The sequence below is a fragment of the Ictidomys tridecemlineatus genome, chromosome Y, assembly GCF_052094955.1.
Source record: "Ictidomys tridecemlineatus isolate mIctTri1 chromosome Y, mIctTri1.hap1, whole genome shotgun sequence".
NCBI classification, from domain to species: domain Eukaryota; kingdom Metazoa; phylum Chordata; class Mammalia; order Rodentia; family Sciuridae; genus Ictidomys; species Ictidomys tridecemlineatus.
Genome location: NC_135494.1, coordinates 1561211 through 1830479, shown reverse-complemented (window position 1 = coordinate 1830479; position 269269 = coordinate 1561211). Strand labels below are relative to the sequence as shown.

The following is a 269269-nucleotide window of genomic DNA, read 5'->3' as shown; positions in this document are numbered from 1 at the left end:
TGTAAAAGAGGCTTGGGGAGTGGAAGGACAGAAGCCACACTCAAGGTGAAGCAACTGCAACTTTATTCAGCCGTGCTGCATATTTATACAGTTTTCACACTAAAGAACATTTGTGCACCATATGGTATATTTTAAGATATCATAAACAGAAACACAGCAAAGAATAGTTTACTTATGAGCTCCTTACAATGTACCGCCAAGTTTCCCAAGGACAGAATAACATCCCATTATCAAGAGAACATTACAAGGAAGAGCTACAATGAAAATCAGAGCTATGTTCCTCAAGGCACTGACCTGACTAAACAGGCACGTGTCCTAAAAGGAGCCCTGCAGGAGCAGGCAGCTCCAGTTAACTCATTCCCAGATGGGCAGCTCCTCACAGAAAGACCAGAAGATATTTCAATCTCCTTACTGTGGGCATGTGGGTGAAGTCCATCTGCCAGTCAGATGCAGGCAAATGGCCTCAAGCTTCATGGACTGGGAAGGCAAGTGGTGAAGTTTTATGTTGGGATTGGGCCTTTGGCAGATGTGGCAAGAGAGAGAGAGGTTCTTTAGAAATTATGAGTCCTCGAGAAGAGGGGGATATAGGACTTAAAGTGTTCATAGAAAAAAGACTATTGATTTCTCTATTTCATTTCTTTTATTAATGGTAAAACCCAAAATATCTACTCTAGGCTTATTTAACATATGGACTTTGTATTTTAGATAGATGTTTATATTTTCCTCATGCCCCTAAGAAGGATCGCCACTCCTAAGTTATAAAACTTGTCTTACTTCATTCCAAATTGCAATAACTATTTAAGTTTATCTAGAACTAAATTCAAGGTACAAATTTTATATACAACTTACTGTATTTATTTTTGGTAATTCTTTTTTTTTAAGAGAGAGTAATAGAGGGAGAGAGAGAGAGAATTTTTAATATTTACTTTTTTTTAGTTCTCGGCGGACACAACATCTTTGTTGGTATGTGGTGCTGAGGATCGAACCTGGGGCGCACGCATGCCAGGCGAGCGCGCTACCGCTTGAGCCACATCCCCAGCCCTATTTTTGGTAATTCTATTAAAGTAAAATTAAATCTTACATCAGATACAAAATGAATTTCTTTTTTGTCATAGACCCTTTAAATAACTTTTGTCAAAATTAATGATGACAAATCTTTTCTTAGTATTTAAATACTTGTACTTTTGTTTATAACCTAGCTGATGATACTATGGCTGATGCCAGGCCTTTACTCAATTTTATTAAATAAAGAAAAGGGGGGAAAAGAACCACATAGGATGCACTAGATCTTAAAAAGTTTTTAAAAAATTTTCTTAACTGTGATGCTGGGAGTCTTACTTCTACTGAATATGTTTAGTAAAGTAATCAGATTTTGCAGGAGAGGTTACACCTGTCATCATGATAATGATTGAAAAGCCTGACACAGAAAGGAAAATTATCAGCTACAAAATTTAGAGCCCTGAAGCTTCACAGGCTTGTCAGGTAAGTAAAAATTATGACCAAAGTCCTATGGACCCATTTCTCAGGTCCACCTTTAATACGCTTTGCAGTGTGGACTGGAAAAGTCCACCCATGTAACTAGATCAATTGTATGGCTTATAATGGTCAGTTATACTTATATGTTGATCCTATGGTAAACAGACTCTCTGCAAGTATCTTTACAGAAAAGGACAGCATATAAGAAAACTAAACCAGCAAATTATTCTGGTCTTCAGGAATTGAGACTATATATCTGCACAGTTGTCAGAAAGATAATTAAAACAGATTTTTCCAATACAGGCCAGTTATTTACATAACAGATCCAAGAAGGTATTGTTGCCCTAATCATTCTACAATAGAAATTGGCACCTTTCCTAAGTAGACCGATTGTGCAGATATCTTGCCAGTGCAACATAGAATGTCTAGAAATAATGAGCATATGTTAGAGTGGTCTCCCAGAATTGACAAAGATGATTATACAAGGATGCCATAACACCTGGAGGTTGATTGGTAATACACTAACCCTCAGTGAGATGGCACTCAAAAGGATGTTTTGATATTTGTCTGCAACCTTCAGATTATTTACTTCACTGACAGACCTAATAGACTCCTTAAATGTGAGAATTAAGAGAAAGGATGATGAATATCCTGTAGCTTGTATGAACACAACTTATTATACACTAGTTATTGCCAGATGAATTTCAGAACTATAAAATGCTGAAGTTAATGTTCAGGTTTGAAACAGGTGCATGCCAATTAACCAGACCTAATCCAGCTTCTGGTCTCATGATCCTTGAAGTGACTACTTTATATTATTCCTTTTTCCTACAATTACAGGCTTTATGGCTATGTCTCAATATACAACATGTAGATTTTCTTAATAATTTACAGATAAGTGCAGATAGAAGGATTGAAACTAAGTTAAAATGCTCTATAATCCACTGTAATGAATATTGCAAATTAGCGCTCTGCCCTATGGTTTGTGGAAAGGCTTAAATGCCATGCTAAATAAATATGTCTATGTTACTATCGCCAAACACAATGCTTCTCAATAAAATGGAAAAAAAATATTAAGAATCTTCTGATGAGTGTGATAGAGTAATAATAATAACCTGGATTTTCTAAAGTTATGTTATTGAAATAATGTATTCTACTAATTCTTTTTGTGTTTCAATAATAGGGCATGATGACCTGGGTCCAAGAATCCAGTGGCTGAAAGATACAATTCCTCAGTCGCCTTTTTAATATATATATATATGCCAATCTGAATAATCACACCTTCCAGTCCTGAAGCAACAGGCTCTAACCAATCACTACATTTTGTAGTGACTTGGGGTGTTGTCCCAGCCTGGATAGCAAAACGTGTCTTCAGGTGTAGTCACCCAATAGGTTGAGGCACACTCAACTGCTCTATTGTAATCCTACTCTTTTGCCCTTTTTGTGATTGAATGTTCCATTAGAACCTACCCTTGTGTATTCCCTATATGCATTTAAAGAAGACCAGCAGTTCCCTCACTTTCCAAGGATCCTTAATGTCACAGAGCCATCTCTGGAATATTGAAAATGGTTCTTCTGTATGGATGAATGCTTTCTCTTTTGTTTTGTTGAGTTATTGGAAGAGTCAGATTTTGTGAACCCAGCATTAGGTCACCAGCTAGGACAGTTGCCAAAAACAGGGGTTGAAGATTTTCTGTCTTCCTGAGGATGACTGGAATCTGAACACAGCTCTGATGATGTGGCCATAGAAGACCAAGATGAAGACCAAGGGAGAGAGCGAGATGCCCATGGCCAGGATGAAGGCGATGCCCCCCACACCAGTGCTGATGTAGGCCAAGCGGATCCAGGTGGGCATCTCACACAGGACAGGAAGTGGTTCACCTTGTTGTGCAACGTCATTGGGGATATGATCAAAGAGTTGGCCACCACAGAGCCAAGGTAAGACGAGGCAGAGTTGTGGCTGCATAATAGTCACATAGTGCAGAAACTTGCAGATGGCCACAAACCTGTCATAGGCCATGATGGCCACCAGCAGTCACTCCACTCCATGAAGGCCCAGGAACAGGAATCGCTGGACTTTGCAACCTCCATGGCTGAGTGTCATGGCCGCTCAGGTTGTGGAGCAGCTGGGGATGGAGCTGGTGGTGAAGCTGAGGTCCAGGAAGGACGGGGAGATGGGAAAGAAATATACAGGTGTGTGGAGGTGGGGATTCAGCTGCGACAACAGGATGATGGTGTGTGGCCCATTAGAGTCAGCAGGTAGGCTACCAGGAGGACCACAAAGCCGACCCTTTCAAGGTAGAGGGTAGTCAGAAAAACCCAGGAGGGGGAAGTGGCCCTGGGGTGTAACCATTGTTCTCACCCATCTCTACTGCACTTGAGGAGAGGTGTCAACACCAGTAATGACAATGGCTGATGCTGGAGTATGGATCCTAGCCAGGTTTAAAGAAGCAAATATGGGTTTATTTACTCACAATAAATAAACAGTGGTGTGGAGGCTCTGCTATGGCTATTATTATTATCTACAACTTCCAGAAAAAGAAACAGGCACCCATGTGCTAAGCAAATGTCATCTGTAGAGAGGCAGAGGTGGTCTGCACACAGGAAATGTGGCTGACATCCTCATCTTTATTCACACCTGGTACGCTATCATTCCAGAGAGGCAAGACCCACATCTGCCAAGTTCCAACCTTTGCTTCTCTCACAAGCCACAAGTTTCTGAGCTCCTTTCAAAATCAGAGGCACAAAAGAAGACTCCAAACAACCACCTGATGAAATTTAGGAAACACCATATGCAGCTGATCTTTCAACATCATGGGTTTCAAATACAAGGGCACACTCATACAGAAATCTTTTTTTAGTAAATTAAAATGCTTAGAGACTTGCAACCATTTGATAAAATCAAAGACAAAACATGTGACTAAATATATAATTTTTTAACACAAATCTAGGATGTCATGAATGCATAACATCTGTGCAGTTATTATGACATTTTATCACTTACTAATATAAAATATACAAAATACTTATAAAAACTTTAAAATGTATCAACATTTCCACCAACAGAGACCATGCATTGTGCCAGTTGTAAAGAAGAGAAATGGAAACCAAAGCAAAACTGCAGCAGGCATCATCACTGCAGGAGAGGAAATCGGAAAGCCTGGCACTGTACTATGACCTCAGACACCCCTGTGGTGGGAGACATGTGTCCTCCTCAATTAAGCAATGGGGACAGGATTCTAAGCCTCTGGTACGTGTGTAGAGGTTACCTGCTCAGGCTTCGGACTCCCAAAAGGAAACACAGGCTCCTGGGAGCACCAACAATCCTTGTTAGAGTCTGTAAACAAGTCTGGATGGCGCCTGGCATTTTGCCAGAGGGAGTGGTTTGTGAAGTAACGCCAGTGAGCCATTAAGTGTGGAGATTCCTTATTGGTTGACTGCTGTATCTAGTTTATGCTAATTAAGATAAGCTGTGTGGAATGTATAAATACCCCTCCTGTCCTACAATAAACGGCTCCCACTCCTGCTGTATCAATCTACACAAGTTGCTCATCATCCCCCGGTTATTTTGCTGCAGCTGGTCTGTGGCAAGTCCTGACACCTGTGACTCTCCCCTCATAGTGGAGAGGAACTGACCTAGCAAATACCCCCCCCCAAAATGCACCCTGCACATTGAACTTCACCTGGAGGAGGCAGAGAAGTGCTCAGAGGAGCACCCTTGTTCCTCAACCCTAGGGAGCCCCTCACCCTCTTCACCCAGCATCGATATTATTCTGATGTCAGATAAAATATTAAAAAATCTACCATAAAATCAAGTTAAAAATAATATAAAAATGAGACATTTTCTATGGTAACACATTCACCATTATCTTATGCAATTTCCAACGTGGGAAGTAAACAGTAGTCATATAGTTGTACTCCATTAGGTCATGGCTCAGACTCTGAGTCTGAGGGGGACAACTTCAAATAACACCCACTTACACCTGTGACGTGCCCACCCCAGAGCTTGGACGGGGGGAAGGAGCAATTCTTGCTTCTGTAGACCATGGAACAGTGGGACCTGTGATCACCGCTGGACCCGGACACTGACTGCCTCCCGTTCGTCCCACAGCTTTACCAAGAGAAGCTATTGCATTTGTGCTGACTGCGCAGGAGACAGCTTCCTGGGGTGCCCTGACCACCACACGCTGGGCAGCTGACCTCCAAGTCCACCCTGAGCTGTGAATTCTGTTTTTTTTCTAGAAATCCCTCTCCTAGTGATTTAGGGATTTAGGGAGCTGGTTGCAGGGAGGGTGCTGGTAAAGAGGGCAGATCCAGCACTTAGGGCCATGGTGCCTGCTGCCCCTGACATCCATGGTACTTATTTCCTTCAGAGGCTAGTGCTTGGTCCAGTTACTCAGCAGATCTGCTGAGAGTCTACTATGCCACAGCCCCTGAGCCAGGGGTTAGACAGATGATTCAGTAGGTCCCAGCTTGTTCCTAAACAGCACTCAGTTGTGCTGATGTGCCCAGGCCTCAAGGGTTCCTAGTTGTTTGGGGTATTTTGCTAAAGCCACGGAAGCCCCAGCTGTTCTCATTCACCATTGTCCACTCTCCACCCTGGGCTCCTCCTCTCTGCTCTCTGCTCAACCTGAACCCACTGTGGGAGCTCCAGAAAAGACATGGCCTCATGCCACACCCACTGGCCTCTCCCTTGATCCAGAGTCTGAGTCCTCACTCCTCCCTACACACTTGCCAGGGGCCTGAGCTTCCGGAGCCCTCTTGTCTCTGTTGCTGCCCTGATGACCCGGGCAGGCTCCCTCAAGGGCGGAACCTGCTCCTCAGTCTGTACAGAATGTTCCAGAGCCTGAGGGCTGTGGTAATACCTCCTTGGAGTGACCCCCTCAGTGCTGCTGCCCAGCTGTCCCTCTGTCCTTGCTCTCTGTTCTATTTCCCTTTCTGCTACTATTGCCTACATAACCTCCTAGCATACATTTGACCTTATTCTAAATCAAATAGAAAGAAGAGCTGGGCATGTGGATCAGTGGTTAAGTGCCCATAAGGTTTATACTTCATGCCAGAAAATTAAAATTAAAAAAAAATTAAAATGAATGTTTCTGATTGTTCCTTCAGTATAATTTCTAAGACATCTTTTTCTCTCCCAAGATCATCAAAATTTCCTTTTTTTCATGTTGCTCTGAGAAATTTAGTAATTTCAGTATTTGCATCTATGTGTGCTTCATGAGTGTATTGTTTTTTTTTCATTTTTAAAAATGTGTTCTTTTTTTGATATACGTGACACTAGAGTACATTTTGACATATTATACATGCATGGAGTATAACTGATTAGGAACCAGGCTTTTGGTTGTACATGATGTAAACTTACCCTGGTCTGTAGTCATATATTAACATAGAAATATTTTGTCCCATTCAGTCTACTCTCCTTTCTATGCCCCCTCCCTCCCTTCCCATAATTTCCCTTTGTCTAATCCAATGGACTTTTATTTTTTCCTCCCCACCCTCCCGTGTGTGTGTTTGTTTGTTTGTGTGTGTGTGTGTGTGTGTGTGTGTGTTTGTCTGTGGGTGTGTGTGACATTTTCTTTATCCATTCATCTCTGAAGGGCACAAGAGCTACCATGAATTGAGCTGCTATAAACATTGATATGACTGACCTACTGTACTTTGCTGATTTTAATTCCTTTTAGTTATAAATTGAGGAGTGGAATAATTGGGTCAAATGGTGTTTCTCTTCCAAGTTGTCTGAGGAATCTTCACACTCGTTTCCAGAATGGTTGCACCAATCTGTAGTCCCACCAGCAATGTAAGAGTGAATCTTTTCCCCACATTCTCATCAATATTAACTGTAACTTGTATTCCTGGTAATTGCTCTCCTGACTGGAGTGAGATGGAATGGCAAGGTAGTTTTAATTTGCATATCTCTAATTGTTAGATAGGTTGAACTTTCTTTTTCTATATTTCTTGACCATGAATGACTGCATATTTAATGTGTGACTGGTGCTGGGGCTCCAGCTTCATCATTTAGCAGGACAACTTTTGCATTTTATAGAAGCATTTTAGAAAATAATTCTCTCTTCATTGATGTTTTTAATCCATTTGCTATAATGAACTGTTCACAATTGTGTGCTTCATTCCATCTTCAAACATTTTCATTGGTTTATAAGAATCTTTTCTCATGAAAGAGCTTGGTAGGAGACACCTCATACCAAAGCCTCATAAATTTTGGAGATAAATCTGCCCAAATCCTTAAAAATTGTTGACAGTTCCATAAAAAAGATGTTAAGAACAAAACATAGAGTCTTAAAGACAGCAGGCTGATTCTATGACCTCCTGGGAAAATTGCTGATAGAGTTGTTTGTTTTTCTTCTGGCATCTGAGGTCTAACTTAAGTGGGTATTAGAAGAGTTCAGTCTGCATGTTGTTTCAGTGGTGCCATTACTGATATTACGGGCACAGTGCTGACAGTTGCTTTCAAGCAAACTAAGTTCAGAGAGATGCAAATGTTCCCCAAAGAGATGGGTGTGTAAAAAAAACAGTGCACCAGGGTTCTGATTGCCTCCACCATTTGCAGTAGGAATGAGGTCAGGGCCTGCACTCAGCACCTCTGATTAATACAGTATCCTTCAGGGCCTTTTCAGGGAAAGAAACTGACAAGAACAGCAGAGATTGTACCTTAGTGCATTCAATCTGCGATACCAAGATACCTTAAGGTAGAAAGTGTATATAAAATGTAAACCTATTCCTTCAGATTCAGTGTCTGGTGAGGGCTGCCTTCTTGTTTAACATGGTGCCTTCTTCTGTGTCTTAACTTGGTGGAGGGTGAACAAACTCACTAGGAACCATTTTTCAAAGGTCTTGATTCAATTGAAGAGTCCCTACATTCATGACATGATAGTCACTTTCCATAAGTTTTACCTCTTAAAACCATCAACACAAGGTGATGATTATGATACATGAGTTTTGGAAAGAACAGACATTCCCCCCATAGCACATTCCCATGCATTTTCATATCTGAATTCTGTGTTTTACCTCCTACCCCCTTGTACTCTCCTTCCCAGGGATGCCTTGGTGCACAGACCTCTGCACATTCACAGAGTTCCAATCCCAGGAGGGCCCTGTGAGAGCTTCAAGGCTATGTATGCTGTGCTGCATTGGGCTAGTCATCATTTTATATCTGATCATGCATGAATGCTGAGGATCTTAGCAGGGGACAGCATTATTACAGAGTTCAGCTTAGCAGCAGGGCTCACACATTTTCTCTATGTACAGCTTTGTACACAGAGATATTATTTTGTCCTTCTCACATGGTGCAAACACACTTCTTGGACAAACTCATGGTTCCTTGTTGCCAAGGGACCAAAGGATGGACTGAGTTCAGAAACATAAGTTATGACAGCAGCAGCAGATGTAACAGAGAAGTGAAACATTTTCCCAGGAGACATATGAAGCTCTGGTGGCAGTGGCCATGGAAGTATCCAATGTGAGAAGCTAGTCTTTCTCTCTTGTTTCAGAACACTTCCCTGTGGAATCTGCAACAGGCTTACCATCTCATATGAAAGACAGAATGTTCTTGGGAACTTAGGTATTATGTTTCACTAGGTACTTATAACTAAATAGAAGTGCTCACATGATCATTGCAAGAACACCTAACAGGGATGTATTGAGATCAGACATTTTGAATTCTAAGGACGAGAGCACTCTTCTTATGAGATGAATATTCACAGATTGAGATACGGAAATAAAATTTAAAGTTTATTGAAAGATTTTAGAGATAAAAAGTAAGTAAGATTCGGCTTCAAAATGCTATTGTAAAGAGACAGATGAACCATTAAGAGTAGAAATCATTAAAACTAAAGAAAAAATTAAGTGTACTTTGTAATTCAAGATAAGATATAAAACATAGCTAGGCTGAAGCATGCACACATTCTCTATTTTGTATAAATTTTACAAGTTAGAAATACTGTGAGAATCTTTTGGATCCTGTAGATACATTTTGTATTTAAATTTAAATAAGAGTATAACTTAGGGTGGGAAATTTGCCTTATAGGTGCATGTCTGTGGTTTGGGTACTCAATACTGCCAAAAAATGTGTGTGTGTGTGTATGTGTGTGTGTGTGTGTGTGTGTGTGTGTGTGTGTGTTTCTTTATTTATTCTTTTTTAAATGTTTAAACCCTGAATGATACAAAATTCATTTCCAGCAAGAGTTACATAGTATTTGAACATAAATTACTTCTTGAGAATTGTAAATTTTGCAGATTCATATAATTCTTATGAGAAGATTATATCAAATCATTTTCAGTTAGAAATATTCTGAAAAAATTTAGTAAAATAAGCTGAAATTTTTTCTCAGGTTTAAATATTATTAACATCATCTTGTAATATGTGCTAAGTATGACTGAAACTCTTGGTGCATCACTGCTTTCCATAACCCATTTCAGTCACTCTATGAGATGTGGCAAGTAAAAAGTAAACCCTCGTTTGGCAGACATTGTGGGATTCACTAGGAATAGGGGTCATGTGGGAAGTCAATGGATTCTGTGTGGTGGGTGAGGAGGATGACAAAAAGTGCTTCATATTCCTAACTCCACTCATTAGACTGAACCCTGGCTTGCACACCTTATGGCTCACCAGTCCTCACCCTTGATCTCTGCTTGAACTTCCTAGTCCTCACTGATGTTTATTTCCTTAGGAATCAGCCCATATAAAGTAGCATTAATTTGACATGTGATATTTAGAACAAAGACTTCAATATTCCAAATGAGTTCTCTGCTGAATCCTATAATAACTTTCTGAAATTAAAAGAAAAATAACTGATAATGATTAGATTTATAAGATGAGAGGAAGAATATACAAAATTTACTGCTTTTGATTAGAGTTATTATTCAGAAAAAAATGATTATTTTATTTTGAATTTGCACAAATAATAAATAGAAAAATATAAGAAGAAAAATTGAATAAAATTTTATTCTAAGTGCCCATCCACGTAGACAATTTCCAATCTTGTTTCAATAAGACCAAGAAAAAAATCTTCTTATTGATAGTAAGTTAGCAGAAAATAAACACATTTATATTTAGTGGAAAATGCACAATTAAAGTCTTATTTCAAATGACACATATTTATAAGACAATTTTATAAAGACCACAGCAGTGTATTTATATTCTAGATTGATTTTAGTCTCTAAACTCTTGGTACGAAATAAACCTTTTCATTTACTACATATTGCTGAATGGACTTGCAGCTAAGTCCTGGGAAAAGAGGCAGAAAGTTTATATGCACTACATAAAACAGATCCACTGAGTCTGTCTGTTCAGGTTCCTACCCCTCCTTGTTTCTCAGGCTGTAGAAGATGGAGTTGAGCATTGGGGTGAGGGTGATATGAGAGATAGTCAAAATTTTGCCCTCCACTGAAGACCAGAGGGATCTTGGCTCTGGGTAAGAGTTAGCAAAGTGTGCTTAGCAGAAAGTCACCACAGTGAAGTGGGTGCTCCATACAGAGTAGGCCTTCTTTCCTGCCATGAATATATAAAGCAGGGATCAAGAAAGACTTGACCACAGGAAGAAGTGATTCCAGTTAGTTCAAACCTAAGGTAAAGGGTGAGGCTCACAAACACCATGTGCTTTTGGACCTAGATGTTTATTCAAGCCAAAGCCTGCATGGTGCAAATATTGCAGAGAAAATGATTGATGGCCCTGAATCAGCAGCAAGAGATATGGAGTGCATATATTGCGAGCATGTGATAGTAAAGCAAGAGTGACTCCACTTTGTTTTTTAACTCCATTTTGTAAAACATCATGCCAACTGTAAGAGTCATGGCAGGGCAAGATGTTCTTTTCCTTTTGCTATAGAAACCTTTAAGAACAGAGATCTTGGGATGGAGATATGGCTTAAACGGTAACACGCTCACTTGGCATGCAAGGAGCTTTGGGTTCAATCCTCAGCACCACATAAAAATAAAATAATGATGTTGTGTCCACCAAAAACTAAAAAATAAATATTAAAAAATTCTCTCTCTCTTAAAACAAAAAACACAGAACCACCTAATGGGGCATCGTTTCTGAAACCAGGGTAACAGGGCTCTGTTTCTGTAACTGGGTGACTGGACTAATTGTGATTGGGTAAGCATTCTTCCACCTGACTGCACTCCCCTGCTTCTGTAACCTGGCTTGCTTGCATTGGCTAGACCCCAAAAGGTCCCTTTTTTGTTTTTCAGGCCTATAAGGAGTGCCATTGCACTTGTTCAGGGCTGACCAAGGGAACAGCTTTATTATCTGGTCAGTAGCCACTGGTGTGTTTCAATAAAGGCTTGATTTGATTGTGAATGGTGTGGAAGTAAGTTTCTGAAATCCTGGGATGATGCTTTAACTTTAACAAGCACAGAAGTTGATAAATCCCTTTATAAAAAGACCCATTTTCACAGGATGCAGTCATGCAGGCTTGTAATCTCGAAAGCTTCAGAGGCTGAGATGGGAGTATCACCAGTTCAAAGTCAGCCTCAGCAACATTGAAGTGCTAAGCTAGTCAGTGAGACCTTGTCTCTAAATAAAACAAAATTGGGCTGCGGATGTAGCTCAGTGGCTAAGTGCCCCTGAGTTCAATACACAGTAAAAAAAGCCACAGATATCAGGAATAGTGTCTCTCCACTTATTAACGAAGAAACACTGAACTCCACATTCAGTGAAATAGGAAAGCCAAAGCCATCTTGGGGACACTTGTGGAGATGTAACGTAGATCAATGGGAGACAGACAACTTAGGGAATAGAGGAGTATGTGGAAGAGATGGATATCCAGGAGGATGAGAATGATCATGGATAGGTTGTCAATTATTGTCATTAGGAAGATGAGAATAATGCAAACAAAGAGAAAACACTAAATCTGTTTTTATATATTTTTTTATTATTTTGTACTGGAGATTGAGCAGGATTGCACAACAACTGAGGATCATTTCCAGACCATTTGGTTTTTATTTTGACAATGGGTCTCGCTAAGTTGATCAGGGCCTCACTAAGGTGATAAGGCTGTGTAAGGGTGCAATCCTTCTCCCCCAGCCTCTTGGACCACTGGAAGTATATGTGAGTGACAGTGTGCCCAACAAGACTAACTCTTAGTGATGTAAAAAACTGCAACAAGATGAAATCAGTTGACACTGATCATAAGATGCTACAGAGCTTTAATATGGTTCACCATAAAGTGACCCACAAGAATCAGTATGTTAAGTAATGATTATTAAATCAATTTTGAAAATATCTTTGTGAAATTAGGCTGTGTGTTATCCATTCAATGTATACATCTGAAATGTAGAAACAGTTTTATGCTTTTGTGAAAAGGAAATCTCAAGTTCTTCCTTAGACATTAATATTTTCTGAGATAAATTATCACAAAATTGTTTTGTAAGAAACTTCAAAATGTACAGAATAAAATCTTTCTAACTTCAGTAGAATAAGAATGTCTTATGGGCTGGGGATGTGGCTCAAGCGGTAGCGCGCTCACCTGGCATGCGTGCGGCCCGGGTTCAATCCTCAGCACCACATACCAACAAAGATGTTGTGTCCGCCGAGAACTAAAAAATAAATATTAAAAATTCTCTCTCTCTCACTGTCTCTCCTCTCTCACTCTCTTTAAAAAAAAAGAATGTCTTATATCCATAAATGAACTTACAAATTATTATTATATGCAATTGTTTTCCCAGAACAGAGACATAAAAAATTTATATAAATGCATCGAATAAAAGTCCATATTACAAAATACTTTTAAAATGTTCACAGTGGAATCTATTTCTTCCATATTTATTCATTAAGATTTATTTCCAGAATTTCACTTTTATTATTCACTGTAAGGAAATATGGTTTTTTTCTTCTCAAGTGGTGCTTTCTCAGGACTTCCAGGTGCAGCACATCTTAAGTCAGAAAACATTTTTTTTTGTTCTAAAATTCATGTTGAATTTTTACTGCCAAGACCTCACATATTTAGTCAGGAAATTCATACTCTGGCTTTTCACTGTTCTTCTCCATCTAGACTCCTTTTGGTCTTCATCCAATCTCCAGAGTGTTGTAGAATCTCAATCCCATATATGATATTTATCCCCATGTTCACTTCAGATTCCCAGCTGTGCCCAAGCTCTTCACAAACAGCATTTGTTATGTGTCTGTGCTTCTGTGATGCTTATGCACCAAACCCACAGGTTTATGGGCCCTTCAAAAAAACATGTGACAGTTTTGAACAACCAATAAAAGAAAAAAAACACATGTGACAGAAGACCATTCATTTGCCTAAGTGGAAAAAGGATCTGTCATCCTGACAATATTCAGATCAGAGGCGTATAGAGGATTTTGTTCTTCATGAAGTGGATCATTGGACAATTTTGACAGGTACTCCCCAAATTTCTGTGATTTTTCGGCTTATGTATTATGTTAGAGTTGAAGTTTAACAGACTTGAGTAAAGCTCACATAATGAAACCTAGAGATGAAAACAATTAATCTTGTGTGCACATGCATGCACACACACACACACACACACACACACACACATACACACACACACACACACAAACGATAGTCTCACTATCACACAGCCAAAAACAAGTGTATTTGCTGGGTTGGAATTGACTGAAAGAATGGTCACTTTACAGCAAATTTCACAACTTTGGGGAAGAATCAGATGTCCTTAAATCAAAAAACCATGTCTGTTTAATTTTTCCCTTTATTTTATTTATTCATATTTATATGCTGCTGAGGATTGAACACAGGGCCTCACACATGTTAGGTGAATGCTCTTCTGCTGAGCCACAATCCCAGCCCCATGTCTTTTTAATTTTAAGAGATGAAGAGAAAAGTCTATTGGAGAATAAATCATAATGACTGGCAAAAATATGAAATAAAATTTTATAGAACAAATTGGATAAAATCTAACAAAAGGAAGATGAGCCAGAAGAAACAGCATGAGATAATTGACATTAAGAAAAAATAGAAAAGCGTGGCTGAGGCTGGAGGTCAGTGATAGAGCACTTGCCTAGCACATGTGAGGCCCTGGGTTCGATCCTCAGCACTACATAAAAACAAATAAATAAAACAGAAAAGAGAGAAATAATAAAAGAGAACTAATGGATGCTTACAGACCTTCATAGAAATATGTATAAAAATAATAATAGATTCTATACTGAAAAAGAAAAAAAATTCTCAGAAATCAAATATCTGTGCTATTATATGAGAATAGCATAAAAACATCACCAATAAATGAGAAATGTTCTATTGAAAGTATTTTCATTAGAAATATTTCTTGAGTCCAAGATCCTAAAACATCTGAAAGAAAACTAATATTAATAATTAGCAAGATGGAGTCCACATGTCATTTGCAATCAGGAGGGAGAGAACACTTGAGAGAGTAGGACGAGGGTGAGCACCAAGCAGTGTGATGTGGGCAAGAGCCAGGTTCCAAGTTCTGAGTCACGAAATGGTAGGCAGGGTGGTAGAACTGAGATAGAAGAGAAGCATTATCTATAAAAGAGTAAAAGAGAAATTTTTCTAATACTGTATTTGACAGTGTACTAGGAAGTGACTTCTTGAATATGACATCAAAATACAAATAACATGCAAAATATCAGTTGGACTTTATCAAAATTTTTTTTGCATCAATGGACACTACAAAGAAAGAGAAGAGGCAGTACCTGTAAAGGAGGAGAAATATTTTCACAGTCATACATGTGATTAGAAATAATATGCAAATATGAAGGAGACCTACAGCTGAATCAAAAAGGCAAGCAGAAAATTAGCAAAGAACTTGAAGTCTGAATTTCTCCAAGTAGAATATCTAAGTGGATAATAGAAACATTACAACATGCTCTGCATCATCAGGGAAATAAAGGTCAAAACCACAATGAGAAGTCATTTCATATCCACTAGAAAAACTGTGATTCAAAAATTAAAATGCATTTGGACAAGGAGTTGTAACTTAAAGCTTTGCAAAGCTTTGTGGCAATTTCAAACAGTGATGTCACTGTGGAAAAATACACTGATTCCTCAAAAAAATTGTCACTGAATTAATAAATGATTCAGCATTTCCACCACTGATGTGCACACAAAGAAACAACAACAAAATGCTAAAACAGCTATTTGAGTGCTACATCACTGTCAGGTGAATGACAAACAAAAATGTGATACATATAACCAATGATAAACTATCTGGGGTTACAAAAATGTAAATATAAATAGACATAGACTACAATAATGATGAACACTGAAGAGATACTTTGTGAAAGAAACCAGTCATTAATAAGCCACAGGTGTCAACAGAGACAAGAATTGGAGAGGTGGTTTCCTGGGACTATGGGAAGGGAAGAAAGATTTTCATGAGTTTTAGTGTGTTCAGACAATCCATGGTAGTGATTGTTGTACATCAATGTGAGTGCTCTTAATAGCACAAAATTATGCACTCAAAAATGTTTGCAATGAGTATATATATATATCTTTACCTAATATATAAGCAAAAATTTTTAAATGAACTTCAGTTATTTTAAACTTGGATGAACAAATGTATTTTTTGTTTAATTAGGTAGAATCCTGAGTATTTATTCAGCAATAGATATTTAATTATGGTATGAACTTTAAAAATTTGTAAAAATAAATTGAGAACAGTAAATTATTCTTTAAGTGCCATTTCAAACCAAAATGAAAAGAACAGATTAGACTGATAACCTCACGTATCAGGATGTTGCAATAACTAAGTTATTAGCAAGTAAAAACATTCTATGTAAAATCACATGATACTACAATAATTTGTCATTAATTCACATTAATTACTGAGAGTTCTCAGAGAAGGAACTGTCCCTCATGGCCTTTGCAATATTATTATTTTTTAAAATCCAATACTTGCTTTTGATTGAACTTGCACATTTCACAGCATTCTTGAACTGCTAAACCATGCCTGAGAATCTGAAGAAGGAAATGGTATAATGGACAGTTCCAACTACCCATCAGTTTATTAAAACCTGATCCATATGCAACTCATTGAGTTGCTTAGAAACTCTATTTCTCAAAGCTGGTTTTGAAATCACAATCCTCCTTCTCAGCATACTGACAAAATAAGATTTCAGCTGTGTACCACTACACCTGGTGATTGAAAAGCATTTTGAGAATTTTACAATTTTTCATATAATTATAACAAGTATTTAAATTTAAGTCTGTTGCAGGTCTTCCAAATGTCAAGGACACTATGTCATGAAATAAATCTCTTTGTATTCATCCCAGTTAATTCCACAAAAGCATCTCACTATGAAATTTTGTGGGAAAATTCATGTGTGAAATAAAATGTGTCTCAAGCCCCAAGGGATTACTTGTAATGGGTTTTGGCATCCAAATTATGTCATCAGTACAGCAAAGGATCTTTTAATTCTCATTTAATCAAAGGATCTTTTAATTCTCTTCCTACTGGCTCAGCTACTCACCTATCAGAAGGTGGCCATCCACGTGCCAGCTATATACCAACACTATTGCCCAGAAGTGGTAGGCACATCCTGACAGAAATACTATGGCCCTCCCAGAAGTCTGATTTCTGCACTGATGTACTCACCAGGACTGAACTCTACAGAGAATGTCCCCACCCCAGAAAAGTTGCATTCACTCATATGCTTCACACTGGGCAGTAGCAAGCAGGCAACTCTTGCCTTCAGCAAATGGATTTATCACATAAAAATTCTGACTGCATCAGGTGGTTACAAACCACTATGCAATATTTCTATTTAATCAGAAATATCAAAGTAGGCAATTTCCAAAACGTCTTATTAGGTGGAATGAAAGTTTTCAGTACTGCTGGGGAGCTTTCAAAACTATTTTTCAAAGACTAAGTGCATATTTGGTAGCTTAAGCTGCATTTATTGAAAACAGAAGTGCTACAGCACTGTCTTTTGACCATTTGTTTCTAAATGAACAGTATGAGATGCACTCCTAAAGGCTGGTAACAGAGATAGCAGTGACAATCACCCCATCTTTAGCATGTTTGATACATTTAATATTTGGACACAAGTATGTAAGAAACTCTTATCTATGTCCACACAAGATCCAAGACACTAGAATACTAGAGTGTGGGTGAGGTTTAACCCAGTACAGTCCAGTGAAAACCTTACCCTGAGCAGAAATCGCTTTCTCCACAGCATGTACTGTACAATGGAGATCTGGTTGAAGGCTTTAGGTAGAACCTGAAGTAGAGCCACAGGCATCTTCTGACACTTGTCAAAGGCCATTTGGTTCTACTCTAGAGATTGTTCTCATGCATGTTCCAACAATATGCTATCAAATTGTTCCAAGTCAAAGCAAAAATGGCCTTAATGTGGACCACCAAAAAAGCACTATTGCCACAGTCTGGCTGGGCACAATGCAGGAGCCACTTGTCAAAAGAAACAAACTTTATTTTTAGAACACACACACCAAACCACACAGCTCCCCAGGAAAACCTTCAGAGCCCATCTGCCACCACCGGCTTCCCACAAGCCTCTCCACCTCCCCCACTCCTCCTGCTCTTGAGGCTGATGGGCTGGGTCGCATGGACAGAGCCAAAAAAGTCCCCCAATGAGCAGCTCCGTGGTCTGAAAGGGCAGGGAAACAGCCCAATGAGCATCACCACAGAGGAGCCAATCAATTGGCAGCTAGAAGTTTGCTGGGGCCTCTGTGAGCCAATCATCAACTGGTAGCTAGAAGTTTGCTGGCAGCTGGAAGTTTGTTGGGGCCCCTTTGGCTGTGGCTCTCAACACACTATCCAAATAAAAATTACTAAGAGATAAAAAAATCATTCAATCCTCAACCCTTTTTCCCACTTGATGGACTCATTTTTGGTTAAATATAATTTGTAGTATCTGCAGACTACAACTGAAACCTTAAATTATAAATCACAGCCATTCATAGATGACATGAATACAGTTCATGCCATGGTGGCATGTTTCAGGAAGTATAACACAACCAGGGAAACCTGCAGAGTCTTCCCTGAGGTGAGACACATGGCAGGTCAATGTGGATCACTGAAATCTCACTCTTACAGCAGATGAGAAGCCAGGTTCTCTGCTGGAAGCCACGCTCTTTTTTCTTTGCAGGGTACCCAGGATAGGGGAAGAGTGTGTAAAGGCTCCACACGTCAGGCAGAGTTGCCTACCCTGTGGCACACACCTGGGAAACCTCAGAGAAGTGTACCATGGTTCCACAGTAAGGTAAGATGCCCTCACCATGGCAAAGACCTGGGATCAGGTTTTCAGGAAACACACAGGATCTGGGCATAGTAGCTTGTGTCTGTAATCTCAATGCCTATAGCATAAGAATTGAAATTTTAAACTAAGCCTCAGAAACACAGTGAGGCCCTCTACCAAAATAAAAAATAAAAAGGGCTAGGGATTGGTTTCAGAGCTTAAGCACTTCAGACTTGATGATGTTGATGATGTAATTTTTCTCACCCCCTCCATTCTCTGACCCTAAGAATTATATCCAAAACCTCTCACAATTTTTTCTTTTGTCACAACATATATAAAAAGTCATGAAATATTTAAGGAGAAAATATCTGAACTAAACATGGGCCTGGAAAAAAGCTTTTTAAATTATGAGACCAGAGTTTTAAATATCTTTTATTTGCTGAGTCCTTTATTGGAAAAAGTAGACTAAATGAGAGAACACATACTTAAAGAAAATAGAAAAATGAAAACTCTAAATTTTTTCCATATATTTCTATGTATAAAACTATATTGCATACAAGATTTTACACACAAGTGCATGCACAGTATATATAAGATTATGTCATAATGTTTGAGAGTTGACTACAGATGCAAATAAAAAAACCCTTAAAAACAGGAAAATTAAATCTAATAATAAGAGATTTAACCTAGAAAGATATGAGGCTCTCTTGTCTTCATGCTGATGACATCCTTATGCCTACTCCAGGATGCATTGCATTACCTATGAATATACAGAGGAGAACTGAAGGAACACATATTTTCCACACCTACAATCATTTTCTCAAAAATAAAAGTTGATTGCTGAAGGCACTGCACGACTATATCAGGGGGAGGCAGGAGAATACAAGTTCAAATCCAGCCTCAGCAACTTAGGACCTAAGCAATCCAATTAGACCATGTCTCAAAATTGAAAAAAATATATATAAATAAAAAGAACTGTGATTTGGCTCAGTGGTTAAGTATCTCTAGGTTGAATCTCTCATAACAAAACAAATAAATAAATAAATAAATAAAATAAAAAGTTCTACAAGTCTGAAAAACTCCAACTGGATCTACATCAACTGAAGGTCTCACTACATTTCTACATACAAGGCTTGTCTACACTGAGTTTTTCCATGATGCTCAAAGGGACATGAAAAGTTGAAAGTGTTACAACCTATTTTAAAGAGCAGAAGTTTTGTCCCTGATATGAATCATTTTATATTACAGAAACTGGGAAAACTGAATAAAGCCCCACATTGCTTATCCACAGGATTTTTTACAGTATGAATGCATTCATAAAACTAAACAAATTAGAACACCTGAGCCTTTTTATTCCTTACATGCATAGGATGTATTCATTTTGGCCCGAGTCTTTCCAAAAGAATCTTCTCAGTCCATAGAGGAAACCGAAAATATAAGAACACTTCCCACATTTCTTATATTCACAGAGCTTCTCTACATGAGTAGTTTCATATGTGAAAAAAAAATAGTCAGAAATATATTTTGATCGGTTGTAGCAAATCTCCCAGATTCAGAGGGCTTGTTTTCCAGTGTGAGGGAAATGACTTTGAAGGCAACAAAGAAAATGGATTGATTTGTCATATTTTTTATATTTAAAGAGTTATTCAGTCAGATGTGGTGATATATGCCTTTAATCTCAGAGATGGGGAGGCTAAGGCTGAAGGATCACAAGTTTGAGGCCAGTTTCAGCACCTTCACAAGACTCTAAGGAACACAATAAATAACTATCTCAAAATTAAAAAAAAAAAAAAAGAAATACCAATGTTGCTCAGTGTTAGAGTTCCACCAGGCTAAAGCTCCATTACTATATGTGTGTGTGTGTGTATGTATAAGTATATATGTATGTATATATATATATATATATATTTGGCAGTGAGCCTTTTCTTGTCTTTGAAGGTGGCAAGAAATACTGATTTAACCACATTTCACATTCAAAGGATTTTTCTCCAGTAAATTTTCTACATATTTATGAGGGAAACAGTAGTAACAGTAGACTTTGCCAATTGTTTTCATGAGTAAAATCTCTCTACAGTATGTGTTCTTCAATGTGTGTAAAGATGAGGTGATGTAGCAAAGGCCTTTTCACATTTTTGATATTCATAGGGCATCTCTACAGTATGCAATTTTTCATGTTGGTGAAGGTTAGAGGATGTAGCAAAGGCTTTACCACATTGTTGACATTCATAGGGCTTCTCTCCAGTATGTGTTCTTAAATGATTTTGAAGGTAAGTGGACCGAGTGAAGGCTTTACCACATTGTTTACATTCATATGGCCTCTCTCCAGTATGAGTTCTTTTATGTGTTTGAAGGTGAGAGGACTGAGTGAAGGCTTTTCCACACTGCTCACATTCATAGGGCCTCTCTCCAGTATGTGTTCTTAAATGATTTTGAAGGTAAGAGGACCGAGCGAAGGCTTTACCACACTGCTTACATTCATGGAGCTTCTCTCTTGTATGAGTTTTTACATGTATGTGAAATTTACAGGATTTAGCAAAGGCTTTTCCACATTGTTTGCATTCATAGGACTTCTCTCCAGTATGTGTTCTTTTATGGTTTAGAAGACTATAGGACTTAGTGTAGGCTTTGCCACACTGATTACATGCATAGGGCTTCTCTTCAGTGTGAGTTATTCCATGTCTGTAAAGATCACTAGATGTAGCAAAGGCTTTTCCACACTGCTTATATTCATAAGGCTTCTCTCCAGTATGCGTTCTTCTATGTTTCTGAAGGTCAGAGAACTGAGTGAAGGCTTTGCCACACTGCTTACATTCATGGAGATTCTCTCTTGTATGAGTTCTTACATGTACTTGAAATTGACAGGATCTAGCAAAGGCTTTTCCACATTGTTTGCATTCATAGGGCTTCTCTCCAGTATGAATTCTTTTATGGTTTAGAAGATGAGAGGACTGAGTGAAGGCTTTGCCACACTGATTACATTCATAGGGCTTCTCTCCAGTGTGAATTCTTTCGTGTCTGTAAAGACCACCGGATCTAGCAAAGGCTTTTCCACACTGCTTACATTCATAGGGCTTATCTCCATTATGTGTTCTTTTATGGTTCAGAAGATAAGAGGACTGAGTGAAGGATTTCCCACACTGCTTACATGCATAGGGCCTCTTTCCAGTGTGAGTTTTTTCATGTTTATGAAGCTGATGGGATCTAGCAAAGGCTTTTCCACATTGTTTACCTTCATAAGGTTTCTCTCCAGAATGTGTTCTCTGGTGTATTCTGAATAAACAGGGATGAGCAAATTGTTTCCCACATACCTTGCATTTAAAACGTGTATTCCCACTGTGCCTTATCGTGTGAGTTGGAAGACTTGTGAGTGTAATGAAGATTTGATCACCTTGTTTATATTCATAGAATCTTTCCAGAATGAGTTTCTGCATGTCTCCTCAAAAAAGATGGGAAAGGAAAGGCTTTCCCACATACCTCACATTTAAAAGGTTTGCCTCCACTGTGTGTTCTCATGTGTCTTTGAACACCTGGGAGAGAAGAAAAGGCTTCACAACATTTTTGACCTTCATGGGGTTGCCATCCATAAGTTTTTTCATGTCTTTGAATGTCACTGGGACAACTGATGTCTTTCCCACATACTGTACTTTCATAAGGTTCATCTGCAGATTGTATTAACATTTGTCTCTGAACACTTTCAAGAGAAACCAGAGATTGCCTGTACTGTTTAAATTCACATGGCATTTCTTCACATTCCTCATGCTTGTAGAATTTGATTCCAGAGTGAGAACTCATCTGCCTATAAAGGAATGAAGGGCATATGAAGTCTTTTGCACACATGATGCAGTCATTTGGACTTACTCTATTACACTATTTCTATGTCCAGTTGAAAATTGGAATCTCATTGAAAGTTTCCCCAAACTATCTTCTTTGCCTTTGAATTTCAAGATATAACTTCTTTGAAGAACAATACTCACATTATCAGTGCTTAATTCATGCATGATTTTCTATTTATTTATAGGTTTTAGGCTGAAATTACTACTAACATCAGGTAAAGGCTAGAATAAGCTATCGTTACTACTAACATCAGGGAAAGGCTAGGTTTTCTGACTTGTACAAAGTGCCTAAATCTAAAGAAATTGAAAGAAAGTAATCTTTTTCAACATAGCTTCCTTATGGCTAATATTCAAATAGTGTTATTCACATACACAATTCCATACCACTTTTTGCATGTCAACAACTTTGAAAAGACTGAATGTCTTTTACAGTTATGTAAATATTTTTGGTAAAAAATGTAAGAAAATAAGTACATTTCAACTTGTGCATATTTCTTTGGTTGGTTTGTTTTAAAATTTATATGATATTCTCAGATTCCCTCCAGGATTTCTCTTGTGACTATAATTACCTTAGATTGTTTCCAGAATTTTCGACCTGATCTTCAATTTTCTTGTCATTCCATTTGTTTCCTAAAATGACAAACCAGAAAAAACTTTTATAAATTTTGAGGAACTAGTAATGCCTTTACGTGCTCTTTATGCTAAATAATTCACCAACTGATTGCCTTTTCAAATTCTACATAAATGATCAAAATCTTCATAAGTTCTCTAGTTGATTAATTAAATAATCATCAATATTACCTATAAATGCCAGGTTTCTGAAGACTTCCAGCATCACGTCTATGTAAAGGTTCTTCTGAGATAGATCCAGCAAATGCCACTCTTCCAGAGTGAAGTTCACAGCCACATCCTCAAAGGTCACTGAGATCTTAAAAATGCCACAAATGTGTAGTGTAGTCCAGGATACACTGACAGCTTCATAAATCTATACTTAACATGCATGCTATTCAGATGATTCTCTCACCTTCTGATTAATTCTACAATTTGGTTCATCAAATCTTTGTGGCACTCAATTCTTCTCAGACATTCCAACACTTGAACTGGGCCACTTGGAAGGCAAAAAGCAAAGTGTTTTATACCGTTCCTTTGGTAAGTTCACAGTAAGTAAGGTGGGCTCCTGGTTCACTCCTCACTTCTGGGTTGGTTGCACCTCTATTAAATAGGTGTCTTATAAATACCTCAATGGAACAAAGATGTCACCTTGTCCCAACAACAACGTTAAAAAGTTTTGAGACTCAAACAGGTCTTCTTAATAAACAACAGGAACTACTATTCTAAATCTCATTGCAACAATGAATGTCCAACAGTTGAAAAACTCTTATGAATAGAAGTCAGTTCACTACCATAGGAACATTCATGTACCTCATGGCCACGTTCTGAACAAAACTCTTTGAGCAAGGATGCACCACATGTACAATGGATGTCTGTTGTGAAAGAGTTTTCTAGTGCCTGTAATGATGCTGGTGCAAATAAACCTAAGGTAAAAGCATTTCCAGATTGTGGTAAAGCAGCAGGGTTGCAACCCAGAATCATCACCTATCTAACACAGTTTGGGTGTGAAACAGGTCACTCCATGTACATCTGTGAAAATGCTGTGAATTCTGTCTCCACAATGACAGAAAAGCCAAAAAGATTATCTAGCAGAATGTGCCCCTGCCACTGATACACAACCATACTCAAGGACTTAAAACAGGTGACCTCCTAAGCAGCATAGTATCAGCAGAGGTGAGCAAGAGACCCAGAGGAAGCTTTCAATGTGCTGTTCTTCTCAGCATGAAAAGATTACAGACACCAGGTGTCTTGGACACAGATCACAAAGATGGTCCAGGCAAACTGGAATCTAGTTGGCAAAGGGCATGACATACCACTATTCTGTAGAAAAAAAAAGTCCATTTATTATACATTCAAATGTGAAAGACTAAAACACTTTTAAGATGATTACAAAAGGTTTAAACTATTTATTTATTTATTTATTTCGGTGGGGCAAAATAAAAGAAAAAAAAAAAGAGCAGAGATTGAACCCATGGCACTTAACCACTGAGATACATGCTCAGCACACTTTTCATTTTAAGGCAGTACTCACTAACTTGTTCAGGCCCTAGTAGGTGGCTGCGGTTAGCATCTAAAATAATGATTCTCCTCCTTGAGTCTCCCTAGCTGCTGGGATTACCAGCAGGCACCCCTGCACCAGTGAAAATTTAGTTTTTAAAAAAACAATAAGATAAACAATTTTATAAAAATGATATGCAGTAAATACAAAGATAAGCATGCATACCAAAATGATACAACAGGGGGCTGGAACTATCACAGTACTGCAATGAAATAGAACAGAACAGAAAGTCGGGAAACATTTTGATTCTGTCATAAGCTAGAAGGTAATAGAACCCCAAAATAACCTAACACACATATAGCCAATTGATCTTCAAAGAAAGAAAGTTATTTACATCCAAGATTGAAATGGTTCCAGGGAGAGAGAGCTGCTCCACACATACCTCCAGAGAAAAGTGGAAACACAAGCAGAACCATCAGAACAAAAACATCACCATGGCCAAAAGCCATGAAAGGATCCCAACAGCTCCATAAAGCAGTCACAAGGAAGAATGGAGAGCAGCAAGCAAAGTGTGACCTTCTCTAGCCCTTCAGACTGACCCTCTCTGGTACAGGACAGAGGCCCAACATCCCAATGTGAGAGCATGGTCACTGTCTCCAGAGTGCACACAGCAGATCTGATGTAAGTTTGGTCAACTGAAACTAAAATCATTATGGAACTATATTAATGTCTAAAACAAACTCTCCCTCTTCTGTTTCAGAAGTGGTTATTTTGAAAAATGAGCAGAAATTCCTTAAAAGAAATTAAGTAAACAAACAGCCTGCATTAGAAAAGTATAGCAAATCATTGTTTACTCTCTCAACCATCAACTAAAATCTGATTAAAAAGAAGCTTCAGAGAGAGACCAGACTCCAGAATTCCTGGGTTAAATTTTATATTTATGTATTTGTTTGTTTACATTTTATACCAATGATTTAAAGGGGCACTTAACAAATGAGCAATTTTAAAATATTATTTCGAATTTGAGAAAAAAAATTCTAAGTAGCTCAGCACGTAAGTTGTTGAGGATGGCTTTGAACTTGGGATCCTCTTTTCTAACACTCCTCAGTGGCTGGGATTACATGTATGTATCACTGTGTCAGCCATGAGCTAAACTTTACAAATAACTGTCTGGAATTATTAATGTGCACGGACCTGAAACAAAGTAGAAATACATCAGGCAGAAACATACAAAACTGTCCAGAACAAGGAAGATTCTGCAGTTACACTTTGAGACATCACCACAAGTCTATAGGGTCTGACACCACACAGCAAAGCAGCAGACAGCAGGGCTTCACTGGCCATTCAACAACAGCAAAACACACAGTCTTCTCAGGATCACAGCAACACTCCCCAGAATAGGCCACATTCTGAGCCATAAGCCTCACCTCGGCAAGTGTGCAACACCAGTGAAATCCTAAGTATGCTCAAAGAACATGGGAGCAAAGCAGAAATGAAATTAGAAGCAGCTGGAAAGCCTCCAGGAAATGGGAGATGCAACACAGGACTCTAAACAGACTCAGGAGAAAGAGGTGATGCAAGGGAAAACTTGACTTTGTTTAGAAAAATAATGAAATGTAAAAGTCCAACATGGGAAACAGCATAGATGTTGTGTCAGTGGTATCTACAGCATCCAAAACATTATCTAAGGGATCAAAAACACATTTCAGAAAACGAGAGAAAAAAAAGCAATCATTAAACCTTCCACTTAAAAAAACAAGAGAATGAAAAGCAACATAAGTATAAATTAAGCACAGGCAAATAACAGAAAGGGTATTGATGAAACCACAATCAGGAAGTCATCAGTCTGCAAAACCAAGTTCTTCATAAGATCAGCATCACTGATAAATTGATAGGAGGATAAGGAAACAGAGCACAGGGGTGAGGTTATGGCTCAGTAAAGAGCTTGCCTAGCACCAGTGAAGCACTGGGTTCAATCCTTACCACCACATCAAAGGAAGTAAATTAGTCTAAGGTATAAGAAATACTATGACATTAAAGTAAAAAGACAACAGAGGACAGAGAAACTACACATTAGAATTAAAAGAGCCATTGTTACCATTCATGGGCCCTTCAAAAATATCATGAACATGTGCTCGATAAAAATTAGATAACTTAGAGGAACTGGCCCAATACTTTGAGAGAAACAATCTCTTATAACTTACACAGAAGTACAAATACACAAAACAGATGAGCTCATGCCTACTGAAGAAACTGACTCAATAACTGATTACTATCCAAAAGAAAACATAGGTACTCCTAGTGTCACCAGTTGCTGTGTGCGCATGGAGGACCGAGCTAGCTCACAATAAACACCTCTTTGCTGCTTAAAAACAAAAACAAAAACATAGGACTCTGATACATCATATAGGCTTCCAAAAGGCAAATAGGAATAACCACCAAATTTTCTACATTTCTTTTCTACCATGAAGAAGCAGAAAAAACAATTTCCAGTTTCTTCTGAGGCACATGTTACAATATTAACAAAATGAACATGATTAAATAAGGGAGCTATGAATTACTCTCATGGTCATAAAAGCTAAATACCTCCACAAACATTACTTAACTAAATACAAAAATGAATAAAAAGAATCATACAACAATTCCAAGAGAGAATTATTACACCTATGCAAGGTTGATTAAAAATTTAAAAACTAATTAACATCATCCATGACAATAGAAAGCTAAGTAATAAATATCATGGTTATATCAATAGTAAAGAAAAAAGTTGAGAATAATGAAGAAATATACCGAAGGTCAGAAAATCACAAATTTCTCCAGAGAGACACATGAACATTTACCCTATGTGAAATAAATCAAAGAATTATGAACATCAACAAGATGATATCAGGGTTGTAAAGCACAAGGTTGACAAATAGGAAAATTGTTATCCTGACGGCAGCAGCAAGCTGAGCACAGAGGCAATGCCAGGGATCCCTGAACTAGTTGAACTATTTGCAGTGACAAGAGTCAGGAGGATCCCAGCTTTGTGGCCAGCATGGGCTGTTTTACAAGACTGTCTCTAAATAAATAAATAAACAAAAAAATAAATAGTACTAAAAATGTAGGTTAATGATAGAGCACCCTTGAGTCCAACACCCAGCACCAGAAAACAAAACAAAATATTAGCACAAACATATACCAGTTATATAGCACACATACACACAAAGAAAGAAAGCAACACTCATATATAAAACTGAAAAAAAATCTGTATGACAAAAAGTGCAAGTTTTTAAGGAGAGAAGAAAAGACCAGGCAAATATGTGGAGATATTTCATGTTCATATGGGAGAAGCTTCAGTGTAATCATCAATTATTATCAATTTTGTTATGGATTCAATAAAATCAAAATAAAATACCTTTTATGTTTCATTTACAGTCATAAAAGACCCATAACAAAAATCACAATAATGAAAAATAATTTCAGAAAATGGACATTATCTGAGGTTGAAACTACTAAAAGGCTACAATCATCAAGATAGTGTGGTATTTGGCACAGTAGAAATATACTCCACTGGTATTTGACAAATAAGCAAAGGAGAAATCACTGCAAAATATACACTCTAGAAAAGTGTTGGCAAAGCAACTGTACATTAGCATGAAAAGAAATGGAGAATAGTTCCTTCACAAATGTCACAAATTCGGCTCCCAGTGGAGACTCAGTTTACAAATATGACACAGGGCTGGAGCTGCAGCTTTAGCAAAGTACCTGGCTGGCACTTAGGAGGTTGTGGATTCTCTACCTAGCACCAAAATATTGCCTGTACATCCTCCAAATAAATTCAAAATGTAGAACTTCAAAAAATAACACAGAAGTACTTACAAACAAATATAGACTTGGCATGAAAGCTTCATATGCAATATGAAAAACATAATCTGTGAGTGAAAGACTAGTAAACAGAACTATCAAATTGAAGTTTCCATTTTTCAAAAGATAAACTTAAGACAATAAGAAGACAAGCAGAAAAACTGGAAAAATGTTTTCAGAACACATAATAACAATGGACTGGTGTTCAACATACATGAACAACAACTTAGTAAGAAAGCAAGCAACCAACTTAAAACTTGGCAGAAGATCTGAAGAGAAACTCACACAGGCAGCACAGAAAGACAGTGAAAACGTAAATCATCAAGAACTCTTTCCCTGTTCATGTGAATGGAAAGGGAACAGATACTGTGGAAGACACTCATGTGCTTACAAAATCAATATTGTGCACTCTACAATTAACTCAGGGGCACCTTTCAAGAAGTGAATGGAAAAACTACAATGTTACTACACAAAGAATATCACACATAAAATGAGCTCTCCAGCCTGGAAAGATACAGCGCCCTTCAATGCACACTGGTAAGTGAAAGAAGCCAGTCTCAAATGGCCAAGTGCAGTAAGACTCCAAGTCAACATAGTTCTGAAAAAGGCAACCTTATGGAGGAACTGGCATGACAATGGGTGCCAGAGACTTAGGGCATGTGTAGAGAGGAAAGTTTGAAAAGTAAGAAGTGAAAAAAAGAAGAATCACAAATTCTCAGGGCAGTGAATCTCTTCTGTATGACCTTGTCATGTAGAATACATGGCACACACACAAGGATATCACAAAGAGGAGGAAACCTAAGGTAATGTATGATTTGGACTGATGATCATGTGTTGCTTCATTCGCACTCTTCATCAAATACACTCAACTGGATCATTAACTAACAAACATCCTACACCAATGCCAGATGTTGAAAACAGTGGAGACTATAAGCTGGATAAAAAAGGGTGTATGATACTATGTGTAATGGCTCACTTGAATTGTCGCCTTGATTGGATTCAGAGATGCTGATGATAATGAAACTTTTGAGTGGTTCTATGAGGGTGTAACTAGGAGTGATTGCCATGTGGGATACCACAATGGATAATGTCCCTAGATGTGTGCATCATCAACTAAATAGGATGATGGCTTGGATGGAATAAAAGTTGGAAGAACAAGGCAGCAGCATCAGAGCAAGCTGGATTCTTTTCAGATGGCTTTTCCTCTGCTGCTGTGATCACCTGAAGATATCAGACTTTCCCTTCTTCACTCTTCCAAGCAGATTCTGCCAGGATATTTCCAGGGAGTGTCCAAAAGCACTGGATCACAGACTAGGGTACCACCATCAAACCCTCTTTTTCTGAAGCTTAAGTATCTTGGACTGCACATCTTCTACTTCTATAGCTCTCAAGCCTGAAAATGGCCATTGTGGACTATCCAGCTTCTGGTCATGTAACATAATCTAATAAATATCCTTTTAAAATTATTCTTCCTCTCCATTCTGTTCATCTAGAGAACCCACTACACAATAAAAGCCTACAACTACTCTAAGAAATGACTTAATTCAATAAAAAAGTAGATAAACCACACCATGGAATATTCACAAATTATACATAAGAAAAAATATTATGTAATAAATACACTTTCCATAATAACGCAAGAACAAAGAAAAGTGGATCACACACACACACACACACACACACACACACACACTATTGAGAAAAGAAAGAAAATGGATTTTCAATACTGTTTTCATCTGGAGAAATGGGTAATTTGTTTTTAAAAGTCATTATAATGGGATTCATCCCAGGGATGTAAGGTTGCTTCAACACACAGAAATCAAGAAACATAATTCATCCTATTAATAGAATTAAACACAAGAATCATATGATCTCAATATATGCAGGAAAAGCATTTGACAAAATACAGCATAACTTCATGTTCAAAACACTACAGAAAATAGGGACAGTAGGAAAACACCTCAACATTGTAAAACTATATCTGCTAAATCCAAGGCCAGAATCATTCTAAATGGGAAAAAAATGAAAGCATTCTTGATGAAAACTGGAGCAAGATAAGGATGTACTTTTTTACCACTTCTATTCAACATCATCATTGAAACTCTAGTCAGAGCACTTAGAAGAAAAGAAATTAAAGGGATACAAATAGGTATACAAGAACTCAAACTATCAATATTTGCTAATGACATGATTATATATCTAGAAGATCCAAAAAATTCCACCAGAAAATATAAGGGTTTCATAAATGAATTCAGCAAAGTAGCAGGATATAAAATCAACAACCATAAATCAAATGCATTCCTATACATCAGCAATGAATCTTCTTCAATATAAATTAGAAAAACTATTCCACTCACAATAGCCTCAAAAATAAAACAAAATACCTGGGAATCAATCTAACAAAAGAGGTGAAAAACCTCTGATTTAAAATATAGAATACTAAAGAAAAAAATTGAAGAAAACCTCAGAAGATGGAGAGATCTCCCAAGATCCTGGATAGGCAGAATATTGTCAAAATGGCCATACTACCAAAAGTGTTATGAGATTAATACAATTCCTATTAAAATTCCAATGAAATTCTTCATAGAAATAGAAAAGTCAAACATGAAATTTATTTGGAAAAATAAGAGACTCAGAATAGCTAAAGCAATCCTTAACAAGAAAAGTGAAGCAGGAGGCATCACAATACCAGACCTTAAACTACACTTCAGAGCTATAGAAAAAAAACAATGCTGCAAAATATTGGCTTCAAAATAGATTTGTAGACCAATGGTACAGAATTGAGGACACAGACACAAACCCACTTAAATATAGTTATATCATACTAATCTAAGGTGCCAAAAACTTTCAGTGGAAAAAAGAGAGCCTATTAAACAAATGGTGCTGGCAAAACTGGAAATACATATGTAGCAAAATGAAATTAAACCTCTATCTCTCAATCTGCACAAAAATCAACTCAAAATGGATCAAAGACTTAGACACTATTATCAGAGATTTTGCGCCTAACAGAAGGAAAAATAGGCCCAAATCTTCACACATTAACTTAGGATCTGAGTTCCTTAGCAAGAATCCTAAAGCACAAGAAGTGAAATCAAGAATCAATAAATGAAATGGATTCAAATTAAAAAGCTTCTTCTCAGCAAAGGAAACAATAATGTAAGAAGAAAGCCTACATGATTGGAGAAAATCTTTACCATATGCACCTCTGATAAAGAATTAATCTCTAGGATATATAAAGAACTCAAAAAACTTAACACCAAAAACCCAATAACCCAATCAATAAAGGGCAAAGGAAATGAACAGATATTTCACAGAAGAAGAAATACAACTGATCAACAAATATATGAAAAAAAAGTTCAACATCCCTCGCAATTAGAGAAATGCAAATCAAAACTACTCTAAGATTTCATCTCAGTACTGTCAGAAAGACGATCATCAAGAATGCAGGCAACAATAAATATTGGCGAGAATGTGGGGAAAAATGTACACTCATACATTGCTGGTGGGACTGCAAATTGGTGCAACCACTATGGAAAGCAGTATGGAGATTCCTCAGACAACTGGGAATGGAACCACCATTTGACCCAGCTATCCCTCTCCTCAGTATATACCCAAAGGACTTAAAATCACCATATAGATAGTGATGCAGTCATGTCAACGTTTCTAGCAGCTCAATTCACAATAGCTAGACTATGGAACAACCTAGGTTTCCCTCAATAGATGAATGGATAAAGAAAAAAAAAATATATATATATATATATTAATGGAATATTACTGAACTTTTAAAAAGACTGAAATTATGCCTTTTGCCAGTAAATGGTTGAAGTTGGACAATATCATGTTAAGCGAAATTAGTCAATTCTATAAAACCAAAGGCCAAATGTTTTCTCTAATATGTGGATGCTAATTTACAATAAAGTCAATGAGGGGGGGCACTAGGGGAAAATAGTGTTACCTTAGATTAGGTAGAGGGAAGTTATTGGAGGGAAGAAGAGGAGATGTGGGGATGGGAAAGAGTAGAATGAAATAAACATTATTATTGTATGTATATGTGTGACTAAATGAACAATATGATTCTGCAAGATGTACACTCAAAAAAATGAGAAGTTATTTCCCATCCATTTATAATACACCAAATTATATAAATACATCCTACTATCATGTACAATTTTTTAAAACAAATTTTAAAAAAAATTAAAAATATAAACTATTTTCTTCAGATATGGTGGTCAGTGCTTTTAATGCTAACTGCTTGAGAAGCTGAGGCTGGAGGATCTCAACTTTCAGGATAGGCTGGGTAATACAGCCAGATGCTGTCTTATAATAAAATTTAAAAGGGCTGGAGATGAAGAAGAGTAGAATAAATCAGACATTATTACCCTATGTGCATATATGACTACATGACCTGTAAGAATGTACATTATGTACAACCAGAAAATGAGAAATTACACTCTACTTATGTATGCTGTGTCAAAGTGCATTTTACTGTCATGTATAAGTAATGAAAACCAAGTAAAATAAAGAAATAATTTTCTGCAAAAACCAACAAAACAAACAAAAAGGGCTGGGGATGCAGCCCAAGATTCAGTATCCCTAGTACAAGTAATCAACTGCTTTATTTTCTTTAAAGCAGTTATTTTACCCAGACACGGGAGGTGCCAAGTGATTATTCTTTACCCTCAAGTATGATATTCAGAAACAGAAAACAAATGCTTTCAAAAGTGTTATTCTTGCCAGGGATACTGGAACAGGCCTATAATCCCAGGGTCTCAGGAGGCTGAAGCAGGAGGATCACAAGTTGGAGGGCAGTGTACAAAACACTTGGAATAAGATCTCAAAATTTAAAAAGAGGAAAACAAATGCGTGGCTGGGATTCCACTGATAAAGCGTCTCTAGTTTTGATCCCCAATACAAAAACAAAATATTCTTTCCAATATTTCTCTAGAGGAAAAGTGAAAATTAGTAGGCTGTGTTCATTTGAAACACAGGAGGAAGACCAGATATTTATGACGGGAAGTGGAAAAGATGGGACATTTTAGAACGCAGGAGGCAACTGCAATTTGAAAGACCTACAGCAGCTTTTGGAGGAACTAAACTGGGGGAAGGAAAGTGGATTTGGGATCCTGCTTCCTACACGTTTGGAAGAGTGGGGGCGGGCCACCAGCAGGGAGGGGAGGGGAAGCTGGAGTCCTGAGCTGCCCATTCAACAATGGAAGCCACGGGTCTGGGCCCAGGGCCACCTGCCAGCGGAAACTTGGCCTCATGCTCCGCAGTTGACCTCAGGACCAGCCCACCCATAGGGGCCAGAGAGCAGAAGCCCAGTGCCATCCGCCATGGAGGATGAGGCTGCACCCTCTGCACCAACCTCGCGCACCCAACATCCAGCTCACCCCGCGGGACCAGTGGACAGAGGCTTAGGGTCAGCCACCAGGAGGTGACTTCAAGGTTCTACTGAAGCCAGATTTAAAGTTAGGTAGTCAGTGTAGTTAGGTAAATCGGGTATAATATCGAGTGAAATCTAAAATGGAGGCCATGCTGGGAATGACGCAGGGAAAACACAGGACAATTCATGGAATGTGAATGAAGTCCCTGAAAGGCCTTAGGCCAAAGTCCACCTGGAAGAAGTATTAACCAACAGCCCCAACAGATTTGGAGATAGCCCATCCCAGAGAAGTGATAAGCCCATCCCAAAAGGTAATAATTAGGCCCACCTGTGTCCCACCCCTCGGGCCCTCCAACCTACATTTCATCACCAAAACTATAAAAAGGGGAAACATCCGCACTTCCATGGATTCCATTTTTTGGGTCCCCTTCTTCCTCCAGGAGAAGTCTTTTCTGCTGTCCTTTAATAAACTTCTAATCTCTACTCTGACCATGCCTCGGTGTGCTTCTTTGGTGTTATTCTTCAACATCGGGGAAGCAAGAACCCGTCACCGGTCAACAGCGGTAACACTACCATCCAGCCCAACCCCCAGGACCAGGGGACAGGGACCCAGGGCAACCTCCAGAGGAGACTCCTTCAGGCTCTGCAGCTCACCCGTTTGTGGGGCCCCAAGGCAGGTGCTGACCCCGTAGCTCCAGCCCTGGACACAAACTCACCATTTTTGTCTTCCTTGGGGACCCCGGGTTCTCTCGAGGAACCTCCGGGAACCAGAGATGGAGGGGGCACAGGCTGCTCAGAATCACCTAGGCCTTTTGGGCAGAGCACGAGGCGCCCAGAAAGGGAGGAGTGTAGTTGGTCAGGGAGAAAAGCCCGCGAGATTTCCAAAGCCCGCCCTTTCTCGGATCTGATTGGACACTTCCAACCTAATGTCTCTGATGGGCCGCCTCTAGGCATGCCTCTGCATTGTGACTGACAGCTGAGTTTATCCAATCACTACCTAAAACTGGCTAGAGTGGCAGATCCTTGGCCCCAGCCCTTTTCAGGTGCGACTTTTTAGCTAGGCTCAGAACTAATCCAGGTGGGAAGCCTTTGCTTGGAACCTGGTACAGTTGGTAACATCTGGGATTGAGCTCTGGCTGAGGGAGACTGCTTTCCCAGCATGGGTGATGCCTTGGGTTTTAACCTCACCACAGAAGCAAACAACAATTAAAACAAACCAACAAACAAACAAACAAAAAGTTACTTGGGGGAGGCGGAGGCAGGAGGAGCCCAAGGTTCAGGTCAAATCTACAAACAGGGAGATCCTAGCTTAAATTAAAATAAAGAGGGTTGGGGATCTAGCTCAGAGGTCAAGCCCCACAGGGATTATCCCACAGAACCTCAACGAAAAAAATACCTATATACATATATAGTATCAGCTGGTGCGACCCCAGGCAACTTAGCAAGACAGTCTCAAAATTTTTGAAACAATATTTAAAGTTATCACATATATCACACATGTGTGATATCTAAAAATGAAACGAGTTTGACAGTTATTTCAGTAAATCTCCTCACCTGCTGGCCACTGATCTTGAGAGAGCCTGAGCAATTGGTGTTGGTAATTGGGCTCAGTGTTCTCTCCCCAGCAGAATGGGGATGGAAGGAAAGCAATGTGCCATGGAAATAAAATGGGTACTTTGTGCTTAATGTAGGTTTTCTACATTAAGACTGTAAAGTTTTCCACATGCGGCACACTGACCCAAATTCATTCTACCTAAAAATATCACTCATGGATAATAGAGGCAGGGGGCTAATTATGAAGAGTCATATTCCCACAAGTTTAGAAGAGTGGCCACATGCCAGTTGAGGGCTGAGAACTCCAGGTGCTTTTTTTCCCCCCTCTGCGCTGGGCATTGAATCCGTGGCAGGGGCACTGTAACACTGAGCCACATCCCCAGCCCCCTTTTTTATTGTGATACAAAGAAGGTGGGTGGGAGCATAAATGTAATGGGTTTGAGAATAAAAACTCAGGATGGTGACTTCAATTTACTATTGACAAATGAAGAAGAAGACAAATAAGAAGTTTAGACTGGGCATGGTTGCACACATCTGCAATCCCAGTGGCTCCAGAAGCTAAGGCAGGAGGATTGCCAGGTCAAAGCCAACCTCAGCAATGGTGAGGCGTCAGCAACTTAGTGAAACTATGTCTCTTTAATAAATACAAAAAAAAAACACCAAAAAACGAGTATTTAACAATACTCGTGATGTGACTCAGTAGCCAAGTTGCTGTGAATTTATTTCCCAGTACCATAAATAAATAAATAAATCCTAATTAAATCATTTGTGTCCTTTTAACTCCCTCAAAAGACATTGAATTACAGAATGCAATAAGTATTCTAGCCAGTTACTGTTTAATCTGAAATTTGACAGCTATATGACATGTAAAAAATAATATGCAAAAATTAAATGAAAAAAGGATTTACAGCAGTCTGTGTAGGAGGGTGGAGATATATATCATATAATTTGTTTTTGAAACCAGGGATTACCCTCAGGTCTGCCTAAACACTGAGCCAAATTTTTAGCTCTTTTTATTTTATTTCTTTTTCTTTTCTATTTTTTTTGTTTGTTTGTTTGTTTTGAGACAGGATCTTGCTAAATTCTTTAGGGCCTCACTAAGTTGTGAGGCTGGTTTTGAACTTGCAATCCTTCTAACTCAGCCTCCCAGGTCACTGGAATTACAGGATGCACCACAGTGCCCGGCAGTGTATTTCTTTAAATGACCCTATGGGAGACAGTAAAACCCAGGTGATGATCCAGAAAAAGGTATACCCCATAGTATTCAGTGAGAAATGAAGGTGGGTAAAAGGACCTTGTGCACCAGAAAATAAAATGCTGACTGTACTGTTTTCTGAGTGCCTTCTCCTACAAACATTTCATCTTGAAAGACCATCAGTAAAACATGTGTCCTTCTCTGTACATTTGTCTCTCAGTCTTTTGTTATAGTTAAAGCTCATTTCAGAGTTTCATAAACTGACTTCCAGACCACTCATGTATAATCAAATCAAGCCTTTATTGAAGCACACCAGTGGCGGCTGACCACAACATAAAGCTGTTTCCCTGATCAGCCTGGAACAATTGCAAGGGTGCTTCTTATAAACCTGAAAACTACAGAAGGGATGTTCGGGTTCTAGCAATGAAAGCAAGCCAGGTTACAGAAGCAGGAGAGTGCAGTCAAGGGGCAGGAAGCCTAACCAATCACATTAGCCCAATCCCCCCAGTTACTGAAACAGAGCCTGTTACCCTAGTTATAGAAACAATACCCCATTGGATAGTTCCGTGTTCTTAAAGGTTTCTATAGCAAAAGGAAAAGAACATCTTGCCCCAATCAAGATGTTCTTTTCCTTTTAACTGTTCTACTTGGCACAGTTATTTCACAGGATGAAGTCATAAAACAAAATGGAGTCACATTTGCTCCTACTATCACACTTTTAGGGAACAGAAAGATGACAATGGTGGGAACAGAAGGTTAAAAGAATAATCCTATAAAATGAGAAAACTGTGCTGACCCCTATTTGCATTTTTTGCTAAAAAGCGATTTACCTTCGATCCTGCCTGGTCTAAGTAGGCAGGTTACATCACATTCCTCAGCAAACTACTTGTGATCTGCATAGGAAATGCAAGCAGGACTCACCCTAAGAGGAATCAGAGTTACTTTGCAGGGAGAGATTTTTTGAGACTTTTCACAGGCCAGATTTTGAAAGATAAGGTTAGTTCGTTGGACAAGAATCCAATGAGAGGTGGCTGGGGTTGTGGCTCCGCAGTAGAGCACTCGCCTTGCATGTGCAAGGCCCTGGGTTTGATCCTCAGCACCACATATAAATAATAAATCAAATAAAGTTATTGTATGCAGCTATAAAAAAAATAAAGAATCCAATTAGAACTGCTCATCATGAGCCAAGGTGACATCTCCTTTCTCCATCAAAACTGACACTGCTCCAGCCTAGGCAAGCAGAGCCTTCAAGGAATTTTGCTCTACGTGGCATATAAACCATGTCACTAGGATCCCCTATAATCCTCAGGTTTAATGCATCATAGTCAGAACACCCAAAGAATTAAAGGCCATACTAAAAAAACGGGGCAGGGGGAGGAAGGAGACTCTACCCAATCTCCTCTCAATGCATTGAACAAAATCTTATTTACTTCAAATTTTCTTTCAATTTCAAAGTTTTCCATGGAAACCGCCAGCCACAAACATAGGCCCCCTTCACTGTGCCCTGCCATTTACCTATAATCTCCCAGCTGGATCCCATCAAAAGTGCATGGAATGGTCTAGCGACTCTCCTAAAACTGGGTCCAGGGTTTGTACATGTTGACAGAAGCCTCACCCCATCTGGGTGCCTGCAGTGAAACTGCCTGCCACGTAAATTGGGCTTTGGTCCCTTGGCCACCAAATTAGCGGTGGTCAATTGGGAAGGAGCCCTATCTAAGCTCTTTTCTAATAACTCTGGCCTGATTGATCCTGAGGTAGCCGTACAAGGACCACCCGAGCAGGGGAACACCAGCACTCCCACGCCTGCTCGGCCGAGTGCTTTCTCCGTCGTTGATAATGAGACCTACAACCAGGACCGTCCTCTCTGTTTTGCTCTTGCTAATGATACTTTTGTAGATCAATATAACAAGTCCTATGCTGGCTGTCTCTCACTGACACTTGGTAGTTAACGCTACCAATTGCCATAGACACCTCCCCATGGCAATTGCCAGAAACCCTGGCTGCCAACATGCCCAAAAACACTCTTTAGAAAGCTCCCCTCTGATAATGACAGCACCCCAAAAAAATCCATGTGTGGCAGCCACACCTTATCTCCTTGGAAAGAGAAATTTCTCTTGCGAAGATCAATACCTAAGCACCTGGGTGGGCACAGCTCCCTGGAATGTAACCCATGTGCCCAAATACCATGTGGGCTACGAAGTAACTGCTACCTGGGACAATCTATCATCAACCACTATGCAGGAAATCAATCTCGCATCACACCAATATTGCTGGCCACTAGACCCTTCAAATAGGCGTCAGCAGGCTGCATGAATAGGTCGATAAAGGCCCTAAATGCAACATATGCCTTCATCCGTAAGTATACCCATATCCACTGTGCACAAGCTTGTGTCATGCCACCCTTGCCATGCTCATAATCACTGCCTCTGATGGTGTAAATATCACTCATGCAGAGATCCCTTGTGCAGTCAATGCATCCTGCTGCCTCCCAACCTGTCTACACCGGCTATGAAAGCTAAATGTGTACTGATCCTCAGATGCCCCCCGCAGCCTGGCTTCCAGTGAACCAGTCCAAGGAGTGGAGGAGTCCATGGGACATGCAGAGGAAGCATCCTCTGAGTGAGATCCTGCACCGGACAAGGCGTGATATTGGCCTCATCATTGCTGGGATTGTTGCGCTAGTGGCCGCCATCGCCGCCACAGCCACTGCCACTGCTGCGCTCACTCAGGGGATCCACACGTGGACACTGGAAACAACGTGTCCCCTGTGTGGCAGCAGCCTTCGCCTCTCAAAATGACTTAAATAAACTGAACTGAACCACTATTTGCCTCATTTAGCAAGAACCAGACCTCCACCAGGAGCCTCGAGGTGTTCTGTTTATGTTGCTAAGGCTCACGGTCACCCTGAATTTCATAGTATTTGCGTCACCCAATACGCTGTATCTGACAATGGAACTTTGCAGTTCTCCACTTTTTCTCAGTTCATGAAGGGCGCTTGGGATGCTCACTGTGTTACGACTGCATGACGTCAGTAAGGCCAGGGTCCAAATCAAGGGGACTAAGTTGTCTGTCTCAACAGCCTCCTCTTTCTTCCAGGGATTGGCTGAACATTGGAAAAACCTGAGAGCCAAGCTACTAACCCTTATAACGCTATTACCCTGGCCCTACTGAGTGTGACAGTAATAATTTTTTTCTTGTGTTGTGAGACGCTTATGCAAGCATTTGAAGGCCACCAAACAAAAATAAGGGATGCTAGCAAAAGTCCTTGTGGCAAGTCTGAGGGGTAGATGTGGGGAGAAGTGCATGGAGAACTGCATACGTGGCATACATGAAGGGCACCTGAGAGGCAGGCCACTCCCCTCCAGCTAGAAGTGTGAGCAGCAGACTGCTCACCCTGTCGGCCCCTCCCTGGGCGTGAGGCCACTTGTTGCAGACCCTGCACTTGCTCCATGGCCTGCTACTTGATTGGTTGTGGCTCTTCAGAGCTTCTTTTGTGCCAGCAGTTGCTCAACAGAACAGCCTTGGAATCATCAGTAGGCCAGAGGGAATATTGGGGGGCCTACTTTGGTCTCCTAGAGTTGTTCAGAAGTTGTATTGGTGGCTGCGTGTAATGTGCTTAGCTGCTGCCCGAGTGTATACACATGGTAACTGCCCAATAAAATCAGACCTGCTTCCTGCTTGGTGTTTGGAGGTCTTGATTCGTGACTCTCTAGCCACACTGTCCAAGACCCTGTTCCGTGTGCCTCGTTGCTGGATGAGACAGAGCCCACACAAACACAAAGGCCCGGTTTCCTTGGAAGCAATGTACAGAAGCAAACGCAGGGACCCAGACATGGAGCAGTGCACCAGACACACAAGCAGGTGGGGATTGAAGATTGAACACCACGGAGGAGGCTTGTAAAACAGCGGTCATAACACAGGACGGCCATCAGGGGGCACTCTGCTCACGGAGAAGTGTTGAAAACAGGCCCCTTGCATCAAGGAGAGGATTCTAAATGCAGGAACCTGGATGAAGCCTCTGCACAGGAGCACAGCCCAGAGAGCAGAGAGTGACTGCAGAGACGTGAAAGAGAGGTCTCAGGGCGTGTTGGCAAGGAAACTGTCCCCATTAAGGGCCTGTAGGCTGGCTGGGGATTAAATTGGCAGTAAGAGAGATTCATGGAGAGAAGCTACTCAGTCCCTTGCATGTGCAGGTGCGTCTCCCTCAAGTAGAGACCCAGAAAAAGGCCAGGTTTTGAGGACTGCGGAGCCTCTGGAGTACAGAATGGAACCAGCGGGTGTCTGGGATGGTGGAGAGGATGACAGGAGGGAAGGGAGATAGGTGGGGGAGCAGGTCTTGGGGTCAGTGTTGGGTGGGAGAGGCAGCCCGGCTGGTCAAAATAATAACCTTGCTTTAATTTGATTTTAATTTGAGCCAGTGGTCTTTATTTGCCTCCTGGTCTAACACCCTCCCCTGCGCCACACTCACTGTTGTTTGTGTTCCTAGAAGCTGCCATTGTCGCTGGAGTGAGATGAAAGAGGAATTTTAATCTCTAAGAATCTTTTTAAAATAAGCTGTGTTTCTCCAAAAAGAGAATAGTGAAGGAGGAAGGTGAGAGCTGAAGGGACTCAGGTCGACCAGCAGCCGGGCAGGGCTGGGAGCTGGAGGGCTGTGCCTGTGGCTGGAGGGCACCAGGGCAGAGCAGGCTGAGCAGACAGACATCAGTCATGGCTGGGGTCCATCCTGATGGGTGGCTTTTCCTGTCTGAGGTGTAAATCCTCAGGCAGTAGCTGCTCTCTGGATGTCACACTCTCAGGTCTCATTGAGGTGAATGGGTCTGGAGGGATCTAATTGGAGGCCGCCTTCTCTCTGCTCTGGAGAGGACAGAACAGCTTATGCCCACCCACACACAGGCCACCATCCCTGGTGCTGTTCACCCCCTGAAGACACCTGGCTGAGTCCTGCTGTTGTCCTCAGTCATCTCTCTGTGATCCTTGTCCCTCCACAGGAGCAACTCTGTGGAACAGGCACTTCCTGACCCTGCTCTTCCAGCCAGAGGGCGCCTGAGCCTGCCGAGGGGGAGGGTTCTGCCATGCCTTGGGGACAAGTGGTCCATCTTGACCCGCCTTTGATCCTTGACCTCTGCAGAGACCCTTGGGAGACCTGTGTCCTCATGCCTGACTCGGAGCCCTGGTTCCACGAGGTGGTGGGCAGAATCCAGCAGGCTCATAGTTCACACCCAGCCCATGGCTGGCTTGCCACATCTCCACATGCTCACCACTCAGAGCTAAGGGACCCTCAGTTCCAATGTGGCAGCTCCAGACACACTCAGGTCATTGCACTGGTCAGAGGGCTGCTGGTCACTGTATTAGTCTTCCTGGGCTGCTGTAACCAAACACCCAGCCTGGGGCCTTCAGACCACAGACCCTGACTACACATTGATGACCTCAGGCCACCACCCAAGCTAACTCCACCTCTGCCTGATGGCCAAAGCCAGCTCCAGCCCAGTGGATCTTGGGATAAGGAAAGAGATGGCAGCTGGCCATCGCTAGGAGCCCTGCTTCCTTCCCATCGCCCATGCTGTGTTGAACACAAAGCCAGCACATTGGGCAAGCGGTGTCCCCAGTCACCAGCCCACCTTGACACCTCTGAGTTCTTCAGCATCCTCTGGGCTGGGTCACCTTCTTCAGACCCAGCCACACCCTTGACTCTGTTGACTTTGTAGCCCAAGTCCCCACAGAAGCTCCAAGTTCTTAACTTACTAAGTGTCAAGCTTTGAATTATGCAGATATATCAACAAAATTATTACTTTAATTATTATTATGACTATTGGTACTGGAGATTCAACCTGAGGTGCTTAACCACTGAGCTACATTACTAATCCTTTTATATATATATTTTATTTTGACAAAGACTCTAAGTTGCTTAGGGACTTTCTGAGTTGCTGAGGCTGGTCTCCAACTTACAATCCTCCTGCTTCAGCCTCCCAAGTCACAGAATTACAGTGTGCGCCACTTCAAAATAAATATTGACACAGGCACATTAACATAGGTTGTAAATTATAAGGTAGAGCTTATCTGTTATTGCATTATAATTATACTGTTATTATTAAGTAATGAGATTCCATGCTATATTCTCTATTTAACATTCTATGGGTATTCCCTATATGGAGCAATGAGACACAGCAGAATCAGGGCCCACCCGGCTGCCCCTTCCCACACAACCTCCCTCAAACTCTGCTCCCCAGGAGCCAGCTCCCATGGCCCTAGACCATTTCTAACCCATGATCGTGCTCAGTCTGTTTGATAATCTGCCTAGCAGCACCCAACTTGCTTTCTTCCTGTGTTCTTAGACATCTCTGCTCCCAGGACTGAAGGTCTCCTCAAAAAATATAGTGTTATCTGCTGTGGTGTGGCATGCCTGTAATCCCAGTGGCTTGGGAGGCTGAGGCAGGAGGGTTGAATTTGGGGGCCAGTCTCAGCAATGTAGTGAGGGCCTGAGCAAATGGGCAAGACTCTGTATATAAGATATGAAAAAGGGCTAGGGATGTGGCTCAGTGCTTAGGCTCACTGTGCTCAATCTGCAGTACCAAAAAAAACAAAAATAAAATGAAGATAAAACAATCCAAACATCCTACTGGGCTGCTAATCTAGGATAATCTTGGCTGATGAACTGAGCATCGGGGATGCTGGTTGCTATGGGAAGAATATGCTGAAATACAGTGCAGTTTTGTTGATGGGGTGGTGTTGTGTGTTTAATTATTGGAAAAATTTATTGAAAATTGACCAATGCAATTAAATTTCTTAGTGTTGCGGAACTTAGCACCAGAAATAATCATTTTCCAACTGTAAAGCTAATGTCTTAGCCCTCTCAAAAAACTTGAGATGATTCTGAGTTTGTGAGGGTTTTCCTGGGGCTGTTATAATTAATAACCCAAAACAAACAGACTGAAATAAAAAACTTCCACCCCTCCCCCAGCCCTGGAGGGCAAAGGGCTGAGACCAGTGGTCACAAGGAGGAGCTCCCTCCACAGGATCCAGGTTGGCTCCTGCCTGCCTCTCCCAGCTCCTGGGGCTCCAGGTGGCCCCATGATTCCAGTCTCTGCCTCTGTCTCCATGTGGCTCCATCTCTGTGTCTGTGTCCTCTCTCTGTCTCTTGTGTGGACACTGCCATTGCATAAGGGCCCCCTGACCCAGAAGGAACCCATCTCAGGACCTTTCACTAACTAGCTGAGCAGAGACCCTGTTTCCACACAAGATCCCACTCAGGGGTTCTAAGGGCCAGATGTGGACAGGACCCCCCTCTTACAATGGTGTCCAGCTCCCTCCACAGGCTCCATGGAAGCTCCTTCCTGCCTCTCCCAGCTCCTGAAGCTCCAGGTGGCCCTTGGAAGAACAATGTGGTGGCCTCTCAAAAGCTTAGGATTGAATCACAATATGACCCAGCAATGCCACTGCTGTGTTTGGACCAAAAAGATTTGAAAGCTATGGGTCCAAAAGACATTTGCATATCTTGAGTTCACAGAAACCCTGATCCCCAGTATAACTGGGGACTAGGGAAAAAATTATGTCTTAGTGGGGTGTGGGGGAGACAGGGCCAAAATGGGGCCAAAAGAGATGGTCTGAGTGGGGGACTTTGAAGGCCAAAGGATCTTAGAAAGTGCGGCGAATTTTTTTATTTTGGCTAAACTGTGTACGTGATGTCATATATGCTTGAAGAACTGTACTCTGTTCTGAGCCCTTTATTCTCAGGAATAGCAAATCACTATCATTACTCAAATCCATCAGCATGCATCTGTGTACATATCTATCCATCTGTCTATCTACCAGCCATCCCTGCTTCCACCCATCTGCCCATTTTCTCTCCCATGCATCATGGATTTGTGTATTTGCCCACCCATCTACCCATTCATCCAGCCATCCATTCAGACATACATACATCTTCCCATCAGTCCATGCATCCTCCCACCCATTCACCCATCCTTCCATTCATCCAGGGGCAATTGGGCACTTCACCACATCCCCAACCCTGTTTTGTATTTTATTTAGACTCAGGATCTCACTGAGTTGCTTAGCACCCTATTTTGGTGATGCTGGCTTGAGCAAGCAATCCTCCTGTCTCAGCCTCCTGAGAGGCTGGGATTACAGTCCTGCACCACCATGCTTGTACTTCTTATTTCCTCATTAGTCTGATAACAGGTTGGAGTCACCATCTGGGGTTATTTTCTCAGATCCATCACAGTTATGCTCCCACCCACCTTCTTTGAATCACAATGAAAAGGGGGACTGGGGATGTAGCTCAGTGCTAAAGCGCCCACACCCTCAATTCAATCTCGACATGGGGGACAATAAAAGCACGTGGAACTCAATTCTCAGCTCTGGGCAGCTATGTGCCCACATTTCCACACTTTTTACATAAGATCCCCCCTTGTCCATGGACAATATTGTTAGGTAGAATGAATGTGATGCACTGTGCAGGATGTGAAAGACTTCAAAAAGTCCAACTTAAGAGAAGAATATAAAATTGTATTTACTTTCCATTATAGGAGCTAATATGACAGGCTGTATTGGCCCCAAGTGGCACATTTTTATGGTTTATATGCGGGCTTTCTTGCAGAGCTGAGCAGGGTTATTATTTCTTTCTGATAGTTAAACCCAGGAAGCTGAGAGCCCTGGGTGAGCATCTGGGGGTACATTGCTGCCTAGGCAGGATGCAGATGGGCTTGTGGCTTTTCTTGAAAATGTTGGTGCATCTGAAACCTTGACATGGAAAGAGTTCACAAAGGGGGACTTTATACTGAGAGAAAATAATGAGGTCAGTCTGTGCAATAGAATGACATGTTTCAAGGAGGCAAATGAGCTTGAGCTCACAGACATGTTATGAGACTACAGATGCCTGAAGTCTAACCTAATACAACTTTACATATTATAATATTATTTGCATATCATCTACTGCAATAATAATACGATATTATTCTTTTCCAATAAATACTAACTCCTACATACAATTTCCCCTATACATTCATGACAATGATTTCCCTTTCTAGAAAATCTCACAGCCCTTGTCAGCACCTAAACACAGGGTAAGACAGAGTTTCCTTGTCTCCCTGGTGTAGCTGCACTGGTCAAAGTTCCTTTCCTGCTTTCAATCAACACCTTTTCTTTTTGATTTTAGGGCAAACAGCTGAGCAGACTTGTGGGATCAGCCGAGTCAGGTCTGTACATAAGAATTGATAATAGTAGAATGTAGACTATCTACATTGAGCACAAGGTGCCCATTTTATTTCCCCTGCACATTGCTGTTTGAGAGGGTTGCCTGCCTCCCCCCACCCCACCCCTTTCTCTGCTGGAGATGGAACCCTGAGCCACATCCAGGGAGTCCTGAAGGATGAGTGGCGTCGGCGAAAAGATGAGACAGGAGTCGTTCTGTTCGAGCAATCTCCAGAGAGAGAGCTCTAATGCAGCTTTCTCTGGGTCATCTTTTATTTCAATTTTTCTCATCATTATAGATTCAGAATACGTCATTGATTATAGAATTTAAAACTTTGCCAAGACATGACATTTTCTTAACCATGATTGGGGGTACAAAAAATGTAACATTAATTTACATTTTTCCAGGATATGACCTTCAGTTATGTAATTATTAAAAGTACAGAATCATTAATAAAATACATCACTAATTTACATTTTTCAGATTTTCCCAAGATTTACTATTTTTCCCAAGATATGTTATTTTCTTATTAACTAGTGCCAGACTACGTAATCAGACTCTAAGTCTCCTAACCAATCATTAAGCTAAAGTACACTTGTACTTTATTTCTAATCTAAAATTTCCATCTAAAAAAGTCCCTTTAAATCTTACATTTAAAATATTCTAAAGTTTATGAATCATTCTTAAAATATATCAGAAACCTATACAACTAAAAACTTAAGAATTTCTAAACTTAAGAATCTAAATAAAATAATATTTTTTAACATTATTATAAAACTGTGTCTTATAAAGCTAATTTAATTAATTCCTAAATTTATTCTCATAAAACTGGTTGAGCTGCTTTCTCAAAGAGTTTCTTTGTTTCTCAGTCAAGGTGCACTAGTTCTCATATCTTTATAATCTTTTTCAATAGATAATAAGTTCTAAAAATCAATCCACTTTCCACCAATATTAACTATGCTCATCATATATCCCTATGTAAAGTAAAAAAGAGTTTATAAAAAGAGAAGAATATACTTTTATATGTTTTAACTTTCTTAAATGTAAAAATGAGACTACATGTGGTGAACTTTGTAAAATAAGCATAATGATTAGATTTTCTAAGAGGCCGGAAATATGGGCTTGGGTTCTAGTTGATATAATCAATGTGGTGCCTAAAATTCTCATGACCTTTCAAAGTATGATTGTTGTCCTTTATCAGGTTTGTCCACAATGTACTGAGATAGAAGAACAGCCTTCTACTTTGTCCTTGATATGCTGAGGGGCAGTAGAACAGCCTTCAAGGCATGAACTACCTGTTATGCTCTAGCCATCTGAAATTTAATTTGTTTGGCATTTAACATACTCATGCCTCCTGTCAGAAACATAAGCATGAAAATGAAAAGTCCCAATTACATAAAAAAGGGTCTCATGGTTTCGGTTACTCATCAACCAGCGTGGCTTTGCCAGCATTCATCCTCACTGTGACCCTGTCAAGACAGTGGGAGAGCAGCTTTGCCAACACTTTTTCTCACTGTGACCCTGTCAAGACAGTGAGTGGGGGATCGCCTTCACCATGCCTCCTCAAAACAGCAGAGGCTAGGAGGTAATGAGATTTACTAAAATAATTTTCAAATTGTTTTCATTAGTAGATATCATATGTATATGTAATATATATGATAGATTTAAAGAGTGTTTCAAAAATATGGAGACCGTGTCTTTCTTTCTAATATATATACATATAAAATAAACCCAGTGGGGCTTGACCTGGACCACTGAGCTACATCCCCATACTTTTCATTTTATTTTGAGAGGGTGTCTCGGGGCTGGGGTTGTACCTCAGTGGTAGAATGCCTGCCTCACACACATGAGGCACTGGGTTCGATCCTTAGCACCACATAAAAAGAAAGAAATAAAGATTGTATTATCTACAACTTAAAAAAAAATAAAATAAAAAGAGAGGGTCCCACTGTTTGCAGACGCTGACCTGACCTTGGGCTCCTCCAGCCCCAGCCTCCCTGAGAAGCTGTGCTTTGTTTTTTGTGTTGAGGTTAAACCCAGGGCCTTGCCATGCTCAGAAAGCACTCTATGGCTGAAACCTAGCTCAGCGCCAGGTGTCACCTCTGTACCAGAGGCTAAGCCAAGGCTTCCCACCTGGATTAGTCCCCAGCACAGCCAGGAAGCTCCGCCTGAAAAGGGCTGGAGCCAGGAATATGTCACTCTACCGAATTTCAGCCAGTGATTGGATGATGTCAGCTGTCAGTCACGATGCGGAGGCGGGCCTGGAGGCCATCCATCCGGGACGCGAGGGGGGGGGGAACTGTCCAATCAGTGCGCAGAGGGAGAGGAAGGGCGGGCTTCCGCAATCTCGCGGTTTTTTTTCTTCCGGGAATCTGCTCCTGATCCTTCAAGCCAAGAGTTCTCCGCTCCAGGGAGTCAGGTGACTTTGCGCAGCCTGTGTCCCCACCCCCATCTTGAGTGCATGGAGGTTTTTCAAGAGTATGCGGGGTCACCACAGAAGACAAAAATGGTGAGTTAGCGACCAAGGCTGAAGGTACATGTCACCACCTGCCTTGGGGCCGGCGGGCGGGTGAGCTGGGGAGCGCGGAGGTGTCCCCGCTGGCTCGTGTCCCTGTTCCTTGGTCTCGTAGGCTGAGCTGGGTTTTGGGTTTTTGAGGTGAGCTGCTGAGCGTGGCAGAGTCCCCACTGGAGGGTGGCCCTGGACCCTGTCCCCCGGTTCCCTGGGTTTGGAAGGGCGGCTCAGGTCCCTGGTGTCCCCTTTGCTCCCTACTGGTGGCCCGACCCACTGTTCCCTACGTGGAGGAAGCAGGGCCACAAATGCACCTTCCTCCTTCCAGGGGAGCTCCTCTGGAGGCTGCTGTAGGTCCCCCAAATTGCAGGCGCCTCCTGCCTCTAAAACCACCTTCCCTCCACCTCACAGCTCGGCCAGACATTTGTTCTTCCCACTCGGTCCAAATAAACACCGGCCGCTAATTGTCACTTTTCATCTAGTAAAATATTGGAGAGAATAGTTCTTTTCTTTTAATTGGGGATCCAAACTCGGGGAGCTTTATCAGCCACATCCCCAGCCTCCACTTTTACTGAATTCTGAGATCTGCACCCACTTGGTGTGCAAGCTGGTCTCCAACCTGTGATCCTTCTGTTACCGCTGTTTACCAGTGACGAGTCCTTGCTTCCCCGAATGCTGAAGTATATCACCAGAGAAGCACGCTGAGGCAAGTGGAGGGGAAAGTAGAAGGTTTATTAAAGGACAGCAGAAAAGACTTCTCCCTGCAGCAAGAAGCTGATCTAAGAGGTGAAATCCCTGTAAGGGGAAGGTCTTCCCTCTTTTATAGCTAAAGTCTTCTTTCCACTTTCCCACACTTTCTCATTATGTTGCAGTGATAGAATGCAGGTGGGAAGGTCCAAAAGGTGGGAGATTGGTGGGCTGGAGGAGTAATCTGGGAAGGAAAGGCCTGGGGTGGCTTTTGGATTATGATTAACAGTTCCTTAGAATGGATTCCTGCCTTGGGAACATTAACATTTCAATTGCTGCTCTGGTTTCCAGGACTCCATTCCCTATAAGGGCCTCTGTTTTATTTATCTTACACAATATTAGACCCAATTTGCCTAACTACCTATCTGTAAATCTGGCTTCAATTCTGCTTCAGCCTCCAAAGTTCCTGGGATTACAGGGCTGTGTGGAGGGGACAAAACTGTGACTTATGCAGTCAAGGGGAGAAATAAAGGATGTCCACACAGTTCTGCCCCTTTCAATGCTCTATTCACTCAAATTACTCAATACAGTTTAAGTGTATAGGTTCTTAATCAAGAAAAACAACAATCCTTAATGCTAGGTATTGCCATAGACATAGTCAATTCACAGCAAACAATTCTAGGTTAATTAATTCACGGCAAACAATTCTAGATTCATTCTAAGCACTGGGAAACACACTTAATCATGATAAGCTAATGACAGACATTCCCTCTGCATGCTAAGTTCAAAGGTCTTATGTCTTAGGCTGTGAGTCCAGCAGATGCACAGTCACTCAGACCTCGGTGACCAGGTCGGGAACTAAGGCAAGCATTTCCTGGTGTGGAGCAGAGGACCCGTTGAGGAGGGGGTCCTAGGGAGGAGGTGCAGCTCCCACCAAGGTCCAGATGAGGCAGTAGAGTTTGAGAATGGTGAGGATCTTGCAGAGGCTCAGGAAAGATGCCAAGTGATGGGATGTCAGGTCCTCAGCAGGCTCTCCAGCTCGAGTGCATCCTTGTTTCTGATGGCTGAATTCCTTTTCATCAGCTCTATCATTTATACTAAATTTGGGGGCTTTTGATCACCCTTTCAATCCTTATCAGCTACCACCCTATTTCTCAGTGACATCATTTACCCTGGGATCATCTCCACCCTCATCTTCTTGCCTTTCCCTCTTATCAGGCAAGGATGGCCTGCCAGAGGCTTCACTCTCTTTATCAGGGTGAGGGGAAGGAACTTGTTTGAGGCCTTACTGGAGGGATCTGTGGATGTGCCTGGTGAACTGCAGGTCTTTTAAAATGGAGTTGCTTAGGCTCAGGCCTAAGGCCATTCTAACAAGGCCTGTGCCACTGTCCCTGGCAAGAAGAACACTTTTGAAAGGATTTGTTTTCTATCTGTGATTATTATACTTGAGAGGAAATAATAATCAATTAACAGTTCCCTGTGTTTGGTCAAAATAATTACTTTAAAAGGAAAAAGGCATTTGTACATAGAACCTAGGGATAATGAATCTTGGGTTATGTTCTAAGCCCCCCTGCCCCAATTTGACATAAATCATTTATTTACTTAAATTTGTTTTTATTAGTTATACATGGCATTATAATGCATTTTCACACAGTACACATAAATACAGTGTAACTGCTCTTTTTTCTGGTTGTACTTGATGTGGATTCACACCAGTCCTGTAGTCATATATGCACATAGGATAATAGTGTTTGATTCATTCTTCTGTTCTTAATCCCCAACTCTTTAAATTTGATTTTCAGATGGAGTCTGGCTATGTTGCCCAGCCTGGCCTGTAAGTCCTGACCCTCTTGCTTCAGTGTCTCAAGGTGTTAACATTAAAGGCTTTGGCAATCCCAGCTATGGAAAATAGTTCATTTTGATTTAAATATTAATTATCATACTCAGGAACATGGATTCAAGTGACCCTAAATGATGTATGTGTCCCACCCTGAAAGACAAGGATTAAACCCAGGGGCACTTAATCACTGAGCCACAATCAGTCCTTTTTAGATTGTATTTTGAGACATGATCTCATCAAATTCCTTATGGTCTCACTAACTTGCTGAGGCTGACTTTGAATTTAGCAATCCTCCTACCTTATCCTCTAAACCTACTGGGATTACAGTCGTGTGGCACAGTGCCTGGCCTACATGAACTTATATAAAAGAATCTGTGTATCACTACATTAACCAATTGCATTAGTAGGATCATCAGATTGCTGGGCTACAGAAAGAAAGGATGGAAGAAAAAAAAATCTCTTCTGACTGTTGTTATTACATTCTTACTTTGGTAGACGGTGGGGACTAGATGTCTGGTAAGGGTAGTGATATATTCTGAGAAATTTAATAGTTTTGAGAATTGTGGTCTGATACAGAAATAAAGATAATTGGCTATTAAAGGGCTTAAGATAGCCCAAGATAATTTTTGCTCTCCATACAGAACCCTGCCTTTCCACCCTCATGGTAGTCTGGTTAGCCAAGTCAAGTACTCTGAAGGTTCTTTGATGTAGATGCAACTGTATAGAGAACTTGAGTTCACAGTTGAAAAAATCTTGTGCTTCTCCTTTTATCTTCCTTAGGTGTAGACACCATGTCAGATTTCTTGGGCAGAGGTTACCTTTGAACGCCTCACAGGGTCCTATGTCCTCAGCCACTGTCCTCTCCTGGAGCTGCCCCAAGGTGCCCACAGCTGCCCTTGTCCCTGCAGGATAAACAGAACTTCAGGCCCTGGGTCAGCTCCTCCTGGAGGACAGCCTGAGGTGTGGGGTGCAGCCTGTCAGGGAAGCTGCTGGGGGCTCTGGGCTGAGGAATCTCCTGGAACAGGCCTCATCTAGACAGCTACTTCCTTGGGACCTTGTTTTCTCAAGTTCTGTTCAGATTCCTTGGAGAGAGGTGGACAGTCAGCCTGTGGATGCTGGTGCTGAGGGGCCAGGTCACCAGTGATTCCTGCCCTTTTAGTCTCACAGTGTGAAGGAGCAAAACCTCTCCCAGAGCATAAGGACCACCCACCCCAGTGCAGAGCTGTGCAAACCTGAAAAGCCTCGTAGACTGGAGTCATGGTCTAGGTCCCTGGGAGGGTGATCCTAGAGGCTTTCAGGAAGCAAGACCAGGAGAGGTCACATCCCAGATGTGAGGGACCTTCCCTGCCCCTTGAGCCTGACACATGTGTGCTCCCTCAGCACCAAAGCTTTCTGTGTATCACTTTGAAATGATCTGCTCACATTTTGAGGCCCAGGTCTATTTTTTCAGAGCCAAATGGGATGGACTATTATTAAATAGGCAAGAAAGAAGTGGATTTTAAAAAGTCTAATAACATTTTCATTGTTAGAACAATTACAGCCAGGTACAGTGGTGCACACCTGTGATCCTTGCTGTTCCAGAAGCTGAGGCAGTAGGATTGCAAACTTGAGGACAGCCTTAGCGACTTAGCCAGGCCTTATGTCTGGGGATGTGACTCATCAGTAAAGTTCCTCTGGGTTTTATCTCTGATCCCAAACCAAAGAAAAAGAACAGAAGAGAAAAACAAACAAACAACAACAAAAAAAAATAAACACATCTAATTTATCTTTTGCTACCCCTGAGATTGCATAGAAAATTGGTGAGATTTGATCTTGTCTTTTCAATGATTTCCAATTGAAATCCATGTCCTAGATTCCAGAATGCCACTTAAGATACAAAGAAACTCTGTCTTCCATTATTGCTGCAGGAAATGAATCCATTTCTACAAAAATTGTAGTGGATAAACTTATGAATTTGATTTTATGTAAATTTGTTACAGTCATTGACAAGCTCATGAATTTGACATGAATGAGTTTGTTGTTACTGTTTTTTTCTGGATTTGGCAGGTTCATTTTAGCTGTGATGTTTTTGGTATCAGGAATGGAACCCAGAGATGCTTAGACACTGAGCCACATTCCTGGCCCCTTTTAGATTATTCCTATTGAGTCAGGGTCTAGCTACATCACCTTGGGCCTCTGACCCCTGAACTACAGGGGTTACAGATGTGCACCATCACACCCATCTTCATTGGAAGTTTTAAGGACAATATGGCAATACCTAAAATACCCAACTGTGATCATTTAAAAATTACTGAATACTTTATCAGTGAAATAATAAATGACACCTGTTTTCTGAAAAGGAGATATATATATGACTCAGTAAGGGTGCTGATCCTCTCACAAGCACTCCCACCATGTCACCTGATTGCTGTTCCCTCCTAATTACCTCCTCCTAGGGCTACCCATTTGTGAGCTGGCCTTTTAGCTTATGAAACTTGGGAGTAACATAAATGCTCTCTCTACTCTCTCTGTCCTGTACAATATTTTCACTGGTCTTAGATACAGTGTACTATTTTCATTTTAGATATAGTTTTTCTAAGTTCACCCCCCAAAAAACAATAATCCATGCCCCAAATTTCACATAATTTACTGAAATGCTCTTTGTTTTTTCAAAAAGTGTAGATCATGGGCAAGTTCAGTCTCCTTTTTAAGAAAGTTTGTTGTCTTTTCATTGAATTTTGTTGCCTTTCATTGTGTATCTTTTGTATTATAATCTTTTTTATCACTCATTACATATATTTTCAGGTTTTTTTTTTTTTATGTGTGTGTACATGGACTGTTGAGTATTGAATCGAGGTCTATCAAGTTCTTACTACTGAGCTACTCTCCACCCCCCAAAAATTAGTATTGTAGACTGGGGTTTACTTATTTGCTGATGTATTGAGTGGTGGGATTGAAGCCAGGGACTTGCTCATGCTTATGTTGTCCTCAAAAAAAAATGAATTTCAATGTGTGAGCAGCATTTTGGAGGTGAGCAGGTGTTTTACTGGGTAACAAACCTAGAGGCACTTGAGCACTGAGCACGTGCTCAGCCCTTCCTATTTATTATGTACCTATTTATTTTTATTTTTATTTTGTATAGTTGTAGAGGGGCAGAATACCTTATTTTTGTTAATTTATTTGTGGTGCTAAGGATCATACCCAGTGCCTCATACATGCTAGCAAGTGCTGTGCCATTCAGCTATAATCCCAGTCCCCCCATTTATTGTTGATGAAGACCAAGCTTAACAAAATTTCTGAATGTCTTGCTAAATTGCTGAGAGAGCCTCCAACTTGCCAGTTCTATGCCTTGACCTCCCTAGTGGCTGAAATTACAGGTGCACACCACCACAGCAACAGTTGGAATACCTTTTAAAGATTTATCATCCAGGGGTTGGGATTGTGGCTCAGAGAAAAAGTGCTCACCTAGCATGCGTGAGGCCTTGTGTTCGATCCTCAGCACCATATAAATATTAAATAAAGGAATTGTGCCCACCTAGAACTAAAGAATAAATATATATTTTTTAAAAAAAGATTTATCATCCATTTTCTTTCCAGATGGAAATAGTATTGAAAGTCAGTTACCTTGCTTTTGTCCATAGTTTTCAAGTTTGTAACAATGACTTTTCTTCTTTGCTTTATTTTTTGCATTATTATTTGCGAAAGGTATTCATTATGTAATATTGTTTCTTATGTTTATATTTGTTAAAGTTTATGGCATGGTAGTTCATTCACTTTCTTATTATATAAATTTTGTTTTTCAGAGCAATTTTAGACTTTTAGTTTGTTACTCATTGTTTTCTAGAGGAACAGCATCAACACGAAGTGTGATTAAAAAAGGGGACTTATTAGATTGGTCTACTTGACCTGAAGCTGGATGTCCACAGTGACCATCTGCAGCTGGAGAGCTTGAGAAGTAGTAGCTGCAGAGTCCAAGAGGCTGAAGCCTCAGAACAAGAGGGATCAGTGATCCTGCCCTAGTCCAGACCAAAGGTTCTGGAAATTCCCTGGAGAATCACAGGCAGAGTCCACTTTGGGAGAGTGAAGAAGGCAGAGTCTGATATCCTCATGCCATTGCAGCAGCCATTGGAGAAGAAAGGCCTTTCTCTGCTGCTGCTTCCTCCTTCTTCCAACTTTTGTTCCACCTAAGACACCGTCCTATTAGATGGTGCTGCCTGTACCTAAAGAGGTTCTCTAGTTTGGTTCTCTGTTCCACATGCCAATCATTTGTAGACACACCCTCATGGACACACCCAGAGGCCTGTTAATCACAGGTATCTCTTAATCCAATGTGGTTGACAATTCAAGTGAGCCATTACATATAGTATCAAACACCCTTCCCTATACTGTTCTCAATATTTTGCATTGATGTTGGATGCTTGTTAGTTACTGAATCAGTGTCCTACATTTTATTAAGAGATTGGATGAAGCAACACTTTATCATCAGCTGAAATCCATGCTTTACCCTATGGTTCCTTCTCTGTGTGGTGTGATTTTGTGTATCACATACTCTACATAATAATGTCATACAGAAGAGTATCAGTGCATCTATAATGTTGTCTCTTCTGGAATGTTCTTGACTTGGAATCTTACTGCACTTGGCCTTCCAGACTGGCTTCTCTCACTTACCAGTCTGCCTTTAAGGGTGCTATATTTTTCCAGGCTGCGGAGCTCACTTTCTGGGTGATGTTCTTTGGTGTGGTTAAAATGTACCTTGTTTATTCAGTATTGAAAGGTGCATCTTCCTTGCTTTTAGCTTTGGGCAGTTCTGGACATGGATGCTGTAGTCACTGCTGAAAAGTTTCTGTGCATAATTTTCACCTCATATGCATAGACACCTGGGAGTGTCGTGAATTAATTGTAGAGTGCACCATGTTTATTTTGTAAGAGCGTGACTGTCTTCCAGAGAGAGTGTTCTTCTCTCCATTCACATGAGCATAGAGGATCATGTTGTCTCTCTATGAAGACACTGTGTTTTTTTGAGCTTGAGTGTTTCTTCATTATTTTTGATTTTTTTAACTATTGATATAATCAATATTTATTATTTAGCTTTTTGTTGTGATGGATAATGTTAATTGGTTTTTTAATTCTGAATCAGCCTTGCATGTGTGTTGCATTCCTGGGCCCTGCAGAGGCTGATGTGAGTGGATCTGGGCCACTGGGCTTGACTTCCCACAGTAGTATGCTGGTCCCTGGAAAATTTTAACTGAGTTTTAAATTTGGCATCAGTCTTACAGAGCTGTAATAATTTCCTCTTGGCTGTGTTCATAATTCCTTTTATTTATTTTTGGATTCAGTAAAGTATTGTTTGATGAGGAATTTTGCATTCATGATCATGAGAGTCTTTCATAGTTTTCTTTTCTATTTAATACTTTTCTTTATCTATTTAATTTTAATAATATGGTAAAATATGCCATATAAAGAATTAGAAGGTGGATTGGGGTTGTGGCTCAGTGGTTGAGTACTTGCCTCACATGTGAAAAGTCCTGGGTTCAGTCCTCAGCACCACATACATAAATAGGATAAAGCTATTGTGTTCAACTGCAAGTAAAAAAATAAATATAAAAGGAAAGAATTAGGAAGTTTTAACTCAACTTCTGTTGTCTGGAAATAACAGTAGAAAATTGGTGGCAGGTCTTAAGCGTATCATGGAAGCCTGTTTGACATGTGTTGCCTTTCCTTATTCTTTTCTTTTTCTTTTTTTTGATGGGGTTGGGTAGTAATTATATATATTTTAAATTTTTGAATGGTGTTTTAGTCTTTCACAGTTAAATGTATAATAAATGATATTTGTCTGCAGAATAGATGGATGAAGCACCCTTTGCCACTTAGATTTCAGTTTGCCTGGGCCATCATTGTGATCTGTCTCCAGGACACCTGCTGTCACTCATACTTTGTCCATGTAACGAAGGACAGCCCACTAAAGGTTTTCTCTCAGGCTCCTATTAACGTCTGTTGATACTGTTCTGCGTCAAATGTCATGTGTCTTATGTCCTTGAGCATGGTTCTTTGTGAGTGGCAGGGTCGTATTCTGGTAGGTGGTCCTGTGGGCTGTTCCACAGTGTGCAGAAATCATCGGCTGCTTAGAGACCCACATGGAGTGGCCTGTTTCACAAGAAGTCAGCTTGGGATAGTTCAGGATTCTGGGCTGCAAACCTGCTGCTTTACACACTCTGGAAGTGCTTGTGCCTGAGGTTTCCTTGCACCAGCTCTGCTAGAGGAATGAGGAATGTCTTTCATGACAGACCACCATTGTACATGTGGCCTATCTTGATAAAAGTTTCCTTGAGCAGAACTGTGGTATGTGTCTCATGACTCTACATGATCTGAGTGAGACATCTGCTGTTCAGAAGGGTTTGAGAATCATTGGACATTCATGGTTGCCATCTGGTTTGGGAAAGGATTTTCTGCTGTTAAGAAAACTATTTTTCAAACCGATATAATTTTGTAAGTCTGTTGTTTGGACAAGATAACATCTTGGGGTCATCGAGTTCTTTCTGAGACACATTCCATCTTTTGACACACCCCATTCTGCTTTGACATTAACCACCCGAAATTATTATATTTTTATGTTTATTAATCATTGTGCTTGATTACTAATTGAGTAAATTTGTTCTGGAGTAAAGCACCTGCAAACTTCTAGTTGTCCTCAGTGTAATCACCCAAGTTGAGCTCAGTCCCCAATGAACACATTGTGATGACCTATGTGGAAGATTGTCTAACTATTGTCTATGAGGGAAACTCTTTAGTGACTCCATACTCTGAGGGTGTGGGTTGGGGCTGATTCTAGGCACTTCTTTAAGGATGGAACAATTGACTTTCAGAAGAAAACAGAAGATCAGTATATACCATGTTGTCTATATATTAACTGTGTAGGCCCAGTGAGCCACTGTGGTTGGCAGGATCTTTCAAATGCTGAGTTTTGTGATCCCAGCAATTTCCTACTCAGTCAGCTTTCTTTTCTAAGGGTAAGTAATAAGAAGGGTGCTAATATTAGCTCTCTACTGCAGAGGATGTTGGTAAGAAGGTGATAGAGATGCAATCAACAAATAAGATAAGGGTGACCCGGGAGCCTCTCTTACTTACTGTGAACTCACCAAAGGAAGGGTGTACAACACTCTACTATTTACCTTGTGTGGGGCCCAAATCTGGTGTTGGAGTGGCTGTGAAGAATTAAATGCACTGAAGATTTCAATGACCAAATCATGGAATTAATCGAGTGGCCAGGGAATGATATGAACATCATGCATGTTGAGTATAGATTTCTCATGCTGTCAAATCTCTCCTGGCCTCCCCTACACATTTGTGGGATATTTTAGATCTCAGTGACCTTTGAGGATGTGGCTGTGAACTTCATGCAGGAGGAGTGGGATTTGCTGGATTCTTCCCAGAAGAACCTTTACAGAGATGTGATGCTGGAAGTCCTAGGAAATCTGGCATCTATAGGTAATAATTTGTGTATTTATTTAATTAGAGAATTTGTGTTTATTTTTTTTATTCATGTAGAACATGAAAAGACAATCAGTTGGATAATTATTATAGCATAAAATGCACCATGAATTTGGAAATGCATTTATAGTTCCTAGAAATTTATAACGTTTTGGTTTGACATTTTAGAAAACCAATGTGATGAGAAGAACATTGAAAATCAGATCAAAAATTCTGGGAGCAGTCTAAGGTAATTGTACTCACAAGAGGAATACTTGAGGGAATCTGGGGATGTCATATAATTTTTTAAACCAATGCAAGAAATTTGCACAACTTTAAAAGTATTTATTCTTATATATATAAACATATTAAGATATTAAATCTATTCAAAGTTCTTGATATGCAAAAAGTATTGTGAAATTGCATATGTGAGTATAACTATTTGGGAGAGAATTTTAATATTTATGTGTTAGTTTTCGGCGGACCCAACATCTTTGTTTTGTATGTGGTGCTGAGGATCAATTGGGCCACATGCATGCCAGGCGAGCACGCTACCGCTTGAGCCACATCCCCAGCCCAACTATTTGGATAATGACCATAGGCAAGCTGTGTTGCAAAGCATTGTTTCCTCTCAATATCTTTATTTTCTGGCAATTTGTACAAGTTTGAAAAACCTAGGCTTTACCTCATTTTGGAAGTAATGTTAACCTAGGACCTTAAATAAATACTACATCATGAATTAGTCAAGTATTAATAATGTGCTTGTCATTAGATATCAACTCTTAAGGAAAAAAAAATTTAATAGAGTAAATTCATGTGACTGCATTACGTGTGCCAAATACTTCATATGCCCTTCATTCCTTCATAGGCAGATCACATCTCAGTATGGACCCGAACGCTACAAGCATGAAGAATGCGAGGAGAAGCCATGTGAATTGAAACTATACAGGAAATCTCTAGTTTCTCTCAAAACTGTGAACACACACATGTTAACACAAACTGGAGATGGACCCTATGAAAGTACAGTATGTGGGAAAGTCATCAGTTGTTCGAATGACATTCAAAGGCATGAAGATTCTCATACTGAGTGTCAACCTGATGAATGTCAACAATGTGATGAAGCTTCATCTTCTCCCATAGATGTTCAAAGATACACAAGAACACATAGGGGAGGTAAAGCTTTTCAATGTGAGGTATGTGGGAAAGCCTTTCATTCCCCCACTTTATTTAGAAGACATGAAAGAACTCATTCTGGAGAGAAATACCATGAAAGTAAAGACGGTGATAAAACCATGGTTTCACCCAGAAGTCTTCACAGTCACGTGATCACGCACACTGGGAAAGTACTTTTTAAATGTAACGTATGTGGGAAAAACTTTGCTTACCGAAGTTTATTTAGAAAACATGAGAGAAAGCATACGGGAGAGAAGCCCTATCAATGTCAACAATGTGGAAAAGCCTATACTACTTCATCTTACCTTCAGATACATAAACAAATCCATGCTGGAGAGAAGCCCAATGAATGCCAACAATGTGGAAAAATCTTCACTTCTTCTTCTTCCCTTCACACACATGAACGGACTCATACTGGAGAGAAGCCTTTTGAATGTAATCAGTGTGGCAAAGCTTTTGCTCAATCATCTACCCTTCACAAACATAAAAAAACTCATACGCAAAAGAAACCCTATGAATGTCAAGAATGTGGGAAAGCCTGCAGTACTTTGTCTTACCTTCAGATACATGAACAAATCCATGCTGGAGAGAAGCCCCATGAATGTCAACAATGTGGAAAAGTCTTCACTACTTCTTCTTACCTTCAGATACATGAACGAACGCATACTGGAGAGAAGCCCTATGAATGTAAGCAGTGTGGCAAAGCCTTCACTCGGTCCACTCACCTTCACTCACATGAAAAAACTCATACTGGGGAGAAGCCCTATGAATGTCAACAATGTGGGAAAGCCTTCAGTACTTCTTCCTACCTTCAGATACATGTGCGGACTCATAGTGGGGAGAAGCCCTATGAATGTAAGCAGTGTGGCAAAGCTTTTGCTCAATCATCTAACCTTCACTCACATAAAAAAACTCATATTAGAAAGAAACACTATGAATGTCAACAATGTGGGAAAGCCTGCACTAGTTTGTCTTACCTTCAGAGACATGAACAAATCCATACTGGAGAGAATACCAATGAATGCCAACAATGTGGAAAAGTCTTCACTACTTCTTCTTCCCTTCACAGACATGTAAGAACACATACTGGAGAGAGGCCCTATCAATGTCAACAATGTGGAAAAGCCTACAGTACTTTATCTTACCTTCAGATACATGAAAAAACTCATACTGGGGAGAAGCCCTATGTATGCCAACAATGTGGGAAAGCCTTCAGTACTTCTTCCTACCTTCAGATACATGTGCGGACTCATAGTGGGGAGAAGCCCTATCAATGTAATCAGTGTGGCAAAGCTTTTGCTCAATCATCTAACCTTCACTCACATAAAAAAACTCATACGAAAAATAAACCCTATGAATGTCAACAATGTGGGAAAGCCTTCAGTACTTCTTCCTACCTTCAGATACATAAACGGATGCATACTGGAGAGAAGCCCTATGAATGTAAGCAGTGTGGCAAAGCATTTGCTGTATCGTCTAGCCTTCACTCACATGAAAAAACTCATACAAAAAAGAAACACTATGAATGTCAACAATGTGGAAAAGTCTTCACTACTTCTTCTAACCTTCACAAACATGAACGAACGCATACTGGAGAGAAGCCTTATGAATACCAACAATGTGCAGAACCCCTTGACACATCCAGTGAACCTCACATACATGGAAGAATTAATGAAAAAGAGAAGCCTAATGAATACCAACTATGTGAAAAAGTCTTTTTCTTGCTTTTTCTTTCACAGACATGAAGGGACTCACATTCAAGAGAAACCCTATCAATGTAAGCAGTGTGCCAAAGCCTTCACTCAGTCCTCTCATCTTTGCTCACATGAACGAACTCATACTGGAGAGAAGCCCTTTGAATATCAACAATGGGGAAAAGCCTTTGTTATATCCCATTAGCTTCACTTACATGAACAAACTCATATTGCAAAGAAATTGTACTGATGAAAACAATTGGCAAAGTCTTCTGTTATTACTGTTCTTCTCATCAACATGTTGGAAGTTTACTGGAGAAAAATTCTTTAAATGTGAAATGTGGTGGATCAATATTTCTTGTCCCCTTCAAACAAAAAGAAGGGGCTCACTCTGCTGAATATTGTACTGGGGATTGTACTGCAAATTTGGTCTGGTGGCACTCAACCACTGAGATACATCCTCATGCTTTTTTATATTTTTAATTTTGAGACAGTGACTTTCTGAGTTCCTTAGGGTTCTAAAATGCTGAGGCTGGCCTAAAACTTGTGATCCTTCAGCCTAAGCCTGAAGGATTAAAGGCATACATCACCACATCTGGCTGAATAACTGTTTAAATGTGAAAAAATATGGCAAATCATTTTATTTTCCCTGTTGTCTTCAAAGCCATTTCCCTCACTGGAAAACAAACAGTCTGAATTGGGACGATTTGCTATACTCTATCAGCTTTATGTTCTAGACCTATTTTTCTTCTCTTTTATGAAAATTCTCATAGAGTGAAGCCCTATGAATGTGAAAAATGTGGGAAATCTTTTAATTTTTGCAACTTCTTCTGAATACTAGATTGTTTTGGAAAGATTCATGCCAAAATGAATAAATCCTATGCAAGTAAGAAATACAAAGGATTCAGATGTTTTAGTTTTGTTCAGTTGTATTAAAAAAAAATAGTGTAGAAAATCCTGTGGATAAGCAATGTTGGGCGGTACTTAATTTTGACAGTTTTATTCAAAGACATAAAAGGATTTACATCTGGGCTGGTGATGTGGCTCAAGCGGTAGCGTGCTCGCCTGGCATGCATGCGGGCTGGGTTTGATCCTCAGAACCACATACAAAGATGTTGTGTCTGCCGAAAACTTAAAAATAAATAAATAAATAAATATTTTTTAAAAATTGTTTGAAAAAAGGATTTACATCTGGGAAAATCCGTCTGCTACTTATCTATTTATTTTGGATAAAAAAATTGCAGCAGAATGCATTACAATTCTTATTACACATATATACCACAGTTATTCATTTCTGTTTGTATATAAAGAATTTTGACACCCAATTCATGTCTTTGTACATGTACTTTGTATAATGATGTCCATTACATTCCACCATCCTTGCTAATCCTCTGTCCCCTCCTTTTCCCTCCTAGTCCTCTGCCCTATCTAGAATTCATCTTATCCTTCCATGATTCCCCTATGTACCCCGTATGAGTCAGCCTTTTTATATCAGAGAAAACATTCCAACATTTGTTTTGGGGGGATTGGCTAACTTCACTTAGCATTATCTTCTTCAATGTCATCTATTTACCTGCAGATGCCATGATTTTATTTTCTTTTTTATTGCTGATTTAAATTCCACTTTGTATATATGCCACTTTTTTTTTTTTAATCCATTCCTCCACTGAAGGGCATCTACGTTGACTCCACAGTTTAGCTCTTGCCAGATGTGCTGCTTTAAACATTGATGTGGCTGTGTCCCTGTAGTATGGTGTTTTTAAGTTCTCAGGGTATAGTCTGAGGAGAGGGATTGCTGGGTCAAATGGTGGTTTCATTCCCAGATTTCCAAGGAATCTCTACACTGCTTTCCAAATTGGCTGCACCAATTTGCAGTCCCTCCAGCAAGGTAAGAGGGTACCTTTTCCCCAGCATGCTCACCAACACTTATTGTTGTTTGTCTTCATAATAGCTCTCATTCTGACTGGAGTGAGATGATAGGTTAGAGAAGTTTAGATTTGCATTTCTCTAATTGCTAGAGAGGGTAAGCATTTTTTCTTATACATGTTGATTGATTGTATATTCTCTTCTGAGAAGTGTCGGTTCACGTCCTTGGCCCATTTGTTGATTGGGTTATTTGTTTTTTGGTGCTTAGCTTTTTGAGTTCTTTATATACAATAGAGATTAGTGCTCTGTCTGATGTGTGAGGGGTAAAAACTTGTTCCCAGGGTGTAGGCTTTCTGTTCACCTCACAGATTGTTTCTTTTGCTGAGAAGAAACTTTTTAGGTTGATTCCATTCCATTTATTGATTCTTGGTTTTAATTCTTGGGCTATAAGAAGTTGGGGCCTAAGCCCACATGATGAATATTACAGACTATTTTTCTTCTATTAGATGCAGACTCTCTGGTTTAATTCCTAGGTCCTTGGTCCATTTCAATTTGTACTTTGTGCATGGTGAGACCTAGGGATTTCATTTTATGTTGTTGCTTATGGATTTCCAGTTTTCCTAGCACAATTTGTTGAAGATGCTTTTTTCTCCAGTGTATGGTTTTTGCACCTTTGACTAATATAAGATAATTGTAATTTTCTGGGTTAGTGTCTGTGTCCTCTATTCTGTTCCATTGGTCTACCAGTCTGTTTTGGTGCCAACACCATGCTGTTTTTGTTACTATTTCTCTGTAGTATAGTTTAAAATCTGGTATAGAGATGCCACCTACTTCAGTCTAAGGATTGTTTTAGCTATTCTGCATGTCTTATTTTTCCAGATGAATTTCATGATTGTTTTTTCTATTTTTAAGGGAATGCCTTGGGGATTTTGATGGGAATTGCATGATATCTGTATAATGCTTTTGGTAGTATGGTCAGAGAGGGTCTCTCGGGGCTGCGGTTGTACCTCAGTGGTACAATGCCTGCCTCACACACATGAGGCACTGGGTTCGATCCTTAGCACCACATAAAAAGAAACAAATAAAGATTGTATTATCTACAACTAAAAACAATAAAAAGAGAGGGTCCCACTGTTTGCAGACGCTGACCTGACCTTGGGCTCCTCCAGCCCCAGCCTCCCTGAGAAGCTGTGCTTTGTTTTTGTGTTGAGGTTAAACCCAGGGCCTCCCATGCTCAGAAAGTACTCTATGGCTGAAGCCCAGCTCGGCTCCAGTTGTCACCTCTGTCCCAGAGGCTAAGCCAAGGCTTCCACCTGGATTAGTTCCCAGCACAGCGGGGAAGCTCCTTCTGAAAAGGGCTGGCGCCAAGAATCTGTCACTAACCCAATTTATACCAGTGATTGGATGAGGTTGGCTGTCAGTCACGATGCAGAGGCGGGCCTGGAGGGCATCCATCCCGGATGCTGGGGGAACAGCCCAATCAGTGCGCAGAGGGAGAGGAAGGGCGGGCTTCCAAAATCTCTTTTGCTTTTCTTCCTCAGGGACTGGGCTTCTCATCCTTCAGGCCCAGAGTTCTCTGCTCAAGGGACTCAGGTGACGCTGCTGCCTGTGACCCCCCCACACCCCCATGTCGGGTGCCTGAGGTTCCTCGAGAGGACGCTGGGTCACCACAGAAGACAAAAATGGTGAGTTTGCGACCAGGGCTGTAGGTACACGTCACCACCTGCCTTGGGGCCAGGTGCCCTGGTGAGCTGGTGAGCTGGGGAGTCGTGGCCCTGTCCCTTGGTCTCGTGGGGTGAGCTGGGTTTTGGGTTTTTGAGGTGAGCTGCTGAGCGTGGCAGAGTCCCCGCTGGAGGGTGGACCTGTCCCCTGGTTCCCTGGGTTTGGAAGGGCGGCTCAGGTCCCTGGTGTCCCCTTTGCTCCCTACTGGTGGCCCGACCCACTCTTCCCTACGTGGAGGAAGCAGGGCCACAAATGCACCTTCCTCCTCCCAGGGGAGCTCCTCCGGAGGCTGCTGTAGGTCCCCCAAATTGCAGGTGCCTCCTGCCTTCTAAACCCACCTTCCCTCCACCTCACAGCTCGGCCAGACGTCCGTTCTTCCCACTCGGTCCAAATGGACACCGTCCGCTAATTGTCACTTTTCATCTAGTGAAATATTGGACAGAATAGTTCTTTTCTTTTAATTGGGGACCCAAACTCGGGGAATTTTATCAGCCACATCCCCAGCCTCCACTTTTACTGAATTCTGAGATCTGCACCCACTTGGTGTGGAAGCTGGTCTCCAACCTGTGATCCTTCCGTTACCGCTGTTTACCGGTGACGAGTCCTTGCTTCCCCGAATGCTGAAGTATGTCACCAGAGAAGCACGCTGAGGCAAGTGGAGGGGAAAGTAGAAGGTTTATTAAAGGACAGCAGAAAAGACTTCTCCCCGCAGGAAGAAGCGGATCCAAGAGGTGGAATCCCTGTAAGGGGAAGGTCTTCCCTCTTTTATAGCTAAAGTCTTCTTTCCACTTTCCCACACTTTGTTTCTTATTATGTTGCAGTGATAGAATGCAGGTGGGAAGGTCCAAAAGGTGGGAGATTGGTGGGCTGGAGGAGTAATCTGGGAAGGAAGGGCCAGGGATGGCTTTTGGATTATGATTAAGAGTTCCTTAGAATGGATTCTTGTGTTGAGGAAATTAAAATTTCAATTGCTGCTCTGGTTTCCAGGACTCCATTCTCTATAATGGCCTCTGTTTTATTTATCTTACACAATATTAGACCCAATTTGCCTAACTACCTATCTGTAAATCTGGCTTCACTTCTGCTTCAGCCTCCAAAGTTCCTGGGATTACAGGGCTATGTGGAGGGGGCAAAACTGTGACTTATGCAGTCAAGGGGAGAAATAAAGGATGTCCACACAGTTCTGCCCCTTTCAATGCTCTATTCACTCAAATTACTCAATACAGTTTAACTGTATAGGTTCTTACTCAAGAAAACAACAATCCTTAGTGCCAGGCATTGCCATAGACATAATCAATTCACAGCAAACAATTATAGGTTAATTAATTCACGGCAAACAATTCTAGATTCATTCTAAGCACTGCGAAATACACTTAATCATGATAAACTTATGACAGACATTCCCTCTGCATGCTAAGTTCAAAGGTCTTATGTCTTAGGCTTTGAGTCCAGCAGAGGCACACTCACTCAGATCTCAGTGACCAGGTCTCGAACCAAGGCAGGCTTTTCCTGGTGTGGAGCAGAGGACCCATTGAGGAGGGGGTCTAGGGAGGAGTTGCAGCTCTCACCAAGGTGCAGAAGAGGCAGTAGAGTTTGAGAGTAGTGAGGATCACACAGAGACTCAGGAAAGATGCCAAGTGATGGGATGTCAGGTCCTCAGCAGGCTCTCCAGCTTAAGTGCATCTTTGTTTCTGATGCCTGAATTCCTGTTCATCAGCTCTATCATTTATACTAAATTTGGGGGCTTTTGATCATGCTTTCAATCCTTATCAGCTACCACCCTATTTCTCAGTGACATCATTTACCCTGGGATCTTCTCCACCCTGATCTTCTTGCCTTTCCCTCTTATCAGGCAAGGATGGCCTGCCAGATGCTTTACTCTCTTTATCAGGGTGAGGGGAAGGAGCTTGTTTGATGCCTTACTGGAGGGATGTGTGGATGTGCCTGGTGAACTGCAGGTCTTTTAAAATGGAGTTGCTTAGGCTCAGGCCTAAGGCCATTATAATAAGGCTCCCGCCACTGTCCCTGGTAAGAAGATCACTTTTGAAAGCATTTGTTTTCTATTTATGAATATTATACTTGAGGGGAAAGAATAATCACTTAACAGTTCCCTGTGTTTGGTCAAAATAAGTACTTTAAAAGGAAAACATAGATCCTAGGAATATTGAATCTTGGGCTATGTACTCAGCCCCCCTTCGTACTTTGACATATATTATGTATTTACGTAAATTTGTTTTTATTAGTTATATATGGCATTATAATGCATTTTGACACGGTACACATAAATAGAGTGTAACTGCTCCTTTTTCTGGTTGTACTTGATGTGGATTCACACCAGTCCTGTAGTCATATATGCACACAGGATAATAGTGTTTGATTCATTCTTCTGTTCTTCATCCCCAACTCTTTAAATTTGATTTTCAGATGGGGTCTCGCTATGTTTCCCATCCTGGCTTGTAAGTCATAACCCTCCTGCTTCAGTTTCTCAAGCTGTTGACATTAAAGGCACTGGCAATCCCAGTTATGGAAAATAGTTCATTTTGATTTAAATATTAATGACCATACTCAGGAACATGGGTTCAAGTGACCCTAAATGATGTATGTGTCCCACCCTGAAAGACAAGGATTGAACCCAGGGGCACTTAATCACTGAGCCACAATCAGTCCTTTTTAGATTGTATTTTGAGACATGATCTCATCAATTTCCTTCTGGCCTCACTAAATTGCTGAGGCTGACTTTGAATTCAGCAATCATCCTACCTTATCCTTTCAAGCTACTTGGATTACACTTGTGTGGCACTGAGCCTTTCCTACATGAACTTTTATAAAAGAAACTGTGTATCACTACATTAACCAATTGCATTTGTAGGATCATCAGATTCATGGGCTACAGAAAAAGAAAGAAATGAAGGAAGAAAAAAGAAATTTCTTCTGTCTGTAGTTATTATATTCTTACTTTGGTAGATGGTGGGGACTAGATGTCTGGTAAGAGTAGTGATATATTCTGAGAAATTTAATAGTTTTGAGAATTGTGGTCTGATACAGAAATTAAAATAATTGGCTATTAAAGGGCTTAAGATAGCCCAAGATAATTTTTGCTCTCCATACAGAACCCTGCCTTTCCACCCTCATGGTGGTCTGGTTAGCCAAGTCAAGTACTCTGAAGGTTGTTTGATGTAGATGCAACTATATAGAGAACTTGAGTTCACAGCTGTAAAAATATTGTGCTTCTCCTTTTATCTTCCTTAGGTGTAGACACCATGTCAGATTTCTTAAGCAGAGGTTCCCTTTGGATGTCTCACAGGTTCCTATGTCCTCAGCCACTGTCCTCTCCTGGAGCTGCCACAAGGTGCCCACAGCTGCGCTGGTCCCTGCAGGGTGAACAGAACTTCAGGCCCTGGGTCAGCTCATCCTAGAGGACAGCCTGAGGTGTGGGGTGCAGCCTCTCACAGAAGCCGCTGGGGGCTCTGGGCTGAGGAATCTCCTGGAACAGCCCTCATCTAGACAGGTACTTCATTGGGAATTTTCTATTCCCAAGCTCTGTTCCCATTTTTTGGAAACAGGTGGCCAGTCAGCCTGTGGATGCTGGTGCTGAGGGGCCAGGTCACCAGTGATTCCTGCCCTTTTAGTCTCACAGTGTGAAGGAGCGAAACCTCTCCCAGAGCATAAGCAACACCCACCCCAGTACAGAGCTGTGCAAACCTGAAAAGCCTCCTAGACTGGAGTCATGGTCCAGGTCCCTGGGAGGGTGATTCTAGAGGCTTTCAGGAAGCAAGACCAGGAGAGGTCATGTCCCAGCTGTCAGGGCCCTTCCCTGCCCTTTGAGCCTGATACATGTGTGCTCCCTCAGCACCAAAGCTCTCTGTGTATCACTTTGAAATGATCTGCTCACTTTTTTGAGGCCCAGGTTTATTTTTTCAGAGCCAAATGGGAAGGACTATTATTAAATAGGCAAGAAAGAAGTGGATTTGAAAAAGTCTAGTTACATTTCCATTGTGAAAACAATTACAGCCAGGTACGGTGGTGCACACCTGTGATCGTTGCTTTTCCAGAGGCTGAGGCAGGAGGATTGCAAACTTGAGGACAGCCTTAGTGACTTAGCCAGGCCTTATGTCTGGGGATGTGACTCATCAGTAAAGTTGCTCTGGGTCAAATTTCTGATCCTAAACCAAAAAAAAAAAAAAAAAAAAAGAAAACAAAAAAAAGGAAGAAAGAAAGAAAAAACAGAAAAACAAACAAAAAATAACATCTGATTTACCTTTTGCTTCCCCTGAATATGCATACAAAATTGGTGAGATTTGATCTTGTCTTTTCAATGATTTTTAATTGAAATCCATGTCCTAGATTCCAGAATGCCACTTAAGATACAGAGAAACTCTGTCTACCATTATTGCTCCATTTCTACAAAAATTGTAGTGGATAAATTTATAAATTTGATTTTATGTAAATTAGTTACAGTCATTGACAAGCTCATGAATTTGACAGGAATGACACTTTGTTGTTACTGTTGTTGTCTGGACTTGGCAGGTTCATGTTAGCTGTGTGGTTTTTGGTATCAGGAATGAAACCCAGAGGTGCTTAGCCACTGAGCCACATCCCTGGCCTCTTTTAGATTCTTCCTTTTGAGTCAGGGTCTTGCTACATCACCTTGGGTCTTCGACCCCTGAACCGCTGGGGTTATAGGTGTGCACTATCACACCCATCTTCATTGGAAGTTTTAAGGACAATTTTGGCAATATCTAAAATACCCAACTGTAGTCATTTAATCACTGAATACCTTATCAGTGAAATAATAAATGACACCTGTTTTCTGAAAAGGAGAGGTATATATGTCTAAGTAAGGGTGCTAATCCTCTCACAAGCACTCCCACCATGTCACCTGATTGCTGTTCCCTCCTAATTACCTCCTCCTCCTCCTCCCATATGGGAGCTGCCTTTTAGTTTATGAAAATTGGGAGTAACATAAATGCTCTCTCTACTCTCTCTGTCCTGTACAGTATTTTCACTGGTCTTAGATACAGTGTACTATTTTCATTTTTGATATAGGTCTTCCTAAGTCCACCCCAAAAAAACACAATAATCCATGCCCTGAATTTCACATAATTTACTGAAATGCTCTTTTTTTAGATCATAGGAAAGTTCAGTCTCCTTTGTAAGAAAGTGTGTTGTTTTTTCATTGATTTTGTTGCCTCTCATTGTGTATCTTTTGTATTATAATTTTTTTTATCACTCATTACATGTATTTTCAGGTTTTTTTTTTCTTTTTTAGTATCTGTGTGTACATGGACTGTTGAGGATTGAACCGAGGGCTATCAAGTTCTTACTACCGAGCTACTCTCCACCCCAAGAAAATTAGTATTGTAGACTGGGGTTTACTTATTTGCTGATGTATTGAGTGCTGGGATTGAAGCCAGGGACTTGATCATGCTTATGTTGTCCTCCAAAAATGAATTTCAATGTGTGAGCAGCATTTTGGAGGTGGGCAGGTGTTTTACTGGGGAATAAACCTAGAGGCACTTGACCACTGAGCACATCTTCAGTCCTTTCTATTTATTTTGTACCTATTTATTTTTATTTTTATTTTGTATAGTTGAAGATGGGCAGAATACCTTATTTTGTTAATTTTTCTGTGGTGCTAAGCATCATATCCAGTGCCTCATACATGGTAGAAGTGCTCTGCCACTCACCTACAATCCCAGTGCCCCCATTTATAGTTGATGAAGGCCAAGAATCACAAAATTTCTGGATGTCTGTGAGAGCCCCCAACGTGCCATTTCCCTGCCTTGACCTCCCTAGTGGCTGAAATTACAGGTGCACACCACCACACCAGCAGTTGGAAGGACTTTTGAAGACTTATCATCCAATTTCTTTCCAAATGGAAAATCAGTTTCCTTGCTTTTCTCCAAAGTGTTGAAATTTGTAACTATGACTCTTCTTCTTTGCTTTATTTTTTACATTATTATTTGTGAAAGGTATTCATTATGTAATATTGTTTCTTATGTTTATATTTGTTAAGGTTTATCAATTTCATTCATTTCCTTATTCATTCCACATCCTTATTAAGTCAATTTGGTTTTTCAGAGCAATTTTTGGCTTACATAGTTTGTTAGTCAGTGTTCTCTAGAGGAACAGCATCAAGACGAAGTGTGATTATAAAAGGGGACTTATTAGATTGCCTACTTGACCCGAAGCTGGATGTCCACAGTGGCCATCTGCAGGGTGGAGAGCTTGAGAAGTAGTAGCTGCAGAGTCCAAGAGGATGAAGCCTCAGAACAAGAGGGATCAATGGTGCTGCCCTAGTCCAGACCAAAGGTTCTGAAATTTCCCTGGAGAATCGCTGGCAGAGTCCACTTTGGGAGAGTGAAGAAGGCAGACTCTGATATTCTCAGGCCATTGCAGCAGCCATTGGAGAAGAAAGGGGCTTTCTCTGCTGCTGCTTCCTCCTTCTTCCAACTTTTGTTCCACCCAAGACACTGACCCATTGGATGGTGCTGCCTATACCTAAGGAGGTTCTCTAGTTTGGTTCTCTGTTCCACATGCCAATCACTTGTAGACACACCCTCATGGACACACCCAGAGGCCTCGTAATCACAGGTGTCTCTTAATCCAATGGGGTTGACAATTCAAATGAGCCATTACACATATTATCAAACACCCTTTCTCCACACTGTTCTCAACATTTTGCATTGATGTTGGATGCTTGTTAGTTATGAATCAGTGTCATACATTTTATTAAGAGAGTGGATGAAGCAACACCTTATCATCAGCTGAAATCCATCCTTTATCTTGGGGTTCCTTCTCTGTATGGTGTGTTTTGTGTGTCACATACTCTACATATTAATGTCATACAGAAGTGTTTCAGTGCATCAATAATGTTGTCTTTTCCAGAATGTTCTTGACTTGGAATCTTACTGCACTTGGCCATTTCAAACTGGATTCTCTCACTCAGCAGTCTGTCTTTAAGGGTGCCGTGTCTTTCGAGGCTGCGGACCTCATTTTCTGGGTGATGTTCTTTGGCTGGTTATACTGCAGCTTGTCTATTCAGCATTGAAAGGGGCATCTTCCTTGCTTCTAGCTTTGGGCAGTTCTGGATATGGCTGCTGTAGTCACTGCTGAGAAGTTTTCTGTGCACTTGATTTTCACCTCATTTGCATAGACACCTGGGAGTGTGGTGAATTAATTGTAGAGTGCACCATGTTTATTTTGTAAGAGCGTGACTGTCTTCCAGAGAGAGTGTTCTTCTCTCCATTCACATGAGCAAGGGAAGGGTGCTTTCTGATTCATGTTTTCACTGTCTTTTGGAGCTTTTGGTGTTTGGCATTTCACCACTCCAGTTGAGTATCTGGTGGCACCTCATTGTTTGTTTTGAAGTTTCCTAATTATATGCAGGTGAACATCTTCTCACACATGTGTTAACTGTGCCTATTTATTGAATGAGTGTCTTTCCAAATCTTTTTCCCACTTCCAAGTTGGTTGCTTTTTTTTTTTACTGAGTATTCTTCATGTATGTTGAATACCAATGCAGTGTCATTGTTATGACAACATTTTATGCATGTGTTGTGACAACATTTTGACCAGTTCTCCAGCATGTCTTCTCATTCTCTCAAGTGCATCTTTTGAAAAATGCAAACATTATTTTGATCAAGTTCTATTTACAAGTTTTTACTCACAGATCATGTGTTTGATGTTGCGTATGAAGCTGTCATGCCAGCCCAGATTTCTCTGTAAGTACTTCTTTGTTATTTTAGTGAAATTTGGAGTTTTGCATTAGGTACTACAATGTATAGGCAATTTTTTGGTGCTGACAAGTGAACCCTGGGCCTCCTAAGTGCCAGGCAGGTGCTTTGCTAGAGCTGCAGCCCCAGCTGTGTGTCCTACCTTGAGACTGATTCTCCACTGGGACCTCTGTGCATTTGTGAAATGAGAATGTTTTCTTTCTCTATATGTTAATAATGTCTAGTGCTTTGGCAACATTGTCCAAGAGAGTATATTTTCCATTGATTTTCATTTGCTCCTTTGTCAAAGATCAGTAGAATATTTTTATCCTGTGTCAAATACCACTGTGTCTTGATGATTGTAAATTTCTAGTAGCTGTTAACCTCCGGTAGTGTTCATCCTGTGAATTGAGTGTTCATTACTATGTTGGTTGTTCTTGTTCTTTTGTTACTAAAATATAACTTAAAAGATTTTTTATTTGAATTATATAAAATTATATATTTTATCTTCATTGTCTGATGTCCTATCTTCCCAGTAGTCTATTCTGTTCATGATGCTTTCATTTGAGCTTTGATTTTGGTTTATTATTTCATTCATTTCACGGATTTCTGTTTGTTTGTTTGTTTGTTTTAGAACCTCTATCTCCCTGTTGAGGTGACCTTTTCTTCTTGGATTTGTTTATGTAGCTTATTATCGAAGTGATCTCTTACTTCTTGTCTTTGCTCTCTTATATCTTCTTGGAGTTCACAGGACATTTTAACCATGTATATCTTGAAATCTTTTGTGTCCATTCTTCTGCTGTAGCTGCCAATGATTCTATTGATGTGTTGTCTTGATTTGTTTGGGCACTTTCTTCCCTTGTCTTTTCATGTTGCTTGTGTGTCTTCCTTTCCAGCTCTGTGGTTCTGGGGTGTTATGGTTTTTACCCTATAGATTTGTAGTGCTCTTGTAGGTTTGCAAGATCCCTCCTTTGTGGGGAAGAATGATGTTAACAGATCCCAATATCAACAATACATCAGTATGAACAATTTGTTGTTATTAAGACATTTACAGTTTAGTCTTAATGTACAGAAATGTTGGATTCAATTATTATTTAAAATATAGTCAGTAGTTTTGTAAAAAGGTTTACAATTTCTGATGGTGGACAATGAACTGGGGATCTGGCAGGATGATATGTGGTTCAGAGGGAGTTCCCATCTGCCAGCCATGCTCACCAAATACGGGGAGAAAGGTGATCCAAGATGGAGCCGGTCTGTTTCCAGAGCTGGGGTGACCCGTGACATGGAGAGAGCTGGGCAATGGCCTCGTACTGTGGGTAGGTAGCAGCTGAGTGTCCAGTTTGGGAACGGGGTGCAGCCTGGAGTTCTGCAGAGGGGCTGAGAGGTGTTTCTGCTGAGCTGCTCAAGAGCTGTTTGTGGCTAGAGCTGTGGGCTTTGGGCCTGGAGTCCATAGTCTTACTTGAACTCTGAGTCTCCGAATTCTGCACTGGGCTTACAGTGTGGTTATTTCTGTGAAAATCCACTCAATAGTGGATTTTCATGCTCTCTGAGATCCTGTATTCTGATGAGGTGAGACCTGGGCCACTGAACAACACAGGATGCTGCCTGTCTCTGGCCCACCATCTTGAATGTCCCCTCTTCTGCTCTTGACATGATATGGTACCCTTTCAACTGTCAAGGCCTCTTTAAACAGCAGGGAAGAACTCAAACTGGAGAAAAGCCTTGTATGTAGAAATGTGGTAAGACATTCAGTTGTTTCAGATCCAGTTAGACATGTTCAGATTTGAGGGAATATTTTGTATTATTATTATTATTTTTAACCCAGAGGTGCTGACTCACTCTGCCACATCCCAGTGTTTTTTAAATTTTTGTTTTTCCAGTTTTGAGACATGGTCTCACTTGGTTGCTTAGGTCCTAAGTGGCTGATGCTGGCTTTGAACTTGTGATCCTGCTGCCTCAGCCTGATGTAGTCTTCACTGCCTTCAGTAACGTCGCTCTTTTGAGAAAACAACTGTGGGAGTGTGAAAAGTGTATGTGCCTTCATTCTGGCTATTCACAGGTGATAAAAATTCACCCTAGAGTGGATGTAAGAATGGCATCAAGGTGAAGATGTGAAAGCAAGGTGAAATCTCTGTTATTGCTAGATTTAATTTTTCTGTATTGTAAGTTTTTTGCATCTGTAGTCAAATCTCACATATTATCACATAATCTTATATATACCGTGCATTTTTGTGTGTGCAAAAATGTTAGTTGCATTGACTTTTAGTCACAGCATTTAAATACTTTTTTAGAGTTTTTATCTCTCTCCTTCCATTAAGTACATTTTCTCTTATAGTGTCCATTTTTTTTTTTTTTTTTACTAAAGCCTTTATCAAATTTAAAACTCGGGTCTCATAATATGAAAACTTTTTCTATATGGAATTCTGATATTTTCTGTGTCCTCAAATATTGTATGACTTTTACAGATGTTGTGATAAAATAAAAATTGAGAGAGGTTTTAGAGAAATAATTACCAGGGTCAGAGAATGGAGAAGAGAAAAGGAACATTACCATCATTATATCTGGAGTCTTTAAGCACTGAGCCCCATCCCTAGTCCTTTTTAATTTTGTTTGTTTTTTTATTTCATAGAGGATCTTGCTAAGTTCTTCTTAAAGGCCTCCATTTCTTGCTGAGGCTGGGTTGAAACTTGTGATCCTTCTGCTATGGTCACTGGGATCACAGACATATGCTACCGTGCTCAGCTCCTGGGTGTTTTCCTGAATCTCTGATGTAAATCGAAATGTGCCTTGTTTGTGTCGAGTTTCCAGGGGTTACCAATTCAGATTCCAGAATTACTTCTTCATGTCTTTCTGTATGTTAACGTCCTTCAAGCTCTAAGGTTCTAAAATGATGCTGATCATCATAAGAACATTAACTCACAGCTTCCAAATTATTATTAGTTCAATTGAACTAAACTGGAGTTGACTTGGAAAAATGTATATTAGATAATTCATGTTGAAAACAGGGGTGGAAGAACTATTTCAATATTTAAGGAAACCAATTATTCATTTCTATGAAGAGCTCATGATATAATGAACTTCAGTTACTATTCCCTTTCTTGCACCAGGCACCAGAAAAGCACTTTAGCAGGGTCACAGAGGCTATCCGAAATGCCCTGGTGCTCAGGTGAGGGTTTTCCAGAGCAGCAAGTCACATTAAAAAACACCTGGGAGGGGTGAGTTGTGCCACCCACACATGCACACTCACACCCACGTGCACACACATGTACAGGATCAAGTCACCCTTTTCTCTACATACCCTCCCTAGTGCAGTGCTTTCATCCTCACTGTGTCATGCAACTATTGATTTCTTTGATTTTTCTCACAATGTTGCTGCCCACTATTCCTTCTCAAAAATCACTTGTTATTTCCTGACTTCTCAATTTAGCCTTGCGTCATTCAGAAGTTTCAGACACATTGTGTGTGTTAGTTGAGGCCTCTCCACTCCTGCCTTGTGTACAGATTGGTGAAATAGGGAGCAGGGGCTCGTTCTGTGTCCTGCAGCTGAGTTAATTGAAGCTGTTCCGACCCAATGGGACAAGATTGCAGGGAAGAGGCTCAGTACAAATTGTTTGAGCACATTTGAAAAAATGGCAGAAAAACACAATTTGCCTCTCTACCAGCAGAAAATCCTCTTTATCAATTTGCACCATGGAAAATGTTTCCTTTTTCCTCTTACCCTCCAAACATTGACGCCTAAAATATAGATTCCAAAAAATCTTTATGTTGCGAGGGGGCAAAATTGTGACATTTGCAGTGGAGGGGAGAAGTATGTGCATGCGCTTCTGCCCCTTCCAATGCTTTATTCACTCAAGTTACTCCATACAGTTTCACTCTACAGGTTTTTTTTTTTTAATTGGTTGTTCAAAGCATTACAAAGCTTTTGACATATCATATTTCATACTTTAGATTCAAGTGGGTTATGAACTCCCATTTTTACCCCATATACAGATTGCAGAATCACATCAGTTACACATGCACATTTTTACATAATGCCATATTAGTGACTGTTTTCTTCTGTCTATAGGTTCTTAACAAAACGACAATCCTTAATGCTGGGCACTGCAATAGACGTAATCATTCCACAGCAAACAATTCTAGATGCATTCTAAGCACTGCAAAACACACTTCATCAGGACAGGCTAGTGACAGACATTCCCTCTGCAGGCTAAGTTCAAAGGTCTTAAGCCTTAGGCTTTGAGTCCAGCAGATGCACACTCACTCAGAACTTGGTGACCAGGTCTGTAACCAAGGCAGGCTTTCCCTAGTGTGGAGCAGATGATGGTTGAGGAGGGGGCTGTAGGGAGGAGTTGGGGCTCTCACCAAGGTCCAGATGAGGCGGTAGAGTGTGAGAGCATTGAGGATCATGCAGAGAATCAGGAAAGATGCCAAGTGATGGGATGTCAGGTCCTCAGCAGGCTCTCCAGCTCTAGTGCATCCTTGTTTCAGCTGGCTGAATCCCAGTTCATTTGCTGTATCATTTATACTAAATTTGGGGGCTTTTGACCCCCCTTGAATCCTTATCAGCTACCACCATATTTCTCAGTGACATCTTTTACCCTGGGTCAGAAACTCTAGTCTGGTGGTCTCTACCCTGATCTTCTCCCTTTCCCTCTTATCAGGCAAGGATGGCCTGCCAGGGGCTTCACTGTCTTTATCAGGGTGAGGAGAAGGAACTTGTTTGAGGCCTTACTGGAGGGATCTGTGGATGTGCCTGGTGAAACTGCAGGTCTTTTAAAATGAAGGGGGTTTTTTGTTTGTTTGTTTTTAAATGGAGTGGCTTAGGCTCAGGTCTAAGGCCATCCTAACACTTTACCTAATACTTTAAAATTAAAAAAAAAACACAAAAACAATAAAAACTTTTCACAAAAGTGATTTTCCCATAGGAAAGGACAAAACTCAGAAACATATCCCATGAATCACCTTCACTATTCTTTTTTTTTTAATTGGTTGTTCAAAACATTACAAAGATTGCAGAATCACATTGGCTACACATTCACATTTTTACATAATGCCATATTAGTAACTGTTGTATTCTGCTACCTTTCCTATCCTCTACTGTCCCCCCTCCCCTCCCCTCCCATCTTCTCTCTCTACCCCCTCTACTGTAATCTGTAATTCATTTCTTTCTTTTTTTCCCATTCCCCTCACAACCTCTTATATGTAATTTTGTATAAAAATGAGGGTCTCCTTTCATTTCCATGCAATTTCCCTTTTCTCTCCCTTTCCCTCCCACCTCATGTCTCTGTTTAATGTTAATCTTTTCCTCCTGCTCTTCCTCCCTGCTCTGTTCATAGTTGCTCTCATTATATCAAAGAAGACATTTGGCATTTGTTTTTTAGGGATTGGCTAGCTTCACTTAGCATAATCTGTTCTAATGCCATCCATTTCCCTGCAAATTTCATGATTTTGTCATTTATTAGTGCTGTGTAATACTCCATTGTGTATAAATGCCACATTTTTTTTTATCCATTCATCTATTGAAGGGCATCTGGGTTGGTTCCACAGTCTAGCTATTGTCAATTGTGCTGCTATTAACATCGATGTGGCGGTATCCCTGTGGTACGCTCTTTTAAGGTCTTCAGGGAATAGTCCGAGAAGGGCAATTGCTGGGTCAAATGGTGGTTCCATTCCCAGCTTTCCCAGGAATCTCCATACTGCTTTCCAAATTGGCCACACCAATTTGCAGTCCCACCAGCAATGCACAAGTGTACCCTTTCCCCCACATCCTCACCAGCACTTGTTGTTGTTTGACTTCAGAATGGCTGCCAATCTTACTGGAGTGAGATGGTATCTTAGGGTGGTTTTGATTTGCATTTCTCTGACTGCTAGAGATGGTGAGCATTTTTTCATGTACTTGTTGATTGATTATATGTCCTCCTCTGAGAAATGTCTGTTCAGGTCTTTGGCCCATTTGTTGATTGGGTTATTTGTTTTCTTTGTATACTCTTTCTTGTTATTTGAGTTTTGTTTTCTTTGTATACTCTTTCTTGTTATTTGAGTTCTTTGTATACTCTGGATATTAGGGCTCTATCTGAAGTGTGAGGAGTAAAAATTTGTTCCCATGATGTAGGCTCCCTGTTTACCTCTCTTATTTTTTCTCTTGCTGAGAAAAAACTTTTTAGTTTAAGTAAGTCCCATTTGTTGATTCTTGTTATTAACTCTTGTGCTATGGGTGTCCTATTAAGGAATTTGGAGCCCGACCCCACATTATGTAGATCGGAGCCAACTTTTTCTTCTATCAGATGCATAGTCTCTGATTTGATATCAAGCTCCTTGAACCATTTTGAGTTAACTTTTGACCTTCACGATTGTTTACATTTACTTATGGTCTCTAGAATTGCAAATTTTCTTTTTAATCTTTCTACAGACAAAAAAAATCTGAGACCTTATTAATCTAACATCACAACTCCTTCTTCTGTCTAATTCACTTACTTTCTACACTTCAACCCACAACACTCTGAAATCCTAAGTGTGCATATCTTCTGGAGAGAAATTCCAGACTCACTAAATTTCCAAAATCTATGCTGCAGTTCCAGTACCAGCCATCGAGACAAATGACTAAATCAGTCAGTGTCACTCCAGGTGAACTAGGCTGCATGGAATTATCACAGAGAGACAGAGAAATACCTTTTTCTTTGGGTTCTGTGATGGCTCCCTCAACCATCTCCCCCAAAGGAGGCAAGGCAGGCAAGAAAGAGAGAGAAGGCCTGGAGCCCCATTTATTTGGGGAGAAGCCATTCAAATGATGCTAGGGTCAGGTTTCAGGGGGTGGAGTCTAGCTTCCTGATGTCTTGCTGTCAGCAGATTGACTGACAGCTAAAAAGGCCACGCCCATCTCATGTGCTGTGTGGGCATCATAGGCAGAGCAAGGGAAAGGCCACCTACATCACTGGCCCAGACAGAGGGGCAATGCGGTTCAGTCCATCTACTTTGTGTGCTGGTGCTCCTTGTTCACACACTGGTCAAAGGACTGGTATGTCACTGTATTAGTCTTCCTGGGCTGCTGTAACAAAAGATCCCAGCCTGGGGGCCTTACAGACCACAGACCCTGACTGCTCATTCATGACCTCAGGCCACAACCTGAAGACAACTCCTCCTCTGCCTGATGGCCAAAGGCATCCCCATCTCAGTGGATCTTGGGAAAAGGAAAGAGATGGCAGCTGGCCATCACTATTAACCCTGCTTCCTTCCCACCACCCATGCTGTGTGGAACAGAAAGCCAGCACATTGGGCCAGCTGTGTCCCTAGTCACCAGCCCACCTTGACACATCTGAGTTCTTCAGCATCCTTTGGGCTGGGTCACCTTCTTCAGACCCAGCCACACCCTTGACTCTGTTGACTTTGAGGCCCAAGTCCCCACAGAGGCTCCATGTTCTTAACCCATTAAGTGTTAAGCTTTCAATTCTGCAAATGTTTCAACAAAATTATTGTATTAATTATTATTTTTATTATTGGTGCTAGAGATTGAACCTGGTGTGCTTAACCACTGAGCCACATCCCTAGCTCCTTTTTATATTTTCTTTTGACCCAGACTCTCTCTAAGTTGTTTAAGGCTTTTGTGAATTGAGGAGGCTAATCTCTAAGTTGCAATCCTCAGTCCTCAGCCACCCAAGTCCCAGGATTTCAGGTGTGCACCTCTTCAACACAATTATTGACACAGGTGCATTCACATAGGTTGGAAATCATAATGTAGAGCTTACATATTATTACGTTATGGTTATGCTCATTATTATGTAATGAGATTCTATTTTACATCCTGTATTTAACTTTCTACCTATATTTCCTATATTGAGCCAGGAGACAGCAGAATCAGGACCCACCCACCTTCCCCTACCCTCACAACCTTCCTCAAATTCTGCTCCCAAGGGAACCAGCTCCCATGGCCCTAGGCCATTTGTAACCCATGTTTGAAAATCTGCCTAGCAGCACCCAACTCGGCTTGCTTCCTGCATTCTTAGAGATCCTTGCTCCCAGGACTCAAGATCTCCTCAAAGAACATTGTCTCATCTGCTGTGGTGGTGCAAGCCTGTAATCCCAGCAGCTTGGCAGGCTGAGGCAGGAGGGTTGCAATTTGGAGGGCAATCTCAGCAATATAGTGAGGGCCTAAGCAACTCGGCAAGACCCTGTCTGTATATAAGATATGAAAAAGGGCTGGGGATGTGGCTAAGTGCTTAAGTGCACTGGGTTAATCTCTAGTACCAAAAAGCAAAAATAAAAATGAAGAGGAACCAATCCAAACAACATACTGGGCTGCTACTCTAGGATAATCTTGGCTGAAGATCGCGATATCAGGGATATTGATTGCTATGGATACACTGAGGTATTGTGCAGGTTTTGGTGGTGGGTGGTGCTGTGTGTTTAGTTAGTAGAATAATTCATTTAAAATCAACCTGTGCAAATAAAATTTCTTAGTGCTGCAGAACTCGGCACCAAAAATGATTATATTTCAACTCTAAAAATAGGGTCTTAACCCTCTCAAGCTACTTGAGACAATACTGAGTTTGTAAGGGTTTTCCAGAGGCTGCTGTAATAAATAACCAAAAACACAGAGACTAAAATCAAAGTTATCCTGGGACCAACACCCCATCCCCCAGCCCTGGAGGGCAGAACACTGAGATCAGGGGTCACATGACTGAGCTCCCTCCACAGGCTCTAGGGGGGCTCCTGCATGCCTCTCCCAGCTCCTGGGGCTCCAGGTAGAGCTGGGCTGGTGGGCACATCACTCCAGTCTCTGCCTCTGTCTCCATGTGGCTTTTCTGTGCTGTGTCCCCTCTTCTGTCTCTTTTGAGGTCAGTGCCATTGCATAAGGGCCACCTGACCCAGGAGGAGCCCATCTCAGGACCCTTCACTAACTCCCACTGCAGAGACCTTGTTTCCACACGAGGTCCCACTCGCAAGTTCTGGGGTTTAGATGTGGACAGGATCCGCCTCTTATAATGGTATCAGTTCCCTCCACAGGCTCCAGGGAGGTTCCTTTCTTCCTCTCACAGCTCCTGAGATTTCAGGATGCCCTGGGAAAAAACAATAAGGTGACCCATCAAAAGCTTACACATTAAATCACAATATGACCCAGCAATGCCGTTGTCAGGTTCAGATGCAAAGAATTTGAAAGCAATGACTCCAAAAGACACTTGCATATCCTGTGTTCACAGAAACCCTGATTCCCAGTATGACTGGCGACCAGGGCAAAAATTTTGTCTTAGAAGGGTGGGGGGAGACAGGGCCAACATGGGGGCCAAACAGATGGTCTCAGTGGGGGTCTTGGGGTGTCTGAGAATCTTAGAGAGTGTGGGGTATTGTCTTATTTGGGCTACACTGTGTAGAGGATTACATACAGGCTTGTAAAATTGTACTCTGTTCTGACCCTTTATTCTCAGGATTAGCAAATCACTAGAATTGTACTGCAAATCCATCAGCATGAAGCTGTCTATATATCTATCCATCTGTCTATGTACCAGCCATCCCTGCTTCCACCCATCTGCCCATTTTCTCTCCCATGCATCATGGATTTGTGTATTTGCCCACCCATCTACCCATTCATCCAGCCATCCATTCAGACATACATACATCTTCCCATCAGTCCATGCATCCTCCCACCCATTCACCCATCCTTCCATTCATCCAGGGGCATGTGGCAACTTCACCACATCCCCAACCCTGTTTTGTATTTTATTTAGAGTCAGGATCCCACTGAGTTGCTTAGCACCCTATTTTTGCTGATGCTGGTGAACAAGCAATCCTCCTGTCTCAGCCTCCTGAGGGGCTGGGATTACAGTCCTGCACCACCATGCATGCACTTTTTATTTTCTCATTGGACTGATAACAGGTTGGAGTCACCATCTGGAGTTATTTTCTCAGACCCAATGTTGAGGGCCTCAGCTGAGTCAGGATGACATTTTTGCCAGAAGTAGTGGTTGAGAGGTGACGCCAGCAAGTTCTCGAGTTCTCATTGAGTTCCAGTTGAGCTCTGTGGGGGTTCCCGGAGAGTTCCCATTGGTTAGGAAATGCCGAAGGAGGGATATTGCCGGCTGCTGGTTCCTGGAGGAGCCACGTGGCATTCAGCAGATTTCCCGGGAGCATGTGTGGAGTGTGCTAGTAGAGTTCAGAAATAAAGTTTGTTCCTGCTTCAGTGGCTCGTGATTTGTGCCCAGCCAGACTGCAGCACCCAATACACTTATGCTCCCAACCACCTTCTTTGAACCACCATGAAAAGCTGGGGCTGGGGATGGGGCTCAGTGCCAAAGTGCCCCCGCCCTCAATTCAATCTCTACATGGGGGACAATAAAAGCACCTGGAATTCAATTCTCAGCCCTGAGTAGGTATGTACCCACTTTTCCACACTTGTGGGAATATGATTTTTAGACAATAGCCTGCCCTTGTCCATGGGCAATATTGTTAGGAAGAATAAATTTAGGCCAGTGTGCAGCATGTGAAAGGCATCACAAAGTCCAACTTAAGAGCAGAGAATAAAATGGTATTCATTTTCCAAGAGGGGGATAGTTATGACAGGCAGTATTGGCCCCAAGTGGCAAGTTGTTATGGTTCACATGCAGGGTTTCTGGGCAGAGCTGAGCAGGGTTTTCGTTTCTTTCTGGTTTGACTATCAGTTGACACCCAGGAAATTGGGAGCCCTGGGTCAGCTTCTAGGGGTATGTTGCTTTCTAGGCAGGATGCAGATGGGCATGTGGCTTTTCTTGAAAATGTTGGTGCATCTGAAACCTTGACATGGAAAGTGTACACTGGAGGGGGACTTCCTCCTGAGAGACAAAATGAGGTTGTGTTAGACCAACAACGCAAAGAAAAGACCACTGATTCCAACTGAAATCAAATTAAAACAAGCTTATAATTTCAACTGGCCTGGGCTGCCTCTCCCGACAACCATAGGGATGGAAGCCAGCCCCCCAGCTATCTAGAAGCACAGGTTTATAGCCCAGACAGTTACACACAGAACGGCTTGTAAAATTACAGATAACAAAACTCTGAGGAGCATAACACAAAGGCTACTTTATAGTTTTGCTGGCCCAACATCAGAATTTATGAAGGTCGTATCTGTGAAGGTCATTAGAGCCTCAGAGAGGGTCGTTATCTGGCCAGGGAAGTCCAAGATTTGTGAGGCATCACTACAGTTTCAGAGAGGGCTGCTATCTCGTCAGAGAGCCAGGCATGGGTGAGTTCAAGGCACGGGGCATTGTATTCCAATCAAGATCAGAATTTGCAGTAATTTATAGTAAAACTGAAATTATCTTTTCATGGCTTTGTGTTGAAATGGCTCCCAATCTTAAGAGAGAATTAGGCTGTGTTTATCAGTCAGTCTGCAATAGAGTGACAGTGTCGAGGGGGCAAGTGAGCGTGAGCTCAGACATGTTATGAAACCACAGATGCCTGAAGCCTAAATCCTAATACAACTTTACATATTACAATATGATTTACATATCACATATGACAATAACAATGAAAAAAATATTATTCTTTTACAATAATACTAACTCCTACATACAATTTCCTGTATACATACATGCCTATGATTACCCTTTCTATTAAAACCTCAAAGTCCTTGTCAGCACCTGAAGACAGTGTAAGAACAGGGTTCCCTTGTCTTTCTGGTGTAGCTGCACTGGTTCCTTTCCTGCTTTCAATCAACACCTTTTCTCTTTGGTTTTAGGGCAAACAGCTGAGTTGACTTGTGGGATCAGCAGAGTCAGGTCTGTACATAAGACATCATAATCGTAGAATGTAGATTGAGCATGAGGTGCCTATTTTATTTCCACTGCACATTGCTGTTTTAGAGAGTTGCCCGCCTCCCCCCACCCCACACCTTTCTCTGCTGGGGATAGAACACTGAGGCACAGCACCAACCTCAAATATTTCCTTTCAGAGCTCAGGCTGCCTCCTCAAAGACCAGAGGCCAGGAGGTAATGAGAACTACTAAAATAATTTTAAAATTTGCCCTGGTCCTTGAGCAAATGTAAATGACCAAGGCAAGCCCATTTCCACAATGGAGAGTCCTTCCTCTAAGCAACATGGGGTACGCTGACAAGGAAATTGCCATGTGTCATACCTACTTGGCTAATGGCTCTCAGCATCTCCCCCATTCTGATTAATTAAACAACAAGCAATGTGGCTTAAGGACCGTGCCTGGTAGGTTGTCCAATTCAACATATGGTTCTTACCCATCATGGGAAAAACTGACCTCTAGGCGTCAGCCTCCTGTCTTAGGTTGATACCACTGCAATTGGATCATACCCGTCACTGACTACCGGTCCAGCATACAGCCATACTTGTGGATAGGCCTATGCACCAGTGTGGGGGGGTGAGGTTCTTGCCTCACCTCTGTTGGCCCCCAAATTTTAGACCATCACTAGCAGAAGGAAGGAGGATACAGAAATGCCACAACCCAAGCCAGTTGACGGCTCCTTTGGAAAAATTGCATCACTGGTGACACCATCAGCAAAGATATTCCAGCACTACCACAATTCGCTGCACCAAACAATAGTTCACAATGTATACAAGTGATACATAGTCCAGGCAAGTTCTGCAAGCAGTTCAGAGTGGAGGAGTCTATCAATATGTCCATTTCCTCCCAAAGTAAATCAAGTCCTTGACTGAGCATTACTTGTTGAGTTATATTCGTTGATGCATCAGTTTATACAGTTTACTGTGATAGCTATCATAGAAGCTGTAGTTTGGTTTTCTAGTCTTCACTGGCACTGGGATGGAGATGGGAATTCTGGCAATGATGCTAAAGAGACATTATTCTGAACAGAACTATTAAATATAATGAAAAGGAAAGGTGAAAGTAAGCAAACAGATCTGTTAACCTCCTTTAAAAACAATCCTTAACAGCTGTTTACCTAATTTAAATTAAACCATTTAAATCACGTGAATAAAAAAAATAATTCAGATCCATTTTTTCATGAGCATTCCTCATATATGATATATGAACATATGCACAGACAGACATATAACACAAAACACAAATGTGCATACAAACGTACAACACATAAGACAATAATGAAGGCCTTGTAGCTTTACCGAAATCTCCATTGCAATGTTTAAAAACTCCAGTCAAAAAATAAAACTGATCAGAAAAACACTAACCTAGGTCTGTATGAGCTCAAAAAATAAAATAGAACTTTATGATGTGGGAAAAGGCAATAAAATAGACATTGAAAAAAGCATCCTGGTTAATCACTGTTGCAGATGTAAGAATAGTCAAGCTGGAGCTCTGGATATCAGCTGTTATGGATTTGAGTCAAATCATCTTCTTTTTGATCTGTAGAAATTGCTTTGGTTAATCTCTCTGGAATCCAAATTGGCTGCTGTTCTCCCTGGGGAAATACACAAACAGAACCCCAACTCCAGACAATCACTGGTCAGAACCTTTCCATTGTCCTGTTAGAATATCTTTCCAAAGAACCTTAGGCTTATGTACATTTTTTGGATACATATGTCTTTCCGCAGCACTAAGCCCTGATGAATCCAAATTTTAAAAGTTTAGAGTAAAAAGGGTTATTTTAAGTTTATCTTTGGGGGCTATATACCCCTTTCTATTTCCCTCATTTTGCTTTAATAAGTAAAGTTGATGGGCTTTTTGAAAAAAAATTACTAATAATCTCTTTGTTCTTCTATTTTATCCAATGTTTGACTTTAAACTTGTCTCTTCTACCTTTTTCTATGTTGAATGTCTATATCTAATAATTGTCTTAGCTTTTTGCATTTTCTAATTGAAATACCTTTACTTGATATTTTCAACCATTTTCTATCTTATTTCTATCTTCTAGTTCTCCCCCCCACCTAAGGTTTGTACATTCACCCTTAGTTGCTTTTTTTTCTCCTAGTTTTCTTTTTTCTTCCTATTTTGTGGGTTTAAAATTCTTGTCTTCGTACATCTTTTCTATCTTCCTACATCTTTTCAATCTTTTTTTACCTTTCTGTACTTCTGTCTTTAAAGTTTTTCACTTCAAATTTCTAATATTCTTTCTCCAAATTGCTTTTATCCTATTATCTTCCCATTTTCATGGGTTTTCTTTCCTTCGTCATGAAGGCATCTTAACCATCTTGTATTTAACCTTTTAAAGCCTTTTGCAACTTACTTAGACATTGTACAACTTTTTACTTTACCACACAAAGATTATCTCATCTAGAAAAAAATTTCTTTTTCTTTTAACCTTCCATATTAAAATATATTTCCACATCTTGAATCTTTTTATATCTCTTTTTTCTTTTTTCTGCCATGAAGGTATCTCAACCACCTTCAATTTAACCTTTTAAAGCCTTCCAATTATCATCTATACTGTACTTTTAAATGTACTTTTTCACCACCTTCAGCTTCACTCTTTTAAACAAGGCTTAGATTCTGTTTAAATCACTTAAAGTTAGCTTACATGACTGCCCTTCAACTAAAGGCTTTTTTTTTTTTTTTTACTCCATTAAGAAGCTTTGTCTCAATCTGCCATGTACATATACCTTTTTCTTCTTTCTTCCTTTCTCAAGCTTTTAAAGTAAGTCTAGTTTCCTCAAAATCTTTTTAAGTGGCATTTTACAACTTTTTACTTTACCACAGAGATTATCTCATCTAGAAACATTTCTCTTTTTTTAACCTTTATATTAAAATATATTTTTACATCTTGAATCTTTTTATATCTCTTTTTTAACCGTTAACCCTTTTGATAAATTCACATTCTGAAACAACCCTTATAAAATTTTTGAATTTAGACAAATTACTCCACTTTAATAAGATGAAATACTTTCATGTTTTTTATGGTACTGTAATACTGTAATTGAAACCCAACTGAAACTTCTTATACTCTTTGTATATAAATTACACCTGATAGAATCTTAGCACTTAGTAACCTTGTTTCAGCAAAGACACAGACCAAAGCAATATTAAACTTTTTTTCCATTTACCAATTTATGAAGACACACATAATGTTTAGATATATTGCCTTATGGAACTTAATAAGTAAAGTAATTGATTTTATATTTAGTGGTTTATATTTTAACACTTTAGCTTTGTAAATTAATCAAATGTCTGTAAAAACCAAGATCTTAGACAAATGTAGTAAACAGAACTAGCTATCTCTTTCTTGTTGAGGTAAAATCCTTCTCCAGGATACCATGATGGTCCCATACTTAATAACTCATCTTTATAAAGCCATGGGCTACATTTTTATACTATATCAACATATGCCCTAATTGTTCTTGGTCTTACTGGGGTGCATCCTTCCTCTAACAATTTCTCTTCCTTGGGGGCAAACAACTTCAAACCTTGAGTCAACCATTTTCCCCAGTTTGCCTGAGAAAGTTCTAGGAACGGGCAACTTGAAATAAAAACAAAATAAATCAAAACAAGAACACATTGTTTTTTGAAATGGTCACCCATTCTCTAGCCTTCCCTCAGGGGCGAGCAATTTCACTTACCCCAAAGCTTCAGAATGACCCAAATGCTTCAAATGCCGCAGTCTGGCTGGGCACAAAATCAGGAGCCACTCACACCTTGTAGATTCAAAGAGCAACTCTTTATTCTCGAACTCTCACCGACAATCTACACACACGTTCTGGGGAAATCCACCGGCCTCCACCGGGCTCTGTATCCCAAAATACTCTCTCAATCCCGCGAGAACTCAACGGGAACTCAAGGAGAGGGTGCACCTGAGGCAGCAGGATTCGCCCTATTCCCAGCAGGGTACACCTTAAACCTGGATCCGCCCTGGTCCTTGAGCAAGGTCACCTTTCACCATAAATGACCAAGGCAAGCCCATTTCCACCATGGAGAGTCCTTCCTCTAAGCAACATGGGGTAGGCTGACAAGGAAATTGCCATGTGTCATACCTACTTGGCTAATGGCGCTCAGCAAAATTTGTTTTCATTTTTAGATATCGAATATTTGGAGACAGTGTCTTTCTCATTTTCCTGAGGTCTTGAGAAACTGATGTGACTCCATTTTTGAGAAACCAGCCCCTACCTCAGAGCAAAGCCCGCCCAAGGAAGGGGGAGTGGCTGTTATCCTTGGAAAAACCCACGGAGCACTCCTAGGCTCATAGCCACCCTGCTGAGATTTTGTCTGCAAATAACAGGAGAGATCTGAGCAGCCAGGTGTCCCTGACTCAGTGAGGCTAGGTGAGGGGCCATAGCAACCCCCTAGCAACCACCAATCAGCATGAGACAGGGAAATACCTGGGATGCCAGATGACCCCCCAGTATTTTATGGTGATTGATAACATGTTGGGAAACCATGTAGTTCAGTATGTACACCCCTCGTGACTTAAACCAATCGGTTCAAAGGAATCCCCCTCTTGTACTAACTAATCACTCCTACCAAACTTGTTTCCGCCAGTGAGTGTATTAGTCAATGTTAAGAGTTGTTTGATTTTCCCGTGGTGTGTGATAATTTGCTAAGAGATGCTATGGTGTATGTGGAGTCCCTGCCTTCCCCAAAGTGTGTATGAAATTCCGCAAACCCTGTACTCAGGGCCGCTCAGTGTCACCAGTTGCTGTGTATGCAGAGGACCCAGCTAGCTGGCCATACACACCTCTTTGCTGCATACATCAATCTCAGTCTCTGGTGATTTTGGGAGGGACCCTGTACTTGAGCATATCAGTCGCATCAGCTTTATATATGTAAAATATCACACTTTTTTTTTTTTTCTGAGGTACCGGGAAATAAACCCAGTGGGGCTTGACCTGGACCTCTGAGCTACATCCCCACCCTTTTCATTTTATTTTAAGAGAGGGTCTCACTGATTGCAGATTCTGACCAGACCCTCGCTCCTTCTGCCTCAGCCTCCCCGAATAGCTTGATAAAACCCAGCCTAATTTCATCTTGAGATCAGGAGCCACCTTGTCACAAGTTATAAAAGATTCATTTCTGTTTTCTGTAAAGTATTAGGATTTGTATTTGGCCTGGCCTTTGATGTTTTGAACTTGCTTGGAATGCCTGACCGTGACTTGAACTCCCCCATGCCTGGCTTTCCCTGGGAACCTTAATGGGGCCTCATAAATTCTGCCTGTCCCTGGCCAGATAACAACCCTCTCTGTAATGCTAATGGTGCCTCATATATTCTGATTTGGGATCTAAATTTACTCCCTTAGTGTTGGACTGTTAACCCGCTACTTGCCTTGTGTTATGCTTTTAAAAATTCTGTTATCTGTAAGGTCTCGGGACGACCACCATTCCCACTCCCACCCCACCCAACCCCCGCCTTTGCAATTTTCTGTGCTATAAAGCTGTGGAGTGGGGTTCTGTCTTCTATTTCCAGGAGTCGAATTACAAGCTTGTTTTAGTTTTTTGTTTTGTTTTTTGTTTGTTTGTTTGTTTAATTTAAATTTAGAGTCCCTGGTCTTTTCTCTGCCTCTTGGATTAACAGAGCTGTGGTTTCTTAGTGTGTGTGCTGAGGTTAAACCCAGGGCCTTGCCAAGCTCAGGAAGCACTCTATGGCTGAAGCCCAGCTCAGCGCCAGGTGTCCCCTCTGGATTAGTTCCCAGCACAGCCGAAAAGCTCCACCTGAAAGGGCTGGGGCCAAGAATCTATCAATTAGCCAACTTCAGCCAGTGATTGGGTCATCTTGGCTGTCAGTCATGATGCAGAGGGGGGGCCTAGAGGCCATCCATCAGGGAACTGTCCAATCAGTGCGCAGAAGGAGGGGGAGGGCGGGCTTTTCTTCCTCACCCATGCAGCTCCTAATTCTTCTGCTGCGAATTCTCTGCTCCAGGCACCCAGGTGACTTTGTGCAGCCTGTTTCCCTGGGGACTTCGGATGCCCAGAGGTTCTACCAGAGGACGCCGGGTCACCACAAAAGACAAAAATGGTGAGTCTGCAACCAGGGCTGAATGTAGGCGGTCAGCACCTGCCTTGGGGCCCTGTGCGCGGGTGAGCAGCAGAGCGCCTAGGAGTCCCCGCTGGCGAGTGGCCCTGGGCCCTGTCCCCTGGTATCTTGGGGTCAGCTGTGTTTTGTGTTTTTGAGGTCAGCTGCAGAGCGTGCGGCCAAGTCCCCTCTGCCTGCTGTCCCGCTCGAGGGTGGCCCTGGGCCCTGTCCCCTGGTTCCCTGGGTTTGGAAGGGCGGCTCAGGTCCCTGGCGTCCCCTTAGCTCCCTACTGGTGGCCCGACCCACTCTTCCCGACGTGGAGGAAGCAGGGCCACAAATGCACCTTCCTCCTCCCAGGGGAGCTCCTCCGGAGGCTGCTGTAGGTCCCCCAAATTGCAGGCGCCTCCTGCCTCTAAAACCACCTTCCCTCCACCTCACAGCTCGGCCAGACATCCGTTCTTCCCACTCGGTCCAAATGCACACCGTCCGCTAATTGTCACTTTTCATCTAGTGAAATATTGGACAGAATAGTTCTATGCTTTTAATTGGGGACCCAAACTCGGGGAGCTTTATCAGCCTCATCCCCAGCCTCTCTTATACTGAATTTTGAGATGGGCTTCCACTTGTTTTGGAAGCTGGTCTCCAACTTGTGATCCTCCTGCTTCAGCTTCCCAAGTCCCTGGGATGACAGGCCTGTGCCACTGTCCCTGGCAAGAAGAACACTTTTGAAAGCCTTTGTTTTCTATTTGTGAATATTACACTTGAGGGAAACAGTAATCACTTAACACTTTCCTGTGTTTGGTCAAAATAATTACTTTAAAGGGAATAAGGCATTTGTTTATAGAACCTAGGGATATTGAATCCTGGGCTATGTACCCAGCCCCCCTCCCTTTTTGACATAAATTATTTTTTTAAATTTATTTATTTATTTCTTCTTTTAGTTATTCATGGCAGTAGAATGCCTTTGGACACAGCAGCCATAAATAGAGTATAACTGCTCCTTTTTCGGATTGCACTTGATGTCGATTCACCCCAGTCCTGTAGTCATATATGCACATAGGGTAATAGTGTCCGATTTATTCTGCTCTCCTTCATCCCCAGCCCTTTAAATTTGATTTTCAGACAGGGTCCGGCTATGTTGCCCAGCCTGGCCTGAAAGTCATCATCCTCCTGCCTCAGCTTCCCAAGCTGTTGGGATTAAAGTCTTTGACAACCCCAGCTATGGAAAATAGTGCATTTTAACCCAAATATTAATGACCATACTCAGGAACATGGATTCAAGTACTGTAAATGGTGTATATGTCCCACCCTGGAGGACAGATATTGAACCCAGGGGCACTTAATCACTGAGCCACATCCCCATCCCTTTTTATATTTTATTTTCAGACATGATCTCACAAAGTTCCTTATGGCCTCACTAAGTTGCTGAGGCTTGCTGAGAACCATTAGCCAAGTAGGTATGACGCATGGCAATTTCCTTGTCAGCCTACCCCATGTTGCTTAGAGGAAGGACTCTCCATTGTGGAAATGGGCTTGCCTTGGTCATTTGCAGTGACTTTGAATGAAAGGTGACCTTGCTCAAGGACCAGAGCGGATCCAGGTTTAGGGTGTACCCTGCTGGGAATAGGGCATATCCTGCTGCCTCAGGCACCCCACTCCTTGAGTTCCTGTTGAGTTCTCCTGGGATTGAGAGAGTATTTTGGGATACAGAGCCCAGTGGGGGTGTGGATTTTCCCCAGAAAGTGTGTGTAGATTGCCGGTGACAGTACAAGAATAAAGAGTTGCTCTTTGAATCTACAAGGTGTGAGTGGCTCATGATTTTGTGCCCAGCCAGACTGTAGCATTTCGTGGCCACAGTATAAACCTAAACCTAAAATTTGCAAAATTCATAATCTAGTGATGAAATTTTTTAATAACAGGCAGCATATAAATGTTCAGATTCTATGCAAATGTTGACAAAAATCATTTTTCAGCTTGCAAAGTGGAACTCCAAATGACAAGGCAAGCCCATTTCCACCATGGAGAGTCCTTCCTCTAAGCAACATGGGGTAGGCTGACAAGGAAATTGCCATGTGTCATACCTACTTGGCTAATGGCTCTCAGCAGAGGCTGGCTTTGAATTTAGCAATCCTCCTACCTTAGCCTCTCAAGATGCTGGGATTACAGTTGTGTGACACTGTGCCTGGCCTACATGAACTTTTATAAAAGAAAGTTGTGGAACCAATTGCATTAGTAGTGTTAGACCAATGACGCAAGAAAACACCACTGACTCCAATGAAAATCAAATTAAAGCAAGCTTATTATTTCGACCAGCCGGGCTGCCTTGCCCCTCAAAATTGTGGGAGCCAAGGACAGCCCCAAGGCTTCTTTGTGGCCAAGTTTTATAGCCCAAAAAGTTACACAAAGGGGGGTTACAGATAACAACACTCTGAGGAGCATAACACAAGTTTACATTTTTGCTGGCCCCGACATCAGAATTTATGGAGTTCTTAGAGACTCAGAGAGGGTCGTTATCTGGCCAGGGAAGGCCAGAATTTATGAGGCGTCACTAAGGTTTAGTCACTAAGGTTTACGAAAGGGTTGTTATCTGGTCAGGGAAAACCAGACCTGGGTGAGTTCAGGGCATGGGCAGGCATTCCAATCAGCTTTACAACATCAGCTAATGGCCAGGCCATACAGACATCCTGATATTTTTACAGAAAACAGAAATGAATTCTTCATAACTTGTGACAAGCTGGCTTCTGATCTAATGAGATAACTTCTGTCTTTATTACATTCTTTCTTTGGTAGATGGTGGGGACTAGATGTCTGGTAAGGGTAGTGATACGTTCTGAGAAGTTTTGAGAATTGTGGTCTGATACAGAAATGAAGATGACTGGCTATTAAACGGCATCTTCCTTAGGTGTAGACACCATGTCTGATTTCATGGGCAGAGTTTCCCTTTGAACGCCTCACAGGGTCCCATGTCCTCAGCCACTGTCCTCTCCTGGAGCTGCCACAAGGTGCCCACAGCTGCCCTGGTCCCTGCAGGGTGAACAGAACTTCAGGCCCTGGGTCAGCTCCTCCTAGAGGACAGCCTGAGGTGTGGGGTGCAGCCTCTCAGGGAAGCTGCTGGGGGCTCTGGGCTGAGGAATCTCCTGGAACAGGCCTCATCTAGACAGATATTTCCTTGGGACTTTGTTTTCCCCAAGCTCTGTTCCCATTCCTTGGAGAGAGGTGGCCAGTCAGCCTGTGGATGCTGGTGCTGAGGGGCCAGGTCACCAGTGATTCTAGCCCTTTTAGTCTCACAGTGTAAAGGAGCGAAACCTCTCCCAGAGCATAAGGACCACCCACCCCAGTGCAGAGCTGTGCAAACCTGAAAAGCCTCGTAGACTGGAGTCATGGTCCAGGTGTCTTGGAGGGTGATCCTGGGGGCTTTCAGTGAGCAAGACCAGGAGGGGGCATGTCCCAGCTGTCAGGGGCCTTCCCTGCCCCTTGAGCCTGACACATGTGTGCTCCCTCAGCACCAAAGCTTTCTGTGTATCACTTTGAAATGATGAGCTCACTTATCTGAGGCCCAGGATTATTTATTTAGAGCCAAATGGGATGGACTATTATTAAGGAGGCAAGACAGAAGTGGATTTTAATGTCTAGTTACACTTCCATTATTAAATATTCTAATTTACAGCCAGGTACAGTGGTGCTCACCTGTGGTCCTTGCTGTTCCAGAGTCTGAGACAGGAGGATTGCAAATTTGAATACAGCCTTAGCAACTTAGCAGGCCTTATGCAACCTGGTGAGACTGCGTCTCGAATAAAATATAAAAATGGCTGGTGATGTTGTAAAGTTCCTCTGAGTTTAATCTCTGGTATCAAACAAACAAACAAACAAAAAACCCACTTAATTTACCTTTTGCCACCCCTGAATATGTATAGAAAATTTGAGAGTCAATCTTGTCTTTTCAGTGATTTCCAATTGAAATCCATGTCCTAGATTCCAGAATTCCACTTAACATACGGAGAAACTCTGTCTTCCATTTTGCTGTAGAAAATGAATCAATTTTACAAAAATAGTTGTGGATAAATTTATGAATGCAATTTCATAAAAACTAGTTTCTCTTCTTTACACGGTCATGAATTTGGCAGGGGATGACAGTTTGTTTTTGCTGTTGTTGTCTGGACTTTGCAGGTTCATGTTAACTGTGTGCTTTTTTGGTATCAGGAATGGAATCCACAGGTGCTTATCCACTGAGCCACATCCCTGGTCACATTTAGATTCTTTCTTTTGAGTCAGGGTCTTGCTACATTGCCCCGGGCCTTTGACCCCTGAACAGCTGGGGATATAGATGTGCACCATCACACCCATCTTCATTGGAAATTTTAAGGACAATTTTGGCAATACCTGAAATACCCAACTGTGCTCATTTAATCACTGAATAATTTATCAGTCAAATAGTAAATGAGCACTCCCACCATGTCACCTGATTCCTGTTCCCTCCTATGTGCCACCTCCTAGAAGCTGGTTTCTTAAGTTCACCCCAAAAATACAATAATCCATGCCTTGAATTTCACATAATTTACTGAAATGTTTTTTTCTTTTTTGAAAAAGTGTAGATCATGGGAAAGTTCAGTCTCCTTTGTAAGAAAGTGTGTTGTCTTTCCATTATTTTTGTTGCCTGTCATTGTGTATCTTTTGTATTATAATCTTTTTTGTCACTCATTACATAAATTTTCAGTTTTTTCTTTGTGATTTTTTTTAATGTGTGTGTATGTGTGTGTGTGTGTGTGTGTGTGTGTGTGTGTGTGTGGACTGCCGTGGATTTAACCGAGGGCTACCAAGTTGTTTACTACCGATCTACTCTCCAGCCCAACACAATTAGTATTGTAGACTGTTGTTTACTTATTTGCTTATGTATTGAGTGCTGGGATTGAAGCCAGGGACTTGCTCATGTGTATGTTGTCCTCCAAAAATGAATTTCAATGTGTGAGCAGCATTTTGGAGGTGGGCAGGTGTTTTACTGGGGAATAAACCTACACGCACTTGACCACTGAGCACATTCTCAGCTCTTCTTCTTATTTATTTATTATTTCCTTTTTTAAAAATATTTTGTATAGTTGTAGATGGACAGAATACACTTATTTTGTTTATTTTTCTGTGGTGTTGAGGATCATATCCAGTACCTCAAACATGCTAGCAAGTGCTCTGCCACTCAGCTACAATCCCAGACCCCCTTTTAATTTTTGATGAAGACCAGTCTCTGGGGCTGGGGATGTGGCTCAAGCGGTAGCGCGCTCGCCTGGCCCGGGTTCCATCCTCAGCACCACATACCAACAAAAATGTTGTGTCCGACGAGAACTAAAAAATTAATAAATATTGAAAATTCTCTCTCTCTCTCTCTCTCTCTTTCTCTCTCTCTCCCCCCCTCTCTCACTCTCTCTTTAAAAAAAAAAAAAAAGACCAGTCTCACTAAATTTCTGAGTATCTTGCTAAGTTGCTGAGACTGGCCTCCAACTTGCCATTTCCTTGCCTTGACCTCCCTAGTGGCTGAAATTACAGGTGCACACCACCACACCAGCAGTTGGAATGATTTTTGAAGACTTATCATCCAATTTCTTTCCAAATGGAAATAGTATTGAAAATCAGTTTCCTTGGTATTTAGTAAAAAATACAGTTTCTTACGTATATATTTGTAAAACTTCATAGCTTGGTAGTTTATCCACTTCTTTATTAGATAAACTTTGTTTTTCAGAGCAATTTCAGGCTTACATCATTTATTAGTGAGTGTTCTCTAGAGGAACAGCACCAACACGGAGTTTGATTATAAAAGAGGACTTATAGATTGGCCTACTTGACCTGAAGCTGGATGTCCACAGTGGCCATCTGCAGGGTGGAGAGCTTGAGAAGTAGTAGCTGCAGAGTCCAAGAGGCTGAAGCCTCAGAACAAGAGGGATCAGTGGTGCTGCCCTAGTCCAGACGAAAGGTTCTGGAAACTCCCTGGAGAATCACTGGCAGAGTCCACTTTGGGAGAGTGGAGAAGGCAGAGTCTGATATCCTCAGGCCACTGCAGCAGCCATCAAGAACCCACTGAGAAGAAAGGAGCTTGCTCTGCTGCTGCTTCCTTCTTCTTCCAACTTTTGTTCCACCCAAGACACTGACCTATTGGATGGTGCTGCCTAGCTTAAGGAGGTTCTCCAGGTTGATTTGCTGTTCCACATGTCAATCATTTGTAGGCACACCCTCATGGACACACCCAGAGGCCTGTTAATCACAGGTATCTCTTAATCCAATGGGGTTGACAATTCAAATGAGCCATTACATATAGTATCAAAAACCCTTTCTCAACACTGTTTTCAACATCTTGCATTGATTTTGGATGCTTGTTAGTTACTGAACCAGTGTCCTACATTTTATTAAGAGAGTGGATGAAGCAACTGTTATGCCAGATTCATGGAATCCCAATAGACCTCCAGGAGCTTAATCTGATGCAATCACACAAGAGTCTTTTTTTTTTTTTTTTAAAGAGAGAGTGAGAGATGAGAGAGAGAGAGAGAGAGAGAGAATTTTTAATATTTATTTTTTTTTAGTTTTTTTTTTTTTTTAGTTCTCGGCGGACACAACATCTTTGTTGGTATGTGGTGCTGGGGATCGAACCCGGGCCGCACGCATGCCAGGCGAGCGCGCTACCGCTTGAGCCACATCCCCAGCCCCCACACAAGAGTCTTTATTGCAAGCTCGAGCCTGGACTCACAACTGTTTCTGACTTAGCAGTCCCAGGGAGTGAGTCCCCGTCCTTTGTCCAGTGAGATATTATAGGTTTATGGGGGATACTCTATGCGTCACAACATCACAATAAATCATCCCATACTGCGGGAAAGTCAAACAACAACTCTTAACATTGATTAGCACATTCACTGGTGGGAACAAGTTGGGTAGGGGTGATTGGATAGTGCAAGAGGAGGATTCATTTTAACTGATTGGTTTAGGCCACGAGGGGTGTACGTGCTAAACTACATGGTTTCCAGACATGTTATCAACCACCACAATAAACTACTGGGGGTCATCTGGCATCCCAGGTATTTTCCCTGTCTCATGCTGATTGGAGGTTTGCTAGGGAGTGCTCTGTGGTTCATCCCCCTTCCCTAGGACAGGCCTTGAGGTAGAATCTGCTGTTATTTATTTCTTTTTAAAAATGGAGTCACATCAGTTTCTCACAACACCTTATCATCAGCTGAAATCCATCCTTTATCTTAGGATTCCTCTTCTGTCTGGTGTGATTATGTGTGTCACCTACTGTACATAATAATGTCATGCAGAAGAGTTTCACTGCTCTGGGAATCCTGTCTTCCACCTGTTCATCCCTCCTCCCCAGCCCTTCCTGCCTCTCTGCTCCCTAAGTCCCTGGCACCCATCAGTTCTACTAGTGCATCTGTAATGTTTAGTCTTCTGGGATGTTCTTGACTTGGAATCTTACTGCACTTGGCCTTTCAGACTGGCTTCTCTCACTTTCCAGTCTGCCTTTAAGGGTGCTGTGTCTTTGCAGGCTGCAGAGCTCACTTTCTGGGTGATGTTCTTTGGTTGGTTAAACTGCAGCTTGTCCATTCAGCATTGAAAGGTGCATCTTCCTTGCTTCTAGCTTTGGGCAGTTAAGTATATGGCTGCTGTAGTTACTGCTGAGAAGTTTTCTGTGCATAATTTTCACCTCATTTGCATAGACACCTGGGAGTGTGGTGAATTAATGGTAGAGTGCACCATGTTTATTTTGTAAGAGCGTGACTGTCTTCCAGAGAGAGTGTTCTTCTCTCCATTCACATGAGAAAAGGAAGGGTTCTTGCTGATTCATGTTTTCACTGTCTTTTGGGGCTGTCATTGTTTGGCATTTGACCACTCCAGTGGGTATCTGGTGGCACCTAACTGTTTAATTGGAAGTTTCTTAATTATGTCCTGATGAACATCTTCTCACACATGTGTTAACTGTCTCTGTTTCTTGGATGAGTCTTTCCAGATCTTTTGTTCACTTCCACATTGCTTTCTTTCTTACTGAGTGTTCTTCCTGCATGTTGAATGCCAATCCAGTGTCATGATGTGTCATGAAAATATTTTGTCCAGTTCTCCAGAATGTCTTCTCATTTTCTCAAGTGTATCTTTTAAAAAACACAAATGTCATTTTGATCAAGTTCTATTTACAAGTTTTTCACTCACAGATCATGTTTTTGATGTTACATATGAAGCTGTCATGCCAGCCCAGATTTCTCTGTAAGTACTTCTGTGTCATTTTAGTGAAGTTCTGAAGTTTGCATTTGGTACTATGATGTATAGGCAATTTTTTTGGTGCTGACAAGTGATCCCAGGGCCTGCTAAGTGCCAGGCAGGTGCTGTGCTAGAGCCGCAGCCCCAGCACTGTGTCCTACTTTAACATTCAGACTCCACTGGGAGCCAATTCTGTGACATTTGTGAAGTGAGAATGCTTCCTTTCTTTGTACATTAATGTCCAAGTGTTTTGGCAGTATTTTCCTAGAGAGTATATTTTCCATTGATTTTCCTTTGCTCCTTTGACAAAGATCAATGGAATGGATTTATACTGTGCCAAATACCACTGTGTCTTGATTATTGTAGATTTTTAGTAGTTCTTCACTTCAGGTAGTCTTCATCCTTTTAACTGAGTGTTCATTACTGTGTTCTGGATCTTTTATTACTGAAGAAATAACTTAAAAGAATTTTGATTAGGATTATATTGAATCCATAACTGAAGTTGGTAAGAATTGATGATAGCACTGAGGTTTCCCATGTGTAAACATAAAATATCTCCATGTGTTTTTCTTGTCTTTGATCGTCTCATTGTAAGTTAGCAGTTTTTATCATACAGATTTTTATCAGATTCATGTATGAGTATTTCTCTTTCATTGATGCTGTATAAGTGCTGTGTATTTGTTTTTCTTTATGATTTTGTTGCTGGGTGTGGGACTCAGGGCTGCTCTACCATTGAGCTACATTCCCAATCCTTTTAATTGTTTTGTTTGGAGACAGAGTCTTGCTAAATTGCCCAGGCTGGCCTCTAAGCTGGAATCCTCTGCCTTGACCCCTGAGTGCCAGGGATCAGAGGCATGGCCTCCATGCTCAGCTTGCTGCTGTCAACAGGATAATAATTGCCCTGTTTATTAACATGACAACACTGATGTCACGGCATTGCTTTTTATGATTCTTTGGGGAATTCCACGTAGAGTAAAAGATCATGCTGTCTCTCTATAAAGACATGGTGTTTTTCTGAGCTTGAGTGTTTTTTCATTATTCTTGATTTTTTTCTTTAACTTTTCATATAATCAATATTTATTATTTAGCTTTTTGTTGTGATGGATAATGTTAATTGGTTTTCCAATTTTAAATCAGCCTTGCATAGCTGTAATAATTCCCTCTTGGCTGTGGTATATAATTTTTTAAATTTATTTTTGGACTCAATAAAGTAATGTTTGAGGAATCTTGCATTCATAATCATGAGAGTCATTCATGCTTTTCTATATAATACTTTTCTTTATCTATTTAATTTTGATAATTTGGTAACATAGAGCTCAGAAAGAATTAGGAGGTTTTAACTCACCTTCTGTGTTCTGGAAAAAACAGTAGAAAGTTGGTGGCAGGTTTAAGTGTCTCCTGGAAGCCTGTTTGACATGTCAGAGCCTTTTGTGTGTGTCTGGAAGGTGGGGGGAGCAGTAATTAGTTATTGAGCCTGTTTTGTGTATTTATCCTTGTGTGTAAGTTGTAGGAGATTGTTGATAAACCCAGTCTGATTCCCTCTTTAAAATTTGGAGCCATCACGCCACAAAGACATGAGAAGCTAATTTCAGGTTTACTATAAATTACTGCAAATTCTGATCTTGCTTGGAATGCCTGCCCGTGCCTTGAACTCACCCATGCCTGGCTCTCTGGGCAGATAGCAGCCCTCTCTGAAATTTTTGTGACACCTCATAAATCTTGGCCTTCCCTGGCCAGAAAATGACCCTCTCTGAGGCTGTAATGACCTTTATAAATTCTGATGTGGAGGCCAGCAAAAATGTAAACTAGCCTTGTGTTATGCTCCTCAGAGTTCTGTCATCTGTAATTTCTCAAACTCCTCTTTGGTGACTTTCTGGGCTATAAAGCTGGGCTGCAAGAAAGCTCCAGAATTTATGAAGGTCATTAGAGCCTCAGAGAGCGTCGTTATTTGGCCAGGGAAGGCCAAGATTGATGAGGCATCACTAAAGTTTCAGAGAGGGCTGCTATCTGGTCAGAGAGCCAGGCATGGGTGAGTTCAAAACATGGGCAGGCCTTCCAAGCAGTTTATAGTTTGCAGTAATTTATAGCAAAGATGAAATTAGCTTTTCATGCCTTTGTGACAAGATGGCTCCCAATCTTAACAGAGAATTCGACTGGGTTTATCACATGCTAGGGAAGCACTCTTGCACTGAGTCATAAGCCCAGTCTCTGTCCTCTGTATTTTGGGCCTTATGTCAGTTTATCAGTGATGCTGATGTTCATGAAGAGCTTGATTTTGCAGACTGCAGATTTCCTGATTGTGGTTTCATCAACACCCTCTCTGTTACCTTCCTGTGCTTGATTTAGGTTTACCTTGCCCTTCTTTCTCTGGTCTCCTGAAGTGCAAGTTTCAATGGTTGCTTTAGCTCTTCTTTTCTGAAAGGTGCTTTGGATGCCTTAGATACCAATGAGGCATCCCCTGTGCTGTTCTCTACAGATTTCCTATGGTGGACTTTTGCATTTCATTTCCTTTAAAATGGTCACCTTTTCTCTCACCTCTTTCTCCTGATCTGTTGAGTCCTGTGCTTCACCTCCCTTTGCCTGGAGGCTTTCCAGCTGCTTCTGATCTGATTTCTTCTTTAACTCCCATGCTCTTTGAGCATACATGGGCTTTCACTGGTGTTGCACACTCTCATGGGTGTAGTTTAGGGCTCAGAATGTGCCTTTCCTGGGGGGTGTTGCTGTGACCCTGAGAACTCGGTGTGCTTTAGCTTTGAGTGAAGGCCAATGAAGCCCTCCTGTCTGCTTCTCTGTCCCCATGTCTGTCCTGACAGAGTTTGGCTGATGTCTCCCAATGGCAGTGTGGATTTGTTGTCCTGGGCAGTTCTGTATGTCTCTGCCTGATGTGTTTTGACTGTTTCAGGTGCATGCTTATTAAAACTCTCGGACAGTTAATTGAAAGTTTAGCCTAGGGAGGGCACAGGCCTATAACTCCAGTGGCCAGGAAGGCGGAGGCAGGAGGACTCGAAGTACAAAGACAGCCTCAGTATCTTAGAGAGCCCTGAATAAATTATAGAGATCCTATCGCAAAACAAAAATGAATAAATAAAATTAAAAAGGGCTGGGAGTGTGGCTCAGTGGTTAAGCACCTCTGTGTTCAAATTCTGGTACAAAAAGAAAAGAGAAGAGAAAATTTAACCTACGCATTTGGGAGCCTGATCTTTCTCAGGGTTGGTCAATCTCATGTGTTGTTTGGTGTTGAGCATTCTTTGTATATTTTGTTGTTGAAAAGTGAATGGAAATGTGTTCTCCCCTTTTCTCCTATGGTGCTGTTCCTGTTGGGAAGGCTTCATGCATTTGATGAGTCGCATTCCTCACCCTAAAACACTCAGGGTCACTCCAGGGGACCTGGGCTGCGTGAAATATTCACACAAGACACACAGATACCTTTTTCTTTGGGTTCTGTGATGCTCCTCTGACCTTAAGGGGAGAGAGAGAGAGAGAGAGAGAGAGAGAGAGAGAGAGAGAGAACGAGAGAACAAGACTGAACTTGTTGAACCCTTTCACTGAGGAAGAACCATTCCAATGAGGCAAGGGGTCAGGTTTCAGGGGGCTGAGTCTAGCTTCCTGATGTCTGTGTCAGCAGGTTGACTGACATCTAGGAAGGCCACACCCAAAGGCACAGCAAGAGATGAGGAGTTTCCATGGACCATTCTATCCCAAACAGGGCAAAGGGGTAGGATTAAGGAAGAACAGGTGAGTGTAACTCAGCCTCAGGGGTGACACCTACATCTGAAGACATGCCTTTGACTTCCTGAGCTGGGACAGTGCCCAAGTGACCATGAAATGTCGTGATCTGTCAGAGCCTCTTGCTTCAGGACTGGAAGGTGGGGGGTCAATAAGAGTGGCTCCCCACATGTTTCCTCTTCCTTAATATTTGCAGACAATTGGGAAATTATTTTTTCCGTCACTGAATTCTCAGTCCGAGGTCATCATGATCTACTCTTGAAACACAAAAGGCGTTAGTAGAAAATGTAGTATCTCAGGGACATAACCAACTTGGAAGATCCAGGTTATTAATATTATTATTCTGCCAAACACTCATCAGAAGACTCTTCATCTTTTCTTGATTTATTGGGAAGCCTTGCACTTGGCAATGGTAGCATGGACATGTTCATTTGGCGTGGTGCTTCAGCCTTTCCACAAACCATGGAGCAGAGGGCTCAGTCACAATATTTATTACAGTGGCTTTTTAGAGCATTTTAACTCAGTTCTAAGTTTTGCATTAGCATTTATCTGACTATGAAAGATCTTGGAAGTAATTTAAGTCAAACATTAAGAAAATCCACATGTTGTAAGTTTGAAACAGAGCCATAAAGACTGTATCACAGAAGCAAGGAATAATATTTAAAGTAGTCACTTCAAAGATCATGAGACCGGAGCTGGCCTAGGTCTGGTTCATTGGCATGCACCTGTTTCAGACCCCAACATTAACTTCAGCAGAGTGCAGCTCTGAAACACCAGCTGGCAATAACTAGCCATGCCATAAGGTGAGTTGTATTCATACAGGCTACAGGATATCATCATCCTTTCTCTTAATTCTCCTATTTAAGGAGTCTATTAAGTCAGTCAGTGGTGTAAATATTCTGAAGGCAGAAGACAAACATCCAAACATCCTTTTGGGTGCCATCTCACTGAGGGTTAGGGTATTACCAATCAACCTCCAGGTGCCAGGCATCCTCCTGTAATTGCTCTTGTCCATTCTAGGAGACCAGCCTAAAATGTACCCACTATTTCTAGACCTCTTGTGTTGTACTGACCAGACATTTGCATAATACTTAGGAATACCCAGAAATAATACTTAGGAAAGGTGCCAGTTTCTATTGTAGAATGATCAGGGCAAGGATGCATTGGTGAATATTTTAAAGAATAACTTGCCTAAACAGAAAAAAAAATCTATTAACCTTTCTGACAATTGTTCAGTTAGGTGAATATAGTCTTAATCTCTAAGGACCAGCATGATTGGCTGCTTTAGGTTTCTTACATGCTGTCTGTTTCCAGAAGATATTCCCAGTCAGCCTGTTTACCACAGGATCAACATGTGGGCATAGCTGACCATGGCCATTAGGAGAATTAAGTTATGGGTGGACTTTCCAGTCCACACTGTAAAGTATATTAAAAATGGACCACAGCTTAAGTAATGGGAGAAGGAGAGTTTCCATAATTCCAGTTTTTCTTTCTCTTCCCCTGTAGGGGAAGGGAACACACTGGTAGCTTGAGATGAAGGAGAAAACACTGAGTTTTCTTTCTTTCATGAGGAAAACATAGAGATGGCAGGCTGCTATGATGAAGTGCCAGATCCACCTTGTGATCTGGTGGTCCCCAACTCCCAAAGAAAAGAAAGAACACAGCTCCAGAGACGAAGAGCTGAGAGAAGGCGCAGAAGGGGTTAGCATGGGGAGCCCTAGGTGGTACCCAAATTCGCTGCCCTCAGCTCCCTGCTGGTGGGTCCTGGGGGTAGAGAGTGGCAGGAGGGGCTGGGGCTGGATGCAGTGGAAAGGGAGATGCTGGGGAAACCACCCCAGCTGAGGCCTGCGACCTGGGTCTGAGGAGTGGAAAACTAACAGGGGTCACCCAGAGTGTTCTGGTGGGTCACCCTGAGCCTGGTCTCAGTTCTGGCGGGTGATCCACACTGCCTGGACTGGGATGTGGGCTGGTGGCCCAGTCCTGGTCCCTGGCTCCCAGGGGATGGGGGAGGAGTGGGCGTGATGGGCTCCTCCCCTCCCCTCCTCCCTGCCAGTGCCGCCCCCACCCAGCCCCCTGCAAGGCGCCTGCTGTCTCACCATCAGCTCAGCTGTGCCCTCAGCATCATCTGGGCCTGGCGAAGTGGTTGGCACATCAGCTGGGGGTGGCCCATCTGGCCCCTGAGACTGGAGGAAGGGAGCTGGCCGGGAGGGGTGGCGCCTGGGGACAGTCAGGCACTGCCTCTTCTCTTACATTCTTGGCACCGTCCTTACCAAAGAAGACGCACTCGTCCCCCACACCCGTCACCCCCACATCCAAGCTCCACAGTCCCGGGCAGGGGGTGGGGTGGGGCGGGGGACTGTCCTCAGGCCTGGAGGCTTGGGGTCTCAGCCCCGCTGGCGTCATCAGCCCTAGGCAGCAGGAGCTCCATGGTGCTGGGAAGGGCACCCTGGAGGGGCTGATGAGCTGGTGTAAGTCACAGGTGAGCTTGTCCTTGATTCCAGCCCCAGGGACCTGGGCGGCCAGGGAAGGCACAACCAGCCAGGCCCCGCCTCCACTGGGTAGGCTGCATGGCCCGCGGGGCTCCCTGCCATTGGAGACAGGAAGGCAGTGCCTCCCTCACCAGGACCTGGCCCTGGCGATTCTCTTGGCGGAGGCCCTTGGTGGGAGTGTTGTCCACCGGGCCTCAACATGGCCTACTGCTTCAGCCACACGACTGCAGTCCCCACCGCCAGATCTCTTGACACCCCAACCCCTTAGGTGGTCCACCTTGCTCAGCAGACACAAAGACCACAGGCGCTGGGGTGGTGGGGCGGGACAGCTCTGCAGGGCCAGCTCTGTTCTACCAGGGCCACCTTCTCTATGACAGAGAGCAAGTCCACGTCCTTCCCTGCTGAGGTGGGGTCCCCCTCGGCAGCAGGGGTCCCTCCCGGCCACCTGGGTCCCGAGGAGCTTTGAGGGGTTCCAGACAGCTTGGCCTTGGAGCTCCTTTGTCTTCATTTAATAAAACTGAGTCAAGGCTTGGCGTCAGCCATAGCACTGCCAGTTTAGGATATAGGTAAAGTACAAGTATTTCAACACTAGGAAAGAATTATCTTTTATGCATTATTGCAATTTCCCAATATAGACTAGTTGATCCAGCCTAACAACTTAAAAAGAACTCTCAATCTCTTTGAGAGAAGGTCTCCAAATATCTCTGTATTTTAGAATATTATCCTTTCAGGACTGGGGATGTGGCTCAAGCGGTAGTGCTCACCTGGCATGTGTGGGGCGCTGGGTTCAATCCTCAGCACCACATAAAAATAAAGATGTTGTATCCACCGAAAACTAAAAAAATAAATATTAAAAAAATTCTCTCTCAAAAAAAAATAAAGAATATTATCCTTTCAATAGGTGTCTCTTAATTATCTTTTAGAAAATATGATGAAGATTACTTCCCAGTGGAGGGAATAACATAAATCTTACCATATTTTTTGTGGATAATAGGTCTAGTCAGAGAACTTATATCAATGAATTTCCAACCAATTTTGCAACTTTTGTTGCTCAAAACCAATGTGTGACTTTAATTTGAAGAATATCAATCTTAACAAAATGTTCTCCCGGGGCTGGGGATGTGGCTCAAGCGGTAGCGCGCTCGCCTGGCATGCGTGCGGCCGGGGTTCGATCCTCAGCACCACATACCAACAAAGATGCTGTGTCCTCCGAGAACTAAAAAGTAAATATTAAAATTCTCCCTCTCTCTCTCTCTCTCTCCCTCTCTCTTAAAAAAAAAAAAAAAAGTTCTCCCAAATCTCACAATTATCCAATAAAAGTAATATATAGGAATTAGCAAAGTATTTGAGTCAGTCAATTTTAGTCCTCTAAGGAGAATTGTCAAAATTGGAATCTAAGTCAGCAGTTTAATATATTTAGTGTTTAGTCAAGGATGTGAATTTATTCACCAAAATTAATCCTTACCTGAAACAGTAAAAAATCATTAGGCAATAAAGACCTCCTTTAACAAAAATAAACTTAACATTTTAATAGGTCTTTATCTTGTCAAAATATGGGCAAATGTTTTAGCTCATATCAACAGAGTAAAATTAGGGAAATACCCTGAAATATCCTAGAATTAATCAGTTAAATTTTTATGGTCAATCCAGTACATATAAATGTTTTTCTCAATTGTTTTAATTTTCTATGTCATCTGTCTAGATAACGATGTAAAAATCTTTCTGTTTAAACAACTACTTTTATCATTAAAATCTAGAATATAAAGACCTGTTTTACCCAAAGATGATTCCTTTCTTCTTCTTAGGACCTCCTATGTGTGCTTTTTCTCTGTTGAAGCATCTTTTTCTTTTACGAGTTTTTCCTAGTTATACTTTGGAACAATTTCTGAAAACCGTAGAGTCTAAGCAAATTATTGCACTTTCATAAGAAATGTCTAAATGAAAATACAGTTAAAGCCCTTGGATATTCTTATAGACAAAGTCATATCTGTTTATTCTAAAAGTTTCTGCAGTAATTTGAGATTACTTGATTATGTTTTGAAAGTGAATTTATAGTAAAATACATTCATCTCAAATATCTGTAACTAAAAGGCAGAGCATCAGGTAAATGCATGTATAAGAAATATATGTTATGTGTTTTCTGTTGAAGAAAAACAATTAGATAAATATATATTAATTAAACAATTTGACATATGTTAATTATTTTATGGATCAACAACTATAGGTTATTCAAAGAGCATAACTTGTAGTTGTATTAACTTTATGTAACCACGTGGTTCTTAAGATATTTTGGATCCATTTCAATTTATTTTTAACTAAGAGTGCATTCTTAACTGTGATTCACACGATGTAGCTGAAATAAGATCCTTATGTATATTTTATTCTTTTTGACAATACATAGGAATGAGAATAAGGATTTCTTGATTATCACAGGAACATTGCCGGCTTTTGTTCCTGCAACAAGCAAATGCATTTCCATAACCTCCTAAATAAAAAGCAAAATATAAGAGGCATATGTTTGATATCTCTTATCAATAGAACATTATTTAGTTACAACCATAGAGAAAAGTCAGGTTGTGGAACTCAAAAATAACTTAAACTTGGGCTGCCACACAGTAACCTGTGGAATTAGATTTTTTCCTGAAAAAGATGTCTTTCCTTAGCATTTACAGTGGGGATTCTTAAAAGTGCAGGCTCTGTAGTTTCAGGATCAAATCTGTGTGAAACAGGAAGGAAGTTTAGTGGCTGGAAGGCAGGACCAGAAGTCCTGTCTGAGTGACAGTGGAAGGACCAATAGGAAGCCTTGGAAATGCGGGGGCGGGACCAGGAAGTCCACTTGGCCAGCCGGGCTTTGGGCGGTTACCATGGTGATGGAAACAGCAAGGATCCTGCTGCCCATTGTTCAGGGCAGAGGCTCCCTGAGCTTCCCAGCGGGTTGCCTTGCATTTGGTTTGTTCCTTTGAAGCCTCATCTGGAGACCTGCACTGCTGTTCACACTCTTGCAATTCATGGATGTTTTCCTGTATGATCCCTTCACAGTGTCCTCCTGTCTTTTGTACTTTCCCTGGGAGCACATGGGTCCTTTAAAAGTGAGTTTTACCTTCAGACACCAGTGTTACTCTCAGATTTTAAGGCATTCTGCATCCAGGCCAGGTTGCTTAAGGGTTCAAAGCACTGTTGGCAGTGGCTCTACTTACAGACACCAGAGGCAGCAGTGGCTAGGCTCAGTTACAGTCTTTCTGATCCATAGGACAAGAGTGTAGCAGAGGTTCAGAACCTTCTGAGTATTCACAAAACAATAAAAGTATAAAATTCACTTTTCTACAGGTAGAGAATCTCTCAGCATAAAAATTTTCTTCCTTTTTTCTCACTGTCCCAGCACAGACTTCTAGTACATAAACCCTCCAAAAAAAATCTTTACTTAATGTTTCAAAATATAAAGATTCACAAAAACAATCCCAAAAAGTGCACAAAAGCACTTTTCCCATGGGAGAGGACTGAACTTCACATATCCCACTAATCATCTTAATAACACTTTACATTTATTTAGAGTCTAGAATTATAAAAATAGTTTTTATAAAGACAGAATATTCCCAAACATTTAAAAGTTTAACCTCACAGATTTTTCTTCTGTCTAATCCACTTACTTTCTACAATTCAGCTCACAATGCTCTGCAATCTGAAGCAGGCTTAACTTCTGAAGAGAAACTCCAAATGCACTAAATTTATAAAAATCACTCTGGAGTGGCCATATGGGCCACCAATTGTCACATCCCTCACACTAAAACACTCAGGGTCACTCCAGGTGAACTGGGCTGCATGAAATATTCACACAAGAGACACAGATATCTTTTTCTTTGGGTCCTGTGATGGCTCCTCTGACCTTAAGTGTCTGCAGAAAGTGAGAGCACAACTGAGAGAGAGAGAAAGTGCTGAACCTTTTAATTGAGGAGAAGCCATTCCAATGAGGCAAGGGGTCAGGTTTCAGGGGGCTGAGTCTAGCTTCCTGATGTCTGTGTTAGCAGGTTGACTGACATCTAGGAAGGCCACACCCAAAGGCACAGCAAGAGAAGGGGACACACAAAGGGTGTTTCCATGGAATATTCTATCCCAAACAGGGCAAAGGGGTAAGATTACAGAAGAATAGGTGACTGTAGCCAAACCCTGTGGGTGACACACTTACACCTGAAGACATGCCTTCGACTTCCTGAGCTGGGACAATGCCCAAGTCACCATAAAATGTAGTGATTGGTCAGAATCTCTTGCTTCAGTCATTCAGAGTGGCTCCCCACAAAACTGCTTGGTCTGCGGTGTGTGGTGAATTGGCTTGTGTTCAGGCCATTTCTAGACTCCCCTGAGAGCCAGTGTGGTGGGACAGAAGGATGCTTCAGCCGTTTGGGAGCTGCCAGGCTGTGGATTTGCAAGCTGCCACCCAGCAGCTCTGCTCTCTGACCTTTCACCCTGCAGGCTGGCAGCAGACAGGTCCCTGTAAGGAGAGAACCAAGCAGCAGAAGCAGCCCACAGAGTAGCAAGGATAGAGCAGCCCCTCCTTAGGTTGAGTGCCACCAAAGGCCCTGGCCTCTAAGAGCTGAGTCCCTAGGCAGGGACAAGCATGTAAGGGATATCAAATAGATGGCACCAACTCCCCTGCCTCAGTGTTCTCAAAAGTTTCTTATGCTTAAAAGTAAAGGCCCTGATGTGCTCAGGCTCAGGCTTTGGGAGTTGTTCCTCTGGGCTCTGCTGCCACTACTAAACTGTTGCTGCCAGATCTCGGTGTCCTTGCCCTCATTTGCTGCTTCACCAGAAGCAAGGAGAGAGCAGTGGCAACAGCAAGAGCTCAGTGCTCTGGCTCCTCCAGGGAGCTGTGCTGGGGCCTCTGCTTTAACACAGACTGGTGCTGCTTCAGATTCTCTGCTCCTGCGCTCTGCCCACCCAGCCTGGAGAGACGCCAGTGCTGAGCTTGCAATGAATGCAGCTCTTGATCTTCTCTGAAAGGGTTTCTCCTGGCCTGTGTGGGCTTCCTTACTTCCTCTGTACACCTAGGTATTCTTATTTTGGGGCACAATAAAGTGGAGTGAAGCCAAGTGTTTTTAAACAATGAGCCAAATCCCCTGCCCCCTGTATTTAAATTTTGTTTTCAGTTTTGAGACAGGGTTTTGCTCAATTGCTTAGTTGCTCCCTGAGTTGCTGAGGCTGGCATTGAACTTGCAATCCTTCTGCCTGAGCCTCCTGAACCTGGGTGTTTTTGAAACCTGATTTCCAAAAGAAATTCTCCCTCAGCTTTCTTCTCTAGACTTCAGGTGGTGTTTGAGTGGGAAAACAATAATTTGCTACTATTCCTATATGCAGGCTCTGGGTTTAGTTAACTCTTTTTAAGGAATTCCACCTACTTTTTCACAGTGATTTTTTCTGACTTAGAACAGTGAGGAGCTTTTTAAAATTTCTTTAAGATGTTAACATTGTTAGTTCTGTGATAAATTTAATAGAAATTAAAGAAACTTGGGAAAGATCTGCTGTGTGCAGTTTGTAGCCAGTGACTAGGGTCTCATACTGGGAGGTCACACCCCTGTCCTGCACCAGAGAGGGGCTTTCTGAAGGGTGAGTGAAGGTCACACCCTGCTTGCTGCTCTCCACTGTTCTCCAACACTGCTTCATGGAGCTGTGGAGAACCTCCTGGGGCTTTCACACCTGATGATGTTCTTGTTCTAATGGTTCTGCTTGTGTGTGGAACACTCCCTCTCTCTGGAGTCATCATCACGTTGGATGTAAATGATTTTCCTTCTTGCAATGTCCGTTGACTATATTTGTGGGAGTCTCTTTCTGGGCTCTGTTCTGGTCTGTGTTGTGGTAGTACTCTGAGGGTCCCAGACTCTGAGTTGTGTCATGTTGGTGTCTATTTTGATCTTTTTTCTTTTCTGCTTATCATTTTTAGAAAATTGTTTAGCTTATTTTTCTATAAAAGTAAATTTTTCCTGGACATAGTGGTGAGTGCCTATAATCCTAGCTGCTGGGGAGGCTGGGGCAGGAGGGTCGTAAGTTTATAAGCTAGTCTCTGCAACTTAGGAGGCCCTGAGCAACATACAACACCCTGTCTCAAAACATCAAATGTGTCAGGAGTGTGACTGTGTGCTTCTGCTCCCCTGGATTTGATCCACACTGTGTTTTTGTTTATTTATTTGTTTTTCAATTTGTCACACATAAGTAAGTAAATAAAAATATATTTCTTTTAAATTTCTGAAATGGGTTTTAGTCTTTCACAGTTAAATGTACAACAAACCACATTTGTCTGCAGAATAGAGGGAGGAAGTACTTGCCACGTAGATTCTCATTTGCCTGGACCTTCATTGTGTTCTGTCCCCAAGACACCTGCTGTCACCCATAATTTTTCCATGCCTTGAAGAACAGCCCACTAAAGGCTTTCTCTTGGGCTTTTACTAGCCTCTGTTGATACTGTTCTGCTTCAAATGTCATGTGTCTTATGTCCTATGCATAGTTCTTTGTGAGTGGCAGGGTCGTGTTCTGGTTGGTGGTCCTTTTGGCTGTTCCACACTGTGCAGAAATCATGGCCTGCCTAGAAACCCACATGGAGTGGCCTGTTTCATAAGCAGGGAGTGTGGGATAGCTCAGGATTCTGGGCTGCAAACGTGCTGCTTTAACACACCCAGGAAGTGCTTGTGCCTGAGGTTTCCTTGCACCAGCTGTGCTACAAGAATGAGGAATCGCTTTCATGACAGACCAACATTGTACAAGTGGCCTATCTTAATCAAAGTGTCCTTGATCAGAACAGTGGTGTGTGTCTCACCACATGTGTCACACACACATGTGTGTGTACATGATCTGAGTGGGACATCTGCTGTTCAGAAGAGTTTGACAATCATTGGACATTCATGGTTGCCACAAGGTTTGGAAAAGGATTTTCTTCTGTCTGTTAAGAAAACTGTTTTTCAGACCTATATCATTTTGTAAGGCTTTTGTTTGGATCAGGTGACATCTGGGGGTCATCGAATTTTTTCTAAGACATATGCCATCTTTCCATACACCCCATTCTGCTTTGATATTAACCACTAGAAATTATTATATTATTGTGTTTATTAATCAATGTGCTTGATTACTAATGCGTAAATTTGTTCTGAAGTAAAGCTCCTGCAAACTTCTACTTGTCCTCAGTGTAATCATCCAAGTTGAGCTCAGTCCCCAGTGAACATATTGTGACAACCTGTGTGGAAGATTGTCTAACTGTTGTCTATGAGGGAAACTCTTTAGTGACTCCATACTCGGAGGGTGTGGGTTGGGGCTGATTCTAGGCACTTCTTTAAGGATGGAACAATTGACTTTCAGAAGGAAAGAGGAGATCAGTAAATACCATGTTGTCTATATTAACTGTGGAGGCCCAGTGAGCCACTGTGGTTGGCAGGATCTGTCTCAAAGGCTAAGTTTTGTGATTCCAGCAATTTCCTACTCAGACAGCTTTCTTTTCTAAGGGTAAATAATATGGAGAATGCTAATATTAGCTCTCTACTGCACAGGATGTTGGTAGGATGGTGATAGAGATGCAATCAACAAATAAGTTAAGGAAGACCCGAGAGCCCCTCTTACTTCTCGTGAATTCACGAAAAGTGAGTTCACCAAAGGAAGGGTATACAACACTCTCTGTTTACCTTGTATTAGGCCCAATTCTAGTGTTGGAGTGGCTGTGAGGACTTAAGTACACTAAAGATTTCATGGACAAAATTGTGGAAATAATCGGGAGGCCAGGGAATCATGTGAACATCATGCATGTTGAGTATAGATTTCTCATGCTGTCAATCTCTCCTGTCCTCCACTATACATTTGTGGGATATTTTAGATCTCAGTGGCCTTGGAGGATGTGGCTGTGAACTTCACCCAGGAGGAGTGGGCTTTGCTGGATGCTTCCCAGAAAAACCTTTACAGAGATGTGATGCTGGAAGTCCTCAGAAACCTGGCTTCTATAGGTAATAATGTTGTGTAGTTATTTAATCACATAGAGAAGTCGTGTTTATTTTGGTCATTTATGTAGAACATGAAAAGACAATCAATTGGTGAATTATTGTGGCATAAAATGCTCCATAAATTTGGAAAAGCATTTCTATCTCCTAAAAATTTATAATGTTTTGGTTTGGTATTTTAGGAAAGAGATGGGATGACAAGAACATTGAAGATCAGATCAGTAATTCTGGGAATAATCTAAGGTAATTGTACTCACAAGAGGAATCCTTGAGGGAATCTGAGAATGTCATATAATTTGCAAGAAATGTGCACAACTTTAAATGTATGTATTCTTACAAATTTTTTTACCAAAAACATATACTTAACTGAGACTGGGGTTATGACTCAGTAGTAGAGAGCTTGACTAGCACAACTGTGGCACTGGGTTCTCTTCTCTGCACCACATTAAAATCAATAAAGTTTATTCACAACTGAAATAAATTTTACATAATGTATATTTAACTGTGAAATATACTCAGTCTTTTCAAAGTACTTGACATGCAAAAGTACTATGAAATTGCATATGTAAATATCACTATTTGGATAATAGTCGTAGGCAAGCTGTGTTGCAAAGCATTGTTTCCTCTCAGTCTCTTTATTTTCTGGCAATTTGAACAAGTTGGAAAACCTAGTCTTTACCTGATGTTGGTAGTAATGTAAGCCTAGCACCTTTAAATAAATATAAAATCATGAATGAATCAAGCATTAATCATGTGCTGATCATTCTTTAAAGAAATCTTATGGTAAACTTTAAAGGCAAAGAACAGTATGGGGAAATTTTCAATTTGATTCCAGTTCTTAAGTAGACAAAGAAAAATTTTAATACAGTGAATTCATATGATAACATTATGTGTGCAACTGACTACATATGTCCTTCATACCTTCACAGGCACTTCAGATCTCACAGTGGGCATGAACACTATAAGCATGAAGAATGTGAAGAGAAGCCATGTGAATTGAAACAATACAGAAAATCTCTGGTTTCTCTCAAAAGTGTTCACACACAAGTGTTAATACAAACTGGAGATGAACCATATGAAAGTACAATCAGTTGTTCCAGTGACATTCAAAGACATGAAGTATCTCATACTGAGTGCCAACCCTATGAAACTCAACAATGTGGTGAAGCCTTTTCTTCTCTCCCAGCTGTTCAAAAACACATGAGAACACACAGTGGAGGTAAACCTTTTCAATGTGAGGTATGTGGGAAAGCCTTTCATTCCCCCACTTTATTTAGAAAACATGAAAGAACTCATTCTGGAGAGAAACTCCATAAATGTAAACAAGGTGGTAAAACTTTGGTTTCATTCACAAGTCTTCGATGTCACGTGATCAGGCACACTGGGAAAGCACATTTCAAATGTAAGCTATGTGGAAAAGACTTTGCTTATCCCAGTTTACTTAGAATACATCAGAGGACACACACTAGAGAGAAACCCTATGAATGTCAACAATGTGGGAAAGCCTTCAGTACTTCATCTTACCTCCAGATACACGAACAGACTCATACAGGAGAGAAGCCCTATGAGTGTAAGCAGTGTGGGAAAGCCTTCACTCAGTCTGCTCACCTTCACTCTCATGAGCAAACTCATACTGGAGAGAAGCCCTATCAATGTCAACATTGTGGGAAAGCCTACACTACTTCATCTTACCTTCAGATACATGAACAAATCCATGCTGGAGAGAAGCCCAATGAATGCCAACAATGTGGAAAAGTCTTCACTACTTCTTCTAACCTTCACAGACATGAAAGAACTCATACTAGGGAGAAGCCCTATGAATGTAAGCAGTGTGGCAAAGCTTTTACTCAGTCTTCTAACCTTCACTCACTTGAAAACACTCATATGGCAGAGAAATCCTATGAATGCCAACAATGTGGAAAAGTCTTCAGTACTTTTTCTAACCTTCAGATACATGAACGGATTCATACTGGAGAGAAGCCCTATGAATGTAAGCAGTGTGGGAAAGCCTTCACTCAGTCCACTCACCTTCACTCACATGTGAAAACTCATACTGGAGAGAAGCCCTATGTATGTAAACTGTGTGGAAAAGCCTTTGCTCGATCTCCTCAGCTTCACATACATAAACGAACTCATACTGGAGAGAGGCCCTATGAATGTAAGCTGTGTGGAAAAGCCTTCAATGACCCCTCTAACCTTCACAGACATGAAAGAACACATAATAGAGAGAAACCTTATGAATATCAACACTGTGGGAAAGGCTTCACTACTTCAACTTACCTTCAGATGCATGAACAAATCCTTACTGGAGAGAAGCCCAATGAAAGTCAACATTGTGGAAAAACCTTTGATACATCCAGTGAACCTCACATGCATGGAAGAACTCACACAGAAGAGAAGACCAATGAATGCCAACAATGTGGAAAAGTCTTCAGTACTTCTTCTTCCCTTCACAGACATGAATGGACGCATACTGGAGAGAAGCCCTATAAATGTCAACAATGTGGAAAAGCCTACACTACTTCATCTTACCTTCAGATACATGAACAAATCCATGCTGGAGAGAAGCCCAATGAATGCCAACAATGTGGAAAAGTCTTCACTACTTCTTCTTACCTTCAGATACATGAACGGACACATACTGGAGTGAAGCCTTATGAATGTAAGCAGTGTGGCAAAGCCTTCACTCAGTCTGCTAACCTTCGCTCCCATGAGCAAACTCATACTGGAGTGAAGCCCTATGAATGTAAGCGGTGTGGCAAAGCCTTTGCTAGATCTTCTCAGCTTCACATACATGAACGAACTCATACTGGAGAGAAGCCCTATGAATGTCAACAATGTGGTAGAGCTTTTGCTAGATCCAGTGACCTTGACACACATGGAAGGATGCATACTGGAGAGAAGGCCTATAAATGTCAACAATGTGGAAAAGACTTTGCTGCATACTCTCAGCTTCACAAACATAAAAGGACGCATACTGGAGAGAGGCCCTATGAATGTCAACAGTGTGGAAAAGCCTTCACTGTGTCCTCTAACCTTCACAGACATGAAAGAATGCATACTGGAGAGAAACCCTATGAATGTCAACAATGTGGAAAAGCTTTTACTACTTCAACTCACCTTCATATACATGAACAAATCCATACTGAAGAGATGCCCAATGGAAGTCAACATTGTGGAAAAACCTTTGATACATCCAGTGAACCTCACATGCATGGAAGAACTCACACAGAAGAGAAGACCAATGAATGCCAACCATGTGGGAAGGTCTTCAGTACTTCTTCTTCCCTTCAGATACACGAATGGACTCATACTAGAGAAAAACCCTATGAATGTAAGCAGTGTGGCAAAACCTTTGCTAGATCTTCTCAGGTTCACATACATAAACGAACTCATACTGGAGAGAAGCCCTATGAATGTAAGCTGTGTGGAAAAGCCTTCACTGACCCCTCTAACCTTCACAGACATGAAAGAACACATACTAGAGAGAAACCCTATGAATGTCAACACTGTGGGAAATGCTTCACTACTTCAACTTACCTTCAGATTCATGAACAAATCCATACTGGAGAGAAGCCCAATGAAAGTCAACATTGTGGAAAAACCTTTGATACATCCAGTGAACCTCACATGCATGGAAGAACTCACACAGAAGAGAAGACCAATGAATGCCAACAATGTGGAAAAGTCTTCAGTACTTCTTCTTACCTTCAGATACATGAACGGACACATACTGGAGTGAAGCCTTATGAATGTAAGCAGTGTGGCAAAGCCTTCATTCAGTCTGCTCACCTTCGCTCCCATGAGCAAATTCATACTGGAGTGAAGCCCTACGAATGTAAGCGATGTAGCAAAGCCTTTGCTAGATCTTCTCAGCTTCACATACATGAAAGAACTCATTCTGGAGAGAAGCCCTATAAATGTAAACAATGTGGTAGAGCCTTTGCTAGATCCAGTGACCTTCACACACATGGAAGGATGCATACTGGAGAGAAGCCCTATAAATGTCAACAATGTGGAAAAGACTTTGCTGCATACTCTCAGCTTCACAGACATGAAAGGACGCATACTGGAGAGAGGCCCTATAAATGTAAACAGTGTGGAAAAGCCTTTGCTACATCCTATCAGCTAAACAGACATGGAAGAACACATACTGGAGAAAAGCCCTATGAATGTCAAAGATGTGGTAGAGCCTTTGGTAGATCCTGTGAACTTCACGTACATGAAAGAATACATACTGGAGAAAAGCCCTATGAATGTAAACAATGTGGAAAAGCCTACACTACTTCGTCTTCCCTTGTGATACATGAGCGAACTCATACTGGAGAGAAGCCCTATGAATGTCTACAATGTGGGAAAGCCTATACTAATTCCTCTTCTCTTCTGATACATGAACGAAGTCATACTGGGGAGAAGACCTATGAGTGTCAACAATGTGAAAAATCCTTTGTTACATCCTCTCAGCTTCACTTACATGAACAAACCCATAAGGCAGAGAAATTGTACTCTTGAACACAACTGGTAAAGTCTTCTGTTATTACTGTTCCTCTCAACATGTTAGAAGTTTATAGGAGAAAAATCCTTTAAATGTGGAATGTGGTGGGTCAATATTTCTTGTCCCCTTCAAACATAAAAAAGGGCTCACTCTGCTGAATATTGTACTGGGGATTGTACTGGAGATTTGGTCTGGTGGCACTGTACCACTGAGACACATCCCCATTCCTTTTTGTTTTTTGAGACAGGGACTATCTAAGATCCTTATGGTCTTCCTGATGTGCTGAGGCTGGCCTCAGACTTGTGGTACTTCAGCCTCAGCCTCCCAAGTCTCTGGGATTAAAGGCGTACACTACCACATCTGACTGAATAACTGTCTAAATGTGAAAAATATGGTAAATCATTCCATTTTCCCTGTTGCCTTCAAAGCCATTTCACTCACACTGTGAAACAAACCCTCTGAACAGGGGGCGGGGGGTGGGGGGTGCTACATTCTATCAGCTTCCTGTCCCACTCCTATTTTCCTTCTCTTTTATGAAAATATTCATGGAGAGAAGCCCTGTGAGTGTGAGAAATTTGGAAAATTTTCCCTGTTCCTTCTGGGGACTGGGAAAATTTCTTTTGAAAAGATTTATGCCAAAATGAATAAGTCCTATGTGAGTAAGAAATACAAAGGGCTCAGATGTTCCAGTTTTGTTCTGTTGTATGAAAGGACTCAGACTGCAGAAAATCCTGTGGATACGCCATGTGGGGCAGTATTCAGGTTTCACAGTTTCCTCCAAAGACACGAAAGGATTCACATCAAGGAAACCCTACTGCTCTTTAAATGATTGGTAACACTTTCAAATTTCCACGTCTCTTGTTTTTTCATGTCTTTATACATGTAGTTTGTTTTTTTGTTGTTATTGTTGTTGTTGATGATGATTGTTTGTTTTTGCATTACAATTTTTATTACACATATATACCACAGTTTTCATATCTTTATATAAAAAGTATGTTGATACGTAATTCGTGTCTTTATATATTTACTTTGAGTAATGATGTCCATCACATTCCACCATCTTTGCTAATCCCCTGTCCCCTCCATTTCCCCCCCATCCCTGTCCCCTATTTACAATTCATCTATTTCTCTCTCCACACCACTATGGGTCAGCCTCCTTATATCAGAGAAAACATTCAGCATTTTTTGGGGGGGGATTGGCTAACTTCACTTAGCATTATCTTCTCCAATGCCTCTATTTACCTGAAAATGCTATGATTTTATTCTCTTTTATTGATGAGTAAAATTTCATTGTGTATATGTGCCACATTTTTTTTTTATTCATTCATCCACTGAAGGGCATCTATGCTGGCTCCACAGTTTAGCTATTGTGAATTGCACTGCTATAAACATTGACGTGGCTGTGTCATTGTAGTATGCTGTTTTTAAGCCCTTTAGGTATAGTCCGAGGAGAGGGATAGCTGGGTCAAATGGTGGTTCCATTTCTAGATTTCCAAGGAATGTCCATACTGTCTGTACCAATTTGCAGTCCCATCAGCCGTGTATGAGTGTACCGTTTTCCCCACATCCTACCAACACTAATTGTTGTTTGTCTTCATAATAGCTGCCATTCTGACTGGAGTGAGATGATATCTTAGCATAGTTTTGATTTGCATTTCTCTGATTGATAAAAATGGTGAGCATTATTTCATATATTTGTTGATTGATTGTATATCTTCTTTTGAGAAGTGTCTCACCCTCATCTGACTTGAGCCCCCAGTATGGTATCATCTCCCTCTCTCACCTAGAGATTTCCCAGATCCTGATCTCTCAGTTGTGACCCAAATTGTAGTCCCCTTCCCTCTCTTATTTATCAGGTCCCAACTGCGGGGCGTCTCAGCCCCAGCTCACTCCAGGTGGGCGGCGCACTGCACTCCTGTCCACCTGAGGGCTGATCTTGTATTGGGAAGCCACTGTGACCGTTATCACTGCTGGGGGGTGGCTGGAAATCAGGTACCTGCTGAGATGGCAGTTCCATCTGTGAGCCATGTCCCCCATAAAATGGAGAGGAAGGTGATTCAAGATGGAGTCGCTCTGCTTCCAGAACCGGGGTGTCCAGTGAGGTGGGGGAGCTGGCCGATGGCCTTGTGCTGTGGACAGGTAGCAGCCGAGTGAGCTGCGTGGGAGCAGTGCAGCCTGGAGCTCTGCAGAGGGGCTGAGGTGCTTCTGCTGAGCCGCTGGAGAGCCGCATGTGGGCTCGAACCCGGGCCCTGGCTCCAGAGGCTGAAGACTCACTGGAGCCCAGGGGCCCTGGTTTCTGCGCAGGTGATTTCTGTGAAAACCCACGGCTTAGGGGGCTTCTCCCTCTCTCTGAGATGCAGTGTTCCATCTAGGCCAGACCCTGTGGAGAAGCAGCCTGCCTACTTCCTTGGCTTCACCAGGGAGCAGCAGAAACAGCACCTCCTCTAGCCCCACCTTCCGCCTCCTACTACTACTTTACCTAAAGGTGCTTAACCACCGAGCCACATCCCAGTCCTTTCTATTATTTTATTTTTTTCAATCTTGAGACATGGTCTCACTAGTCATGGTGCTAAGTTGCTGAGGCTGGCTTTGAACCTGTGATCCCGCTGCCTCAGCCTGATATGGTCCTGCCCTGTCCTCAGCCAGCAACCTCTTTTTTGAGAAAACCACTGTCACTGAGGGGAAAGTGTGTGTGCCTTCATTCCTCCCGTGTCTCTTCAGAGGTCATAAAAATGCAGCCTGGAGTGGATGTAGGGATTGTTTCAGCATGAAGATGTGAAAGTAGCATGTTTTTCTGGGTTGAATCTCTCTTATTGTTAGATTCAATTTTTCTGTATTTTAAGTTTTCTGAATCTGTAGTCAACTCACATATTATGACATAATCTTATATATACTGTGCATATATGTGTGTATGAAAAAGTTAGTTGTGTTAACTTTCAGTCACAACATTTTAATTCTTTTTTTTAGAGTTTTTCTCTCTCTCCTTCCATTAAGTACATTTTCTCTTATATTGTCCATTTTTTTTTCTACTAAAGGCTTTATCAAATAAATGATATTTTAAATTCTGGTCTCATTATTTGAAAATTTTTTCCATATGTAATTCTGATATTTTCTGTGTCCTCAAATATTGTATGACTTTTACATATGTTATGACAATAAAAATTGTGAGAGGTTTTAGATAAATAATTACTAGGCTCAGAGAATGGAGAAGAGAAAAGGAACATTAGCATCATTGTATCTGGAGTCCTTAAGCACTGAGCCCCATCCATAGTCCTTTTTAAATTTTTGTGTTTTTTGTTTGTTTGTTTGTTTGTTTGTTTCATAGAGGATCTTGCTAAGTTCTTCTTAAGGGCCTTCCTTTCTTGCTGAGGCTGGGTTGAAGCTTGTGATCCTCCTGCTATGGCCACTGGGATCTCAGAAATATGCTACGCTGCGCAGCTCCTGGGTGTTTCCTGAATCCCTGATGTAAATCAAAATGTGCCTTGTTTGTGTGGAGTTTCAGGTGTCACCAATTCAGATGCAGGAATTACTTCTTCATGTGTTTCTTCTTCAAGCTCTAAGATTCTAAAATGATGCTGATCATCATAAGAACATTAATTCACACTTTCCAAATTATTATTATTATTCCAAATTCAGTTGAACTAAACTGGAGTCAACTTGGAAAAAAATGTAGTTAGATAATTTATGTTGAAAACAGGGGTGAAAGAACTAAATATTTAAGAAAACCAGTTATTTATTTTTATTAAGAACTCGTGATATAATGAATTTTAATTAATTTTACTTTCATGCACCAGGCACCAGAAAAGCACCTTAGCAGGGTCACAGAGACTATCAAAAATGGCCTGGCTTTCACATGAGTGTTCTCTAGAGCACCAAGTGACATTAAAAATGGGCTGAGTTTTGGCACCCACACATGCACACTCACACGCTTGTGCACACGCATGTACAAGGTCAAGTCACCCTTTTCTGTACATACCCTCTGGAACCACCACCCTATCACTCGTGTTTCTTCTAAGTCTCATGTGTTGTGTTGTAAGTAGGCACATTAAAGGGCATTATAAAAGTTGTAATTTGTATGTATTGTTAGGAGAGGCATCTTCTCCAAATATACTTTGCCCTGTACTTAATTGAGTGGCTTTCTATTTCTTCTCTTTCCCTGGTGCCAGTGACCCAATCTTGCCTTGTGCCTGCTAGACAGGTGCCCTAGCACTGAGCCCTCCCCTAGCTCAGGTGGTGCGTTTGCTGCTGCTGCTGTGTGCGTGGACCCCACTACTGTCCACATGAGTAGATGCAGTTCTGCAGGTGTTTCCTCGACATTTGCAGTTAGTCCCTTTTTTCTTGAAGGTTCTTGACATCAGTGAATTTTAAAAACTGACATCCACTTAGTTTATCTCCCCATGATTAATACTTAGGTGGAATATGCCAGAAAATCTAGGCTGGACCTCTCTCTCTGTTTAGGGTACCTCAGTAGCCCTGGGAACATCATGTGATGATTTTTTTTATACAAAAGTATGTAACAAAAGGCAAGGTAAGGAGAGTCCCAGTCTGATGTCCTAATGTAGTGGCACTCCCTTCTCCACGTAAGGATTTTAAATAAGCTTCTCCAGAGACCCTCACCATAATTTTCTTTAAACAGAATGTCAGGAAAAGGTTTTGCAAAGAACTCAATGTGAGTTCCTATGCAGACTGATGACTTTACTTCTGGTTTTCTGGTAATGCTTGAAAGACCTCTGATTAATCTTATTCTGAATGGTACACAAAGCACTTTCTATAAAGTAACGGATAAAAAACTTTATGTAGACTCCTACAAAAAAATGTACACACTGGGGGTAAATATAATGAAATTTCAAACTGGAGGTTTAGAAAATTTTAGGGATACCCCTGTGAGCCATGCAGCTATTAAGTTGGCTCCCTGAATCTTCCCTGGGTGTCCAGCCTCATCTGTCCCACATCACTAATGGGGCCTCCACTGGCAAAAGACCCCAGGTCGTAGCCAGGAATTCTTGTTTGGGCATGATACAGCAGGGTCTCTGGTGGGAATTCAGGAGCACTGGATTCAAGGTTTCCAGACACTTTAGAGCTGCAACCTTCTTACCCAGTGGTCATGACTCATGCAAAGTCCACAGTGGGTGCAGCACCCCGGACATGGTCAGCACTCACAAGGGCAATATTACTCTCCATCCTACAGCCAATAAATTCCCAGGAGTCCTGCTATCCAGTGCTTGCTCTGTGCTGCAGGGGGTTCTACTTGTTGCTATAAACTTCTCGGTGTACTTGCTGTGCTCTGCTGGGGTCATTGTGCCCAGGAGGCCTGGACACCACTGGTCCTGGGGTCTATTAATGACTGTGGAGCAGGAGGCACTTGCATGGATGCCCATTTACTCCTGGGTCTGATGAACTTCCTGGGCCAGCACCACCCATTCGTGCCTGGATCTGCTCTTCTCTGTCCCCTTCTTCCCTGCACTGCCTGAGCTCAGAGTCCCCTCAGTTCCTCTACTCATATTCCTCCTTCCCCAAGGCCTTGGTGGCCATCCTGGACCATGCTCCCTCTCCTAGGGCCTTGTGTGGTCATTGATAAGAGTTCCTTACATGGGGCTTGGGATGTGGCTCAAGTGGTATCATGCGCACCTGGCATGCATGCGGCCCGGATTCGATCCTCAACACCACATACAAAGAGTTCTGACCACCGAAAACTAAAAAAAAAAAAAAAAAAAGAATAGAGTTAAAAAAAAAAAAAAGAGTTCCTTACATACCTGAGTCCAAATATTTAAGGTAGCAAACATGCTAAAGTTAGGGTGATTGTCACTGCTATCTCTGTTACCAGCCTTTTGCTGTGTTTCTCATGGTGTTTATTTGGAAAGGAAGGTCAAAAGACAGTGCTGTGTGTTGAACCACAATGCAATCAAAAGACCACCAGCTCCAATTTTAAATCAGATTAAAGCAAGCTTATATTGTGTGCAGATAGAATGATGGCCAGCTGCTGTCTCTCCCAAACCCAAGCTGCAGATCAGTCCAGCTCTCAGGAAAGAAAAGGCATTCTGACATGTAGGAAGGAGGGAGCCTGAGCTGTATCTCAGTAAGGTGGAGCTCCTACAAATCTTCGGTGAAGTGTTCTAGTTCTGAAGCTGATCTTTGTTTCTTAAATATCATTTTACGAAGCTTACATATATTGTTGCTTGAGGTTACATGAATATTAGCTAACACAATAGGATGTTACATTTAAAGCATAAATTAAAGAAAGGCTCAGAGCTTTTAACCTTTTGTGAAAAAGTATCAAAACGATTTTGTGTTTCACAATTTGAACCTTTATATAACTTAGGCTTTCATTAGCTTAAAAAAATACATTTAAATTATCCCACAGTGTAAAAAATAACATAAAACTTTATATCTTATTGATAACAGGTTGAGTTATAGAGCATAAAGGACATAAATATATTTCTCAATTTATTTAGAAATCAATCTCTCCCCAAATAGATTAATATCCAACAAATGAACAGGATGCCTATGAAGGGATTATAGAAAGTCATTAGGAAAATTCTATGATTTTAATAGAGAGACTCAAAAGAACAGTACAACATCCTAAATTTATAGGGAGACACCCATTTTCAAAAGATGAGTTTATCATCCAGTTAGCACTAGACATTCTAAGGGATTCACAGAGGTTAACATAGTTCTAGCCAAGGTTGGATGTTACACCACAGTTTAAATGGAGACCAAATGGGGAAAACAAAAACAGAGAGACAGAAAAGGTCTGGAATTCTAGTCTTGGCTCCAGGAGGAAGACGCTTCCTGGATAAACATGTTACTCTCCTTTTAAGTTATTAAAAAAGAAAAAAGCGGGCTGGGGATGTGGCTCAAGCGGTAGCGCGCTCGCCTGGCATGCGTCCGGCCCGGGTTCTATCCTCTCAGCACCACATACCAACAAAGATGTTGTGTCCGCCGAGAACTAAAAAATAAATATTAAAAATTTTCTCTCTCTCTCTCTCTCTCTCTCTCTCTCCTCTCTCACTCTCTCTTTAAAAAAAAAAAGAAAAAGAAAAAAGCCTTGAAAACCCTAAAACATTAAAAACAGGGCCTTAGTTTGAGCCCTTATCAACAGTTTATTGCAAAAAAATTACTCTAAAAATAGTTCCTTTGAAAATATCAGACAGAAATAAATCAGCTCAACAGCCAATGGTTTTTCAATAAATAATGTTAACATAGTAGACATTTTCTTGACTTTAATGATATGAGGAAATGCCCTGCATGCATTGATATTTTTCAATTGGTAAAGCCACAGATTATGCATAGCTATTAGAGCTAATTTTGCTAAGTAAAGTTATTAAGTATGCTTATACAACTGTTTCTTTATATGCAAAGATTGTTTGACATAAATACCTCAAGATCATCCCTAGATCAATGTCACATAAAATTCTAAATTAGATCACTGTCTTAAACAATAATATTCACTTGTTTTTATCCATTAATGTTTGAGATACCAGCTCCCCCTACTTAGTCAACATTGGGTTTAATAAAAATAAAGAATTTTTCATAGATTGGTAAATAAAATTCTACTCATTATTAATTTTTTTTATTAGTGGTAAGGAACAAGATATCTTTCCTATGCTTACTAAACACATGTATTTTCTATTCTGGAAACATATCTCTCTCTCTCTCTCTCTCTCTCTCTATATATATATATATATATATATATATATATATATATATATATATATATATATATATATATATATATATAAATGAACGCATACCGGAGAGAAGCCCTATGAATGTAAGCAGTGTGGCAAAGCCTTTGCTACATCTCATCAGCTTCATATACATGGAAGAATACATACCAGAGAAAAGCCCTATGAATGTCAACAGTGTGAAAAAGCCTTTACTATTGCCTCTGGCCTTCAGATACATGAACGAACTCATACTGGAGAGAAGCCCTAAAGCAGTGTGGGAAAGCCTTCACTCAGTCCCATCATCTTCACAGACATGAAAAAACGCATACTGGAGAGAAGCCTTATGAATATCAACAATGTGGAGAACCCCTTGACACATCCAGTGAACCTCACATACATGGAAGTATTCATGCAGAAGAGAAGCCTAATGAATACCAACAATGTGGAAAAGTCTTTTTCTTGTTTTTTTCTTTCACAGACATGAACGGACTCACACTCAAGAGAAACCCTATCAATGTAAGCAGTGTGGGAAAGCCTTCACTCAGTCCACTCATCTTTGCTCACATGAATGAACTCATACTGGAGAGAAGCCCTATGAATGTCAACAATGGGGAAAAGCCTTTATTATATCCCATCAGCTTCACTTACATGAACAAACTCATATTGCAAAGAAATTGTACTGATGCAAACAATTGGCAAAGTCTTCTGTTATTACTGTTCTTCTCATCAACATGTTGGAAGTTTACTGGAGAAAAAATCTTTAAATGTGAAATGTGGTGGATCAATATTTCTTGTCCCCTTCAAACACACTGCTCACTCTGCTGAATATTGTACTGGGGATTGTACTGCAGATTTGGTCTGGTGGCCCTCTACCACTGAGTCACATCCTCATTCTTTTTTATATTTTTAATTTTGAGACAGAAACTTGCTGAGTTCCTTAGGGTTGTTCTAAAATGCTAAGGCTGGCCTCAAACTTGTGATCCTTCAGCCTAAGCCTCCCAACTCTCTGGGATTAAAGGCATACATTACCACATCTGGCTGAATATCTGTTTAAATGTGAAAAAATATAGCAAATCATTCCATTTTCTCTGTTGTCTTCAAAGCCATTTCCCTCACTGGAAAACAAACACTCTGAATGGGGATGATTTGCTATACTCTATCAGCTTCATGTTCTAGACCTATTTTTATTTTCTTTTATAAAAATTCTCATGGAGAGAAGCCCTAGGAATGTGAAAAATATGGGAAATCTTTTAATTTTTGCAGTTTATTCTGAATACTAAATACATTCTTTTGGAAAGATTCATGCCAAAATGAATAAATTCTATGCAAGTAAGAAATACAAAGGGTTCAGATGTTTTACTTTTGTTCAGTTGTATTAAAAAAAATACTGTAGAAAATCCTGTGGATAAGCAATGTTGGGCAGTACTTAATTTTGACAGTTTTATTCAAAGACATAAAAGGATTTACATCTGGGCTGGGGATGTGGCTCAAGCGGTAGCGTGCTCGCCTGGCATGCATGGGGCCTGGGTTCGATCCTCAGCACCACATACCAACAAAGATGTTGTGTCCGTCGAAAACTTAAGAATAAATAAATAAATAAATATTTTTAAAAATTTTTTAAAAAAGGATTTACATCTGGGAAAACCCTTCTGCTATTTATCTATTCATTTATTTATTTTTGATAAAGAAATTGCAGCAGAATGCATTACAATTCTTATTACACATATATACCACAATTATTCACCTCTGTTTGTATATAAAGAATTTTGACACCCAATTCATGTCTTTATACATGTACTTTGTATAATGATGTCCTTCACATTCCATCATCCTTGCTAATCTTTTGTCCCCTCCTTTTCCCTCCCAGTCCTCCGCTTTATCTAGAATTCATCTAATCCTTCCATGCTCCCCCCTATGTATCCCGTATGAGTCAGCCTCCCTTATATCAGAGAACACATTCAACATTTGTTTTTTGGGGATTGGCTAACTTCACTTAGCATTATCTTCTCCAATGCCATCTATTTACCTGCAGATGCCATGATTTTATTTTCTTTTTTATTGCTGATTAAAGCTCCATTTTGTATATATGCCACTTTTTTTTAATCCATTTATCCACTGAAGGGCATCCAGGTTGACTCCACAGTTTAGCTCTTGTGAATTGTGCTGCTATAAACATTGATGTGGCTGTGTCCCTGTAGTATGGTGTCTTTAAGTTCTTTGGATATAGTCTGAGAGGGATTGCTGGGTCAAATGGTGGTTTCATTCCAAGATTTCCAAGGAATCTCCACACTGCTTTCCAAATTGGCTGCACCAATTTGGAAGTCCCACCAGCAAGGTAAGAGGGTACCTTTTCCCCAGCATCCTCACCAACACTTATTGTTGTTTGTCTTCATAATAGCTGTCATTCTGACTGGAGTGAGGTGATAGGTTAGAGAAGCTTTGATTTGCATTTCTCTAATTGCTAGAGAGAATAAGCATTTTTTTCTTATACATGTTGAATGATTGTATATTCTCTTCTGAGAAGTGTCTGTTCACGTCCTTGGCCTATTTGTTGATTGGGTTATTTGTTTTTTTGGTGCTTAGCTTTTTGAGTTCTTTATATACAATAGAGATTAGTGCTCTGTCTGATGTGTGAGGGGTAAAAACTTGTACCCAGGGTGTAGGCTTTCTGTTCACCTCACAGATTGTTTCTTTTGCTGAGAAGAAACTCTTTAGGTTGATTCCATCCCATTTATTGATTCTTGGTTTTAATTCTTGGGCTATAGGAAGTTGGGGCCTAAGCCCACATGATGAATATTACAGACTATTTTTCTTCTATTAGATGCAGAGTCTCTGGTTTAATTCCTAGGTCCTTGGTACATTTCGATTAGTATTTTGTGCATGGTGAGACCTAGGGATTTCATTTTATGTTGTTGCTTATGGATTTCCAGTTTTCCTAGCACAATTTGTTGAAGATGCTTTTTTCTCCAGTGCATGTTTTTTGCACCTTTGATTAATATAAGATAATTGTAATTTTCTGGGTTAGTGTCTGTGTCCTCTATTCTTTTCCATTTGTCTACCAGTCTGTTTTGGTGCCAACACCATGCTGTTTTTGTTACTATTTCTCTGTAGTATAGTTTAAAATCTGGTATAGAGATGCCACCTACTTCAGTCTAAGGATTGTTTTAGCTATTCTGCATGTCTTATTTTTCCAGATGAATTTCATGATTGTTTTTTCTATTTTTAAGGGAATGCCTTGGGGATTTTGATGGGAATTGCATAATATCTGTATAATGCTTTTGGTAGTATGGTCATTTTGATCATATTAATTATGCCTATCCAAAAGCAAGTTAGATGTTTTCATCTTCTGAGGTCTTCTTTATTTCTCTCTTTATGGTTCTGTAGTTTTCTTTGTATAGATCTTTTACTTTTTTCATTAAGTTGATTCCCAAGTTTTTTTTTTTTTTTTTGAGGATATTGTGAATTGGGTAGTCTTTCTCATTTTCTTCTCAGAGGCTTTGTCACTGATATACAGAAATGCCTTTGATTTATGGGTGTTGATTTTATATCCTGCTACTTTGCTTAATTCATTTACCAGTTCTAGAAGTTTTCTGGTGGAGTTTTTTGGTTCTTCTAAGTATAGAATCATATCATTAGCAAATAGTACCAATTTAAGTTCTTCTTTTCCTATACATAATCCCTTTGATTTCTTTCATTTGTCTGATTGCTCTGGCCAGCATTTCAAGAACTATGTTGAATAGAAGTGGTAAAAGAGAGCAGCCCTGTCTTGTTCCAGTTTTTAGAGAAAATGTCGTCAATTTTTCTCTGTTCAGAATGATGTTGTCCTGAGGCTTAGCATGAAAGCCTTTACGATGTTGAGATATGTTACTGTTATCCCTAGGTGTCCTAGTGTCTTGAACATAAAGGGGTGCTGTATTTTGTCAAATGCTTTTTTCTGCATCTATTGAGATGATCATATGATTCTTATCTTTGTGTCTATTGATGTGATAAATTACATTTATTGATTTGCGTAAGTTGAACCAACCTTGCATCTTTAGGGTGAATCCCACTTAATCATGGTGTACAATCTTGGTAAGCTGTGTTTTCTATTTTATCACTTGATATTGGTCTGTTTCAATTGTGTATGTCTTCCTGATTCAATCTGGGCAGATCGTATGACTTAAGAAATTTGTTGATAACTTCAATGTCTTCTATTTCTGTCATATCTGTTGTAATATTGTCATTTTAATCACGTAAATGGGTAATTTGAGTTCTCTCTCTCATTCTCTTTGTTAGCATGGCTAAGGGTCTGTCAATTTTATTTATTTTTTTTAAAGAACAAACTTTTTTGTCCATATTATCAACTGTTTCATTTGTTTCAATTTTATTGATTTCAGCTCTAATTTTAATTAGCTTTTGCCTTCTACTGCTTTTGCTGCTGGTTTGTTCCTCTTTTTTGAAGGGCTTTGAGAGGTAGTGTGAGGTCATTTATTTGTTAAATTTTTTTCTTTGAAAGAATGAATGCCATCCAATAAATTTTCCTCTTAGTACTGCTTTCATAGTGTCTCAGATTTCCATCGGTTTTTTGTATGTTCTTATTAACACCTAAGAAATTTTTAATCCCCTCTTTGATTCCTTCTGCAATGCATTGTTCATTCAGTATCCTATTGTTTAGTTTCCAGGTGAGGGAGAAATTTTTACTTTTTCTTTTGTTTTTGATTCCCAATTCCATTTAATTATGATCTGATGAAATATATGGTAGTGTCTCTACTTTTTTATATTTGCTAACTGTTGCTTTGTGGCATAGTATATGGTCTATTTTAGAGAAGGATTCATGTGCTACTGAGAAGAAAGTGTTTCTGTTTGATGCAGGTTGAAATATTCTATATGTGTCAGTTAAGTCTAAATTATTGATTATGTTATTTATTTTTATAGTTTTTTAATTCAACTTTTGTTTGGAAGATCTGTGCAGTGGTGAGAGAGGTGTGTTAACGTCACCCAAGGTTATTGTGTTGTGGTCAGTTTGACTCTGGAACTTGAGAAGAGTTTGTTTGAACATAGCTGCACCATTGTTTGGGGCATATATATTTATGATTGTTACATCTTCTTGGTGTATGGTTCCCCTGAGCAGTATGTAATGTCCATCTTTATCCCTTTTCATTCCCTTTGGCTTAAAATCTACTTTATTTGATATGAGTATGGAAAACCCTGCTTACTTGTGCAGTCCGTGTGAGTGGTATGGTTTTTCCCAACCTTTCACCTTCAGTCAGTGTATGTCTTTTTCTATCAGATGAGCTTCCTGGAGGCAGCGTCTTTTGGGGTCTTTTTTTTTTTTAATCCAGTCTGCTAGCTTATGCCTTGTGATTGGTGTGTTTAAACCATTAGCATTCAGGGTCATTTTGAGACATGGTTTGTATTTCCTGCCATATTTGTTTAATTTTGTTAATTATCTTGACTTGGTTTTCTTCTTTAATTAGATTTTCCCCCCTTTGGGGTACTACCTTCCTCTTCTGATTTTCATTGTTGTTTTTCTTTTCCTCTTCATGAAATATTTTTCCAAGGATGTTTTTGTAGTGCTAGTTTTCTATCTATAAATTCTTATAACTTTTGTTTATCATGGAAGGATTTTATTTCACCTTAAAATCAAAGCTTATTTTTACTGGATACAAGATTCTTGGTAGGCACCCATTTTCTCTCAGCTTCATAGATGTTGTTTGAGGATCTTCTAGCTTTTAGGGTCTGTGATGAAAAAATCTTCCATTATCCCAACTGATTTTCCCCTATATATATTCTGATTCCTTTCTCTCATGTTTTTTATAATTTTCTCCATATCCTGTATGGTGAGCATTTTTATTATTATGTGCCTTGGTATGATCTGTTTTGATTTTGTACATTCGGCATCCTGTAGCCTCTTCAATTTGGATTTCCAATTCATTCTTCGTGTTTTGAAAGTTTTCTGATATTATTTCATTGAATCGCTTCTTGATTCCTTTGGTTTGGTCCTCTATGCTTCCCTTTATCCCAATAACTCCTAAATTTGGCCTTTTTATGCTATCCCATATTTCTTGAATGTTCTGCTCCTGGTTCCTTACCATTTTCACTCTATGGTCTATGTTCCTTTCAAGATAATACATTTTATCTTCATTGTCTGATGTGCTTTCTTCCCAGTAGTCTACTCTGTTCATGATGCTTTCATTTGAGCTTTGAGTTTGGTTTATTATTTCATTCATTTCAAGAATTTCTGTTTGTTTGTTTGTTTCTTTGTTTTTTTTTAGAACCTCTATCTTTCTGTTGAGGTGACCTTTTGCTTCTTGGGTTTGTTTATGTAGCTCATTATTGAAGTGATCTTTTACTGCTAGTTTTTGCTCTCTTATATCTTCTTGGAGTTCACAGGACCTTTTAACCATGTATATTCTGAAATCTTTCTGGGTCCATTTTTCTGCTGTAGCTTCCAATGATTTTAATGATGTGTTGTCTTGATTTGTTTGGGCACTTTCTTCCCTTGACTTTTCATGTTGCTTGTGTGTCTTCCTTTCCAGCTCTGTGGTTCTGGGGTGTTATTGTTTTTACCCTATAGATTTGTAGTGCTCTTGTAGGTTTGCAAGATCCCTCCTTTGTGGGGAAGGATGATGTTAACAGATCCCAAAATCAAGAATACATCATGTATGAACAATTTGTTGTTATGAAGACATTTATAGATTAGTCTCAATGTCCAGAGATGTTGGATTCAATTATTATTTAAAATATAATCCTAGTTTTGTAAAAAGGTTTAGAGTCTCTGGTGGTGGACAATGAACTGGGGGTCTGCCATAATGATATGTGGCTCAGAGGGAGTTCCCATCTCCCAGCCATGCTCACCAAATATGGGGAAAAAGGTGATCCAAGATGGAGCCGGTCTTCTTCCAGCGCTGGGGTGACCAGTGATGTGGGCAGAGGTGGGTGATGGCCTCGTGCTGTGGGTAGGTAGCAGCTGCGTGGCCTGTGTGAGAACCGAGTGCAGCCTGGAGTTCTGCAGAGGGGCTGAGAGGTGTTTCTGCTGAGTCACTCAAGAGCTGTTTGTGGCTAGAGCTGCGGGCTTTGGGCCTGGAGTCTAGAGTCTTACTCGAACTCTGAGGCTCTGAATTCTGCACTGGGCTTACAGCGTGGTGATTTCTGTGAAAATCCACTCTAGAGTGGATTTCACGCTCTCTGAGTTCTGTATTCTGATGAGGTGAGACCTAGGCCATGGAACAACACAGGATGCTGCCTGTCTCTGGCCCACCATCTTGAATGTCCCCTCTTCTGCTCTTGACATGATATGGTACCCTTTCAACTGTCAAGGCCTCTTTAAACAGCAGGAAAGATCTCAAACTGAAAAAAAGCCTTGTATGTAGAAAAGTGATAAGACATTCCTTGTTTCAGATCTAGTTAGACTTGTTCAGATTTGAGGGAATATTTTGTATTTATTATTATTATTATTATTATTATTATTATTATTATTATTTCAACCCAGAGGTGCCTAACCACTGAGACACATCCCAGTCTTTTTTTATTATTTTTTTTCCAATGTTGAGACATGGTCTCACTTGGTTGCTTAGGTCCTAAGTGGCTGAGGCTGGCTTTGAACTTGTGATCCTGCTGCCTCAGCCTGATATAGTCTTCACTGCCTTCAGCAACCACGCTCTTTTGAGAAAACAACTGTGGGAGTGTAAAAAGTGTATGTGCCTTCATTCTGGCTATTCACAGGTGATAAAAATGCACCCTAGAGTGGATGTAAGGATGGCATCAAGGTGAAGATGTGAAAGCAAGGTTAAATCTCTGTTATTGTTAAATTCAACTTTTCTGTATCTTAAGTTCTTTGCATCTGTAGTCAAATCTCACATATTATGACATAATCTTATATATACTGTGCATTTTTGTGTGTGCAAAAATGTTAGTTGCATTAACTTTTGGTCACAGCATTTTAATACATTTTTTAGAGTTTTTATGTGTCTCCTTTCATTAAGTACATTTTCTCTTACAGTGTCCATTTTTTGCAGTAAAGGCTTTATCAAATTTAAAACTCGGGTCTCATAATATGAAAACTTTTTCTATATGGAATTCTGATATTTTCTGTGTCCTCAAATATTGTATGACTTTTACAGATGTTGTGATAAAATAAAAATTGAGAGAGGTTTTAGAGAAATAATTACCAGGGTCAGAGAATGGAGAAGAGAAAAGGAACATTACCATCATTATATCTGGAGTCTTTAAGGACTGAGCCCCATCCCTAGTCCTTTTCAATTTTTGTGTTTTTTTGTTTGTTTGTTTGTTTCATAGAGGATCTTGCTAAGTTCTTCTTAAGGGCCTCCATTTCTTGCTGAGTCTGGGTTGAAGCTTGTGATCCTCCTGCTATGGCCACTGGGATCACAGACATATGCTACCATGCTCAGCTCCTGGGTGTTTCCTGAATCCCTGATGTAAATTGAAGTGTGCCTTGTTTGTGTTGAGTTTCCAGGTGTCACCCATTCAGATGGAAGAATTACTTCTTCATGTGTTTCTGTATGTTAACGTCCTTCAAGCTCTAAGAATCTAAAATGATGCTGATCATCATAAGAACATTAACTCACACTTTCCAAATTATTATTAGTTCAGTTGAACTAAACTGGAATTGACTTGGAAAAATGTATATTAGATAATTTATGTTGAAAACAGGGGTGGAAGAACTATTTCAATATTTAAGGAAACCAGTTATTCATTTCTATGAAGAGCTCATGATATAATGAACTTTAGTTACTATTCCCTTTCATGCACCAGGCACCAGAAAAGCACTCTAGCAGGGTCACAGAGGCTATCAGAAATGCCCTGGTGCTCAGGTGAGGGTTTTCCAGAGCAGCAAGTCACATTAAAAAACACCTGGGAGGGGTGAGTTGTGCCACCCACACATGCACACTCACACCCACGTGCACACACATGTACAGGATCAAGTCACCCTTTTCTCTACATACCCTCCCTAGTGCAGTGCTTTCATCCTCACTGTGTCATGCAACTATTGATTCCTTTGATTTTTCTCACAATGTTGCTGCCCACTATTCCTTCTCAAAAATCACTTGTTATTTTCTGACTTCTCAATTTAGTCTTGTGTCATTCAGAAGTTTCAGACACATTGTGTGTGTTAATTGAGGCCTCTCCACTCCTGCCTTGTGTACAGATTAGTGAAATATCTCTTCTTTCTTCCTTTTCTCCCTTTGTTATTTCAGACATTACTCAGGAGGGCTCCACCACTGAGCTTTACCCTAACCCTGTTAATTGTTATTTTTTAAGAGAGTGAGGCTGGCCTTGAACTTGTAGTCACACTGCCTCAGCCTCCTACAGCTGAGACCATAGGTATATGCCCTTGTGTGCCCTGCAAGAATCATCACCAATCATTGCAATTACTGATATCTTTGAATCAGTCAAATTTACTCTCCAATTAGAAGTGTCAAAATTGGAATATAAGTCAGCATTTTAAAACACTTATTGTTTGATCAAGGTTGTATAAATTTGATTCATTATAAATTGGTTCTTGATCAAACAGTACAAATTGTAGGTATAAGCTTAATATTTTAATAAGTTCTGTCATGTCAGAATGTGGAGAAAAAGCTTACATCAGCATAATAAAATGAGGGAAATAGGCTAAAATATCCTAGAATTGATTGTTCAAATATATATAGTCAGTCCAGGTATACATAAATGTGTTTCTCAATTGTTTTGACCTTTCGATGTCGTCTGTCTAGATAATTATATTAACATTTTCATCATGAAAATTTAGAATATAAAGACCTTTTCATTTACCTGAAGATGATTTCTTTCTTCTTAGGACCTCCTAGTAGACATCCTTTTATTTCTCTCACTTAGGGCTAGATAATCATACTAGCAAACGTGTGTTTCCTCTCTGCAGAAACATCTTCGTTTTCTTCTATAGAAATCTTTCTTTTTGTTTTATTTGGGACAATTTTTATAAATCTTAGAGTCTAAACAAATTACTTATTGTACCTTGATAGGAAGTGTCTCAGTGAAAATATAGTTAAAGCTGTTGGACATTTCTGTTGACAGAATCATATCTATTCATCATCTTATAAAAATTGGTACAGTAATTTGATAATTAGAGATTGCTTGATGGTTGTATATCTCTTGAAATAGATATTTTATAATAAAATACAGTCATCTTAAATATCTACTATAAAATGCAGAGCATGAGATAAATGCATGTATAAGAAATATAACTGAAGTGTTTTCTGTTGAAAAACGATTAAAAGCAAATAGATACATGTTAATTAAAAATCAGACATATATGTCAATTATTTTATGAATTAAGGACTCTAGATCATCCAAATAACTGGAAAAATATGCATTCGTAATAAAAATATAACTTACTGTTATATAATCACGGAATTTTAAAGTGAGCCTCATTAAATCGTGTGGCTCTTGAAAGTATTTGGGCCCATTCATTTTACTTTGGACTAGTAGTGCACTCGTTCTATTTGTGATGTCATGTGATGTGGTTAAAAAAATTCTTGTGTATACATTTGTTTGTTTATTGTAATTACGTAGTCAGGAAAGAGAAGAAGGGTTTCTTGGTCATCACAGAATCATTGTGAGGAAGGATCTCAGATGCTGGCTTTGATGTCTGAGGGGTGCAAAACGCATTCCCATGATCTCCAAAATTGTAAGAAGACTATGTTTGTGACCTCTCGTCAATGGAACATTATTTAGTAATATTACCATAAAGAGCAAAGAGAAGCACTCTAAAGGAAGCTGTTGAGACACACACACACACACACACACACACACACACAGTTATTTAGCTTCAGAGCGAGTCAGGCTTAGGGCTGCAACGGGGAAGCCTGTGGAGTCAGATTTTGCCTGAAATAGATCTCTTGTATTTCAGGTGCACATTCTTAAAAATGCAGGCTCCCTGAAGCTCCAGTGACCAACCTGAATGAAGCAGGAAGCACAGGTTACTGGCTGGGAGGCGGGACCAGAAGCCCTGCCTGGGTGACAGAGGAAGGACCAATTGGAAGCCCTGGAAAATGGGAAAGGCCTGATGAGGAAGCCAGGCTCCGCCCCCTAGGGGGTCCCCTGGTTACCATGGTGATGGAACAGCCCAGAACTGGCTGTGGCTGCTGCAGCTGCCTGGGTCCCAAAGTCAGGGGTTAGCTCTCTCCTCCTTAATGGGCTGTTTCCCTGTGTCTTCCCCGCCCCTGGTGTTCTCCCATCTTTTACATTTTCCCTTTCCAGAGCATGGGCACTTTAAAACAGTGATTTAAAGGCAGAGGCCAGCATTAATGTCCGACCCTAAGGCAGTCTGCCTTTGGCCCCTAGACCAGGTTGCTTAAGCGTCAAAAGCACAGCTGGGTGGGGCTAGTTAAGACATTTTAGGGAGCAGCAGCTGGTCTTCTATCCTGCAGTCCAGTTAAAGCTATTCCAACCCCAGTGGGACAAGAATGCAGGGAAGAGGCTCAGTACAAATTGAGCACATTTGAAATAACAGCAGAAAAACATAATTTGCCTCTTTACCAGTAGAAAATGCCCTGTATTAAGTCGCACCACGAAAAAATGTTTTCTTTTTCCTCTTACTCTTCAAACATTGACCCATAGAATATAGATTCAAAAAAATCTTTATGTTGTTAGGTGGGCAAAATTGTGATGTATGCAGTCAAGGGGAGAAGAATGTCCAACGCTTTGGCCCCTTCCAAAGCTTTATTCACTCAAGTTCCTCCATACAGTTTCACTCTATAGGTTCTTAATCAAGAAAACACAATCCTTAATGCTGGGCACTGCAATAGACATAATCAATCCACAGCAAACAGTTCTAGATTCATTCTAAGAGCTGCAAAACACACTTAATCAGGACAGGCTAGTGGCAGACATTCCCTCTGCAGGCTGTGTGACAGTAATAATTTTTTTCTTGTGTTGTGAGATGCTTATGCAAGCATTTGAAGGCCACCAAACAAAAATAAGGGATGCTAGCAAAAGTCCTTGTGGCAAGTCTGAGGGGGAGATGTGGGGACAAGTGCATGGAGAACTGCATACGTGGCATACATGAAGGACACCTGAGTGGCAGGCCACTCCCCTCCAGCTAGGTGTGTGAGCAGCAGGTTGCTCACCCTGTAGGACCCTCCCTGGGCGTGAGGCCACCTGTTACAGTCCTTGCACTTGCTCCATGGCCTGCTACTTGATTGGTTGTGGCTCTTCAGAGTCACTTCTGTGCCCGCAGTAGCTCAATAGAGCAACCTTGGAATCATCAGTAGGCCAGAGGGAATATTGGGGGCCTACTTTGGTCTCCTAGAGTTTTTCAGAAATTGTATTGGTGGCTGCGTGTAATGTGCTTAGCTGCTGCCCGAGTGTATACCCATGGTAACTGCGCAATAAAATCAGACCTGCTTCCCGCTTGGTGTCTGGAGGTCTTGATTCGTGACTATAGCCACACTGTCCTTGACCCTGTTCCGTGGGCCTCGTTGCTGGATGAGACAGAGGCCACACAAACACAAAGGCCCGTTTTCCTTGGAAGCAATGTACAGAAGCAAACGCATGGACCCAGACATGGAGTAGTGCACCAGACACAAAAGCACGTGGGGATTGAAGATTGAACACCACGGAGGAGGCTTGTAAACCAGCGGTCATAACGCAGGACGACCAGCAGGGGGCACTCTGCTCAAGGCGAAGTGTTGAAAACAGGCCCCTGCATCAAGGAGAGGATAGTAAACTCAGGAAACTGGATGAAGCCTCTGCAGAGGAGCACAGCCCAGAGAGCAGAGAGTGACTGCAGAGATGTGAAAGAGAGGTCTCAGGACGTGTTGGAGAGGAAACTGTCCCCATTAAGGGCCTGTAGGCTGCTGGGGATTCAATTGGCAGTAAGAGAGATTCAGGGAGAGAAGCTACTCAGTCCCTTGCAGTGCAGGGGCATCTTTCTCAAGTAGAGACCCAGAAAAGGGCCAGGTTTTGAGGACTGCTGAGCCTCTGGAGTACAGAATGGAACCAGTGGGTGTCAGGATGGTGGAGAGGATGACAGGAGGGAAGGGAGATGGGTGGGGGAGCAGGGGGCCTTGCTGTGCAGACAGGTCTCAGGGTCTTTGTTGGGTGGGAGAGGCAGCCCGGCTGGTCAAAATAATAACCTTGCTTTAATTTGATTTTAATTGGAGCCAGTGGTCTTTCCTTGCCTCCTGGTCTAACACCCTCCCCTGCGCCACACTCACTGTTGTTTGTGTTCCTAGAAGCTGCCATTGTCCCTGGAGTGAGATGAAAGAGGAATTTTGATCTCTAAGAATCTTTTTAAAATAAGCTGTGTTTCTCCAAAAAGAGAATAGTGAAGGAGGAAGGTGAGAGCTGAAGGGACTCAGGTCGACCAGCAGCCAGGAAGGGCTGGGAGCTGGTGGGCTGCGCTTATGGTTGGAGGACGCCAGGGCAGAGCAGGCTGAGCAGACAGACATCAGTCATGGCTGGGGTCCATCCCGATTAGCGGCTTTTCCTGTCTGAGGTGCAGATCCTCAGGCAGTAGCTGCTCTCTGGATGTCACACTGTAAGGTCTCATTGTAGTGAATGGATCTGGGGGGATCTAATTGGAGGCTGCCTTCTCTCTGCTCTGGAGAGGACAGAACAGCTTATTCCCACCCACGCATGGGCCACCGCCCCTGGTGCTGTTCACCTCCTGAGGACACCTGGCTGAGTCCTGCTGTTGTCCTCAGTCATCTCTCTGTGATCCTTGTCCCTCCACAGGAGCAACTCTGTGGAACAGGCACTTCCTGACCCTGCTCTTCCAGCCAGAGGGCCCCTGAGCCTGCCAAGGGGGAGGGGTCTGCCATACTTTGGAAACAAGTGGTCCAGCTGGACCTGCCTTTGATCCTTGACCTCTGCAGAGACCCTTGGGAGACCCGTGTCCTCATTCCTGACTCTATGCCCTGGTTTCACGAGGTAGTGGGCAGAATCCAGCAGGCTCATAGTTCACACCCAGCCCATGGCTGGCTTGCCACATCTCCACATACTCACCACTCAGAGCTAAGGGACCCTCAGCTCCAATATGGCAGCTCCAGACACACTCAGATCATTGCACTGGTCAGTGTGGTCATTGCACTGGTGGTCAGTGTATTAGTCTTCCTGGGCTGCTGTAACCAATCACCCAGCATGGGGCCTTCAGACCACAGACCCTGACTGCTCATGGATGACCTCAGGCCACCACCCAAGCCAACTCCACCTCTGCCTGATGGCCAAAGCCATCTCCAGCCCAGTGGATCTTGGGATAAAGAAAGAGATGGCAGCTGGCCATCGCTAGGAGCCCTGCTTCCTTCCCGTCACCCACGCTGTGTGGAACACAAAGTCAGCACATTGGGCCAGCTGTGTCCCTTGTCTCCAGGCCCCCTTGTCATCTCTGAGTTCTTCAGCATCCTCTGGGCTGGGTCACCTTATTCAGACCCAGCCACACCCTTGACTTTATTGACTTTGTCGCCCATGTCCTCACAGAGGCTCCATGTTCTTAGGTGTCAAGCTTTCAATTCTGCAAATGTATTAACAAAATAACTCCTTTAATTACTATTATTACTATTGGTACTAGGGATCCAACCTGGGGTGCTTAACCACTGAGCTACATCCCTAATCCTTTTTTTCCATTATTGAGGTTAATATGACAGGCTGTATTGGCCCCAAGTGGCAAAATTTTATGTTTTATAAGCGAGCTTTCTGGCAGAGCTGAGCAGGGTTATTATTTCTTTCTGGTTTGACTATCAGTTGAAACCCAGGAAGCTGAGAGCACTGGGTCAGCTTCTGGGGGTACATTGCTTCTTAGGCACGATGCAGATGGGCTTGTGGCTTTTCTGGAAAATGTTGGTGCATCTGAACGCTGACATGGAAGGAGTAGACAAGAGGGGGACTTTATACTGAGAAAAAATAATGAAGTCAGTCTGTGCAATAGAATGACATGTTTCAAGGAGGCAAATGAGCTTGAGCTCACAGACATGTTATGAGACTACAGAGGCCTGAAGTCTAACCTAATACAATTCTACATATTATGACATTATTTGCATATCACCTATTGCAATAATAATACGATATTATTCTTTTACAATAAATACTGACTCCTACATACAATTTCCCCTATACATTCATGACAATGATTTCCCTTTCTAGAAAATCTCACAGCCCTTGTTAGCACCTAAACACAGGGTAAGGACAGGGTTTCGTTGTCTCCCTGGTGTAGCTGCACTGGTCAAAGTTCCTTTCCTGCTTTCAATCAACACCTTTTCTTTTTGATTTTAGGGCAAACAGCTGAGCAGACTTGTGGGATCAGCAGAGTCAGGTCTGTACATAAGAATTGATAATAGTACAATGTAGACTATCTACATTGAGCACAAGGCGCCCATTTTATTTCCGCTGCACATTGCTGTTTTAGAGGGTTGCCTGCCTCCCCACATTCCACCCATTTCTCTGCTGGGGATGGAACCCTGAGCCACAGCCCCAACCCCAAAAGTTTCCTGTTATAGCTCAGGCTGCCTCCTCAAAGATCAGAGGCCAGGAGGGAATGAGAATTACTATAATAATTTAAAATTTTTTTCATTAGTAGATATCATATATATGTGTGATGTATATGATAGCTTTAAAGAGTGTTTCAAAAATATGGAGACAGTGTCTTTCGAATTTGCCTCAGGTCTCATTTTATATATATATATATAGTTTTTTCATATATATATAAAATAAACCCAGTGGGGCTTGACCTGGACCACTGAGCTACAACCCCACCCTTTTCATTTTATTTTAAGAGAGGGTCTCACTGACCTTGGGCTCCTCCAGCCCCAGCCTCCCTGAGAAGCTGTGCTTTGTTTTTGTGTTGAGGTTAAACCCAGGGCCTCCTCATGCTGGGAAAGCACTCCATGGCTGAATCCTAGCTCAGCGCCAGGTGTCACCTCTGTACCAGAGGCTAAGCCAAGGCTTCCGCCTGGATTAGTTCCCAGCACAGCCAGGAAGCTCCGCCTGAAAAGGGCTGGAGCCAGGAATATGTCACTCTACCCAATTACAGCCAGTGATTGGATGACGTTGGCTGTCAGTCACGATGCAGAGGCGGGCCTGGAGGCCTTCCATCCCGGATGCTGGGGGAACTGCCCAATCAGTGCGCAGAGGAAGAGGAAGGGCGGGCTTCCGCAATCTCTGGCTTTTCTTCCGCAGCGACTCGGCTTCTCATCCTTCAAGCCAAGAGTTCTCTGCTCCAGGGACTCAGGTGACTCTGCTGCCTGTGACTCCCCACACCCCCATCTCGGGTGCCTGGAGGTTCCTTGAGAGGACGCTGGGTCACAACAAAAGACAAAAATGGTGAGTTTGCGACCAGGGCTGTAGGTACACGTCACCACCTGCCTTGGGGCCTGGTGCCCGGGTGAGCTGGGGAGCGCAGCGGAGTCGTGGCCCTGTCTCTTGGTCTCATGGGGTGAGCTGCTGAGCGTGGCAGAGTCCCCGCTGGAGGATGGCCCTGGGCCCTGTCCCCTGGTTCCCTGGGTTTGGAAGGGCTGCTCAGGTCCCTGGTGTCCCCTTAGCTCCCTACTTGTGGCCCGACCCACTGTTCCCTACGTGGAGGAAGCAGGGCCACAAATGCACCTTCCTCCTCCCAGGGGAGGTCCTCCGGAGGCTGGTGTAGGTCCCCCAAATTGCAGGTGCCTCCTGCCTCTAAAACCCACCTTCCCTCCACCTCACAGCTCGGCCAGACGTCCGTTCTTCCCACTCGGTCCAAATGGACACCGTCTGCTAATTGTCACTTTTCATCTAGTGAAATATTGGACAGAATAGTTCTTTTCTTTTAATTGGGGACCCAAACTCGGGGAGCTTTATCAGCCACATCCCCAGCCTCCACTTTTACTGAATTCTGAGATCTGCACCCACTTGGTGTGGAAGCTGGTCTCCAACCTGTGATCCTTCTGTTACCGCTGTTTACCAGTGACGAGTCCTTGCTTCCCCGAATCCTGAAGTATGTCACCAGAGAAGCACGCTGAGGCAAGTGTGGAGGGGAAAGTAGAAGGTTTATTAAAGGACAGCAGAAAAGACTTCTCCCTGCAGCAAGAAGCGGATCCAAGAGGTGGAATCCCTGTAAGGGGGAGGTCTTCCCTCTTTTATAGCTAAAGTCTTCTTTCCGCTTTCTCACACTTTGTTTCTCATTATGTTGCAGTGATAGAATGCAGGTGGGAAGGTCCAAAAGGTGGGAGATTGGTGGGCTGGAGGAGTAATCTGGGCAGGAAAGGCCTGGGGTGGCTTTTGGATTATGATTAACAGTTCCTTAGAATGGATTCCTGCCTTGGGAACATTAACATTTCAATTGCTGCTCTGGTTTCCAGGACTCCATTCTGTATAATGGCCTCTGTTTTATTTATCTTACACAATATTAGACCCAATTTGCCTAACTACCTATCTGTAAATCTGGCTTCACTTCTGCTTCAGCCTCCAAAGTTCCTGGGATTACAGGGCTGTCTGGAGGGGGCAAAACTGTGACTTATGCAGTCAAGGGGAGAAATAAAGAATGTCCACAGAGTTCTGCCCCTTTCAATGCTGTATTCACTCAAATTACTCAATACAGTTTAACTGTATAGGTTCTTAATCAAGAAAACAACAATCCTTAATGCTAGGCATTGCCATAGACATAATAAATTCACAACAAACAATTGTAGATTCATTCTAAGCACTGGAAAACACACTTAATCATGATAAGCTAATGACAGACATTCCCTCTGCATGCTAAGTTCAAAGGTCTTATGTCTGAGGCTTTGAGTCCAGCAGATGCACACTCACTCAGACCTCAGTGACCAGGTCTGGAACCAAGGCAGGCTTTTCCTGGTGTGGAGTGGAGGACCAGTGGAGGAGGAGGTTGTAGAGAGGAGTTGCAGCTCTCCCCAAGGTCCAGAGGAGGCAGTCAAGTTTGAAGCAGTGAGGATCACACAGAGACTCAGGAAAGATTCCAAGTGATGAGATGTCAGGTCCTCAGCAGGCTCTCCAGGTTAAGTGCATCCTTGTTTCTGCTGCCTGAATTCCTGTTCATCTGCTCTATCATTTATACTATATTTTGGGGCTTTTGATCATGTTTTCAATCCTGATCAGCTACCACCCTATTTCTCAGTGACATCATTTACCCTGGGATCATCTCCTCCCTGATCTTCTCCCTTTCCCTCTTATCAGGAAAGGACAGCCTGGCATAGCCTTCACTCTCTTTATCAGGGTGAGGGGAAGGAACTTGTTTGAGGCCTTACTGGAGGGATCTGTGGATGTGCCTGGTGAAACTGCAGGTCTTTTAAAATGGAGTTGCTTAGGCTCAGGCCTAAGGCCATTCTAACAAGGCCTGTGCCACTGTCCCTGGCAAGAAGAACACTTTTGAAAGCATTTGTTTTCTATTTGTGAATATTATATTTGAGGGGAAAGAATAATCACTTAAAAGTTCCCTGTGTTTGGTCAAAATAATTACTTTAAATGGAAAACGGCACTTGTACATAGAACCTAGGGATATTCTTGGGTTATGTTATATTTTTATTAGTTATACATGACATTATAGTGCATTTTGACACAGCACACATGAATAGAGTGTAACTGTTCCTTTTCTGGTTGTACTTGATGTGGATTCACACCAATCCTGTAGTCATATATGCACATAGGATAATAGTGTTTCATTTTTTTCTCTTGTTCTCCATCTCCAACTTTTTAAATTTGATTTTCAGATGGAGCCTGGCTGTGTTGCCCAGCCTGGCCTGTAAGTCCTGCCCCTCCTGCTTCAGTTTCTCAAGCTGTTGACATTAAAGGCATTGGCATCCCAGCTATGGAAAATAGCTCATTTTGATTTATATATTAATTACCATATTCAGAAACATGGATTCAAGTGACCCTAAATGATGTATGTGTCCCACCCTGAAAGACAAGGATTAAACCCAGGGGCACTTAATCACTGAGCCACAATCAGTCCTTTTTAGAGTGTATTTTGAGACATGATCTCATCAAGTTCCTTATGGTCTCACTAAATTGCTGAGGCTGACTTTGAATTTAGCAATCCTCCTACCTTAACTTCTAAAGCTACTGGGATTACAGTCGTGTGGCACAGTGCCTGGCCTACATTAACTTTTATAAAAGAAACTTTGTATCACTACATTAACCAATTGCATTGGTAGGATCATCAGATTGGTGGGCTACATAAAGAAAGGAAGGAAGAAAAAAAATTCTTCTGATTGTTGTTATTACATTCTTTCTTTGGTAGATGGTGGGGACTAGATGTCTGGTAAAGGTAGTGATATATTCTGAGAAATTTAATAGTTTTGAGAATTGTGGTCTGATACAGAAATTAAGATAATTGGCTATTAAAGGGCTTAAGATAGCCCAAGATAATTTTTGCTCTCCATACAGAATCCTGCCTTTCCACCCTCATGGTGGTCTGGTTAGCCAAGTCAAGTACTCTGAAGGTTCTTTGATGTAGATGCAACTGTATAGAGAACTTGAGTTCACAGCTGTAAAAATCTTGTGCTTCTCCTTTTATCTTCCTTAGGCGTAGACACCATGTCAGATTTCTTGGGCAGGGGTTCCCTTTAAACGCCTCACAGGGTCCCATGTCCTCACCCACTGTCCTCTCCTCAGCTGCCACAAGGTGCCCACAGCTGCCCTGGTCCCTGCAGGGTGAACAGAACTTCAGGCCCTGGGTCAGCTCTTCCTAGAGGACACCCTGAGGTGTGGGGTGCAGCCTCTCAGGGAAGCTGCTGGGGGCTCTGGGCTGAGGAATCTCCTGGAACAGGCCTCATCTAGACAGCTACTTCCTTGGAAACTTGTTTTTTCCATGCTCTGTTCCCATTTCTTGGAGAGAGGTGGCCAGTCATCCTGTGGATGCTGGTGCTGAGGGGCCAGGTCACCAGTGATTCTTGCCTTTTTAGTCTCACAGTGTGAAGGAGCGAAACCTCTCCCAGAGCATAAGCACCACCCACCCCAGTGCAGAGCTGTGCAAACCTGAAAAGCTTCGTAGACTGGAGTCATGGTCTAGGTCCCTGGGAGGGTGTTCCTAGATGCTTTCAGGAAGCAAGACCAAAAGAGGTCACATCCCAGATGTCAGGGACCTTCCCTGCCCCTTGTGCCTAACACACGTGTGCTCCCTCAGCACCAAAGCTTTCTGTGTATCACTTTGAAATGATCTGCTCACATTTTGAGGCCCAGGTCTATTTTTTCAGAGCCAAGTTGGATGGACTATGATTAAATAGGCAAGAAAGAAGTGGATTTTAAAAAGTCTAGTTACATTTCTATTGTGAAAACAATTACAGTCAGGTACAGTGGTGCAAACCTGTGATCCTTGCTTTTCCAGAAGCTGAGGCAGTAGGATTGCAAACTTGAGGACAGCCTTAGCCACTTAGCCAGGCCTTATGTCTGTGGATGTGACTTATCAGTAAAATTCCTCTGGGTTTAATCTCTGATCCCAAACCAAAGAAAAAGAACAGAACAGAAAAACAAACAACAACAACAACAAAAAAACACATCTAATTTATCTTTTGCTACCCCTGAATATGCATAGAAAATTGGTGAGATTTGCTCTTGTCTTTTCCATGATTTCCAATTGAAATCCATGTCCTAGATTCCAGAACGCCAGAGAGCAATAATGGTAGACAGAGAAACTCTGTCTACCATTATTGCTGCAGGAAATGAATCCATTTCTACAAAAATTGTAGTGGATAAATTTATGAATTTGATTTTATGTAAATTAGTTACAGTCATTGACGAGCTGAAGAATTTGACAGGGATGACAGTTTGTTGTTACTGTTGTTGTCTGGATTTGGCAGGTTCATGTTAGCTGTGTGGTTTTTGGTATCAGGAATGGAACCCAGAGGTGCTTAGCCACTGAGCCACAACCCTGGCCCATTTTAGATTCTTTTTTTTTTTTTGAGTCAGGGTCTTGCTACATCACCTTGGGCCTCTGACCCCTGAACCGTTGAAGTTACAGATGTGCACCATCACACCCATCTTCATTGGAAGTTTTAAGGACAATTTTGGCAATACCTAAAATCCCCAACTGTGATCATTTAAAAAATCACTGAATACTTTATCAGTGAAATAATAAATGACACCTGTTTTCTGAAAAGGAGATATATATATATATATATATCTCAGTGAGGGTGCTGATCCTCTCACAAGCACTCCCACCATGTCAACTGATTGCTGTTCCCTCCTAATTACCTCCTCCTAGGGCTACCCATTTGGGAGCCGGCATTTTAGCTTATGAAACTTGGGAGTAACAAATGCTCTCTCTACTCTCTCTGTCCTGTACAATATTTTCACTGGTCATAGATACAGTGTACTATTTTCATTTTAGATGCAGTTTTTCTAGTTCATCCCAAAAAACACAATAATCCATGCCCTGAATTTCACATAATTTACTGAAATGCTCTTTGTTTTTTCAAAGAGTGTAGATCATGGGCAAGTTCAGTCTCCTTTGTAAGAAAGTGTGTTGTCTTTTCATTGATTTTTGTTGCCTCTCATTGTGTATCTTTTGTATTATAATCTTTTTTATCACTCATTACATATATTTTCAGGTTTTTGTTTTTGTGTGTGTTGGTTTGTGTGTGTGTTTGTGTACATGGACTCTTGATGATTGAACCGAGGGCTATCAAGTTCTTACTACTGAGCTACTCTCCACCCCAAGAAAATTAATATTGTAGACTGGGGTTTACTTATTTGCTGATGTACAGAGTGCTGGGATTGAAGCCAGGGACTTGCTCAGCTTATGTTGTCCTCAAAAAAATGAATTTCAATGTGTGAGAAGCATTTTGGAGGTTGGCAGGTGTTTTACTGGGGAATAAACCTAGAGGCACTTGACCACTGAGCACGTCCTCAGCACTTCCTATTTATTATGTACCTATTTGTTTTTATTTTTATTTTGTATAGTTGTAGAGGGGCAGAATACCTTATTTTTGTTAATTTATCTGTGGTGCTAAGGATCATACCCAGTGCCTTATACTGTAGCTCTGCAACTCAGCTACAATCCCAGTCCTCCCATTTATTGTTGAAAACCAAATTTCACAAAATTTCTGGATGTGTTGCTAAATTGTGGAGAGAGCTTCCAACTTGCCAGGTCCATGCCTGGACCTCCCTAGTGGTGAAATTACAGGTGCACACCACAAAACCAGAATTTGGAATACCTTTTAAAGATTTATCATCCAGGGGTTGGGATTGTGGCTCAGAGAAAAAGTGCTCACCTAGCATGCGTGAGGCCTTGAGTTCGATCCTCAGCACCACATAAATATTAAATAAAGGAATTGTGCCCACCTAGAACTAAAGCATAAATATATATTTTTTAAAAAAGATTTATCATCCAGTTTCTTTCCAGATGGAAATAGTATTGAAAATCAGTTTCCTTGCTCTTGTCTATAGTTTTGAAATTTGTAAATATGACTTTTCTTCTTTGCTTTATTTTTTGCATTATTATTTGGGAAAGGTATTCATTATGTAATATTGTTTCTTATGCTTATATTTGTTAAAGTTTATGGCATGGTAGTTCATTCACTTCCTTATTAAATCAATTTTGTTTTTCAGAGCAATTTTAGACTTATAGTTTGTTAGTCAATGATTTCTAGAGGAACAGCATCAACACGAAGTGTGATTAAAAAAGTTGACTTATAGTTTTGCCTACTTGACCTGAAGCTGGATGTCCACAGTGACCATTTGCAGCTGGAGAGCTTGAGAAGTAGTAGCTGCAGAGTCCAAGAGGCTGAAGCCTCAGAACAAGAGGGATCAGTGGTTCTGCCCTAGTCCAGACCAAAGGTTCTGGAAACTCCCTGGAGAATCACAGGCAGAGTCCACTTTGGGAGAGTGAAGAAGGCAGAGTCTGATATCCTCAGGCCACTGCAGCAGCCATTGGAGAAGAAAGGCCTTTCTCTGCTGCTGCTTCCTTCTTCTTCCAACTTTTGTTCCACCTAAGACACCCTCCTATTGCATGGTGCTGCCTATACCTAAGGAGGTTCTCTAGTTTGGTTCACTTTCCACATGCCAATCATTTGTAGACACACCCTCATGGACACACCCAGAGGCCTCTTAATCACAGGTATCTCTTAATCCAATGCTGTTGACAATTCAAATGAGCCATTACATATAGTGTCAAACACCCTTCTCTACACTGTTCTCAATATTTTGCATTGATGTTGGATGCTTGTTAGTTACTGAATCAGTGTCCTACATTTGATTAAGATTGTGGATGAAGTAATACTTTATCATCAGCTGAAATCCATCCTTTACCTTAGGGTTCCTCCTCTTTGTGGTGTGATTTTGTGTATCACATACTCTACATAGTAATGTCATACAGAAGAGTTTCAGTGCATCTATGATGTTGTCTCTTCTGGAATGTTCTTGAATTGAAATCTTACTGCACTTGGCTTTTCAGACTGGCTTCTCTCACTTAGCAGTCTGCCTTTAAGGGTGCTGTATCTTTCCAGGCTGCAGAGCTCACTTTCTGGGTGATGTTCTTTGGTGTGGTTAAACTGCAGCTTGTCCATTCAGCATTGAAAGGTGCATCTTCCTTGCTTCTAGTTTTGGGTAGTTCTGGATATGGCTGCTGTAGTCACTGCTGAGAAGTTTTCTGTGCATAATTTTCACCTCATTTGAATAGACACCTGGGAGTGTGGTGAATTAATTGTAGAGTGCACCATGTTTATTTTGTAAGAGCGTGACTGTCTTCCAGAGAGAGTGTTCTTCTCTCCATTCACATGAGCAAGGGAAGGGTGCTTGCTGATTTATGTTTGCAGTGTCTTTTGGAGCTTTTGGTGTTTGGCATTTCACCACTCCAGTTGAGTATCTGTTGGCACTTCATTGTTCATTTTGAAATTTCCTAATTATATGCAGGTGAACATCTTCTCACACATGTGTTAACTGTGCGTATTTATTGATGAGTGTCTTTCCAAATCTTTTTCCCACTTCCAAGTTGGTTGCTTATTTTTTTACTGAGTATTCTTCATGTATGTTGAATACCAACCCAGTGTCACTATGTGTTGTGACAACATTTTTTCCAGTTCTCCAGCATGTTTTCTCATTCTCTCAAGTATATCTTTTGCAAAACGCAAACTTCATTTTGATCAAGTTCTATTTACAAGTTTTTCACTCACAGTTCATGTGTTTGATGTTGCATATGAAGCTGTCATGCCAACCCAGATTTCTCTGTAAGTACTTCTTTGTTATTTTAGTGAAGTTTGGAGTTTTGCATTGGGTACTACAATGTATAGGCAATTGTTTGGTGCCAACAAGTGAACCCTGGGCCTCCTATGTGCCAGGCAGGTGCTTTGCTAGAACTGCAGCCCCAGCTGTGTGTCCCACTTTGAGACTGAGGCTTCACTGGGAGCGCTGTGACATTTGTGAAATGTGAATGTTTTCTTTCTCTACATGATAATTCATGTCCAGTGCTTTGGCAACATTGTCAAAGAGAGTATATTTTCCATTGATTTTCTTTTGCTCCTTTGTCAAAGATCAGTGGCATATTTTTATCCTGTGCCAAATACGACTGTGTCTTGATGATTGTAGATTTTTAGTAGTTGTTAACCTCAGGTAGTGTTTATCCTGTGAACTGAGTGTTCATTACTGTGTTGGTTGTTCTGGATCTTTTGTTACTGAAAACATGACTTAAAATATTTTTTATTGGGATTATATTTAATCCATAAATAAAATTGGTAAGAATTGATGGTAACTGAGGCTTCCTATCTGTGAACATAAAAGTATCTCCAAATATTTTCCATGTCTCTGATATTTTTTATTAGAAGTTAGCAGTTTTTGTCATAAAGATTTTTGTTAGATTTATATATAAGTATTTCTCTTTTATTGGTTCTGTATAACTGGTGTGTGTTTGTTTTTCTTTTGATTTTGTTGCTGGCTGTTGGACTCAGGGGTGCTCTACCATTGAGCTGCATTCCCAAAACTTTTAATTTTTTGTTTAGAAACAGAGTCTTGCTAAATTGCCCAGGCTGGACTCAAACCTGGGATCATCCTGCCTTGGCCCCCTGATTGGCAAAGACTACAGGCATGGCCTCCATGCCCAGTTTTTTGCTGTCAATAGTAGAATAATTGTCCTATTTATTAATATGACAACACTGATGTCACATCATTGTTTTTCATGATTCTTCAGTGGATTCTAGTAGCATAGAGGATCATGCTGTCTCTCTATGAAGACATTGTGTTTTTTTGAGCTTGAGTGTTTTTTCATTATTCTTGATTTTTTTAACTATTGATATAATCAATATTTATTATTTATCTTTTTGTTGTGATGGATAATGTTAATTGGTTTTTTAATTCTGAATCAGCCTTGCATGTGTGCTGTGTTCCTGGGCCCTGCAGAGGCTGATGTGAGTGGATCTGGGCCACTGGGCTTGACTTCCCACAGTAGTATGCTGGTCCCTGGAAAATGTTAACTAGTTTTAAATTTGGCATCAGTCTTACAGAGCTGTAATAATTTCCTCTTGACTGTGTTTATAATTGTTTTTATTTATGTTTGGATTCAGTAAAGTATTGTTTGAGGAATTTTGCATTCATGATCATGAGAGTCTTTCATAGTTTTTTTTTTCGATTTAATACTTTTCTTTATCTATTTAATTTTGATAATATGGTAAAATATGCCAGATAAATAATTAGAAGGTGGGTTGGGGTTGTGGCTCAGTGGTCAAGAACTTGCCTAGGATGTGCAAGGTCCTGGGTTCAATCCTCAGCATCACATAAATAAATAGGAAAAAGCTATTGTGTTCAACTGCAAGTAAAAAAATAAATATAAAAAGACATAATTAGGAAGTTTTATCTCAACTTTTGTTGTCTGAAAATAACAGTAGAAAATTGGTGGCAGGTCTTAAATGTCTCATAGAAGCCTGTTTGAGATGTCGGAGCCTTGACTTTCTTTTTTCTTGCAGGGCGGTAGTAATTATATATATTTTTTTAAATTTTTGAAATGTGTTTTAGTCTTTCACAGTTAAATGTATAATAAATGATATTTGTCTGCAGAATAGTGGGATGAAGTACCCTTTGCCACTTAGATTTCAGTTTGCCTGGACCACATTGTGATCAGTCTCCAAGACACCTGCTGTCACTCATACTTGTTCCATGCAACGAAGGACAGCCCACTAAAGGCTTTCTCTCAGGCTCCTATTAACCTCTGTTGATACTGTCCTGCTTCAAATGTTATGTGTCTTATGTCCTATGCATGGTTCTTTGTGAGTGGCAGGGTCGTGTTCTGGTAGGTGGTCCTTTGGGCTGTTTCACACTGTGCAGAAATTATAGCCTGCTTAGAGACCCACATGGAGTGGCCTGTTTCACAAACAGTCAGCATGGGATAGTTCAGGATTCTGGGCTGCAAACCTGCTGCTTTAACACACCCTGGAAGTGCTTGTGCCTGAGGTTTTTTTGCACCAGCTGTGCTACAGGAATGAGGAATCTCTTTCATGACAGACCAACATTGCACATGTGCCCTATCTTGATCAATGTGTCCTTGAGCAACGGTGGTATGTGTCTCATGACTGTACATGATCTGAGTGAGTCATCTGCTTTTCAGAAGAGTTTGAGAATCATTGGACATTCATGGTTGCCATGAGGTTTAGGAAAGGATTTTCTGCTGTTAAGAAAACTATTTTTCAAACCGATATAATTTTGTAAGGCTTTTGTTTGAACAGTGTGACACCTTGGGGTCATCGAGTTCTTTCTGAGACACAAGCCATCTTTCCACACACCCCATTCTGCTTTGACATTAACCACCAGAAATTATTATATTGTTATGTTTATTAATCATTGTGCTTGATTACTAATTGGGTAAATTTGTTCTGGAGTAAAACACCTGCAAACTTCTAGTTGTCCTCAGTGTAATCACCCAAGTTGAGCTCAGTCTTCAGTGAACACATTGTGATGACCTGTGTGGAAGATTGTCTAACTATTGTCTATGAGGGAAATTCTTTAGTGACTCCATACTCTGAGGGTGTGGGTTGGGGCTGATTCTAGGCACTTATTTAAAGATGGAACAATTGACTTTCAGAAGGAAACAGGAGATCAGTATATACCATGTTGTCTATATTAACTTTGTAGGCCCAGTGAGCCACTGTGTTTGGCAGGTTCTCTCAAATGCTGAGTTTTGTGATCCCAGCAATTTTTTACTCAGTCAGCTTTCTTTTCTAAGGGTAAGTAATAAGGAGGGTGATAATATTAGCTCTCTACCGCACAGGATTTTGGTAAGAAGGTGATAGAGATGCAATCAACAAATAAGATCAGGGTGACCCCGGAGCCCCTCTTACTGCCTGTAAACTTACCAAAGGAAGGGTGTACAACACTCTACTATTTACCTTGTGTGGGGCCCAAATCTAGTGTTGGAGTGGCTGTGAAGAATTAAATGCACTGGAGATTTCAATGACCAAATCGTGGAATTAATCGAGAGGCCAGGGAATCTTGTGAACATTATGCATGTTGAGTATAGATTTCTCATGTTGTGAAATCTCTCCTGGTTTCCACTACACATTTGTGGGATATTTTAGATGTCAGTGACCTTCGAGGATGTAGCTGTGAACTTCATGCAGGAGGAATGGGATTTGCTGGATGCTTCCCAGAAGAACCTTTACAGAGATGTGATGCTGGAAGTCCTCAGAAACCTGGCATCTATAGGTAATAATTTGTGTATTTACTTAATTAGAGATTTTGTGTTTATTTTTCTTTATTTATGTAGAACATGAAAAGACAATCAGTTGGTGAATTATTGTAGCATAAAATGCACTATGAATTTGGAAAAGCATTTTTAGCTCCTAGGAATTGATAATGTTTTGGTTTGGCATTTTAGGAATCAAATGTGATGAGAAGAATATTGAAAATCAGATCAAAAATTTTGGGAGCGATCAAAGGTAATTGTACTCACAAGAGGAATCCTTGAGGAAATCTGGGGATGTCATATAATTTTTAAAACCAATGCAAGAAATTTGCACAACTTTAAATGTATTTATTTTTATAAGATTTTTTACCAGAAATGTATACTTCACTGGGACTGGGTTTCTGGCTCAGTGGTAGAGAGCTTGCCGTGCATGCTTGAGGCACTGGGTTCTCTTCTCAGCACCACATTTAAATCATTAAAGTCTTTTGTCAAGTGAAATAAATTTATTTATATATATATATATTTATATAAAAGATATTAAGTCTATTCAAAGTGCTTGACATGCAAAAAGTATTATGAAATTTCATATATGAATATAACTATTTGAATAATGACCATAGGCAAGCTGTGTTGCAAAGCATTGTTTTCTCTCAATCTCTTTGTTTTCTGGCTATTTGAAGAAGTTTGAAAAACATAGACTTTACCTCATGTTGGAAGTAACGTTAACCTAGGACCTTAAATAAATACAACATCATAAATTAATCAAGAATTAATAATGTTCTGGTCATGAAATACCAATTCTTTTTTTTTTTTTTTAGAGAGAGAGAGAGAGACAGAATTTCAATATTTATTTTTCAGTTTACGGCGTACACAACATCTTTATATGTGGTGCTGAGGATCGAACCCGGGCCGCACGGATGCCAGGCAGGCACGCTACTGCTTGAGCGACATCCCCAGCCCGAGATACCAATTCTTAAGCAAAGAAAAATTTTAATAGAGTAAATTCATGTGACTGCATTATGTGTGTCAAAGACTTCATATGCTCTTCATTCCTTCATAGGCAGATCACATCTCACTATGGACCCGAATGCTACAAGCAGGAAGAATGTGAAGAGAACCCATGTGAATTGAAACTATACAGGAAATCTCTGGTTTCTCTCAAAAGTGTTCATACACAAATGTTAACACAAACTGGAGATGGACCCTATGAAAGTACAGTATGTGGGAAAGTCATCAGCTGTTCCAATGACATTCAAAGGCATGAAGATTCTCATACTGGGTGGCAACCTGATGAATGTCAACAATGTGATGAAGCCACATCTTCTCCCATAGATGTTCAAAGTCACACAAGAACACATACCGGAGGTAAAGCTTTTCAAAGTGAGGTATGTGGGACAGCCTTTTATTCCCCCACTTTATTTAGAATACATGAAAGAACTCATTCTGGAGAGAAATTTCATGAAGGTAAAGAAGGTGGTAAAACCTTGGTTTCACCCACAGGTCTACACAGTCACGTGATCACGCACACTGGGAAAGTACTTTTTAAATGTAACGTATGTGGGAAAGACTTTGCTTACCAAAGTTTATTTAGAATACATCAGAGAAAACATACTAGAGAGAGATCCTATGAAAGTCAACAATGTGGAAAAGCCCACACTACTTTGTCTTATCTTCAGATACAAGAACAAATCCATACGGGCGAGAAGACCAATGAATGCCAACAATGTGAAAAAGTCTTCACTACTTCTTTATCCCTTGACAGACATGAACAAACGCATACTGGAGAGAAGCCCTATCAATGTCAACAATGTGGAAAAGCCTACAGTACTTCATCTTACCTTCAGATACATGAACAAATCCATGCTGGAGAGAAGCCCAATGAATGCCAACAATGTGGAAAAGTCTTCACTACTTCTTCTTCCCTTCACAGACATGAACGGACGCATACTGGAGAGAAGCCCTATGAATGTGAGCAGTGTGGCAAAGCCTTCACTCAGTCCAATCGCCTTCACTCACATGAAAAAACTCATACTGGGGAGAAGCCCTATGAATGTCAACAATGTGGGAAAGCCTTCAGTACTTCTTCCTACCTTCACATACATGAGCGGACTCATACTGGGGAGAAGCCCTATGAATGTAAGCAGTGTGGCAAAGCCTTCACTAACTCCTCTATACTTCACAGACATGAAAGAACACATATGAAAAAGAAACCCTATAAATGCCAACAATGTGGGAAAGCCTTCACTACTTTGTCTTACCTTCAGATACATGAACAAATTCATACTGGAGAGAAAACAAATGAATGCCAACAATGTGGAAAAGTCTTCACTACTTCTTCTTCCCTTCACAGACATGAACGAACGCATACTGGAGAGAGGTCCTATCAATGTCAACAATGTGGAAAAGCCTATACTACTTTGTCTTACCTTCAGATACATGAACAATTCCATGCTGGAGAGAAGCTCAATGAATGCCAACAATGTGGAAAAGTCTTCACTACTTCTTTTTCCCTTCACCGACATAAATGGACGCATACTGGAGAGAAGCCCTATGAATGTAAGCAGTGTGGCAAAGCTTTTGCTCTATTGTCTAGCCTTCACTCACATAAAAAAACTCATACGGAAAATAAACCCTATGTATGTCAACAATGTGGAAAAGTCTTCACTACTTCTTTTAACCTTCACAGACATGAACAAATGCATACTAGAGAGAAGCCCTATGAATGTAAGCAGTGTGGCAAAGCCTTCAGTATGTCCTCTAAACTTCACAGACATGAACAAATGCATACTGGAGAGAAGCCCTATGAATGTAAGCAGTGTGGCAAAGCCTTCACTAAGTCCTCTAAACTTCACAGACATGAACAAATGCATACTGGAGAGAAGCCCTATAAATGTGAGCAGTGTGGCAAAGCCTTTAGTATGTTGTCTAAACTTCACAGACATGAAAAAACTCATACTGGGGAGAAGCCCTATGAATGCCAACAATGTGGGAAAGCCTTCAGTACTTCTTCCTATCTTCACATACATGAGCGGACTCATAGTGGGGAGAAGCCCTATGGATGTAAGCAGTGTGGCAAAGCCTTCACTGACTCCTCTAAACTTCACAGACATGAAAGAACACATACCAGAGAGAAACCCTATGAATGTCAACAATGTGGGAAAGTATGCACTACTTTGTCTTACCTTCAGATACATGAACAAATCCATACTGGAGAGAATCCCAATAAATGCCAACAATGTGGAAAAGTCTTCACTACTTCTTTTTCCCTTGGCAGACATGAACGGACTCATAGTGGAGAAAAGCCTTATCAATGTCAACAATGTGGAAAAGTCTACAGTACTGCCTCTAACCTTCACATACATGAACAAACCCATTCTGGAGTGAAGCCCTATGAGTGTAAGCAGTGCGGAAAAGCCTTTGCTAGATCTTCTCAGCTTCACAAACATGAACAAACTCATACTGGAGGGAAGCCCTATGAATGTAAACAGTGTGGCAAAGCCTTTGCTGAATCTTCTCAGCTTCACAGACATGAACGAACTCATAGGGGAGAGAAGCCCTATGAATGTCAACAATGTGGAAAAGCCTTTGCTACATCCAGTCACCTTAAGAGTCATGGAAGAACACATACTGGAGAGAAGCCCTATCAATGTAAGCAGTGTGGCAAAGCCTTCACTCAATCCCATCATCTTCACAGGCATGAAAAAACACATACTGGAGAGAAGACTTATGAATATCAACAATGTGGAGAACCCCTTGACACATCCAGTGAACCTCACATACTTGGAAGTATTCATGCAGAAGAGCAGCCTAATGAATACCAACAATGTGGAAAAGTCTTTTTCTTGTTTTTTCTTTCACAGACATGAAGGGACTCAGACTCAAGGGAAACCCTATCGGGGCTGGAGATGTGGCTCAAGCGTTAGCGCGCTCACCTGGCATGCGTGCGGCCCGGGTTTGATCGTCAGCACCAGAAACAAACAAAGATGTTGTGTCTGCCAAGAACTAATATATATATATATATTAAAATTTTCTCTCTCTGTCCCTCTCTCTCTTTAAAAAATTAAAAAATCAATGTAAGCAGTGTGGCAAAGCCTTCACTCAGTCCTCTCATCTTTGCTCACATGAACGAACTCAGACTGGAGAGAAGCCCTATGAATGTCAACAATGGGGAAAAGCCTTTGTTATATCCCATCAGCTTCACTTACATGAACAAACTCATATTGCAAAGAAATTGTACTGATGAAAACAATTGGCAAAGACTTCTGTTATTACTGTTCTTCTCATCAACATGTTGGAAGTTTACTGGAGAAAAATTCTTTAAATGTGACATGTGGTGGATCAATATTTCTTGTCCCCTTCAAACACATTGCTCACTACTGGGGATTGTACTGCAGATTTGGTGTGGTGGCCCTCTACCACTGAGACACATCTTCATTCTTTTTTTTTTTTTTTAATTTTGAGATAGAGACTTGCTGAGTTCCTTAGGGTTGTTCTAAAATGCTGAAGTTAGCCTCAAACTTGTGATCCTTCAGCCTAAGCCTCCCAACTCTCTGGGATTAAAGGCATACATCACCACATCTGGCTGAATAACTGTTTAAATGTGAAAAAATATGGCAAATCATTCTATTTTCCCTGTTGTCTTCAAAGCCATTTTTCTCACTGGAAAACAAACACTCTGAATGGGGACGATTTGCTACACTCTATCAGCTTAATGTTCCAAACATAGTTTCCTTCCCTTTTATGAAAATACTCATGGAGAGATGCCCTGTGAATATGATAAATGTGGAAAATCTTTTAGTTTTTGCAGTTTATTTTGAGTACTAGAAGATTCTTTTGGAAAATTTCATGCCAAAATGAATAAATCCTATGCAAGTAAGAAATACAAAGAATTCAGATGTTTTACTTTTTTCAGGTGTATTTAAAAATAAATTTAAAAAAAAAACTCATACTGTAGAAAGTCCTATAGATAAGCAATCTTGGGCAGTAGTCAATTTTTACAGTTTTGTTTAAAGACATAAAAGGATTTATATCTGGAAAAACCGTTCTATTTATTTATTTGTGTGTTTATTTTGGATAAAGAAATAGCAGAATGCATTATAATTCTTATTACACATATATACCACAATTACTCATATCTGTGTATATCAATAATTTTGACACCCAATTCATGTCCTTATACATGTAATTTGTAAAATGATGTCCATCATATTCCACCATCCTTGCTATGTCCTCTCCTTTTCCCTTCCATCCCCCCTGCCTTATCTAGAATTCATCTAATCATTCCAGGCTCCCCATTATGAGTCAGCCTCCTTACATCAGAGAAAACATTCAGCATTTGTTTTTTGGGGATTGGCTAACTTGACTTAGCATTATCTTCTCCAATGCCATCTATTTTCCTGCAGATGCCATGATTTAATTTTTTTTTATTGCTGATTAAAATTTCATTTTGTATATATGCCACTTTTTTTAATCCATTAATCCATTGAAGGGCATCTAGGTTGGCTCCACAGTTTAGCTATTGTGAATTGTCCTGCTATAAACATTGATGTGGCTGTAGTATGGTGTTTTTAAGTCCTTTGGGTATAAACCAAGGAGAGGGATAGCTGGGTCAAATGGTTGTTCCATTCCCAGATTTCCAAGGAACCTCCACACTGCTTTCCAAATTGGCTGCACCAATTTGCAGTCCCACCAGCAATGTATGAGTGTTATCTTTTTCTCCACATCCTTGCTAACACTTATTGTTGTTTGTCTTCATAATAGCTGCCATTCTGACTGGAGTGAGATGATAGGTTAGAGAAGTTTTGATTTGCATTTCTCTAATTGCTAGAGATGATGAGCATTTTTTCAGATATTTGTTGACTGATTGTATATCCTCTTCTGAGAAGTGTCTGTTCAGGTCCTTGGCCCATTTATTGATTGAGTTGTTGTTGCTGTTGTTATTTTTATTAATATTATTTTGGTAGCTTAGCTTTTTGAGTTCTTTAGAGATTAGTGCTCTATCTGATGTGTGAGGGGTAAAAATATGTCTCAGGATGTAGGCTCTCTGTTCACCTCACAGATTGTTTCTTTTGCTGAGAAACTTTTTAGGTTGATTCCATCTTATTTATTGAGTCTTGGTTTTAATTCTTGTGCTATAGGAGTCTTATTAAGGAGGTTGGGGCCTAATCCCACATGTTGAATATTTCAGACTACTTTTTCTTCTATTAGATGCAGAGTCTCTGGTTTAATTCCTAGGTCCTTGGTTCATTTTGATTTGAGTTTTGTGCATGGTGAGACCTAGGGGGTTCATTTTATTTTGTTGCTTATGGATTTCCAGTTTTCCCAGCACAATCTGTTGAAGATGCTTTTTTCTCCAGTGCATGTTTTTGGCACCTTTGTCTAATATAAGAAAATTGTAATTTTCTGGGTTAGTGTCTGTGTCCTCTATTCTGTACCATTGGTCTGCCAGTCTGTTTTGGTGCCAAAACCATGCTGTTTTTGTTACTATTTCTCTGTAATAGTTTAAGGTCTGGTATAGTGATTCCACTTGCTTCAATCTTCCTGCTAAGAATTGTTTTAGCTATTCTGCATCTCTTATTGTTCACATGAGTATCATGATTGCTTTTTCTATTTCTATGAGGAATGCCTTGGGGATTTTAATGGGAATTAAATCTGTAATACAGATTATATCTGTATAGTGCTTTTGGTAGTATGGTCCTTTTGATAATATTAATTCTGCCTATGCAAGAGCAAGGTAGATGTTTTCATCTTCTGAGGTCTTCTTTGATTTCTCTCTTTAGGGTTCTGTAGTTTTCATTGTATAAATCTTTCACCTCTTTCATTATGTTCATTCCCAAGCTTTTTTTTTTTTTTTTTTTTTTTTTTTTTAGGTTTTTGTGAATGGTTGAGTTTTTCTCATTTCCTTTCTAGAGGATTTGTCACTGATACACAGAAATTCCTTTGATATATGGGTTGATTCTATATCCTGCTACTTTGCTGAATTCATTTCCTAGTTCTAGAAGTTTTCTGGTGAAGCTTTTTGAGTCTTCTAGGTATGGAATCATATCATCAGCAAATAGAGCTAATTTAAGTTCTTCTTTTCCTACACATATCCCTCTGATTTCTTTTATTTAATTGCTCTGGCCAGTGTTTCAAGAACTATGTTGAATAGAAGTGGGGAAAGGGTATTCCTGTCTTGTTCCAGTTTTTAGCAGGAATGCCTTCAATTTTTCTTCATTTAGAATGATGTTGGCCTGAGGCTTAGTGGAGATAGCATTTACAAAGTTGAGATATGTTCCTGTTATTTCTAGTTTTTTTTTTCTAGTGTTTTGAACAAAAAGTGGCACTGTATTTTGTCAAATGCTTTTTCTGCATCTATTGAGATGGTCATATGATTCTTATCTTTAAGTCTATTTGTCGGGGGTTTTCAGTATCATTCCCTCCTGACCTCAGGAGAAATGGGGAGAGCACGCCCCGACCAGGATGAGCCAAGAAAGGACAGGGCCTACTGACCGTCTGCACCCAGCACTCCCTCGCCAGAGGACAATCAGATGTGTCAGGGACACAGCTAATATAATATACAGAAATGAGTCAGGATAAAGGTCAGCAGAGTGGGGAGAGTTTACATGTACACCCATCCTACAGGCAGTAATGGGTGACACAAGCTGTCCATGAGGTTAGAAGCTTTCTGAGCCTATCCTAGAGGTGGTCCAATTTTTCATCACAACCCACTGTAATGCCTTCTATATGATTGCCAGGCACTATCTTAGCCACATGTGGACCGGGACTGGGAAGGGGGTAGCAGCCAGCAAGTTAGGTTACCTCTTTTCTGATGCAATATGCCCTACATGTTGCATGCACTACATCAAGTTAGGTTTCTTCCTTTCTGATGCAACATGCCCCACATGTTACATCATGCCCTCATCTATTGATTTGATGAATTACATTTATTGATTTCTGTATATTGAACCAACCTTGAATTCCTGGGATGAATCACACTTGATTATGGTGCACAATCTTTTTGATATATTTTTGTATTTGATTTGCCAAAATTTTATTGAGGATTTTTGCATCTATGTTCATTAGAGAAGTTTTCTTTCTTTTATGTGACTTTGCCTGGTTTGGGGATCAGGGTGATATTGGCCTCATAGAATGAGTTTGGAAGTGCTGCCTTTTTTTCTATTTCCTGAAATAAATTAAAGAGTATTAGTATTAGTTCTTCTTTAAAGGTCTTTTAGAAGTCAGCTGTGTATCCTGGGTTTTTCTTGGTTGATAAGCATTGTTTTCTATTTTATCACTTGATATTGGTCTATTTCAATTGTGTATGTCTTTCTGATTCAATCTTGGCAGATAGTATGACTTAAGAAATTTGTTGATAACTTTAATGTCTTCTATTTTATTGGAGATTAGGATTTCAAAATAATTTCTAATTATCCTCTGTATTTCTGTCATATCTGTTGTGATATTACCATTTTCGTCACATATACTGGTAATTTTGAGTTCTCTCTCTCTCTCTCTCTCTCTCTCTCTCTCTCTCTCTTTCTCTCTCTCTCTCATTTTCTATGTTAGCATGGCTAAGGGTCTGTTAATTTTATTTATGTTTTCGAAGAACCAACTTTTCTTGTCCATTTTGTCATTTGTTTTTTTTGTTTCAATTTTATTGATTTTAGCTCTAATTTTAATTATTTCTTGCCTTCTACTGTTTTGCTGGTGGTTTGTTCTTCTTTTTCTAGGGCTTTGAGAGGTAGTGTGAGGTCATTTTTTTTTCTTTGAAGGAATAAACTCCATGCAATGAATTTTCCTCTTAGTACTGCTTTCATAGTTTCTCAGATTTCCATAGGTTGTGTCTATGTTCTTCTTTACCCATAAGAAATTTTTAATCCTCTCCTTGATTTCTTCTGGAAAGCATTGTTCATTCAGTAGCCTATTGTTTAGTCTCCAGGTCATGGAGAAATTTTTATTTTTTAATTTCTTTTTGATTCCCAATTTCATACAACTATGATCTGATGAAATGCATGCTAGTGTTTCTACTTTTTTATATATGCTAAGAGTTGCTTTGTGGCATAGTATATGGTCTATTTTAGAGAAGGATCCATGTGCTACTGAGAAGTGTATCTGTTTGATGCAAGTTGAAATATTCTATGTGTCAGTTAAGTCTAAGTTATTGATTGTGTTATTGAGTTTTATAGTTTTTTATTCAACTTTTGTTTGGAAGATCTGTGCAGTGGTGAGAGGCGTTTGTTAAAGTCATCCAAGATTATTGTGTTGTGGTCAATTTGACTCTTGAACTTGAGAAGAGTTTGTTTGAACATAGCTGCACCATTGTTTGGGGCATATATATTTATGATTGTTACATCTTGTTGGTGTATGGTTCCCTTGAGCAGTATGTAATGTCCATCTTTATCCCTTTTCATTCCCTTTGGCTTGAAGTCTACTTTATTTGATATGAGTATGGAAAACCTTGCTTACTTGTGCAGTCCATGTGAGTAGTATAGTTTTTGTTTTTCCCAGCATTTCACTCTCAGTCAGTGTCTTTTTCTATCAGATGAGCCTCCTGGAGGCAGCATCTTGTGGGGTCTTTTTTTTTTTTTTATCCAGTCTGGTAGCTTATGCCTTGTGATTGGTGTGTTTAATCCATTAGCATTCAGGGTTATTATTGAGACATGGTTTGTATTTACAGCCATATTTGTTTATTTTTGTTATTTAACTTGACTTGGTTTTCTTCTTTGATTAGTTCCCCCCCCCTTTGGGGTACTACCTTCCTATTCTGATTTTCATTGTTGTTTTTCTTTTCCTCTTCATGGAATATTTTTCCAAGTATGTTTTGTAGTGCTGGTTTTCTAGCTATAAATTCTTTAACTTTTGTTTATCATGGAAGGATTTTATTTCATCTTGAAATCTAAAGCTTACTTTTGCTGGATTCAAGATTTTTGGTTGGCACCCATTTTCTATTTGATTTTTCCCTATATATAATCTGATTCCTTTCTCTCGTGGTTTTAAAATTTTTCTCCATATCCTGTATGGTGAGCATTTATATTATTATGTGCCTTGGTATGGATATGTTTTGATTTTGTACATTCGGCAACCTGTAGCCTCTTCAATTTGGATTTCCAATTCATTCTTCGTGTTTTGAAAGTTTTCTGATATTATTTCATTGAATAGCTTCTTGATTCCTTTGGTTTTGTCCTCTATGCTTCCCTTTATCCCAATAACTCCTAAATTTGGTCTTTTTATGCTATCCCATATTTCTTGAATGTTCTGCTCCTGGTTCCTTACCATTTTCACTCTGTGGTCTGTGTTCCTTTCAAGATAATATATTTTATCTTCATTGTCTGATGTCCTATCTTCCCAGTAGTCCACTCTGTTTGTGATGCTTTCATTTGAGTTTTGAGTTTGGTTTATTATTTCATTCATATCAAGGATTTCTGTTTGTTTGTTTTAGAACCTCTATCTCCCTGTTGAGGTGACCTTTTTCTTCTTGGATTTGTTTATGTAGCTCATTATTGAAGTGATCTTTTACTGCTTGTCTTTGCTCTCTTATATCTTCTTGGAGTTCACTGGACCTTTTAACCATGTATATCCTGAAATCTTTCTGGGTCCATTTTTCTGCTGTAGCTGCCAATGATTCTAATGATGTGTTGTCTTGATTTGTTTGGGGCACTTTCTTCCCTTGTCTTTTCATGTTGCTTGTGTGTCTTCCTTTCCAGCTCTGTGGTTCTGGGGTGTTATTGTTTTTACCCTGTAAATTTGTAGTGCTCTTGTAGGGTTGCAAGATCCCTCCTTTGTGGGGAAGGACACTGTTAACAAATCCCAATATCAACAATACATCAGTATGAACAGTTTGTTGTTATTAAGACACTTACTGGGCTGGGGATTTGGCTCAAGTGGTAGTGCGCTCGCCTGGCATGCGTGAGGCCCGGGTTTGATCCTCAGCACCACATACAAACAAAGATGTTGTGTCCACCGAAAACTAAAAAATAAATATATTAAAAAAAGAGAGAGAGACACAGTTTAGTCTCAATGTCTAGAAATGTTGGATTCAATTATTATTTAAAATATAATCAGTAGTTTTGTAAAAAGGTTTACAGTTTCTGGCAGTGGACACTGAACTGGGGGTCTGGCAGGATGATATGTGGCTCAGAGGGAGTTCCCATCTGCCAGCCATGCTCACCAAATATGGGGAGAAAGGTGATCCAAGATGGAGCCGGTCTGCTTCCAGAGCCAGGGTGACCAGTGACGTGGGGAGAGCTGGGCAATGGCCTTGTGCTTTGGGTAGGTAGCAGCTGAGTGTCCAGTTTTGGAACGGGGTGCAGCCTGGAGTTCTGCAGAGGTTTTGAGAGGTGTTTCTGCTGAGCCGCTCAAGAGCTGTTTGTGGCTAGAGCTGTGGGCTTTGGGCTTCGAGTCCAGAGTCTTACTCGAACACTGAGGCTCTGAATTCTGCACTGAGCTTACAGAGTGGTGATTTCTGTGAAAATCCCCTCTAGACTGGATTTTCACGCTCTCTGAGATCCTGTATTCCGATGAGGTGAGACCTAGGCCATGGAACAACACAGGATGCTGCCTGTCTCTGGCCCACCATCTTGAACTTCCCCCCTCGGCTCTTGACATGATATGGTACCCTTTCAACTGTCAAGGCCTCTTTATTTTATTTATTTTTAAATAAAGTTACAGTGCCATGATTTATTTATTTTTTTTTTAGAGAGAGAGAATTTTTTAATATTTATTTTTTAATTTTTAGCAGGCACAACATCTTTGTTTGTATGTGATGCTGAGGATCGAACCCCGGCTGCACGCATGCCAGGCGAGCCCGCTACCACTTGAGCCACATCCCCAGCCCCAAGGCCTCTTTAAACAGCAGGGACGAACTCAAACTGTCGAAAAGCCTTAAATGTAGAAATGTGATAAGACATTTTTTGTTTCAGATCTAGTTAGACTTGTTCAGATTTGAGGGAATATTTTGTATATTTATTATTATTATTATTTCAACCCAGAGGTGCTGAACCACTGAGACACATCCCAGTCTTTTTTTCATTTTTCTTTTTCCAATTTTGAGACATGGTCTCACTTGGTTGCTTAGGTCCTAAGTGGTGAGGCTGGCTTTGAACTTATGATCATGCTGCCTCAGCCTGATGTAGGCTGGGTTGAAGCTTGTGATCCTCCTGCTATGGCCACTGGGATCACAGACATATGCTACCGTGCTCAGCTCCTGGGTGTTTCCTGAATCCTTGATGTAAATTGAAATGTGCCTTGTTTGTGTTGAGTTTCCAGGTGTCACCAATTCGGATACCAGAATTATTTCTTCATGTGTTTCTGTATGTTAATGTCCCTCAAGCTCTAAGGTTATAAAATGATGCTGATCATCATAAGATCATTAACTCACACCTTCCAAATTATTATTAGTTCAGTTGAACTAAACTGGAGTTGACTTGGAAAAATATATATTAGATAATCTATGTTGAAAACAGGGGTGGAAGAACTATTTCTATATTTGAGAAAACCAATTATTCATTTCTATGAAGAGCTCATGATATAATGAACTTCAGTTACTATTCCCTTTCTTGCACCAGGCACCTGAAAAGCATTTCAGCAGGGTCACAGAGGCTATCAGAAATGCCCTGGTGCTCATGTTTGGGTTTTCCAGAGCAGCAAGTCACATTAAAAGAATACCTGGGAGGGGTGAGTTGTGCCACCTACACATGCACACTCACACCCACGTGCACACACATGTACAGGATCAAGTCACCCTTTTCTCTACATACCCTCCCTAGTGCAGTGCTTTCATCCTCACTGTGTCATGCAACTATTGATTTCTTTGACTTTTCTCACAACATTGCTGCCCACTATTCCTTATCAAAAATCAATTGTTATTTCCTGACTTCTCAATTTAGTCTTGCGTCATTCAGAAGTTTCAGACACATTGTGTGTGTAAGTTGAGGCCTCTTCACTCCAGCCTTGTGTACAGATTAGTGAAATATCTCTTCCTTCCTCTTTTTCTCCCTTTGTTATTTCAGACATTACCCAGGAGGGCTCCACCACTGAGCTTCACCCTAACCCTGTTAATTGTTATTTTTTAAGAGAGTGAGGCTGGCCTTGAACTTGTAGTCACCCTGCCTCAGGCTCCTACAGCTTGGACGATAGGCATGTGCCCTTGTGTGCCCTGCAGCTGATCCCTTTCTTTTCCTTGATGCCTTCGTGGCCTGGTGATGACTCTGGGACCACCACTGTGTCACGCATTCTTTTCTAAGTCTCATGTGTTGTGTTGTACATAGGCAAGATAAAGAGCACTATAAAATCTTGTAGTTTGTATGTATTGTTTGGAGAGGCACCTTCTCAAAATATACTTTGCCCTATTATTAATGGAGTTTATTTCTTTTCTTCTCCTGGTGCCAGGGACCCAATGCTGCCCTGTGCATGCTAGGCAGGCGCTCTAGCACTGAGCACTCCCCTAGCTCAGGTGGCGAGTTTGCCGCTGCTGTGTGTGTGGACCCACTACTGTCCACATCAGCAGATGCAGCTCTGCAGGTGTATCCTCGTGTTTGCAGCTTGTCCCGTTTTTTCTTAAACTTCTTTTACAGCACTGAATTTTAAATCCGACCCAGCTTTTCTCCCCATGATTAATCCTTGGGTGGAGGAAGCCAGAAAACCCAGGCTGGATTTCTCTCTGTGTTTAGGGTACTGTCATACATAGGTGACTGCATGACCAATATGATTCTGCAACATGCACACTCAGAAAAATGAGAGATGATATCCCATGTATGTATGATATATCAAAGTGCATACATGTATTCTATACTCCTGTATAAGTATCTGAAAGAAATAAAATAATTTTAAAACAAAACAAATCCAGGTGCAATGGCTCATGCCTTCATTCTAGTGGCTCAGGAGGCTGAGGCAGGAGGACTGTGAGCTCAAAGCCAGCCTCAGACATAGTGAGACAGTAAAGGACTCAGTGAGACCCAGTCTCTAATAAAATACAAACTATAGCTGTGGAGGTGGCTCAGTGGTTGAGGGCCCCTGAGTTCAATTCAAAGGACACCCCCCATTCCAAAAAAAAGGGAAAGAAAACAAAAACCTAAGGAAGAGGGGTATGGTACCAGTCTTGTTGGGCACAGTGTCATACAGCTATAATTCCAGTGGCCAAGCAGGCTGAGGGAGAGGGATCACAAACCTGGATAGCCTCAACTTAGTGAGGCCCTGAGGAACTTAGCAAGATCTGTGTCAAAATAAAAAATCAACAGGTCTGGGGATGTTGCTCAGTGGTTGTGCACCCCGGGCTCAATCCCCAGCCCCAAATAATAAAGATATAAAAATGGATTTAGTCTTTCCTCTTCATTTGCATTGCTCTCATCTTCCTAATGGCTCTAATTGACAACTGTCCATGAACCTTTTCACCCTCCTGGATGTCTTCCTGCACACACCTCTGTATTTCCTGGTGTGTTGGCTGTCCCTCACTGATCTGTGTGACATCTCCTTATGTTTGCATTCATTGGAATCCCTTTTATCTGTGGTCAAGTATTTCTTGCTCTCTGCTTTATGGCCTTGGGACAGAAAAGAAGAATGTCTTCTCCCTCTGCAGCACCGCCTCACTGTGGTGACCTTCCACTCAGCACCCTTTGCTCTCACCCACAGTAATGATTCTTCTGGTCTTCAGCAGGGAACAAGGTTCTGCCTGTCTTCCACACCACCCTCACCCAATGCTCAACTCCATCTTCCACAACCTGAGGAACAAGGAGACGTTGAGGCCCTGAGCAGATGGACCCAGAGGTCTGTTCTGTGTGATATACATAAAAGGTCTGCCCCTTTCCCCGGGACATAGCTGCAAGTCCATTAAGCATAGTGTAGGATCTGAAAATATTATTCTATACCAAGAGTGTGGAGACTAAAAACCATCTACAATATAAATAAACTCAGGTCTGTACAAATTGTCTTATGAATGTGTGGAATTTAAATAAGATTTTAGCATCCTGCTTCCATGTGAACCATAGACAGCCCCACACCAGGACCCCAATATGAGGCACCCCTCATCCGAGCAGAGAGGTGCCCTGACTGGGGTTCCCTATTCACCCCATGGTGGCTCCACAGTTCAACATCAGACACATATAGGTTTGAGGCTACCACTCCCACAAAACTGAGATGTCACAGTTTTAATCAAGGGACGACAATAAGGACCTGGTAAGAATGTCTCCAAGTCCCTGTGGCCTTGCTACACCTGTGTCTCCTCTTTACTATTATTCTTTACACAGAATATCTTTATATTTTAGAATATTATTCTTTAAATAGGTGTCTCTTAATTGAGTTTTCAAAATTATGGTTAAAATTACTTCCCAGTGTAGGGAATAGTGTACAAGTATTATAGTGTTTCACGGACTATAGGTCCAGTTTCAGAATGTATATAATATAAATGAATTTCTAACAATGTTTGTACTTTTTATTGCTCAAAACTCACATATGGCTTTAGTGTGGAGAACATTTTGAATATAATGTCTTCTCAAATCCCACAAACATCCAATAATCAGAAATGATATGCAAGAATCAGCACCAATCATTGCAATTACTGATATCTTTGAATCAGTCAAATTTACTCTCCAATTAGAAGTGTCAAAATTGGAATATAAGTCAGCATTTTAAAACACTTATTGTTTCATTAAGGTTGTATAAATTTGATTCATTATAAGTTGGTTCTTGGTCAAACAGCACAAACTTTAGGTATAAGTTTAATATTTTAATGAACTCTGTCATGTCAGAATGTGGAGAAAAACCTTAGCTTACATCAGCATAATAAAATCAGGGAAGTAGCCTAAAAAATCCTACAATTGATTAGTCCAAATATATATAATCAGTCCAGTTATACAGAAATCTGTTTTTCAAATATTTTAACTTTCCAAGTCATCTGTCTAGATAATTATATAAACATATCCTTATTTAGAAAAACCCTTTCATCATGAAAATTTCATTTACCCAAAGATGATTTCTTTCTTCTTAGGACCTCCTAGTAGACATTTTTTTCTTTCTTTTACTTAGAACTGGATAATCATACTAGCAAACGTGTGTGTTTCCTCTCTGTATAAACATCTTCTTTTCCTTCTCTTGAAATTCTTCTTTGTGTTTACTTTGGAACAATTTTTGTAAATCTTGAATCTAAACAAATTATTGTACCTTAATAAGAAGTTTCTCAATGAAAATATAGTTAAAGCTGTTGGACATTTCTGTTGACAGAATCATATCTATTTATAATGTTATAAAAATTTGTACAAAATTTGAGAATTAGAGATTACTTGGTGGTTATATCTCTTGAAATAGATATTTTATAATCAAACACACTTATCTTAAATATCTGTACCATAAAATTCAGGGCATAAGAGCATATATAAGAAATATAACATGTGTTTTTTGTTGAAGAAAAATGATTAGAAGCAAATAAAAATATGTTAATTAAAAATAAGACATATATGTTAATTATTTCATGAATTAAGGACTATGGATGATCCAAATACCTGGAAAGATACACAATCATAATAAACGTTTAACTTAGTATTATACAACCATGGAATTTTAAAATAAGCCTCATTGAATCATGTATTTGGATCCATTTATTTTACTTTGGACTAGTAGAGGACTCATTGTATTTGGGACGTCACGTGATGTGGTTAAAAAAAATCCCTGTATATACATTTGTTTTGTAAGGGTCTGTCGGAGCGTTGGAGAAAGAGACCACAAGAGACCAGCCTCATGCAATAAGCAGGGGAAATTTTACTGAACCAGCATGCTGGAGCTCTGTGCCCACTCAAGAAAGGAGAGCAGCCTAGAGCCCAGAGCAGAGGTCAAGCAGAGCTTAAGCACACTTTTTGGAGAAGGCAGGGGGGGCTTTTCATACATCAGAACAAATCATCATGAGGCGCCGGAAAATTGAACAACAACTCTGAGACAGAATTAGTACATTCATTGGCGGGAACAGTCTGGGCAGGGGTGATTGGTCACTCCTAAGCGGGGTACACATTTAAACTGATTGGTTTTGGAGCCTAGATGCTTACGTGCAAAGCTACTTGGAGCCCTTAGCTATTAAGCAACCAGGGAATCAATGGAGATATTTACTGGGCAGTTCCAGCATTGTCCTAAAAACTACAGAGATTACAGGTTCCGGGGGTAGCAGAGGAATTTTAACAATACCTGGTCATTTACTTTTTAGCCCAGGACTTGCGATTTAGAAGCTTTACAATGCCCAGTCTTTTACACTTTAACTCATGCTTTTGCAGCTTAGAATCAGCTTAGAAATTTTACCTTTACAGTTTGTTTATTGTAATTACAGAGTCAGGAATGAGAAAAAGGATTTCTTGGTCATCACAGAAACATTGTGAGAAAAGATCTCAGATGCTGGCTTTGGTGTGTGCGGGGTGCAAAATGCATTCCCATAGTCTCCAAAATTATAAGCAGCCTATGTTTGTGACCTCTCCTCAATGGAACATTACTTAAAGAGCAAAAGGAAGGATTGTAAAGGAAGCTGTTGAGACACACACACACACACACAAAGTTATTTCGCTTCAGAGCAAGTCAGGCTTAGGGCAGCAACAGAGAAGCCTGTGGAGTCAGATTTTGCTTGTAAGTATTTCAGGTGCACATTCTTAAAATGCAGGCTCCTTGCAGCTCCAGGGGCAGACAACAGTGAAGCAGGAAGGACAGGTTAGTGGCTGGGAAGTTGGACCAGAAACCCTCCCTGGGTGACAGAGGAAGGACCAATGGGAAGCCCTGGAAAATGGGAAAGGCCTGATGAGGAAGCCAGGCTCTGCCCCCCTGGCTCCCCTGGTTACCATGGTGATGGAACAGCACAGAACTGGCTGTGGTTGTTGCAGTGGCCTGAGTCCAAAGGTCAGGCGTCAGCTGTCTCCTCCTTAATGGGCTGTTTCCCTGTGTCTTCCCCTCGCCCCTCATGTTCCCCCATCTTTTGCATTTTCCCTTTCCAGAGCGTGGGCACTTTAAAACAGTGATTTAAAGGCACAGGTCAGCATTACTATCGGACCCTAAGGCAGTCGCCTTTGGCCCCCTGGCCAGGTTGCTTATTGGTCAAAGGCACAGCTGGGTGGGGCTAGTTAAGATCTTTTAGGAAGCAGCAGCTGGTCCTGTGTCCTGCAGCTGAGTTAATTAAAGCTGTTCCGACCCCAATGAAACAAGAATGCAGGGTAGAGGCTCAGTACAAATTGTTTGAGCACATTTGAAAAAATAGCAGAAAAACACAATTTGCCTCTCTACCAGCAGAAAATCCCCTGTATCAATTTGCATCATGAAAAATGTTTCCTTTTTCCTCTTACCCTCCAAACATTGACTCCTAGAATATAGATTCCAAGAAATCTTTAGGATGCAAGGGGGCAAAATTGTGATGTATGCAGTCGAGGGGAGAAATAAAGAATGTCCACGGGCTTCGGCCCCTTCCAATGCTTTATTCACTCAAGTTCCTCCATACAGTTGCACTCTATAGGTTCTTAATCAAGAAAACACAATCCTTAATGCTGGGCACTGCAATAGACATAATCAATCCACAGCAAACAGTTCTAGATGCATTCTAAGCACTGCAAAACACACCTAATCAGGGCAGGCTAGTGGCAGACATTCCCTCTGCAGGCTAAGTTCAAAGGTCTTAAGTCCTAGGCTTTGAGTTCTAGGCTTTGAGGAGGGGGCCCCTAGGGAGGAGTTGGGGCTCTCACCAAGGTCCAGATGAGGCGGTAGAGTGTGAGAGCAGTGAGGATCATGCAGAGAATCAGGAATGAGGACAAGTGATGGGATGTCAGGTCCTCAGCAGGCTCTCCAGCTCTAGTGCATCCTTGTTTCAGCTGGCTGAATCATTCTTCATCAGCTCTATCATTTATACTAAATTTGGGAGCTTTTGACCCCGCTTTCAATCCCTACCAGCCAACACTGGGTTTCTCAGTGATGTCATTTACCCTGAGGTCAGAAATATGTGGTCTGGTGGCCTCCACCCTGATCTTCTCCCTTTCCCTCTTATCAGGCAAGGACACCTGCCAGGGGCTTCACTCTCTTATTCAGGGTGAGGGGAGGGAACTTGTTTGAGGCCTTACTGGAGGGATCTGTGGATGTGTCTGGTGAAACTGCAGGTTAAACTGAAGTTTTTAAAGTGGAGTTGCTTAGGCTCAGGCCTAAGGCCATCCTAACACTTTACCTAATACTTTAAAATAAAAAAATACACAAAAACAATGAAAACTTTTCAGAAAAGCAATTTTCCCATAGGAGAGCACCGAACTTAGTAACATATCCCATGAATCACCTTCATAATTCTTTATATTTACTCATGGTTTCTAGAATTGCAAAAACATTTTTTGTCTTTCTACAGGCGAAAAATCCCCAGATCTTATGAGTCTAACATCACAACTTCTTCTTCTGTCCAATTCACTTACTTTCTACAATTCAACCCACAACACTCTGAATCCTAAGTGCACTTACTTCTGGAGAGAAATTCCAAACTCACTAAATTTCTAAAATTTACACTAAAGTTTAAGTACAGGACACCACTTGTCCCGACATAGGACTAAAGCAGTCAGGGTCACTCCAGGTGAACTGGGCTGCATGACATTGTCACACAGAGACAGAGAAATGTCTTTTTCTTTGGGTTCTGTGATGACTCCCTCACCCAGCTCCCCCAAAGGAGGCAAGGCAGGCAAGAAAGAGAGAGGGCAGGCCTGGAGCCCCATTTTACTGGGGAGAAGCCACTCAAATGAAGATAGGGTCCAGATTCAGGGGGTGGAGTCTTCCTGATGTCTGCTGCCAGTAGGTTGACATCCTGGAAGGCCACGCCCATCTCATGTGCTGTGTGGGGATCAAGGGCAGAGCAAGGGAAGGGGACACACAAGGGGAGGTTCCATGGAACATTCTATCCCAAAAGGGCACAGAGTAGGATTCCAAAGGAACAGGTGGGTGTAACTCGAACCCACTGGGTGACGCCTACTCCTGGAGCCACACCTCATTATCTGAATGGGGGTGAGGCCCAATGTGTTGTGGGGCGCAGCAGCTGTTCCATACTCCCCTACCCAGGACTTCACGTGACTCCTGACAGAAGAATTCACAGCTCAGGGTGGACTCGGGGGCCAGCTGCCCCGCGTGTGGTGGTCAGGGCACCCCAGGAGGCTGTCTCCTGCGCAGTCAGCACAATGCAATGGCTTCTCTTGGTAAAGCTGTGGGACCAACGGGAGGTAGTCAGTGTCCGGGTCCAGCGGTGCTCACGGGTCCCACTGTCCCATGGTCTACAGAAGCAAGAATTTCTGCTTCCCCCCTGTCCAAGCTCTGAAGTGGGCACGTCACAGGTGTTGAGGGGGTGTTATTTGAAGTTGTCCCCCTCAGACTCAGAGTCTGAGCCATGACCTAATGGAGCACAGCTCCACGACCATGGTTTACATCATGAGTGGGAAATTGTGACGTTTTGGCAAAAGTAATGGTGAATGTGTTGTCACAGAAATTGTCTCATGTCCGTGTTCTCTTTAGCTTGATTTCATGGGAGGTTTTGCATATTTCATCTGACAAGGGAGCAATCTGGGTGCTGGGTGGAGAGGGTGAGGGGCTCCCTAGGGCTGAGGACCCAGGATGCTCCTCTGAGCACATCCCTGCATCCTCCAGGGGAAGTTTGATCGCAGGGTGCCTTTTGTCTGGGGTGTCCTGGGTCCCTTCCTCTCCACTGTGAGGAGAGGGTCCCGGGGTCAGGACTGTTGGGGCTCCCAGGAGCCTGGGTTTCCTGTTGGGAGTCAGAAGCCTGAGCAGTGACCTCCACACAGGGGCCAGGGCTTAGGATCCTGCCCCATTGCTCAAGTGAGGAGAAGGACACAGTTCCCGCCACAGGGGTGGCTGAGGGCGGGGCACAGCGCCAGGCTCCCCGAGTTCCTCTCCTGCAGGGAAGCTGCTGCTGCAGTTTTGCTTTGGTTTTTATTTCTCTCCTTTGCAAGTGGCACCTTGCATGGTCTCTGTTTCTGGAAATGTTGATACATTTTCACTTTTTACATGAGATTTGTGTGTATTTTATAGTAGTAAATGATAAAGTATCATAATGACAGCGTAGATTTATGCATTCATGACATTTTAAATTTTGGTAAAGATTGAATATGTAGGGTGGGGCAGTGGCTCCATGGTGGAGTGCTGGCCTAGCATGCAGGACCCACTGCATTAGATTCTCAGCACCACACAACCATGAAATCAAGACCTTGTGTCCACCTAAAAAACTAAAATTATAAATATTTTTTTAAAGACTATATTTAGTTACATGTTTTGTCTTTTAGCTTATCAAATGCTTGCAAATCTCTAAGCTTGTTTTATATACTGAACCAGATTTCTGTATGAGTTGCCCTTGTACTTCAACCCCGTGATGTTCAAGGATCAGCTGCACATGGTGTTTCCTAAATCCTATCAGGGGGTTGTTTGGGGTGTTCTTTGTGCCTCTGAGGTTTTGACAGGAGCTCAGGAACTTGTGTAGCTGGAGGAAGCAAAGGATGGAGCTCGGCAGGTGTGTGTCCTCCTGTTTTGCAGTAACAAGGAATCGGGGTGGATAAGGGTGAAGATGGCAGCCGCATTTCCTGGGTTCAGAGCAGCTCTGCCCCTCCACGTGGGACATTCACTTCACACAAGTGTCTCCGTTTCCTTTCTATAACTTGGGATAATAATAATAATCCCAGCAGAGCCTGCACAGCACAGATAGAGGTTATGTGAGTCAGGAAACAAGTCCTCACGGTGCTGCTTTAAGCCTGGCTCGGAGCCCACACTGCAGCAGCCCTTGTCGCTTCTGCTGTTGACACCTCTCCTCAGGTGACATAGAGATGGATAGGACCAATGGCAGCTCCCAGGGCCTCTTTATCCTCCTGGGAATCTCCAATTTCCCCAATGTGAAGAGGGTCCTCTTTGTGGTCCTCCTGGTAGCCCACCTGCTGACCCTGCTGGGCCACACTCCATCCTCCTGGTGTCGCAGCTGCACCCCACCTCCACACGCCCGAGTACTCCTTACCCCCTTCGTCCTTCCTGGACCTCAGCTTCACCCCCAGCTCCATCCCCAGCTGCTGCACAACCTACGTGTCCACGACAAGATCATCAGCTCTGCAGGGGCACAGTCCAGCTCTTCCTGTTCCTGGGCCTGGTGGAGTGGAGGGGCTGCTGCTGAGTGTCCCGGCCTATGACAGGTTAGTGGCTATCTGGAAGCCCCTGCCCTACACCGTGATCATGACTTCCAGGCTGTGGTGCCGTCAATTCCTTGGTCATGTGTCAGTGACCCTATGGTTACACTGCTGTGCGCACAAGAAGGGTCACTTCCTGTGTGAGATACCTATCCTGATCCGTGTGGCCTGTGTCAGCATGGGGGCTATGGAGGGCACTGTCCTTGTCCTGGATGTGGGCATCATGCTGTTTCCCGTGGTCTTCCTCCTGGTCTCCTGGGGTCACATCGTCAGTGCTGTGCTCAGAATGCAGTGGTCCTCAGGAAGACCCAGTCTTCAACACCTGCGGCCCCCTCACCCTGGGCTCCTTGTCCTACGGGAACATCATCTTCAAGTACATGCAGCCAGGAGCCGCTCCTCCCGGGACCAGGGCGAGGTCCTCATGCTCTTCCACAACCCGTCACCCCCTCCTCAAGCCTCATCTCCACCCTCAGAAACAGGGAGGTGAGAAGGCTGATGCTGGGGAACAGAAAAGGGGACAAGGAGGGAGGGCCCAGGGAGTGGCCAGCACCCAGCCTCAGGGTCAGCTCCATAAGGGCCACTGCTGTCCTCTGAGCCGTGGGGCAGGTGAGGTGTCCGCCTGCAGCTCTCAGCACCCTTGCAGGGCTGGCCTCTGGGCGCCTGATTAAGGCCAGCGCTGTGGGTTTATAACAGCACAGGGCCTGTCCCCACCCCCGATGTGCAGCCCTGACCCTGCAGGCTGGTTCCAGGGCCACCGCCGCCCTCCGGGTCCTGCTTCTGTAGTTTGCTGAGTTCACAGTGGTGCTCTCGGCGTTTTAGCTGCAACCTCCCAGCTCTCTCAGGGCTCTTGGTGTGAACCACTGTGTCTTCCTGGGTGGCGTCAAAGCTGAGTTCAGCATGGCCGCGTATTTCCCTCCCATAGGCTCGCAAGGAAGCGTGTTGTCTTTTTCTGCCCTCTGTTAGGAGACAGACAAATGAATGGTGTGAGCACAAGGTTAAGAGAGTAACTATAAATGTGGCCCAGTGGGCAGACCCCACGTGCTTCATTTGCCAAAAAGCAATGTCTCTGCAGGCCTGCCTGCAGGAAGTGGACAGGGTCTGTCCCATTCCCCAGCAAACCACCTGTTGTCTGCATGGAAATGCAGTCGGAATTAGTATGCGTGAGAGGAACCCAAGACAGTATGAAGGGCCTGACTTTTGTGACCCTTTTGCCAGAGCAGATTCTGAAACATAAGGATGATTCCTCCTAACCATAAAACTTGTAGCAATGTTTAGTTAAGAATGCAATTAGCACTGCTCAGCACGGGGGCCTGATGGCTTGGAAATGACCAGGCCACCAGACAGACCCAGGCCATGGTCTCCAGAAACCCACTCCAAGAGGCCAGAGAGCGTTTGGAAGGTCTGTGGAAGTTAAGAGATGAAAGTTGATGGAGAGGAACTCAGCCTGCCACCAACACAGGCCCGCCACAGCGCCCTGCCGGTTGGTACCCACAGGCATTGGGTGCCCTGAAGGAGGGAAAGAAGTCAGTACAGGGGATGGGCCCCGGGGGCCATCTGCAGAGCAAGTGCTCAAATCACTCACTCTTGAACTTAATGCCCTGCAGACTGGAGAGACCTCGCCAGAGCGGCTCCTGAGCCCACAGCATTTTTGAAGTGGAAGGCCTTCTTCCATGACAAACGTGAACAGCAGGGGATCCTCACCCCCACAAATGTTGCCCCCCCAGCTGAGTGCTTGTCGGGAGGGGGAGTCTACTCTTCTCCTGGTACAGGCCACAGGCCCACCAGGTTATGTCAATCTGGTGCATTCTCTGCTTTAAGAATGTGCTAGAAGGAACCAGCTGGGGGAGGTACAGTGGATACACAGGGCCTAAGGCAAAAATCCACTGAGGACTTGCCACAGTTTATCAACAGGGTGAACAAGGCTTGAAAGGAAAAGTGTCTCATGGAGGAGCAAGGGAAGCTGCAGCCAAGGAGGTGATCAGGGAGGGACTAAATAAGGGACAGAGAGAAGCAGGCGCCAGCACAAAGCAGTCCAGTGGATGACTGGATTTGGCCACCCAGGATACAGGGACACAAGGGGCTCAAGCCTCTCTGCTGGCCTCAGCCTTGGCCACTGCAGGAAAGCAGGAATAAGGTAGTTATAAAGGAAGAGGCCGCTCCACTTGCTGGGGGTGTGGAGGGACAGGACAGTTCTGGCGAGAATGCGCAGAGCCTCTGCAAATTATATCCTGAACTGACCAAGGAGGCTTCAAGCAGTTAGTCAAGACCACAAAAATATGCCCCTTTCCTTCCTGTTGTCGCTTAACAACCTGCTGGAGTAAGTCCCCAAGGTTAAAAGCTAATGCCTTAGGGCAAGTAGATGTCACTCATTGTGTACCTTCAGGAAATTAAAATATGTGTATGTGGTCACTGGTACCTGTTCAGGCTGTGGAATGGCCATCCCCATAACTTAAGTGCTTGGGGATCATGGCAGCTCCTTTCTCCATCAAAACTGGCACTGCTCCAGCCTAGGCAAGCAGAGCCTGCAAGGAATTCTGCTCTACATGGCACAGAAATCATGTCACTGGGATCCCCTGTAACCCTCAGGTTTAATGCATTGTAGACAGAACACGCAAGGAATTAATGACCACGCTACAAAAACAGGGCAGGGGAGGGAGGGGGCTCTACCAAATGCCCTCTCCATGCCTTGAACAAAATCTTATTTACTTCAAATTTTTCTTCAGCTTCAAAATTTTCCATGAAAATAGCCACCCACAAACATAGGCCCCCTTCACTGTGCCCTGCCATTTACCTATAATCTCCCAGCTGGATCCCAGCACAAGTGCATGATGGTCCAGCGTGCCTCCTAAAACTGGGTGCAGGGTTTGTACATGTTGACAGAAGCCTCACCCCATCTGGGTGCCTGCAGTGAAACTGCCTGCCACGTAAATTGGGCTTTGGTCCCTTGGCCACCAAATTAGTGGTGGTCAATTGGGAAGGAGCCCTATCTAAGCTCTTTTCTAATAACTCTGGCCTGATTGATCCTGAGGTAGCCGTACAAGGACCACCCGAGCAGGGGAACACCAGCACTCCCACTCCTGCTCGGCCGAGTGCTTTCTCCGTCATTGATAATGAGACCTACAACCAGGACCGTCCTCTCTGTTTTGCTCTTGCTAATGAAACTTTTGTAGATCAATATAACAAGTCCTATGCTGGCTGTCTCTCACTGACACTTGGTAGTTAACGCTACCCATTGCCATAGACACCCCCCCCATGGCAAGTGCCAGAAACCCTGGCCGCCAACATGCCCAACAACACTCTTTAGAAATCTCCCCTCTGATAATGACAGCACCCCAAGAAATCCATGTGTGGCAGCCACACCTTATCTCCTTGGAAAGAGAAATTTCTCTTGCGAAGATCAATACCTAAGCACCTGAGTGGGCACAGCTCCCTGGAATGTAACCCATGTGCCCAAATACCATGTGGGCTACGAAGTAACTGCTACCTGGGACAATCTGTCATCAACCACTATGCAGGAAATCAATCTCGCATCACACCAATATTGCTGGCCACTAGACCCTTCAAATAGGCATCAGCAGGCTGCATGAATTGGTTTATAAAGGCCCTAAATGCAACATATGCCTTCATCCGTAAGTATACCCATACCCACTGTGCACAAGCTTGTGTCCCGCCACCCTTGCCATGCTCATAATCACTGCCTCTGATGGTGTAAATATCACTCATGCAGAGATCCCTTGTGCAGTCAGTGCATCTGCTGCCTCCCAACCTGTCTACACCGGCTATGAAAGCTAAATGTGTATTGATCCTCAGATGCCCCCCGCAGCCTGGCTTCCACTGAACCAGTCCAAGGAGTGGAGGAGTCCATGGGACATGCAGAGGAAGCATCCTCTGAGTGAGATCCTGCACCAGACAAAGCGTGATATTGGCCTCAACATTGCTGGGATTGTTGCCCTAGTGGCCGCCATCGCCACCACAGCCACTGCCACTGCTGCGCTCACTCAGGGAATCCACACTGTGCACACTGGAAACAATGTGTCCCCTGTGTGGCAGCAGCCTTTGCTTCTCAAAATGACTTAAATAAACTGAACTGAACCACTATTTGCCTCATTCAGCAAGAACCAGACCTCCCCCAGTGTCAGAGACCAGCTCCAATAGGGGTCTCAGGAGATGAATGGATGGTGAGGAGTCGGCGAAAGGGGGGTGGAGAACAACACAGACTCCAAAGTGAAGGTGCTGATCCCAATCTTTACTTGTGAAGTTGGTAATATATACTTTTCATTTTTGGCAGGCTCACAGTACTTTGTGGTTACAAAACAGGAATCATTATTCAGAGAAACAACATATTACCTAGCTACAATTAGAATAGAAGAATGCATCTTGGCTTATGCATAAGCAAGCATTTGTACTTTCAGTTCGTGTTTTGCTTTGAGCTGTTTCTGTTTAGTTAACTTTTAATAGTACTTAGAAATGTCCCAAACTATTGGCCTATACCTTGACTATTCTTTCTTGACTTACCGGAACCGATGCCATGGTTACGGCAAGTGGTTGACTTGTTATTAATTTTAATCAAACAAGAGTAAGAGCACAAACCATTGTGCACAGGAACAAGAACAAGTTGCCCAGTACTAAGCACTAATCTGTCTTCTTAACATTAATTTTTCTTCTCTAGATTTTAATTTAATTTCTCAAAAACATCCTTGCCAGGAATACACAAAGTTTTTTATTAGAAATGAACAATTTACACTCCACAGCTGAATCATTGCATTTAGAGCAAACAGATCTATGCTTTAGAAGTAGTTGCATTAATTGGGAAAGTCACGTTTTTTCCTTCATACTTAATGGTCATATGAGAAATCGCAACTATACTTACTAAAGGAATACAAAAACAAACCAGCCCATTCCCAGAAACATACTGTGCTCCTCCAGAGGATGGACGCCTTGTGCCATCCACTTCAGTAGGGCCTTGCCATTGCCTGAGTCAGGGGAGGGGCACACCACACCAGGAGCCACAAAGTGTTCTGTTTATGTTGCTAAGACTCATGGTCACCCTGAACTTTATAGTATTTGCGTCACCCAATACGCTGTATCTGACAAAGGAACCTTGCAGTTCTCCACTTTTTCTCAGTTCATGAAGAGCACTTGGAATGCTCACTGTGTTATGACTACATGACGTCACTAAGGCCATGGTCAAAATCAAGGGGACTAAGGAGTCTGTCTCAACAGCCTCCTCTCTCTTCCAGGGATTGGCTGAACATTGGAAAAACCTGAGGGCCAAGTTACTAACCCTTATAACGCTATTACCCTGGCCCTACTGAGTGTGATAGTAATAATATTTTTCTTGTGTTGTGAGATGCTTATGCAAGCATCTAAAGGCCACCAAACAAAAATCAGGGATGCTAGCAAAAATCCTTGTGGAAAGTCTGAGGGGGAGACGTGGGGACAAGTGCATGGAGAACTGCATACGTGGCATACATGAAGGGCACCTGAGAGGCAGGCCACTCCCCTCCAGCTAGAAGTGTGAGCAGCAGACTGCTCACCCTGTCGGCCCCTCCCTGGGCGTGAGGCCACTTGTTGCAGACCCTGCACTTGCTCCAAGGCCTACTACTTGGTTGGTTGTGGCTCTTCAGAGCCTCTCCTGTGCCAGCAGTTTCTCAACAGAACAGCCTTGGAATCATCAGTAGGCCAGAGGGAATATTGGGGGGCCTACTTTGGTCTCCTAGAGTTGTTCAGAAATTGTATTGGTGGCTGCGTGTAATGTGCTTAGCTGCTGCCCGAGTGTATACACATGGTAACTGCCCAATAAAATCAGACCTGCTTCCTGCTTGGTGTCTGGAGGTCTTGATTCGTGACTATAGCCACACTGTCCTCGACCCTGTTCCATGGGCCTCGTTGGTGGATGAGACAGAGCCCACACAAACACAAAGGCCCGGTTTCCTTGGAAGCAATGTACAGAAGCAAACGCATGGACCCAGACATGGAGCAGTGCACCAGACACAAGAGCACTTGGGGATTGAAATTGAACACCACGGAGGAGGCTTGTAAAACAAGCGGTCATAACGCAGGCAGGCCAGAAGGGGGCACTCTGCTCATGGCGAAAAAAGAACACCTGCATCAAGGAGAGGATTGTAAACTCAGGAAACTGGATGAAGCATCTGCATAGGAGCACAGCCCAGAGAGCAGAGAGTGACTGCAGAGACATGAAAGAGAGGTCTCAGAAGGTGTTGGCAAGGAAACTGTCCCCATTAAGGGCCTGTAGGCTGCTGGGGATTAAATTGGCAGTAAGAGAGATTCAGGGAGAGAAGCTACTCAGTCCCTTGCATGTGCAGGTGCGTCTCCCTCAAGTAGAGACCCAGAAAAGGGCCAGGTTGCTGAAGACTGCAGAGCCTCTGGAGTACAGAATGGAACCAGCGGGTGTCAGGGATGGTGGAGATGATGACAGGAGGGAAGGGAGATGGGTGGGGGAGCAGGGGGCCTTGCTGTGCAGACAGGTCTTGGGGTCAATGTTGGGTGGGAGAGGCAGCCCGGCTGGTCAAAATAATAACCTTGCTTTAATTTGATTTTAATTGGAGCCAGTGGTCTTTCCTTGCCTCCTGGTCTAACACCCTCCCCTGCGCCACACTCACTGTTGTTTGTGTTCCTAGAAGCTGCCATTGTCCCTGGAGTGAGATGAAAGAGGAATTTTAATCTCTAAGATTCTTTTGAAAATAAGCTGTGTTTCTCCAAAAAGAGAATAGTGAAGGAGGAAGGTGAGAGCTGAAGGGACTCAGGTCGACCAGCAGCCGGGCAGGGCGGGGAGCTGGAGGGCTGTGCCTGTGGCCGGAGGGCACCAGGACAGAGCAGGCTGAGCAGACAGACATCAGTCATGGCTGGGGTCCATCCTGATGGGTGGCTTTTCCTGTCTGAGGTGTAAATCCTCAGGCAGTAGCTGCTCTCTGGATGTCACACTCTCAGGTCTCATTGTAGTGAATATGAGACACTGTGCAGGATGTGAAAGATTTCACGAAGTCCAACTTAAGAGAATAAAATTGTATATACTTTGCATTATTGGGGTTAATATGACAGGCTGTGTTGGCCCCAAGTGGCAAATTTTTATGTTTTATATGCGGGCTTTCTGCCAGAGCTGAGCAGGGTTATTATTTCTTTCTGATAGTTAAACCCAGGAAACTGAGAGCCCTGGGTCAGCTTCTGGGGGTACATTGCTGCCTAGGCAGGATGCAGATGGTCTTGTGGCTTTTCTTGAAAATGTTGGTGCATCTGAAACCTTGACATGGAAAGAGTTCACAAAGGGGGACTTTATACTGAGAGAAAATAATGAGGTCAGTCTGCAATAGAGTGACATGTTTCAAGGAGGCAAATGAGCTTAAGCTCACAGACATGTTATGCGACTACAGAGGCCTGAAGTCTAACCTAATACAATTCTACATATTATGACATTATTTGCATATCACCTATTGCAATAATAATACGATATTATTCTTTTACAATAAATACTGACTCCAACATACAATTTCCCCTATACATTCATGACAATGATTTCCCTTTCTAGCCCTTGTCAGCACCTAAACACGGGGTAAGGACAGGGTTTCGTTGTCTTCCTGGTGTAGCTGCACTGGTCAAAGTTCCTTTCCTGCTTTCAATCAACACCTTTTCTTTTTTATTTTAGGGCAAACAGCTGAGCAGACTTGTGCGATCAGCAGAGTCAGGTCTTTACATAAGAATTGATAACACTAGAATGTAGACTATCTACATTGAGCACAAGGAGCCCATTTTATTTCCGCTGCACATTGCTGTTTTAGAGGGTTGCCTGCCTCCCCACACCCCACCCCTTTCTCTGCTGGGGATGGAACACGAGCCACAGCCCCAACCCCAAATGTTTCCTTTTATAGCTCAGACTGCCTCCTCAAAAATCATAGGCCAAGAGGTAATGAGAATTACTAAAATAATTTTCAAATTGTTTTCATTAGTAGATATCATATGTATGTGTGATATATATGATAGCTTTAAAGAGTGTTTGAAAAATTGGGAGACAATGTCTTTCGAATTTGCCTGAGGTCCCATTATTTATATATACATATATATAGTTTTTTCATATATATATAAAATAAACCCAGTGGGGCTTGACCTGGACCACTGAGCTACATCCAACCTTTTTCATTTTATTTTAAGACAGGGTCTCTCGGGGCTGCGGTTGTACCTCAGTGGTAGAATGCCTGCCTCACACACATGAGGCACTGGGTTCGATCCTTAGCACCACATAAAAAGAAAGAAATAAAGATTGTATTATCTACAACTAAAAACAATAAAAAGAGAGGGTCCCACTGTTTGCAGACACTGACCTGACCTTGGGCTCCTCCAGCCCCAGCCTCCCTGAGAAGCTGTGCTTTGTTTTTGTGTTGAGGTTAAACCCAGGGCCTCGCCATGCTCAGAAAGCACTCTATGGCTGAAGCCCAGCTCAGCGCCAGGTGTCACCTATGTACCAGAGGCTAAGCCAAGGCTTCCCACCTGGATTAGTCCCCAGCACAGCCGGGAAGCTCCGCCTGAAAAGGGCTGGGACCAAGAATCTGTCACTCTACCCAATTTGAGCCAGTGATTGGATGACGTTGGCTGTCAGTCACGATGCAGAGGCGGGCCTGGAGGCCTTCCATCCCGGATGCTGGGGGAACTGCCCAATCAGTGCGCAGAGGAAGAGGAAGGGCGGGCTTCCGCAATCTCTGGCTTTTCTTCCTCAGGGACTGGGCTTCTCATCCTTCAGGCCCAGAGTTCTCTGCTCCAGGGACTCAGGTGACTCTGCTGCCTGTGACCCCCCACACCCCCATTTCGGGTGCCTGGAGGTTCCTCGAGAGGACGCCGGGTCACCACAGAAGACAAAAATGGTGAGTTTGCGACCAGGGCTGAAGGTACACGTCACCACCTGCCTTGGGGCCTGGTGCCCGGGTGAGCTGGGGAGTGCAGCGGAGTCGTGGCACTGTCCCTTGGTCTCATGGGGTGAGCTGTTGAGCGTGGCAGAGTCACCGCTGGAGGATGGCCCTGGGCCCTGTCCCCTGGTTCCCTGGGTTTGGAAGGGCGGCTCAGGTCCCTGGTGTCCCCTTTGCTCCCTACTGGTGGCCCGACCCACTCTTACCAACGTGGAGGAAGCAGGGCCACAAATGCACCTTCCTCCTCCCAGGGGAGCTCCTCCGGAGGCTGGTGTAGGTCCTCCAAATTGCAGGCGCCTCCTGCCTTCTAAACCCACCTTCCCTCCACCTCACAGCTCGGCCAGACGTTCATTCTTCCAAATGGGTCCAAATGGACACCGTCCACTAATTGTCACTTTTCATCTAGTGAAATATTGGAGAGAATAGTTCTTTTCTTTTAATTGGGGACCCAAACTCGGGGAGTTTTATCAGCCACATCCCCAGCCTCCACTTTTACTGAATTCTGAGATCTGCACCCACTTGGTGTGGAAGCTGGTCTCCAACCTGTGATCCTTCTGTTACCGCTGTTTACCAGTGACGAGTCCTTGCTTCCCCGAATGCTGAAGTATGTCACCAGAGAAGCAGGCTGAGGCAAGTGTGGAGGGGAAAGTAGAAGGTTTATTAAAGGACAGCAGAAAAGACTTCTCCCTGCAGCAAGAAGCGGATCCAAGAGGTGGAATCCCTGTAAGGGGGAGGTCTTCCCTCTTTTATAGCTAAAGTCTTCTTTCCACTTTCCCACACTTTGTTTCTCATTATGCTGCAGTGATAGAATGCAGGTGGGAAGGTCCAAAAGGTGGGAGATTGGTGGGCTGGAGGAGCAATCTGGGCAGGAAAGGCCTGGGGTGGCTTTCGGATTATGATTAACAGTTCCTTAGAATGGATTCCTGTGTTGAGGACATTAACATTTCAATTGCTGCTCTGGTTTCCAGGACTCCATTCTCTATAATGGCCTCTGTTTTATTTATCTTACACAATATTAGACCCAATTTGCCTAACTACCTATCTGTAAATCTGGCTTCACTTCTGCTTCAGCCTCCAAAGTTCCTGGGATTACAGGGCTGTGTGGACGGGGCAAAACTGTGACTTATGCAGTCAAGGGGAGAAATAAAGGATGTCCACACATTTCTTCCCCTTTCAATGCTCTATTCACTCAAATTACTCAATACAGTTTAACTGTATAGGTTCTTAATCAAGAAAACAACAATCCTTAATGCTAGGCATTGCCATAGACATAATCAATTCACAACAAACAATTGTAGATTCATTCTAAGCACTGGAAAACACACTTAATCATGATAAGCTAATGACAGACATTCCCTCTGCATGCTAAGTTCAAAGGTCTTATGTCTGAGGCTTTGAGTCCAGCAGAGGCACACTCACTCAGACCTCAGTGACCAGGTCTGGAACCAAGGCAGGCTTTTCCTGGTGTGGAGTGGAGGACCAGTGGAGGAGGAGGTTGTAGAGAGGAGTTGCAGCTCTTACCAAGGTCCAGAGGAGGCAGTAGAGTTTGAGAGTACTGAGGATCACACAGAGACTCAGGAAAGATTCCAAGTGATGGGATGTCAGGTCCTCAGCAGGCTCTCCAGTGCATCCTTGTTTCTGCTGCCTGAATTTCTGTTCATCTGCTCTATCATTTATACTATGTTTTGGGGCTTTTGATCATGTTGTCAATCCTGATCAGCTACCACCCTATTTCTCAGTGACATCATTTACCCTGGGATCATCTCCTCCCTGATCTTCTCCCTTTCCCTCTTATCAGGAAAGGACAGCCTGGCATAGCCTTCACTCTCTTTATCAGGGTGAGGGGAAGGAACTTGTTTGAGGCCTTACTGGAGGGATCTGTGGATGTGTCTGGTGAAACTGCAGGTCTTTTAAAATGGAGTTGCTTAGGCTCAGGCCTAAGGCCATTCTAACAAGGCCTGTGCCACTGTCCCTGGCAAGAAGAACACTTTTGAAAGCATTTGTTTTCTATTTGTGAATATTATTCTTGAGGGAAAAGAATAATGACTTAACAGTTCCCTGTGTTTGGTCAAAATAATTACTTTAAAAGGAAAACGGCATTTGTACATAGAACCTAGGGATATTCTTGGGTTATGTTATATTTTTATTAGTTATACATGACATTATAGTGCATTTTGACACGGTACACATAAATAGAGTGTAACTGCTCCTTTTCTGGTTGTACTTGATGTGGATTCACACCAGTCCTGTAGTCATATATGCACATAGGATAATAGTGTTTCATTTTTTCTTCTGTTCTCCATCCCCAACTTTTTAAATTTGATTTTCAGATGGAGCCTGGCTGTGTTGCCCAGCCTGGCCTGTAAGTCCTGCCCCTCCTGCTTCAGTTTCTCAAGCTGTTGACATTAAAGGCATTGGCATCCCAGCTATGGAAAATAGTTCATTTTGATTTAAATATTAATGACCATTCTCAGAAACATGGATTCAAGTGACCCTAAATGATGTATGTGTCCCACCCTGAAAGACAAGGATTAAACCCAGGGGCACTTAATCACTGAGCCACAATCAGTCCTTTTTAGATTGTATTTTGAGACATGATCTCATCGAGTTCCTTATGGTCTCACTAAATTGCTGAGGCTGACTTTGAATTTAGCAATCCTCCTACCTTATCCTCTAAAGCTACTGGGATTACAGTCGTGTGGCACTGTGCCTGGCCTACATGAACTTATATAAAAGAAACTTTGTATCAGTACATTAACCAATTGCATTGGTAGGATCATCAGATTGGTGGGCTACAGAAAGAAAGGAAGGAAGAAAAAAAAATTTCTTCTGACTTTTGTTATTACATTCTTACTTTGGTAGATGGTGGGGACTAGATGTCTGTTAAAGGTAGTGATATGGGCTGGGGTTGTGGCTCAGTGGTAGAGCACTTGCCTAGCATGCATGAGGCACTGGGTTCAATCCCCAGCACCACATAGAAAAGCTAAATAAACAAACTAAAAAAGTATTGTGTCCATCTACAGCTAAAAATATTAAAAAAAAAAAATAAAAATAAATAAATAAAGGTAGTGATATATTCTGAGAAATTTAATAGTTTTGAGAATTGTGGTCTGATACAGAAATTAAGATAATTGGCCATTAAAGGGCTTAAGATAGCCCAAGATAATTTTTGTTCTCCATACAGAATCCTGCCTTTCCACCCTCATGGCGGTCTGGTTAGCCAAGTCAAGTACTCTGAAGGTTCTTTGATGTAGATGCAACTGTATAGAGAATTTGAGTTGACAGGTGTAAAATCCTGTGCTTCTTCTATTATCTTTCTTAGGTGTAGACACCATGTCAGATTTTTTGGGCAGAGGTTCCTTTTGGACGCCTCACAGGGTCCCATGTCCTCAGCCACTGTCCTCTCCTGGAGCTGCCACAAGGTGCCCACAGCTGCCTTGGTCCCTGCAGGGTGAACAGAACTTCAGGCCCTGGGTCAGCTCCTCCTAGAGGAACAGCCTGAGGTGTGGGGTGCAGCCTCTCAGGGAATCTGCTGGGGGCTCTGGGCTGAGGAATCTCCTGGAACAGGCCTCATGTAGACAGCTACTTCCTCAGAAACTTGTTTTTTCCATGCTCTGTTTCCATTTTTTGGAGAGAGGTGGCCAGTCATCCTGTGGATGCTGGTGCTGAGGGGCCAGGTCACCAGTGATTCCAGCCCTTTTAGTCTCTCACAGTGTGAAGGAGCAAAACCTCTCCCAGAGCATAAGCACCACCCACCCCAGTGCAGAGCTTTGCAAACCTGAAAAGCCTCCTAGACTGGAGTCATGGTCTAGGTCCCTGGGAGGGTGATTCTAGAGGCTTTCAAGAAGCAAGACCAGGAGAGGTCATGTCCCAGATGTCAGGGACCTTCCCTGCCCCTTGAGCCTGACACATGTGTGCTCCCTCAGCACTAAAGCTTTCTTTTTTTTTTTTTTTAAGAGAGAGTGAGAGAGGAGAGAGAGAGAATTTTTTATATTTATGTTTTAGTTCTAGGAGGACACAACATCTTTGTTGGTATGTGGTGCTGAGGATCGAACCCAGGCCACACGCATGCCAGGCAAGCGCGCTACCACTTGAGCCACATCCCCAGCCCAGCACCAAAGCTTTCTGTGTATCACTTTGAAATGATCTGCTCACATTTTGAAGCCCAGGTCTATTATTTCAGAGCCAAATGGGATGGACTATTATTAAATAGGCAAGAAAGAAGTGGATTTTAAAAAGTCTAGTTACATTTCCATTGTGAAAACAATTACAGCCAGGTACAGTGGTGCACACCTGTGATCCTTGCTATTCCAGAAGCTGAGGCAGTAGGATTGCAAACTTGAGGACAGCCTTAGCGACTTAGCCAGGCCTTATGTCTGGGGATGTGACTCATCAGTAAAGTTCCTCTGGGTTTAATCTCTGATCCCAAACCAAAGAAAAAGAACAGAACAGAAAAACAAACAAACAAACAACAACAAAAAAAAATAAACACATCTAATTTATCTTTTGCTACCCCTGAGTATGCATAGAAATTTGTGAAATTTGATCTTGTCTTTTCAATGATTTCCATTTGAAATCCATTTCCTAGATTCCAGAATGCCACTTAAGATACAGAGAAACTCTGTCTACTATTATTGCTGCAGGAAATGAATCCATTTCTACAAAAATTGTGGTGGATAAACTTATGAATTTGGGGCTGGGGATGTGGCTCAAGCGGTAGCGTCCTCTCCTAGCATGCGTGCAGCCCAGGTTTGATCCTCAGCACCACATACAAACTAAGATGTTGTGTCCACCAAATACTAAAAAATAAATATTAAAATTCTCAAAAAAATGAATAAACTTATGAATTTGATTTTATATAAATTAGTTACAGTCATTGACAAGTTGATGAATTTGACAGGAAGGACAGTTTGTTGTTACTGTTGTTGTCTGGACTTGGCAGGTTCATGTTAGCTGTGTGGATTTTGGTATCAGGAATGGAACCCAGAGGTGCTTAGCCACTGAGCCACAATTCTGGCTCCTTTTAGATTCTTCCTTTTGAGTCAGGGTCTTGCTACATCACCTTGGGCCTCTGACCCCTGAACCACTGGGGTTACAGGTGTGCACCATCACACCCATCTTCATTGGAAGTTTTAAGGACAATATGGCAATACCTAAAATACCCAACTGTGATCATTTAAAAATCACTGAATACTTTATCAGTGAAATAATAAATGACACCTGTTTTCTGAAAAGGAGAGATATATATGTCTCAGTAAGGGTGCTGATCCTCTCACAGGCACTCCCACCATGTCACCTGATTGCTGTTCCCTCCTAATTACCTCCTCCTAGGGCTACCCATTTGGGAGCTGGCCTTTTAGCTCATGAAACTTGGGAGTAACATAAATGCCCTCTCTATTCTCTCTGTCCTGTACAATAATTTCACTGGTCTTAGATACAGTGTACTATTTTCATTTTAGATATAGTTTTTCTAAGTTCACCCCAAAAAACACAATAATCCATGACCTGAATTTCACATAATTTACTGAAATGCTGTTTGTTTTTTCAAAGAGTGTAGATCATGGGCAAGTTCATTCTCCTTTTCAAGAAAGTGTGTTGTCTTTTCATTGATTTTTGTTTCCTCTCATTGTATATCTTTTGTATTATAATCTTTTTTATCACTCATTACATATTTTTTAAGGGTTTGTTTGTTTGTTTGTTTGTTTGTTTTTTGTGTGTGTGTGAAATGGACTGTTGAGGATTGAACCAAGGGCTATCAAGTTCTTACTACTGAGCTACTCTCCATCCCAAGAAAATTAGTAATTGTAGACTGGGGTTTACTTATTTGCTGATGTATAGAGTGCTGGGATTGAAGCCAGGGACTTGCTCAGTTTATGTTGTCCTCAAAAAAAATGAATTTCAATGTGTGAGCAGCATTTTGAAGGTGGGCAGGTGTTTTACTGGGGAATAAACCTAGAGGCACTTGACCACTGAGCACGTCCTCAGCCCTTCCTATTTATTATGTACCTATTTATTTTTATTTTTATTTTGTATAGTTGTAGAGGGGCAGAATACTTTATTTTTGTTAATTTATCTGTGGTGCCAAGGATCATACCCAGTGCCTCATACTGTAGCTGTGCCACTCTGTTACAATCCCATTCCCCCCATTTACTGTTGAAAACCAAGTTTCACAAAATTTCTGGATGTCTTGCTAAATTGTGGAGAGAGCCTTCAACTTGCCAGTTCCATGCCTGGACCTCCCTAGTGCTGAAATTACAGGTGCACACCACCACACCAGCAGTTGGAATACCTTTTAAAGATTTATCATCCAGGGGTTGGGATTGTGACTCACAGAAAAAGCGCTCACCTAGCATGCGTGAGGCCTTGAGTTCGATCCTCAGCACCACATAAATATTAAATAAAGGAATTGTGCCCAACTAGAACTAAAGAATAAATATATATTTTTTAAAAAAAGACTTATCATCCAGTTTCTTTCCAGATGGAAATAGTATTGAAAGTCAGTTTCCTTGCTTTTGTCCATAGTTTTGAAATTTGTAACTATGACTTTTCTTCTTTGCTTTATTTTTTGCATTATTATTTGGGAAAGGTATTCATTATGTAATATTGTTTTTTATGTTTATATTTGTTAAAGTTTATGGCATGATAGTTCATTCACTTCCTTATTAAATTAATTTTGTTTCTCAGAGCCATTTTAGATTTATAGTTTGTTAGTCACTGTTTGCTAGAGGAACAGCATCAACACGAAGTGTGATTATAAAAGGGGACTTATAGATTGGCCTACTTGACCTGAAGCTGGATGTCCACAGTGGCCATCTGCAGGGTGGAGAGCTTGAGAAGTAGTAGCTGCAGAGTCCAAGAGGCTGAAGCCTCAGAACAAGAGGGATCAGTGGTCCTGCCCTAGTCCAGATCAAAGGTTCTGGAAACTCCCTGGAGAATCACAGGCAGAGTCCACTTTGGGAGAGTGAAGAAGGCAGAGTCTGATATCCTCAGGCCACTGCAGCAGCCATTGGAGAAGAAAGGCCTTTCTCTGCTGCTGCTTCCTTCTTCTTCCAACTTTTGTTCCACCTAAGACACCCTCCTATTGGATGGTGCTGCCTATACCTAAGGAGGTTCTCTAGTTTGGTTCACTGTTCCACATGCCAATCATTTGTAGACACACCCTCATGGACACACCCAGAGGCCTCTTAATCACAGGTATCTCTTAATCCAATGCGGTTGACAATTCAAATGAGCCATTACATATAGTATCAAACACCCTTCTCTACACTGTTCTCAATATTTTGCATTGATGTTGGATGCTTGTTAGTTACTGAATCAGTGTCCTACATTTTATTAAGAGAGTGGATGAAGCAACACTTTATCATCAGCTGAAATCCATTCTTTACCTTAGCGTTCCTCCTCTTTGTGGTGTGATTTTGTGTATCACATACTCTACATAGTAATGTCATACAGAAGAGTTTCAGTGCATCTATGATGTTGTCTCTTCTGGAATGTTCTTGAATTGAAATCTTACTGCATTTGGCCTTTCAGACTGGCTTCTCTCACTTAGTCTGCCTTTAAGGGTGCTGTATCTTTGCAGGCTGCAGAGCTCACTTTCTGGGTGATATTCTTTGGTGTGGTTAAACTGCAGCTTGTCCATTCAGCATTGAAAGGTGCATCTTCCTTGCTTCTAGTTTTGGGCAGTTCTGGATATGGCTGCTGTAGTCATTGCTGAGAAGTTTTCTGTGCATAATTTTCACCTCATTTGAATAGACACCTGGGAGTGTGGTGAATTAATTGTAGAGTGCACCATGTTTATTTTGTAAGAGCGTGACTGTCTTCCAGAGAGAGTGTTCTTCTCTCCATTCACATGAGCAAGGGAAGGGTGCTTGCTGATTCATGTTTTCACTGTCTTTTGGAGCTTTTGGTGTTTGGCATTTCATCACTCCAGTTGAGTATCTGTTGGCATCTCATTGTTATTTTGAAGTTTCCTAATTATATGCAGGTGAACATCTTCTCACACATGTGTTAACTGTGCGTATTTATTGATGAGTGTCTTTCTAAATCTTCTTCCCACTTCCAAGTTGGTTGATTATTTTTTTACAGAGTATTCTTCATGTATGTTGAATACCAACCCAGTGTCACTATATGTTGTGACAACATTTTGTCCAGTTCTCCAGCATGTCTTCTCATTCTCTCAAGTACATCTTTTGAAAAATGCTAACTTCATTTTGATCAAGTTCTATTTACAAGTTTTTCACTCACAGATCATGTGTTTGGTGTTGCATATGAAGCTGTCATGCCAGTCCAGATTTCTCTGTAAGTACTTCTTTGTTATTTTAGTGAAGTTTGGAGTTTTGCATTGGGTACTACAATGTATAGGCAATTGTTTGGTGCCAACAAGTGAACCCTGGGCCTCCTATGTGCCAGGCAGGTGCTTTGCTAGAGCTGCAGCAACAGCTGTGTGTTTCACTTTGAGACTGAGGCTCCATTGGGAGCGCTGTGACATTTGTGAAATGAGAATGTTTTCTTTCTTTACATGTTAATTCATGTCCAGTGCTTTGGCAACATTGTCAAAGAGAGTATATTTTCCATTGATTTTCTTTTGCTCCTTTGTCAAAGATCAGTGGAATATTTTTATCCTGTGCCAAATACGACTGTGTCGTGATGATTGTAGATTTTTAGTAGTTGTTAACCTCAGGTAGTGTTCATCCTGTGAACTGAGTGTTCATTACTGTGTTGGTTGTTCTGGATCTTTTGTTACTGAAAACATGACTTAAAATATCTTTTATTGGGATTATATTGAATCCATAAATAAAATTGGTAAGAATTGATGGTAACTAGGCTTCCCATCTGGAAACATAAAAGTATTTCCAAATATTTTCCATGTCTCTGATATTTTTATTAGAAGTTAGCAGTTTTTGTCATAAAGATTTTTGTTAGATTTATATATAAGTATTTCTCTTTTATTGGTTCTGTATAAGTGGTGTGTGTTTGTTTTTCTTTTCATTTTGTTGCTGGCTGTTGGACTCAGGGGTGCTCTACCATTGAGCTGCATTCCCAAAACTTTTAATTTTTTGTTTAGAAACAGAGTCTTGCTAAATTGCCCAGGCTGGACTCAAACCTGGGATCATCCTGCCTTGGCCCCCTGATTGGCAAAGACTACAGGCATGGCCTCCATGCCCAGTTTCTTGCTGTCAATAGTAGAATAATTGTCCTATTTATTAATATGACAACACTGATGTCACATCATTGTTTTTCATGATTCTTCAGTGGATTCTAGTAGCATAGAGGATCATGCTGTCTCTCTATGAAGACATTGTGTTTTTTTGAGCTTGAGTGTTTTTTCATTATTCTTGATTTTTTTAACTATTGATATAATCAATATTTATTATTTATCTTTTTGTTGTGATGGATAATGTTAATTGGTTTTTTAATTCTGAATCAGCCTTGCATGTGTGCTGTGTTCCTGGGCCCTGCAGAGGCTGATGTGAGTGGATCTGGGCCACTGGGCTTGACTTCCCACAGTAGTATGCTGGTCCCTGGAAAATGTCAACTGAGTTTTAAATTTGGCATCAGTCACACAGAGCTGTAATAATATCGTCTTGACTGTGTTTATAATTGTTTTTATTTATTTTTGGATTCAGTAAAGTATTGTTTGAGGAATTTTGCATTCATGATCATGAGAGTCTTTCATAGTTTTCTTTTCTATTTAATACATTTCTTTATCTATTTAATATTGATAATATTGTAAAATATGCCAGATAAAGAATTAGAAGGTGGGTTGGGGTTGTGACTCAGTGGTCGAGAACTTGCCTAGCATGTGCAAGGTCCTGGGTTCTATCCTCAGCACCACATAAATAAATAGGATAAAGCTATTGTGTTCAACTGCAAGTAAAAATATAAATATAAAAAGAAATAATTAGGAAGTTTTAACTCAACTTCTATGTCTGGAAATAACAGTAGAAAATTGGTGGCAGGTCTTAAATGTCTCATAGAAGCCTGTTTGAGATGTTAGAGCCTTGACTCTTTTTTCTTGGGGGCGTGTAGTAATTATATATTTTTAAAAACATTTTTGAAATGTGTTTTAGTCTTTCACAGTTAAATGTATAATAAATGATATTTGTCTGCAGAATAGTGGGATGAAGTACCCTTTGCCACTTAGATTTCAGTTTGCCTGGACCATTATTGTGATCAGTCTCCAAGACACCTGCTGTCACTCATACTTGTTCCATGCAACGAAGGACAGCCCACTAAAGGCTTTCTCTCAGGCTCCTATTAACCTCTGTTGATACTGTCCTGCTTCAGATGTCATGTGTCTTATGTCCTATGCATGGTTCTTTGTGAGTGGCAGGGTCGTGTTCTGGTAGGTGGTCCTTTGGGCTGTTCCACACTGTGCAGAAATCATAGCCTGCTTAGAGACCCACATGGAGTGGCCTGTTTCACAAACAGTCAACATGGGATAGTTCAGGATTCTGGGCTGCAAACCTGCTGCTTTAACACACCCAGGAAGTGCTTGTGCCTGAGGTTTCCTTGCACCAGCTGTGCTACAGGAATGAGGAATCTCTTTCATGACAGACTAACATTGTACATGTAGCCAATCTTGATCAAGGTGTCCTTGAGCAGAACGGTGGTATGTGTCTCATACTGTACATGATCTGAGTGAGACATATGCTGTTCAGAAGAGTTTGAGAATCATTGGACATTCATGGTTGCCTTGAGGTTTTGGAAAGGATTTTCTGCTGTTAAGAAAACTATTTTTCAAATCAATATATTTTTGTAAGGCTTTTATTTGGACAAGATAACATCTTGGGGTCATCGAGTTCTTTCTGAGACACATGCCATCTTTTCCCACACCCCATTCTGCTTTGACATTAACCACCAGAAATTATTGTTATGTTTATTAATCATTGTGCTTGATTACTAATTGGGTAAATTTTTCTGGAGTAAAGCACCTGCAAACTTCTAGTTGTCCTCAGTGTAATCACCCAAGTTGAGCTCAGTCCCCAGTGAACACATTGTGACGACCTGTGTGGAAGATTGTCTAACTGTTGTCTATGAGGGAAACTCTTTAGTGACTCCATACTCTGAGGGTGTGGTTTGGGGCTGATTCTAAGCACTTATTTAAGGATGGAACAATTGACTTTCAGAAGGAAACAGGAGATCAGTAAATATCATGTTGTCTATATTAACTGTGTTGGCCCAGTGAGCCACGGTGGTTGGCAGGTTCTCTCAAATGCTGAGTTTTGTGATCCCAGCAATTTCCTACTCAGTCAGCTTTCTTTTCTAAGGGTAAATAATAAGGAGGGTGCTAATATTAGCTCTCTACTGCACAGGATGTTGGTAAGAATGTGATAGAGATGCAATCAACAAATAAGATCAGGGTGACCTGGGAGCCTCTCTTACTTCCTGTGAACTCACCAAAGGAAGGGTGTACAACACTCTACTATTTACCTTGTGTGGGGTCCAAATCTTGTGTTGGAGTGGCTGTGAAGAATTAAATGCACTGGAGATTTCAATGACCAAATCGTGGAATTAATCGAGAAGTCAGGGAATCATGTGAACATCATGCATGTTGAGTATAGATTTGTCATGCTGTGAAATCTCTCCTGGTTTCCACTACACATTTGTGGGATATTTTAGATGTCAGTGACCTTCGAGGATGTGGCTGTTAACTTCACCCAGGAGGAGTGGGATTTGCTGGATGCTTCCCAGAAGAACCTTTACAGAGATGTGATGCTGGAAGTCCTCAGAAACCTGGCATCTATAGGTAATAATTTGTGTATTTACTTAATTAGAGAATTTGTGTTTATTTTTTTTCATTTATGTAGAACATGAGAAGACAATCAGTTGGTGAATTATTGTAGCATAAAATGCACTATGAATTTGGAAAAGCATTTTTAGCTCCTAGAAATTGATAATGTTTTGGTTTGGCATTTTAGGAATCAAATGTGATGAGAAGAACATTGAAAATCAGATCAAAAATTTTGGGAGCAATTTAAGGTAATTGTACTCACAAGAGGAATTTTTACGGGAATCTGGGGATGTCATATAATTTTTAAAACCAATGCAAGAAATTTGCACAACTTTAAATGTATTTATTCTTATAAGATTTCTTTACCAGAAATATATACTTCACTGGGACTGGGGTTGTGGCTCAGTGGTAGAGAGCTTGCCTTGCATGCTTGAGGCACTGGGTTCTCTTCTCAGCACCACTTTTAAATCAATAGTCTATTGTCAACTGAAATAAATTTATATATATATATATATATATATATATATATATATATATATATATATATATAAAAGATATTAAGTCTATTCAAAGTGCTTGACATGCAAAAAGTATTATGAAATTGCATATGTGAATATAACTATTTGGATAATGACCATAGGCAAGCTATGTTGCAAAGCATTGTTTCCTCTCAATCTCTTTATTTTCTGGCTATTTGAACAAATTTGAAAAAAATAGGCTTTACCTCATGTTGGAAGTAACCTTAACCTAGGACTTTAAATAAATACAACATCATGAATTAATCAAGTATTTATAATGTGCTCGTCATGAGATACCAATTCTTAAGCAAAGAAAAATTTTAATAGAGTAAATTCATGTGACTGCATTATGTGTGCCAAAGACTTCATATGCCCTTCATTCCTTCATAGGCAGATCACATCTCACTATGGACCCGAATGCTACAAGCAGGAAGAATGTGAAGAGAAGCCATGTGAATTGAAACTATACAGGAAATCTCTGGTTTCTCTCAAAAGTGTTCATACACAAATGTTAACACAAACTGGAGATGGACCCTATGAAAGTACAGCATGTGGGAAAGTCATCAGCTGTTCCAATGACATTCAAAGGCATGAAGATTTTCATACTGGGTGGCAACCTGATGAATGTCAACAATGTGATGAAGCCTCATCTTCTCCCATAGATGTTCAAAGTCACACAAGAACACATAGGGGAGGTAAAGCTTTTCAAAGTGAGGTATGTGGGACAGCCTTTCATTCCCCCACTTTATTTAGAAGACATGAAAGAACTCATTCTGGAGAGAAATCCCATGAAGGTAAAGAAGGTGGTAAAATCTTGGTTTCACCCACAGGTCTACACAGTCACGTGATCACGCACACTGGGAAAGTACTTTTTAAATGTAACGTATGTGGGAAAGACTTTGTTTACCAAAGTTTATTTAGAATACATCAGAGAAAACATACTAGAGAGAAACCCTATGTAGGTCAACAATGTGGAAAAGCCCTCACTACTTTGTCTTACCTTCAGATACATGAACAAATCCATACTGGTGAGAAGACCAATGAATGCCAACAACGTGAAAAAGCCTTCACTACTTTTTTATCCCTTAACAGACATGAACAAGCGCATACTGGAGAGAAGCCCTATCAGTGTCAACGATGTGGGAAAGCCTACAGTAGTTCATCTTACCTTAAGATACATGAACAAATCCATGCTGGAGAAAAGCCCAATGAATGCCAACAATGTGGAAAAGTCTTTACTACTTCTTCTTCCCTTCACAGACATGAACGGACGCATACTGGAGAGAAGCCCTATGAATGTAAGCAGTGTGGCAAAGCTTTTGCTCAATCGTCTAACCTTCACTCACATAAAAAAACTCATACAAAAAAGAAACCCTATGAATGTCAACAATGTGGGAAAGCCTACCCTACTTTGTCTTACCTTAAGAGACATGAACAAATCCATACTGGAGAGAATCCTAATGAATGCCAACAATGTGGAAAAGCCTTCACTACTTCTTTTTCCCTTCACAGACATGAACGGACCCATACTGGAGAGAAGCCCTATGAATGTAAGCAGTGTGGCAAAGCCTTCACTAACTCCACTATACTTCACAGACATGAAAAAACTCATACTGGGGAGAAGCCCTATGAATGTCAACAATGTAGGAAAGCCTTCAGTACTTCTTCCTACCTTCAGATACATGAGCAGACTCATAGTGGGGAGAAGCCCTATGAATGTAAGCAGTGTGGCAAAGCCTTCACTATGTCCTCTAAACTTCACAGACATGAAAAAACTCATACTGGGGAGAAACCCTATGAATGTCACAAATGTGGGAAAGCCTTTAGTACTTCTTCCTACCTTCAGATACATGAGCGGACTCATACTGGGGAGAAGCCCTATGAATGTAAGCAGTGTGGCAAAGCCTTCACTATGTCCTCTATACTTCACAGACATGAACGGACGCATACTGGAGAGAAGCCCTATGAATGTAAGCAGTGTGGCAAAGCTTTTGCTCAGTCGTCTAACCTTCACTCACATAAAAAAACTCATACAAAAAAGAAACCCTATGAATGTCAGCAATGTGGGAAAGCCTGCCCTACTTTGTCTTACCTTCAGAGATATGAACAAATCCATACTGGAGAGAATCCTAATGAGTGCCAACAATGTGGAAAAGTCTTCACTACTTCTTTTTCCCTTCACAGACATGAACGGACCCATACTGGAGAGAAGCCCTATGAATGTAAGCAGTGTGGCAAAGCCTTCACTAACTCCACTATACTTCACAGACATGAAAAAACTCATACTGGGGAGAAGCCCTATGAATGTCAACAATGTGGGAAAGCCTTCAGTCATTCTTTCTACCTTCAGATACATGAGCGGACTCATAGTGGGGAGAAGTTATATGAATGTAAGCAGTGTGGCAAAGCCTTCACTATGTCCTCTAAACTTCACAGACATGAAAAAACTCATACTGGAGAGAAGCCGTATGAATGTCACAAATGTGGGAAAGCCTTCACTACTTTGTCTTACCTTCAGATACATGAACAAATCCATACTGGAGAAAATACCAACGAATGCCAACAATGTGGAAAACTCTTCACTACTTCTTCTTCCCTTCACAGACATGAACGAACGCATACTGGAGAGAAGCCCAATGAATGCCAACAATGTGGAAAACTCTTCACTACTTCTTTTTCTCTTCACCGACATGAATGGACGCATACTGGAGAGAAGCCCTATGAATGTAAGCAGTGTGGCAAAGCTTTTGCTCTATTGTCTAGCCTTCACTCACATAAAAAAACTCATATGGAAAATAAACCCTATGAATGTCAACAATGTGGAAAATTCTTCACTACTTCTTTTAACCTTCACAGACATGAACAAATGCATACTAGAGAGAAGCTCTATGAATGTAAGCAGTGTGGCAAAGCCTTCACTAAGTCCTCTAAACTTCACAGACATGAACAAATGCATACTGGAAAGAAGCCCTGTGAATGTCAACAATGTAGGAAAGCCTTCAGTACTTCTTCCTATCTTCACATACATGAGCGGACTCATAGTGGGGAGAAGCCCTATGCATGTAAGCAGTGTGGCAAAGCCTTCACTAACTCCACTATACTTCACAGACATGAAAAAACTCATACTGGGGAGAAGCCCTATGAATGTCAACAATGTGGGAAAGCCTTCAGTACTTCTTTCTACCTTCAGATACATGAGCGGATTCATACTGGGGAGAAGCCTTATGAATGTAAGCAGTGTGGCAAAGCCTTCACTATGTCCTCTAAACTTCACAGACATGAAAAAACTCATACTGGGGAAAAACCCTATGAATGTCAACGATGTGGGAAAGCCTTCAGTACGTCTTCCTACCTTCAGATACATGAGCGGATTCATACTGGGGAGAAGCCTTATGAATGTAAGCAGTGTGGCAAAGCCTTCACTAACTGCTCTATACTTCACAGACATGAAAAAACTCATACTGGAGAGAAGCCGTATGAATGTCACAAATGTGGGAAAGCCTTCACTACTTTGTCTTACCTTCAGATACATGAACAAATCCATACTGGAGAAAAGACCAACGAATGCCAACAATGTGGAAAACTCTTCACTACTTCTTCTTCCCTTCACAGACATGAACGAACGCATACTGGAGAGAAGCCCAATGAATGCCAACAATGTGGAAAACTCTTCACTACTTCTTTTTCTCTTCACCGACATGAATGGACGCATACTGGAGAGAAGCCCTATGAATGTAAGCAGTGTGGCAAAGCTTTTGCTCTATTGTCTAGCCTTCACTCACATAAAAAAACTCATATGGAAAATAAACCCTATGAATGTCAACAATGTGCAAAATTCTTCACTACTTCTTTCAACCTTCACAGGCATGAACAAATTCATACTAGAGAGAAGCTCTATGAATGTAAGTAGTGTGGCAAAGCCTTCACTAAGTCCTCTAAACTTCACAGACATGAACAAATGCATACTGGAAAGAAGCCCTGTGAATGTCAACAATGTGGGAAAGCCTTCAGTACTTCTTCCTATCTTCACATACATGAGCGGACTCATAGTGGGGAGAAGCCCTATGGATGTAAGCAGTGTGGCAAAGCCTTCACTGACTCCTCTAAACTTTACAGACATGAAAGAACACATACTAGAGAGAAACCCTATGAATGTCAACAATGTGGGAACGCCTGCACTACTTTGTCTTACCTTCAGATACATGAACAAATCCATACTGAAGAGAATCCGAATGAAAGTCAACAATGTGAAAAAGTCTTCACTACTTCCTTTTCCCTCGGCAGACATGAACGGACTCATAGTGGAGAAAAGCCCTAACAATGTCAACAATGTGGAAAAGTCTACAGTACTTCCTCTCACCTTCACATACATGAACAAACACATTCTTCAGTGAAGTCTTTGAGTGTAAGCACTGTGGGAAAGCCTTTGCTAGATCTTCTCAGCTTCACAAACATGAACAAACTCATACTGGAGGGAAGCCCTATGAATGTAAACAGTGTGGCAAAGCCTTTGCAGAATCTTCTCAGCTTCACAGACATGAAGAAACTCATAGAGGAGAGAAGCCCTATGAATGTCAACAATGTGGAAAAGCCTTTCCTACACCCAGTCACCTTAAGAGTCATGGAAGAACACATACGGGAGAGAAGCCCTATCAATGTAAGCAGTGTGGCAAAGCCTTCACTCAATCCCATCATCTTCACAGGCATGAAAAAACACATACTGGAGAGAAGACTTATGAATATCAACAATGTGGAGAACCCCTTGACACATCCAGTGAACCTCACATACATGGAAGAATTCATGCAGAAGAGCAGCCTAATGAATACCAACAATGTGGAAAAGTCTTTTTCTTGTTTTTTCTTTCACAGACATGAAGGGACTCACACTCAAGAGAAACCCTATCGGGGCTGGAGATGTGGCTCAAGCGGTAGACGCTTGCCTGGCATGTGTGCGGCCCGGGTTCGATCCTCAGCACTACAAACAAACAAAGATGTTGTGTCTGCCAAGAACTAAAAAAAATAAATATTTAAATTCTCTCTCTCTTTAAAAAAAAAAAAAAAAGCAGCCTTATCATTGTAAGCAGTGTGGCAAAGCCTTTACTCAATCCTCTCATCTTTACTTACATGAATGAACTCATACTGGAGAGAAGCCCCATGAATGTCAACAATGGGGAAAAGCCTTTGATATATCCCATTGGCTTCACTTACATGAACAAACTCATATTGCAAAGAAATTGTACTGATGAAAACAATTGGCAATGACTTCTGTTATTACTGTTCTTCTCATCAACATGTTGGAAGTTTACTGGAGAAAAATTCTTTAAATGTGAAATGTGGTAGATCAATATTTCTTGTCCCCTTCAAACACACTGCTCACTCTGCTGAATATTGTACTGGGGATTGTACTGCAGATTTGGTATGGTGGCCCTCTACCACTGATTCACATCTTCATTCTTTTTTATATTTTTAATTTTGAGACAGAGACTTGCTGAGTTCCTTAGGGTTGTTCTAAAATGGTGAGGCTGGCCTCAAACTTGTGATCCTTCAGCCTAAGCCTCCCAAATCTCTGGGATTAAAGGCATACATCACCACATCTGGCTGAATAACTGTTTAAATGTGAAAAAAAAATAGCAAATCATTCCATTTTCCCTGTTGTCTTCAAAGCCAGTTTTTTTTTTCCAATTTTGAGGCATGTTCTCACTTGGTTGCTTAGGTCTTAAGTGGCTGAGGCTGGCTTTGAACTTATGATCATGCTGCCTCAGCCTGATGTAGGCTGGGTTGAAGCTTGTGATCCTTCTGCTATGGCCACTGGGATCAAAGACATATGCTACCGTGCTCAGCTCCTGGGTGTTTCCTGAATCCCTGATGTAAATCAAAATGTGTCTTGTTTGTGTTGAGTTTCCAGGGGTCACCAATTCAGATGCAGGAATTACTTCTTCATGTCTTTCTGTATGTTAACATCCTTCAAGCTCTAAGATTCTAAATTGATTCTGATCATCGTAAGAACATTAACTCACACCTTCCAAATTATTATTAGTTCAGTTGAACTAAACTGGAGTTGACTTGGAAAAATGTATATTAGATAATTTATGTTGAAAACGGGGGTGAAAGACCTATTTCAATATTTAAGAAAACCAATTATTCATTTGTCTTTTTTTTTTTAAAGAGAGAGAGAGAGAAAGAGAGAATTTTAATATTTGTTTTTTAGTATTTGGCGGACACAACATCTTTGTTGGTATGTGGTGCTGAGGATTGAACCCGGGCCGCACGCATGCCAGGCGAACGTGCTACCGCTTGAGCCACATCCCCAGCCCCAATTATTCATTTCTATGAAGAGCTCATGATATAATGAACTTTAGGTACTTTTCCCTTTCATGCACCAGGCACCAGAAAAGCACTTTAGCAGGGTCACAGAGGCTATCAGAAATGCCCTGGTGCTCAGGTGAGGGTTTTCCAGAGCAGCAAGTCACATTAAAAAAACACCTGGGAGGGGTGAGTTGTGCCACCCACACATGCACACTCACACCCACGTGCACACACATGTACAGGATCAAGTCACCCTTTTCTCTACATACCCTCCCTAGTGCAGTGCTTTCATCCTCACTGTGTAATGCAACTATTGATTTCTTTGACTTTTCTCACAATGTTGCTGCCCACTATTCCTTCTCAAAAATCACTTGTTATTTCCTGACTTCTCAATTTAGTCTTGCATCATTCAGAAGTTTCAGACACATTGTGTGTGTTAGTTGAGGCCTCTCCACTCCAGCCTTGTGTACAGATTAGTGAACTATCTCTTCCTTCCTCTTTTTCTCCCTTTGTTATTTCAGACATTACCCAAGAGGGCTCCACCACTGAGCTTCACCCTAACCCTGTTAATTGTTATTTTTTAAGAGAGTGAGGCTGGCCTTGAACTTGTAATCACCCTGCCTCAGCCTCCTACAGCTGGGAAGATAGGCATGTGCCCTTGTGTGCCCTGCAGCTGATCCCTTCCTTTTCCTTGATGCCTTCGTGGCCTGGTGATGACTCTGGGACCACCATTGTGTCACGCATTCTTTTCTAAGTCTCATGTGTTGTGTTGTACATAGGCAAGATAAAGAGCACTATAAAATCTTGTAGTTTGTATGTATTGTTTGGAGAGGCACCTTCTCAAAATATACTTTGCCCTATTATTAATGGAGTTTATTTCTTTTTCTCCTGGTGCCAGGGATCCAATCCTTCCTTGTGCATGCTAGGCAGGCACTCTAGGACTGACCATTCCCCTAGCTCAGGTGGTGAGTTTGTCGCTGCTGTGTGTGTTGACCCACTACTGTCCACATCAGCAGATGCAGCTCTGCAGGTGTATCCTCGTGTTTGCAACTTGTCCCGTTTTTTTCTTAAATTTCTTTTACAGCACTGAATTTTAAATCTAACTCAGCTTTTCTCCCCATGATTAATCCTTGGGTGGAGTAAGCCAGAAAACCCAGGCTGGATTTCTCTCTGTGTTTAGGGTACTGTCATACATAGGTGACTGCATGACCAATATGATTCTGCAACATGCACACTCAGAAAAATGAGAGTTGATATCCCATGTATGTATGATATATCAAAGTGCATAAATGTATTCTATAGTCATGTATAAGTAACAGAAAAAAAAATAATTTAAAACAAAACAAATCCAGGTGCAATGGCTCATGCCTTCATTCTAGTGGCTCAGGAGGCTGAGGCAGGAGGACTGTGAGCTCAAAGCCAGCCTCAGACATAGTGAGACAGTAAAGGACTCAGTGAGACCCAGTCTCTAATAAAGTACAAACTATAGCTGTGGAGGTGGCTCAGTGGTTGAGGGCCCCTGAGTTCAATTCACAGGACACCCCCATTCCAAAAAAAAAAGGAAAGAAAAAAACCTAAGGAAGAGGGGTATGATACCAGTTTTGTTGGGCACAGTGTCACACAGCTATAATTCCAGTGGCCAAGCAGGCTGAGGGAGAGGGATCACAAACCTAGACAGCCTCACCTTACTGAGGCCCTAAAGAACTTAGCAAGATCTGTGTCAAAATAAAAAATCAACAGGTCTGGGGATGTTGCTCAGTGGTTGTGCACCCCGGGCTCAATCCCCAGCCCCAAATAATAAAGATATAAAAATGGATTTAGTCTTTCCTCTTCATTTGCATTGCTCTCATCTTCCTAATGGCTCTAATTGACAGCTGTCCATGAACCTTTTCACCTTCTTGGATGTCCTCCTGCACACACCTGTTTCCTGGTGTGTTGGCTGTCCCTCACTGATCTGCGTGACATCTCCTTATGTTTGCATTCATTGGAATCTCTTTTATCTGTGGTCAAGTATTTCTTGCTCTCTGCTTTATGGCCTTGGACAGGGAAGAAGAATGTCTTCTCCCTCTGCAGCACCGCCTCACTGTGGTGACCTTCCACTCAGCACCCTTTGCTCTCACCCACAGCCATGATCCTTCTGGTCTTCAGCAGGGAACAAGGTTCTGCCTGTCTTCCACACCACCCTCACCCAATGCTCAACTCCATCTTCCACAACCTGAGGAACAAGGAGACTGAGGCCCTGAGCAGATGGACCCAGAGGTCTGTTCTGGGTGATATAGATAGAAGGTCTGCCCCTTTCCCTGGGACATAGCTGCAAGTCCATTAAGCATAGTGTAGGATCTCAAAATATTATTCTATACCAAGAGTGTGGAGACTAAAAACCATCTACAATACAAATAAACTCAGGTCTGTACAAAATTGTCTTATGAATGTGTGGAATTTAAATAAGATTTTAGCATCCTGCTTCCCTGTGAGACAGAGACAGCCCCACACCAGGACCCCAACATGAGGCACCCCTCATCCGAGCACAGAGGTGCCCTGACTGGGGTTCCCTATTTACCCCATCGTGGCTCCACAGTTCAACATCAGACACACATAGGTTTGAGGCTGCCACTCCCACAAAACTGGGATGTCACAGCTTTAATCAAGGGATGACAATAACGACCTGGTAAGAAGGTCTCCATGTCCCTGTGGCCTTGCTACACCTGTGTCTCCTCTTTACTATTATTCTTTCCACAGAATATCTTTATATTTTAGAATATTATTCTTTAAATAGGTGTCTCTTAATTGAGTTTTCAAAATTATGGTTAATATTACTTCCCAGTGGGCTGGGGATGTGGCTCAAGCGGTAGCGCGCTCGCCTGGCATGCGTGCGGCCCGGGTTTGATCCTCAACACCACATACCAACAAAGATGTTGTGTCCGCCAAAAACTAAAAAATAAATAAATAAATAAATATTGAAAATATTCTCTCTCTCTCTCTCTCTCTCTCTCTCTCTCTCTCTCTCTCTCTCTCTCTCCCCCTCTCTCACTCTATCTTCTTTTCCTTCTCTAGAAATCCTTCTTTATGTGTACTTTGGAATAATTTTTGTAAATCTTAGAATCTAAACAAATTATTGTACCTTAATAAGAAGTTTTTCAATGAAAACATACACGTGGGTGCCTATACTCGAACCAGGGGCCCCCCCACCCCCCCTCACCTCCCCTGGAAATCTTTCCTACTATCCTTCCCCAACCAATAGGACCTCTCCGGGAGTCCCATAACATGAGTCCCATAGCAGGCTCAGGTGAATACCAGGAGTCAATTTCCATATGAATGTAAATCTTAACATAATCATATCATCTCAATGGCTAGCTGGCAGTCACCTTAACCAAAGGTGCCATGCATCATAATACTTTGCTGTGGCTCCTAGCATCTCTTGGTAAAGCTGTGGGATAAATGGGAGGCAGTCAGTGTCCGGGTCCAGCAGTGCTCATGGGTCCCACTGTCCCATGGTCTACAGAAGCAAGAATTGCTCCTTTCCCCTGTTCAAGCTCTGGGGTGGGCACATCACAGGTTTAACTCGGTGTTATTTGAAGTTGTCCCCCTCAGGCTCAGAGTCTGAGCCATGACCTAATGGAGCACAGCTCCACGACCATGGTTTACATCATGAGTTGGAAATTGTGACGTGTTTGGCAAAAGTAATGGTGAATGTGTTGTCACAGAAATTGTCTCATGTCCGTCTTCTCTTTAGCTTGATTTCATGGGAGGTTTTGCATATTTCATCTGACAAGGGAGCAATCTGGGTGCTGGGTGGAGAAGGTGAGGGGCTCCCTAGGGCTGAGGACCCAGGATGCTCCTCTGAGCACATCCCTGCATCCTCCAGGGGAAGGTTGATGGCAGGGTGCCTTTTGTCTGGGGTGTCCTGGGTCCCTTCCTGTCCACTGTGAGGAGAGGGTCCCGGGGTCAGGACTGTTGGGGCTCCCAGGAGCCTGGGTTTCCTGTTGGGAGTCAGAAGCCTGAGCAGTGACCTCCACACAGGGGCCAGGGCTTAGGATCCTGCCCCATTGCTCAAGTGAGGAGAAGGACACAGTTCCCGCCACAGGGGTGGCTGAGGGCGGGGCACAGCGCCAGGCTCCCCGAGTTCCTCTCCTGCAGGGAAGCTGCTGCTGCAGTTTTGCTTTGGTTTTTATTTCTCTCCTTTGCAAGTGGCACCTTGCATGGTCTCTGTTTCTGGAAATGTTGATACATTTTCACTTTTTACATGAGATTTGTGTGTATTTTATAGTAGTAAATGATAAAGTATCATAATGACAGCGTAGATTTATGCATTCATGACATTTTAAATTTTGGTAAAGATTGAATATGTAGGGTGGGGCAGTGGCTCCATGGTGGAGTGCTGGCCTAGCATGCAGGACCCACTGCATTAGATTCTCAGCACCACACAACCATGAAATCAAGACCTTGTGTCCACCTAAAAAACTAAAATTATAAATATTTTTTTAAAGACTATATTTAGTTACATGTTTTGTCTTTTAGCTTATCAAATGCTTGCAAATCTCTAAGCTTGTTTTATATACTGAAGCGGATTTCTGTATGAGTTGCCCTTGTACTTCAACCCCGTGATGTTCAAGGATCAGCTGCACATGGTGTTTCCTAAATCCTATCAGGGGGTTGTTTGGGGTGTTCTTTGTGCCTCTGACATTCTGACAGGAGCTCAGGAACTTGTGTAGCTGGAGGAAGCAAAGAATGGAGCTTGGCAGGTGTGTGTCCTCCTGTTCTGCAGTAACAATGAATCGGGGTGGATAAGGGTGAAGATGGCAGCCACATTTCCTGGGTGCAGACCAGCTCTGCCCCTCCACGTGGGACATTCACTTCACACAGGTGTCTCCGTTTCCTTTCTATAACTTGGGAATAATAATAATAATCCCAGCAGAGCCTGCACAGCACAGATAGAGGTTATGTGAGTCAGGAAACAAGTCCTCACGGTGCTGCTTTAAGCCTGACTCTGAGCCCACACTGCAGCAGCCCTTGTCGCTTCTGCTGTTGACACCTCTGCTCACATGCCATAGAGATGGATGGGACCCATGGCAGCTCCCAGGGCCTCCTTATCCTCCTGGGAATCTCCAATTTCCCCAATGTGAAGAGGGTCCTCTTTGTGGTCCTCCTGGTAGCCCACCTGCTGACCCTGCTGGGCCACAGTCCATCCTCCTGGTGTCGCAGCTGGACCCCACCTCCACACGCCCGAGTACTCCTTACCCCCTTCGTCCTCCCTGGACCTCAGCTTCACCCCCAGCTCCATCCCCAGCTGCTGCACAACCTACGCGTCCACCACAAGACCATCAGCTCTGCAGGGGCACAGTCCAGCTCTTCCTGTTCCTGGGCCTGGTGGAGTGGAGGGGCTGCTGCTGAGTGTCCCGGCCTATGACACGTTAGTGGCTATCTGGAAGCCCCTGCCCTACACCGTGATCATGCCTTCCAGGCTGTGGTGCCGTCAATTTCTTGGTCATGTGTCAGTGACCCTATGGTTACACTGCTTTGCGCACAAGATCCTTGACCTCTGCGGAGACCCTTGGGAGACCTGTGTCCTCATGCCTGACTCGGAGCCCTGGTTCCACGAGGTGGTGGGCAGAGGCCAGCAGGCTTATAGTTCACACCCAGCCCATGGCTGGCTTGCCACATCTCCACATGCTCACCACTCAGAGCTAAAAGACTCTCAGTTTCAATGTGGCAGCTCCAGACACACTCAGGTCATTGCACTGGTCAGAGGGCTGCTGGTCACTGTATTAGCCTTCCTGGGCTGCTGTAACCAAACACCCAGCCTGGGGCCTTCAGACCACAGACCCTGACTGTTCATTGATGACCTCAGGCCACCACCCAAGCTAACTCCACCTCTGCCTGATGGCCAAAGCCAGCTCCAGCCCAGTGGATCTTGGGATAAGGAAAGACATGGCAGCTGGCCATCGCTAGGAGCCCTGGTTCTTTCTCACCACCCATGCTGTGTGGACCAGAAAGCCAGAACCTTAGGCCAGCTGTGTCCCCAGTCACCATCCCACCTTGACACCTCTGAGTTCTTCAGCATCCTCTGGACTAGGTCACCTTCTTCAGACCCAGCCACACCCTTGACTCTGTTGACTTTGTAGCCCATGTCCTCACAGAGGCTCCAAGTTCTTAAGTTACTAAGTGTCAAGCTTTTGATTCTGCAGATGTATCAACAAAATTATTAATTAAATTATTATTATTACTGTTGGTACTGGAGATTCAACCTGATGTGCTTAACCATTTAGCTACATCACTAATCCTCTTTTTATATATATTTTATTTCGACACAGACTCTAAGTTGCTTAGGGACTTTCTGAGTTGCTGAGGCTGGTCTCCAACTTACAATCCTCCTGCCTCAGCCTCCCAAGTCACATAATTACAGTGTGTGCCACTTCAAAATAAATATTGACACAGGCACATTAACGTAGTTTGTAAATTATAATGTAGAGCTTATCTGTTATTACATCATAATTATACTGTTATTATTAAGTAATGAGATTCCACGTTATATTCTCTATTTAACATTCTATGGGTATTCCCTATCTGGACCAATGAGACACAGCAGAATCAAGACCCACCCAGCTGCCCCTACCCACACAACCTCCCTCAAACTCTGCTTCCCAGGAGCCAGCTCCCATGGCCCTAGACCATTTCTAACCCATGATCGTGCTCAGTCTGTTTGATAATCTGCCTAGCAGCACCCAACTTGCTATCTTCCTGTGTTCTTAGACATCTCTGCTCCCGGGACTGAAGGTCTCCTCAAAAAACATAGTGTTATCTGCTGTGGTGTGGCATGCCTGTAATCCCAGTGGCTTGGGAGGCTGAGGCAGGAGGGTTGAATTTGGGGGCCAGTCCCAGCAATGTAGTGAGGGCCTGAGCAAATGGGCAAGACTCTATATAAAAGATATAAAAAAGGGGATGTGGCTTAGTGCTTAGGCTCACTGCGCTCAATGTGCAATACCAAAAAACAAAAATAAAATGAAGATAAAACAATCCAAACATCCTACTGGGCTCCTAATCTAGGATAATCTTGGCTAAGGAACTGAACATCAGGGATGTTGGTTGCTATGGGAAGAATATGCTGAAATACAGTGCAGTTTTGTTGATGGGGTGGTGTTGTGTGTTTATTTATTGAAAAAATTTATTGAAAATTGACCAGTGCAATGAAATTTAATAGTGCTGCAGAACTCAGCATCAGAAATTATCATTTTCCAACTGTAAAGCTAAGGTCTTAGCCCTCTCAAAAAACTTGAGATGATACTGAGTCTGTGAGGGTTTTTCTGGGGCTGTTATAATTAATAACCCAAAACAAAGAGACTGAAATCAAAAGCTACCACCCCTCCCCCAGCCCTGGAGGGCAAAGGGCTGAGACCAGTGGTCGCAAGGATGAGCTCCCTCCACAGGATCCAGGTTGGCTCCTGCCTGCCTCTCCCAGCTCCTGGGGCTCCAGGTGGACCCATGATTCCAGTCTCTGCCTCTGTCTCCATGTGGCTCCATCTCTGTGACTGTGTCCTCTCTCTGTCTCTTGTGTGGACACTGCCATTGCATAAGGGCCCCCTGACCCAGAAGGAACCCATCTCAGGACCTTTCACTAACTAGCTGTGCAGAGACCCTGTTTCCACACAAGACCCCACTCAGGGGTTCTAAGGGCCAGATGTGGACAGGACCCACCTCTTACAATGGTGTCCAGCTCCCTCCACAGGCTCCACGGAAGCTCCTTCCTGCCTCTCCCAGCTCCTGGGGCTCCAGGTGGCCCTTGGCAGAACAATGTGGTGGCCCCTCAAAAGCTTAGGATTGAATCACAATATGACCCAGCAATGCCACCGCTGGGTTCGGACCCAAAGGATTTGAAAGCTATGGGTCCAAAAGACACTTGCATATCCTGAGTTCACAGAAACCCTGATCCTCAGTGTTAGACCAGGATGCAAGAAAAGACCACTGACTCCAATTAAAATCAAATTAAAGCAAGCTTATTATTTCGACCGGCCGGACTGCCTTTTCCTCCCAAAACGGTGGGAACAAGACACCTTTCCTGCAGCCCAGCTTTATAGCCCAGAAAGTTACACAAAGGGGGGGTTGCAGATAACAGAACTCTGACAAGCATCACACTAATGGTAGTTTACATTTTTTGTTGGCCCCAACATCAGAATTTATGAGGACCATTAGAGCCTCAGAGAGGGTCATTATCTGGCCAGGGAAGGCCAAGATTTATGAGGCGTCACTAAGTTTCAGAGAGGGCTGCTATCTGGTCAGAGAGCCAGGCATGGGTGAGTTCAAGGCACGGGCAGGCATTCCAAGCAGGTTCAGAATTTGCAGTAATTTATAGTAAAGCCCAAATTGGCTTTTCATGGCTTTGTGGCAAGAGGGCTTCCAATTTTAATAAAAGATCAGGTTGGGTTTATCACCAGTATGACTGGGGACTAAGGAAAAAATTATGTCTTAGTGGGGTGTGAGGGAGACAGGACCAAAATGGGGGCCAAAGAGATGATCTCAGTGGAGGTCTTTGAAGACCAGAGGATCTTAAAGAGTGTGGGGAATTTTTTTATTTTGGCTAAACTGTATACATGATGTCATACAGGCTTGTAGAATTATACTCTGTTCTGAGCCCTTTATTCTCAGGATTAGCAAATCACTAGAATTGTACTGCAAATCCATCAGCATGAAGCTGTCTATATATCTATCCATCTGTCTGTGAACCAGCCATCCCTGCTTCCACCCATCTTCCCATTTTCTCTCCAATGCATCATGGATTTGTGTATTTGCCCACCCATCTACCCATTCACCCAGCCATCCTTTCAGACATACATACATCTTCCCATCAGTCCATGCATCCTCCCACCCATTCACCCATCCTTCCATTCATCCAGGGGCAATTGGCCACTTCACCACATCCCTAGCCCTGTTCTGTATTTTATTTAGAGTCAAGATCTCACTGAGTTGTTTAGCACCCTATTTTTGCTGATGCTGGCTTGAGTAAGCAATCCTCCTGCCTCAGCCTCCTGAGATGCTGGGATTACAGTCTTCCACCACCATGTTAGTAACCTTCTTATTTCCTCATTGCACTGATAACAGGTTGGAGTCACCATCTGGAGTTATTTTCTCAGGCCCATCACAGTTATGCTCCCACCCACTTTCTTTGAACAACAATGAAAAGGGGGACTGGGGATGTAGCTCAGTGCTAAAGTGTCCCCACCCTCAATTGAATCTCTACATGGGGGACATAGAAGCACTTGGGATTCAATTCTCAGCCCTGGGCAGCTATGTGCTCACTTTTCCATACTTTTTACACAATAACCCCCTCTTGTCCATGGGCAATATTGTTAGGTAGAATGAATGTGAGCCACTGTGCAGGATGTGAAAGACTTCACAAAGTGTAACTTAAGAGAAGAGAATAAAATTGTATTTACTGGGCTGGGGATGTGGCTCAAGCAGTAGCGCGCTCGCCTGGCATGCGTGCGGCCCGGGTTTGATCCTCAGCACCACATACAAACAAAGATGTTGTGTCCGCCAAGAACTAAAAAATAAATATTTTTTAAAAATTGTATTTACTTTCCATTATTGGGGTTAATATGACAGGCTGTATTAGCCCCACGTGGCAAATTTTTATGTTTTATATGCGGACTTTCTGGCAGAGCTGAGCAGGGTTATTGTTTCTTTCTGGTTTAACTATCAGTTGAAACCCAGGAAGCTGAGAGCCCTGGGTCAGCAGCTAGGAATATGGTGCTTACCAGGCAGGAGCAGGTGGGCTCGAGGCTTTTCTTGAAAATGGTGGTGGCTGAGAACCACTGACATGGAAGGAACGCAAGGGAGGGGACCCTTCCTGAGATCAATTCAGGTCAGCCTGTGCAATGGGGTGAAGTGTGTCAAGGGGGCACGTGACCATGAGCTCACAGACATTTTATGAGACCCACAGATGTCTGAAGCCACAGACGACACCAAACCTACATACAGTGTGCCCTCTACACACATGCCTATGACTGATTGCCCTTTCTATAAAACCTGAGAGTCCTAGACAGCCCTGAAGAGACAGCTAAGGACATGGTGCCCTGGTCTTCCTGGTGTAGCTCCACTGATCAAAGTTCCTTTCCTGCTTTTCATCATGACATTTTCTGTTTGGTTTTGGGGTAAAGAGATGACCTGATGTGTGGGGTCACTTGAGTCAGATCGCTTCCTAGAACTCCCTAATAGTGGAATGTATAACATGGACATTAAGCACAAGGTGCTCGTTTTATTTCAACCCTGCATTGCTGCCTTAGGGAATTGACTCCCCCTCTTCCCCCGCTCCATTCTGCTGGGGAGAGAACACTGAGCCAAATCACCAACACCAATTGTTCCTTTCTTAGCTCAGGCTATCTCCTCAAAAGATCAGGGGGCAGAAGGCGATGAGAATTACTGAAATAATTGTCAAACTGTTTATATTTTTAGATATCATATATGTGTGAAATATATGATATCTTTAAATATTGTTTCAAAAATTTTGAGACTATGGCCTGAGGTCACACCAGGTGATACTATTGTAAGGGTCCTGCGGAACGTCGGAGAAAGAGACCACACAAGAGACTGACTCCATGCAATTGGCAAAAGGGGATTTATTGGGGATCCATTCCAGCTCGCTGGGGCTCCGTGCTCACTCAAGAAGGGAGAGCAACCCGGAGCCCCAAGCAGAGGTTCAAACAGAGCTTAAGTACACTTTTTGGGGTGGGCGGGGGCTTTGCATACATCAGAACAAATCATCATGAGGCACGGGAAAATTGAACAACAACTCTAAGACCTGATTAGCACATTCAATGGCGGTAACCGGCTGGGCAGGGGTGATTGGTCACTCCTAAGCAGGGTACACATTCAAACTGATTGGTTCGGGCCCTGTGACAAACTGCACAGGGCCCTAGGCTAAATGGCCAGTAGGGTGTTGTCCTAACTATCTCAGGAATCTGGGTGTAACAGAGGAATTTAATAATACCTAATCTTTTACATTCAAGCTTTCCAGCTTAGAAACTTTACCCTTTCATTATATGTATATTGGTATCTTTTTCTTTGAGGTTCTGTGGAATAATCCCTGTGGGGCTTAACCTCTCAGGTACATCCCCAACCCTCTTTAATTAATTTTTAGCTAGGATCTGCCTGCTTGTGAAGCCAGATTTAAAGAGAAGAGTTTATGTAGCTAGGTTAATGTGGTCCAACTGGAACCATAAAAAAAAAAAAAATGGAGTGTAATCTGAGCCTGGGAAAACCAGAAAAACAGCTGAGAAATTGAAATATTAATGTCCCACGACCCTGGCAGGTCCTAAATAAGGGTTAATGAAGTAGCTCCCAGTAAAACAGGGAGATGCTAATCAAACCACCCTAGGCTGTTCTGCCCAGGTTTCTGCTCCATGCCCCACCAGTCCTTTGGCCTTCTACCTGCAGCCCCCATCATATGCACAATAAAGAGAAATAAAGGACAGGAATGTGGGAGGACAAAAGAGGACCTTAGATGTAAAAGGGAGAAGACCTCCCTTTTCTAGGGATTTCTCCTTTCCAGTCCCCTTCTTCCTGGGGGGTGGGGGTGAATCTTTTCTGCTCTTCCTTAATTAAGCCTTCCACTTTCCACCTTCCACGTGCTTCTCTGGTGTTATACTTCAGCATTTGGGGAAGCAAGAACCCATCACAGTAAACATGGGTAACACTGTAGATCCTGACCTGAACCTTGGGCTCCTCCTGCCTCAGTCTCCCCAAGTAACTTTTTAAAAATTGTTCTTTGTTTCTGTGGTGGAGTTATCACCCAGTGCATCACCCATGCTGGGAAAGCCGTCTCCCAGAGCCATAGCTCAATCCCATCTTTACCAAGTTCCAAGCAAAGGCTTCTAACTTGGGATATTTTTCCAACCCAGCAAAGACACTCCTCCTGAAAAGGACTGGGACCAAGGATCTGTCACTCTATGGAATCTTAGGAAGTGATTGGATAACATTAGCTGTCAGTCACAATGCAGAGGTGTTCCTGGAGGCAGCCCGTTAGGGATGCTGGGGTGGAACTGTCCAATCAGGTTTCGAAACACAGGGGAAGGGCGGGCTTTGGAAATCTCGCGGGCTTTTCCTCCTCACCAACTAGGCTCTTCCTTCCTGGGCCCCATGTGCTCTGCCCTGAAGGCCTAGGTGATTCTGAGCAGCCTGTGTCCCGGAGATCTCTTGTGCTCAGAGGTTCCTCAAGAGAACTCCGGGTCCCCAAGGAAGACAAAAATGGTGGGTATGTGACGAGGGCTGAAGGTACGGGGTCAGCACCTGCCTTGGGGCCCGGCAAACGGGTGAGCTGCAGAGCCTGGCGGAGTCTCCTCTGGAGGTTGCCCTGGGTCTCTGTCCCATGGTCCTGGGGGGTTGGGCTGGATGGCAGAACCTTGAAGTCACATCACTGGCATCTGACCCTAAGCCTCTGTCCACTGGTCCCGCGGGATGAGCTGGGTTTTGGGTGCCCGAAATTGGTGCAGAGGGTGCGGCCTAGTCCTCTGTGGGGTATGGCCCTGGGCTTCTGCTCCCTGGGCCTGAGAGGTGGGCTGGTCCCTGAGGCAGGTGGCCCTGGGCTTCATCCTGTGGCTTCAATTGTTGAATGGGCTGCTCAGGTCTCCAGCTTCCCCTCCCCTCCCCTCCCTTCCCTTCTGGTGGCCCGCCCCCACTCTTCCAAATGTGTAGGAAGCAGGATGCAAATCCATTTTCCTTTTCCCTGTTCAGAGTCTGTGAAGGCTGCTGTAGGTCCTTCATTTGCAGTTGCCTGCTGCGTTCTAAAGTGCCATCTTCCTCTCCACTTCCCATCACTCTCAAATGTCTGTTCTTGTTCCTGTGTTTTAAATGAACACAGTCTATTAAATTTCACTTTTCCTCTAGTGAAGTATTGCAAGGAATATTTTCTTTTTATATTGGGGATCAAAACTAGAGAAAGTTTATCAGTGAAATCCTCAGGAACCTCCCCGCCTTTTTAAATATATCCTTCACCACTTGTTTTAGACACTGTCCTCCCACTTGTGATCACCCTGCCTTAGTTCATTTCTTAGAGCAAATGTAGGCTTATATAGTATATTAGTGTTCTCTAGATGAAAGGAATTGAGAAGAAGTACAATTACAAAAGGGTTATTTATTAGATTGTGTTACATGACAAGAAGCTGGGTCATCTGCAAACTTGAGAGCTATAGAAGTAGAAGATGTGCAGCCCAAGATACTGAAGGCTCAGTACAAGAGGGATTGATGGTGCTACCCTAGCCTGTGATCCAGTGCTTTTGGAAATTCCCTGGAGAATTCTTGGCAGAATCTGCTTTGAAAGAGTGAAGAAGGGAACTTTCATATCTTCAAATGATCACAGCAGCAGTGGAAGAGCCATTTGAGAAGAATCCAGCTTGCTCTGATGCTGCTGCCTTGTTCTTCCAACTTTTATTCCATCCAAGCCAGGATCCTCTTTCTCCACTTTGCTATCTCACATGCCAATCCCTCCTAGACACACCGTCATGTACATACCAAGAAGCCTATTAAACATCTATATCTCTTAATCTGATCAAGGTGATAATTTAAGTGAGCAATTAAACATCATACACCTCCACTCTGCAGCTCATAGCCTCCATTATTTTCAACATCTTGGACTTGGGATATAGTTCTTTTTAGTTATTTTTTGATTCAGTTGAATAATGTTGTGGAGGGATTTTGCATTTATGATCATGGGAGTAATTCATAGCTTCCTCATAATTTTGATAATATTGTAGCATATGCCTCAAAAGAAGTTAGAAAGTGTTTACTCTGTTTCTGCATTCTAGAAAAAAAATGTATAAAATTGGTGGCTGTTCTGGAGTTTGTGTGGCAGCCTGTATGATGTCTAAGAGCCATACCTTGCACTTTTTTGATGGGAATTAGTTATTGAGTCATTTTCTTCAGTAGGCAAGGGCTCATGTGTTTTGTGTATTCGTCTCTCTGTGTAAGTTGTAGAAGGTGGTCTCTCTCAAATTATTGGACCAGTTCCTCTAAGTTATCAGATTTTTTTCAAGCACATGTTCATGATACTGTTGAAGAGCCCATGGATGGTAAGACTGGCTAGTTTAATCCTAATGTGTAGTTTTTTTTTGTCCTTGGCTTTCTTATTTGTTTATTGTTATTGTAGTTCTCATACCTTTGTTATATTTATTTACTTTGATGTGGTGGAAAGGATTGAAACCACTGACTCACTGGTGCTAGGCAAGCTCTCTACACTGAGCCATAACCTCACTCCTGTCCTCTGTTTCCTTAGCCACATATTACTTTGTCAGTGATGCTGATGTTCAGGAAGAACTTGATTTTACAGACTGCTGATTTCTTGATTGTGGTTTCACCAACACCCTCTGTTTCTTGCCTGTACTTAATTTACACTTACCTTGCTCTTCATTCTCTGCTTTCCTTAAATGCCAGGTTCAATGGTTGCTTTTATCTCTTCTTTTCTGGAATGTGCTTTGGATGCTGCAGAGACCCCAATGCACCATCCATGCCGTTTTCCCATGTTGGACTCGTACATTTCATTTCTCTCAACATGCTCAAGTTTGCCCCTTAGTCACCTCTCCCTCCTGTGTCTGTTTAGAGTCCTGTGTTGCATCTCTCACTTCTTAGTGGTTTTCCAGCTGCTTCTGATGTGATTTCTGAACTTTCATGTTCTTTGAGCCTACTTGGGATTTCACTGGCATTGCACACTTGTTGAGGTGAGTTTTATGGCTCAGAATGGGGCCTGTTCTGGGGAGTTTTACTGTGATTCTGAGAAGGCTGTGTGTTTCACTGTTGACTAATGTCCAGCAAAGCCCTCTTGTCTGTTGCTCTGCTACATGTTCACAGACCAACAGAGTTGCGGTGATGTCTCCAAATGTCCTGGGAAGTTTTGTATGTCTCTGCCTGATGTATTTTGGTTTTGTTTCAGGTGCATGCATACTAATAATTCAAGACAGTTAATGAAAGTTTAGCCTAGGGCCACCACAGTGGCACATCCCTTTGATCCCAGCAGCTCAGGACTCTTAGGCTGGAGGATCCCAAGTTCAAAGGTAGCCTCAACAACTTAGGTGCTGAACTACTTAGAGAATTCCTCTGTCAAAATAGAAATAATTAAAAATAAAAAAGTTGGCTGGGGATGTAGCTCAAGGGGTAGCGCGCTCGCCTGGCATGTGTGCGGCCCGGGTTCGATCCTCAGCACCACATGCAAACAAAGATGTTGTGTCCGCCAAAAACTAAAAAATAAATATTAAAAATTCTCTCTCTCTCTCTCTCTCTCTCTCTCTCTCTCTCTCTCTCTCTCTCCCCTCTCTCTCTCTCTCTCACTCTCTCTTAAAAAAAAATAAAAAAGTGCAGTCGATGTGGCTTATTTGTTAAGCAACCCTTGGTTTAATCATTGGTACAAAATATAAAGAAATAAATGAATAGAAAGAAAATTTAGCCCAGGGATTCTGGAGTCTTATCTTACTCAAGGATGGTCAATTTAAAATGCTTTATTTCCCATTCATGAGTCATGTTTTCCTGTGTGTCAGTATTCTTTGTACTTTTTTTTTTTTTTTTGATAAAGGGAATGAAAATGTGTTTCTTGGGTCTGGGGTTGTGGCTCAGTGGTAGAGCATTTGCCTAGCATGCATGAGGCACTGAGTTGGATTCTCAGCTCCATATACAAATAAATAAAGTTCCATTAACAAATTTTTTTTTAAAGAGAGAGAGAGAGAGAGATTTGATATTTATTTATTTTTTTTAGTTTTTCAGCGGACACAACATCTTTGTTGGTATGTGGTGCTGAGGATCGAACCCGGGCCACACACATGCCAGGCAAGCACGCTACCGCTTGAGCCACATCCCCAGCCATCCATTAACAAATTTTAAAAAATGTGTTTTTTTCTTTTCTCCTATAATGTGGGTCCTGTTTGTTGAAGGCTTCATGCCTTTGTGTAGAGACTATGACTATGAGCTCTGTTTAGTAAATATTTTGTGTTCAGCTCTTTTGAAAGATTTCCCTGAATGCTAGGGTCATTGGACAGAATGGAAACTTTAACAGTTTCAGAGATGCCAGGCTCTGGATTTGCAGGCTGACACCCAGGAGCTGTGCTCTCTAACATTTCACCATGCAGGCTGGCAGCAGCTGCAGGTACCTGTAATGCAGTAGCACAAGCAGCCAACAAAGTAGCAGGGAAAGAACAATCCCTCTTCAGGTTGAGCATAGTAAAAGTCCCTAATATGTCTGAGCTGAGTCTTTAGGCCATTAACAAGCTTATTTTCATATAACAAATATAAAATTCTCCCTCCAATATATTGCCCCAGCTCCCTTGCCTGGATGTCCTCAAAAGTTTTTTTATGTATAAAAGTAAAAGCCCTGCTGTACTCAGGGCTCAGGCTTTGGAAATTATTTTTCTGGGTTGTGGTGCCACCAATAAAGTATTGCTGCTAGATCTCAGTGTCCCCTGGCCTCATTTCTCCATGCACCAGAAACTAGAGAAGAAGAGTAGAAACAGCAAAACCTCACTTGTCTGGTCTTTGTGGGTAGTTGTGCTGGGGCCTCTGCTTTAACACACAGTGGTGCTATTTAAAGCTCTGCTGTGCCTTTGCTCTGCAGAACCCAGCCTGTGAGCAACCACTGCTGAGCATGAGTGTCATAGGTCTCTCTGAACGGTTTCCTCCTAGTGTGTGAGCTTCCTTCTTTCCTCAGAAATCTCCATTGATTTATTTGGGGGAGCATACTGTGCAGTGAACCCTCAGGTGCTTAACCACTGAACAAAATCCCCAGCACCTTTCCCCTTAACTTTTTTTCTTAAGTTTGATTGAGGCTTTTGCCAACTTCCTAAGGGCCTAACTAAGTGCTAAGGCTGGCATTGAACTTGCCAGCCTCCTGCCTCAGTCTCCTGAAACTGGGTGTTTTTGAAACCTGATTTCTAAAAGAAACTCTCTGAAAGCTTTCTTGATCAAATTTTAGGTGGTGGTTGTGGGTAGACAATAATTGGCTGCTCTTGCCAGATGCAGGTTGTTTGTTTACTTGAATCCTTCTAAGGAATTCCTGCTGATTTTTCACAGTGATCGCTTCTGACATACATGAGTTAGAGTTGGTGTTAAGACATTAAGATACTTCCATGGTGATATTAGTAGGAATTGCCTAAACTTGGATAAGATGTGCTGCATGTAGTCTGGAGCCAGTGACCAGGCTCTCACACTGAGATTTCAGGCCAGTGTCCTGCATCGGAGAGGGTCAGTCTGAAGGGCTAGTGAAGGTCACACCATGCTTGCTGCTCTGCATTCTTCTATATGTCTGCTTCATGTACCTGTTGGGAACCTTTCAGGACTTTGAGGCATGATGACATTGTTCCAATGGTTCTGCTTGTGTTTCCATTTCTGTTCTACTTCATGGCAGTACTGAGATGGTTCCAGGCTCCCTGTTGTGTCATTTTGCTATGAGTTTTTAATTTTTCCCTTATTCTCATCAGTATAGAATTGTATAACTTGCTCTTTTGCAAAACTAAATTTCCACAGGTGCAATGGTGCATGACTGTATTCTCCTTAGCTGGGGAGGCTGTGGCAGGAGAATCACAAATTTCAATGCTGGCCTCAGCCTTTCACAAGGTCCTGAGCAAGTTATTGAGTACTGTGTCAAAATGGCAAATGTGGTGGGGATGTGGCTCAGTCATTAAGTGCCCTATGTTCAATCCCTACTTATTTTTTTCTAAATATATCTAACCACAAATAAATAAATATCATGAAATTTCTTGTGAGCTTATTAAAAGTATTTTAGTGTTTCACATTTAAATGTACACTAAATGGATTTTTGTCTACAAAATTGAGGATGTAGTGCCTTTGGCCACCTGGATTCCAGTTTGCCTGGACCATCATGTGATCCGTATCCAAGACATCTGCTGTCACTCATCTTTCCCTCCTGTGAAGGCTGGCCCACTGAAGGCTTTTTCTTGGTCTCTTGCTCACCTCTGCTGATACTGTGCTGCTCAGGATGTGACATGTTTTAAGTCCTTGAGTATGGTTGTGTATCATTGGCAGGAGCACCTTCTTGTAGGTGAACTTTTTGGCTGCTCCATCACAGTGCAGACATCATAGTATTATTATGATTGTACATAGAGTTGCTTGTTTCCCACCCAAATTGTGTTAGATAGGTGAGGATTCTGGGTTGCAACCTTGCTTCTTTACCACCCTGGAAATGCTTCTGTCTTAGGTTTGCACCACCATCATTACAGGCAGGAGCAAACTCTTTCACAACAGACATGCAGTGCACATGTGGCCCACTCTTGATCAAAGTGTCTTGAGCAGTACAAGGCTATGGGCTACATGAACTTATAGTAGTGAAGTGACTGCTTTTCACTAGAGTTTTTGATACTTGATGTGCATTCAATGTTGCTATGAGATTTAGAAATTAGTGTCGGCTGTTCATTAATAAAATTGTGCTGAGACTTATAAAATTTTGCAAGGTTCGTATTTGGACAAGGTGACATCTTTGGGTCATTGGTTTATATCTAAGTCATGTTCCATCATTTCATCTTACCACATTCTGCTTTAACATGAGAAACCATCAAATTTTTGTGTTTATTAATCATTGTGCTTGTTTACTATTTGACTATTTTTTTTTTCTGGAGAAATGTACCTGCAAACATCTAGTTGTTCTCTTGGTGTAATCACAAAAAATGAACTCAATCCCAGTTCACAAACTGTGACAACCTGAGTGTAAAGTTGTCTAAATGTAGTCTGTCGGGGAAGCTTCTTAGTGATCCATGTTTGGAAGTTAAAGGGTGGGGTGTTCTAGACATTTCTTTAAAGATGGAACAATAGGCTGTCACAAGGAATCAAGAGATCAGTCAATGCCATATTGTTTATATTAACTGTGTAGGCACAGTGAGCCACTGTGGTTGGCAGAATCTCTCTTAAACTCTGAGTTTTATAATTCCAGCAATTTCCTTCTCATTCAGTTTCCTTTTTAAGGGAAGTACTATCAGGGTTGCTAATATCAGCTCTGCACTGGACAGAAGGTTTTAGGACTTGTAATAGAGGTGCAACCAAGAAAGAAGTTAGGAGTGACTCAGGAGCCTGTCTCACTTCCTGTGAACTCACCAAAGGAAGGGAGTAAAACACTAAATTGCTTGTCTTCTGAGTGGCCCAATTCTAGTGTTGGAATGTCTGTGAGGAATTGAGTACAGGAAGGATCTGATGGACCAAATCGTACAATTAATCAGGCATTCAGAGATTCATGTGGACATCAAGCATGTTGACTATACATTTCTTCTGCTGTCAATCTCTCCTGGCCTCCACTATACATTTGTGGGATATTTTAGATCTCAGTGACCTTTGAGGATGTGGCTGTGAACTTCACCCAGGAGGAATGGGCATTGCTGGATCCTTCCCAGAAGAACCTTTACAGAGATGTGATGCTGGAAGTCCTCAGAAACCTGGCTTCTATAGGTAATAATGATGTTTTTTTTAATTGATCTACTAGAGAACTCATGTTTATTTCGGTCATTTATATACAATATATAAAGGGAATCAGTTATTGAATTATTGCAGCATAAAAGGCACCTACAATTTGACAAACCATTCTGTCTCCTAAAAATTCATAAAGATTGTTCTGGGTTCTCATTTTAGAAAACAAATGGAATGAAAAGAACGTTGAAGATGAGATCAAAAATTTTGAGAGCATTCTAAGGTAATTGTACTCACAAGAGAAATTCTTAAGGGAATCTGAGACTGTCATATAATTTTTAAAACAGACCAACCCAAGAAGTATGCAAAATTTGAGAAGTATTTATTCTTTTTTTTTAATATTTTTTTTATTTTTTAGTTCTCGGCGGACACAACATCTTGGTTGGTATGTGGTGCTGAGGATCGAACCCAGGCAGCACGCATGTCAAGCGAGCGCGCTACCGCTTGAGCACATCCCCAGCCCAAGAAGTATTTATTCTTATAATATTTTTTCTCCAAGAAATATATACTAAGCTGTAACAGATATTCAGTCTTCTCAAAGTACTTGACATGCCAAAAATATATGAAATTGCATGTGAATATCACTATTTGGATAATCACCATAGAGAGGCTGCATTGCAAAGGGTTGTTTCCTTTCAATCTCTTGATTTTCAGGCAATTTTAACACATCAGGAAACCTCGCCTTCCCTAATGTTGATAGTAATGTAAGCCTAGGTCCTATAAATAAGTATAAAATCATGAATGAATTCAGCATTGATAATGTGCTGGTCATTGTTCAAAGAAGCCATATGGTAAACTTCAATGGCCCAGAAGATAGTATGGGGAAAGTTTCAATGAGACTCCAGTTCTTTAATGGACAAAGAAAACTTTTAATAGAGTAAATCCAGGCTGGGGATGTGGCTCAAGCAGTAGTGGGCTCACCTGGCATGCGTGCAGCCCGGGTTCGATCCTCAGCACCACATAAAAACAAAGATCTTGTGTCTGCCGAAAACTAAAAAATAAATATTAAAATTCTCTCTCTCTCTTTCTCTCAAAAAATAAAAGAAAACTAGAGTAAATCCTTGTGGTTGTTATATGTGTGACAAAGACTTCTTATGTCCTTCATTCCTTCATAGGCAGATCACATCTCAGAAGCCATGTAAATTTAAACAGTATAGGCAATCCCTGGTTTCTCTCAAAAGTGTTTACAAACAAGTATTAACAAAAACTGGAGAAGGATCATATGAAAGTACAGTACGTGGGAAAGTCTTCATTTCCAGTGACATTCAAAGGCATGAAGATACTCTTACTGGGTGGCAACCCTATGAATATCAACAATGTGCTGAAGCCTCATCTTCTTCCACACGTGTTCAAAGACACCTGAGAACACAAAGTGGAGGTAAACCTTTTCAATGTGAGGTATGTGGAAAAGCCTTTTATTTTTCTTCTTTATCTAGAAGAATTGAAAGAACTTACTCTGGAGAGAAACTCTGTGAATGTAAACAAGGTGGTCAATCCTTTATTTCACCCACAAGTCTTCAAAGGCACAGGATCCCACACACGGGGAATGCATGTTTCAAATGTAAGGTATGTGGGAAAGACTTTGCTTATCCCAGTTTACTTAGAACACATCAGAGAACACATACTGGAGAGAAGCCCTATGAATGTAAACAGTGTGGGAAAGCCTTCACTCAGTCCACTCACCTTCACTCACATGAAAAAACTCATACTGGAGAAAAGCCCTATGAATGTAAGCAGTGTGGCAAAGCCTTTGCTAGATCCAGTAACCTTCAGATTCATGGAAGAACACATAGTGGAGAGAAGCCCTATGAGTGTAAGCAGTGTGGGAAAGCCTTCACTCAGTCCTCTGGCCTTCAGTCACATGAAAAACTTCATACTGGAGAGAAGCCCTATGAATGTAAGCAGTGTGGCAAAGTCTTTGCTACATCCAGTTACCTTCAGATTCATGGAAGAACACATACTGGAGACAAGCCTTATCAATGTAAGCAGTGTGGAAAAGCTTTTGCAAATTCCAATAACCTTCACAGACATGGAAGAACACATACTGGGGAGAAGCCCTATGAATGTAAGCAGTGTGGCAAAGCCTTTGCTAGATTCAGTTACCTTCAGTCACATGAAAAAACTCATACTGGAGAGAAGCCCTATGAATGTAAGCAGTGTGGAAAAGCCTTTTCTACCTCTAGTTACCTTCAGATTCATGGAAGAACACATACTGGAGAGAAGCCCTATGAGTGCCAGCAGTGTGGAAAAGCCTTCACTCAGTCGTCTGGCCTTTACTCACATGAAAAACTTCATACTGGATAGAAGCCCTATAAGTGTAAGCTTTGTGGCAAAGCCTTTGCTAGTTCCAGTGACCTTCAAAGATATGGAAGAACACATATTGGAGAGAAGCTCTATAATTGGAAGCAATGTGGAAAAGCCTTTGTTACATCTGTTCAGCTTTGTTTACATGAAGGAACACATCATGCAGAGAAATTGTACTCATGAAAAAAATTGGCAAAGTCTTCTGTTAATAAAGTTTCACTTTTAACATGTAGTAAGTTTTCTGTAGAAAAATTCTTTGAATGTGAAATTTGGGAAATCAGTATTGTTACAAAGAGAAGAAAGATTCATTGATTCTGATATATAGCACTATCTATCTATCTATAAATTGTACTTGGGATTTAGTCTGAGGTCCCTCCATCAATCAGCTTCCCACCTCAGCCCTGCTTTCCTTCTCCTATATGAAAATACTCATGGAGAGAAGCCCTGAGAATGTGGGAAGTCTTCTAATTTTCCCACTTTTTTCCCAACGACTTGGAAGATTCTTCTTGAAAGATTCATGTCAAAATGAATAAATTGTATGCAAGTAAGAAATACAAAGGGCTCAGGTGTTCTATTTTTGTTCAGTTGTATGAAAGGACTCAGACTGTAGAAAATCCTGTGGATGAGCCGTATGGGGCAGTATTCAGCTTTCATTGTTTCCTCCAGAGACAAAGGGATTCACATCAGGGAAACCCTATTAAACAATGTGGTAGAACTTTCATCTTTCCAGCTTCTTTTTGAGTATCATGGGAGAACTCACTCTGGAGAAAAGCCTTGTATATAAAAATGTGGTGAGATCTTCAGTTGTTCCAGTTTGTTTTAGACTTACTCATCAAACTTGAGGGAATTTTTTTTACTTTATTTTATTTTACTTCTTTTGGTACCAGGGATTCAGCTCAGAGACACTTAACCACTGACCCACATCCCAGTTCTTTTAATTTTTTTTTTCAAATAGTTAGACATATTCTCACTGAATTGCTTAGGTCCTCACTATGTTGCGGAGGCTGACTTTGAACTTGTGATCCCCTGCCTCAGCCTGGTTTTTCACTGGAATTAGTCATTCAACCCCTTCAGCAAGGAGCCTTTTTTTTTTTTCAGGAAACCACTGCATGTGTAAAAAGGGTGTGTGCCTTCATTTCTTTTTTGTCTATTTAGAGGTAATGAGAGTGCACCCTGGAGTGGATGTAGGGATTGTGTCAGCATGAAGATGTGAAAGCAACATGTTTCTCCCTGTTAAATATCTCTTCTTGTTTGATTTAATTTTTCTATATTTCAAGTTTTTTTCATCTGTAGTCATCTCTCACATATTATGCCATAATAAATATTATCATTATCATCATCACCATCACCACCACCACCATTATCATCATATCTGGAGTACTTAGGCACTGATCACATCCCTAGATATTTTTATTTCTTAATTTTGTTTGAAGATCCTGGTAAATTCTTTTCAAGGGCCTCAGTATGTTGCTGAGGCTGGTCTTGAACTTGCGATCCTCATTCTATAACCACTGGGATTACAGACATGCTACCATGCCCGACTCCTGGATGTTTCTTGAAATCCTGATGTAAATCAAAATGTGCCTTTTTGTGTAGAATTTCCAAGTGTTAACTGGTTAAGAGGCAAGAATCACTTAATATACATAATGTGTTTATGTATATTAATGCCATTCAATTTCTAAGATTCTAGAATGATTCTAAGCAATATCAGAACATTAATTCACACCTTATACTCTAAATTTTTATTAGTCTGGTTGGACTAAACTGAAGTCCATTTGGAAAAAAGTTTATTTTAGATAATTTTTGTTAAAAACAGGGTGGAAGGTCTGTTCAAATATTTAAGGGAACAGACTATTTCTATTAAGACCTTACAATAGGATGAAATTTAAGTAATCACAGTGAGTATTATCAGATTTTTTTTAAAAACAATTTATTGTTCCCTCTGTGCACCAGGCATGAGCTAAACAACTTTGCAGAGTCACGGGGGCTATGGAACATTGCCTGGTGCTCATGTAAGTGTTCTCTAGAGCACAAGTGAGATGACAAAAGCAAACACCTGGGAGGTGAGTTTTGGCATCCACACATGCACACTCACACCCATGTGCACACACATACACGGGATCAAGTCACCTTTCTGTACATACACTCCCTAGTGCACTTCTTTCTTCCTCACTGTGTCATGCAACTATTGATTTCTTTGATTTTTTCTCACAATGTTGCTGCCCACTATTTTTTTTTCTCAAAAATCAATTGTTCTTTCCTGACTTCACAATTTATTTGTGTCTTTCTAAAGTTTTATTACAGACTATGTATGTTAGTTGAAGCTTCTCCACTCCAGCCTTAAGTACAGATTAGTGAAGTGTCTTTTCCTTTCCCCTTTGCTTCCTTCCCTTCTTCAGATTTCACCGGGAGTGCTCCACCACTGAGCTTCACCATAGCTCCTTTGTTGTTTTCTGAGATGGGTTGAGGCTGGCCCTGAACTTTTGCTCAGCCTGCCTCAGCCTTCTTGCAGCTGGACCATAGAATTGTGCCCTTGTGTGTCCTGCTGCTGGCCTCTTTCTTAATGCCTGTTCGGTCTGGGGATGACTCTGGGACCACCACTGTGTCACTCCTGCTTGTTCTAAGTCTCAGGTGTTTTGTTGTATATAGGCGCGTTAAAGAGCATTTTAAAAAAATGTCATTTGTATTTATTGCTTCAAAAGGCACCTTCTCAAAACACTTGAGTTGCCTTCTCTTTCCTTTTTCTGGTGCCAGGGTCCCAATCCTGCCCTGTGCCTGCTAGGCAGGCGCTCTGACACCTGGCACTCCCCTAGCTCAGGGGGTGAGTTGGCTGCTTCTGTGTGAGTGGACTCCGCTGCTGTCCATGTCAGCAGATGCAGCACTAGAGGGCTTTATTTCACATTTTCAGCTAGTCCCTTTCTTCTTGAAGGTTTTTGACATCAGTGAATTTTAAAAACTGACATCCACTTAGTTTATTTCCTCATAATTAATATTAGTTGGAATATGCCAGAAAATCCAGGCTGGACTTCTGTGTTTAGAGTACCTCAGTAACCCTGAGAATATCATGTGATGATTTTTTTCCTACACAGTGTGTGACCAAAGGCAAGGTAAGGAGGGTCCCAGTCTGATGTCCTAATGTAGTGGCACTCCCTTCTGCACCTAAGAATCTTAAATAAGCTTCTCCAGAGATTCTCACCATAGTTTTCTTTAAACACAATGTCAGGAAAAGGTTTTGCAAAGAACTCAAAGTGGGTTAGAACTCAGACTTGATGACCTTACTTCTGCTTTTCTGGTAATGCTTAGAAAACCTCTGACTAATCTCACAAATGGTACAAAAAGCACTTTCTGTGAACTAAAAAAGAAAAAAAAAACTTTATATAAACTCCTAGAAACAATGTACACCTCCACCCCCTCCCACTGGGTGTAAACAATGAAATTTCAAACTCGAGGTCCAGAAAATTTTAGGAATACCCCTCTAAGTCCTGCAGCTAGTAAGTTGGCTCCCTGAATATTCCCTGGGTGTCCAGCCTCATCTGCCCCACATCACTAATGGGGCCTCCACTGGTTAAAAAAAATATCCCAGGTCGTAGCCAGGAATTCTTGTCTGGACATGATACAGCAGGGTCTCTGGTGCGAATTCAGGAGCACTGGATTCAAGGTTTCCAGACACTTTAGAGCTGCAACCTTCTTAGCCAGTGGTCATGGCCCACGTGAAGTCCACAGTGGGTGCAGCACCCCGGACGTGGTCAGCACTCACAAGGGCAATACCACTCAACACTACAGCCAATAAATTCCCAGGAGTCCTGCTTTCCAGTGCTTGCCCTGTGCTGCAGGGGGGTCCTACTTGTTGCTATAATCTTCTTGGTGTCCTTGCTGTGCTCTGCTGGAGTCATTCTACCAAGAAGGCCTGGAAACCAGTGGACCTGGGATCTGGAGGCACTTGCACAGATGCCCATTTACCTCTGGCCTGATGACCTTCGTGTGCCACCACCACCCAGTCATGTCTGGATCTGCTCTTCACTGTCACTTTCTTCCCTGCACTGCCTGAGCTCAGAGTCCCCTTATTCTCCACACTCACATTCATTTTCCTAATGGCTTTGGTGATCACCAGGGACCATGCCCCCTATTGTGGGGCCTCTTGGGTGCTCCTTCCATCCCTCTCTTTGCACAGGGTCACTCAGGTGTGTGCTGTAGGTATGGCATCTCCCCCTGCTGTGGAGCCTTGTTACACTAGGCCCCCGGGGTCAACCTGGTGTGTGCCACAGGTTGGGCATCGCCCCCTGTTCTGTGGAACCCTGGGTATACTTGGCCCCTATCTCAGTATTCAGCCAAGATAAGAAAGAGCTTATCCAGCAAGAACCTGAGTTCTGATCTGCTGCCAGCACATGGTTTAAGTGACCTCCATTGACTTGTCCTTGGCCGCTGTAGGGAAGACTCTGCAGGTGTACCTATTTGTATTTTGTTTCCTGAAACATGCCACCAGGAAGAACTGTGTCATCTCTGTGTGGCTGTGATTTATGATTTAAGGTTTTAGTCATAGTCTGAGGTAACCATAAAACCCATTCAGCCAAACATGAGTCCACCAAGTGGGAAAAGGGTTTGGGGATGCAATGTTTTATTTCTCTCAATCATTTTTTGTTTGAATATTCCTTCTTTGGTGTTCCACATTAAGGCTTATTTTTGCTTTGACTTGAAATAATTTTTTGACAGCAATTTGCTTGTTTTGTCAGTGCCTAAAATATGCATGAGAATGGTAAAATAACCCCTGAATTTGCCAATCCCTTGAATTGATCCAAATAGCATTTGAAAAGAGTCTGCAGTACCTCCTGTGGAGAGGGCTACTTCTGCTTAGGCTAAGGGATTCATTCACCTGTCCTAAGGATTTAAAGCATCCTGAGAAAAACCTCACAACATATTCAAGAGTCATGGGTCTTGTGTGGTCATTGAGCAGAGTTTCTTATGTTTAAGATGTTTTTTATATTTAAAATGGCAAACATGATAAAGATCAGTGATTGTCACTGTTATCTTTGTTACCAGCCATTTGCTGTGTCTCTCATAGTGTTCATTTGGAAAGGAAGGTGGAACTTCTGATTTTAATAAATACAGCTTCAGCTATCCCGTAGCATTTAGTCTCAAAAGACAGTTTTTGAAGCTCCCATGATTACTGAAAGCTTTCTGTCCACCTAATGAGACAGTTTGGCAGTTTTCTAATATTTCATCTTTGATTCAGTAGAAATATTGCATAGTGGCATGTGAGCACTTGATGATGCAGTCTGGACTGCTTTGTAATAAATCAATTTGCCAAAGGGAGGAGTTACAGGCTTGTTACTGGCCAGCATGAAGCTCTTGAGTGCATGCAGCTATGATGGGGTGCGGGCATTCTCTGTAGTTCAGCCTTGGTGAGTACATTAGTGCAGGAATCAGGCTCCTGAGAGGGCTACAGAATCTCCTGAGAGTACATGCCTACTGCTTCTGGGCAATAGAGTTGGCATGTGGGCTGGCAGGTGAAGGGCCACCTTCTGATGTGTTTGGGTGTGTAGCTGAGCCAGTTGGGAGGATGTACAATGATTTAAATGAGAATTAAAATATTCTTTGCTATACTGAAGATATTATTTGGCACCAAACACCTTAACAAGTAACCTCTTGGAACTTGAGTCTCATGTTTTCTTTCATGTATGCATTTTCCCACAAGCTTTTTTTTTTTTCTGAAGAGAGAAAGTGAGAGACAGAGGAAGAGAATTTTCAATATTTATTTTTTAGTTTTCAGTGGACACAACATCTTTGTTTGTATGTGGTGCTGAGGATCAAACCCAGGCCGCATGCATGCCAGGCGAGCACGCTACTGCTTGAGCCATGTCCCCAGCCCTACCTACAAGCTTTTGTAGAGTGATGCTTTTGTGGAATAAACTGAGATGAATATGAAGAGGCTTACTAATGGTATAGCATACTAGAAGTTTTGAAGGCCTGCAGCAGACTGAAATTGCAACTGTTGTTATAATTTTATGAAAGACTGTGAAATTCTCAAAATGCTTGTGAATCACCATGTGCTATGGCACACGTACCTGTATTCAAAGTGGCTTGAGATGCTGAGGCAGGAGCATTGTGATTTCAAAGCCAGCTTCCAGGAAAGAGAAGCACTAAGCAACTCAGTGAACCCCTGTGTCTACAAAAAAATAGAAAAGAAGGCTGGGATGTGGCTCAGTGGTGGAGTGCCTCCAAGCTCAATTTCTTTTACTCTCCACAAAAATTCATTAGGTGGGTTATACAAAATTACATACAAGAGGAAGTGAGGGGTAAGGGAAGAATAATACAAGTGGAAGAAATGTTTTACAGTAGAGGGGGTTGAGAGAGAAGAGGGGAGGGGAGGGTAGGGTAGGGGGGATAGTAGAGGATAGGATAGAGAGCAGAATTCATCAGACACTAGAATGGCAATATGTAAATCAATGGAAATGTAATTGATGTAACTGATGTGATTCAGCAATCTGTATACGGGGTAAAAATGGGAGTTCATAACCCTTTTGAATCAAACTGTGAAATATGATATATCAAGAAAGATGTAATGTTTTGAACGACCAACCATAAAAAAAAAGAAAAAAAAATCATTAGGCAACAAGTTTTCATAAATTGTATGATGGGTGGATGGGTGATAAACCCAACCTGATCTTTTATTAAATTGGGAGCCATCTTGCCACAAAGCCATGAAAAGCTAATTTGGGCTTTACTATAAATTACTGCAAACTCTGAACCTGCTTGGAATGCCTGCCCGTGCCTTGAACTCACCCATGCCTGGCTCTCTGACCAGATAGCAGCCCTCTCTGAAACTTTAGTGACACCTCACAAATCTTGGCCTTCCCTGGCCAGACAACGACCCTCTCTGAGGCTCTAATGGTCCTCATAAATTCTGATGTTGGGGCCAGCAAAAAATGTAAACTACCATTAGTGTGATGCTTGTCAGAGTTCTGTTATCTGTAACCCCCTTTGTGTAACTTTCTGGGCTATAAAGCTGGGCTGTAGGAAAGGTGGGGCTGCTGTCTTGTTCCCCGCTGTTTTGGGAGGGAAACGCAGCCCGGCCAGTCGAAATAATAAGCTTGCTTTAATTTGATTTTAATTGGAGTCAGTGGTCTTTTCTTGCGTCCTGGTCTAACATGGGCTCATACGTTATATTGTTTTATGGGTTTTAAAAATATAGATATAGCAAGGGCCTTCACAGGAAGCTTCCAGCTCTGGGACACCTCAGTAATTGATAGTCCCACAAGCGGCCATGGTCTCCTTATCATGAAGTGGTTGTGAAAGCTTCTGCTGTGCAGGGGTCTCTGAAGATGCTAAGAGTTTTTGTCTTAGAGATTTTGGGTGGAGGAAATCCATATGGAGGTCTCTGATTTATAGATGATGTCACTGCGGATATCAAGTGAGACTGATAAAGAAAAAAAAAAACGTTGTCACATGGTCAAGTGCAGCCTAAAAGATGTCAGATTTTCCTGTATTTAAGGAGTGTGTCAGGGACATTTGTGAAAGACTGATGAGTAGTCTGAAAATTTATTTGGTCTTTTCAGTGGTAAGAACAATTTGCAGTAGAATGCTATTGAAATAGAGAAAACAGAAAATATTAGCCAAATCTGAGGCCAAAATATATACCAGTTATTGATTAGACAGGATTAGTAATTTAAATTATATTTGGTATTCGGTATGGATACTTATAGATGGGACCACATCATCAATGAGCAGTAGTGTATTCCAGGCAAAAGTTAAGATAGAATATATCTGTGTTTCATTGTTTCACTGTGATGATTAATGCTACTGTGTTGAAATATTTCAGGATACCCAGATATAATTCTCATTTTTCCAGATTTAATGAACTAGACAATATTAGACTATTAATATTCTGAGATCACTACCCCAGCTCTCTAGGAACCCAGTTTTATAGCCCAAAATATGCAATGAGGGGGTGTCTTGAGAACTTACAGATAACAGGATTTTGGCAAGCATAACACAAAGGCAGACAGTAGGTTAATGAACTACATGGCTTAACATTTCAAGGTAGGGAATAAATTCAGATTCCAACATCAAAATTCATGAGGTGCTGAACAAGGAGCCTCTACCTCAGAGCAAAGACTATCCAAAGAACCTTTGTCCTTGGAAAGACCCACAGAGCACTCCTAGGTACATACCCACCCTGCTGAGTTGTTTGTCTGCAAACAATGGGAGAAATCTTCAGAGCCAGGTGTCCCTGACTCAGTCAGGCTAGGTGAGGACCCATAGCAACCCCCTAGCAACCACCAATGAGCATGAGACAGGAAAAATACCTGGGATGCCAGATGACCCTCCCTGTAGTTATGGTGGTTCATAACATGTTGGGAAACCATGTAGTTCAGTACATACTCCCCTTGTGGCTTAAATCAATGGAATCCTCCTATTGTACTAACCAATCACCCCTACCCAACTTGTTCCCACCAGTGAATATGCTAATCGTGTTTTAGAGTTGTTTTATGATTTTTGCAGGGTGTGTGATGATTTGCTTAGAGATGCTATGATATATGTGGGGTCCCTGCCTTCCCCAAAGAGTGTATAAGACTGCTGCAAACCCTGGGCTCAGGAACTTTCACTGTCACCATTTGCTGTGTGCATGCAGAGGACCCAGCTAGCTCGCCATAAACACCTGTTTGCTGCACACATGGATCTTGGTCTCTGATGGTGATTTGGGGGTCCTGAATTCGAGCATAAGGGTACCACTGAAGTTTCAGAGAGGGTTTTTGTCTGCTCAGGAGGGGCCAGGTATGGGTGACTTCAAGGGATGGGCAGGCATTCTAAGCAAGGTTAGAAAACACAGTAACTTATAGAAAAACAGAAATTAGTTTTCATGAGTTTTGGATGAGATGGCTCCCAATCTTAAGAAGGAATTAGAAGGAGTTTAAGAGTTTGATTCTCAAACCCATTACATTTATGCTCCCACCCACCTTCTTTGTACCACAATAGAAAAAAGGGCTGGGGATGGAGCCCAGGGGTTCTGTATCCCTGCCATGGATTTAATGCCCAGTGTGTGTGGGGGGAGGTAGGGGGAGCACCTACAGTTGAGTTCTCAGCCCTCAAGGGTTATGTGGCCACTATTCCACACTTGGGGGAATGTGACTGTTTATATATAAGCCCCCCTCCCCATTGTCATTGGCAATATTGGTAAGTAGACTGAATTTGGGCCAGTGTACAAGATATGAAAAAATTCACCAATTCAAGTTAAGAGTAAAAAATAAAATTGTATTTACTTTCCAAGAAGGGGTAGATACTGAAGCCGGAAATAGACAGGCAGTCAGTACAGACAGGTAAATGGAGTCAGGTCTGATCTAGGAGGCCAATGTAGAGAGAGTCTGGCAAGTTGCAGACTGTCCCCTGAGGGATGGAAATGTTAATTCCTTCAGAGCCCTTGCTACACCCTTATCAAGAACCTGCCCTTGCTCCTTGCTGTTGCTAAGGTAGCCTGTCTCAGGAATTGCCCCTCCCTACAGGGGACTATATGGGTGTCAATGTGTCCTTGGCTGCTGCACCCTGCCCTTCCGCCTTCAGCCCCCTTGTTTGTCACCTTTGTACCATCTCACCAAGCATGTCTGGGCCTAGTCACCAAGGCAGGAAGGACAAGGATAAAGGGAAAGGCATGGAGAACACAGGAAGCCTAGGACTCATAGAAAGGCTGAACACCTTGCTTCTGGGAATACCAGGATACCAGCTATGCCCCCCTCTCCCTCCTGGGGAGAAGTCTATGTTACTTCTTTTAAAATGAACCCTGCTTTGTGTGCTTGCCTGGGCTTGCTTCTCTAATGTTCAAACTTCAACATGTGACGGGGCAGAACTCCTCCCCAGTAACCAGCGGTATCAACGCCACAGGCCATATGTGCCCCAAGTGGGCTTTCATATGCAGGCTTTATGGGCCGAGCTGAGCAGGGGTATTGTTTCTTTCTGGTTTAACTATCAGTTGAAACCCAGGAAGCTGAGAGCCCTGGGTCAGCAGCTAGGGATATGGTGCTTACCAGGCAGGAGCAGGAGGGCTTGTGGCTTTTCTTGAAAATGTTGGTGGCTCTGAACCGCTGACATGGACAGAACACATGGAATGGGACCCTTCCTGAGATCAATTCAGGTCAGCCTGTGCAATGGAATTACATGTCTCAAGGCGGCATGTGACCATGATCTCACTGACATTTTATGAGACCACCAGATGCCTGAAGTTGAAGCCAGATTTAAAGTTAGGTAGTGTAGTTAGGTAAATCAAATAGGGATTGATATGGAGTAAGATCCAAAATGAAGGCCATGATTAGAATGAATTCCTGGAAAAGTTGAACAACTCTTGGAATGTTAATGAAGTCCCAGAAAAGCCCAAGGCCAAAGCCCATCCCAAAGAAGTGTTAATGACGGTCCCCAGCAAACTTGAAGATGCTGACTCAAAAATCATTCCTGCCCAGAATACTCCTTTGGCCCACCTGTGTCCCACCCTTGACAGAACAAAGGACAGGAATGTGACAGGAATGCCAGAAAGCTAAATGAAGATTTCAGCTATAAAAATGGGAGACAACCATTTCATCTCTTGGGTCCCCTTCTTCCTCTGGGAGAAGTCTTTTCTGCTGTCCTTTAATAAACTTCTAATTTCCACTCTGACCTTGCCTGGGCGTGCTTCTCTGGTGTTATTCTTCAACATTGGGGAAGCAAGGACTCGTCACTGGTCAACAGCGGTAACAAAGTCACAGGTGACACCAAACATACATACAATTTTCCCTCTACACGCATGCCTATGACTGAATTCAGGACCCCCAAAGACCACGAGAGACCAAGATCTATGTAAGCAGCAAAGAGGTGTTTATTGCAAGCTAGCTCCGTCCTCTGCGTGCACACAGAAACTGGTGATGCTGAGATGCCTGAGCCCAGGATCTGCAGCAGTTTTCTACACTCTGGGGAAGGCAGGGACTTCACATGCATCATAGCATCTCTTAGCAAATCATCACACACCACGGGAAAATCATGAAACAACTCTAAAACATGTTTAGCACATTCACTGGCAGGAACAAGTTGTTTAAGGATGAATGGCTAGTAAAAGAGGGGGATGGTTTAAGCCATGAGGGGGTACTTGCTGAACTACATGGTTTCCCAACATGTTATCAACCACCATAAACTACTGGGAGGGTCATCTGGCATCCCAGGTATTTCAGTGTTTCATGCTGATTGGTGGCTGGGGGGGGGGCTTGCTATGGGTCCCCACCTAGCCTGACTGAGTCAGGGACACCTGGCACAGCAGATCTCTCCTGTTATTTATAGATAAACAACTCAGCAGGGTGGGCATTAGCCTAGGAGTGTTCTGTGGGTCTTTCTGAGGACAAAGGACAGGCACTCTTCCTTGGGCAGGCTTTGCTCTGAAGTAGAGGCTGGCTTTTCAATTAGCCTTTCTATAACAGCCCCTGAAGACAGGGCTAAGGACATGGTGCCCTTGTCTTGCTGGTGTAGCTTCACTGATCAAAGTTCCTTTCCTTCTTTGCATCATGACCTTTTCTGTTTGGTTTTGGGGTAAACAGAAGACCTGATGTGTGGGGTCACCAGAGTGAGGTCGCTTCCTAGAACCCCCCTAATAGTGGAATGTAGAACATAGACATTAAGCACAAGGCATCCATTTTATTTCCAGCCCATATTGCTGCCTAAGAGGATTGCCTCCCCTCCCCTGTTTTCCCCCTTTCCGCTGGGGAGAGAACACTGAGTGAAATCACCAACACAATTGCTTCCTTTCTTAGCTCATGCTATCTCCTCAAAAGATCAGTGGTAGAAGAAGGTGATGAGAATTACTGCAACTGTTTTTATTTTCAGATATCATACATGTGTGATATATGTGATATCTTTAAATATTGTTTTAAAACTTTTGAGATTATGTCTTGATAAGTTGCCTGAGGTCACACCAGCTGATATTATATGTGTATAAAGGTCTTTGAGGTTCTGTGGGATAATCCCTGCGGGGCTCAACCTCTGAGCTAGATCCCCAACTCTCTTTACTTTATTTTCAGTTAGGATCTCCCTGTTTTTGAAGCCAGATTGAAAGATAGATAGTAGTTTGTGTATCTAGGTAAATGGAGTCTAATATAAGGTTCAATTAAAAAAAAATGGGGGCTGGGGATGTGGCTCAAGTGGTAGTGCGCTTGCCTGGCATGCTTGCGGCCCCGGTTCAATCCTCAGCACCACATACCAACAAAGATGTTGTGTCCGCGGAAAACTAAAGAATAAATATTAAAAATTCTCTCTCTCTCTCTCTCTCTCTCTCTCCCTCCTCTCTCTTTAAAAAAAAATGGAATCTTACCTGAGCCTGGGAAACAAAAAACAAACAAACAAACAAACAAAAACCTCACCTGAGGAGTAAGTTTTCATGTCCCCATGGCCTTGGGCAGGTCCCAAATACGGTTAATGAAGTAGCTCCCTGTAAAACGGAGATGCTAATCAAACCACCCAGGGCTGTTCCTGCCCAGGTTTCTGCTCCACGCCCCACCAGTCCACCAGTTCCCCACCCTCTGTCCTTCCCACCCATATCCCCTACCATGTGCACCATAAAGGGAAACAAAGGACAGGAATGTGGGAGGACAAAAGATGACCTTAGGTTTAAGAGGGAGAAGACCTCCCCCTTCCAGGGATTCTGCGTTTTGGGTCCCCTTCTTCCTGGGGTGGGGGGAGTCTTTTGTGCTTTCTCTTATTAAACCTTCCACTTTCCACTCTCCATCTGCTTCTCTGGTGTTATACTGCAAGATTCAGGAAAGCAAGGACTCCTCATGGTAAACAGCATTAACATTTGTAAATGCTCACCTGACCTTGGGCTCCTCCTGCCTTAGACTCCTTAAGTAACTTTTTTTTTTTTGTTGATTTTTTTAATTGTTGGGGTTTTTTTGTTTGTTTGCTCCTGTGGTGAGGTTAAAACCCAGGGCATCACCCATGCTGGGAAAGCAGTCTCCCTCAGCCAGAGCTCAATCCCAGGTGTTACCCTTTGTACCAAGTTCAAGCAAAGGCTTCCCACCTGGATTAGTTCCCAGCCCAGGAAAGAAGCTCCACCTGAAAAGGGCTGGGGCCAAGGATCTGCCACTCTAGGCAATTTTGGTTAGTGATTGGATAACCTTAGCTGTCAGTCACAATGCAGAGTCCTGATTGGAGGCGCCCCATTAGGGATGCTGGGGTGGAACTGTCCAATCAGGTTCCTGGACAGAGGGGAAGGGCGGGCTTTGGAAATCTCGCGGGGGTTTTCTTTCTCACCAACTCTGCTCCTTCCCACGTGCTCTGCCCAAAAGGCCTGAGCGATTCTGAGCAGGCTGTGTTCCCCTTGATCTCGGCTGCCTTGAGGTCCTCGAGAGAACGCCAGGTCCCCTAGAAAGACAAAAATGGTGAGTTTGTGTCCAGGGCTGAAGGGACATGGTCAGCACCTGCCTTGGGGCCCCCACAAACAGGCTGCAGAGCCTGGCGGAGTCTCCTCTGGAGGTGGCCCTGGGTCCTGTCCCTTGGCTTCCATTGTTGAATGGGCGGCTGTTGTCCCCAGCTTCCCCTCCCCTCCCTGCTGGTGGCCTGCCCCCACTCTTCCAAACGTGTAGGAAGCAGGATCCCAAATCCACTTTCCTTCCCCCAGTTTAGTTCCTCCAAAAGCTGCTGTAGGTCTCTCAAATTGCAGTTCCCTCCTGTGTTCTAAAATGCCCCATCTTTTCCACTTCCCGTCATAAATATCTGGTCTTCCTCCTGTGTTTCAAATGGACACAGCCTATTACTTTTCACTTTTTCTCTACTGATATCTTTCAAACAATATTTTGTTTTTGTATTGCAGTTCAAAACTAGAGAAGCTTTATCAGTGAAATGCTCAGGCATACCCCCCACCCCAATTTAAAAAAAAAAAAAATGAGATAGTATCCCAGTTGCTTGGGACACTGCCCTCCAACTTCTTTTTTTTTTTTTTTTATGAGAGAGAGAAATTTTAATATTTATTTTTTTTAGTTTTGGGCAGACACATCTTTATTTGTATGTGGTGCTGAGGAGCCAACCAGGCCGCATGCATGCCAGGAGAGTGCACTACCACTTGAGCCACATTCCCAGCCCAGTCCTCCAACTTGTGATCCTCTTGCCTCAGCCTCCTGAGTCCCTGGAATTACAGGCCTGTGCCACTGTCCCTGGCGAGAATAACACTTTTGTTTTCTGTTTCTGAATATCATCCTTGAGGGAAAAGAATAGTCACTTGACACATCCTGTGTTTGGATAAAATAGCTACTTTAAATGAAATAAGGCAGTCGGTTATTGGTACTAGGGATATTGAATCTTGGTTTACATCCACAGCCCTTTTTTGTTTGTTGTTTGTGTGTTTGTTTGTTTGTTTTTGGCAGAAGTTATTTATTTATTTTACTTTGTTTCCATTACTTATACATGACAGTAAAATGCATTTTGACACATTATATGTAAATAGAGTGTAACTTCTCCTTTTCCTGGTTGTACCTAGTGTCCATTCACACTGGTCATGTAGTCACATATGCAAATAGGATAAAATGTCTGATTTATTCTCTTGCCCTTCATCTCCAGCCCTATTAAATTTTGTTTTCAAAGTGGATCTGGCCATGTTGTCCTGCCTCGCCTGGAACTTGTGATCCTCCTGCCTCAGCTTCTCTAGGTGGTGGAATTAAAGGCACTGGCCACCATACCTGAGGAAAATAGTTTATTTTGACCCAAATACTAATGACCATACTCAGGAATGTGGATTCAACTTATCCTGAATGATGTATGTGTTTTAACCAGGAAGAGATTACATTTTTTTAAAATACCAGGGATTGACCCCAGGGGTACTTAAGCACCGAGCCAGATCTGCAGCTCTTTTTATATTTTATTTTCAGACATGATGTCACTAAGTTTCTTAGGGCCTCACCAAGTTGCTGAGGCTGGCTTTGAATTTAGCTGTTCTCCTGACCTAGTCAAGATGCTGGGGTTACAGTTGTGCCCCACTGTGCTTGGCTGACAAGGTCATTTGTAAAAGAAAGTTATGCATGAATACATTAACCAATTGCATTGGTAGGATCATCAGATGAGTGGCTACAGAAAAAAAAAGGGGGGGAGTTTCTTCTGTAGGTCTGTTAAGTACATTATTAGTTTTGGAGGATGGTGGTGATATGTCAGGTAAGGTTGGTAATATATTCTGAGAAGTGCATTTTTTTTGAGAATTTGGGATTAATATAGAGATTAAGGTAATTGGCTATGAAAGGGCTTAAGATATCAGATGAGAATTTTTGGTATCCATCCAGGACCCCGTTTTAGTATCCTCATGGCGGTGTAGTTTCCCAAAGTCACGTGGTCTGAAGGTTCATTGATATAGAGCAAGTTCATAGAGAACTTCAGTTCACACCTGGGAAAATCCTGTGCTTCTCTCTTTATCTTTCTTAGGTATAGACGGCATATCAGATTTCTCAGGCTGGTTTTCTTTTGATACCTCAGAGAGTCCTATGTTCTCAGCCACTATCCTTTCCTGGGTTGCCACCATGTGCCCACAGCTGTCCTGTGCCCTGCATGGTTCAAGGAACTTTAGGCCCTGGGTCAGCTCCTCTTAGAGGACAGCCTAAGTTGTGAGGTACAGCCTCTTGGGGGATAAACTGAGGTTTTGTGGCAAAGGAATGTCCTGGAACAAGTCTCATCTAGACAGCTAACTTCTTGGGACCTTGTTTTCCCCAAGCCTTGTTCCCATCCTTGGAGACAGGTGGACAGTCAGCCTGTGGATGCTGGTGGTGAGAGGCCAGGTCACCAGTGATTCCTGACCCTTGCATTCTCTCACAGTGTGGAGGTGCAAAAACTCTCCCAGCGCATAAGGACCAGCCACCGCAGTGCAGTGCTGTGCAAATCTGAAAAGCCTCATAGGCTGGAGTCATGGTCTAGGTCTCATGGGAGAGTGATCATGGAGTATTTCAGTGAGCATGCCCAGGTGTGAGGATGTCCTACATTTCACTTTTTTGATGGTAATGAGTTATTGAGTCAGTTTCTTTATTAGGCACAGGCTCATCTGTTTTGTGTATTTGTCCTTCTGTGTATGTTGTAGGAGATGGTCTCTCTAAATTATTGGGCCACTTCCTCTAAGTTATCAGATTTGTGTCAAGTGCATGTTCATGATATTGTTGAAGAGCCCATGGATGGTAATGGTGGCCATTTTAACTCTAATGGGTAGTTTCTGTGTCTTTGGATTTCTTATTTGTTGAATGTTATTGTATTTCTCATACCTTTCTTCTATTTATTTACTTTGATGTGCTGGTATGGATTCAACCCAGTGTCTCACTGGTGGTAGGCAAGCTCTCTACACTGAGCCATAACCTCACTCCTGTCCTCTGTTTCCTTAGCCACATATTAGTTTGTCAGAGATGGTGATGTTCATGCAGAACTTGGTTTTGCTGACTGCTGATTTCTTTTTTAAATAATTGTTTTTTTCTTAATTTTTCAAAATTGTTCATAGATCTTTATTTACTTATATGTGGTGCTGAGAATGAAACCCACTGCCTCACACATGCAAGGAGAGTGAGCTACAGCTTAGCCCCAGCTCCAGCCCCTGCTGATTTATTGATTGTGGTTTCACCAACACCCCCTCTTACCCGCCTGTGCTTAATGAATAGTTACCTTGCTCCTTTTTCCTCTCCTTAAGTACAAGGGTCAATGATTGCTTTCATCTCTTCTTTTCTGGAATGTGCTTTGGATGCTGTAGAGACCCCCAGTGCACCATCTGTGCTGGTTTTTCATGTTGGACTTTTATATTTCATTTTTCTCAACATGGTCACATTTGCCCTAAAGTCACCTCTTCTTCCTGTGTTTGTTTAGAGCTCTGTGTTGCATCTCCAATTGCTTAAAGGTTTTCCAGCTGCTTCTGATCTGATTTCTGCTTTAACTCCCATGTTCTTTGAGCCTCCTTGGGATTTCACTGGCATTGCACACTTGTTGAGGTGAGGCTCATGGCTCAGGATGTGGCCTGTTCTGGGTGGTGGTACTGTGATCCTGAGATGGCTGTGTTTTACTTTGATTAATGGCCAGGGAATCCCTCCTGTCTGTTGCTCTGCTACGTGATCACAGACCCAGCAGTGTTGTGGTGAGGTCTCCCAGTGTAGCAGTTTATTCTTCTCTGTCCTGGGGACTTTTGTATGTCTCTGCCTGATGTATTTTGACTTTTTTTTTCAGGTGCATGCTACTAACAATTCAAGACAGTTACTTGAAAATTCAGCCTAGGGCCCCCACATCCTTTTAATCCCAGCAGTTCAGGACTCATAGGCAGGAGGATCACAACTTCAAAGGAAGGTTCATCAAGTTAGGCACTGAACGACTTAGAGAAATTCTCTCAAAAATAGAAATAATTAAAAATAAAATAGGGCAGTGAATGAGGGCTTATTTGTTATGCACCCTTTGGTTCAATCCTTGGTACAAAATATAAATAAATGAATAAATGAATAGAAAAATAATTTATCCCAGGGATTCTGGAGTCTTATCTTACTCAGGCATGGTCAATCTCACGTCTGTTATTTTTCTGCTTTTCAGTAGGTTATTGACAATCCTTGCACATTCACTGTTGCTATGAGATTTAGAAATTCGTGTCTGCTGTTCATTAAGAAAAATGTTTTGAGACTTATAAAACCTTGCAGTGTTGTTGTTTGGGCAAGGTGACATCTTTGGGTCATTGAGTTATAACTAAGACATGTTCCATATTTCCACTTACCTCATTCTGCTTTGACAGTAACCTTGAGAAATCATTAAGTTTTTGTGTTTTTTAATCATTGTGCATGTTTTCTATTTTATTAATTTTGTTATGGAGAAATGCACCTCCAAATATCTAGTTGTTCTCTTCGTGTAATCCCACAAGATGAACACAATCCCCAGTTCACAAATTGTGGCAACCCAAGTGTCAATTTGTCTGTATGCTGTCTGTAGGGGAATCTTCTTTGTGATCCATGCTCAGAAGTCATGGGTGGGGACTGTTCTAGGCATTTCCTTAAAGAAGGAACAATAGACTTTCAGAAAGAATCAAGAGATCAGTGAATGCCGTGTTGTCTATATTAACTGTGTAGGCACAGTGACCCACTGTGGTTGGCAGAATCTCTCTAAATTGCTGAGTTCTATGATTGCAACAATTTCATACTCAGCTTTCTTTCCTAAGGGTAAGTATTATTGGGGATTCTAATATTAGGTCTCCACTGCAGAGAAGGCTGTTAGGACATGTAATAGAGGTGTAACCAACAAAGTGACTCATGATACTGTCTTACTTCCTGTGTACTCACCAATGGAAGGGAGTAAACACTTAGTTGCTTGTCTTCTGAGTGGCTCAATTCTAGTGTTGAAATGTTTGTGAGGAATTGAGTGCAGAAAAGCTTTGTTGGACCAAATCATGGAATTAATCAGAAATTCAGAGAATCGTGTGAACATCAAGCTTGTTGAGTACATATTTCTTCTGCTGTCAATCTCTCCTGACCTCCAGTTAACATTTGTGGGATATTTTAGATCTCAGTGACCTTTGAGGATGTGGCTGTGAACTTCACCCAGGAGGAGTGGGCATTGCTGGATCCTTCCCAGAGGAACCTTTACAGAGATGTGATGCTGGAAGTCCTCAGAAACCTGGCTTCTATAGGTAATAATGATTTTTTAAAATTAATCTACTAGAGAACTCATGTTTATTTTGGTCATTTATTTAGAACATAAAAAGGTTATCAGTTATTGAATTATTGCAGCATAAAAGGCACCTACAATTTGACAAACCATTCTGTCTCCTAAAAATTCTTAAAGATTGTTCTGGTTTCTCATTTTAGGAAACAAATGGAATGAAAAGAACATTGAAGATGAGATCAAAAATTTTGAGAGCATTCTAAGGTAATTGTGCTCACAAGAGAAATACTTGAGGGAATCTGAGAATGTCATATAATTTTTAAAACAGACCAACCCAAGAAATATGCACAATTTGAGAAGTATTTATTCTTATAATATTTTTTCCCAGAAATATATACTAAGCTGTAACAGATATTCAGTCTTCTCAAAGTACTTGGCATGCCAAAAGTATATGATATTGCATGTGAATATCACTATTTGGATAATCACCATAGGGAAGCTGCATAGCAAAGGATTGTTTCCTTTCAATCTCTTGATTTTCAGGCAATTTTAACCCATCAGGAAACCTAGCCTTTACCTGATGTTGGTAGGAATGTAAGCCTAGGTCCTATAAATAAGTATAAAATCATGAATGAATCAAGCATTGATAATGTGCTGGTCATTCTTCAAAGAAGCCATGTGGTGGTAAACTTCAATGGCCAAGAAGATAGTGTGGGGAAAGTTTCAATGAGATTCCAGTTCTTACCTGGACAAAGAAAAATTTTAATAGAGTAAATCCATGTGGTTATTATATGTGTGCCAAAGACTTCATATGCCCTTCATTACTTCATAGGCACATCACATCTCACTCTGGACACGAAGAATGTGAAGAGAAGCCTCGTGAATTTAAACAATATAGGCAATCCCTGGCTTTTCTAAAAAATGTTCACACACAAATGTTAATACAAACTGGAGATGGACCCTATGAAAGTACAGTACGTGGGAAAGTCTTCAGTCGTTCTAGTGACATTCAAAGGCATGAAGATACTCATACTGGGTGGCAACCCTATGAATATCAACAATGTGCTGAAGCCTCATCTTCTTCCACACGTGTTCAAAGACACATGAGAACACACAGTGGAGGTAAACCTTTTCAATGTGAGGTATGTGGAAAAGCCTTTCATTTCCCTTCTTTATTTAGAAGACATGAAAGAACTCATGGAGAGAGATTCTATGAATGTAAACAAGATTGTGAAACCTTTGTTTCACACACAAGTCTTCAAAGGCACAAGATCACACGCATGGGGAATGCACGTTTCAGATGTAAGGTATGTGGGAAAGACTTTGCTTATCCCAGTTTACTTAGAATACATCAGAGAATGCACACTGGAGAGAAGCCCTATGAATGTAAGCAGTGTGGAAAGTCCTTTTCTACATCCAGTTACCTTCAAATACATGGAAGAACACATACTGGAGAGAAGCCCTATGAATGTAAGCAGTGTGGAAAAGCCTTTGCTAGTTCTACTGACCTTCAAAGACATAGAAGAACACATCCTGGAGAGAAGTCATTTAAATGTAAACAGTGTGGAAAACTTTTTTCAAGTTCCAGTGAACTTCAGAGACATGAAAGAACACATACTGGAGAGAAACCCTATGAGTGTAAGCAGTGTGGCAAAGCCTTTGCTACATCCAGTAACCTTTACTCACATGAAAAAACTCACAATGGAGAGAAGCCCTATGAATGTAAGCAGTGTGGCAAAGCCTTTTCTACATCCAGTTACCTTCAGATTCATGGAAGAACGCATACTGGAGAGAAGCCCTATGAATGTAAGCAGTGTGGCAAAGCCTTTGCTGCATCAACTTCCCTTCAGATTCATGGAAGAACGCATACTGGAGAGAAGCCCTATGAGTGTAAGCAGTGTGGCAAAGCCTTCACTAATTCCTCTGGCCTTCACTCACATAAAACAGTTCATAGTGGAGAGAAGCCTTATCCATGTAAGCAGTGTGGCAAAGCCTTTGCTAGGTCCATTAGCCTTCAGACACATAGAAGAACACATACTGGGGAGAAACCCTATGAATGTAAGCAGTGTGGAAAAGCCTTCATTCAATTCTCTGGCCTTTACTCACATAAAACAATTCATACTGCAGAGAAGCCTTACGCATGTAAGCACTGTGGCAAAGCTTTTGCTCGTTCCTCTGAGCTTCACTTGCATGAAAGAATTCATACTGGAGAGAAGCCTTATGCATGTAAGCAGTGTGGCAAAGCCTTTGCTGCACACAGTAGCCTTTGCAAACATAGAAGAATGCATACTGGGGAGAAGCCCTATGAGTGTAAGCGGTGTTTCAAAGCCTTTGCTAGTTCCAGTGACCTTCAAAGACATGGAAGAATACATATCGGAGAGAAGCTCTATGGTTGTAAACAATGTGAAAAAGCCTTTGTTACTTCTGCTCAGCTTCACTTACATGAAGGAACCCATAGTGAAAAGAAATCGTACTCATGAAAACAATTGGCAAAGTCTTCTGTTAATAAGGTTTCACTCTTTAACATGTAGTAAGTTTTCTGTAGAAAAATTCTTTGAATGTGAAATGTGGGAAATCAGTATTTCTTGTCAAAGTGAAAAAAGTGCTCACATATCCAAATCAATCAATCAATCTATCTATCTTTAGTACTGGGGATTTAGTTTGGGGGTCATCTATCACTGAGCCACAACGTCTTTCCTTTTTATTTCGAGACAGGGACTTGCTGAGTTCCTTAGGGCCTTGCTTAGGTGCTAAGTTTGGCTTCACATTTGTGATCCTTCTGCCTCAGACCCCGAGTCTCTGGGATTAAAGGCAAACACTACTAGATCCAACTGAATAAAGCATTAAATGTGAAGACTTTGGAAAATTCCATTTTTCCTGTTGCCTTCAAAGTCATTTCACTCACACTGGAAAACAAACCCTCAGAATGAGGAAGATTAGGTACATTCTGTCAGCTTCCCATCCCAGTCTGCTTTCCTTCTCATATATGACAATACAGAGAGAAACCCTGAGAATGTGATTAATGTGGGAAGTCTTCTAATTTCCCAGTTTTTTAGAAGGTGTGGGAAGACTCTTCTGGAAAGATTCATGCCAAAATGAATAAATCATGTGCAAGTAAGTGTTCAAGTGTTTCAGTTTTGTTCCCTTGTATGAAAGGACTCATACTGTGGAAAATCCTGTGGAAAAGCCGTGTGGGGCAGTATTCAGCTTTCATGGTTTCCTTCAAAGACATAAAGGGATTCACATCAGGGATAACCCTTCTGTTCTTTAAACAATGTGATGACACTTTCACTTTTCCATGTTGTTTTTGAACATTATGGAAGAACTCACTCTGGAGAAAAGCCTTGTATATAAAAACGTGGTGAGACCTTCAGTTGTTTCAGATCCATTTATATTTATTTAGACTTGAGAGAATTTTTTATTTTAATTTCTTTTACTTTTTTTTTGGGTTCCCAGGGATTCAACCCAGAAACAATTGATCACTGAGCCACATTCTAGTTCTTTTTATTTTTTTTTCAAATATTTAGCCATGGTCTCACTGAATTGCTTAGGTCCGTACTATGTTGCTGAGGTTGATGTTGAACTTGTAATCCCCTGCCTCAGCCTGCTTTTCCAGTGAAGTTACAGTTATACAACCTCTTCAGCAAGAAGCTTCTTTTTTTGAGAAAACCACTGCAGGTGAGTAAAAAGGGTGTGTGACTTCATTTATTTTTTGTCTATTCAGAGGTAATGAGAATGCACCCTGGAGTGGATGTAGGGATTGTGTCAGCATGAAGATGTGAAAGCAACATGTTTCTCCCAGTTAAATATCTCTTCCTGTTAGATTTCATTTTTCTCTATATATTTTTTCCATCTGTTGTCAACTCTCCCATATGATGACATAATCCTATATTTACTGTGTATGAGTTGGCAAAATCTAGTGTGTAGTATGATTTTGTACAAAAAAGTATGATATAGAATAGTACACAAGCTTTGTATTTAAAATGTATTAACCTGTATTTGCAGCATTTTAATTTTTTTTTAGAGTTTTCATCTCTCTTCTTCCCTTGAGTTCATTTTCTCTTTTATTGTCCATTTTTATGACTTTTATGTATTTTTTGGCAAAATAAAAATTGTGAGAGGTTTACAATATAATTACCAGGGTCATACAATTGAGGGCAAGAGAAAATAAGCATTCATATTTTAATTGTCATCATCACCATCATCATCATCATCATCACCACCACCACCACTACCACCACCATCATCATCATATCTAAAGTGCATAAGCCCTGATCCCATCCGGACCCATTTTTATTTATTTATTTTTAAAATTTTGATTGAAGTGTTTTTTAAGTTTTTCTAAAGGGCCTCAGTATGTTGGTGAGGCTGGATTTGAACTTGGGATTCTCATTCTATAGCCACTGGGATTACAGACATGCTATCATGCCTGGATCCTGGATGTTTCTTGAAACTTTGATGTAAATCATTGTGTACCTTCTTTCTGTAGAGTTTCCAAGTCTTAGTTGATATAGACGCAAGAATTACTTTTTAATGTGTTCATGTAACTAATGCCCTTCAGGCTCTAAGACTCTAGAATGATTCTGAGCATCACAAGGACATTAACTCACACCTTATACTCCAAATTTTTATATTTCCACTTGGACTAAACTGAAGTCTACTTGGAAAAAGTTTATTTTAGATAATTTCTATTGCAAACAGGGTGGGAGAACTGCTTTAGTATTTAAGGGAAGAAACCTTTTCATTTCTTTTAAGATCTTATGATAAAATGAAATGCAAGTAATCACTAAGACTATTACAGATTTTTTTTTAACAAATGATTTTATATTTCCCTCTGTGCACCAGACATCAGATAATCAACTTTGCAGAGTCACTGAAACAATGGAATGTGGCCTGGTGCTCATGTGAGTGTTATCTAAAGCACCAAATGACACTACAAAAGCAAACACCTGAGAGGGCTGAGTTATGCCATCCACACATGCACACTCATACCCAAGTGCACACGCATGTACAGGATCAAATCGCCCTTTTCTCTACATACCCTCCCTAGTGCAGTTCTTTCATCCTCACTGTGTCATGCAACTATTGATTTCTTTGACTTTTCTCACAACATTGCTGCCCACTATTTTTTCTCAAAAATTATGACTTCATATCTTCTTAACTTATTCTTTTGTGTCTTTCTAAAGTTTGCTTACACATTGTGCATGTGAGTTGAGGCCTGTGCACTCCAGCATTCTTTGCAGATTGGCCAAATGTCTCTTTGTTCCTCCTTTGCTCCCTTCTTTCCTTCAGATTTCACTCAGGATTGCTCCACACTGAGCTTCCCCCTAGCCCTTGTATTGTTATTTTTTGAGATGGGGTGACGCTGGCCTCAAACTTGTGGTCACCGTGCCTCAGCCTCCTAGCAGCTGGGACCATAGAGATGTGCCCTTTTGTGCCCTGCTACTGGCCTCTTCCCTTTCCTTGGTGCCTTATTGGCCTGTTGATGACTCTGGGACCACCACTGTGCCACTCGTGTTTCTTCTAAGTCTCATGTGTTGTGTTGTAAGTAGGCACATTAAAGGGCATTATAAAAGTTGTAATTTGTATGTATTGTTAGGAGAGGCATCTCCTCAAAATATACTTTGCCCTGTACTTAATTGAGTTCCTTTCTATTTCTTTTCTTTCCCTGGTGCCAGGGACCCAATCCTGCCTTGTGCCTGCTAGACAGGTGCCCTAGCACTGAGCCCTCCCCTAGCTCAGGTGGTGCGTTTGCTGCTGCTGTGTGCCTGGACCCCACTGAGGACCACTTTGGTAGATGCAGCTCTGCAGGTTTTTCTCCACGTTTTCACCTGGTCCCTTTCTTCTAAAACATTTAACAGCAGGGAATTTTATTTATTTATTTATTTTAATTTTATCAATTGAATGGTTAACAACCATCAATAGAGTTTAACCTCCTTTGACATTTCTTTTTTAAGAGAGAGAAGAGAGAGAGAATTTTAATATTTATATTTTAGTTTTTGGCAGACACAACATCTTTGTTTGTATGTGGTGCTGAGGATGGAACCCGGGCCACAGGCATGCCAGGTGAGCATGCTACCGCTTGAGCCACTTCCCCAGCCCGAGACAGCGGGGAATTTTAACCACTGACATCCAATTTAGCTTTTATCACCATGATTAATATTTAGGTGGAATATGCTGGAAAACCCAGGCTGGACTTCTCTCTGTGTTCAGGGAACCTCAGTAGCCCTGGGAACGTCCTGTGATGATTTTTTTTCATACACAGCATGTGATCAAAACTAGGTAAGGAGGGCCCCAGTCGAATATCCTAATGTATTGTTGCCCCCTTCTGCACCTAAGAATCTTAAGTAAGCTTCTCCAGAGACCCTCACCATAATTTTCTTTAAAACAAATATCAGGAAAAGGTTTTGCCAAGAACTCAATATATGTTGAATGAAGATTTCATGATGTTAATTCTTCTTTTCTGGCAAAGCTTGGAAGACCTCTGAATAATCTCAAAAATGATTAAAAGTTCACTTTCTTTGAATAACCAAAAAAAATTTTTTGTAGAGTCCTATAAATAAACAAACCTCCACCCCCTCCCACTAGGTGTAAAGATAATGAAATTACAACATCAAGGTCCACAACATTTTAGTTGCTACCCTTCTAAGCCCTGCTGTGAATAAGTCTGCTCCTGGAATTTTCCTGAGTATCCAGCCTCAGCTGCCCCACATCACTAATAGAGCCTCAACTGGCAAAAGATTTCACATGGTAGCCAGGAATTTTTCTTTTAACAGTAACAGCAGGGTCTCTGATGGGATTCTGGAGCACTAGTTTCAAGGCCCCCAGACACTTTAGAGCTTCCTTACCAGCAGTCATGACCCATTTGAAGTCCACAGTGGGTGTAGCTCCCTGGAGGTGGTCAGCCTTCATGAAGGCAATACCCCTCTTGACCTTGCAGCCAATAAATTTCCAGGAACCTGCTTTCCAGTGCTTGCCCTGTACTGCAAAGGATTTTGCATGTTGATATATACTTCTGGGTGTTCTTGCTGTGCTCTGCTGGGGTCTATTAATGACTGTGGAGCAGGAGGCACTTGCATGGATGCCCATTTACTCCTGGGTCTGATGAACTTCCTGGGCCACCTCCACCCAGTCGTGCCTGGATCTGCTCTTCACTGTCGCCTTCTTCCCTGCACTGCCTGAGCTCAGAGTCCCCTCAGTTCCCCACACTCACATTCCTCTTTCCTGATGGCCTTGGTGGGCACCAGGAAACATACCCTCTGTTAGCTCATGGGCTCCTGCCAGACCCCAGTCTGCACAGGTCAACATGGTGTATGCTGCACGATTGGCATCTCCTCCTGCTATGGAGTCTTGGTACACTGGGCCCCAGGGTCAACCTGGTGTGTGCCACAGGGTGGACAATTCCCCCTGTCCTGTGGAAACCTGGTATACTCTGCCCACACCCTGGGTACCCTGCCAGTAGGAGAGAGGGCGTCCAGCAGAGAACTTGGGTTCTGATCTGCTGTGATAGTGTGATTTAAGGACCTCCGTTGACCTGTCCTGTGCCCACCCAGGGGAAGACTGCAGGGCTCCATGGATGTATTATGCTCCCTGGAACATGCCCCCATTTAGAACTGTGTTTGTGTCATCTGTGACTGGCTGTGATTTATACTTTGTTTTTACTTGTAGTCTGAGGTAAACACAAATTTCATTCAGCTGTGAGTTGACCAAATGGGACAACGGGTTGGAACAGATTTTTTTTTTCTTGGAGAGCATATTTCTTGATATTGTAAGTGCTGCTGAAATGAAGACTTCATGATTTGGAGGGAATGTAAGAAAAGCGAAGCAAGTGAAAACATTGTGACATGGGCTTCTGGAAAGGTACTTTCAGCTGATTCAATGGATAAAAATGAAATTGGACCATTGATCTCAATTTGATGTATTTTTACATAAGAAAAAATATCTTTCCATTGTTGAAACAAATTCACGATGGTTAAGGCTGGAAATCATAATGTAGAGCTTATGTTTTATTGCATTAGGATTTAACTGTTATTAGATAACAGTATTCTCTGTTATGTGATGTTTTGAACTTTCTCATCTTCCCCTATTCAAGCAACCTCCCTCAAATACCTCTCCACAGGGAAGCAGCTCCCTGTGACCCCAGAGCATTTGTAACCCAGGATCATGCTCAGTACATTTGATAGTCTACCTAGCAGCACCCAACATACTTACTTTCTGAGGTTCTCTGACATCTCTGCTCCCAGGACCCAAGTCTCCTTAATAAACATAGTCTTGTCTGCCGTGGTGGTGTATGCCTGTAATCCCAGCCACTTGGGAGGCTGTGGCAGGCAGATTGCAATTTGGAGGCCAGTCTCAGCAACTTAGTGAGGCTCTGAGCAACTCAGCAAAACCTTGTCTCTATGTAAGATATTAAAGAGGCTGGGCATGTGACTCAGTGGTTTAGCGCACTGAGTTGAATCTCTAATACCCCAAAACACAAAGAAATGAATTATATTAAATAAAAATGAAGTTGAAACAACCCATACAATGCACTGGGCTGGTAATCTAGGATGTTCGCAGGTGAGATTTGTGAAATGCATTTTGAATGTACTGTATTTGGGGTTTCTGGATGTAACCCCATCTGTAAGTCCAGCGCCTATGGAAACGTGAATATTCAAATTTCCAAATTAAAACAAAGTCCTCTTCTCCACCTCCAGCACCCTCTTGTGATTCCAACTCTGAGTTGAGAGGGGTAAGCCTCCTGCATGCATTTGCAATCAATACTTACTCCCCAAGGATTTAGGGGAGCCTGGCAATACAGGAAGCTCTAGTTTTTTTTGGTAAAAATACAGAACTGATTTGGAATAATGAAAACAGATTATCTGTCACAGCAGAAGAACCAGGGTCCTGCTGAGAGCACCATCACACAGGTCTCCCGTAAGAAGATTCTTGGCCTCTGGTCCCCTTGGCTTAGCATGCAGATACCCCAAGCCCTGAGTGCATCCATGGAGCCTGGAGTCCAGCACCCTACAGATTCCAAAGGCGGAGCCTGGTGGAGCTGAACACTCACTGATTCTCTGAGGCGGGTTATGCTATCCCAAGATTCTTGGTGGTGAGAAACTGATGTGACTTCATTTTTAAAAAAAAACAGCCTCTACTTCAGAGCAGGACCTGTCCAAGGGAGGGGTGACTCTTGATCTTGGAAAATCCACAGAGCATTCCTAGGCATGGAGCGAGCTCTGTGCTGAGTTGTTTGTCTATAAATAACAGGAGAGATCTGCAGTGCCTGGTGTCTCTGACTCAGCAATGCTACTTCCTGGAAAGTGGCCTACACCTTGACCCTGAAACCCATAGCAACCGACTAGCAACTACCAATCAGCAGAAGACAGGGGAATATAACTGGAATGCCAGGTGACCCCCCTCCCCCAGTAGTCTCAGTGCTCCATAACATGTAAGGAAACCATGTAGTTTGGCACAGCACACTCTTGCAACTCATCTTGGCCCCACCTCTTGAACTCACCAATCCCCCCTACCCAACTTGTTCCCGCCAGGGAATGTGCTCATCAATGTTAAAGGTGGTTGTTTGATTTTCCCATGGTGTGAAAGTCTTTGTGTGTGATGTTGAGACATGTAGAGTGTCTCCCCCAAAACCTATAAAATCTCAACAAAAAATCAGGACTCACTTCCTGTGACTGCTGTCTTGAGAATGGTTGTGAGTCCAGGCTCGAGCTTGCAGTAAAGACTCCTGTGTGATTGCATCAGATTCGGTTCCTGGAGGTCTATGGGGTCCCAGGAATCTGGTATAATAGTGGGAATATAAAAAGGACCCCCCCCACTGTACTGAGGCCCCACCTTGTTAGAAGTCTCCAGAAGCTGCAAACTCACTGGGCAGCCAGATAGGAGAACCTCTCCCCAAGGGCACCGCCCAGGCCAGAGTTTGCAGGTTAATTGGAATTAGCCACCAGGGCAGGCGGGATCTGGGTGGAGATGCCAGCAGAGGTTGGGGTGGATTGTGGACCCTGGTCCGGGGACAAGATCCTGCAGCAGCTCCATCCGCAGCCTTGGGATCCCCAGAGCAAAGGGGCGCTCGGCAACTCAGGCCCCACTCAGGCCCAGGGAGGGGTCCAGCGACGGCCCCTGGGGATAAAGCTATGGTGTCCTGAGACCCAGAATCACCTACACCCAGCCCTGGGCGCCTTCTCTGTGTGGCCTGGAGAGCAGCGCTGGGGTGGGGTGCAGACGGAGGTAGGGGGCTCTATCCGAGCAGAAGGGGGTACTGGGTCGAGCTGGGGAAACTGCGCCTGCAACGCTGGCAGGGGTGCTGCTCCATGGTTGAGCAGGGTGACACGCCCCACCCCAGGGCCTCCAATACTCACCTTCCCAAGCTGAGACCCTGGGTCAGCTTCTGGGGGTATGTTCTTTCTAGGGCTTGTGTCTTTGCTTGAAAATGTTGGTGCATCTGAAACCTTGACATGGAAACAATACACTGGAGGGGGACTTCCTCCTCAGAGACAAAATGAGGTCAGTCTGTGCAGTAGAGGGACATGTGAGTGTGAGCTCACAGACATGAGACCCACAGATGCCTGAAGCCTAAGTCCTACAGATAATACTAAATCCTACATACACTTTTCCCTTTCTTTACATGCCTATGATTGTCCTTCTATAAAACCTCAAAGTCCCTGTCAGCACCTGAAGACAGCATAAGGACAGGGTTTCCTTGTCTTCCTGGTGTAGCTGCACTGGTCAAAGTTCCTTTCCTGCTTTGCATCATGACCTTTTCTGTTTGATATTGGGGCATACACCTGACCAGACCTGTGGGATCCCCAGAGTCAGGTCTCTGCACAAGACTTCCTAACAGTCGGAGTAGAACATCTGCACTAAGCACAAGGCACCCATTTAATTTCCACCGCACATTGCTGCCCTGGAGGATTGCCTTCCTTCCTCGCCCACCCTCTCTGCTGGGGATGGGACCCTGAGCATCAGAGCCAACCCCAATGGCTTCCTTTCATAGCTCAGGCTGCCTCCTCAAAGCCACAGAGGCCGGGAGGTGATGAGAATTACTAAAATAGTTTTCAAATTGTTCTCATTTTTAGATATTATGTATGGGTCATACATATGATGTCTCTAAGTAGTGTTTCAAAAATTTGGAGACTGTGTCTTTCTAAGTTGCTTGAGGTCGCATCAGCTGAAAAAAAACAATATATATGTTATATAGTTCTTTCTTTTTCTTTGAGGTACTGGGGAATAAACCCAGTGGGGCTTGACCTGGACCTCTGAGCTACATCCCACCCTTTTCCTTTTATTTTAAGAGAGGGTCTCTCTGACCTTGGGCTCCTCCAGCCCCAGCCTCCCTGAGAAGCTGTGCTTTGTTTTTGTGTTGAGGTTAAACCCAGGGCCTCGCCATGCTGGGAAAGCACTCTATGGCTGAAGCCTAGCTCAGCGCCAGGTGTCCCCTCTGTCCCAGAGGCTAAGCCAAGGCTTCCCACCTGGATTAGTTCCCAGCACAGCCCGGAAGCTCCGCCCGAGAAGGGCTGGAGCCAGGAATCTGTCACTCTACCCAATTTCAGCCAGTGATTGGATGATGTCAGCTGTCAGTCACAATGCAGAGGCGGGCCTGGAGGCCATCCATTTAGGACGCTGGAGGAACTGTCCAATCAGTGCGCAGAGGAAGAGGGAGGGCGGGCTTCCGCAATCTCGCGGGCTTTCTTCCTCAACAAATGGGCTACTCCTTCTCTTGCGCCTGAGTTCTCTCCTCAGGGACCCCATGTGACTCTCGCTCCCTTGAACCCCGCAATCTCGGGTGACTGGAGGTTCCACAGAGGACCCCAGGTCACCAAGGAAGCCAAAAATGGTGAGTTTGCAGCCAGGGCTGAAGGTGCGCAGTCAGCACCTTCCTTGGGGCTTGCATGCAGGTGAGCTGCTGATCGCGGTAGAGTCCTCGCTGGCGGGTGGCCCTGGGCCCTGTCCCCTGGTTCCCTGGGTTTGGAAGGGCGGCTCAGGTCCCTGGTGTCCCCTTTGCTCCCTGCTGGTGGCCCGACCCACTCTTCCCAACGTGGAGGAAGCAGGGCCACAAATGCACCTTCCTCCTCCCAGGGGAGCTCCTCCGGAGGCTGCTGTAGGTCCCCCAAATTGCAGGCGCCTCCTGCCTCTAAACCCACCTTCCCTCCACCTCACAGCTCGGCCAGACGTTGGTTCTTCGCACTCAGTCCCAATGGACACCGTCTGCTAATTGTCACTTTTCATCTAGTGAAAAATTTGAAATAATCTTCCTCCCTCCCTCCCCAGCCATAACTTGTGATCCTCCTGCTTCAGCCTCCCACGTATCTGGAATGACAGGCCTGTGCCACTGTCCCTGGCAAGAAGGACACTTTTGAAAGCATTTGTTTTCTATTTGTGAATATTATACTTGAGGGGAAAGAATAATCACTTAACACTTCCTTGTGTTTGCTCAAAATAACTGCTTTAAAAGGAATAAAGTCGTTGTTTATAGATCTCAGGGATATGGAATCCTGGGCTCCATCAATAGAGGATAACTGCTCCCTTTTCTGATAGTCCATGATGTAGAGTCACCCCAGTCGTGTAGTCACATAAGCACACAGGGAAATGATGATGTAGGGACAAAGGAGGCAAGGCACTGAAGATAGCCAGAAACAGTTTTATCTGGCTGCAGCCAGTCTCAGAGGGCACAGCTTTTGCTGTAATCAATCAATCAATCTCCTGAACCCTGACTTCAGGTGGTTTTAGGATTTTATACTCATCAGAGTAGTGCCCCTGCCTTCAGTTGGCTCCATATTTAAGCACAAAAGGGACATTTGGGGTTCAGGCAATGCAAGCAAGGCTGAAAGCTGCAGTCAGTCAGTCTCCAGTTGGCACCATAGATCATTCTGTGTTCTTGGGGGATTTTCATGAATAAAAGAATACAAACTGCCCCTGTCATGACCTTTTTGTGTGTCATGGCTAAGTTCACAAAATGAAGTCACCATAGTCAAGTTGTCACATCACACACATAAAAGCAGCTTTTTCTTTTTCTGTTCTGACCAAGTGAACGCTTAAAGGACAGCACCTGAGAAGGGGAGAGCTTCTTCTCCCCTTTTTTTCCTCCTCTACCAGCTGTTACTATGGACCCTAGTTGGTGATTTCTCTGTGAAGCCCAGCTCAAGGCCAGAGGCCTTGTTTGCACATTTCTACAAACTACTATACTGGATACAAGTGTGTAAAAAACTAGTAAGGGGAGTTCGAGTCCAGCACTTGGAGTGCTAATTTCTCTCAGACTAGTGGCCCAGTAAAATAGGGCAACATAAAAATAGGAAGTTTGTCTACACTGAACTTTTTTGTGGACACTCTTTTGTTGACAGTCCTAAAATTAGCCATGTTGAAGATTTCTGGAGAAATCCAGTTAAAATTTTCTGTGAAAAAAGAGGATGCCACTACAATAATGTCTGATTCATTTACTGTCTTTCATCCCCAGCTCTTTTCAATATGATTTTCAGAAAAAGTCTAGGTATTTTTCCCAGCTTGGCCTGAAAGTTGTGATCCTCCTGCCTCAGCTTCCAAAGCTGTTTGGATTAAAGGCATTGACAACCCCAGCTACAGAAAATAGTTCATTTTAACCCAAATATTAATGACTATACTAAGGAACATGGATTCAAGATACCCTGAATGATGTGTGTGTCCCTACCTGGAAGAGATTACATGATTACATAATTTCTTTCTTTCTTTCTTTCTTTTTTTTTTAATATATTAGAGATTGAACGCAGGGACACTTAAACACTGAGCTACATCCCCAGCCCTTTTTATATTGTATTTTCACATATGATCTCACTAAGTTTGTTATGGTCTCACTAAGTTGCTGAGGCTGGCTTTGAATTTAGCAATCCTCCTACCTTAGCCTCTCAAGCTGCTGGGATTACAGTTGTGTGCCACTGTGTCTGGCCTACATGAACTTTTATAAAATAAATTGTGTATCACTGCATTAACCAACTGCATTCATAGGAACATCAGATTGTTGGGGTACAGACAAAAATAAAGAAAATTTTTTCTGTATTTCTGTTATTGCATTCTGAGCTTTGGTAGATTTTGGAGCCATCTGGTAAGGTTAGTGATATATTCTGAGAAATTTTGATATTGTGGTCTGTTACAGAAATTAAGATGATTGGCTATTGAAGGGCTTAAGATAGCCCAAAATTATTTTTGATCTCCATACAGAACCCTGCCCTTCTACCCTCATGGCGATCTAGTTAGCTAAAGTCAAGTACTCTGAAGGTTCTTTGATTTAGATGCAATGTATAGAGAACTTGAGTTCACAGCTGTAAAAATCTTGTGCTTCTCCTTTTATCTTCCTTAGGTGTAGACATCATTTCAGATTTCTTGGGCAGAGTTTCCCTTTGGACACTTTACAGGGTGCCAAGTCCTCAGCCACTATCCTCTCCTGGAGCTGCCACAAAGTGCCCACAGCTGCCCTGTGCCCTGCAGAGTGAACAGAACTTCAGGCCCTGGGTCAGCTCCTCCTAGGGGACAGTCTGAGATGTAGGGTGCAGCCTCTCAGGGAAGCTGCTGGGGGCTCTGGGCTGAGGAATCTCCTGGAACAGGCCTCATCTAGACAACTACTTCCCTGGGACCTTGTTTTTCCCATGCTCTGTTCTCATTACTTGGAGATAGGTGGACAGACAGCCTGTGGATGCTGGTGCTGAGGGGCCAGGTCAGCAGTAACTCTGGCTGTTTTAGTCTCTCACAGTGTGAAGGAGCAAAACCTCTCCCAGAGTATAAGGACTACCCACCCCAGTTCAGAGCTGTGCAAACTGAAAAGCCTCATAGACTGGTGTCATTTCCAGGTCCCTGGGACAGTGATCCTGGAGGCTTTCAGGGAGCAAGACCAGGAGTGAGTATGTCCCTGCTGTCAGGGACCTTTTCTGCCCCTTGAGCCTGACACATGTGTGCTTCCTCAGTACCAAAGCTTTCTGTGTATCACTTTGAAATGATGTGCTCACTTATCTGAGGCCCAGGTTTATTTATTCAGAGCCACGTGGGATGGACTGTTATTAAATAGACAAGAAAGAAGTGGATTTTAAAAAGTCTAGTTACATTTCCATTGTTAAACATCCCAACTTACAGCCAGGTGCAGTGGTGCTCACCTGTAATCGTTCTCGCTCCAGGGGCTGAGACAGGAGTGTTGCAAATTTGAGGGCAGCCTTAGCAACTTATCCAGGCCTTATGCAACCTGGTGAGACTGCGTCTCAAAATAAAATAGAAAAATGATTGGATGACTGGGGATGTGGCTTAGTAGTAAAATGTCTCTGGGTTTAATCTTGGGGTACCACCCCCCAAAAAAAGAAAGAAATGTCCTAATTAATTAATTTATCTTTTGCTACCCCTGAGTAGGTATAGAAATTCTGTAAGATTCAATCTTGTCTTTTCAGTTATTTCAAATTGAACTCCAACCCTAGATTCCAAAATGCCACGCAAGATATAGAGAAACCCTGTCTTCAATTAATGCTGCAGAATTTGAGTAGAATTCTATAAAACTAGTGGTGGATAAATTTATGAATGTGATTTCATGAAAACTAGTATCTATCCTTCACAATGTGATGAATTTGACAAAGGATGACAGTTTTTCACTGTTGTTGTCTGGACTTGGCTGGTTCATGTTAACTGTGTGACTTTTTTTGGTATCAGGAATAGAGCCCAGAGGTGCTTAACCACCAGTCCCTTTTAGATTCTTTGTTTTGAGACAGAGTCTTTATACATAGCTGGGGGCCTCAGACTCCTGAACCACTGGGTTACAGATGTGCACCATCACTCCCATCTTCATTGTAAATTTTAAGGACAATTTTGGCAATATCTGAAATACCCAGTTATGATCATTTAATCATTGAATTTCAGTGAAATAGTAAATGACACTTGTTTTCTGGAAAGGAGCGATATGTCTGTCTAAATAAGGGTGCTGATCCCTTCAAGAGCACTCCCACTATATCACCTGATTCCTGTTCCCTCCTAGTTGCCTCCTGCTAGGGCCACCCCTTTGGGAGCTGGCCTTTTAGCTTATGAAATTTGGGTGCAACATGCTCTCTCTACTCTGTCCTATACAACATTTTGGCTGATCTTAGATACAGTCTACTATTTCCAATATTTTGAAAAGTATTTTTCATTGCTGTAGTTAAACACAATACTATTTATTTTTATGTGGTGCTGAGGATCAAACCTAGGGCCTCTCATGTGCTAGGCAAGCACTCTGCTGCTGAGCCAGAATCCCAACCCTACTATTTCCATTTTTAGATGTAGTTTTTCTTAAGTTTACCCCCAAAATACATTAAACTATGCCCTAAATTTCACAGAATTTTCTGAAATTCTCAGTGCTTTTTCAGAGAATGTCGATCATGGGAACATTCAATCCCCTTTGTGAGAAAGTGTGTTGTCTTTCCATTGATTTTGTTGTATTTTATGCCTCTAATTGTGTACCATTTGTATTATAATAATTTTTATTTCTCATTACATGTATATTTTTGTGTGTGTGTGTGTGTGTGTGTGTGTGTGGACTAATGGAGATTGATCCGAGGGAGGGCCACATACATGCTTGGCAAGTTTTTTTACTACCGAGCAACACTCCAGTCCAAGAGAATTAGTATTGTAGACTGTTGTTTATTTATTTGCTTACTTATTGAGTGCTGGGGATTGATGCCATGGACTTGTTCATGCTTAATTATCCTCCAGAAATGAATTTCTATTAGTGAGCAGCGTTCTGGCTGTGGGCAAATGTTTTACTGGGGAGTAAACATACAGGCACTTGACCACTGAGCAAATTCTCAGCCCTTCTTCTTATTTATTTATTATTTCTTTTTCTTTTCTTTTTTTATATTTTGTATAGATGGAGATAGACAGAATATATTTATTTTGTTTGTTTATTTTTCTGTGGTGCTGAGGATCATATCCAGTACCTCAAACATGCTAGCAAGTGCTCTGCCACTCAACTACAATCCCAGACCCCCTTTTAATTTTTGATGAAGACCAGTCTCACTAAATTTCTGAGTATCTTGCTACATTGCTGAGACTGGCCTCCAACTTGCCATTTCCCTGCCTTGACCTCCGTAGTGGCTGAAATTACAGGTGCACACCATCCCACCAGCAGTTGGAATGACTTTTTAAAAAAATATTTAATTTTTATTTGTAGTTGGACACAATACCTTTATTTTAGTTATTCATTTTATGTGGTGCTGAGGATTGAACCCAGGATCTTGAAAGTGCGAGTTGAGTGCTCTAGTGCTGAGCCACAACCCCAGCCCCTGGAATGACTTTTAAGACTTATCATCCAGGGGCTGGGGATGTGGCTCAAGCGGTAACGCGCTCGCCTGGCATGCGTGTGGCCCGGGTTCGATCCTCAGCACCACATACCAACAAAGATGTTGTGTCCGCCAAGAACTAAAAAATAAATATTAAAAATTCTCTCTCTCTCTCTCTCTCAAAAAAAAAAGACTTATCATCCAATTTATTTCCAGATGAAAATAGTATTGAAAATCAGTTTCCTGGGGATGGGGATGTGGCTCAAGCGGTAGCACGCTCACCTGGTATGTGTGTGCCCCAGGTTCGATCCTCAGCACCACATACAAACAAAGATGTTGTGTCTGCCGAAAACTAAAATATAAATATTAAATAAAAAATTCTCTCTCTCTCTCTCTCTCTCTCTCTCTCTCTCTCTCTCTCTCTCTGTCTCTCTCTAAAAAAAAATCAGTTTTCTTCCATAGTTTTGAAATTTGTACCTATGACTCTTCCTCTTTGCTTTATTTTTGCATTATTATGAAAATGGTATTTAGCATATATTATTTTTTATGTATATATTTGTAAAACTTCATGGCTTGGTAGATTATTTACTTCTTTATTAGATAAACTTTGTTTTTATGAGCGATATTAGGCTTACATACTTTATTAGTCAGTGTTCTCTAGAGGAACAGTATTAAGAGGAAGTATGATTATCAAAGGGGATTCATTAGATTGGCCTACTTGACCTGAAGCTGGATGTCTATAGTGGCTGTCTGCAGCTAGAGAGCTTTAGAAGTAGTAGCTACAGAATCCAAGAGGCTGAGGCCTCAGAACAAGAGGGATTAATTGTGCTGCCCTACTCCAGACCAGAGATTCTGGAAACTCCCTGGAGAATCACTTGTGGAGTCCACTTTGGGAGAGTGAAGAAGGCAGGCTCTGATATTCTCAGGCCATTGCAGTAGCATTTAAGAAACCATTGAGAAAAAAAGGAGCATGCTCTGCTGGTGCTTCCTTCTTCTTCCAACTTTTGTTCCACCCAAGACACCGTCCTATTGGATGGTGCTGCCTAGCTTAAGGAGGTTCTCCAGTCTGGTTCACTGTTCCACATGACAATCATTTGTAGACACACCCTCGTGGACACACCGAGAAGCTCATTAATCATCAGTATCTTTAATCCAATCAAGGTGACAATTAAATGTGCCATTACTCATAGTATCAAATACCCCTTCTCTCCAGCCATTAGTCTCCACTGTTTTCAACATATTGCATTGTTGTAGGGTGTTTGTTAATTACTAAACCAGTGTTGAACATTTGATAAGGAAAATGGATGAAGCAACACGTTATGATAAGCCAAAGTTCATCCTTTACCTTAGGCTTCCTCGTCTGTGTGATGTGATTTTGTGTGTCACGTAGTTTACAAGATAATGTCATACAGAAGAGTTTCACTGCTCTGGGAATCCTGTGTTCCCCCTCTTCATCACTCCTCCTCATTGCTCCTTCCCTCTCTGCTCCCTAAGTCTCTGGTACCCATCAGTTCTGCTACTGCATCTATAATGTTGTCTCTTAAGGAATGTTCTTGAGTTGAAATCTTACTGCACATGGCCATTTCAGTCTGGCTTCTCTCACTTACAGGTCTGCCTGTAAGGGTGCTGTATCTTTCCAGGCTGCAGAGCTCATTTTCTGGGTGATGTTCTTTGATGTGGATAAACTGCAGCTTGTCCATTCAGTATTGAAAGGTGCATCTTCCTTGCATCTAGCTTTGGGCAGTTTTGGATATGGCTGCTGTAGTCACTGCAGTGAGGGTTCCTGTGCCCATAATTTTCACATCATTTGCATAGACACCTGACGTGTGATGGCTTGATTGTACAGTTTTTTGCATTTATGATTAAATTTTGCATTTATGATTATGAGCATCATTCATAGTTTTCTATTTAACAATTTTCTTTATCTACTTAATTTGGATAATATAGTAACGTATGCCTCAGAAGGAATTAGAAGGTGTTAACTCAGCTTCTATGTTCTAGAAAAAAATGTAGAAAATTGGTGGCAGTTCTTAAGTGTCTCATGGAAGCCTGTTTGAGATGTCAGAGCCTTGCCTTGCCTTTCTGGATAGTAATTAGTTATTCAGTCTGTTTTTTTGAGCTGCCATGGGCTCATCTGTTTTGTGTAATCTCTCTCAAAGAAGTGGTCCAGTTTCTGCAAGTTTCTAATTTGTATCAAGCACGTTTATGATAATCTTGAAGTCCCAGTGCATTATTGATGATGACATTTTAAAATGTGTTAGATGGTGATGTTTATGAAAAACTTGATTTTGCAAACTGCGAATGTCCTGATTGTGGTTTCATCAACACCTTTTCTGTTATCTTCCTGTGGTTAATTTAGGTTTACCTTGCTTTTCTTTCTGTTTTCTTGAAACAAGAGTTTCAATGATTGCTTTTAGCTCCTTTTCTGAAATGTGCATTGGATGACTTAGATATCAATACAGCACCACCTCTAAAGTATTCTCTATAAATTTCCTATGATGGACTTTTACATTTTTTTTCCTTCAAAATGGTCACCTCTTCTCTTGAGTCACCTCTTTGTCCTGTGTCTGTTTAGAGTCTTGTGTTTCATGTTCCCTTCCCTGGAGGTTTTTCAGATGCTTCTGATCTGATTTCTGCTTTAGCTCTCATGTTCTTTGAGCATACATGCGATTTCACTGGTGGTGCACTTGTAGGGGTGTGGTTTATGTCCTGTGCAGTGTTGCTGTGACCCTGAGACCTCAGTGTGCTTCCCCTTTGGTTAAAGGCTCATGAAGCCCTCCTGCCTGCATCATTGTCCTGACAGAGTTGAGCTGATGTCTCTGAGTGTAATTGTGGATTCTTCATTGTTTTGGGTGGTTCTTTATGTTTTCAGTCCTTGAGTATGGTTCTGTGTCAGTGGCAGGGACATTTTCTTTTTGCCTGTTCCATCACTGTGCAGACATCTTAGCATGCTTATAGATGTGAATGGTGGCCTGTTTCACACCCAGATTGTGTGGGATAGTTCAGGAATCTGGGCTACAAACTTGTTGCTTTAGCACACTCTGGAAGACTTTCCGCCTTAGGTTTGTTTGCACCACCATTGCTGCAGGCACGATGAATCTCTTTCACAACAGACAACCATTGCACATGTGGCCCAATGTTGATCAAAATGTCCTTGAGCAGAACATTGGTATGTCTCTCATGACTGTACATTGTGGTAGTGAACTGGCTGCTGTTAAGAAGAGTTTGGCAGTCTTTAGACATTCATTGTTCCCATGAGACCTACAAAAGTAGTGCCTGCTGTTTATTAAGAAGATTATTTTGAGAGTTATTGTAAGGCTGTTGTTTGGACAAAGTGACATTTTTGGGTCATTGAGTTATTTCTAAGACATGTGCCATCTTTCACTTACCCCATTCTGGTTTGACAGTAACCACAGGAAATTATAAAATTATTGTGTTTATTAATAAATTAAATTAATCAAATAGAGAACTCATGTTTGTTTTGGTGATTTAATAGTAAGCTAGTTGACTAAATTTGTTCTGGAGTAAAGCACCTGCAAACTTCTAATTGTTCTCAGTGTAATCACACAGGATGAGCTCTATCTCCAGCTAATGCATTGTGACAACCTGTGTGAAAGTTTGTCTAAATGTTGTCTAGGAAGGAATCTCCTTAGTGACCCCATGCCCAGAGGGTGTGGGTTAGGGGGTGTTCTAGGCATTTCTTTAAGTATGGAACAATAGACTTTCAGAGGAAACAAGACATCAGTATTGCCATGTTGTCTATATTAACTTTGTAGGTACAGGGAGCCAATGTAGTTGGCAGAATCTCTCTCAAATGCCTAGTTTTATGATTCCTGCAATTTCCTTCTCATCACCTTTCTTTTCTTAAGATAAGTACTATCAGAAGTCCTTATATTAGCTCTGTACCACACAGAACATTTCTAGGACATGTAATAGAGGTGCAATCAATAAAGAAGTTAGGAGTGATCTGGGAGCCTGTCTTACTTCCTGTGAACTCACCAAAGAAAGGGTATAAATCACTATTATGTTTGCCTTTTGAGTAGTGAATTTCTAGTGTTGGAATGGTTGGAAGAAGTTGAGTACAGAAAAGATTTGATGGACCAAATCATGGAATTAATCGAGAGGCCAGGGAATCATGTGAAAATCATGCATGTTGAGTATAGATTTCTCATGCTGTCAATCTCTCCTGGCCTCCACTATACATTTGGTGGGATATTTTAGATCTCAGTTACCTTTGAGGATGTGGCTGTGAACTTCACCCAGGAGGAATGGGCTTTGCTGGATTCTTCTCAGAAGAACCTTTACAGAGATGTGATGTTGGAAGTCCTCAGAAACCTGGCTTCTATAGGTAATAATGATGTTTCTAAAATTAGTCAAACAGAGAACTCATGTTATTTTGTTCACTTATGTAGAAGGTTAAAAGGGAATCAGTTGGTGAATTATTGCAGCATAAATGGCACCTACGATTTGGCAAAGCATTTCTAGCTCCTAAATATTCATAAAGATTGTTCTGTTCTTCCATTTAAGGAAACAAGTGGGAAGACAAGATCACTAAAGATCAGATTGAAAACTCTAGGAGCAATATAAGGTAACTCTACTCACAAGATGAATTCGTGAGGGTATCTGAGAACTGTCATATAATTTTTAATGCAAACTAACTGAAAAAGTATGCATAATATGAAATGTATTTATTCTTTTTTTTTTCTAAGAGAGAGTGAGAGAGGAGAGAGAGTAAGAGAGAGAATTTTTTTAATATTTATTTTTTAGTTCTCGGCGGACACAACATCTTTATTGGTATGTTGTGCTGAGGATCGAACCCGGGCCTCATGCATGCCAGGCGAGTGCACTACCGCTTGAGCCACATCCACAGCCCCGAAATGTATTTAGTCTTATAATATTTTTACCAGAAATATATACTTAGCTCTAACAGATATTCAGTCTTTTCAAAGTATTTGACATCCAAAATGTACTATGAAATTGGATTTGTGAATATCACAATTTGAATAATAGCCATAGAGAATCTGTATTGCAAAGGATTGTTTCCTTTCAATCTCCTTATTTTCAGGCAAGTTGAACAAGTCAGAAAACCTAGCCTTTACCTGATGTTGGTAGTAATGTAAGGATCTATAAATAAATAGCAAATTGTGAATGAATCAAGCATTGATTATGTGCTGGTGACTTCTTCTTCAAAAAAGTTATATGGTAAACTTCAAAGGCACAAAATAGTGTGGGGAAACCTTCAAATCGATTCCAATTCTTTTTTTTGTCCGATTCCAATTCTTAATTGAACAAAAAAAAATTTTGATAGAGTAAATCCATGTGACTTCATTATATGTGCCAAAGAGTTCATATGTCCTTCATTCCTTAATAGGCACATCACATCCCACTCTGGACACAAATACTACAAGCACGAGGAATTTGAAGAGAAGCCACGTGAATTTAAAAACTTTTGGAAATCTCTGGTTTCTCCCATAAGTGTTCACACACAAAAGTTAACACAAACTGGAGATGGACCATATGAAAGTATAGTACATGGGAAAGTCATCAATTGTTCCAGTGACATTCAAAGACATGAAGAAACTCATACTGGGTGGCAACCTGCTGAATGTCAACAATATGGTGAAGCCCCTTCTTTTCTCCTAGGTGTTCAAAGTCACACGAGAACACACAGTGAATGTAAACCTTTTCAATGTGAGGTATGTGGGAAAGCCTTTTATTTCTCCTCTTTATTTAGAAGGCATAAAAGAACTTATTCTGGAGAGAAACTCTGTGAATGTAAAAAAGGTGGTCAAACCTTTATTTCACACACAAGTCTTCAAAGGCACAAGATCACACACACGGGGAATGCACGTTTCAAATGTAAGGTATGTGGGAAAGACTGTGCTTATCCCAGTTTATTTAGAATACATCAGAGAACACATACTGGAGAGAAGCCCTATGGATGTAAGCAGTGTGGAAAGTCCTTTTCTACATCCAGTTACCTTCAAATACATGGAAGAACACATACTGGAGAGAAGCCATATGAATGTAAGCAGTGTGGCAAAGCCTTTGCTACATCCCATCAGCTTTATAACCATGGAAGTATACATACCAGAGAAAAGACCTATGAATGTCAACAATGTGGAAAATCTTTTACTACTGCCTCTTGCCTTAAGATACATGAACGAACTCATACTGGAGAGAAGCCCTATGAATGTAAGCAGTGTGGGAAAGCCTTCACTCAGTCCTCTCACCTTCGCTTACATGAACAAACTCATACTGGAGAGAAGCCCTATGAATGTAAGCAGTGTGGGAAAGCCTTCACTCAGTCATCTCACCTTCACTCACATGAAAACACTCATATTGGAGAGAAGCCCTATGAATGTAAGCAGTGTGGCAAAGCCTTTAGTATGTCCAGTAACCTTCAGATTCATGGAAGAGTACATACTGGAGAGAAGCCCTATAAATGTAAGCAGTGTGGCAAAGCCTTTGCTAAATCTGGTGACCTTCACAGACATGAACGAACTCATACTGGAGAGAAGCCCTATGAGTGTAAGCAGTGTGGCAAAGCCTTCACTCAGTCCTCTCACCTTCACTCCCATGAACAAATTCATACTGGACAGAAGCCCTATGTATGTAAACAGTGTGGCAAAGGCTTTTCTAGATCCAGTGACCTTCAAATACATGGAAGAACACATACTGGAGAGAAGCCCTATGAGTGTAAACATTGTGGCAAAGCCTTTGCTAGATCCAGTGACCTTCACATACATGAAAGAACTCATACTGGAGAGAAGCCCTATGAATGTAAGCAGTGTGGCAAAGCATTTGCTCAGTCTGGTCAGCTACACTCACATGAAAAAACTCATACTGGAGAGAAGCCCTATGAATGTAAGCAGTGTGGCAAAGCCTTTGCTTCATCCCATCATCTTCACAAACATGGAAGAATACATACCCTATGAATGTCAACAATGGGGAAAAGACTTTGCCACATCCTGTCTATTTCACACATGTGAAAGAACACATACTGCAGAGAAATTGTATGCATGAAAACAATTGGTAAACTCTTCTGTTATTTCTGTTTCACTCATATACATGTAAAAAGTTTACTGGAGAAAAATCCTTTGAATATGAAATATGGTAAATCAATATTTCATGTTATCCTCAAACACAAGAAGTGGCTCACACTTCTGGAAATGTGTGTTTGTGTGTGTATGTGTGTGTGAGAGAGAGAGAGACAGAGAGACAGACTGGGGATTTTCTGGTGGTTCTCTACCACTGAGCTACATTCCATTTCTTTATTACATTTTATTTTGAGACAGGGACTTGCTGCATTTCTTAGGGTCTTCCTAAGGTGCTGAGGCTAGCCTCCAACATTGATCCTTCAGAATCAGCCTCTCAAGTCTCAGGGATTAAAGGCATACACCTCCACATTGGACTCAATAACTCTTTAAATGTGAAAAATATCACGAATCATTCCATTTTCCCTGTTGCCTTCAAAACCATTTCACTCACATTGAAAAACAAACCTTATGAATGTGGGGGATTTGCTACATTTTGCAAGCTTCCCATTCAGCCCTGTTTTCCTTCTCATGTATGAAAACACTCACAGAGAGAAGCCCTGTGAGTGTGAGAAATCTGGGAAATCTAGTTTTCTAAGTATTTCACTAAGGACTGGGATGATTCTTTTGGAATAAAAAGAATAAATCCTATGCAAATAAGAAATATAAATGTTTCAGCTGTTCTAGTTTTGTTCAGTTGTATGAAAGGACTCATACTGTAGAAAATGCTGAGGATAAGCCATGTGGGGCAGTATTCAACTTTTAGAGTTTTCTTCAAAGGTGTAAACAATTCACATCTGAGAAGATCCTTTTTCTCTCTTTAAAAATTGTAGTAAGACTTTCAACTTTCCAGGTCCCTTTGAACAGCATTTAAGAAATCACAGTAGAGAAAAGCCCTGTATGTAGAAATGTGGTAGGACCTTTGCTTGTTTTACATCCATTTGAACTTGTTCAGACTTGAGTAAATTTTCATTTTATTTATTTATTTTGAGACAACCACTGTAGGTGTGAGAAAAACTGTGTGCCTTCATTTCTTTTTTTATCTATTCAGAGGTAACAAAAATGCACCCTGGGTTGGAGAGGAGCATTGCATCAACATGAAGATTTGAAAGCAACATGTTTTTCTGGGTTAAATCTCTTTGATTGTTAGATTCCATTTTCATGTGTTTTAAGTCTTTTCTTGTCTAATATTTCATTACATATTGTGAATGTTAGTTTAAGCCTCTCTACTGCAGCCTTTGGAACAGACTGGTGAAATGTCTCTTCTGAAATTTTTTCCTCTCTTTCTTTATTCACATTTCACCCAGGAGTGCTCTACCGCTGAGTTTCTCCACACTCTTTTTAATTGTTATTTTGTGAGATGAGGTGAGGCTGGGAGCTGGAACCATAGAGATGTATCTATGTACCCTGCAGCTGGCCTCTTTCTCGTCCTTGATTTCTTATTCATCTGTTGATGACTCTGGGACCCCACTCTTGTCACTTATGCTTGTTCTAAGTCTCATGTGTTGTATTGTATGTAGACACATTAAAGAGCATTGAAAAATAATGTCATTTGTGTATATTATTTGGAGAGGCACTTTCTCAAAATATATTTTGCCCTATATCTGAGTTGCTTTCTCTTTTATTTTCCCAGTTCTGGGGACCCAATCCTGCCTTGTGCATGCTAGGCATTCTAGCATCGAGCACTCCTGTAGCTCAGGTAGTGAGTTTGTTGCTGTTGTGTGTGTGGACCACACTGATGACCACATCAACAGATGCAGCTCTGCAGGTGTTTCCTCCACAATTGCAGATGGTCTCTTTCTTCTGAAAGGACTTTTTACCAGTGAATTTTTTTAAAAAAAACTACATCCAACTTAGCTTTTCTTCCCATGAATAATACTTAGGTGGAATATTCCAGAAAACCTCTGCCAGAACAGTACTAACTCCAGAGATGGGAGTTCAAATCATTCCCACAGGGGTAAAAGAACCTCTTCCCAAAGGAACAGTAGGCTTATTATTGGGATGCAGTTCTTCTACTCCAAAAGGACTTATGATAAGTCCTGGGGTAATTGATCCCAATTATGAAGGTGAAATAAAAATTATAACCACTTCTCCAAAGGGTATATCAGTAATTTCACCAGGAGATAGAATAGCACAATTATTAATAATACCCAGCCTACATGATAAATTTTCCAGTCGTACTATAGAAAGAGGTTCCCAGGGATTAGGCTCCATGGGTGTAGATTGGGCTATACTTTTTTAAAATTTAGATTCTCATCCCATGATAAAATAAATATTCAAGGACGTGAATTTATTGGGCTACTGGATACAGGTGCAGATCTTAGCATGATCTCTCATCAAGAATGGCCAAAACATTGGCCATTACAACAAGCCACTCAAATGCTTCGAGGCCTAGGAGTGGCAACTAATCCCCATAGAAGTGTGATGGTATTAGATTGGAAGGATCCTGAAGGATGTAAGGGAACTATACAGCCATATGTATTGGATCATCTTCCTATAAATTTATGGGGATGACATGTCCTTCATCAATTAGGACTAACATTAACAACATTAATTCAAATGCATCCACTATTATGGCTAGACAAGGTTTTAGGAAAGGAAAAGTATTGGAAGAAAAAGGACAAAGTATAGTGGCACCAATACAGATAGATGAAGAAATAGATAGACAAGGATTGGGT

General features: G+C 41.8%; 7 protein-coding genes, 1 non-coding gene and 1 pseudogene across 15 annotated transcripts; 7 read left to right on the top strand and 2 right to left on the bottom strand.

Moving 5' to 3' along the window:
* Positions 1–3133: 3133 nt before the first annotated feature.
* On the bottom strand, positions 3134–17708 carry LOC144372141 (olfactory receptor 2W3-like; annotated as a pseudogene).
* Positions 17709–20558: 2850 nt separating this feature from the next.
* On the bottom strand, positions 20559–39011 carry LOC101958986 (uncharacterized). The gene is given in 5 exon segments (XM_078035545.1): positions 20559–21911; positions 23044–23104; positions 23276–23459; positions 34468–34622; positions 38825–39011. Coding segments are annotated over 5 exon segments (1806 nt in total). The 3' UTR covers positions 20559–20692.
* A 9117-nt stretch (positions 39012–48128) lies between these two features.
* On the top strand, positions 48129–62269 carry LOC101959269 (uncharacterized). The gene is given in 5 exon segments (XM_013363010.4): positions 48129–48261; positions 58126–58252; positions 58424–58484; positions 59103–60908; positions 60910–62269. Coding segments are annotated over 5 exon segments (2439 nt in total). The 5' UTR covers positions 48129–48213; the 3' UTR covers positions 61307–62269.
* A 131-nt stretch (positions 62270–62400) lies between these two features.
* On the top strand, positions 62401–166659 carry LOC101959556 (uncharacterized). Of its 6 annotated transcripts, XM_078035311.1 has the most exons (5): positions 62401–62989; positions 64509–64652; positions 152261–152387; positions 152560–152620; positions 153428–166659. In XM_078035311.1, the coding sequence occupies exons 1-5, from the start codon at positions 62906–62908 to the stop codon at positions 156231–156233; spliced, it is 3222 nt and encodes a 1073-aa protein (XP_077891437.1). In that variant the 5' UTR covers positions 62401–62905; the 3' UTR covers positions 156234–166659. The 6 variants fall into 6 exon arrangements, with proteins under 6 accessions (XP_077891437.1, XP_077891442.1, XP_077891440.1 ...); XM_078035316.1 differs by lacking the exons at positions 62401–62989; positions 152261–152387 and having other exon boundaries at positions 64614–64652; XM_078035314.1 differs by lacking the exons at positions 62401–62989; positions 152560–152620 and having other exon boundaries at positions 64614–64652.
* On the top strand, positions 64513–118838 carry LOC144364706 (uncharacterized). 2 transcript variants are annotated; one of them, XM_021733426.3, is made up of 6 exons: positions 64513–64652; positions 67994–68197; positions 90158–90253; positions 112538–112664; positions 112841–112901; positions 113588–118838. In XM_021733426.3, exons 3-6 carry the CDS (start codon positions 90251–90253, stop codon positions 117168–117170), a joined length of 3774 nt encoding a protein of 1257 aa, XP_021589101.2. In that variant the 5' UTR covers positions 64513–64652; positions 67994–68197; positions 90158–90250; the 3' UTR covers positions 117171–118838. The 2 variants fall into 2 exon arrangements, with proteins under 2 accessions (XP_021589101.2, XP_077891436.1); XM_078035310.1 differs by lacking the exon at positions 67994–68197 and having other exon boundaries at positions 64515–64652.
* A 14362-nt stretch (positions 166660–181021) lies between the features above and the next one.
* LOC144364814 (uncharacterized) lies at positions 181022–224272 on the top strand. 2 transcript variants are annotated; one of them, XM_078035309.1, is made up of 4 exons: positions 181022–183373; positions 221266–221392; positions 221573–221633; positions 222526–224272. In XM_078035309.1, exons 1-4 carry the CDS (start codon positions 183095–183097, stop codon positions 223712–223714), a joined length of 1656 nt encoding a protein of 551 aa, XP_077891435.1. In that variant the 5' UTR covers positions 181022–183094; the 3' UTR covers positions 223715–224272. The 2 variants fall into 2 exon arrangements, with proteins under 2 accessions (XP_077891435.1, XP_077891434.1); XM_078035308.1 differs by lacking the exons at positions 221266–221392; positions 221573–221633; positions 222526–224272 and adding exons at positions 195038–195164; positions 195337–195397; positions 196058–203789 and having other exon boundaries at positions 183080–183373.
* Positions 186319–186391, top strand: Trnaa-agc (transfer RNA alanine (anticodon AGC)). Its single transcript has one exon. It is a non-coding gene; the product is annotated as a tRNA-Ala (tRNA).
* An 11725-nt stretch (positions 224273–235997) lies between the features above and the next one.
* Positions 235998–244746, top strand: LOC144371963 (uncharacterized). The gene is given in 5 exon segments (XM_078035327.1): positions 235998–237096; positions 242201–242327; positions 242506–242566; positions 243135–244576; positions 244579–244746. Coding segments are annotated over 5 exon segments (1665 nt in total). The 5' UTR covers positions 235998–237093; the 3' UTR covers positions 244611–244746.
* Positions 244747–253998: 9252 nt separating this feature from the next.
* LOC101960707 (uncharacterized) lies at positions 253999–268137 on the top strand. Its single transcript, XM_021733431.3, has 4 exons — positions 253999–254132; positions 263776–263902; positions 264082–264142; positions 264926–268137. Exons 1-4 carry the CDS (start codon positions 254130–254132, stop codon positions 266490–266492), a joined length of 1758 nt encoding a protein of 585 aa, XP_021589106.2. The 5' UTR covers positions 253999–254129; the 3' UTR covers positions 266493–268137.
* The last annotated feature ends 1132 nt before the right edge of the window (positions 268138–269269 follow it).

What these genes read in the sequence shown, in the direction of transcription:
- LOC144364706 (XM_021733426.3), top strand. An exon ending in CAGAAACCTGGCTTCTATAG is followed by an intron (nt 112,665 to 112,840) that starts GTAATAATGTTG and finishes TTGGTATTTTAG; the next exon opens with GAAAGAGATGGGATGACAAG. An exon ending in AATTCTGGGAATAATCTAAG is followed by an intron (nt 112,902 to 113,587) that starts GTAATTGTACTC and finishes ATACCTTCACAG; the next exon opens with GCACTTCAGATCTCACAGTG.
- LOC101959556 (XM_078035311.1), top strand. Translation starts at nt 62,906, where the DNA reads ATGGTGGTTTCATTCCCAGATTTCCAAGGAATCTCTACACTGCTTTCC. An exon ending in TTTGCAGTCCCTCCAGCAAG is followed by an intron (nt 62,990 to 64,508) that starts GTAAGAGGGTAC and finishes TTTCTTCCTCAG; the next exon opens with GGACTGGGCTTCTCATCCTT. An exon ending in CAGAAACCTGGCATCTATAG is followed by an intron (nt 152,388 to 152,559) that starts GTAATAATTTGT and finishes TTGGCATTTTAG; the next exon opens with GAATCAAATGTGATGAGAAG.
- LOC101960707 (XM_021733431.3), top strand. An exon ending in CAGAAACCTGGCTTCTATAG is followed by an intron (nt 263,903 to 264,081) that starts GTAATAATGATG and finishes CTTCCATTTAAG; the next exon opens with GAAACAAGTGGGAAGACAAG. An exon ending in AACTCTAGGAGCAATATAAG is followed by an intron (nt 264,143 to 264,925) that starts GTAACTCTACTC and finishes ATTCCTTAATAG; the next exon opens with GCACATCACATCCCACTCTG.
- LOC144364814 (XM_078035308.1), top strand. Translation starts at nt 183,095, where the DNA reads ATGACGTTGGCTGTCAGTCACGATGCAGAGGCGGGCCTGGAGGCCTTC. An exon ending in CACCACAGAAGACAAAAATG is followed by an intron (nt 183,374 to 195,037) that starts GTGAGTTTGCGA and finishes GGGATATTTTAG; the next exon opens with ATGTCAGTGACCTTCGAGGA. An exon ending in AATTTTGGGAGCAATTTAAG is followed by an intron (nt 195,398 to 196,057) that starts GTAATTGTACTC and finishes ATTCCTTCATAG; the next exon opens with GCAGATCACATCTCACTATG.